The sequence below is a fragment of the Plecotus auritus genome, assembly GCF_963455305.1.
Source record: "Plecotus auritus genome assembly, chromosome: 8".
Taxonomy (NCBI): Eukaryota; Metazoa; Chordata; class Mammalia; order Chiroptera; family Vespertilionidae; genus Plecotus; species Plecotus auritus.
The window spans coordinates 33,603,939-33,892,296 of record NC_137782.1 but is presented as its reverse complement, the minus strand read 5'-3'; the positions used below and the strand labels follow the sequence as shown (position 1 = coordinate 33,892,296).

General features: G+C 41.2%; 3 protein-coding genes and 1 pseudogene across 5 annotated transcripts; all 4 read left to right on the top strand.

The window, feature by feature from the left end:
* Positions 1 to 11,862: 11,862 nt before the first annotated feature.
* Positions 11,863 to 12,750, top strand: LOC308255922 (developmental pluripotency-associated protein 4-like; annotated as a pseudogene). The gene is made up of 2 exons: positions 11,863 to 12,075; positions 12,173 to 12,750. The product of its transcript is annotated as a developmental pluripotency-associated protein 4-like (transcript).
* A 72,702-nt stretch (positions 12,751 to 85,452) lies between these two features.
* Positions 85,453 to 206,517, top strand: RAB31 (RAB31, member RAS oncogene family). Its single transcript, XM_080685071.1, has 7 exons — positions 85,453 to 85,666; positions 135,349 to 135,428; positions 147,274 to 147,355; positions 165,691 to 165,762; positions 168,170 to 168,276; positions 190,216 to 190,325; positions 203,080 to 206,517. The coding sequence occupies exons 1-7, from the start codon at positions 85,628 to 85,630 to the stop codon at positions 203,175 to 203,177; spliced, it is 588 nt and encodes a 195-aa protein (XP_080541197.1). The 5' UTR covers positions 85,453 to 85,627; the 3' UTR covers positions 203,178 to 206,517.
* An 11,823-nt stretch (positions 206,518 to 218,340) lies between these two features.
* Positions 218,341 to 220,113, top strand: TXNDC2 (thioredoxin domain containing 2; the record flags this gene model as incomplete). Its single annotated transcript, XM_080683785.1, has 1 exon — positions 218,341 to 220,113. One exon carries the CDS (start codon positions 218,341 to 218,343, stop codon positions 220,111 to 220,113), a length of 1,773 nt encoding a protein of 590 aa, XP_080539911.1.
* Positions 220,114 to 241,059: 20,946 nt separating this feature from the next.
* Positions 241,060 to 282,363, top strand: VAPA (VAMP associated protein A). Of its 2 annotated transcripts, XM_080685069.1 has the most exons (7): positions 241,206 to 241,547; positions 260,058 to 260,210; positions 263,695 to 263,798; positions 264,262 to 264,342; positions 272,292 to 272,426; positions 277,082 to 277,255; positions 281,597 to 282,363. In XM_080685069.1, the coding sequence occupies exons 1-7, from the start codon at positions 241,469 to 241,471 to the stop codon at positions 281,753 to 281,755; spliced, it is 885 nt and encodes a 294-aa protein (XP_080541195.1). In that variant the 5' UTR covers positions 241,206 to 241,468; the 3' UTR covers positions 281,756 to 282,363. The 2 variants fall into 2 exon arrangements, with proteins under 2 accessions (XP_080541196.1, XP_080541195.1); XM_080685070.1 differs by lacking the exon at positions 272,292 to 272,426 and having other exon boundaries at positions 241,060 to 241,547.
* Positions 282,364 to 288,358: the final 5,995 nt, after the last annotated feature.

Here is a 288,358-nt window from a genome sequence, read left to right as displayed (position 1 = left end):
ATTCAGTTCTTCCTCAACTACCTGTAAATTGCCTATTTCCTTTGAAATCTCAGGCCCCATCCCCTCACTCCTTTGTCCACAATAATGTATAAACCACAACTGCCCAGTGCATTCTGGGGTCTTCTATCTTATGGCACTGCCCCCAACCCCCGCATGTACATCTTTGAACATTTTCTCCTGTTAATGTGCCTCTGTTAATTTGATTATTAGCTCAGCTAGAATAATGCAGAGATGGGAGGGAAAGTGATTTTTTAGCCTCCACAAAATAAAAAACTTGTCAAAATATTTGCTGTGATCTGCCAACCATTTTTTTGGTAATTGAACACATAGGTTTTGAGATTTTTCTAAGTGCACAATTCCTTTGAGGAAATATGGTATTAAAAATTATTTTCCTGAATTATATTCATTTATACACAAAAGATTAGTGCCATTGTTCAATGTGCTGGTAACAGTTTAGTCTCATGAATGTGCAATAGAGTGACTACAAAAGTGATTTCGCAGATGACAACATTGACAAATTTTGTTCCTACACTATAATGTCAAACTTTAAAATATTGATTACTAGAAAATTTAAGGGTAAAATTAAAATCCTAATTAATTTTTTTTCCTGCCTGTGATGCTATATATTTGAGTAAAAGTTGGGTTCCCTGCAGAGTAGGGGTGGGGGTGGTTTGGATGTGCGTGTACAGTTGACTTCTCACAGCCCTCCTTCCTGCAGCTACCAAGCGATGGGCGGGGGGGGGTAGTGACTGAGATTTAAGTGTAATGAACTAGACTGGAGACTGGTGGCATGACGCAAGGTTATCACTGTACATCTGCACAATGATATGCTCCCAACTAGGCATCAGACCTTGGGATAATCACCAGGTGATTTCATTGGACTTCCCTACATTTTGTTTTTTTTTGTTTGTTTGTTTGTTTTTATTAAGGTATTATATGTGTACATATCTTACCATTGCCCCCCCTACATTTTGTAGAATTCAAATACACATGGGGGGCATGAGTCACCAGCAAAGAGCACCACTTGCAAGAATATTAACCACCTTAACACCATTCACTCACATCATCTTTAGGAATCAGAGTGACAGATGAGCGCTCTAGTGAAACTAAGGAACAGGGGCTGGAGTAGACAAGGGTAGAATGAAGGTGAGACAATCTGCATGATGCATGACTAACTGAGAAACAGATAACTGCTAGCAGGGATAGACTGAGTCAGGAGAGATTGGATCCAGGGGATAGTTTACAGACCACTATTCAAGGATACACACCATTTTTGGGGGGGTGGGGAGGACTTGGCTGCAACACACACCACCTTCACATACTCAGTGAAGTTACATGGTTTGAAATGTCCTCCAATGCTGTCACAGCAACCATCACAGATTGTAGAATGGATTTCTTGGGCCACAATACATAATGGGATACACAGCTGGTTGCTCCATAATGTGTTTGAGTAAACATTGGGCTAACTGGAGGGAAATGTAGGTAGGGGTGACCATCACAGCAATGGGCAACCTGAGAGGCACTTTGGAGCAGGCACGTGTGGTAGAAGCAGAACAATGGCCTGGGAAGGTAGAGTACTACTACAGCAGCTGAAACCACAGGCAGGCAGGCAGGCAGGCAGAAACGTCCCATCTATTCTAGGGAATGTCAATGGAAATCACAAACAACAGGACCTTGCAGTCCCACATTGACAGCAACTACAGCCCATTGAGTGTCACCTCGCTCTCTGTGAAACAAGACTAAGATGTCACAGGTAAGATCCTGACTATGACCTTTGGTGCAGATGGTTCAGGATAGTGTGACATTTCTGGACTGTGAAGCAATAAAATAGACACAGTGCAGATGACAACAGTGGGAACAGGACAAGGACAAACACACAGTCCGCAGACTGTACACAAAGAACAGCGAGCCCTATCTCATCCAGGGAGACAAAGCAGGAGAATAGGAGAGCAATGCTATGAGCAGACAAGTCCAGGGATCCAGGATGGCACTCTCACACAATGCATTTCTGTCTTCTCTTCTCTTCTTTTTTTTTTTTTTTTTTTTTTTTTAATATATTTTATTGATATTTCACAGAGAGGAAGGGAGAGGGATAGAGAGCCAGAAACATCGATGAGAGAGAAACATCGATCAGCTGCCTCCTGCACACCTCCCACTGAGGATGTGCCCACAACCAAGGTACATGCCCTTGACCGGAATCGAACCCGGGACCTTTCAGTCCGCAGGCCGACGCTCTATCCACTGAGCCAAACCGGTTTCGGCTCTGTCTTCTCTTCTTAAAAAAAACACCAGCCAGCGTGCTTACGGGCCACCCAAAACGGTGTGAGATCATGTGAAGATTAATGACATATGAAAGGACACTATTCACTCAAAAACAAGACTATGCTCAGATACTGAGGAAGGAAGTTCAAGCCCCGATGGACACAAGCACCTGGGCTTCATGGGGATTGGCACACAGATTCACAGCTTACACAAAGACAGGCTTTTCAAGGAAGCATCACCATGACATGAGGCTGTGGCCTCACACACACATTCCAAAAGTAGTCCAAAAATAGGTCAGTACAGGGGGAAAACTGGAAGCCTCCATCCAACAGCAACATCAGTGGCAAGGACGTAGACACCGGGAAGAGCAGACACCTGTTGGCTAGATGAAGGCATCCACCAAGACCCGCACTGAGTGACCACATAGGGCAGACCCAAGGAAGGCAGACCTGACATAGATGGGCAAACAGGGAATTCCAGGTTGAGTGACTTTGCACACAGAGGATCTGGGTCATTGGCTTTTGGCCTCACACCTGAAAACCCATGCTTTCAGCAACTGTACTCTCCAGGGTCCCTTCACTTCTCACACTGTCTCCCTCACTTAACCATGAGGGAAGTCATCAGAGCACATTCAAAAAATGGTGTCCAAGTTCCACAAGTCATACAGACACTTCTTGCTCTTCTCTATTACCACATGAAAGGTTCTCATAAGTCCTTGCTTATCTCCTCCTGCAGGTCCCTGGACTCATCGCTCAGGGGCACACAGGACACCCAGACAGGTGTCCTTCCACCCACACGCCTCAGGGCATCGTCCAGGCTCCGTCAGGCCCAACAATACAACCGAGTGCTTCCTGGAGACTGTGCCCAGACATCTCCAGGGAAAGAAACCCCTAATTAATTTTTTTTACAACATGCCATTTATTTTTTATTTGCTTGATTTGTGATATTCAACTTCTGCTTCAACTTTGAGTGAATTTGGAGCTCTCCCAGGTTTGGCTAAATATTGTTTTTAAGATTTGGTAACTTGGCATTTGGCCATGATATATATTCAGTGCACTGCTCAAATGTACATCATGAATAAATATGGTATGCATATGTATGACACATCTATAGTTTCTTTACATTTTTCCTCAACATCTTTCAAATCAATGTAGGCTGATAAGGGATACTAGCCTGTGATAGATGAAAATATTTTTACATATTAATGAACTATAAGAAAGGAGTTCCTTTGAATGACAGTAAAAATTATTTTATATATTTAATGCGCAAAGGACTTGAATAGACATTTCTCCAGAGAAGATATACAAGTGGCCAACAAATACTTGAAAAGATGCTCAGTATCACTAATTATTAAGGAAATGCAAATCAAAACCATAATGAGATACCCTTCACACCCATTGGATTAAAAAAGAAAGAAAATAACAAGCACAGCAAGGATGTGAAAAAATTGGAACCCTCATGCATTGCTGGTGTGAATGCAAAATGGTGTACCACTATGGAAAACAGTATGGTGGCTCCCCCCAAAATTAAATATAGAATTACCATTATAATCCAGCAATTCCATTTCTAGGTAAATAATTGAAAGTAGAAACTCAGATATTTGTTCACCCCTATTCATAGCATCATTATTCACAATAGCAAAAAAAAAAAAAAGAATATCCACTGATAAATGGGTAAGCAAAATGTGTTATATGTACAATGGAATACTATTCAGCCTTGAAAATGAAGGAAATTCTGACACATGCTATAACATGAATGAACCTTGAAGATATTATGCTAAGTGAAATAAACCAGCCACAAAAGTGCAACTACTGTATAATTCCAATTACTTTAGTTACCTAGAATAGTCAAATTCATAAAGAGAGAAAATAGAATGGTTGTCGTCAGGGGCTAGAAGGAAATGGGAAGTTAGTGTTTAATAAGTTTAGAGTCTCATTTGGGAAGATGAAAAAGTTCTGGAGATGGATAGTGGTGATGGTTGCATAAATAATGTGAATGCACTTAATGCCACTGAACTATATACTTTAAAATGGTAAATTTTATATACATTCACCACAATAATTAAAACATTATAGGTAGTATATATGTTTATTTGTCTACAATGGGCAGGTTGAGGACATCACACTCCTGAAGAAGGGGGGCGGGAAGGGGAGGACACAGATCTGGGTGCTTTAACTTTAGAGATAAAGCATTTTTCCTAGTGCACCAAGGCTATGGTGGAAAGAGGAGTTTCTTTGAAATATCTTATGACTTTAATGAGGTTGGGATAAAAGCTGCAACAAATACATTAGGTGATCTAAGACTGGGAGGTCTTGGGGATGGGGTTCCACACATGAGCCTTCTAAAGGGGTTCCCAAGTAGAAAAACTGGGTGGGCCACATGCAAATACCAAGGCTAAACATGCCTTGATTGAATCAAGGTGAGAGGGAGTTAAACTGGGGACTGGATGGGAAATGGTAGACTGAAATGGTAACAAACCCAATCACGTCTGTGGAATATACATCAATGTATTACTTCACTGTATGATTTTTTTTCTTAATCCTAGAAAAATGGAAGATATGAGATCAGTCCTTGAAACCCAGCTGTATAGGCCACCTCAGCCTATACATGAGATTCTGCTGAAACGCAAAACAACTATACATCAAAGAGCAGTCAATGAGGCAAGAACTATGGTTGTCCCCATTGGACAGATAAGGAGAGTAAAGCTGAGAGACCACATGTAACTAGCCCGAGGTCTTGTTGGCCATACTATTTAGTTCCTAAGGTGCAGCTAGAATTGGTAAATCTTCTAGGAGAGCATTGTCTGGTTGAATAAGGGGAGGAGTCACATCTTTCTGCCTCTAGCCAGGGCCGATGGATGATTCTCTCTCACATCGATGTTTCTCTCTCTCTCCCTTTCCCTTTCTCTTTCTCTAAAATCAATAAAAAAAAAAAAAAATGTTGCCCTGGCTGGTGTGGGTTAATTGGTTGTGTGTCATCTGGTACACCGTAGGGTTGCCGGTTCAATTTCTGGTCAGGGCACATGCCCCAGTTGCCAGCTTGATCCTGAGTGGGAGATGTGCAGGCAGCAGCCAGTCAATGATGTTTCTCTCTCTGTCTCCCTCTCCCTTTCTCTCTTCCAAAAATCAATAAAAATTATTTTTTTAAAGTTATTTAACATGTTCTCGGGTAAGAATTTTTAGAAAAAGGTATGCAGGTTTTTGGAGCCAGTCACCTGCCGTTTCTGAACAGGGGAGAGGAAGGTAACTGAGGGACTCCAAGCCAGATTTCAATGAGCAAGTGGGAAAAGAGCAAGAAAGGCCCTCAATGCCACTGTGAAAGATGCCACGTGCCACAACTCTATTTTATCAGACGGAAGATGTGGTGTGTGGGCACCTAGGGCTAAATTAAAGGAGTAAACCTGGGCTGCTAGGAACCATATAGACCTGCTCGAATTACAACTCCCTACTTATTGTGCCACTGGTCAGCGTTACTCAGGTGTAAAACGGGAATGCTACTGTTATTAGAGTTGCTGTGATAATTAAATGACCTGGTTTATGAAAAGAGTTGCCTGCCACCTGACACATAGTAAGTGCCCAATAAATGCAAGTTTTTGTGTTCATGTGCTGCTGTTTCAAGCCCCAGTAGTGGTGTCAGTGTCTTAGTGCTACCCAGGATGTAGGGGGTTGCAACCTGTGTGAGACTGTAGTTTGGCGGATGTTCCATTTCCTCACTAGCTACAACTAGGCCCTACCTACAAAGGGCATTCCATACATATGACTGCCTGAGTCCAATACTGCCAAATGCCCATTACAATAATCCTTTTTTTTTTCTTTTACAGTTTCTAAAGCCCCTGCATAAGTTATCTTCATTGTTAATCAAAATAGTCTTGTGAGATCAAAGGACAGGTGTGATTTCAATTTGCCAATGATGGGCCTGAAGCTTTGGAAGGGTAGAAACTTAGGTTTGGCCTGGTGGGTAGTCTGTGGCAGAGTCAGGACTGAGACCCAGTCCTCTGGACTGCAGAGAGCCACCCCTCTCTGACTCAGTCCGAAGTTTTAAAGTAAGCACTTATTTTAAAGTGGGTGCATGGGCAACATTGATGAAAAGAGGAACCTTGTAATTTTGAATTTTAAGTAATTGTCATAATTTCTAATTTACTTTCAATTTATGTTTAATGTACATGGACCCATGTATACATATATTTTAATGTGTTTTTTTTTTTCACTTTTATTTCACTCTAGAGGCCCAGTACATGAAAATTCATGCACTAGAGGGGGGGATCCCTCAGCCTAGCCTGCCCCCTCTCACAGTCTGGGAGCCCTCAAGGGCAGGAGGTGACCCAGTGATCAGGGGAAGGCGACACCCCATCATACCTCTGCTGCTGCCACTGCCGGCAGCACAAGCCTTGGCCGGCCCTGGTTACCTGAGCCTCGGGCGGCCCTGGGAGGCTGGGCAGCCACCATCTGAAGCTTGCCTGTGCCTCGGCCAGCCCTAGGCGGCTGGGGGGGCTGAAGGGACTAGGGGACTCCGGAGGCAGGCACATGGCGCAGCCAGGCCCACCTAGGGGCGGGCCCAGCCTTGCTGCACACCTGCCACCCCAGCGGGGCTGAGGGGACTGGGCGCCGCCATCTTGTGGCTGTAGGTGCTGCCATCTTTGAGGGCGTGACAGTCAATTAGCATATTTCCTCCTTATTGGCTGTGGGCGCTGCCATCTTTGCGACGGCATGAGGGTCAATTAGCATATTCCCTCTTTATTAGATAGGATAAGCATTTTCATGTAAGCTAATTTAAAGCAATTTAATGGGATTCACTGAGGGCCCGAGTTCTTTCCCTGTTCATAGGTTTGCCTCTAGGGAAACAGTTTAGCAGATTCCCTATAAACATGTATCTGTTAATCCATCCCCATTGATGGATTTTCACAGTCTGCTGTGAAAAGTCTACTGAGACAGCACACCAGGAGTTTGTGTGCAGGTCTGGCCTTGCAATGAACAGGCATGATCGATGCTCATGGGCTGTTTCTATGGCCAGACCTGTGTCTGCTGGCTGCTCTGCCTCTGACCATTCTATCCTGGCTGTCTTAGCTCAGAGGAGTAGGACAGGAATGTGTGTGAATGATTTCTGTAGCATATTTATTTAAAATGTATTTGTTGGCTACGGAGATGATCTTTGCTTAAGGATATAATGTCTTTCTACAAGTTACATAGTGAGAAAATTACATAATTGACATCTTCTAGTTTTCAATTAATTAAATCGGATCCCCTAGAGTTAGGCAGCTTAGCTGCCTGCTGAGCATATTGCATAATATTTCTATCAGTGCTTCTCAAACCAGCTTGCTTCCGAATGCCCTGGAGGGCTTTTCTAAGCACAGATGCTGGGCCCCACTCCAGAGTTTCTGCTTCAGGAGCCTGAGAATTTTCATCTCTGACGTATGCCAATGCTGCTGGTCTGGAGGCCACACCTAGGGGACTACTGATATAGACAAAGTTGTAGTGAAATCATGTACAAAGCTCACAAATTTGCATTAAATAACAATTGCTTCTTTTCAAATTTTCAAAATTCCCTCTTCTTCAATGGAGTACATATACATATTACACTGCAAAGAAAAAGTTTAAAAATAGAAGGGGTAGCCTTGGCTGGTTTTCCTCAGTGGTTAAAACATTGGCCCACAAACTGAAGGGTCCTGGGTTCGATTCCCAGTCAAGGGCACGTACCTGGGTTGCAGGCTTGATCCCTTGGCCCCGGTTGGGGTGTGTGCGGGAGGTAAACAATAGATGTGTCTCTCTCACATCTCTCTCTCTCTCTCTCTTCCCTGCGTCCCATCCAATCTCTCTAAAAAAAAAAAAAAAATCAATGGAAAAAATATCCTCCAGTGAGTATTTAAAAAAAAAAAAAATAGCCCACAGGCAATACTCAGTGGTTGAGTATTGACTATGAACCAGGAGGTCATGGTTTAATTCCCAGTCAGGGCACATGTCTGCGTTGCTGACTCGATCCCCAGTGTGGGGAGTGTAGGAGGCAGCCGATCAATGATTCTCTCCCATCATTGATATTTCTCTCTTCCTTTCCCTCTCCCTTCCTCTCTAAAATCAATAAAATTTTATTTAAAAAAAATAGAATGGGTGGCATTTTGAGAGAGCTTTTCAAAATTTTATGTAACAAGAATGCATGATTATTCCCATAGAAGACACCTTTCTAATGAAAGAAAAGGTAGCAATGAACTTAGAGGCCGTGTTCTGATTCCCTTGAGACCCTGCCGAACAGCCCACGGATCAGACAAGGTTGGAGAGAGGCTCTGGCATCCGATCAGGGCACTGTGACCCATCCCTTGTCCTTTCCTGACTAGCAGCAGTGTTTACAGCATGACATCAAGATGCAACGTAGATGAAAGGACAGCAATGAAAAGATACTGAATTTCAATTCTGAAAAGCATCTCTATCTTTGGGAATGTCAGAGGACATCTGGGATATGTCTTTTCTGATCCTTTCTCCTTCTTTGCAGGGGAGGAATAAAGAAATCTCCATTTTTATAAAATTAAAGAACAATGATATTGATCTTTTAGGTAAGGTTCAAGTGTGAGACACACAGTGTCTGATCTGAATCAATCGAAGTCAAGGGAGGAGAAAATTTCCTGGAAGCTCCTCAGAGGGCTTGTCTTGTCTTTGATTTAAATCTTTCCTTGAAGTCCTTCAAATCAAGGATTGGAGCTGATTTATTTGCTACTGATCTGCCCATCTATATATGTATAAAAGCCTAAGCAACCGGACGACCAGTCCACTGGTCGCTATGACGTGCACTGACCACCAAAGTACAGACACTCAGCACACAGGATTGGGCTCCCTCCTGTCTGGATCAGGCCTGTGAGGACCAGGCTCCCTCCCGTCTGGATTGGGCCTGCGGGGATTGGGCCAAAACTGGCTATCCGACATCCCCTGAGGGGTCCTAGATTGCAAAAGGGTGCAGGCCAGGCCAAGGGACCCCACCGGTGCACGAATCCATGCACTGGGCCTCTAGTTTATAATAAACATGGAACACATGAAATATGGGGGTGAAAGGAGATCTGGAACATACCTTATCTCTGCCACCTATTAGCTGTGTGACCTTAACTTAATCACATGTTCATTAACTTGGAAAACAATTATTAAAAGCTCCTTACCTGCCAGGTGCATGGCTTACAAAAAGGAATTAAATATTTTTCTTTTGTAAGATAGGGATCATGCTAACCTACCTCCCCAAGGCCGGGGACCACATGGCCAGAACCTCCGGGGATTCTGTCTCCTGACAACAGGAGAACCACTCCTGGGCACTCAGCTTATTCTGCGTGGTATCTGGTGATAGCTGCCTCCTTTACTCAGTGGGACCCTCCAGACTTTAGGTGTTTTGAGAGCCAGATGAGAAACAAAGTAGTGAAAGTGCCTGGAAACTGCTTCCTCAGCTCTAGGACATCAAACACATGAAGCCATTTAAAAGAACTTCATGCACCTGGAAGGTGCTACGGAGCGTGCTGAGTACCAAATACACATTTGCATATTTTATCGTCACCCTTGCTTTTGCAGTGAATCAGCCTGGCATTATTCCACAATTAGAGCCCTTTTTGCAGTCCCTATAAAGCCCCTAACATAGTACCTTACACTTAGTGGGAGTTCAGTTATTTATTAAATTGAACCAAGCACCCTCAAATTTAATGCTCTGAAGCAGTTATTGTCAAAAGGAACTTGTTTTAAAAGAAATATCTAATAATTTAATCTCCTGTGGCATATCCCCACTTCATATTTGAAACAAACAAAAAACATCTCTTGAATTAAGCATGGAATAAACATCTTCCATCTTATGCTGACTCCATCTTTGGAAGTAGTACATAGGGGAAAAATTATTTGGAGAGTACAATTAAGGAGAAAGATGTGAAAGGCTATATTCTTAAATTCCAAAAATCATATCTTCTTAGTAAATTCTTTTGTAAATAGTGGTCAAGTCAGCTAATTGGAGAATAGTTTTAATAAAGCCAGACCACAGGTTTCATCCTTACATAGTAAGTCCTCACTTAATATCATTGGTAGGTTCTTGGAAACTGGAACTTTAAGCAAAATTGCACATAAGGAAAAACCAATTTTACCATAGGCTAATTGATGTAAACAAGAGGTAAGTTCATAGGGCATATTTCTGGCCACCAAAACACCAAACTTCTAAATAGAAACCCAAGCCGAAAACGGTTTGGCTCAGTGGATAGAGCGTCAGCCTGCGGACTGAAGGGTCCCGGGTTCGATTCCGGTCAAGGGCATGTACCTTGGTTGCGGGCACATCCCAAGTGGGAGGTGTGCAGGAGGCAGCTGATCGATGTTTCTCTCTCATCGATGTTTCTAGCTTTCTATCCCTCTCCTTTCCTCTCTGTAAAATACCAATAAAATAAATAAATAAATAAATAAATAGAAACCCCAAACACTTCTAATATTAAACATGGAAATAACTGTGAGCTATCACACATTTAAGAAGAGTAATGCAAACAAGTAAGATAATGATTTTCCAACCTATTTATTCCAGTATAGTATGATGGTTGGCCAGAGCACAACCAGACAGCTCAGGCTGCAAGAGGGGACCCATCCTGGACAGGACACCATTCCATTGCAAGGCACACTCACACCCACACTCACATTGTAGACACACAAGTTCATTTAACTACATCACAGAGACATGGTGTGGGGAGGGGAAACATGCAAATTCCACGCAAACAATGGCCCCAGCCAGGAATCTTTTTTTTTTTTTTTTTTGCATAAGCATTACAATGAAAAAACATTGACCAGAACAATGTCATTCGAGGACCTGCTCTGTAGGGTACATGCACTATGCAGTGGCCACAGGTGCTTCTTCACCCCAGGTAGCTGTTGATCACTGAAGGGGCCAGGCCGAAACTCAAGCCTGCCGCTGCGCAGACCACCAAGAATGTCTGGGAGAAGGACCCAAGTTCCTTTTGCTGGCAGATTAGTAGCACTTTCTTTACCCTCTCATAAGTAGAAACTTATTCCTTTATTACATAAAGTGATTAGGAAATGAGGAGACTTCATATAGTCAATAGGTTAGCCAGCCTTGTGGGTAATACAGCAAGAGAGAGAGAGAGGACTTCTGTTGTGAGTCTACAGAAGCATGAAAGCCTGCCATAGCCTGCCCGGTTTTCATTAACAATGTATTTCCTGGTTTCTCAACTTCCCAAAACAAAAAAGTCACTGACAAAGCTAAATGGATAACTATTTTGAGTAAGGTTTCTCTACAGAGAAATCAGGGTGATGTAGGAGATCAAGAACATGTTTAACCTGAATCTAATCAAGTTTTGGCATCTCACTTCCAGATTACTGGAAATACAGGGGAGAGAGGAGCAAGCTAAACAGCATTTCAAGAAAACAGAGAATTCTTGAAAGTGGAAGATTGAAGGGGACAGCAGGTCACCTCAAGTCATTGTCAAGAATAAAAGTAGAGGAGTACTGTTTTAGATTAAAAGAAAACATTTTAAAACAATCAAATGTTAGGCATCACTTCAATAGTAGTTTGGTTTGAATAAACCAGCTGTCAAAGACAATTTTGGGAGAAGTAAGAACATTTTCTTCGTCAGCCTTGAATACTTTTCTCAGTATGGAAAATGCAAAAGGCAAGAAGCAGAAGTCCCCAAAGAAGTCAGGGGAGCGGCAAAAAGCTTCAAAATCCCAACTGGTACCAACTACAGAGAAACATGGGGCTGCTGGTGAACCAAGTCAACAAAGAACCTCAGAGATGGAGACCAAAGGGAAGAGATCTAAGAAAGATGACAAAGTTTCTTGTCTACAAAAGATGGCACCAAAAAAAAGGGTAAGAATTCACAAGAAGTTACCAATTCCTCCGCTGCCCCTTCACTTGCCACCAGTTAAACTGAATTAACCGAGACGTCGTGAGGGGTTGGTTCCAGCAATTAAAGCTGAGCACCAGCGGCCAGAAATGGGAAACATATGATAGGCTGCGTGCATATGCTTACACTAATCAAAAGAATATTCCTATCAAACCAGAGGAGGCAAAGATATTGACATTATCACAAAGGAGATTGAAGATGCAAAAGGGGGAAATGACTCTAGACAGTTTTGGTCTTACTGAACTGACTGCTCCCCTGGTGGGGGGGCCTGCTCCTGACGGGGGTGCTGCTGCTCTCCTGGAAGGAATGGACAATATTTTCCTGACAACTTCCACCCCGATGATGTGTTTGCCTCCTGGAGCAGAATTGCAGCCACTACTGGGAAGACGGGGGAGATGGAGACTGTGAGGTTGACACAGGAGGCCTCTGGTTACAAGTGGTGTGTAGTCCATGGACAAAATCTCCCTGCAGACACAGAGGGTCAGGTTCAGCTACAGTTTTATGCTGGGCAAGCCTGGGTTCCTGAGAAACCGGGCCAAGTGTGTGCACTCTTCTTGATACCTTCCCGCAACTTTCCACCCCCACACCTGGAGGATAACATGCTGTGCCCCAAATGCATTCATAGGAATAAGGTATGAGCGAGAAGCTTCCATTGCCAAGAAAAAGGGTACGGCTATGATTGTAATTAATATGGTAGAAAGGTGACTACAATCAACTCCACGGTGCCACTGACAGCAACTCCAGGCTGCTTGACACACTCCATACTCCCTGCTTACGGGGCCCAGACGGGAGGGGAGCAGATGTTACTCTCAGACTGTCAACAGTGCCTGCTGCTTCGTCTGCTGGGATATGGTTATGTTTTAAAATAGACATGCATTTCACAAACTATCACTCATTGCAGTGAAGGTGCAAAAGTCACACCATCCAACGATTGCCCATCTGAAACAGAAGTGACCCCAGCAGCTCTTTCACGGTGGAAGCTGAACCTCTCTAGGGGAGTGGAGAAACAGGTGTGCTCCCTCACCAGACTCCTGCCTCAGAATTGTGTCCGCTCCCGAAAAACATTCTTAATATTCAAAAAATTTTGCGAAGCTGTCTTAACTTGGGATTTCTGTAGTGTATCTCTGGGATAAAAACACGGGGCACTTGGGCCAGTATCATTTCCAATTGTAACTGTTTTGTATATTTTTGCTGTTTAAAATATGTCCAAGGTTACTTCTGAGTCATAAATACCTAGTATGCTTAAAATACATATGTAAAGTAATCCATCTGCTATGTTTTGAGAACTTTGTTGTATGCAAATTATTGTTAATGTTCTTAACTTGGTAGGATTAAGCCAAAAGGCATGATTTTGTTTCAGTATAATAAATATATACACTTAAAAAAAAAGACACACACACAAAAAAAACAAAAAAACAAAACAAACAAACAAACAAAAGACAATTTTGGTGCAATTGGGGAAATTTGAACATAGGTTGTGTATTCACAGATGCTAATTAGGTTTGGTGTGATGATGCTACTATAGTTCTGTAAGAAAATGTCCTTATTTTTCAGAGAAACATTCTAAGTATTTAAAGATGAGATGACATGTCTATAGTGGAAAACTTTCCAAAAGAAAACGTTGAATATTAATTGTTAAATATAGGTAACGGTTTGCTTACATTACATTCTTCTTTGTACTTTTCTGATGTTCAAAATTTTTCCAAAATGAAAGGTTAAAAATATATTAGATTTCAAATTTATGTTTAAAATTTTTTTCTGCCATTTTCATTTATCAGCTGTATGCACCTGTGCAAGTCATTTAAATTTTAAGTCTCTTATTCCTCATTGGTAAATGGGTGATAACAATAAATTCAAAGTTGTATGAAGATTTAATAATATGTACATGAAAATACTTATTAAGGAGGCAAAGCTCACAGTTTTGCTCCTTCTTATTTATACACATGGCTTTTTAAAGTCTTGAAATAAACTCTGATTGTAAGGAGGTTCATCATCTCTCAAAGTGATGTAGGTACTTGTATTAATCAGGGTTCTCCAGAGAAATAGAACCAATAAGATGCATTTATATAAACACACACATAAATGTGTATAAATATGACATATGCTAATTTCTATCAGGAGATATAGATATAGATGAGTTGATTGCTAGATTGAGCTGATCCTTATTGAAGTATTAAAGTAACAGATTTAACATACTATCCTTTGTGGTTACTAGGGTACTCACCCACCATCAAATATAAATAAATAAGTAGAGAGATAAAGAGACAGAGAGAGGAAGACAGAGACAGAAGCAGAGAGAGAGGCAGAAAAAGGTTTATTTTAAGGAACTGGTGATTGGAGAGCCTGGCAAGTTCAAAATCTGCAGGACTGGCAGGTTGGAGACCCAAGGAGGAGATAATACATTTTGAATTCAAAGGCAGTGTGCTGGCAGAATGCCCTTCTCTCCTGAAGACCTGTCTTTGTTCTATTTTATTTTATTTTATTTTATTTTATTTTATTTTATTTTATTTTATTTTATATTTTTAAAAAATCTTTATTGTTCAGATTATTACAGTTGTTCCTCTTTTTTTCCCCCCATAGCTCCCCTCCACCTGGTTGCCACCCCACCCCATGCCCTTACCGCCCCCACTGTCCTCATCCATAGGTGTATGATTTTTGTCCAGTCTCCTCCCACACCCCCCACACTCCTTTTCCCCCCGATAATTGTCAGACCACTCCCTTTCTATGCCTCTGATTCTATTATATTCACCAGTCCATTCTGTTCATCAGATTTTTTATTTACTTGATTTTTAGATTCACTTGTTGATAGACATGTATTTGTTGTTCATAATTTTTATCTTTACCTTTTTCTTCTTCTTCCTCTTCTTAAAGAATACCTTTCAGCATTTCATATAATACTGGTTTGGCGGTGATGAACTCCTTTAGCTTTTTCTTATCTGTGAAGCTCTTTATCTGACCTTCAATTCTGAATGATAGCTTTGCTGGGTAGAGTAATCTTGGTTGTAGGTTCTTGCTATTCATCACTTTGAATATTTCTTGCCACTCCCATCTGGCCTGCATAGTTTCTGTTGAGAAATCAGCTGACAGTCGTATGGGTACTCCCCTGTAGGTAACTAACTGTTTTTCTCTTGCTGCTTTTAATATTCTCTCTTTGTCTTTTGCCCTTGGCATTTTAATTATGATGTGTCTTGGTGTGGTCCTCTTTGGATTCCTTTAGTTTGGGGTTCTCTGCGCTTCCTGGACTTGTAAGTCTATTTCTTTCACTGGGTGGGCGAAGTTTCTGTCATTATTTCTTCAAATAGGTTTTCAGTATCTTGCTTTCTGTCTTCTTCTGGCACCCCCATAATTCAGATGGTACACTTGAAATTGTCCCAGAGGCTCCTTACACTATCTTCATATTTCTGGATTCTTTTTGCTTTTCCGGTTGGGTGTTTTTTTTGCTTCTTTGTATTTCAAATCTTTGACTTGATTCTTGCAATCCTCTAGTCTGCTGTTGGATCTCTGTATATTATTTTTTATTTCGGCCAGTGTATGCTTAATATCTAGTTGGTCTTTTTTCATATCCTCAAGGGTCTCACTAAATTTATCGGCCTTTTCTAGAAAATTCTTGAATAACCTTATAACCATGGTTTTGAACTCTATATCCAGTCGTTTGCTTTCCTTCGTTTCTTTCATTTGTGACCTGTTTCTTTGTCTCCGCATTTTGGCTGCTTCCCTGTGTTGATACAGTGGCTTTGTGTTCCAGGTGTCTTATAGGGCCCAGTGGCTCAGCCTCCCCAGTTACCTGAGGTGGACACTCTTGGTGCATCCCTTTGTGGGCTGTGTGCACAGTCTTGTTGTAGTTAAGCCTTGATTGTTGTTGGTATCACTGGGAGGAATTGACCTCCAGACCAATTGCCTGTGAGGATCAGCTGTGTCAGCTCTGTCCTGGAGACACCCTTATGAGGCAAGACTTGCTTCAGTGTGGCTTTGGTGCTCATTGACTCTGCTTCCTGAGTGTGTCCCTTATGGATCTGAGCAGTTGTAATCTGGATGGTCCCACTCTGATCCCTGGGTACACTGGCTCTTGGATCTCCAAGGAGGTGCTAATTTACCCTCTGCTGAGGCCACCCAGCAGGAGCTATGAAGAGATCTGCAGATTCCTCTTCTTTGTTTGGGTTTTGGATGTGCCCAAATGAGGCCCAGCTGTGAAGCAATGCAAGCTGCTGTGGGGCCTTGGGCCTTCTTTTGGATGTTCTGGGTCTCTCTGACCCAGCTCCAGTTTGATAGGTAAGTTTAGATTTCAAAGGACCAGGCCATTCATATGCAAAAGCCTCTGCGCACAACTTGGATGGGGCAGAGTCACAGGGTAGAGCAAACAGCAATAGCTGCCCGTCAGCCCTGCCCTAAGGGGCCCCCAGGTCTCAGTGTCCCTTGGTAATCGCTGTAAGCACCTCTGAGAGAAAGGCCCCCTAGAGTTCTGCCCACTGCCAGACAGTCCAATTTCTCCCCGTATGAGTCTGGGTCCCCAGAGTCTCTCCTGGAACTGCATTTCAGAGCAGTTGGGAGCTTGTTTCTCCCTCCAGCTTGAAAAAGCCAGCTGCGTACTCAGTTGCCAGCCCTCTCCATGCGCGGATCTCCGTACCTCTGCCTTCCGCAGCTCCTCTGAGTCTCAGTGTGCTTTTCTCTTTCCTTCTAGTTGTAGACTTTCCACTCAGCCAGTCTTCCTGTGGTTCTGGATGATGTCCGTTTTGTCTTTTAGTTGTAGTTTTAAAGTTGTTGTGCAAGGCGGCAAGTTTAGGTGTTTACCTATGCCGCCATCTTGGTTTCTCCTGTCTTTGTTCTATTAAGGCCTTCTACTGCCAGGCCGGTGTTGCTCAGTTGGTTGAACATAGTCCCATGCACCAAATGGTCTGGGTTTGATTCCCAGTCAGGGCACATGCCCAGGTTGTGGGCTCAATCCCCAGTAGGGGGCATGCAGGAGATGGCCAATTAATGTTTCTCTATCATCAATGTTTCTATCTCTTTATCCCTCTCCCTTCCTCTCTCTCTAAAATAAATAGAGACTTTTTTTTTTAAAAAAGACCTTCTACTGAGTAGATGAGGCCTACCCACATTTTGAGGGTAATCTGCTTTACTTATCTACTGACTTAAATATTAATCTCATCTAAAAATACCTTCACAGAAACATCTATATATATAAAAGCCTAAGCAACCGGCACCAGCTGATCGGCCAACTGGCTGGTAGCCATGATGCGCACTGACCACCAGGGGGCAGACGCTTAATGCAGGAGCTGCTGAGCAACAGCAGCTTTGCAGAGTGCCCTCTCACACTTTGGACCCCTCGGGGATGTCAGACTGCCGGCTTTGGCCCGATTCCCGCAGGCCAGGCTGAAGGAATCTGCCTGCCTGAGGTTCCCCACTCACTCCACAGACACCCTTTGAGCCCCGGCTCCGCCCCAGGTGTGGCTGGCCGGGGAGTGACTGCTGGAGGTTGGCTCCAGGGCATGTCCGGTCCTTCTCGCCTAGTCCCGCCCTGACGGCCACCTTCTAATTAATTTACTTTCAATGTGCATGAATCTGTGCACCGGGTCTCTAGTCTACAATAATGTTTGACCAAATATCTGGATACTGTGGCCTATCAAAGTTGACACATAAAATTAATTAACACAGTGTTTAATAAATAATTGATTAATGAGGTATCTAGTGTTTCGCTCTGTAGAATTCTGTGCAGTTACACAAAAGTGACCTGCTGTTGGTGCCATCCTGAGTCATTTGATGTCATAGTTTTCTAACCAGCAATAAGTATTTTGGGGTTTAAAAAACAAATCTCAATATAATTGATGCTGAAATTTACCCTCAAACAAAACACAGTAAATTTCCTATTTTCCATGATAATAAGAATGTAAAGCCCATGATAGCAAGTGTCTCTATATCCCTTTACTGCTATAGACTTGGTAACTTGGGCAGTGCCTGGCAGAGGTTGGGCACTTAAGAAATATTAATGAATGAATCTATGATGATAGAACTGAGCAGATATCAAAAGTGCAATTAGTAAGCTGTGACCAAGATATTGCATATATACATCTACACTAATAAAAGAGAAACATGCAAATTGACTGCCCCTCTGCTACGCCCACCAGCCAATCAGGAGTGAGTATGCAAATTAACTCAACAAAGATGGCGGTGGCCATGGAGCTGGAGCAAGCAGGAGGCTTGGGTTCCCCGGGTGATGGAGGAAGCCAAGCTTCCAGCCCACCCTAGCCTCTGCTCAAGGAGGAGCTGGGGGCCTGGGTCACCGGGGGGCATGGCCAGCCTGAAAATGGCCCTCAGCCCCTCACCCAGGCTGGTCACACCCCCAAGGGGTGAGGGTCCCTGCTGGGGGGCTTGGCCAATCTGCAAATAGCCATCAGCCCCTCACCCAGGCTGGCCAGGCACCCCAGTGGGGACCCCCATCCTGAAGGGGGGTGTGACCAGCCTGAAAATGGCCCTCAGCCCCTCACCCAGGCTGGCCAGACACCCCAACAGGACCCCCCATCCTGAAGGGGGTGTGGCCAGCCTGAAAACGGCCCTCAGCCCCTCACCCAGGCTGGCTATGCCCCCCCAATGGGGACCATCACCCCATGGGGGCATGGCCGGCCTGCAAACCACCACAGGCTCCTCGCCCAGGCTGCCCCACGCCCCAAGGGAACCCCCACCCTGATCCAGGACACCCTTCAGGGCTAACCAGCCGACCCCCACCCGTGCACCAGGCCTCTATCTATACCAGGGGTGGGCAAACTTTTTGACTCGAGGGCCACAATGGGTTCTTAAATTGGACCGGAGGGCTGGAACAAAAGCATGGATGGAGTGTTTGTGTGAACTAATATAAATTCAAAGTAAAGGAGCAGAGGGGAGAGCAAGAGAACCGGATAGAACAGCCGGATCCGGCCTGCGGGCCGTAGTTTGCCCAAGGTTGATCTATACTAATAAAAAGGTAATATGCTAATTAGACTGGGAGACCTTCCAGGAGACCTTCCAGACATTCTTCTGGACAAAGCCATGGTGGCAGGGCCGAGGTAGAGGGGGTTAGAAGCCAAGAGGGGAGGGTAGTTGTGGGTGATCAGGCCAGGATGGGATGGCAGTTGTGGGTGATCAGGCCGGTGGGGGGAGCCATTGGGGTTGATCAGGCTGGCGAGGGGGGGCCAGTTGGGGGCAAGCAGGCTGTCAGTGAGGATCAGTTGGGGGTGATCAGGACAGTGGGGGGCAGTTTGTGGTCAGCAGGCCAACAGGGAGGCAGTTGGGGGTGAGCAGTCCAGTGGGGAGGGCAGGTGGAGGAGAGCAGGCCAGCAGGGGGGCAGTTGGGGGCAAGCAGGCCAGCAAGAGGGGGCAGTTGGGGGCAAGCCCGCTGGCACAGGGGGCAGTTGGGGGTGATCAGGCTGGCAGGGGGGCATTTGGGGGCGAGCAGGCTGGTGGCGGGGGGCAGTTGGGGGCGAGCAGGCTGGCATGCAGAGTGGTTAGGGGTAATCAGGCAGGCAGGCAGGTGAGCGGTTAGGAGCCAGCAGTCCCAGATTGCGAGAGGGATGTCCGACTGCCGGTTTAGGCCCGATCCCTGTAAACCAGCAGTAGGACATCCTTCGAAGGGTCCCAGATTGGAGAGGGTGCAGGCTGGGCTGAGGGACACCCGCCCCCCTCCCCCTGGGCACAAATTTCGTGCACTGGGCCACTAGTTCTATGCTAAAAATTTAGTATCAGTTCATATGCACAGAAGATATTCCATTTCAGTTTAATCTGAAACATTTTACTTTTTCCCTGGACATTTGGAAATTAGGTTTATTGAAGTAGCAGTTGTTAAGTAAAATATGAAGATATATTGAGAAAATACTCAAATATATTCTGCATGGAGTCTTTCACAAAGGTGGAATGACATGCAGACATTGAAATCATTTAACAGTTTCTAGTGAGAATTTTCAATGGAGCCAGCCCTGGGGCTCACCAGTAGGCAACTGATGTGGGGTGAGACTGCCTTTCTTAAAATATCTCCTTGTCATCCCAGGGCATTAAGTGCTTGAAGTGCCACCCTTTGGGATGTATTCCTTTGGATCTTGAAGGGATGCTAACTTTCCAGTAGTCTCAATGAAAACATAAGTACCTCACAAAGGATAATATGTTAAAACTGTCATCTTAGTACATCAGCAGGAATTAACTCACTCTAGGGATCAGCTCACCAATTAGTAATGTCCCACCTTTGTTTTCCTTCGTAATGACCTTTTCCAATTTTGACAATTCAGAAATATTTCTGCTCTTATAACTATAGAGGAATCAAATCCCATGAAAGCCATAGAGTTTGTATGTAGTGTATTCCCTTTCCCACCTTATACATTGACTCTGATTTACATTAGAAATCATCTAATTGTTTCCACATTTCTGAAAGGGAAGAGCAATGTTCCGAGCTCCTGATGCTCAGGAGGAGTCATGACTGTGGAATGCTGTTGGATGACTTTCCACTGACACGCTCTCTGCCTGTGGTTGCTAGGGCACTCACCCATATGTTTATACACTTATATAAAAATGACCTAAGGGATGAGGAATGAGCACAGTACTTCAGGGATTTGGTGATAATTTTCACAAACTTATTAGATCTTCATCAATCTTTCCAAAGTCAAAGCCATATATTTAACACAAAACATGACCAAGAAATGTTCATATAGATTCACAGTTGTGCTGTTGGATTCTGATAGCATATTATCATTTGAGGAAATATAACACTGAGAAGTGTAATTTTAAAAATAAGTAAGCCAAAACTTTATAGGAACAGTTTAATGTTCCCCAATTATATTAGTATGTTAAGGTTTATTATGAATGTTTCTAACTCATAATACCCATCATTCGAGTTACACACCAGATGATACACAAAATATATCAAGATTTACAAAATGATGATATGCAAACACTTGCATTTTGACTAGAAAAACCCCTGTTTGTTTTCCTTTATTGGATAAAATTTTACAATCCTATATTAGTTTTAAAATTACTGAAGGTACCAATGATTTCACAGCGATAAAGTCATATTCTCAAAGAAAAGAATTTCCACGCCCTAATTCTATTATTTTGGTAACAGACAGCGATGGAAACAGTGCCTTATCTTTGATATACCCAGAAGCAGTACAATCACATGTTCTCCAGGACAGCTCCTAGCCACATATCTCCTAGAGTTATGGTAAAAATTAAATGGAACAATGTATCAAAATTCCTAGCAAAATGCCTGGCATATTTTTGACACTTTCCAAGTATTAGTTTCCCTTGCCTACGGGGTTTTAAATTTGTATATGGAAGATTTGAAAAGTAAAGGGTTTATGAATCAGGCAAAAGTCTATTACAGGTCAAGTAGTTTTCTTGTGTTTATATTTTAAATAATATCAAACCTATTAAAACATTTTATATTCAGAGACTGAAACCCTTTCCCTCCCTCTTCTAGGAAGGCTAACCTTGTGGTATTAAAATGCTGCCCTTTTGTCAAGGTAAAGTATACCTTATATGCTACATGTTCAGGGGTGCATCTATAAAGCAAACATGCCTGTAATTAATATGACAAACATTATCTGCTAGGCAGAAATACAACTATTTTCTCCTCTAAACTGGTACTCAGTTGTTTTGGGAAATGATGCATTTAGAAGGTTAATAAATCTCTCACAGCCCTAGCTGGTTTGGCTCAGTGGACAGAGCGTCGGCCTGCGGACTCAAGGGTCCCAGGTTCAATTCCGGTCAAGGGCATGTACCTTGGTTGTGGGCACATACCCGGTGGGGAGTGTGCAGGAGGCAGCTGATCGATGTTTCTCTCTCATCGATGTTTCTAACTCTCTATCCCTCTCCCTTCCTCTCTGTAAAAAATCGATAATATATATATATATATATTTAAAAAAATAAATAAATCTCTTACAGAATTATGTATCCATTTGAAGTGTACAAGATTTTCTTTAAAAATTTAAAACAATTTTAGAGTAGAATATTACATTTCCTTATTATATTCATACTTACAAAAAGCCACGGGTATTTGAGGAAGTCTCTTGCTCTTTACAGTTCTCTTCTCATACCTCCTTTTATGTTAAATTTTTGGTGTAAGTCTGATGGATGGATAATCTAAAAACCTACTCTGTTTTCTAACAATTCATTTCACTAAATAAAGGTTTGAAACCTTATTGGTCAACATGATTTTGTCCCCTGTTATAAGGACACTGAGCTATCAGTGCCCTCTCTTTCACAAATGACCATTGTTTCCTGCTGACCAACCCCCAACCGCTGCTTCCAGAATTCAGGCCCAACAATGTCAGAACTGTACTTGCGTGTAGTTACCTAGGTAATTTCAAGATGCCCATCTTTTAGAATGTTCAAAAATAAAAGTTCCTAATACTTGATTCTCTCAAATAACAGGTAAAAAAAAATTAGGCAAGATACCACCTTCTCAATTTCTGTAAATAAAACCTAGGCATTCTCACAGATGACAGACTGGCACCAAATGCTGTAAGTTGGGACACCAAAACCAAGCCATTTATGTCATCCACAAAAGAATAGTGACTCTTGTCCCTTTAAAATGTGTGATACTATTTGGCATTCACACTTATCTGATTTGTTCTCTGTATTGAATTTTTCCTTTGACCTATTGCACTTGCTTATGCATATTTGTCTGTCCTTTTTATGATTTTTCTTTATTTAATCCTCACCCAAGATATGTTTATTGACTTTAGAGAGGAAAGAAGGAGAGAGAGGGGGAGAAAAATTGATGTGAGAGAGAAACATCGATTGGTTGCTGACAGGGGATCAAACCCATAACCTGGGTATGTCCCCTGACCGGGAATTGAACCTGCAACTTTACGGTGTATGGGACAACACTCCAACCGACTAAGTCACACTGGCCAGGGCACTTCTTTGTATAAACCGTGGTTGATCATGGTTCTTGGCCCAATTGTATCAGTTTTTTTGCTGCTCCAAATGTGTCAGTAACAGAAGACTGCAAAATCCACTGAGCTTGGGTACCAAGGACAATTAAGTCACTGGGTATCTCTTGTGCCTCGTTTACTCCTTTCCAGCCAGGGGAAGAACATAATTGCGTGGCACTCCATGTGCTCCAAGAAATTCCAGGCTGTTAGGAGCCCTACTGAAGGCCATAGGGCTGAGCCATGTGTTGCTGTCCTGTGAAACCTAAGTCTAAGGCAAATAATATGAATGAGAAACATTGTTGCTCCCCATGCCTTATCGGAAAGTCAAACTTGAAGGACTCAGAATTGGCAATGAGCTGTATGTAAGTGGGCTGGAGAAGTTAAAGGGGCCGGACATGAAGGGGAAGTCATAGCAGCCTCCTGGCTCCCGCAAATGGCAACTCGTGCTAATTTGAAGAAAGAAGTGATTCTGGGGCTGTCCACTACTTCTTGATACCCTGGAACCAAAAATCCTAACAGGCTAAAGACTCAATAAAAAGTATACTGCCCTGTTGGTGGGGCTCAGTTGGTTCCATGCACCAAGAGGTCACCGGTTGACTCTGGGTCAGTGCACATGCCTGGAGTTTCAGCCTCGATCCCCAGTGGGGGATGGGCAGGAGACAGCCCACACATGTTTCTCTCTCCCTCTCCCTTCCTCTCTCTCTAAAATCAATAAAAATATTTTTAAAATTTCTTTATAAAACATTTTTTTTAAATGTAGAAAGGTGGATCTATAGGATGTACTATCCCAATTTGGAATATCATTTTGGATAAGAAGGAATAGAAATATAATTTACTGAATGTTTATTGTAACTCAGACTCTATGTGTATTACATTTAGTGATCATAATAATACTATGAAGAAGTACTATCTCCAATTATAGAAAATTAATGAGAAAATTGAACCTTAGAGAGATCAAGTAGCTTGCCCAAGGTGGTCAAGGTTAGCAAGAGTTAGAAGTAAGGTTCTCACCCAAATCTGTCTGATTATGAAACTTTAATAGCTTTAATCACTAAGAACGTGACCAGGGTAATGGAAAAGGCAAACCACAAATGGACAGAGTTTGGGTGGAGCTCCAATTCCCTCACCCATCATCTATCCTTCGTCCCCATTTCTTCTTTCCTCTCTCTAGCGTTTCCAGTGTTCAAGCAAGATCTGGAGCTATCCACTCAAATTTTCTGGGCCTGACTTTCCTCAAATATAAACTGAGGTGACAAGATGGCGCCACTGAACCAAGTGTAAGCCTGTTGCGATGGGGCAAACATGGACAAGCTGCATGCTAACCCTCTCTGTGGCACTGAGTCAGGGTTTCTTGTTCTGATTTGACTTCATAGAGACCCTCAGATGGGTCACTAATTGTAACCCCTGGAACTCCGCATAATACAATCTGAACTAGTTAATTGTTTAATCTAGCTCTTATCTTGTTCAGAAAAATGTATGGAACTTCCCTCTTTAACAAGTGCCACTTTGTTTCAGACTACTCCAAGGCAAAAGAATGTTTTGATAATGGCTTAGAGACAAAGTGATTTAGCCTTGTGGTCCCAAGCCCTGTGGTGCCCTTATCTTGGAATTATAAGTATCCCTGATCCACACTGGTCCTTGCTCAAACAATAGCAGAAGGAGCCTCAGGCAAGGACCAGGACTCCCTGTGTTGTTTAAGATGAACAAGGCAAGAAAAGGAAATGAATTCTGTCAACTCCCTACTGTGCCTATGGGGATGAAAACTCAGGCGTTCATTCCTTACAAGAGAAGTACCAATCCCCTATAAGAAGCACTTCCAATCTAAGATAATGATATAGAGAGCAACATGCGTGCTCTTTTGCTTTTTAGTTTTTTGATATTGGATTTTATTTATTTTTTTCACTTTCAATATCATTTTGAAAGTTAAAGGAGCTACTACTCTTTTATTCTCAGCAGTTCAAGGCAGTGCAGGGCAACCTTGCTCCAGACCTGGTAGTAAAGATATTTAGATAGAATGAGAATACTCTTAGTTATGCTGATCAGTATTAAGTTTCTGATAGCTGATCTTTCCTGAGAGTGAATGAATGACTGATATATCAAGGCCCATTTAGTTTAATCATTGTGTGGTTCTATATACTCTAAGGTACCAACCAATATTTACTAAGCTTCCTACTCTGCACAAGCCACAGTGTTCATTACTGTGGAGTATACAAAAAAAAAAAAAAAAAAAAAAAGGAGGTCATAAAGGTCATAATTACTTCTTAAAGAGGCTTAGTCCTGGCTGGTTTTGCTCAGTGGATAGTGTCGGCCTGGGGACTGAAGGGTCCCAGGTTCCATTCTGGTCAAGGGCAAATGCGGGCTCGATCCCCAGTAGGAGGTGTGCAGGAGGCAGCCAATCAATGATTCTTTCTCATCATTGATGCTTCTTTCTCTCTCTCCCTCTCCCTTCCTCTCTGCAATCAATAAAAAATATATATATATTTAAAAAGAAGCTTAATTTCTTGTTGGGGAAAAAAAATGAACAACCAAGAGCTATCATTGGGAGTATGTAATAAAATTAATTGCTAAAGGAAAAATGTAAATGTGATTTAGAAGTTCAGAAGAGAGATAGACCCTTAACACATTTCATTCACTCAATTACCAACGTTCTTCATTCACTCAACCAATGAGTGTTTATGAACTCTTTTGTTTAGGTGTTAAGGGGATTTCAGGATAAATAAGAAACCTTCCTCTTGGACTTATAGTAAAGTAGACAAGCTAAGTATGTACACAAATAACTTTAATTTAAGGAAGAAAGTGATAGGTGCCACAAGAGAGATAGAGATAAATGTGTTGGAATTTCAGAACAAGAAGGAATAACTCAGCCTGGAACCAATCCAGGAAGGCTCACAAAGCAGATATTTAGACGGAGCCTTGAAGAACAGGCAGGATCTGTACATATGGAGTTAATTAAAATCACTTTCATCAGTGGTGCATAGACAATTTTTTCAAGTTGTCCATTGGTATTTGGAACATATTTTGCATAGAAATAATATTCTATCTGGTCGTTGGCTTCCCTGTCCACAAAAGCTCAGTTAACCCACAATGTTACCTGAGGAATATTATATATTCTTTCACTATGGCCGGTGTGGCTCATTTGGTTGGAGTGCCATCCAGTGCACCAAAAAATCGCCAGTTAGATTCCTGGTCAGGGCACATACCCAGGTTGCGAGTTTGATCCCTGGTTGGCGTGTGTTCGGGAGGCAACTGATTGATGTTTCTCACATCGATGTTTCTCTCTCCCTCTCTCCTTCCTTCTTCTCTCTCTAAAATCAATTAAAAGTTTTATATGTATATATATATATATGTATATATATAAATATATGTGTATATATATATATATTCTTTCAATGACACAGCGATATTATGTCAAGATTCCTATGGGAAAAATCAGGCCGTTCAAAAGTTTGAAACTAGGCACACCACTTCCTGCTGCCTGATCTCAGGATCAAGGCTCCCTCCTGTTTGCAGCTCCCTCAGGTTTTAAGCCAACGCACAAGGATGGTGCAGGCTTCTGTGATGGGGGAGATTTACAAGAGAGGATCCAGGTATGGAGAGCTTATATAATCTTGGAGGCTCTATTTAAGAAAAAGAATTTTAAAATCACCGGCTTTTGCCAATTTTACAAAAACGTAAGTCTGTATGGACATATTGGTGGGGCACCCCCCAGGGCCTTGGAAGAGCCTCAGCAAGTGAAATACCCTGTAGTTTAAGCTTCATTAACTTTCTGAGAAATCCAACTCTGACATTTGAAATGCTTGGAAACCAGAAACCTGTTTATTCTCTGTTCTTCACTAAAATATGGAGAATTGTTTTGTATTCTGGGGTAAAGGTCCTAAATTTTCAGGAGCCAAACTGCTTTCTGCCCTTGGGGTACAGGGAAAGGGTGATGGTGAGGGTGAGGGAAGAAAGGCTGAGGTAGTTGGTCATCGCACAGATGTAGGAGGCAGACAGACATGGGCTGGTATTCCAGAATGTTCCAGAGTTGATCCTGGACAAGTGATTCCTCCTTTTTCATCCTGAGGTTTCTCATTTGTAAACACGGGGAAACTGCCAACTTCAGAGGACAGTTTCAACAAAAAAAAACAAGTCTATTGTACCTAGCCCAATCCTTGGCTCACCACACGTGATTAACAACATGGAGGACAAGTCATCTGGAAACTGTGATATACCTATTTCAAATACCTTTGCAAAGCCTCACTTTCTTGCCTGTAAGTCTAGTTCACCTGCAATGAAGAAGGAACTGCAAGAATGTTGCCAGTGTTGATCAGAATGTATTCTGGAGATGATGGGTGTACATATGTCTAAGTTCTCTGTGAACTGTAAAATCCAATGCACATGGAAATTAGTGTTCATGTGAGTTTGGCTGTCAGAGGTGGTTCGCAGATTTCCCAGCTGCTAGCCAATGACAGTGTTTTCAAAGGATGAAGGTAAACCAGACGGGCTGCTGGGAAGATCAGAGAAGCAGGTTGGGCAGGAGAACTGAAACAATTGAGCATGAGTATTTTTATTAAAAACTGGTCAGGTAGCCCTAACTAGTTTGGCTCAGTGGATAGAGCGTCGGCCTGCGGACTGAAAGGTCCCAGGTTCGATTCCGGTCAAGGGCATGTACCTTGGTTGCGGGCACATCCCCAGTGGGGGGTGTGCAGGAGGCAGCTGATTGATGTTTCTCTCTCATCGATGTTTCTGACTCTCTGTCCCTCTCCCTTCCGCTCTGTAAAAAAATCAATAAAATATATTAAAAAAGCAAACAAAAAAACTGGTCAGGTAGAGTCCTTACCTGTTAGAGACAAATGCTGAGCTATTTGCAGAGGAAGTGATATGATGTCTGGAAATTGCTATCCTGGGGGCAAGTACTTGAGGGTGCAAATAAAATGGGCTCACTCTCTTTTTTGGTATATGTCTGAAATTTTTCATGGTAAAAAGTTTTAAAATGACCAGATAAATAAAATCATTTATTCTGTAATTAGGCAAATGTCAAAATGTGTTCTTTGCTGTGTCCCCCGCACTTCCTGATAGCAAGGCTAACCTAACTAGAGGCTCCCTGACACATCTCACGGGGTCCTACTTCTGTGCCCCCAGAATGGCTCTTGACCCAATGGGGCGTGTGTAAGAGGCACCTTGGCTGATGAAGACAATCTCTTACCTTAGAGCAGTGGTTCTCAACCTTTTTAATGCCACGACCCTTTAATACAGTTCCTCATGTTGTGGTGACCCCCAACCATAAAATTATTTTTGTTGCTACTTCATAACTGTAATTTTGCTACTGTTATGAATCGTAATATAAATATTTGTGTTTTACAATGGTCTTAGGCGACCCTGCTAGCGGTTCTCAACCTGTGGGTCGCGACCCACAGGTTGAGACCGCTGCTGTAGAGCCTAAGACCATCGGAAAACACAGATATTTACATTATGATTCGTTAACAGTAGCTATTAATAATGTGTAGTTTTATTCTGGAATTTGTAATTTAGCATTTCTTTTGCTTTAAATGTATGAATTTTTGTCAGCCATCTTAGTGACATCACCATAGTAAATCTCTGGAGCATTAGAATGCATGCCACATACTAGTTTCTTATTGCTGCGGCTACAAATTACCACAAAATAGTGGCCTAAAACATCACAGTTGCCCTCTTACAGTTCATTGATTTCTGGAGGCCAGAAGTCTGAAATGGGTCTGAATGAGTTAAGGTCAAGGGGTTAGCAGGGCTGCATGCTGGAAGCTTTAGGGTCAATGTGTTTCCTTGTCTTTTCCAGCCTTTAGAGGCAGCCTGCACTTGTTGGCTCATGTCCTCTTCCTCTATCTTCAAAGTCAGCAGCATAGCATCTTCAAGTATCTCTCTGACTCTGAGGGCTTCTGCCTTCCTCTTCTACTTTAAAAGACTCTAAAGTAGAAGTCTTGGCCCAGCTGGGTAATCCAGAATAAGCCCTATAAGGCCAACTGATTAGTCATCTTAATTCAATCTGTAACCTTAATTCCCCCTTTGCCATGTAACCTAAAATATACACAGTTTTCAGGGATTAGGGTGTGGACATCTTTTTTTGGGGGGAGGGGTATTACTCTGCCTACCATATACCACATTAGAGATTAAATATCACTTTAAGGGGATCCAGGGCAAAAGTTATCCCAATAATAAAGTGCTTGGTTTTATGAAAACCATGCAGATGACCAAGATTCTAAGCAGTGAAATTTGTCTACCAGTAAACAAATTGGCGATTGATCCACTCATGCTCCCAACACCATTGATTTCTAACTCAGCTTTTCCAGATTTTCAGGAAGGGCACCTGGTAATTTCGAATGAACTCCGGATCCTTATGATGCTGCCTTTTAGATAACAGAATAAATGACATACACTTATCATTTATTGCTGTTGCCCCAGCACAACCCTGAACTTGTTCTTTGCTCAGCCCCAGGGCACCAGCTGTGCTGCATTAGGGCATGCGTCCCAGGGACGTGACATCAGTGTCCAGCACGGTCCAACCTGAGTCACCTTGGTGTCCAGCACTGTGATGGGTACAGGAGACCCACAGGCAGAGAAGAGAATTTTGAAGGTAGAGATTATCTTTTTCCCCCCAGCTTATCTTATAGATGAAGAAAATGAAACTCAGGATCCTAGGTGACTTTAAAAAGATATGTAGGTAGAGTTAGAGACCAGAGCAAGAAGCAGATATTGGAAGGGCCAGAGAGAGCCACCCTGTTTTCTTCCTAAATTACCACTGGTAATATCTAGAATTCTTTTAGAAGAATACTTGCTTTTAACAAGAATGTCAATATTACTTATGTGTGACAATGATAATAGAAGGATGCAAGTCCTTTGTTCCAAAAGTACAAGTGAGATAAGATATGGTAAAATACAGAGAAGAGAAGTCACACAGTAAAGATTATGATTAAGCCTGTATTTAGAATAAGCTATTTTCATATGCTCAGGCCAAGCTTAGGGAGGTATGGTACTTCCTCCTGAGTTGTCCTAGCCCTGACTGGTGATGCTCACTGGTTAGAGTGTCAGCCCATGTACCTAAGGGTCGTGGGTTGGACTCCCGGTCAAGGGCATGTACCTGGGTTGCAGGTTCGATCCCTGACCCTAGTCAGGACATGTGCGGGAGGCAACCAATCAATGTATCTCTCTCATATCAATGTTTTTCTCTCTTTCCCACTTCCCTCTCCCTTCCATTCTCTCTAGAAATCAATGGAAAAATATCCTCATTCCTCCAGTAAGGTTTAAAAAAAGAAAAAAGAAGTTGTCCTAGATGTGGCAGTGGGGCCAAAAAGGGGTGTGTCCCTCTTCCAGATCCTGTATGAGGCCAGCTGCACTCCAGCACTGATGGTTCCAACTGCTGGCCCAACAAAACAATGACCCACAGACTATCCAAGTACTTCTCCCTATGCCCTGGCTCATGCTGTCTATAGGAATTCGTTCATTCATCCATTCACTCATTCTCAGTCAACAAACATGTAATACATACCTGCTTTGAGAGTCAGTGCAGTGAGGACTGCAGAGAATGACAAGATGAATAATCTTGTGGGTGTTGATTTTACAGAGCCTACTGTCTAGTTGAGCTGTTCATAGTATTTAACTTTCATACCACTGACTTTTGTCAAACAACCCACAGAAGTAAACACAGCCTGGGGAGTTCTGCAGTTAGAAATGTCTGAGTGTGCAGAAGGCAGGATGTTCTCCCCAGGGCAGTCCTGCAAGAAGGCAGCTACTTGGACAAATACCATGAGAGGATGGATCAAGTAGACCAGGGCAGAGGCAGGAACGCTGATCAGATTTTTAAAATATGAGTTTGTCATGCTGCTTTAGGGTAACTTCATTGACCCTTGGAAACTACTGTTACAACTCAATGACCACTTACGATCTGTTCATTTTGGTTTTCCGAATGAGTACAGTCTACCAATCCTTGGGCAAGTAATCAATGTAAGTTCATTGTTGCACTGGCCCTGACGTTGGAATATGCAGGGTGCCTCCTTATTTAGCAATTCCATTTCTAAATTAACCAAAATCTTAATAAAAGGGAAAAAGTGGTGCACTTAACTTTATGACATTTTTGAAGGAACAATTCATGGTACAACTTGTCTTTTTAAATCGTGTACTTGCTTGTGAGGTGTTCTCCCTATTAGGACTGGTAGTTTAATTCAGCAGCATTTCGTCAGTTCTCCCATGATCAGACATCTGGGTAAGCTATGTGTTAGACAAAAATAAATATATTTCCTGCATAAAGAATATTGAGATTATTTATATGTTTTTAGTTTTCAAAAGTGATGTCTAGTTGAACAATGAATCATTTTGTGTATTAAATAATAGAAAATTAATTTTGACAAATACTGGTAGGTATCAGATTTAAAAATATGTGATTCAGTTTTACATCATTTGACCTTGATATTTTAATTCACTGCCACATAAAATGAGCTCTCATAAGAAGGACTGATTTATTACTAATACTTTTCTTCCTATTTCCTTTTTTTAAATACTCCTGAAAAAGATGTAGAGAGTTATTTTGAAAAACAGCTCTTTACGTGTGTCTGATCAATAGCAAAATAATTTTGAATTTTAACTGAAGTAAATCTGAGGGTCCTTATAAACCTCACCAAGGAGACCAGGGAGTGAATTGTTGCCAGGGAGACCTTTGGAACTCCACCATGGCCAGAGTTATGATTACCACCTGTTCAGATGTTAGCATGAATCAGATAGCCTATGCAAATCATTTTAAGTTCCTCTTTGAAAGCATGGTGGTGAATGAAATAAATATTAAACAGACTTCAATGCCCTAGAAGTTTCCTCATCCCTGGTACAGGAAGAGGAAGTGCACAGCTCCCAGACTTCACCCCAATCCCTGATTCAGTTTGGAGTGGAGGCTGAGCAATCTGTATTTTAAATTAGACTCTGAAAACCAGCCCAATGTGAAAACTTCACAAACAGGAGTTTATGGGCAGTTAGTCATCATGAATGGAGTTTTTGCTAATCTTTTAGAGGTTTACTTTGATGTTAAAAATTAATTGCAATTAGTTAAAATCTGTAAATACCTAGTTCTTTCTTAAGCATTTCCATTCAATTCACATACCTTACTCTATTTATTAATTTGACACATTTTTGGCCATCATATTTAGAGGGGTTTTTAAAACTTAAATTCCATGAGCTATTTCTAACTGTTTGTATAATGATAATATACTTGATTTTTAAAAGTGCTTCAAACTTTAATGAAAAAAAATTTTCTCAAGTTCTTAAATAACTAATAAAACTTTAAAAAATTAAACTTATATTCTCTTTTGTATTCAGAGTAGAAAAGCATAAGGAAATTTATTTAAAAAATTATTGTTGATTTCAGAAAGGAATGAAAAGAGCGAGAGAGAGAGAGAGAGAGAGAGAGAGAGAGAGAGAGAGAGAGAAACATCAATGATGAGAGAGAATCATTGATTGACTACCTCCTGCACACCCTCACTGGGGATTGAGCCCACAACCCAGGCATGTGCCCTGACCAGGAATTGAACTGTGAGCTCCTGGTTCATAAGTAGACACTCAACCACTGAGTCACTCTGGCTGGGCTCCATTTATTTTTAGAGAGAGTGGAAGGGAAGGGGAGAGACACAGAGTGAGAAACATCAATGTGAGAGAGACACATCGATTGGTTGCTTCCCGCACCCATCCTGACTGGGGCCAGGAATCGAGCCTGCAGTTGAGAAACCCATCCTTGACTGAATGGAACCCGAGACCCTTCAGTCCATGGGCCAATGATCTAACCACTGAGTAAAACTAGCTAGGGCTGTGTATTCTACTTTTTCACTGAGATGATATATACACAGTAAGGTGAATAAAATGCACACAAATCCTAAGTGTCAGCTAGGTGAAATTACACTTTTCAATGGCATCAAAATATAAAACTTTTTCATCACCCTAGAAAGTTTCCTTGTGGTCCTTGCCAATTCTTTTTTGGTGCCTCCCTTGCAAAGGTAATTATTATTTGAACTTCTGTTATCAGTAAGTGTTGTTATCTGTTCTTAACATCCATATAAATGAAATCATATAGTGTATGCACTTTTAAAAAAGGCTATTTTTTAGATTTATAACAAAATTTAGAGGGAGGTACAGGGATTTCCCATAAAGCCCCTGTTTTCATACAGGCATAGCCTCCCCCATTACCAATATTACTCTTCAGAATGGCACATTTTATATCAAGGGTGAACCTATATTGGGACATCATAATCACCCAAAGTCCATGTATACATTAGGGTTCACTCTTGGGTTTGGACAAATGTATAATCCTATGTAATAAAAGCCTAATATGCTAAGTATCTGGTCATCTGGTCGTCCATTCAACCAATCAAAGCGTAATATGCTAATGATATGCTAAGGCTGCTCAACTGCTCGCTATGACGTGCACCGACCACCAGGGGGCAGACACTCCTGGAGCCCTTCTGCAGTCCCTCCCCAGATGGCCAACCTCCCACATTCCTCCCTGGCCCCAATCGTGCACTGGTGGGGTCCCTTGGCCTGGCCTGCACCCTCTCACAATTCAGGACCCCTGGGCGGATGTCGGAGAGCCAGTTTCAGCCAGACAGTGGAACAACCAGTCACTATGACGTGTGCTGACCACCAGGGGGCAGATGCTCAATGCAGGAGCTTCCCCCTGGTGGTCAGTGCACTCCCACAGGGAGAGTGCCGCTCAGCCAGAAGCTGGGCTATGGCTGGCAAGCACAACGGCAATGGCGGTAGCCTCCCTCACCTCTACGTCAATGCTAAGGATGTTCAACTGCTGTCAGTTGGACCCTCCCCTGAGTGCACGAATTTTGTGTACCAGGCCTCCAGTGACATATAGTTATCATTATAATATCATACAAAGTATTTTCACTGCCTGAAAATTTCTCTATGCTCTTCCTATTCATCTTCCTCCCAATTTCAGAATATTAATTTTTATTGAGATATACTAACATATAACATTATAGTGGTGTCAGGTATACAACATAAGGATTCAATAGTTATATAATTGCAAAATGATCACCACAATAAATCTAGTTAACATGTGTACACTTTTGTGTTGTCTTCGGTAAGATTCATCAAAGTTATTTTGTGCATTGGTAATCCCTGCCCTTTATTGTTGTGTAGTAACAGCTGATTTATGTATTCTCCTGTTGATGGACACATGAATTATTTACTGTTTTTTTTACTATTACAAATAAAGCTACTATGAACATTCTTAGATATATCTTTGGTATACATATGCACTCATTCCTCTTGGGTATAAACGTATGTATGGAATTGTTGGGTCATACCAAACTACTTTTCAAAATGAATGAGATGATACTCTTATTATCAAGCAATGTATAAGAGTTGCAGTTACTCTACATTCTCACAAATATTAGGGATTATTAGTCTTTTTTTAAAATATATTTTATTGATATTTCACAGAGAGGAAGGGAGAGGGATAGAGAGCCAGAAACATCGATGAGAGAGAAACATCGATCAGCTGCCTCCTGCACACCTCCCACTGGGGATGTGCCCGCAACCAAGGTACACGCCCTTGACCGAAATCGAACCCGGGACCCTTCAGTCCACAGGCCGACGCTCTATCCACTGAGCCAAACCGGTCTCGGCGGATTATGAGTCTTTTAAACTTTAGCCACTCTAGTGGGTGTTTTGTGGTATATTTTATTTTATTCTGAGAGGGGATGCATATATGTCATCAGATTCTCAAAGGGGCACGTGGCACAAAATGTTCTAAGACTCTGCATTAGGGTACAGTCTTGGTCACACTATGACCTGTTGAAATGCCCGGTCAAAGTTGGGCACTTTGGTTTTCCAGCTAGAGGTTAGAACTAAAAGCACAAGTTCAGGATAAGCAATTTCCTTTTAAGCAACAAGAAGGAAGTTGCTCGTTGCTTAGTCACTTAGTAAATGATTCACTTGGCAACACTTAGCCTCATGGGTATCTGGGAAATGTAGTCTCTAGCTGGATAGCCATGTACTCAGTTTAAACTCAATATGGAACTAAGGGCAATAACTACTAGTAGTTTCCCCCCTAAGACACCATTGACAGTCGTGGAGATTTTTCGGTGGGGTAAACATTCACAGCTACATAAATGGACTTCTACCAGGGCGAGAGACTGCTGAATCACCTAGCTGCTCTGCCCTGCCTTTCAGTAGTATATTTCCAGGACAATCTCCTGGTGAAATCAGGAACTGGTTTCAGGACCTTATGCTGAGTTTATCCCTCAGGCAAATACGAGAGGTGATCAGGTCCATGAGGCTCTCCAACAATGGATATACAAGACAAAATATTTTAGATGTGTCATGAGTCAAGGGTTAGTAGGGTAGTTTTACTGGGTCTTGGAGAAGAATGCTAAAGGTATTGGTGTAATGGCGGTCTGAGTCATGCTTTTGTCAAATATGTACATTGTGTGGCACTTTATTCTTCAACAGGATTGCCAAGAACATGTTGAAACTTTTCTAGGAAATTGTCATAGTGTCTCAGCCAAGGCCTCTTGGGTCATCTATGAGTGTGACTTTTAACCACTTCTCAGATTAGGTGCAGTGGCTACCTATAGACATCTGTGGGGCAGAGTCAACTCCTCCAATTTCTTTGCTCTACAGCAAGCATGTCAAACTCAAAGGCTAACACGAGCCAAATAAACAAGGTTTAAGTTTATGTGGGCCACAAAAAAACAAAAGCTTCAATTTTCATAGAAAAGTAGGTTTATTTCGATAGAGACATGCTGAATACAAAGGGCTGAAATAAATGAGTAATCGTTAACATAAAATAATAGAACACTTTAATAAAAATTAATATTTTTTCTTGAATATTAACCTACCAGACACTGAGTGACTGAACAAATTAATAAGCGTAACGCAAATAAACCTATTTTTCTTGTTCTCCGAAAGCGAAATATTTCCTGTTGTGCACACCAAACAAGTCAGTCCAAGACTAATGACGTGGCAATCAGCTGCTAAAATATTCTCTGCTAGTATTAGTGGAGAGAAATGGTGCGCCTGCGCGTAAGGGAAATGAATGTAACACGATTATAGTAATCAGTCATTAGCGAATGTTGTAGTTCATTATTAATAATTATGTATAACAGGATAGTGTAAAAATTAAGTTACAAATTTTTATTAAAACGTTTCTCACATGCCGTTATATTGGCTGGGCCACAAAAATATTCATTGGGAGACGCGTGCGGCCCACGGGCAACAAGTTTGACATGCTTGCTCTACACACTTAAATAGCAGTTATAGAGGGGAGCAAATAGTGAGGTGGGGAGAAGTGAGAATATATATTTCAGTGGAAATACATCAATGGCATCAAAATGATGTGGTTAAGTTAGTGTAGGTAGCTGGCTAGTTATTAATAAAGGAAAGGAGCAAATGGAATCAGACATTAAGCTTAATCTACTAGGGAGCTGAATTGGACATTAAACTTGATTCACTAGGAAGTTGCACCATTCACAGGCTCCCCAGGGGACTTAATCTCAGAGTGGGCAGGAAGAACTGGCTTTCTAATCTCTCCAGGGGGATAATTGGCCACCAGGATTATCAGAGGGAGAAATATAACTGGGAGAAATTCCTTTGCTAGGCTCACGTGCAGTAGAAACCAAGATGGCACCGAGGGAGGTAAGCTCATGTGCAGTAGAAACCAGATGACAAGGCAAAGCTTGGAAGCAAGCAGAGTAGGAGCCAAGATGGCAACATAAAGGGGAGATGGCTAGCCTGAGAAAAGGATCGAATTGAATAAGGGACATGAAACTCCTGAAGATCCAGAAAAGGGATTGGTTAGGGGGAGGGCCCAGCAGAAGTCCGCAGAGACCCAGGAACGAGATTGGTTAGTTTGAAAGTTTACCCCTTCCAAAATCCAAGGAAATATAATCAAAGCTTAACTAATTTTCATTCATTTGTTTGCCTTCATTCCCATGCTCTCTTTTCAGAGCAGCTGTGTGGGCCTGGCAGCTGCGTGGGCCCAAGCGCAGCCTTGGCAGCAGACGTGCAGATCAGGAAATGAGACGCAGAGAAGTTCTACATTTCTGGGGCCTGGTTCTTCTGGGCTTGATGAGGACAAGTGCAGGCTTTGCAGCCCCAGAGACAGAGCTGAGCCATCTGATCCTGAATGAGACAACAGACACTTGGGGGCAGTCCTTTGTTTTTGCTCCAATAAATCTTACCACTACACCTTATTCTCTTGTGCACGCATCCCTGAAATGCTTTTCTCCTGACTCCATGGAAGAACCCTCTTTCCATAGGCAACAATTGAATTACTCAGGAATTAGGGAAGGGTCCTTTGGCCTGGCTCCTACCAATGCCAAATTGATAGACGAGGCCTTGTCATGTAAGTCAAGGTCAGAGTGGAACCAGTACTTTTTTCATAATAAACTCTCACATTATAGCAAGGGTTTTAATGGAGATTTGAGTCAATACGAAAACCCAAAGAGGGCAATGATAAAGAGATTAAATCTTGCAGTGCAAGCTATGTGTAATTAAAAATACTTGGAAACAACCAAAGAAAAGCAAAAAAAAAAAGGTAACTACATCTGGGAAATGGAGAATCACCGCAAACTCCTTTCTCCTCACCACATCTAATTTCAGGCTCCTATGTTTGTACTTCTTCTCTACTTAGCAGCAGATAGAGACAGAGATGAGAATAGCTTTGGTTTACAGCTCATGGAGGGAGCTGGGAAAATTTGTGATACCAGAGGACGTTTGGGACCTGCTAACATCTTGGGGGTGGGAGTTGGGAAATATGGTACTACCAAGAAATAGGAAGGTAGAATTTTGAGAGAAGAAAAGGAATTAAAAGGACAAATGTCAATGAGTGAGGAAAAAGTGAGGCTCATGGGAAGAAAGTATGTTTACCTGGTGAATTTCTACCAAGGAAGTCTGGGCAGTGAGGTGGGGCTCTCCAGTATGAACAAAGGGATGCATTAGAGAGAATAGCTTTATCACCCTCTTTCTAATGCCACCCAAACTCTCTAGTATGTGGATTTTAATATATTTTATTGATATTTTACAGAGGGGAAGGGAGAGGGATAGAGAGCTAGAAACATCGATGAGAGAGAAACATCGATCAGCTGCCTCCTGCACACCCCCCACTGGGGATGTGCCCGCAACTAAGGTACATGCCCTTGACCGGAATCGAACCCGGGACCCTTGAGTCCGCAGGCCGACGCTCTATCCACTGAGCCAAACCGGTTTCGGCTAGTATGTGGATTTTAATAGCAGAGATCTTGAGTTGCTTGAGTCTTATGTGATGTGTATGAATGCACTAGACAACTCCTCTCACATCCCCTAACCCAGGACATGGTTTGTGGTTACTCAGGTGTGCTTTGTGGAAAACCACACTCTGAATGTTATGGCTCCTCATTTGGTTACAGGGGGTTTAGACCACACCTATGTGTTGAACCTGTGACTTCCATTCAGGTATGTTTAGAATTTCTAGTTTGGTGGGACAAGTTATAAATAGGTTCCTCATGAACACTTATGAGGAAAACACACACAAATAAAACCATACCCATTGGCTAAGGTTCTGCAGCTAGATCTGAATAACAACTTCTTGGTTGGCACAAAATATACTGGGATCTTTTGAAATAAGCCTCATGCCTGCTTGGCAAAACATGAATGCTGACTGTGTATTAAAAAGGCATATTATCCTCACTTGGCAATACACACAAAAGTATACTTACTGGACAATAAAATCCTGACCTTAACTTAATACTCTTTCCCTCTCTCATTTGCAATATTTGGTTTAATTAAGAAGTGTAATTGTGAATGTTTCCTGGCAATTTGGCAACAAACATGGACATCTGTATTGAATTTGAAGTTTCCATTGGTATTTTGGGGCAAAGTTATCAGCTCATTAATCGGGGTAAATTTCTTGGAAGGTAAAGGAGGGTCAGTGTTGGGATTCAATCTTTTTCTTAAACATGAAAATGTGCTGGGCTATACTGCAGGGGAACAGTGGGGGTACTTGGCCAAAACTCTTCATTGACTGGGCAACAACACTTGAGAAACCCATGCACAGGGAGGAAATTGTTGATAGCGTCGGAAATCATTTCCAAGCAGTGGTTCATTGGCAGTCTTCTTACAGCTGCAGCCATGGTAAGAACACAGCCTCCATTTAAAATATAACAGTGGCATTGCAAGTGAAAGGAGAAATAGAGGCTGAGTCAACAAATGGCATGTATTCATTTTTTTCAAATCCTTCACTAAAAATTAAGTTCATTAGAATTAGGATTTAATTAAAAATATGGCAACCATAGGAAGACTAGAAGAACATAGAACTGGATGTTAATCAAACCTCTGGTGTATGTATGTGAGGGGGCCTTTTAAGTTTAGAAGAAATTACATAGAGAAAAGATTGTATGATATTTTGAAATTCAGCATCTGCAAATTAAAAAAAAGGCAAAAAAAAAAAAAAAAGGAAAAAGACTGGGAAATAATCACAGGTCAATGAGAAATAAATCAGGTTTCCTGGCAACAGGCTCAGATGAAGCTTTGTACAAGGACTTTTTTGGCTCTAAGTGTCTATTAATGATGCAATGATGACCAGTCAAGGAAATATGGTGTACACAACACACACACACACACACACACACACACACACACACACACACACATTAGCATGAAAAAAAAAGAAATTCTGTCATTTGCAACAACATGGATGAAACCGGAAGGCATTAGACCAAATGAAATAAGCCAGACAGAGAAAGACAAACACTCACTTGTATGTAGAATTTAAAAAAAAAAAGGCAAACTCACAGAAACAGAGAGTAGAAAAGGTGCTGGGGGGTTGGTTAATAAGAAGAGGTTGGTAAAAGCATACAAACTTTCAGATATAAGATGAATAAGGTCTGAGGATCTAATATATAATATGATGACCATAATGACTATAGTTAATAACACTTGGCAATTGTATAATTGAAATTTGCTAAGAGAGTACAACTTAAATGTTCTCATACGCACACAAAAAGGTAAATATATAAGGTGAGATGTGTTAACTCGATAGGGGAATCCTTTCACAATGCATACACATATAAAACAATTACATATCTTACAATATTTGATTTGTCAGTTATATCTCAATAAAGCTGTCAGAAAATTTAATAGGAAGGGTTCTAGAAACAGCATCCACAAGGGATTTAGTGTTGTGGGACTGGGAGAAGCTGAGAGGTGACACAGCAGCAGCTGAGGCTTAGATGGCCCTTCAGAATCATCTCAAATGAAGTCAAGAAATTTGGTCTCCACTGCGCACATCCTTGGGAGGGCCAGAGAGGGGGCCTCAGGCAAGGTGCTCCCTTCCCTGAAAACCAGAGAGGGAAGCAGTTGCAAAATGTTAGCAACTACACTGCCTAGCAGTGGGGGAATGAGAGCTCCCATCTTCAACGGGGTTCTGGGTGGCACACGCTAACATTCATTGTAAAGAGCTAAACACTCAAGAACTCACCAAGTTGGTTATTCCAGGCGGGTGCAGAAGATGGCCGAGGGCCAGACCCTGGAGCTTGATGGCCGTCTGGCGACCATCGTGGCCAAGCAGGTACTGCTGAGTTGCAAGGTGATGGTTGTGCGCTGTGAGGGCCTCGACATTTCTGGCATTTTATACAAAAACTAGAGGCCCGGTGCACAAAATTCGTGCACGGGTTGGTTGGGGGTGTCCCTCAGCCCAGCCTGCACCCTCTCCAATATGGGACCCCTCTCACAATCCAGGACTGCTGGCTCCCAACTGCTCGCCTGTCTGCCTTCCTGATTGCCTCTAACCACTTCTGCCTGCCAGCCTGATCACCCCCTAACCACTCCTCTGCCAGCCTGGTTGATGCCTAACTGCTCCCCTGCCAGCCTGATTGCCCCTAACTGCCTTCCCCTGCAGGCATGGTCACCCCTAACTACCCTCCCCTGCAGGCATGGTCCCCCCCAACTGCTCTCCCTGCACGCCTGGGTACCCCCCAACTTCCCTTCCCTGCAGGCAGGGTCGCCCCCAACTTCCCTCCTCTGCCGGCCTGGTCACCCCTAACTGTCCTCCCCTGCAGGACTGGTCCCTCCCAACTGCCCTCCCCTGCTGGCCATCTTGTGTCCAGATGGGGGCAGCCATCTTTGATCACATGGGGGCAGCCATCTTGTGTGTTGGAGTGACGGTCAATTTGCATATTACTCTTTTATTAGATAGGATAGAGGCCTGGTGCAGGGGTGGGGGCCAGCTGGTTTGCCCTGGAGGGTGTCCTGGATCAGGGTGGGGTTCCCTTGGGACATAGGTTGGCCTGGGTGAGGGGCCTGTGGTGGTTTGCAGGATGGCCACGCCCCCCGGCGACCCAAGTGAGGACCTGGTATCTGGGATTTATCTTCTCTAATTGAAACTTTGTAGCCTTGAGTGGAGACCAGGATAGGCCAGAAACTTGGCTTCCTCCATCGCCGGGGAAACCCAAGCCTCTGCAGCCATTTTTGTTGGGATTTATTTATCTTCTATAATTGAAACTTTGTAGCCTTGAGTGGAGTCCAGGGCCGGCCAGGGTGTGCAGGAAGCTTGGCTTCCTCCATTGCCAGGGAAACCCAAGCCTCCTGTTTGCTCAGTGGCCACAGCCATCTTGGTTGGGTTAATTTGCATACTCGCTCCTGATTGGCTTGTGGGTGTGGCTTGTGGGTGTAGCAGAGGTATGTTCAATTTGCATATTGTTCTTTTATTAGACAGGATAAGTTGAAGTCCTTGGCCTTCCTCCACCAGCAGATGAACACCAACCCATTCTACAGCTTTACCACTTTGGATCCCTGAGCCTCATCTTTTGGTGGACCTTGCAATGCATGCTGTGGCACAAGACCCAGTGAGGCCTCGCCTCCCGGGACCACCTCAAGATGTTTGATGGGATCCTGCTGCCCTTAGACAAGAAAAAGTGAACAGTGGTTCCTGCTGCCCTCAAGGTTGTACATATGAAGCCTACATAGAAGTTTGCCTCCCCAGGGCACCTGGCTCATGAGGTTGCCTGTGAAGTACCAGGCAGTTATAGCCACTGGAGGAGAAGAGAAAGGATAAGGCCAAGATCCATTTTGGGAAGAAAAACCAGCGAATGAGCCTCAGAAACAGACTGAAAAGAATGTGGAGAAGAAAACTGACAGCTACACAGAGGTCCTCAAGACTCATGGACTTCTGGTCTGAGACTAAGAAAATTGACTGTTAATTCCTAAAAACAACCCCAAACAAACTCTCACAAAGTTAGTAGAAAAAAATGACTCCAATATATAAATTAATAAAGGACATGAATAGATAATCCATAATTCATAGATGGCAAAATGTCCAATATCACTAGTAATCAAAGAAGTACAGGTCAAACAAAAATATAAAGTACAACTGTTTTCCAATTGAAATACACAAAATATAACAGGCAGTTCTAGGGTAATGGTGGTATTATCTGTGTACATTACTAGTGGGGAGTGTAAATTTTTATAACGTTTTTGTAAAGCAATTTGGCATTCTGTACCAAACTCCTAAAAATGCTCCCACTTCTTTGACCCAATAATTTTTACCTCAGAAAAATTACTCTAAAGAGATAATACACTATTTGAAAAGATTATATGCATAAAGATATTTGTTATAGAATTATTTAAATTGTGAAAAAGATGATATAACTTAAATGTCCAATAATATAGAATTTAAATAAATATAATTATGAAGCTATGTAGCTATAGAAAAAAGTTTTAAATGTACCATTTAAAAAGATAATAACATTATATATAGACATGGATACAGCTATAACAATAGATTCTAAAAAAAGAAACTAGAAGGAATGGAACAAAATAATTCTAAAATTTGTGGGAAGAATAAATAGATGGAAAAAGTAGTGGCAATTATAAGAAAAAACGACAGGACTACTTTAAAACATAAAGTGTTCTGATGATCTATTGCCTATAGAATAAGAGTTGGCAAAAGAAATAGAATACTGGACCCTGTCTGGACATCTGACTTCCAACCTCGATTTGGTAAAACAGTTAGGGTGTGCAAGTTTGGTTAATGCACATCAAGACTTTATTTTTCCTTTCCTTTTTAGGATACCAGTCTTTACTTATCAACAGGCTGATGGTCATATCCTCGAGCCTACATTCCTTTTTGTTTAAACAAGACATCTCTGGACTCTGGATCCAGGTATACCTTTTGTAGTGGATTTACTATTTTTTTACATTATGCTTCTATTTTTAAATCGTTGTGCTAGCATAATTGACATATATTAGATTCAGGTGCACAATATCGGTATACATTACAAAATGGTCACCACAGTAAGTCTAGTTAATATCCATCAACACACACAGTTACAAATTTTTTCCCTTGTAAGAACTTTAGAGATCTACTCTCCTAGCAACTTGCAAGTATACAATACAGTATTATTAACTAAGGAAATAACATGTGTATGTTACATCATTATAACCCCTGAACTTATTTAGTTTACAGCTGGAAGTTTGTACTTTTTGACCACCTTCACCCATTTTGCTCACCACTGCCCACTCTTCTCCTCCTCCTCCTCTTCCTCCTCCTCTTTCTTCTTTTTATTTTATCGTGATTACATTGGCTCACAAAACATCATCTGCACACTGCATCATGCGCCCATCGCCCAAAGAAAAGTCTCTTTCCATCCCTGCTCCCCCTGTCCCTCAGGCTATCAACATACTGTTGTCTGAGTCTATGTGGCCCTGTCCACTCTTGATAAAAGTCATAACTAGATCCAGCTAACCCATAAATGGGAGGGCCCCAGAGGGCCATTTCCTTGGGAGAGCCTGTGTCAATAGAAAAATGACTCACCTGGGGCTGCTCCTGTTGCACCTGCTGGGCGCCATCAACAGTCATGCAGCCTGGACTGCGGACCCTTCAGCTGTTGGGTTGACTCAGACTTCCTACTCCACTGTCAGTTGACCCTGAACCTGCCTGAAGAGTGAGATATTGTCACTCTAAACTCTACCCTTCAGCTTTCTTTTTATTTTTTTCCACTCTGGGTCGAAGGAGAACGGGAACATCAAAGGCTGGTTGTGCTGAGCCTAGGCTCTGAAGTCTACGCTGTAAGTGAGGCTCCTGCTTTCAAAGAAAACTAATCTGCCTCTTAGGGAATTAGGCGGTGGGTCCTTAATCATCGCTTGTTTAAATACTCAGAGTGAAGTTTGCAGCAGGGACACAATGCTGATTGCATTGAATGAGAGGATAAAATGGCTACAGGTTTTCCCTTTTCAGGATTTTTATGCCCAAGTGCATCACAGTTTTGGCTGAAAATATAGATCCTAAATAAGGTTTGGGCTTCCTCACGCAGAAAAGTAACCCACTGAGCTAGGGGTGGGAAACAACCGAGGAAGGCAGACTGCTCTGTGGAAGAGGAAAGTCATAAATCCCAGCTGTCTTAGTTTGCCAGGGCTGCTGTAGCAAAGTTCCACAAGCTGGGTGGCTTAGAACAGCAGACATGGGTTGTATCCCAGTTCTGGAAGCCAGAAGTCGGAGGTGAGGTGTTAGCAGGGCGGTGCTCACTCTGAAGGCATGAGGGGGGAATTTGCTCCAGGTCTCTCTCCTTGGTTTGTAGATGGCTATCTTCAACCCGTGTCTCTTCGCATAGTCTTCCCTTTGTGCATATCTGTCTCTGTGTCCAAATTTCCCCTTTTTGTAAGTCATATTGGATTAGGGCCCACCCTAATGACCTCATTTTAATTTGATTACCTCTGTACATTTCCAGATTCGGTCACATTCTGAAGTACTGGGGGTTAGGGCTTTAATATATCTTTTTGAGGGGACACCATTTTTTAAAAATAGATTTTTATTGATTTCAGAGAGAAAGGGAGAGGGGGAGATAGATCAATGATGAGAGAGGATCATTGATTGGCTGCCTCCTGCACGCCCCCTACTGAGGATTGAGCCCAAAACCCAGGCAAGTGCCCTTGACCGGAGTCAAACCTGGGATCCTTCATTCCACAGGCGACCCTCTCTCTAGTCTAGCCACTGAGCCAAACCAGCTAGAGCTTCACTGAATGTCTGCTGTGTTCTGAGTTATATATTAGATAAGAAGAAAACAAAAATATCCTTTTTATGGAAAATAAGTATATTCCATCATATAAATACTATTAGATGCACAGAAATGTTTTTTTGGGGGGGAAATTTTAAACCTGATTGGTAGGCTCTGCCTTTTTTCTGACTTCATTCACCATCACCTGGTTTCCCTAGTTACGGACTCTATCTTTAATAATAACAGAGTGCTTAGAATTGGAGTTAATAATTTACATGTATTGTCTGAGATGCCTGAGTCATAGCACTCTCACAACAGTGTCTTCAGACCTATACCACCCCTAAAACCATGCTTTTGTGAGCTAAGAGGCCTTAGAGTTAACAAGTCACATGATTCTCTAGCTTCCAAGGAAAGGTAATTAGATACTAATACTACAACCATATCACCCAGATGGCACTCTCTCACCGCTACATAAATTCCATGCTATTTTAGTGTGTACTTCCGCAAGCAATGTGATCATTTCTCTTTTGTGTAGTAAAGGGATGTCATCCGGAAATAAAACCTCCTATTGGAGCAGTTCACAGGGCAGTAAAAGATGTTCCTTTCATCTCTAAGTTTCTGTAACACGGATGCTTCCTTTCCACTGCTTAATAGGAGCATAGTGGACCTACAAGGGCTGTTAGCTTAGAGTCACTGCCATCTAATGTTAGATGTTAGAAACCACCCACATTATAAAACTGAAACTGATAGACACAGAAAACAGTATGGTGGTTACTAGAGGGAAAGGCGGGGTAGGGTGGGGCTTGGGAGGGGTAAAGAGAGCCAAATATTTGGTGACAGAAGATGATTTGACTTTGGGTGGTGGACACAGAATGCAATGTGCAGATCCTGTATCATAGAAAGGTACCCTTGAAACCTATATAATCCTATTAACCAATGTCAACCCAATAAACTAACTAACTAACTAACTAACTAACTAACTAACTAACTAAAATAAAGCCACCCAGAGAGGTTTCTTTGCAAATGAAGAGCCAGGTGAACTGCCCAAGGACACCTGCCCATGGTCACCAGGAAGTTTGAGGAAGGTGGTGGTTCCAGCCCAGATCTCCCAGCCTTTGATTTTCCCATGATGTCTCATTTCCTCATCTATAAAACCAGGGCAATCATAGCAAAGGTAGATATCATTAATCACTGTGAGTATTAAAGGAAATAACACAGCTGGTTGATGTGGCTCAGTGGTTGAGCGTTAACCTATGAACCAGGAGGTCACGTTTTCTGTTCTTTTCTTTTTTTTTTTAGGAGGTCATGGTTTGATTCCCACTCAGGCACATGCTGGGGTTGTGGGCTCAATCCCCAGTGGGGGGCCTACAGGAGGCAGCCGGTCAATGATTCTCTCTCATCATTGATGTTTCATTCTCTCCCTCTTCCTTCCTCTCTCTGAAATCAATAAAAACATATTTTTTAAAAAGGAAATAACACATAAAGTGCTTAATAACTGTATATCACATTTGGTAAGTGTAGGCTTAAAATTTTATAACTTTTAACTGATACCTGGACACCTAAAATCTTCAACACTTCAATGATGATAGTGTCCCTAGAAATGGACAGTAAAGAAAATAGAGCAGTGTTGGATTGTAAAAGTTTAGGTAATTTTAACTTATATTATGGAACAAAAGTGGGCTGGCTGCAGCATTTTTGCCTAAGAAATGTTTAGAGGTAGTAATCTGGCTGAAATCAGGACAATATTTCATAGTAAACCCAGTTTTACTTAGATATCATATAAACTTGCACATCATTTAAGACGAAATAGGTTTTACTCAATAATATTGAGAAAAGGACCGTTTTTTTGCACACAACAATATTGCTTTGAGGGTTAACTGCTGGAGAGATGCTATGAAGATGATGGGATACTTACAGCTCTCCCGTGTACCTCTTTGCTTCCACCACTGAACCTCATCTTTGTGATTTCTCCTGAAACAATTCAAAGTACCAAACTTATTTTTAACCAGTTTTAAATAAACTAAGTCCTGGTCCATTGTTTTTATTTCCTATACTCCCCCTACCCTCCAATATCAGGTCAGTGGGAGAATTTCAATATTAAGCATTTTAAACCTTGGGGTAGCTACTGATGACCTTTCCATACTCATTTGACAGAGAGCATTTGAAACCCCTGATTGAATCAAGGATCAGGAGGATTTTCTGGCTCCAGGGAATTTTTCCTTCTTTAAATATAATAGATAAGACACAAAATAAGCTGATGAACAAAATAGATCCAGAGACCTATAAGCATGGAATAGACTTTCAAACCTCAGAGGGAAGGTGTGTGTGTATGTGGGAGGGGGGGGTGCGAGGAGGGGGTGGTCGTGGTGGTGGGAAGAGATCAACCAAATACCGTATTTTTCCATGTATAAAATGCCCCCATGTATAAGACACCCCCTTCCCACTTTTCCAACCCCAAATTAAGAAATCAATATTTTAAACATAGAACAGAACATATTTTTATTTAGTAATTACCACAGGTAATGTTTACCTACCAGTACTATGATATTATGCAGCATAGCACCTTATTCAGCCTCTGTTTCATCACTGCTGTCTTCTTCATCACTATTAGTTCCAGACATATCACTTTCTTCAACTTCTATTGTATCACTGCTCTCTTCTGAGTCACTGTCTATATATGTGAGATCATCCTCACAAATGGGCGGCGTTTTCTGAGCTAGCTTTGTTCGTGTTCTCATGGCCAACCCTTCTCCCCTCATGAAACTGAAGCACCATTTTGCCTTTCCTGTAAAATCAGCAATGTTCATTTCGCTTGCAAACATTCTTGTTTGACATTGAATAAGTTTGGTTGACACACATAAGCCACTCTGGCGCTGCTCCATAATCCAAGTCTTAAGCCTCTGCTCCAAGTTTGCCATTTTCCTCTTAAGGCCTTCTTCTTTTTTGGCATCTTAAGGAGTTGTTCTTCCTGTTTTCTCCACTGTCTGATCATACACTCAGTGGGAGGAAGTCCAAATTGTCTCTCTGCAGCTTTATTTCCATACTCTTTTGCATAGCTGATTACATTCAGTTTGAATTTTGCAGAGTAAGACAATCGCTTACTGGTATTTATCTTTTTATTTTTTGACGTCTTTATGGGCTCAGAACACTCTGGTCCCTGTTGCATCTGTACACTCTCCACCTCCACTTCCAATTACAGCATCAGCTGACATCAGTAACAATAAGGCTTGTGATTGGAGGAAGCCTGTTTGACAAGGTATGGCAGCTATGCACCTGAGCGGCTCCCTCCCCGGCTGACTTCCATGTATAAGACGCCCCTCGATTTTCAATCTAACATTTTAGAAAAAAATAGTGTCTTATACATGGAAAAATATGGTAACCTGTATGCATATTTGCATAACCCATGGACACAGACAATAGGGGGGAAAACCTGGGGGAGGCAGGGCGGGGGCGAGCTAGAAGAGATCAATGGGGGAATAAAGGGGACTTATGTAATACTTTTAACAATAAAGATTTCAAAGTATATATATTTAAAAAATAATAGATAAGGCCAAGGTCTATTGAAAATATGTGGGAAAAATGAATTCCAGCTGAAAAGGAGAATGTTAGATTCTAGAAAGAGATATAGATCCTGTTCTGAAATGGTACACAGTGGGAGACTTGAAATAGCTTTTGACTTCTGCTCCTTAAACTGGTTACTCAGTATGGCTCATCCTAATGATGTCTGAATATTATCTTTTTCACTTTTTTAATTGTTGACAGTATTACAGAGGTCCCCCATTTTTCCCACCTTAGCCCCTCTACACCCAGCCTCCGCACCACCCAGGCCTTCACCACACTATTGTCTGTGACCATATGCATACAAGTTCTTTGGCTAATCTCTTCCTGTCCCCCTGACCTCCTTCCCCTCTGAGATCTGTCAGTCTGTTCCATGCATCCATGCCCCTGAACCTATTTTGTTCATTAGTTTATTTTGTTCATTAGATTCCACGTATAAGCGAGATCATGTGATATCTGTCTTTCTCTGTCTGGCTTATTTTGTTTAGCATAATACTCTCCAGGTCCATCCATGCTGTTGGAAAGGGTAAGAGACCCTTCTTTTTTACAGCTGCATAGTATTCCATTGTGTAAATGTACCACAGCTTTTTTATTCACTCATCTACTGATGGGCACTTGGGCTGTTTTTAGATCTTGGCTATTGTAAATAACATTGCTATGAACATAAGGGTGCATGTATTCTTTCTGATCAGTGTTTTGGGATTCTTAGTATATCTATATATATAAAAGCCTAATATGCAAATTGTCCCCTCGGGAGTTCAACCAGGAGACCAAGAGTTCGATTGCTCGCTATGACATGTGCTGACCACCAGGGAGTGGCGTGGAACGAAGGAAAGCCCTGGCCGGCAGCCAGCAGCTGGGGAAGAGAGGCCTTGGCCAACAGCAGGAAGGCCTTAATCGTCTCTGATCGCCGGCCAGGCCTAGGGACCCTACCCATCCCAAATTTCATGCACTGGGCCTCTAGAATGTCCAGAAGTGAGGTCACTGGGTCAAACGGCATTTCCATTTTTAATTTTTTGAGGAAACTCCATTCTGTTTTTCATAATGGCTGCACCAGTCTGCATTCCCACCAGCAGTGCACTAGAGTTCTGTTTTGTTCATATCATCACCAGTAGTTTGTTGATTTATTGATTATTGATGGTAGGAATTCTGGCAATTTTAACTCATTGTAGTTTTAATTTGCATCTATCTGATGATTGGTGACTTTGAGCATTTTTTCATATGTCTCTTGGCCATCTATATGTCCTCTTTGGAGAAGTGTCTATTCAGGTCCTTTGCCCATTTTTTAATTAGATTGTTTGTCTTCCTTTTGTTGAGTGGTATGAGTTCTTTATATATTTTAGAAATTAACTCCTTATCAGATGTATCAGTGATGAATATGTTCTCCCACTCAGTGGGATTCTTTTCGTTTTGTTGATGGTTTTCTTTGCTGTGCAAAATCTCTTTAGTTTGAGGTAGTCTCATTTGTTTATTTTTCTTTTGTTTCTCTTGCCCAAAGAGATATATCAGAAAAAGTATTGCTCTGAGAAATATCCAGGATTTTACTGCTTATGTTTTCTTCTAGGATTTTTATGGTTTCTAGTCTAACATTTAAGTCTTTAATCCATTTTGAATTTATTCTTGTGTGTGATCTAAGAAGGTGGTCTAGTTTCATGTCCAGGTTGCAGGCTCGATACCCAGCAGGGGGCATGCAGGAGGCAGCCAACTGATGTTTCTCTCTCATCAATGTTTCTATTCTATCCCTCTCCCTTCCTCTCTCTCTAAAAATCAATTTAAAAAAAATTTGCCCTAACCAGTTTTGCTCAGTGGATAGAGCATCAGCCTATGGACTGAAGGGTCCCAGGTTCAATTCCAGTCAAGGGCATGTACCTTGGTTGTGGGCACATCCCCAGTCGGGGGTGTGCAGGAGGCAGCTGATCAATGTTTCTCTCTCATCGATGTTTCTAACTCTCTCTCCCTCTCCTTTCCTCTCTGTAAAAAATCAGTAAAATATATTTTTTAAAAATTTGATTTGGCTACATAGATTCTTTACATTTGCATATGAATTTTAGAATCAACTTGTTAATTTCTATAAAAAATCTGCTCGGATTTTGATTATAAATTATGTTGAATCTATGAATCAATTTGGGGAGGATTGGCATCTTAACAATATTGAGTATTCTATCCAATGAACACAGTATATCTCTCCATTTATTTAGGTCTCATTTAAGTTCTCTTAGCAATGTTTTGTTGTTTTCAATGTATAGGTCTTGTGCATCCTTTGTCAGGTTTATCCTTAAAATTTTTATAACTTTTGATGTTATTGTAAATGGTATTTTAAAACTTAAATTTATGATAGTTGCTAGCACATAAAATACAATTTTTAAAAATACCATTGATCTTGTGTCTTGCAACCTTGCTAAACTTGCTTACTTCTATTTTCTACATAGACAATCAAGACATCTGTAAAAAATAAAAAAAAATTTACTTGTTCCTTTTCAAACTGTCTATGTTTATTTTATATTTTTTCCTTTATCATACTGGCTTGACTCTCAGTATAGTTGCTGAATAGAAGTTGTAAAGGCAGAAATCCTTGTTCTGTCTCTAATCTTAGGGGAAAAGACTTCAGTCTTGCACCACTAAGTATGATGCTAGCTGGAAGTATTCATAGTCACCCTTTTTTAGATTGAGGAGATTTCCTTCTATTCCTACTTTACCAATAATTTTTATTAGGAATGGATGTGATATATTATTTCTTGGAGGTAGACTCTGATGAGTTAAATAGATAAAATTGGTTCATTGTGTTTTTCAAATCTTCCATATCCTTACTGATTTTCTGTTTACTTTTTCTACCAACAATTGAGAGAGGGTTCCTGGAATCTTTATTTTACCTTGCAGTTTTATCAGTTTTTATTTCACGTATCTTTCAGCTCTGTTATCATTGTGCCCAAATGTTTAAGTTTATTCTGTCCTCTTTATGAATTGACCCTTTATCATTATAAAATGACCTTCTTTATCCCTGGTAATATTCTTTCTTCTGAAATCTACTTTCTCTAATATTAATGTAGCTACTTCATCTTTCTTTTGATTAGCATGGCATGTCTTTTTCCATTATTTTACTTTTGACTTGTTGTGTTTTATACTTAAAAGTGTGTTTGTTATAAGCAGCATATAGTAGAAAAGATTATTCTTTCCCTCATTGAGTTAACTGAGCACTCTTATTGAAAATCACTGGATCATAAATGTGAGAGTTTATTTTTTACTCTGAATTGTAGTCCATTGATATATATGTCTATTTTTATGCTAGTGCACACTGTCGTAATTTCTGTAGCATTAAAGTAAGTTATAAAATTGGGATGTGAGATCATTCCAAATTGTTTTTTTCTTCCCTCAAGAATGCGTCCTTTGAATTTCCATATGAATTTTAGAATCACTATGTTAATTTCTGCAAAGAAGCCATGTGGGATTTTGAGAGACTGTGTTGAATTGATATCTATAGATCAAATTTTTAAAAATAATTTCTCTTTATTTACTTTTTCTATTTGATGAAATTCTGTCATCACACCTTCCTTTTCTTCCTTTAGTTCTTTAAATACATCTAGAATGGCTGCTGAGAAGTTTTTGTCTGTTAATTCTGACATCTGGGCCTTCTCACAGGGAGTTTCTGTTGTCTGCTTCCCCCCGACCCTGTGCGTGATTCATACTTCACTGTTTCTTTTGCATGTATTGTAATTTTTCATTGAAAAAAAAAAAAGAGAGAGAACTTTTTAGATATTGTAACAACTCTGGGTACTGAGTCTTCACTTCACCTCTCCAATCCCAAGCTTACTGATGTTTGCTTATTTGTCTACTGGCTTGGTTGTACGCTTTTAGTGAAGTCTGTTTCTCCCACAGTGCAAAGCTCCTGGTGTGTGCAGCTTTGGGCATGTGCACAGTAATCCTAGATGACAGTGGGTTTAGCTCGACTGTCTCTTTCCTTGATCTTCCTGTTAAGCTGTCTGCCTCTCTGTTGGAATCACAACCAGTGGTTAGCCTCTACTGATTGGCAGTTGATTGCTCTATTGTTTTCAACAGTACCCTGTTGAAAAAATTAATTGCTCCACTGTCTGATCAAATTAAATCCAGACCTCATCTCTGTCTCCACAATTCAGGAACCCACCACGCTTCGCCTCTGTTCCCTACTCTGCACCACAGTCTGGAAACTGTCTCAAGGCAACTGACCACATGGGGCAGTCATAAGGCTCACTCACTTGTTTGCTTCTCATTCTCAGAGGGATCACTGTCCTTTGTTGCCTAAATCTAGTATCTTAAAACCTTTTTTTAAAATCCATTGTTTTGTGTGGGTGGGGGTGGTGGTGTTTCAGGCAGTAACATAAATCTGTTTTTTGTTATTTCATCTTGGCTAGAAATAGAAGTCTAGGAACCCCTTTTTAATTTCTATATATCTCTCTGAATCCAGTAAAATAAAATAATATTAGATGTATATGCTAATAAGAAAATTCAAAAGCATACATAATAAAGTTCTTTTATGTGTAAACTAGAGGCCTGATGCACGAAATTTGTGCAAGAGTGGGCCTTCCTTCCCCCAGCTGCCAGCACTGGCTTCCCTCCGGCACCCGGGACCTGGGCTTCCCTCACAGCCCTGGCTTCGTCTGGAAGGACATCCGGTCTAATTAGCATATTATGCTGTTATTATTATAGATAAATAAAAAGCACCTGGACATACACATTATTAAAATATATTAAAAATCAAATGCAAATAGCTGCTCCAGATAAATTCTTACCTCTCCTGTTTGTTGCACTCTGTGGCAAGATCTCCATGGTCAAAGGAAGAAATGGGATTTGGTAATCACCTAGAACTGTGGTCAGCAAACTGCGGCTCTCGAGCCACATGAGGCTCTTTGACCCCTTGAGTGTGGCTCTTCCACAAAATACCATGGCCTGGGTGAGTCTATTTTGAAGAAGTGGCGTTAGAAGAAGTTTAAGTTTAAAAAATTTGGCTCTCAAAAGAAATTTCAATCGTTGTACTGTTGATATTTGGCTCTGTTGACTAATGAGTTTGCTGACCACTGACCTAGAACATTCAGGAAGAGCATGTGTAACTGTCTCAAATTTTCCCTTTATTTGTGATATGGTCTCTCTTCTTTTCTTCCTTTCCTCCCTCCCTCTAAAATTGTGATATCTGGAACTGGTTTTTGAGCAAAAAGGAAAACTGCAGTGCTTATGATAGTGGCAAAAAATTGGTTTTATTTAAAGAATACATCTTTAAATAAAATAATGGCATGAAAGAATCACATATTCAGTATTGCAAAATGTTCCTGTTTATTTTTTCAATCCTCTCCCAAGGATATGTTTATTGATTTTAGAGAGAGGAAGGGGAAGAGAGATAGATAGATAGATAGAGAGAGAGAGAGAGAGATTTGACAGAGACACATCCATCAGTTGCTTCCTGTATACACCCTGACTGGGGATTGAACCCTCAACCTTTTGGTGTATGGGCTGATGCTCCAACCAACCGAGCCAACTGACCAGGGCATGTTCCTGTTTTAAAACCCAAACAAAAGTCTGACTACTGAACTTTCATAGTTCTGTTTTTACCAGATGCTGAAAAACATTGAAACCAAACCAATCCCTCAGAAATGTGTTCTTAACCACAATTCCATGTAGGCAGACAAACAGAACTTATGTCAGTTCCTGGAAAAGAAAGGCTTAGGAGCCACATTTAACTATTTCACCTTCTTTGCTCATTTGTTCTTGGTCTGTTTCACTTCTTCAAAAGCAGTGAAGGCCAAGCGTCAGATATATCACTTCTCTGCCCGCCTCTGTTCGGGTTGTGCTCCTGGGTTCTCGCTGGTCTGACCTGGGTTCTCTGAAGGATTTTCTCTGGCTACTGGACAGCACAGTTCTGGTGGCGTTAACAGAAATGACTTCATCATTGGGAGCCTCAAGTGCCATAGCACACTTACTCCTTCTCAACTACGTCCAGAAAAATTGGTTCTCCCTAGGTTCTTTCCACGATGACCTGATTCAAGCTGAGAGAGAAGCTGTTAAGCAGGCAAACTGTTCTCTTCATGTTGCATTTTGCAATTCCTCTCTCATTATTTCCAGTTCCTGGGGCCCTTTGTGCTGTGAGTGTCCCATTTTAGACGATGCCTTCTCTCAGCACAACCAACTTGCGGTGCAGGAAAAGTTCAGGTCCTGCCTTCCAGTTTGTGTGTGACAGGGGTCCTCAAACTTTTTAAACAGGGGGCCAGTTCACTGTCCCTCAGACCGTTGGAGGGCCGGACTATGGTTTAAAAAAAAAACCTATGAACAAATTCCTATGCGCACTGCGGGCCCGGGACAAGTCGGCTGCTAAGCAGGACAGGCAGTGGCCCCCGGTGGGCCGGATAAATGTCCTCGGCGGGCCGCATGTGGCCCGTGGGCCGTAGTTTGAGGACCCCTGCAAGTTTCAGGGATGGTGTGATGGTCAGGTCCTGCTGTGGGAACAATACAGGCAGAGAAGCCCAGCCTGCAGACGGAAAGAAGAATGAAACAGATGTGCCTGCAGAGGCAAAAAGCAGGGTCTGGATGACTTTGTTTTTTTGAGTCCAGTCCTTCCTGAGTCCCAGATGCATTCCCCATCTTGATTTATGAGATATTCCTGACGCCGTTCAATCATTGTCTCCCCCTAGCTACCAGGTTTTCTGGCCTCAGCTAGCTCCTGAGTTGGTTCCTATTACATGGCACAAAGTCGCTCCCACATCTGTTTCACATCAATCTGATCCTGGGTTATTAAAAAAAACCCTGTGGTAATTGCTTGGGGGATGTTAATGATGTAGGAATTTTTATGTTTTGAAAGTTATAGGTTAGGAAAGTGCTGTCCAACAGAAATATAACATGAACCTCATATGTAATTTAAAATTATCTAGTAGCTGTATTTGAAAAACTAAAAAGAAACAGGTTAAATCCATTTTAATAAAATATTTTATTTAACCCACTATATCTAATGTATTATCATTTCAACATGTAATCAGTAAAATCATTAATGAGATTTTATGAATTTTTTTTCAAATTAAGTCTTCAAAATCTTGTGTATTTCACATCTGTACAGCACACCTATGGACTAACCACATTTCCTGCACGCAATAGCCACATGTGGTTAGTGGCTACTGGACAGCACAGTTCTGGTGGCTTTAACTAATGGAAATAAATTTAATAGTGGGAATTTAAAATGCCATAGCAAACTGATTGTCATTATTATTTTTTAAAATATATTTTTATTGCTTTCAGAGAGGATGGGAGAGGGAGAGAGAGAGAGAGATAGAAACATCAATAATGAGAGAGAATCATTGATTGGCTATCTCCTTCATGCCCCTGCATGACTGGGGATGGAGCCCGCAACCCAGGCATGTGCCCTGACCGGGCATCAACCGTGACCTCCTGGTTCATAGGTTGACCCTCAACCACTGAGCCATGCTGGCCAGGCTAGACATTATTTTAGGGAAGTAGATAACCTTCCCACAATACTGTACCTCAGAGGAAAACAACTCTATTCCTTTATAAGGTGGACTCTACTGAGAAGGCATTTGTCCAAAACTAAGAAGATAAATAGGATAGCAATGAGGGTACTCATTACGTGTTCAAAAATATCCTTTGTGTGCCTAACAGGGGTCCTCAAACTTTTTAAACAGGGGGCCAGTTCACTGTCCCTCAGACCATTGGAGGGCCGGACTATAGTTAAAAAAAAACAACTACCGTGTTTTCCCGAAAATAAAACATCCTCCGAAAATAAGACCTACTTACAGGTTTCCTTCTGAGTGAAATATAAGGCATCCCCCGAAAATAAGGCCCAGGCTCTGTCTCAGAATGAAAATTAATTTACCGTAAACTGGTCGCTAGGGCCGCCCCAACTGGCGTCTAGCAACCAGTGACGTTACGCGGAGTCCTGAAGTCACTGCTGTGTGGAGGCAGAGCGGATGTCGGAGTGAGCAGTGAGCGCGGGGCGGGAGAGAGGAGGAGACTTTTGCAGATGCGTGTAGAAGAACAGGAGGATTAGAGCAGACAGGACGTGGCGAAGGTGGTGAGTGCTGGTCTGTCTCTGGTGACACTACCTGATGCTCGCAGCCGCCTTCATGATGACTGAAGGTTCTCAGTCAGTGGCAGACCCTGCTCCAGCCCAGATCCAGGCCCCAGCAAGCCCAGTGACAGTCCCCAGGCAGGCCCCAGGGGGTAAATGTCTGATAAAGGGGTAGGGGGATGTCTGGTGAAGGTGTTCAGTGGCACAGGGGTGGGGGGAGGGGGATCACTTAAAATGACACAGGAGGATCAGAGGGGGCAATCGAAATGACACAGGAGGATCAAAAGGGGTTACTAAAATGGTAATCCCCCCTCTGATTCTTCTGTGCCATTTTGATTCCCCCCTCTGATCCCCCCTGTGTCATTTTGAGTGATCCCCCTCCCCCCACCTTGATACCCCAATTCCTTTTTTTTACCCCTAGAAATGAGCGCAAAAAGAAAAAGCTACTTCGTGGAGTACAAGAAAGGAATTGTGGAAGACTCTTGGGGCCAAAATCTTACTGCTTTCTGCAAAGAGAAGATGTTGAGTATCCGATTGGTCCGAAAATGGTGAGCAGAGTATGGTAACCTCATTGAACAAGTGGACAAGGGAAATGCTAAAAAGCGCAAGTGTGGATCAGGTTGGCAACCATTATTTTCCGAGCTGGAAGACCTGATCTGTGAATGGGTTGTTGACAGGAGAGCAAAGGCTTTGGTTGTGAATAGGGCTCAGATTCAAGAATTTGCCCTTGCAATGGCACCACAGTTTGACATAGCCCCCGAAGACTTCAAAGCATCACAACACTGGCTGGATAATTTTCTTCAGCGAAGTGAACTGTCTTTAAGAAGATCTACAACATTGTTTAGGTTGGAAGATACTCAAGTTATTAAGCAAGCACTTGCATTCAAGTCCTTTATTGATGATGCTGACTTCTCTAAATACAATCTTTCCAACATGATTGCTATGGATGAAACTGCAGTGTTTATGGGCCAATCATCTCAAACAACAATTGAACAGCGGGGTGCCTCCTTAGCGTACATTCCCTCCACTGCTTACGAAAGTGCACGTGTTTCCTGTATTTTGGCAATTCGTCTGGATGGCACTAAAATCCCACCTTTAATCATTTCTAAGGGCAAGAAGGAAAAGATTGAACGTGTTTTGGGCGTTTTTATTCTTGAAACTGAAAAAGCCTGGGCCACACAAGCAGTTATAAGGAAGTGGGTCGATTTAATGCTGCCGCTTGTTATGCGAGGGAGCCAAAGAGGTCTGCTAGTCTGGGATGCAGCCAGCACTCACCGCGCTAAAGACATGAAGACATTTCTTCACGAAAGAAAAATAGATCAGATAATGATTCCCGCAGGAATGACGGCCTATCTCCAGACTCTTGATATTGCAATAAACAAGCCATTCAAAGACAATTTGCGCGTGGAAATTAATGACTACATTGAAAATAGAATGGAGAGAAATCAGCATGGAAACTTTGTGAAACCTAAACTGCAAGAAGTTGTGACTTGGGTGAAGAATTCATGGGAGAAAATCACTGACAGTTGCATTGCAAATGCACTGAGAGCAGGCTACCTTGACAAGAAGTACTCATTTAAAGATAGTGCTATTGCTAAACATGAGAGATTTGGTCCACTGATTCTGAAAGAAATGGAGTCACAAGAAATTCACCAGGAAATTCAGGAATTGGATTGTTATGATGATGTTCCAGAAGATGATGACATGATTGTCATTGAATAAATGAGTAAATTCTTGATACTGTAGGATTCACAGTTTGTCTGGTTTGTGTTGACAACTACCATACTACCGTACCGTATACAGGTAATAAATTTCCTTTATTTTCATTTAACAATAAATGTGTACCGTATTCTTCTTCATGGAAAAATAAGACATCCCCTGAAAATAAGACCTAGCGTGTCTTTGGGGGCAAAAATTAATATAAGACACTGTCTTATTTTCGGGGAAACACGGTATGAACAAATTCCTATGCGCACTGCGGGCCCGGGACGAGTCAGCTGCTAAGCAGGACAGGCAGTGGCACCCAGCGGGCCGGATAAATGTCCTCGGTGGGTCGCATGTGGCCCGCGGGCCGTAGTTTGAGGACCCCTGACTAGAACTATGCTAGAAGTGGAAATTTAAAAATAAAAGCATTTTCTATGTTCATGGAGATTGCTATCTCTAGAAGAAGAGAACTATTTATCAGAATCACACAAATAAATGTGCTAAGTGATATGGAGGAAAGGTAGTCAGAGAGATGAGAGCAGATTCTAGGACTTAATCTGCTTTAGAGTTTGGGAAAGCTTCCTTGATGTGAGGATGTTTGAGCTAAGGTTTGGAAGATGTGTAAGTACCTGCAGGCAAAAAGGAGGGGGGAACATCCCAGGAGAAGAAAGAGCATGTGCAAAGGTGGCAGGAAGCATGGCCCATTCTGGGTTTCAAATAATTCCTGTGGGACTGAAGTGCAGAAAACAGAGAGCAGTGCAGCATGGGGCAGAATGTGTAGGCAAGGGCCAGGCCATGCCCTGTGTGTTAGACCAGGTTACACCTATTTCCCAAGAACATTGGAAACAATTGTTGGGTTTAAAACAAGAGAGATGATGTAATCAGGTTTCAGTTATTTTGTTGTTGTTTTAATTGATTTTTTTAGAGACAGAGGAAGGGAGAGAGACAGAAACATTGATGAGAGAGAAACATCAACCGGCTGCTTCCTGCATGCACCCCAGTGGGGATTCAGCCTGAAACCGGGGCATGTGTTCTCACTGGGTATCGAATCGGTGACCTCCTGGTTCATGGGTCAATGTTCAACCACTGAGCCACACCAGCCAGGCTCAGGTTTCAGTTTTGAAAAGTCGTTTTGATTACAATGTGTACAGTATCCTGAGGAGGATAAGAAGTATCTATGGAGACAGCACTCAGGGTGCTACTACAGTAATCTCCACAGCAGACTGTTTGGGCCCATGTGAAAGTGATGGCAGAAGAGCTGGAGAGAAGCAGGCGACTTTGAGAAATGTCAGGAAGGTAAGACAGACAGATATTTGTCAAGGGGTGTAGGGGCTCGTTATAATCATTGTGCTAGAACAACTATAAAGAAGACTAGACTTGGAGAAAAAGTTCTCCTAGAGTTTTAGGGGCCCAAGAGACATTCAAGGTGGAAATATCAGGTAGGTAGTTAGATATTAGAGTCTGAAGCTCAGATGAAAGGTCAAAACTGAAGATGATTTTGAAATCATCTGTGTACACTCCATTCTCTGGACGCCCTGCCCTTTACTTCCTCCAAGATGTTATGCTCAGTGCCCTTCCATATGTTGTTCCATCTACCCAAATCCTTCTTCTCCCATTTCCTTAGTGACCCCTAACTTTCTCTTAGATTCCAGATCAATTGCCACTTCCTCAGGGCTACATTTCCTGACCCCCATGCCTACAATAAACCTTTACAGTATCACATACTTTACCTCTGTGGCACTTGGAGCAATTACCAATTACAGTTTTACATTTGTTTGCATCCTTATTTGATTAACGACTGTGTCTGTTATTAGAATATAAGAACAAATCCTTTTTTCCCCATTAGATATACTTTATTTTTTTTTTTAGAGTAGCTTTATGTTCACAAAACATTTGAGCAGGAAATCCAGTTGCCATAAGCTCCCTACCCCCACCACAGATACAACCTTCCCCACATCAGCATCCTGCACCTGAGAGGCACATTTGTTATGACCAATGAATTAACACCCAATGTTTGTAGCTTACATTAGGTTTCACTCTTGATGCTGTGTATTTTTTTGGTTTTGATGAATGTATAATGACATATGTCCACCATTACAGTATCATTCAAAATTGTTTCAGTGCCCTAAAAATCCCATGTGCTCTCCTATTCATCCCTTTCTCTCCCCAACTCCAGCAGCCACTGATCTTTTTAATAGTTTTTCCCTTTCCAGGATGTCATATAGTTGGAATCATACAATATGCAGCCTTTTCAGATTGGCTTCTTCCCATTAGTAATGTGCAAAGTTCCGCCATGTCTTTTTATGGTTTGATAGCTTATTTCTTTTTAGTGCTGAATAATGTTCCATTGTCAAGCTGTACCAGGGTTTATTTATCCATTCACCTACTGAAGAACATCTTGGTTGCTTCCAAATTTGGGCAATTATGAATAAAGCTGCTATAAACACCTGCATGCAGATTTTTGTGTGGATATAAATTTTCAATTCTTCTGGGTAAATATCAAGCAGCACATGTGCTGGATCATATGGTAAGACTATGTTGTTAGTTTTGTAAGAAACCATCAAACTGTCTTCCAAAGTGGCTGTAACATTTTGCATTCCTACCAGCACTGAATTAGAGTTCTTGTGGGTTGACAGTGTTTTGAATTTTAACTGTTGTAATGAATGCACCCTGGTACCTCATTGTTGTTTTAATGTGCAATTCCATGATAATGTATGACGTTGAGAATATTTTTATATACTTATTTGTCACCTGTATATCTTCTTTGGTGAGGTGTCTGTTCAAGTCCTTTACCCACTTTTAAATTGGATTCTTCATTTTCTTACTGTTGAGTGCTAAGAGTTCTTTGTACAGCCCAAGTCTATTTTTGTTCATTATTGTCTACCCAGTGCCTAGAATTATACTTAATAGGAGTTGAGCAAATGAATACTAAGTGAATGAACAAGTGAAACAAAATTGCAGCTAATTCAAGCTGTGGATAAAGATTATTGAAATAGAGAACATACGACTGAGATGAGAAGGGAATACCTAGGACCAAGATTTTGAGGATTTCCCTCATTTAATGGCTGGATAGAAGAGACTATCCAAATGGCTACAAAACATAAGGAAAGAGGCTCAACCTCCTTAGTCATCAGAGAAATAGATTAAAAGTACGGTAAAATATTACTACACACCCACCAAAACGGCAAACATTCTTGAAAAGGATGGAAATACCAGGAGTGGGTAAGGATGTGGAGCAACTGGAATGCTCAGACTCTACTTCATGCAACCAAATTGGAACACTGATTGGTGGCATCAACTGAAGCTGAATGCATTCATATTTTATGAGCTAGCAATTCCACTATTAGGCATATATCCAAAGGTTGATACACAGAACTTTATGATGCTCTTTATACTCAATTCAAAAGCAGGAAAAGCCAGGATAGTCATTACCTTTGGAGAGAGGTAGTGACTTGGAGGTGGATCAAGGTAAGGGTGATTCTAAGGTTCTGCTATTTCCTGATCTGGGTGTTGGTTATATGAGTGTGCTCAATTTGCCATGATTCATTGAACAGTTCACGTAATAGTTTGTGAGTTTTACTGAATGCATTAAACTTTTATTTAAAAAGAAAAAGATAAATCTTTTTGAAGTTCTTAAAACAGAATAAATAAAGCTCTTTTTCCACCCCTTCAGGGCCCTAAAGAGTGTGAGTCTATGTGCTATTATAAGAGCAAAGGATCCTGTTTATAAAAACTTGTCACATCTTATAAATGTCGATGCTTTAACTTGGATGGAACTTAATTCTGTTGTCAAGAACCTAATTAATGGTCATGGAATGATAAAAATATTTTGAAAATGGCCTAGGATATTTAATAGGTCATGAAAGAAAAGACTTGGGCCTCCAAACTGTTTTCTACTTGATTCTTATCAAGGCAAACTTTTTTAGCCAAGACAATTATAACATATACATAAAATGATTTATTTACTTGGATGCTTACTCTGTTTTTTGTAAATCCATTGTTGATGAATATTGAAGTCATGAGTAGCTCTCAGCTGAGCTTTACATAATTGCTTAGAAATGCTGTGGTAGTTTCCACCACTGGAGCAGGCTTGAACATGGAAAGTTGTCCAATGGCTGTTTTAGTTTCTTAGAAGCTCTCTCTTCACTCCCTGGATAGAGGCCACTAGATGACTGTTAGTGTCTCGATTTTTAGAATTAGGATCACACAATCAAATTCTATACTAGGAAGAAGGAATTTAGTAGAGTGAAAAGAACATCAGAATTCTCATCAGAAGAAATTGTCTATCTCCTACTCCTGCTACTTACTCTATGATTATGGACAATTACCCATTACACTTTCTGAACCTCAATATTCTCATCTATAACATAGGGATGGTTCATTGGCTTGGTAGGAGGGATAATGACCTCACATATTTGAAAGCATTTAGCATGTGGTAGGTGCTCAATAAATGTTCCCTGCTATGGTGCAATGGGAGGAATACACATCACCTTTGTGGTATTTTTAAAATACACACACATTATACAGCCATACAAAAATATTTCCTTTCTTTATATTCTTGTCCTATAAGCTTTTTTCTATTTTAAACTTTTTTACTTTTTATTTTTTATATTTATTTATTTTTTTTAATCTTTATCTTCTTTTTTATTTTATTTTTATTATTTTTTATTTTTTAAAATAAATCTTTATTCAGATTATTACAATTGTTTCTCCTTTTTCCCCCCATAGCTCCCCTCCACCCGGTTCCCACCCCACCTTCTGCCCTTACCTCCCCCCCACTGGCCTTATCCATGGGTGTATGATTTTTGTCCAGTCTCTTCCTGAACACCCCCATACCCCTTTCCCCCTGAGAATTATCAGTCCACTCCCTTTCTATGCCCCTGATTCTATTATATTCACCAGATTATTCTGTTCCTCAGGTTTTTAATTCACTTGATTTTTAGGTTCACTTGTTGATAGATATGTATTTGTTGTTCATAATTTTTATCTTTACTTTTTTCTTCTTCCTCTTCTTTAAGAATACCTTTCAGAATTTCATATAATACTGGTTTGGTGTTGGTGAACTCCTTTAGCTTTTTCTTATCTGTGAAGCTGTTTATCTGCTCTTCAATTCTGAATGATAGCTTTGCTGGGTAGAGTAATCTTGGTTGTAGGTTCTTGCTATTCATCACTTAGAAAATTTCTTACCACTCCCGTCTAGCCTGCATAGTTTCTGTTGAGAAATCAGCTGACAATCGTATGGGTGCTCCCTTGTAGGTAATTAACTGTTTTTCTCTTGCTGCTTTTAAGATTCTCTCTTTGTCTTTTGCTCTTGGCATTTTAATTATGATGTGTCTTGGTGTGGTTCTCTTTGGATGCCTTTTGTTTGGGGTTCTCTGTGCTTCCTGGACTTGTAAGTCTATTTCTTTCACCAGGGGGGAAATTTTCTGTCATTATTTCTTCAAATAGGTTTTCAGTATCTTGCTCTATCTCTCTTCTTCTGGCACCCCCATAATTCTGATGTTGGTACGCTTGAAGTTGTCCCAGAGGCTTCTTACACTATCTTCAACTTTTTGGATTTTTTTTCTTTTTGCTTTTTCAGTTGAGTGTTTTTTTTTGCTTCTTTGTATTTCAATTCTTTGACTTGATTCTTGTGTTCCTCTAGTCTGCTGTTGGGCCTCTGTATAATATTTTTTATTTCAGTCAGTGTATGTTTAATTTCTAGTTGGTCCTTTTTCATATCTTCGAGGGTCTCGTTATATTTATCGACCTTTTCTAGGATATTCTTGAAAAGCCTTATAACCGTGGTTTTGAATTCTATATTCAGTCGTTTGTTTTCCTCCATTTCTTTCGTTTCTGATCTGTTTCTTTGACACCACATTTTCATTGCTTCCCTGAGTTGGTAGGGTAGATTTGTGTGCTAGGTTTCCTATATGGCCCAGTGGGTCGGCCTCCCCAGTTAACCTGAGGTGGACACTCTTGGTGCACCCCTTTGTGGACTGTGTGTAGTTAACTACAGACTTGTTGTAGTTAAGTCTTGATTGTTGTTGGTATCACTGGGAGGAATTGACCTCAAGGCCAGTTGGCTGTAAGGATCTGCTGTTTCTACGCTGGGAGAAGTTCAGTGCTGGAGACAGCCTTATAGGATTAGACTTGCCAAATTGCAATAGCCTCTGTGCTCAGCTTGGATGGGGTGGAGTCTCAGGGCGGAGCAGACAGTCTTGGCTTCCAGTCAGCCTTGCCCTTGCGCGCATGCACGCCTTTAGACCTCTGCCTTCCCCGGCTCCCAAGTCTCCGCCTGAGAGTCCAGATTCCCCCCACAAGAGCGTGGGTCCCCAGGGGCTCGCCTGGAACTGGGTTTCAGTGCAGTAAGAATTGGGGTTCAGTGCAGTCAGGAGCTTCGGACTCCCTTTTGCTAGGGAAAGCCTGTGGCAACCTCCGCAGCCTTTGTGCACACTGGCGTGCGCGCCTCCAGAACTTTGCCTGCCGGGGCTCCCCCGGGTCTCCCCCAGGTCTCCGAGTCTCCAGGTGCCTTTCTCTCTACCTGACAGTCCAGACTCCCCCTGTATGATCTTGGGTCCACAGGGTTTTGCCCAGGACTGGGGTTCAGTGCAGTCAGAACTGGGGTTCAGTGCGGTCAGGGGCTTCCTTCCCCCTTCCGCCAGAGAAAGTCAGCCAGGCTCTCAGCCACCCTTCCTCTCTGCGCGCACAAAGACCCTTTGCCATACCTCCAATTCTCTGTGAGCTTTTCTCTTTCCTTCTAGTTGTAGAATTTTCACTCAGCCAGCTTTCCTGTGGTTCTGGATGTTTTCCGTTCTGCCTTTTAGTTGTAGTTTTGAAATTGTTGTGCGAGGCAGCAGTTTGGGTGCTTACCTATGCCGCCATCTTGGCTTCTCAACTTTTTTACTTTTTAAATCTTTATGTTAAATACTAAGACACAAACATATATTAGCCTAGGCCTATACATTAATATCACCTCTACATCTTATCCTACTAGCAGGTCATCAGAGGCAATAACATGCGTGAAGCTGTCATCTCTTATGATAACAATGCCTTCTTTTGGAGTACCTGTTTTAAAATATATATATATATATTTATTGGTTTTAGAGAGGAAGGGAGAGGGAGAGAGAGATAGAAACATCAATGATGAGAGAGAATCATTGATTGGTTGCCTCCTGCACACTCCCTACTGGGGATTGAGCCCACAACCTGGGCATGTGCCCTTGACCAGAATCGAACTTGGGATCTTTCAGTGCATAGGCTGACGCTCTATCCATTGAGCCAAATCAGCTAGGGCTGGAGTACCTTTTGAAGGACTTGTCTGAGGCTTTTCTTGAGGAGGCATCACTCTTTTAGGAATATATCCATGATGTTTTGCTTGGTTTGGTTCTTTTTTTTTTTTATCATAGGTTTGCTTTTAAGTGGATAATGTACCATGAACACACCTCTCTATTAATGAAAACCTATTGGTGATGTTGATACTGCTGATCCAGGGACCATACATTGAGAACCATGGATTTAGAGATGTAGAGGTTGGGCTAAGGCAAAAGTGCAGAAGCAGGAAAGTAGAGTAGGTTTGTGCAGATAAGATAGACAGGCAGGACTTGTAGAATAGTGAATGCCATGTGAAATAGCTTGGACTTTATTTGGATAAGCAATGGGGAGCCACACAAGATTTTGAGCCAAAGAGTAGAATTTAAAATAGTTATCACCTGACCTGTTCGATATAGTACTGGAAGTGCTAGCCATAGCGATTAGACAAGAAGAAGAAATAAAAGACATCCAAATTGGAAAAGAAGAAGTAAAACTCTCCTTGTTGGCAGATGACATGATACTATACATAGAAAACCCCAAAGACTCCATCAAAGAACTACTAGACCTAGTAAATGAATTTGGAAATGTAGCAGGATACAAAATTAACACCCAGAAATCTATGGCCTTTTTATACACCAATAATGAACTCACAGAAAGAGAAACAAACAAATAAACAAAAAAAACAATCCCATTTACGATTGCACCAAAAAACAAACAAACAAAAAAAACAACTAAGATACCTAGGAATAAACTTAACTAAGGATGTGAAAGACCTGTACTTGGAAAACTTCAGGACATTGAAAAAAGAGAAAGAGGAAGACATAAACAAATGGAAGAACATACCATGTTCATGGATTGGTAGAATCAACATCATTAAAATGTCTATACTACCCAAAGCAATCTACAGAGTCAATGCAATCCCCATGAAAATACCAACAGCATATTTCAAAGATCTAGAACAAACTCTCCAAAAATTCATCTGGAATAAAAAAAGACCCCGAATAGCCACAGCAATCCTGAGAAAAAAGAACAAAGTTGGAGATATCACAATACCAGATATCAAGCTATATTACCAAGCCACGATTCTCGAAACTGCCTGGTACTGGCACAAGAACAGACATATAGACCAATGGAACAGAACAGAGAACCCAGAAATCGACCCAAGCCATTATGCTCAAATAATATTTGACAAAGGAAGCAAGAACATACAATGGAGTCAAAACAGTCTCTTTAATAAATGGTGCTGGGAAATTTGGACAAATACATGCAAAAAAATGAAACTAGATCACCAACTTACACCATACACAAAGACAAACTCAAAATGGTTAAAGGACTTGAATGTAAGATGGGAAACCATAAAAATCCTACAAGACTCCATAGGCAGCAAAAATAGGAGACATATGTCGCAGCAATATCTTTACAGACACAGCTTCTAAGGCAATGGAGACTAAGGAGAAAATAAACAAATGAGACTACATCAAAATAAAAAGCTTCTGCACAGCAAAAGAAACCATCAACAAAACAGCAAGAAAGCCCACTGCATGGGAGAACATATTTGCCAATGATATTTCTGATAAGGGCTTAATCTCCAAAGTTTACAGAGAACTCCTACAAGTTAACAAAAGGAGGATAAATGATCCAATCAAAAAATGGTCAAAGGATGTAAATAGACACTTTTCCAAAGAGGACACACAGAAGGCCCAGAGACATATGAAAATATGCTCAAAGTCACTAATCATCCAAGAGATGCAAATCAAAACAACAATGAGATACCACCTCACATCTGGCAGAATGACTATCAACAAATGACAAGTGCTGGAGAGGATGCAGAGAAAAAGGAACACTCCTGCACTGCTGGTGGGAATGCAGACTGGTGCAGCCTCTGTGGAGAACAGTATGGAGTTTCCTCAAAAAACTAAAAATGGAACTCCCATTTGACCCAGTAATCCCACTTCTAGGACTATATCCCAAGAAACCAGAAACACCAAACAGAAAGGATATATGCACCCCTATGTTCATAGCAGCACAATTTACCATAGCTAAGATTTGGAAACAGCCTAAGTGCCCATCAGCAGATGAGTGGATTAAAAAACTGTGGTACATCTACACAATGGAATACTATGCCACTATAAAAAAGAAGGAACTTTTAACATTTGCAACAACATGGATGGAACTGGAGAACATTATGCTGAGTGAAATAAGCCAGTCGGAGAAAGATAAATATCACATGATCTCACTCATATGTGGGATATAATGATCAACATAATTTGATGAACAAGAATGGATCAGTCTAGAGACAAATGGAGGGGGTGGTGGTGGTTAGAGAGCAATCAAAGGACTTGTATGCATGCATATTAGCATAACCAATGGACACTGGGGTGGTGGGGGCTTGCCCAGGGTGGGAATGGTTATTTGGGGAAAAAGGAGACAGATGTAAAACTTTAGACAATAAAAACAAACACAAAAAAACAAAACAAAAACTACAAAAATTAAAAAATAATTAAATAAAACAGTTTCACCTGAAAAAGAATAAAGTGCTAATACATGCTGCAACATGGATGGACCTTGAAAACAATATGCTAAATCAAAGAAGACAGTCACAAAAGACCACATATTGTGATTCCATTTATGTGAAACATCAGAGTCAGCAAATGCATAGAGACAGAAAGCAGATTAATGAGTGCCAGGGGTTGGGAGAGTGGGGAGTAGAGAATGACTACTTAAAGGGCATGAGGTTTCCTTTTGAGGTCATGAAGATGTTCTGGAACTAGCAGATAGTGGTGATAGTTGCACAACATTGTGAATATACGAAATATCACTAACGGTCAATTTACATTGTGCATTCTACTATAATAAAAAAGGTATCATATTTTTTACAAAATTAGGTTATATCACAGGAAAATGCTGTGGGTATAATGTTAAGAGATAAAAGATGAAAATTGTGTATGTAGAATGATTATAACTATTGCAAGATGAAACTTTATATATAGAAAAAAGGTGAAAAGTAACTCACTGTTAGCTCTGGGTTTGCATGTGTGTAAGTGAATGTGTATGTGTGCTTTGAGTGCTGAAAATATGATTTCCTCCCTCAGAGATTTTCTTAATTTTCAATAAATAACAATATATTACTTGTATAATTTTAAAAAACGCTTTAAAAGAGGAGGAAAAGGAGAGCACCAGCTTTGGTGTAAGTTCCCCGAGAGTAACTGAGCATTGTCTAGAAAGGCAGAATTGAGCCTGAGCTTTGGGACAGATGCGTGTCTCAGACACAGGGACTGGAGAAGTCACCCTGGGTTGAGAGACTCAGGACGGCACCGGAGGAGGAAATAAGCTGTCTCCTCCCAAGCAGAAGTAGTAGCTGCCCACTACACACCCAAGAGCACCAACACTTCCTGGGGTTGTGGGACCGCCTCCTGGGCATCCAGCCTCTTCTCTTTTACTTCCCTTTGGTTTTCTTCCTTCATTCAGCTGTCAGCGTCTTCTAGGGATTTAATTTCATCCATTCATTTACTACTGTCAGCAAATAATTATTGAGTATCTACTCCGTGCCCCAGGACAACGCCTGTATCTGCATAGCTACGTTCGTTGTAAGCACGCAGTCTTGTTCTTCTGGCCAGCTGGGGCTGGTTTAGCACACCAAACTTACCATGTTCCTCTCTTTCATTTCCTAGACACAACAGTTTTCTAGTCCTGGTCTGAGTTTCAGCCCTCTCTCTCAATTCCCTTGGACAGTGAGGAAGCAATGCCTTTTTCATTTTACTTCTTTGGATTGTGTTCTGAGTCAAACTAGATATTGCAGTCCAGAGAAGGTTTTGGAGATCTGATGGTGTGGTCAATGAAACCTTCCTCAAGTGGTGCCTCTCCTCCATAGGTGCATACCAACCCTGTCCCATCCTCCCTTCCCCGCCCTATAGTCTTTTTTTTTAAATTTAATAAATCTTTATTGTTTAGATTATTACAATTGTTCCTCTTTTTTCCCCCATAGCTCCCCTCCACCTGGTTCCCACCCCACCCTCTGCCCTTACCCCCCGCCACTGTCCTCATGCATAGCTGTACGATTTTTGTCCAGTCTCTTCCCGCACCCCTCACACACCTTTCCCCTCGAGGATTGTCAGTCCACTCCCTTTCTATGCCCCTGATTCTATTATATTCACCAATTTATTCTGTTCATCAGATTTTTAATTCACTTGATTTTTAGATTCACTTGTTGATAGATATGTATTTGTTGTTCATAATTTTTATCTTTACCTTTTTCTTCTTCTTCCTCTTCTTAAAGAATACCTTTCAGCATTTCATATAATACTGGTTTGGTGTTGATGAACTCCTTTAGCTTTTTCTTATCTGTGAAGCTCTTTATTTGACTTTCAATTCTGAATGATAGCTTTGCTGGGTAGAGTAATCTTGGTTGTAGGTTCTCCCTATTCATCACTTTGAATATTTCTTGCCACTCCCATCTGGCCTGCATAGTTTCTGTTGAGAAATCAGCTGACAGTCATATGGGTGTTCCCTTGTAGGTAACTAACTGTTTTTCTCTTGCTGCTTTTAATATTCTCTCTTTGTCTTTTGCTCTTGGCATTTTAATTATGATGTGTCTTGGTGTGGTCTTCTTTGGATTCCTTTTGTTTGGGGTTCTGTGTGCTTCCTGAACTTGTAAGTCTATTTCTTTCACCAGGTGGGGGAAGTTTTCTGTCATTATTTCTTCAAATAGGTTTTCAGTATCTTGCTCTCTCTCTTCTTCTGGCACCCCCATAATTCTGATGTTGGTATGCTTGAAGTTGTCCCAGAGGCTCCTTACACTATCTTCATATTTTTGGATTCTTTTTTTCTTTTTGCTTTTCCAGTTGAGTGTTTTTTTGCTTCTTTGTATTTCAAATCTTTGACTTGATTCTTGTGATCCTCTAGTCTGCTGTTGGATCTCTGTATAATATTTTTTATTTCAATCAGCGTATGCTTAATTTCTAGTTGGTCCTTTTTCATATCCTCAAGGGTCTCGCTAAATTTATCGGCATTTTCTAAAATATTCTTGAAAAACCTTATAACTGTGGTTTTGAACTCTATCCAGTCATTTGCTTTCCTCCATTTCTTTCATTTGTGATCTGTTTCTTTGTCTCCGCATTTTCGCTGCTTCCCTGAGTTGATAGAGTGGCTTTGTGTGCTAGGTGTCCTATAGGGCCCAGTGGCTCAGCCTCCCCCAGTTACCTGAGGTGGACATTCTTGGTGCACCCCTTTGTGGGCTGTGTGCACAGTCTTGTTGTAGTTAAGTCTTTTTTTTTTAAATATATTTTATTGATATTTTACAGAGAGGAAGGGAGAGGGATAGAGAGCTAGAAACATCGATGAGAGAGAAACATCGATCAGCTGCCTCCTGCACACCTCCCACTGGGGATGTGCCCGCAACCAAGGTACATGCCCTTGACCGGAATCGAACCCGGGACCCTTCAGTCCGCAGGCCGACGCTCTATCCACTGAGCCAAACCGGTTTCGGCTGTAGTTAAGTCTTGATTGTTGTTGGTATCACTGGGAGGAATTGACCTCCAGGCCAATTGGCTGTGAGGATCAGCTGTGTCTACGCTGGGAGAACTTCTGTGCTGGAGACATCCTTATGAGACAAGACTTGCAAAAGCCTCTGTGCTCAGCTTGGATGGGGCGGGGTCTCAGGGCCCAGCAGACATCATTGGTTTCCTGTCAGCCCTGCCCTAATAGGCCCCTGTGTCTCAGTGACCCATGGTAATTGCTGCAAGCACCTCTGAGAGAAAGCCACTCTCGAGTTCCGCCCGCTGCCAGACAGTCCAATTTCTCCCCAAATGAGTCTGGGTCCCCAGAGTCTCACCTGGAACTGGAGTTCAGTGCAGTTGGGAGCTTTTGTCTCCCTCCCGCTTGAGAAAGCCAGCCGCGCACTCAGTTGCCAGTCCTCTCCGTGCTTGCGACTCAGTACCTCTGCCTCCTGCAGCTCCTCTGAGTCTCAGTGTGCTTTTCTCTTTCCTTCTAGTTGTAGAATTTCCACTCAGCCAGCCTTCCTGTGGTTCTGGATGATGTCTGTTTTGTCTTTCAGTTGTAGTTTTGAAATTGTTGTGCGAGGCAGCAGTTTAGGTGTTTACCTATGCCGCCATCTTGGTACCCCTACCCCCCCGTAGTCTTATTATTTGATTCTGAACGACAATTTCTGCTTCTCCACTAGATCCTTCTCTCTAGGTCTGCCACTTTTTGGTCACTAGCTTAAACCTTATAGACCATGTATTTTCTGCTTTGGACCTGGATCTATTATCTCCACTTTTTATTTTTTTTTAATGATTGCTGCCCTCTCCTTACAATATGAATGTGGCCCAAACCCACATCTATATTCATGGGTCCTCACATTGTGGCCATAGACATAGGGATTTGGGGAAACAATCTATTTCTTCAAAGGGTCACAGTCAGAGGTAAACTCAGACTGTAGACCTCCTGTTGCCAGGGCCTCCTTGTTGACATTTTACATCTCTAGCTTCTGAACTCATGTCTGTCACACAGTGGGTGCCTGATTAATATTTGGAGGAACAGACTCAGGACCAGTATCTGTCCACACTGGGTGGTAAATTCAGGACAGGGAAAAGTTATCTGAATGTTGTATTAGTCAGGGTTTTCTAGAGAAGCAAAATCTGTGGGATGTGTATATATTACAGAATGATTTATTTGTAAAGTTACCTTTTGTGATTGTGGGGGCTGGCAAGTCCCAAATCTGTTGGGTAGGCCAGTAGACAGGAAACTCATGGAATACTTACTGTTCAAGTCTAAAGGTTGGCTGCTAGCAAAATTTCCTCTTCCTTCAGGAGATCAGTCATTTTCTATTAAGGCCTTCAACTGATTGGATGAGGCCCACCCACATTATGAAGGGTCAACTGCTTTACTCAAAACCTATTGATAAATGTTAATCTCATCTAAAAATACTTCACAGAAACATCCAGAATAATGCTTGACCAAATATCTGGGTACCATGGCTTAGCTAAATTGACACATACAATTAATCATCGCCAAGTAATGTGTTGGGTAAGAATTCTAGGGCATTAAGAATAATACAGGTGAGTAGAAAATGTTGTGTTTCATAGACATGATCTGATATGTTCCACAAATATTTATTACTTTTACTCTTTGGGACAGACTCCTTGGCCCTGAGCAGACTATTAAAATGTTCAGGATATGATTCTAGATGCCTAGGAGTTCCAGTCAATAGGGAGAAATAGAATCTGTACAATTTATGCCATCCAGCACTGACTCTCTCCTCTTTGCAGCTAAGTCCTGACTCTCTACATCTAGCTCTGATATTTTACTTTTCACTCATCATTTCTGTATATCCTTGTCAATGCCTCAGACTAAAAACCAAGTAAAGTTAATCATACCATGTGGTAGTTACATTGCTCACTGGACAGTTACAGTGTCTGGGTTTCAATGTGTAAAAACAAACCTTTACAGAGACCTCTATGCCTCAGTTTCAAGAACAATAGCACCATCTTCTAAGCAGGAGGACAGTGACATAATTGATATAAGATACTTGGCAGTATGGTTCTCAGTATCTAGTTAGCAATTAACACTCAGTGTTTGCTCTCATTATTAAAAGTCATTCTCCTTTTAAGATTTCATATTCAAAAGAGGAGAGTATCACCAGTTATTTAGACCTAAGCTTTCTAGGTTCTTTTTCTTCCCCTCCTTATACTCTACTGGAGGCCCAGTTCCAGAAATTCATTCACGGGTAGGGTCTCTAGGCCTGGCCAGCAATCAGGGCCGATCGGGGCCTTCCTTCCCCCAGCTGCCGGCTGCCGGCTGCCAACTGGGGCCTTCCTTCATTCCGCGCTGCCCCTGGTGGTCAGCACACGTCATAGCAAGCGGTTGAACTCCTGGTTGGTTGAACTCCTGAGGGGATAATTTGCATATTAGCCTTTTATTATATAGGATATGAAAAAATATATTTGGTGATGAGCAGAGAGCTTTCAGATTCTTTATCCTCCTCCTCCCACCAAACCTAAAAATAAGCATGGTGAGGGGATAAATTTGCTCATGGAGAGTAAAAAGGAAAATAAATATTGCATAAGAGAAAAGATGTGTGAAGGCACCCCATGACAGAATGGCTGTGAAGATATTAACACACAGATGGCCAGCCTGAGCATCCCTATTTCTAACTGCTCACAGCAGCATGGGGCTTTAGGTTTTATGACTTCGCTGATTTGATAAATGGAAAATTGTTTCTTGATGTTTTAACCTATATGTTTACTTACTTGTGAAACTGATACTTTCTTCATACATTGGTTACCTCCTTGTAAAATGCCTGATTGTGTCTGTTCATTAAAAAAAAAAAAGACTTTATTTTTCTAGAGCCATTTTAGATTCACAGCAAAATTGAGAGATTTACCAAGGTACAGAGATTTCCCATATACCCCTGCATAGCTTCTCCCATTATAAAAATCCCTCACCAGAGGCTACACTTGTTACAGCTACTAACCTACAGTAACACATCATAATCACCCAACGTTCATAGCTTACATTAGGGTTCAGTGTTTATATTGTACATTCTATGGGTAGACATATGTATAATAGCATATACATCTATAATGAAAGCGTAATATGCTAATTAGACTGGACAGCCGAACAACCTTCCGGACGACCTTCTGGATGAAGCCGGGGCTGCGAGGGCCGAGCCCCTTGCACTAATTTTGTGCATCGGGCCTCTAGTATCATTCAAAGCATCATTCAAAGTATCATTCAAAGTATTTTCACTACCCTAAAAAACCTATTCATCCTCTCTCCCTAACCCCGAACCCATGGCAATGACTGATCTTTTCATAGTCTTCATAGTTTTGCCTTTTCTAAACTGTCATATAGTTGGAATCATACAATATGTGCCTCTTCAGATTGGCTTCTTCCACTTAGTGATGTGCATTTAAAGTTCCTCCACGTATTTCATGGATTAATAGCTCATTTCTTTTTAGCATAAAATAATATTTCAGTGTCTGAATGTACTATACTTTATTTATGGCCCCACCGTCCTGGCTCAGTAGTTGAGCATTGACCTATGAATCAGGTGGTCATGGCTCGATTCCTGGTCAGGACACATGCCTGGTTGTGGGCTCGATCCCCAGTGTGGGGTGTGCAGGAGGCAGCCGATTGATGATTCCCTCTCATCATTGATGTTTCTATCTCTCTCTCCCTCTCCTTTCCTCTCTCCAAAATACACAAAAACATACTTTAAAAAAAAAGTTTATATATTTGCCTACTGAAGGGCATCTTGATTGCTTCCAAGTTTTGGCAATTATTATTATTTTATTATATTTCAATTATAGTTGACACTCAATATTATTTTAAGTTTTGGCAATTATGAATAAAACTGCTATAAACATCCACGTGCAGGTTGTTGTATGAACATAAATTTTCAAATCCTTGGGGTAAATACTAAGAAGCGTGATTTTATTTTTGTTCTTTTTTTTTTTTTTTTTTTTTTTTAGAAGGGTGATTTTTGGATCGTATGTAAGAGTATGTTTAGTTTTTTTTTTAAAATATATTTTATTGATATTTTACAGAGAGGAAGGGAGAGGGATAGAGAGCTAGAAACATCGATGAGAGAGAAACATCGATCAGCTGCCTCCTGCACACCTCCCACTGGGGATGTGCCCGCAACCAAGGTACATGCCCTTGACCGGAATCAAACCCGGACGCTTCAGTCCGCAGGCCGACGCTCTATACACTGAGCCAAACCGGTTTTGGCAAGAGTATGTTTAGTTTTGTAAGAAACTCCCAAGCTGTCTTCCAAAGTAGCTGTACCATTTTGCATTCTCACTAGCAATGAATTAGAATTCCTGTTGTTCCACACCCTCACCAGCATTTGGTGTTCCAGATTTTGGCCATTCTAATAGGTATGAGTAGTACCATACAACCCAGCAATCATGCTCCTTGGCATTTGTTCTCCTTCATTATTGAGTTGCTATTCTGGGTCTTTTGCCTCTACATATAAACTTTAGAATGAATTAGTCAATACTCACAAAATAACTTGCTGGGATTTTGATTGGAATTGTGTTGAATCTATAGATCAAGTTGGAAAGAACTGACATCTTGACACTATGGAAGCTTAGTCAAATATCTCTTCATTTATTTAGTTCTTTGAGTTTATTCATCAACGTTTTGTAACTTTCCTCATATAGTTCTTACTTATTTTGTTAGCTCTATACCTAAGTATTTCATTTTTGGGGGGGGGTGCTAAAGTAAGTGGTACTGTGGTTTTAATTTCAAATTCCATTTGTTCGTTGCTGACATATAGGGAAGTGATTGACTTTTGTGTATTAACTTGTATCCTCTAACCTTGCTATCATCGCTTATTAGTTTCAGATTTTAATTTTAACATTTTCTGCATAGACAATCACATACCTACCACCAAAGACAGTTTTATGTTTTTCTTCTTAATTTGTATACCTTTTTGTTTCCTTTTCTTGTTTTATTGCATTAGCAAGGAGTTCCAATTCCATGTTGAAAAGGAATTGGTGAGAAGGGATATCTTTGTCTCAGACCTGATCCTAGTGGGAGTGTCTGCTCATTTTTTTCTGATGAGATCCAATTATTTTCTTTTTTTACTATTTCAATTTCTATATTAAGATCATTAACTAAACTATATTCATGCCAAGTAGTCTTCTAGATTGCAATTTAAAAATTATGCTTATAATAATTCCTCCATAAAGTAGGTGTTAATGTTTCTGTGCTCAAATCTATTAGTCTTTCTCTTTGTGCTTTATAAAAGCAAAGCTGCATTTTCCTTCCTACATTTAGGAGAAATAGAGCCAGAGTCCCTCCTTCTTCAGCCTCTCCATACCTACCAGTGGGTAATCTTGGCACACCCATTTTTATCAACCTCTGATAGCAGAACCAAGAGAGGTCCACAGCCTGAAACTCAGGGAGCTAAGTCAAACTTCCCAGAGCTGTTTAACGAAGAATGGATTCTGCCTTAAAATTCCCTCTGCTAGAGCTATAACTGGTTGGTTCTGAAGAAAAGGTTCATTTCAGTAGAGGAATATAACATTCAAGATTGTGTGTGTGGTAGGGATCTGAAATGAGGGAGAGAGAGGGGGGGGGAGGGAGAGGGAGGGAGGGAGGGAGGGAGGGAGAGAGAGAGAGAGAGAGAGAGAGAGAGAGAGAGAGGGAGAAGGAGAACAGATTGTGAACCACCAAAAGACCAAAAGGGGGCAATGGGGCCTCAGGGGCTGGGAAGGCTCAGAAACAGTTTTACAGGCTTAGGGAAGGATTGGGGTTACCAACTGGTGCTGTTTCCCAGGATGCTGGACCTTCAGCGTTACAACCTGGACTGGCCCAAGCACACTGGGGTCGTTGGTCATCTAGGCTTGCTAGTGACACACACTTACACAAATCTAATTTAATCCTCCCACCAAATAGTGCAACAGCTTTTTTATATACATCTTTGACAAAGCATGAGACTGCAGTTCAAAGAGATTCAGAAAGAGCCCTAAATTCACACAAACTGGGATGAAGGAGCCTAGATTTAAACTTAGTTTTGTCTGATGCCAAAGTGTTCTTTCTACCCTGTCACACTTAAGACTATCTGTGGTGCTGACACTCACTCTCATCCACTCATGTAAACGTTTTCCCAGTGCAGAATACGTGCTGTGCTAAGGACCAGACTATAGATGGCCTAAGAAATGAAACTGGGTTGGGTTGGCTTTGGTCTGCATCATTGCAAATTTCATTTCTCAGTAACACTGACTGGGTTACACATTGTTTATGGCTTATGGGAGGTGGTCTCCCAGCTGAATTCATTCATTTACATTTTGTGGGAGATGTTTACATGTATCTTAATATTTTCTTTTACCTCAATCTTTTTAATTCAACCAGGGATCGGAAAGACGAGAGGCTGATGGGCAGTAGCGTCCATGAAGAAGCCAGTTAGATGAGGAGGCTGGCATGGTGCCCAGTGTGGAGACTCAGGAAGGTGGATCTGGAAAATGATCCTCTGATACCAGTCCTTTGTGAAAGTCTGACAGATGCTTCCTTTGCTTTAAGTGAGGGTGATTTTTCCCTAACGCTTCTGAGTGTTCCCATTCCGGTGGGGATGGAGAAAATGAGGAAGGTCGGTCTCCACCATCCTTTGCTCCCCTCTGTCTGTCTCGAGTGCTGACAACTCACTCACTTCTCTGGCGGCTGCTCCTAAGCTTCTAAAAGATGTCACTGTCCTTTCCACACGAAGATGAAGACAGCCAGAGTGACCAATGGAGGACAGTAATTTACAGAGAGATTTGTATCCACTGCCCTCCCCTGCCCTCCCCCACAGCGCTCCATCCCCTCGTGCCTGGGGGCTATCTCCTCACCACAGATGGAGGCTCCTTCTGTTCTCAGTTGTCCCTAGTGACAAGATAAAAATTCTGAAATGTCCTAAATTGAATTATAACAGCCGGGAGAGTGAGCGAAAGAGACAGAATAACCTGTTAATAGCTGCGGTTCAGCTAACAAGACTGTTCACATTCCTGAGCTGTGTTAGAACTTTGAATTAGTTTCCAGGCGGCCATTCCCTGATTATCTAAAAGAGAGAAGAGCCAGGTGCCATGGAACCCCTGGAGCCTCCACTTCTTGTTTACACAGGAACTTCCCAGAGTGTTGCTCAAACCAATCCACAGGAGCCAACTCTTCCTCCTCAGGGACTCAGCACCTGTCCCAGAACTAGTCCCACTTCACCTTTGCCTGCCCCCTTTATCTCTAGCCAATTTAAATTCTCCCCAAACAACTTACATCTCTCTTCCCCCTATCGATGTATGCTTTCCCTTCTTCAAGTCTGTGGGTGAATTGTGGGACCCTCTTACCTCTGCTTTCCTAAATCCCTCAGATCCCTCTCTGAACCAGGTATGTCCCAGATTCAGCTCCTAAAAATGTGCTTAAAGGGTCTGAGTTACAAATAAGAGATGGCAACACTTGCTAGTTAGAAAGCCTATGGAATTTAGGGATGAGAGGAAGAAAAAAGGAAGGGAGAAAGAAAGTTGTTCAGAAAAAATCAGACATGTTAAGAGGCTATTTAACGAATATTGCAGATACTGAAGTTCCATAGAGAACATATAATTATTAAAAACAAGGTTATAAACATTTTCAGTTTTCCTTAATTGGTCCGTGAGCAGACTAGATGACTCACCACTGGTCTGCTGAGATCAGCTTGCAGTCTGTGTCATGTTACTGTCACAGAAACTTATTTACTACAAACTTCTCTATACACCTACATAGTATGCACATTTCGGTTAATATCCAAGTAACATACACCATCATACACCATGAAATGTACCCTTGTAAAGGCCATAGTTTACTTAACCATTCCCCAAATGTTAAGCGATTTCAATTGTTTCTCCCTTTTAATGTTGCCGTTAATGCAACTATCTTCCCCTTATCTCAGTGGAGGTAGTTTTCTTCATTTCTCTAACGTATTTCTTTGGGTACATGTCTCTGCATAAACAGGCCGGCTGTATAATTGTTCACTTTTGTATGTTTGCTTCTATGTTATTGTTCAAAAAAGTAGTTACTGGGTCCAAAAACAGGACCAGTTTTATGGCTGTTTTTGGCTGTTGGCAGATTTTAGAGAAACAATGGGATGGTTTTCCCAGTCACTTTGCAGTCTCTTGGGAGACTTTCTCTAAATACTTGTTGGTGAATTGTTCTTTTCCTTTAAAAGAAATTCCCATTCAGGACCTTCCGAGATGAAATTCCAGGATGAGGACTGTAATAGGCTCAGCCACCCTGTTAGGGGGATAGCTCTAGGATCCTGGGGCCATACACAAGGTGTCCCCAAAAAGTGTATGCAGACTTTGAGTAATTATTACAATGGGTTAAATCTGAAAAGAAAGAAACATCAATTGAGCTATCAGATGTTAAAACATCATGAAGATGACTCTGGTCTCCCAGGCATAGAGACATACAAAATTGTAGGCTTGTTTAAATAGCATATGGGTCCAAAGATCTTTCTAGAAAAAATCCTAGGTAGACAGAGATAAAAAGATTCATTTCTAGTCACTCTTCTTTTTTTTAAAAAAAGTCTTGTGATTTGAAAACCCTGGTGATACAAAGATGATCCTTTCTTAATCTATGGGTACTTCTCATATGGACAGATAATTACAGTTGTGTATCTGTTTGGACTCTGACTTCTTATAAAAGGGCTTTAGTTGCTGATTACTTTATTTATGTTCAGTAAATGCTAAGAAAAAATGTGAGCAGAGTATAGTCAAGCTCAGGGGTAGAGTTTCCTAAGGAGATGAAATTTGAGCAGGTCTTTGAAAAATGATGGGGTGTCACCAGGTGGGAGGGAAGAGGCTAGTTTGGGCAAGCTATACTGAAGAGTGTGGATTTCTTCTTGTATGGCGCCACTGAACACATTAAAGCAGCAGAAAAGCAGAAGTCTGAATTAGTACCATGACCTTTTACTTTACAAAGGCCTCATAAGAAAAACTTGCATTTTCTATTGCTTTAGTTGATAAATTCTCAGTTATATGCCATTGAATTTTTAATCCTGCTTAAGTCCTATCAGAACCTCTTCATATTTTCAGAAAATTCCAGAGGATAGGAGTCAGGATAGGCCCTTACTACAGTAATCTTAGAGTATAATAATAGCATTCGTAGAGAACATTATGTCTTTAAAAAGTTGAGAGCTACCCAGGGCCTGTCACTCCCAAATATGCCTCATAGCAGTCCTCTTCCCTCTTCCCTGGTGAGGGTCAATGTGTCACTTTGGGTTGATCATGGAGACCAGGTTTTTCATGAGGCCAGTTTTTAAGTCCCCAAGGGTGACCTGGCTGAGGAGGGCGTATAAACTCAAGAAGGAGGTCCGTTTGACAGAGTAGGATTGCCACTTGGTAAAGCACAGCATTCTGCCTGGTCAGAATCAGACTCAAATGAGGTGATTTAAAGAAATTTTTAAAAAATTCTTTATTGTTTAAAGTATTACATAAGTCTCCTTTTCCCCCCACTGACCACTCCCCGGCCGCACCCCTCCCCCCCCCCCCCCCAGATCATGCCCTCACCCCACCCTCCCTGTCTGTGTCCATTGGTAATGCTCATATGCTTGCATACAAGTCCTTTGGTTGATCTCTTACCCCATCACCCCCTCCTCCCCCCCCCCCTCCCCCGCCCCGCCACACTGCCTTCCCTAATAGGTTGGACAGTCTGTTCGATGCTTCTATGACTCTGGTTCTATTTTTGTTAATCAGTTTATGTTGTTCATTATATTCCACAAATGAGTGAGATCATGTGATATTTATCTTTCTCTGGCTGGCTTATTTAGCTTAGCATAATGTTCTCCAGTTCCATCCATGCTGTTGCAAATGTAAGAATGCCTTCTTTTTTATAGCGGCATAGTATTGCATTGTGTAGACGTACCACAGTTTTTTAATCCACTCATCTGCTGATGGGCACTTAGGCTGTTTCCAAATCTTAGCTATAGTGAATTGTGCTGCTATGAACATAGGGGTGCATATATCCTTTCTGATTGGTGTTTCTGTTTCCTTGGGATATATTCCTAGAAGTGGAATTACTGGGTCAAATGGAAGTTTCATTTTTAGTTTTTTGAGGAAACTCCATACTGTTCTCCACAGTGGCTGCACCAGTCTGCAGTCCCACCAGCAGTGCAAGAGGGTTCCTTTTTCTCTGCATCCTCTCCAGCACTTTCCGTCTGTTGATTTGTTGATGATAACCATTCCAACAGGTGTGAGATGGTACCTCAATGTTGTTTTGATTTGCATCTCAAATGAGGTGATTTTTAATAGGGTTGGGGGTGGGGAGCAGGGCAAGCAGACTAGGGTATGTTTTTGGGCGGGGGTGCGGGAAGACTTGAATAAGGGACTATTTCAGGAAAGCCTAGAAACCACACAAGCATCTCAGACACCGTGGTTAATGTTGAAGAGCGTGGAATGAGAAGAATCATGAAGAAGAGTAAGAGAATTTAAGAAAAATTATGTCAGCTCATTTTTGTCTGGAGATGGTCCTGTCCTCAGCAACCTATTGCAATTTCATGAATTCCCACTCGTTCCATTGGGTGTAGATAATGGGTAAGACTTCCATTCTGATTTGACCAGCTTTTGGGGAGTGAGAAGAAAGGCCAAAGGGAAGCACTTCTACATGGAGATTCAAGTCGTACTTCCAGGGATGAGCTAGATGCTAGGGAAGCCTGCTGAAGGCCTTGGTCAGGAGGTGCTTTACCATGATGTCTCCTCGGCAACTGTGTAGCACTTTCTCTCTCTGCAGTAAATCTGACGACAGCAAGGTATTGTTCCCCGGGCTGGGCACTTCTAGGCTGGCCTCCTTTCACACTGCCCACATAGAAGACTGTCCTTACTTTGGACACTAAACCAAGGACGGAGACTGATAAAATAATCTCCATGTTGAATAGGACCTGTATCTTGTACATGGCTACTTTTTGTCTTTTTTTTCCTTTTTATTAATTTAATAAATCTTTATTGTTCAGATTATTACAATTGTTTCTCCTTTTTCGCCCCATAGCTCCCCTCCACCCAGTTCCCACCCCACCCTTTGCCCTTACCTCCCGCCACACTGTCCTCATCCATAGGTGTACGATTTTTGTCCAGTCTTTTCCTGCACCCCCATTCCCCTTTCCCCCTGAGAATTATCAGTCCACCCCTTTTCTATGCCCCTGATTCTATTATATTCACCAGTTTATTCTGTTCCTCAGGTTTTTAATTCACTTGATTTTTAGGTTCATTTGTTGATAGATATATATTTGTTGTTCATAATTTTTCTCTTTACTTTTTTCTTCTTCCTCTTCTTAAAGAATACCTTTCAGCATTTCATATAATACTGGTTTGGTGTTGATGAACTCCTTTAGCTTTTTCTTATCAGTGAAGCTCTTTATCTGACCTTCCATTCTGAATAATAGCTTTGCTGGGTAGAGTAGTCTTGGTTGTACATTCTTGCTATTCATCACTTAGAATATTTCTTGCCACTCCCGTCTGGCCTGCATAGTTTCTGTTGAGAAATCAGCTGACAATCGTATGGGTGCTCCCTTGTAGGTAATTAACTGTTTTTCTCTTGCTGCTTTTAATATTCTCTCTTTGTCTTTTGCTCTTGGCATTTTAATTATGATGTGTCTTGGTGTGGTCCTCTTTGGATTCCTTTTTTTTTGGGGTTCTCTGCGCTTCCTGGACTTGTAAGTCTATTTCTTTCACCAGGTCGGGAAAGTTTTCTGTCATTATTTCTTCCAATAGGTTTTCAGTATCTTGCTCTCTCTCTTTTTCTGGCACCCCCATAATTCTGATGTTGGTACGCTTGAAGTTGTCCCAGAGGCTTCTTACACTATCTTCAACTTTTTGGATTCTTTTTTTTTTTTTTTTTTGCTTTTCTGGTTAAGTGTTTTTTGCTTCTTTGTATTTCAGATCTTTCACTTGATTCTTGCATTCCTCTAGTCTGCTGTTGAGTCTCTGTATAATATTTTTTATTTCAGTCAGTGTATGTTTAATTTCTAGTTGGTCCTTTTTCATATCTTCGAGGGTCTCGTTATATTTATCGGCCTTTTCTAGGATATTCTTGAAAAGCCTTATAACCGTGGTTTTGAATTCTATATCCAGTCGTTTGTTTTCCTCCATTTCTTTCGTTTGTGATCTGTTTCTTCGTCTCCCCATTTTTCACTGCTTCCCTGAGTTGGTAGGGTAGCTTTGTGTGCTAGGTTTCCTATATGGCCCAGTGGGTCGGCCTCCCCAGTTAACCTGAGGTGGACACTCTTGGTGCACCCCTTTGTGGACTGTGTGTACAGCCTTGTTGTAGTTAAGTCTTGATTGTTGTTGGTATCACTGGGAGGAATTGACCTGCAGGCCAGTTGGCTGTGAGGATCAGCTGTGTCTGCACTGGGAGATTTTCGGTGCTGGAGACAGCCTTATAGGATTAGCCTTGCCAGATTGCAAAAGCCTCTGTGCTCAGCTTGGAAGGGGCGGAGTCTCAGGGTGGAGCAGACAGTCTTGCCTTCCTGTCAGCCCTGCCCTTGCGCTCGAGTCTCCAGACCTCTGCCTTCCGTGGTTCCCGAGTTTCCACCTTACAGTCCAGATTTTAAGAGTGTGGATCCCCAGGGGCTCACCTGGAACTGTGGTTCAGTGCAGTCAGAACTGGGGTTCAGTGCAGTCAGGAGCTTCCGACTCCCTTCCGCTAGGGATAGCCTGTGGTAACCTCCGCAGTCAGTCTTTGTGCTCACTTGCGCCTCCAGACCCCTGCCACCACGGCTCCCAAGTCTCCGAGTCTCCGAGTCTCTGTGTGCCTTTCTCTCTACCTGACAGTCCAAACTCCCCCTGTATGAGCCTGAGTCCACAGGGTTTCGCCCGGAACTGGGGTTCAGTGCAGTCGGGGGCTTCCTTCCCCCTCCTGCCAGAGAAAGCCAGCCAGGCACTCCGCCGCCCTTCCTCTCTGCGTGTGCGTGTCTCCGTACCTCAGCTCTTTGCCGCTCCTTCTCCGTGAGCTTTTCTCTTTCCTTCTAGTTGTAGAATTTCCACTCAGCCAGCTTTCCTGTGGTTCTGGATGGTGTCCGTTCTGTCTTTTAGTTGTAGTTTTGAAATTGTTGTGCGGGGCAGCAGTTTAGGTGCTTCTACACAGGATTTTAAAAGGAATGGACTAGCCCTGGCTAGCATGGCTCTCACATGGCTACTTTTTGGATAATTTAGTCCAGATTTGTGTGAGTGAGCCTGCACCTGTCAAAGGGAAGCCCCTGCTGCTCTGGGAATTTAATTGCCAATTCTCTGTTTTGTGGCCTGTTTTGACCCCAGCTTCTAGGATTTTCTCTCTGGAGGCCTTGATTCAGAAGTCTCCATTGTATTGGGCTACTTGGGTGCTTCTAACTTCCCTGGCTTCAATGGGAACAAAGACAGATAATCAAGGTGAGTGGTCTGCTGGGGGAATGGAAATGTCTTTGGTCAAAATTGGCAAGCCAGGAGAAAGGCCTGAGAGTTTGGGATAGGGCATGAAGTGTTTTGTTTTTTTTTTTGGCTTGTTTCTTAAACCATATTATTTCCAACTAGAAATGCCAGTGAATTATTCAGGTAAGGGATGTCATTTCTCTAGCAGCAACAAGTAGTCATCTGAGTGGATGAGGCACACTGGGCCATGCATGGAGAACAAAAGAGGGTAGTTCCCACAAGCCTTTGACTGTCTCCAGCCAGAACCTCTTTTCGTTTACAGGTTAAGAAAGGATGCAGGTCTGCCTGGAGCTACATATTTCTAGAGTCTGAGGGCTGGGTGCCTGTCTGCCCAGGCAGGTTGTAGCATTTTCTGTACTGAGCAAGGCAGCTTCTTCTCTAGAATGTGTGTTTCCTTTTCAGACACTGATAGGCCCGTTTTGGAGGGAGGAATAGAATATTGCTTCTAGAACCATTTTCAACTACATACAGAAAAATGAACTCAGGGCTGAGAGCAAAGAGCTACATGGGGGTCAATTGAGCCCCAGTGTTAGGAACTGCAGGAGAATGTGGGCTGCAAAGTTAACCCCTTCTTCTAATCCTCACATTTGTCTCTTGCTTGGCTTCATTTCTGTCAGGAACCTCTAATGTCATTTAACGATGGGATGGACACAGACTCCAAAATGCTCCTATGTAAATGACCTCGACTGACAGCACGCACTTTTTTTTTTTTCTTTTTCAGATGAGGAAGGGAATAGTCAGTGACGCCGTCGGTCGTGGGGTCCTGTCCTCCTTCCACCCCCCGGGCACTGCAGCCGGTCGGTCGGTCGGGGCTGGAGAGGCAGAAGCCAGAGCGGGCTCTGGAGAACCTGGGCTAGCGGCTGAGTGGGTCTGAGGGAGGAGGCACTCCCAGGACCGCCGCAGGTCCCGGGGCGGCTGACGCTGTCTGGGGGCGTTCCTGGGAGCCGGGGGCCGTGGAGTCAGGCCGAAGCCCCGGGAGGAGCCGGCGGGGCCACGTGACCGGCCGCGGCAGGCCCAGAAATAGCAGCGGTGGCGGTTCCGCCAGCGCCGCGAGGGAAAGGCGGAGACTGGAGGACGCTGGCTCGGCGTGGGCGCGGCGCGGCCGGGGCCCCGGAGGATGCTGAGCCCCTGCCCGGACCGGTCCCGAGCACATGATGGCGATACGGGAGCTCAAAGTGTGCCTTCTCGGGGTGAGTCCTGCGCTGCCATCCGCCGGGGACACCCTCGACCGTGCGCCTCCCACGCCCCCTGCTCTCCTATCGTTCTTGCACCCCTCTTGTCCCCTGCACCCCCTTTTGTCCCGAGACCCCGATTCCCCTTGGTCTGTACGCCCTCCTTTTCCCCCGCGTCCACCTCCCCTCGCCCGTCCCGGCGCTCCCCTAGCCCGTGCGCCCCCGTAGTCTCTGTGGCCCCCGCCCCCCCCAACCCCCCCCCCGCACCTCCTCGTCCCCTGCCCTCCCTGGCCCGTGCGCCCACCTTGTCCCGGTGCCCCTGGCCCTCCTCCCACCCCCACAACCCCGCCGCGTCCCAGCCCCGTTGGGTTCGGGTCCGAGCCTGCTCGGCTTTCTCAACTCGTTCCACCCCCGCCGGCCCGTTTCCCGGGATCCGCTCGGGCCTCGCGGTGCCGGGGCTGGGCCAGGGCCGGGCCGCCCGAGACCCTCGGCTGGAACTTAGAGCCGCGGCGGGTCCCGGCCACGGCCGTGGAGGGCTTTCTCCTTCGCTTTCGATAATTTCCTTCCGGAGGAAACTTTAAGTTACTCGGACAAGGCAGGGCGCCCAATGCTCTTTGGCCTCCGGGGGCCGTTGGTTTGGTGACTTCAAAAAGAAACGCCGGCGAAGGTGGGAGCGCGCGAGGGGATGCCGGGCTGGGCGGTGAGGCCAGCGCGGCCGAGGGCTGCGTGCGCCGGGAAACTTTTGTGCCCAGAGGAAAGCCCTCCGTCCCCAGGTCCCCTTCCAACCCGGGTCTTCCTGAGCCCCAAGGAACGTGAGAGAAGCCAGAGACAAAGACAAAAACAAACACCCAAGCCGTGGGTCCTGGCGGACCTGGCAGAGGACAGGGCAGCCCTTTGAGAACTGCCCCAGGGAGTTCAGAGAGTTAACGGTCATTTCTTTCCCTTTCTTTCCTTTTCTGGGGGGTGGGGTGGGGGCAATATTAAATTCCAGAATTATTTCTTCTGAAAGAGCTGGTTTTAAGCGGTGTTTTCAGCAGCCTTGGCGTCCGTACCTAATTGTACTGCCCTTGGCAAAGAAAACCACTGGTCCCAAGAAAACCATTTCCAGAAACAAGAGCATCGGTGGGGGTAGACCCGTTCTTACTGGTCTCAAAGAAATGCTAACTGGTCTGTCAAGATGGATGTGCAGGAAGTGTCTAAAGAGGAAATGATTCTAGGCTAGGATTGACTCGTAGCAGCTCAGCGGGGTGTCCAGGCCACGACTAGGCTCCTCTGGAACCTTTGACAGGAGGTGTTCCTGACTGTCTCCTAGTGCTGTCCTTCGCCAGAACTCTCATGTCCACTGGGCTGTGGGGTTCCCCTCGAATCCCAGGGCATCTGGCAAACTGCCTGTTACTCCTGCACAAGCCCCCTGGTGTTCCTGCCCCCTGGCTGGCTCAGCTGCCCCGTTGGGATCTGAATGCGATGCTGCTCTGGGCTTCCTCTGTTGACCTTTCTCAGTGTTTCAGGGGTAGGTTTCACTGTCTGCCAGGCTCTGTAATGTAGTCCAGACACCAGTTCCAGGGATCCCGTGTTTTCCTTGTGAGGAGTCATTTCCGACTCTTAGAAGGCCTTCCAAGACTTAGAAGGAATGTCATGTCCCCGGGAATCGAGAAGCAACTTCGACACGTGTTGTGTGTGTCAGGCGAGGCCATGAGAACAAATGATGTAGGAAATATTTGGCCTCCTCCCCCCTCATGTTTTCTCCCTTGTCATCTCCTTGAATGGCACAGGCCCTGCCCCATCACATGAGTTATTTTCAAGTTCACTGTTTGATAAATCTCTGTATCTTTCTATAAGGAAACAGATCAGTGGAAGGTGCCCTGCACCAGGAGGCAGCAACCAGGTTCCCATTCTTCCCCACTCACTAGCTGTGCAGCTTTGGACAAGTATCTCAGTCACCTCCTTTGTAAAATGGATATAATAACATCTTTTAAGGCAGAGGACTATATCAGATGATCTTCTTAGATATATGGTACCATTTCCTGCCAAGCTATGATTCCAGGTGACAGTGAGCAAGCTTGGGAGATGAGAAAGCTGGGAGAAATCCCGTCACTTCTTTTCCTCTTATCTCTGAGAATGAACCACGCTCTTAGTGGCGTCCTGGACACAATGCTTCACCCTGGTTTGCTTGTTCTTTGCAGTGACTCTACTCTGTTGGTGGAGGAGTTTGAGCTTGGAAAAGGAGAACAGAGCAGGAAAGATATTTCTGAACAAACAGAGGCTTTGACGTACCAATCATATCACACCACTTTCATGGCCTTTTAAAAATTTTTTTGAGAATGGCTCTAGGTTTTAGTCTTACTTAAGTCAGAGGATATCTTATTTGAAAGGCCAGTGACCTTATTATCCACATCGAATACTATTTGTTAAGTCCCCAGGTTTCGCTGGTCCTGTCCTGGACAAGATGTGTGTGACAGGCTATATTCTCAATTGTTCACCCAAATACGGTGATTTTTGGGGGTGAGAGAGCATTTGGGTAAACAATTGTAACTGCCTTGGTTTTGTTCTCTTGATTTGAGAGAGAACTCTGTGGGTCAGTGGCTGGACTTACGAAAGTCCAGAAGTCCTTTCAAAAATTTGATAAGAACCCTGAGCTCCTCTGCTGTTTGTGTCAGGAGATCTGTGAAGTGTTGCATGTGGCTAGCACTAAGCTTCCTGTTTTTTTAGCACTGCCACACCTCCCTGAAGTCTCAGTATAACCAAGACCCTAGCAGGCACACCCTCTCTCGGGATCACTTTCTGTTGGGCTCCCTTGAGAAGGCGATGGAAAATGTGGGCCTCCTAATTGGACTCTTGCTGTCTCACTGGAGAGGTTGGGAGGCTTTTTGTGCCTGATCGTTAACTTTGATTGCTTAGTGATTACTTGGGGATGTGCTTCCCAAGGTTGTTTTAGGCATAGGTAGAGTAGACTTTTATCTTTCTGCACTGTAGTCTCTTGCTTCCATGGTGGGGTCAGAGGTTCCTGGCAAGAGGGTCATTTGTAGCAGGTGGAAGTGAGAGTGGGCCAGATGGCATGCCTTCTCTACCTGTACCTGTGCCTTTCAGAGCCCTGATGTTATGGTATGTCTGATCTTATTTCTTCTGGCGAATGCTCCCACATGGAATTGACAGTAGTCTGTGGTACATTCTCTGAATGCTTTGTGCTGTTGGAAAAACCAAGGACTCAAGCACCTTGTATTTCTTTAGATATCCTTTTATAAATTCTTGACTCTCATTATTCTTATGGGTGTACTTCCTCGTTTTTTATCCCAAATCTTTTGTGAATGACCTTTCTTGGGATAAGTTGGGCCATCTATTGGAAGCTAACCATACAGGAGGGTGTGTTTGATAGGGGTTCTAGCTGGATACTTAGGACCCTAGGTTTTTGCCAATGGAGTACCAATTGTCTCACACTGTAATCTCAATTAGTATTATAAAGCATGTAGCTTAAAAACAACTCCCTTAAAAACAGCCAAGTATGTTAAAAAAAAACACACAACTAACGAAAACAATACTGAGGCAACAGCTGTTCCACCCCCAAAGGTGGAAAGCTTCCCAGTATGCATTTTTAACACACATTACCCCCGGCAAAAAGCAAGAGGGAGAGAGAGAGAGAGAGAGAGAGAGAGAGAGAGAGAGAGAGAGAGAGAGAGAGAGAGAGAGAGAAGACAAAGCAAGAGGAGGAGGAAGGGGAGGAGGAGGAGGAAGAGAAGGAGGAGGAGGAAGAGGAAGAAGTGGAGAGGAGGAGGAGGAGGAGGAGGAGGAGGAGGAGAGGATCTTTCTTATATTATTTTCTGTGGGTGTGTATGGTGTATACTTAAAAACTACTTCTGAGTGGAATCCCAAAGAGATTTATATTTGGACTTTGGTTGTCTTGACAACATTTTAGAGATTTCTGCCACTTCCTCAACAGCTGAGTGGCATGGTGAAGAGACAACTGAAGTCATTCCTGCTTCTGATAAGGAGCTTGATGATGCTTCTCTTTTTGGCCTTGTTGAATCTGTATGGTGGTTCATCACCTAGAAATCAAATACCTGGGATTTGGTGGGACATCTGAGCAGTGGGGGCTTCAGGTACATATGTAAGGTGCATGTGGTTCTCGAGGACACAAGAGTGGAATGCTCACAATAGGCATATCCGTGAGCACTGTGGAGCCTCAAATGGACTGCTTTGAGCAATAGTGAGCTCCCGTTACTGTAAGTATTCTATAGGTTACTTGAATTTGTCGGTGTCATTGTTGAAGGAATGAATATACCAGGGAGGACTGGGCTAGGCAACTATCACATTTGCTTTTCTTTTCAGTCTGAGATTCAGTTAACATACACATTTTTATTTTCTTTCCCAGAAACTAGCATTTTCTTTGCGGGGGGGGTGGGGGTGGTGGGGAGTGTGGAGAGGGTGTGCAGAGAGGTTAGCAATATAATGCATTTTTTACTACAACTGATTCCTATATTAAATTGAACCCCTGTGGAAAGTGTGGCTCAGCGTTGGTGGTACTGGGCAGAGAATCAGCGTAAATGATACAGCCTCTCCCTATGGTCCAGTCCCAAGATGGTGGCCACCACGAAGAGGCAGCTGCAGAAGATGTCAATGTTGCCTTTGAAAATCAACAAAAGATAAACAAATCTGCACAGCATACAAGTAGAATCACAGAACAGAAGGAAGAAATAGATATCAAAAAAGAAACAACTCCAGAATTTTAGAAGATGCACGTGAGGACATCATGCTTGCAGATCCTAGCTGCTTCATGATACCTTATCAAATTGGTGATGTTTTCATTAGCCATTCTCAAGAAGAAACACAAGAAATGTTAGAAGAAGCAAATAAAAATTTGCAAGAAGAAATTGATGACTTAGTATCTGGGGTGGAATCACTTCTCTGATTGTTCTCAGATTTGAAAGTTTGGTTACATGCAAAAAAATTTTTTTAAAAATATATTTTATTGATTTCTTATAGAGAGGAAGGGAGAGGGATAGAGAGTTAGAAACATCAATCAGCTGCCTCCTGCACACTCCCTACTGGGTATGTGCCTGCAACCAAGTTACATGCCTTTGACCGGAATCAAACCTGGGACCCTTCAGTCTGCAGGCTGACGCTCTAGCCACTGAGCCAAACTGGTTTTTTTCCCTGAACCACCTGAAAGTAAATTGCAGACATTATAACACTTCACCCCTAAATACTTCAGTATATATCTTTTAGGAAAAAGGACAGTTCCCCACACAAGTATAACAGCATTATCTCACAAATACAACAATAGTGCTGAGCATAGGGTCCATACTCAGCTTTTTCATTTGTCCCTAAATGGCCTTAACAGGTGTTTAAAAAAATCCAGGTTCCAGTCAGAGATCTTGTATTACCTTGGCTTGTCATGTCTCTCATCTAAAGCCACTCCTCTCCTCTTTTTCTACCATGACATTAGTATTTTTGCAGAATCCCAGGCCAGCTGCTTTGTAGAAAGTCCCAAGACCTTAGTCTGATTGCTTCCTCATTGCTTCTTCTGGCTCAGCTTTTTGGCGAGAAGACAACAAAAGTGATGTTGGTCTTATTTTTTATGTGCTCATGTATAATATTAAAATATTCTTTCCCATTTACTTCTGTGACACTCATTCAGAAAATATCTCTTCGCTTCTACAAGTGCCAGGCATGATGTGTCTGAACAAAACAGACAAAGGGATTTGGACTTGTAGAATTTAGATTTTAGCAGGAAGCTGGGGAATATAAAATCTACAGCCTGTCAGAAGGTCTTATATAGAAAAAAAGACACGACAGAGCCGAGTGAGGGACCCAGGAGCTCTGGGAGGTGGGGAGCGGGTTCGTTGGGTGGTGGGTGATCAAGTGTGTTCAGTTTCCGGCAGGACCAGAGGGGAGCATCACCTCTCACTTAACCAAGGGCTGACTTTGGTTCTGTATCTTCAGTTCAGTGGTGTGATCCCTGAGAGTCACACGTATGTCCTGTGGAGCCAGAGTTGTCTTTCTTGTTTTCTAACTTTGTCAGCAGAAATCAGGAAAAGGAAAGTGGGATTTAACATCGGTGTCACTGAATGAGTTTCTCACTGTGGCGTCTTCTGTTTCGATGAATCTTTTTCTGATATATTTTCTTACTTCTGAGGTCCTGGACCTGCTTCCACTTCACTGGAGGTCATGAAGTTGGCTTCTGCTTGCTCAGAATTTAACCCAGAAGGTAGCCTAGGCTACTTAGGTCAGTTCCCCCAGGTGCTCCTAGAAGACTTGTGTTATCAGAAGATTGAGTGGGCCCTGCAGGAGAGCAAGCAGGACCGACCTAGGGGAAAACATTTTCCTTCCATTTTTCTCTTCTTGAACAAGATACCAGTGAGCTGGATCCCTTTGTACCAACTGTATTTGTTTGTCAAAATTTTTGAATTCTCGGTGTTACTTCATTTCTGCCCCATGGAATCACTGTTCTAACTGAGGTCTGCAAATAGATTGTATGGTCCTTAAAAAGTGCCTCCATCGCCCTAACCGGTTTGGCTCAGTGGATAGAGCGTCGGCCTGCGGACTGAAAGGTCCCGGGTTCGATTCCGGTCAAGGGCATGTGCCTTGGTTGCGGGCACATCCCCAGTAGGAGGTGTGCAGGAGGCAGCTGATCGATGTTTCTCTCTCATCGATGTTTCTAACTCTCTATCCCTCTCTCTTCCTCTCTGTAAAAAATCAATAAAATATATTAAAAAAAAAAAAAAGTGCCTCCATCGGCCCCACCGGTGTGGCTCAGGTGGTTGACTGTCCTCCCATGCACGAAGAGGTCGCTGATTCGATTCCAGGGCAGGGCACAGGCCTGAGTTTTGGGCTCTATCCCCAGTAGGGGGAGTGCAGGAGATGGCCAGGCCATCCATGTTTCTGTCTCTCCCTCTCCCTTTCTCTCTAAATATCAATAAAAACATGTTTTAAAAAAGTGCTTCCATCCAAGACCCCCTAGAAAGGAAGAAGGGAGGGAGGGAGAGAGAGAGAGAGAAAGAGAGAAAGAGAGAGAGAAAGGGTAGAGACAGAGAGAGGAAGGGAGGGACACACACACACACACACACACACACACACACAGGGTTTCATGTAAAACTTACCTTTGCTGGCGAGGGGAAAGAGTGAACTGTTCCTGTTTTTTTGTTTGTTTTTTGTTGTTGTTGTTTTGTGTGTGTGTGTGTTTTGTTATTTTACTGGTTAAACTATTAGCTAAGGCATTTACATTTATGGCAAGCTTAAGCTTATTAACACATTGTGCACCAGTACTTTTATTGCTAGCTTTTCCCAGTGGCCAGATAAGTTTCTATTGAATGAGTACAAAAAAGTTTTACAAAGTATCATACTTTAAAAATATATTAGCTTGTAAGAACATGTAATAAATAACTTCAAAATGCAATGGGTATTTAATTTTAAGGCGTGCCTTTAACATTTATGTAAAACACTGTGTAATATGAAAACACGAGAATGCTCGTGATCCGCCCACAATGTGTTAAGTCTTTTTTTTAAAGAACATCTCATAGCATCATAATACATGCTTCATAGATACGTTTTATTTTAGAACTAAAGTATTACCTAAACTTTTTCATAATAAACTTCTAGAAAGCTATTTTTTTCACAAAGTAATACATGTTCATCTTAATTCAATTTTAAATCTAATTATGAGGTAGGGGAAATAGTAATAAAATGATACATGTTGATTTTCCTTTGAGATCACAAGTTGAGGTTTGCAGTTTGATGCCTTTAACATCCTTTCTTTATAATAACATATGTAATTGTACCAACTTGCTGAGGTCTTGTTTTCCTCTGGTTAGTTTGTAATCCTGCAGGCGTAAAGAAGTCATCCTGCCTGCCTCCTCGTCCTCATGGCTCACCTGCTCATAGCTCTTCTTCTTTCCCTGTATTCTGTTTTACATTCGGGTGACTGCTTTTTTATTGTATGCTCAACATCAGGCTCACCATCCTCCCCCATTTCTTCTGCTACTTCTCTATTCTTTTCTGCTCCACAGGGTCATTTTCTTCCCCCATTTAAATTTGTTTTCTGATTCTCTGCACTTCTCATCGATGAATCATCAGTCTGTCCTCCTTTTAAAGAGACACCCAGGAAAAAGTTTCTAACTCTGCTTTTCACTTACTCCCCTCACTGAGCAGGGAGCATGCTGAGCTCTGCACAGGGACCTTCCTTTCTGCTGCCAGTAACACGGCCAGGTTTACGCTTTGAGGAGTAACACAGGCATTTTCTGTTCTAAAAACAACAAGATGGGTCTGTATAAAGTCAGTGAAGATTTAACTAATGGATCTTGTGCTGTGAGAAATGACTAGAGATGCAGGGCTGCTGTGTGGCAGGCTCACAGAACCATTTCCTGTAGGGGAGGGGCCTCTGTCCTGGAGGTGTCAGTCCAGCAGTGATCTTGGTCAGCTGGGGCCTAAATGGGAAAGGTAAAGTAACAACACCAGACAACTGATGGGATGGTGCACGACAATTGCCAAACGTCCCTAAGATGAGGGCTGGCGGAATTTAGGATTGGCTAGGGAGGGCTTGTGACTGCCGCCTTCGAATGCCTAATGTTAGTTTGGCTGCAGAAGAGGGAAATGTGTGCCTCTATTTATATTATGCACCAATAGATGGGAAAGGTTCTGAAAAGACTCAAGCGTCATAGTGGTTGTCCAAGTGGGGTAGAGGCTGATTGGTAAGTTACCTCTTTTGCCTCTCTGTGTTGGTTGATTTTGTGTGCATTAAATACTGGGGTAATTAATACAAAGCCCATAAAAAAATTACTGCAGTGCCCAAGGAGATGTTTGGTGGGTAGATCTTCGTTTGGCTGTCAGTGGAAATTACTGATAATGAAAGTGGAATATAAACTTGGATCAGATGTAAAAGGGCCTTGAAATGTGCCAGTTTATACCCTCGGGTGGGCAAAGGACAGGTGTCATCAGTGGGACATAGACTTTGAGTGGCTCATTAGGTCGTGCTGTGCTTTCATTTGTGCCCTCTATTCCATTGCTGGATGGCAGCTGCCTCTGTTTGAGGTGTGCTCTGTGACCTCCTCATTGGTGGGGCTATGGCTTTCTCACCATTCTCTAATCTAGTATTTCTCTAAATGGGGTCTAGGAAAGTTATGGGTGTTGATCTATTCTGCAGGTTTTTTGTGCCTGTTAATTTCAATGATGTTCTTTAAAAAATTAAAATAGAATTATATCCTGGACCTCCAAGTGATCATCCTATAACAAAACTCTGTGTCACAACTTTAATGCCCATTAAAACCGACTAATGAGGAAAGAACCGAGGCAGAGTTAGTACAGAAATAATACACTGGGACCGTGTGAAGACCAGATGATTCCATAGCACATGCCACAGATGTTTACCAGAAACCTCTAGTGTTGGGCATACAGCAGGTGACAAAACAGACCCATAACCCCTGACCTCATGGAGCTGACCTTCTAGTAGAGGTAACAGACATAAATACTTAATATGACAGATGGTGACAAGTGCTTCGGAGAAAGAAAGCAGAGAGGGGCCTTGTAGTGCTGGCTGGCAAGTGGTGGCTTTAAGTCAGGGCTTGAGAAAGGCCTCACTGAGAAGGCCTTGAGCAAAGACAAAGAGACAATATTTATGTTCGGGCCCTCTCAACAGCGGGGACCCCAAGGCTGGGTGGAAGGGGCTTGCCCGGTGAGTTTGAGGATCTGCAGGCAGGCCAGTGTGGCTAGAGCAGAGTGACCATTGGGAAGAGAGCAGAAGATTTGGGGGGCTGATTATGTGGGGACTTGTGGTCCGGTGCGAGAAGCAGAGCAGTGACACCATCTGACACCTACCAGCCATGGGGAGGGTGGACTGTGACCACAGGAGGACGCATGTGAGGGAGCTAGCCAGCAGGGGACTCTGCTGCCATTGGCCTGGTGGGAGGTCAGGCCGTGGTGACTTCCCCCAGAGTGCAGCAGCCTCGGTGGTGAGTGGAGTCCCACTTGGACTGTCTTGAAGGCAGACTGAAAACTGCCCACAGATTGCGAGTGGAGTGTGAGAGAATTGAACCATCACATGGCATGTGCTGTCTCAGAATCCAGCACAGCCTTGAGCTGGTTCAGCTTAGCAGAGCAACATCATCCATCATATTAGACTGCTAATTTGAGTGTTATTGGATTTATAGTTTAACTTGCATCTAATTAATACATTTGTCTTTGTTGTTTTATAGTAGCATAAACAGTTTGTGTAATTTTTCATTATTTGTACATATTTACACAATAATTAAAGTCTGCATTGGGGTCTCTAGGTTGCTTTCCCCTTTAAACAAGCCCGTAGGGTCTTAAAAAGGTCTGAGAAATACTGCTGTAGGCACTCAGGTTGGCCATGGCTAATGGAGGCTTTCTTTCCCTAATGAAGTGTCAGTGTTGGCAGGACTCAGGGAAAGGAAGGCTGCGTCTGATCATCGGTCCCTGGGCACCACCAGGTGGAATGTGGAGGTATATTCTGAGCGATGCCGGTGTGGGCCCGAGATGCTATCCCAGAGCAGCAGGCCTCAACTCACAGTCTTACTGCTTTTCCTGGTGTGATGCAACTAATGGACGATCTTGAAAACCCTAGATACTGCCATAGAAACACATAGATGCTGATGAAACCTCAAATATATGTGACAAAATAAAGCAAATTATACATTTGCTTTTTTAAAATGCTCTTCTCATGAAGACATTATTTATAGAAGCATGTGAGTCATGAACTCAGTCATTTCAAGATCTCCCAACACAATTCAGTTTAAAAGGAACTACTAATAAATATGGTATATCAATTTTTTAAAAGAAACACCTCTATTTAAAAAGATGATTTGTATTATTTCTAAACCTCCACCTCATAGGTTAACCTTAGTAAGATAACGTAATATATGATACTAGAGGTTTGGTGCACAGATTCGTGCTCAGGTGGGGTCCGGCCAGCCCACCCCAATGGGGGCCAGTGGGGCTGGGCTGGTGGCGGGTAGGGGATTCGGGAGGTTGGCTGGCCGGCCCCGCCCCCAATCAGGATGGGGGGGCCACTTGGGGGCGGGGCCAGCCAGGGTTAGGGGCCTCGGGTGGTTGGGGCTGCAGTGTGGTCATAGTGACTGGTCGTTTTGGTCATTGTGGTCATTCTGTCGTTCTGGTCACTTGGCTTTTATATATATAGATTGTACAATAAAAATGTACAAATTTAAAAATATTGTTACAATTATGATTGCTATAATTTATTGCTTTGAACATGTTGCTGCTTTTAACATGAATTGTGTTATTGCACATTTCACTTGCAGCAGCCCTATGCTTTGTATTTATTCATCATAACGAACATGCCACAAGCCAATGGGCACATTTTTGTTCTTGCTTATGCATGGAGTGTGAGGGAATTTTGTTCTCTTCATATATCCTTGACTTCCTCCTTATTAAAAAATATCCATGGGAACTTATATGCATATATCCATAGCTCATGGGCACAGACAATAGAGTGGTGAAGGCCTGGGAGGGGTGGGGGCAGGGTGGAGAGGGTCAATGGGAAAAAACAAACAAACAAACAAACAAATGGGACATCTGTAATACTTGCAACAATAAGGATAAGTTAAAAAAGGAAAAAAGTAATTAAAAACTCACTAGCACAATAATAATTTGTAATTGCCCCTACCCCTAATCACAGCGACATCAGTAACAGTTAAGAAAGATGGTTGTACAGTTCTGAAATTGCAGCCAAACTTACTCTGTTCTTTTCCAATCAGGAAAGCATGATGGAACGCCTTTGCCTTTGATTAAAAAAGACGTCACCTTGAAGTCACTCTAGTTTATCAACATCCCTTTAATAATAGCAGTAAACAGGTGCTGGCTCTATCTCATGTGCCAGGCACGATGCTGAGTGTTTCAGATATCCATTGCTGCATAACAAACCACCTCACACTTAGTGGTTTTCAATAACAATTTATTATTATTTTTCTTAGTGCTGGAGTTGACTGGGCTCAGATGGGCAGTTCTTGTGTGGGGTTTCTCATGTAGTTTCCGTCAGGTGGTAGCCGGGGCTGGAGCCTCAGAACACTTGCTCATGCACATGTCTGGTGGCTGGGCTGGGGTGGCTGTATCAGCTGGGATTAACCAGGCACCTCTTGGCATGTGGCTTCTCCACACAGTTAGCCTGGGCTCCTGTAGCATGGAGTCTCAGGGCCGTCAGGGCAGTTAGACTTACATGGTGGCTGGCTGTTTGTAGAGCAAGTGTTCTAAGAGCCATGGGCAGAAGCTAAAAGGTTTCTTGTGATCTACCCTCACAGATCCCAGAATATCATTTCTGCCACTTGTATTAATCAAGCAAGTAACTAAGGCCAGCCCAGAAGCAAAGGCAGGAGAATTACACTCTACCTCTGAATGGCAGGAATAGCAACAATTTGTGGCCCTCTTATATGGCCTCTGCTGAATAAGTGGTTTACATACATTATGGCATTAAAGGACTTGTAAGGGTGAGTTCTGTTATTATTGTTATCCTATTGATGAGGAAACTGAAGCTCAGAGGGTTGAGTAACATTTGCAAAGACTCACTGCTAATAAACGATGCTTCATGGATTAGAACTAGCTTTGTAGGCCTCCAAAACCCAATGCATGTAACCTCTTTGCTGTGTGGCAAACTGTTGTTAGTCACAAATGACTTGTTCACAACCGGCATGTAGTAGGGAGGGCACCACTGAATCAATAGAATAAGATTTTAAAAATGTAAGAGGTCTTGTATCAATAAGAATTATAATTTAACTAGAGGCTCAGTGCACGAATTCATGCACGGGTGGGGTCCCACGGCCTGGCTGGTGATTGGGGCTGATTGGGGCTGTCTCCTGCCCCGATTGGGGCTCGGGGCTGGTCAGGGCTGGCTGGCCGGGGTGAGGGGCCATGGGAGGTTGGTGGGGCCAATCTGGGCCAGCTGGCTGCGGGAGGTTGGCTGTGGGAGCATCTGCCCCCTGGTGGTCAGTGTGCATCATAGTGACCATTCGTTCGGCCACTTAGGCTTTTATATATATAGATAATCTAGTTGAATAATTTGAACCAGGTATGAAGTACCTCATGGGAGAAAAAGAGGCAAATTGCCACAAGATTAGGGTCCTGGGCAGGTTTTTTTGGGAGTAAGATGGCTGTTTCTCACTTCTGGGAATGTATTAGACTTGAAGAGTCAAAGTGCTTTCTTGGGGAAGGTCGGTTGTTGATAACAGCACTAAGGTGTGACAGCCAAACAACAACACCTTGTGTTTGTTTCTCATTTTACAGTTCACAGTGTGCTGCCCATATGTTGTTTTATTTAATCCTCAAACAACCTTATGTGGTAGGCATTTTGTCTCTATTTGCAGATGTGAGAGGCCAGGGCTTAGCAATGTTAAAGGCTTTGCTCCAGGTCACAGAGCTTCTGTCCAGAGAGCACCCTCGAGCCCAGGCTTTTTGGCTGTTCCATTTCCCAGCTCACGTGTCCAGGAAGTAGGTGACTTACTTTAGTCCTTTTCCCCCTTTGTTCCCTCATAAAATCCATGTCAAGTGCTCTATTTGGGTTTAGGAAATTTCATTTTGCGAACTGTGATCAATCAATCAGGAAGGCCAGCCTGCTGGACTGTAGGGGCCTGTTAGATTTTAGACGTTTCTTGGTCTGCCATTATAGCTGTGAATCACAGCTGGACAGGCCTCCTGCCAGTGCAGCACAGTGAGAGTGGGGACGCCTCCGGGCAGGCAGACGTGATTACTGTGCCAGTCACGGAACATTAGGGCTCCGTTTCCTGCTTTGTAAACCACTGACAGTTTGCAGGGAAACCCTTTAGCAGGGAACCCTGAATGGCATGTCATATACAAAAAATTTTCTTACCTATTTTGCCCCAAACAATTAAAAAGTATTTTTTTATATTTATTGATTTTAGAGAGAGAGAGAGAGAGAGAAACATCGATTTGTTGTTCCACTTATTTATTGGTTTCTTTTTGTTTGTGCCCTGACTGGAGATTGAACCCGAAACCTTGACATATTGAGATGATGCTTTAACCAACTGAGCTCCCCAGCCAGGGTGCCCCAAGCAACTTTACACCTGATAACCTCAAGGCTCAGAAGAGTTTGAATAGATTCTTTCTACAAGAGGGGCTCCAGCTTAGACCTTTTCTTGTATCTCCTTTCCTAGGGGATCTGGCAAGGCACAGGTGCTAGGCAACAGCTTTTGATTTACTATGTGATACTGTAGAGCTTCATTATTTTCACTAATTGGACCAAATTTGTAACAAATTCTTTACATTTTTATATTGAAGTATAATATACATTCCAAAAAACTATGTCTTAAATATAGCGCACCATGGATTTTCACAAATTGAACAGACCCAAAATGAGTATTACCAGTACCCCAGAAGCCCACCCTATTCCTCCTTACAAAAAAAAAGTAACCCACTCTCTTCCTGCCTTCCAACACCGTAAAACTGTAACATATACTTTCTGTAGGATCTTCATTATTTTGAAGTAATTATACTAAGGTGGTATTGTTTGACAGAGGTTCCTAGAACAGGAGCCTCCCAGTGAGTGGGCTGGGGGCTGCCATTGGGTCCTAGGGGTGCAGACACTCGGATGCTGGTCTGGCTTTGGCAGATGGGGCAGGGCAGGCTGCAGCCACTGGTGGCCAGTGCTGTACAACAATACAATGATCTGGGTGTGCTGTTATGTGCAAGGGGTTGGAGACCTATTTTAATCAATCAGTTAACTAAGGAGCATATTAGTAGTAGATAAATAAGCCTTTTTAAAAGTGTTTATGGGCATTTGAAAGCAGTTCTCTTAAATATTAAAAATATTGTTTCCATTTTTAATGAAGAAAATCTTTGCTAAGATCAGTCTTTCTTAAAGTTCTTTTTAATGACTAGGCTTAATACATACTTGTAAAGAATAAAAATGGTATACAGAAGGTACAGATTGAAAAGTAAAAGACCACTTTTTTCCTCCACTCATCTATTCCTTTTGTATTTTTCTAGATATTATCTATTCACTAGAGGCCTGGTGCATGAAATCGTGCCCGGGTGGGGTCCCTCAGCCTGGCCGGTGATTTGGGGCCAATTGGGATTGTGGGAGGTTGGCCGAGGGAGGGACAACGGGAGGTTCGGCCAGTCGGGGGGAGGGACCGCAGAAGGTTAGCCGGCCACGGGAGGTTGGCTGTGGGAGCACACTGACCACCAGGGGGCAGCTTCTGTGTTGAGTGTCTGCCCCCTGGTGGTCAGTGCGTGTCACAGAGACCAGTCAACCAATGTTTGGTCTCTTAGGCTTTTATATATATAGATATGCACGTGTTATTTTTTTGCCTTTTTCACCTAAAGGCAAACCTTTAGTATATGTCTTCGTTAGTATGTATCAATCGACCTCATTTATTTATTTATTTACTTTTAAAATCCTCACCTGAATATATGTTTAGAGAGAGAAAGACATCCATGTGAGAGAGAAACATCAATCTGTTACCTACTGTACTTGCCTTGACTGAGATTGAACCCTCAATCTAGGTATGTGCCCTGCCTGGGAATCAAACCCACAACCATTTGGTGTACCGAACGACACTCCTACCACCTGGCCACCTGGCCCATCAGAAGCAACTGAGCCACCTGGCCAGGGCAATAATGCCTTTTTAAAAAAACATTTTAAATTATTTGATCATGTGGAGTTTATCCTATATAATAAAAGGCTAATATGCAAATTATCCCCTCGGGTGTACAACCGACCAGGAGTTTGACCGTTCGCTATGATGTACGCTGAGCACCAGGGGGTGGCACGGAATGAAGGAAGGCACTGGCTTGGTAGCCAGCAGCGAGCAGCCAGGGGAAGGAAGGTCCTGATCATCCCTGATCGCCGGCCAGGCTTATGGACCCTACCCGTGCACGAATTTCATGCACCGGGCCTCTAGTTTTGGTATAAAGAGCCAGAAGGGATTCTGTTTTTTGTTTTTTAACTACTAATGCTTTACCTCGGTAATTGTTTTTAACACCATCTATTGATTAATTGATTGTTATTTACTGATCTAATATGCTATTTTTGTCATAAGTGATATTCCCATGTGTATGTGGGTCTATTTTTCGACTCTCTATTGTTCTATGAAAAGTTTCATTGATTTCTGAATCAAGCAGCTTCAGGCAAATTTAGAAATCACATAAAGGAATCAACTTGTGGGAGCTGAACCGTATAGGTGCCTTGAATGCCAGGGACTGCAAGTCAGAGCTGGTTAACTGGTTTGCTCACTCAACAAATATTTATTGAGCCATTATTAACAGGCAAAAGTTTTGCTAGGTGCTGAGTATATAGCAAGTTTTGATTGGCCATGACGATGCTTATCTTACCGAGAATAATAATCTGTAACATTGCATATATTGAATTACTTCAGTCATTACTGGAAGACACTTTCATGAGTGAAAAATCTGAGGGTAGCTAAAGGGAAAGGGGTGTTGTGACCTGAGTTGGGGTGGTACCTGGCTTTGAAGTGTAACGGCTTTTGTGTTTGGATCGGTGGTAGAAACCCAGCGGAGCCATGAGTTACAGTTTCTACCATCAACAGCACTCGAGTATTTTCCAAGCTGTAAATATTTTTTTCCACTTCAGTATGTGTGGGATTACTTCCATTGGAGATAGTTCAGAAATTGCTATGACAGTGGGAATTGTGAGTCTAAATGTTAGGGATAAATCAAGTTTAACATGTAACAGTCCATTTAAAATGATCCTAGAACCTAGGTTCATCTCCACAATTAATGAGCTGTGCTGGAGTCCCTCTTCCTGCAGGTGAAAGCTCTCTAGTGCGTGTGTGTCCAGACTATAGGGCATATGCTCTGGTGAGTGAAGCCTTGGTCCACACTACAGTGCTCGTTAGCATTGCTGTTGCCAGTCAGACTGGGGGCTGGCTGCTCCGGGAGGATAGCGCTTCCTGGGCCCATCGTTGTACAGTTGGAATAGAATTCTTGAGAAGTTATAAACTTGCTTAGGACCCCCAGCCCATCAGCGGCAGAACCAGTGTTCACCTTCAGCCACCACACTAACTGCCTCCTGTAAAGGGGCTGGATGAGGTCAGGTGTCTAACCAGGGAGTGTGGTCAAAGGTTGGTATTTAAGTTGTGAGTGAGCTCAGGTTAAGCCTCCAAGATGATGGTGGCCAAGGTCACTGTGCTCTCAGGTTTGGTTACTGGAAGCTGGTCCTGAACGAGGAAGGGGGAAGCCGTATCCCTGAGCCACTCCTGAGGCTTCGCTGTTTTGCGGGATGGGCCTACCTGGATGAGGGCACCTTTAGTAGAGACATCTCAAGACTGGCTGAAGGAATTTAGAAGATCACCTTTGAATTCTTTGTCACATGAGATGTGTAAACAGAGCTGGGTGACCACGCTGTGAGGGCATACATACATGCTCGCTACGTATTTTCTGAAACCTAGGCTAGCATTTTGTGTGGGCAGATTTCTGGTTAGTGGTGGAGGGAGAAGACCATGGCTCTGGGCTGAGGGATGTCCACCAGGCACCTTGCAGGAGTGGCAGAGGAGGAAGCAGCCCTGGCGCTCACCTCCCCTTTCAGCTGTAAGTAAGAAGTCATTGCTGTGTCTTTCCCACGTTAACCGCATAGAGGAGTTAGGCTACTGGACACTGAAATGAAGTGTTGGAGAAATTTTGAAGCATTCTTTTTTTGGGTGCATTTAAACTGCACACATGTGTTCAGGTTTGTGAGTTAAAGTCTAAGTGTTTGAAAATGGAAAGACAGATCAGGAAGGGTTGCCCTTACAACAACCCCACAGCTCAGGCCTGGCACAGTTCAAGTTTTGGGTTGGGGTCTTTTCCTTCAGCTTTAGTTGCCTAGTATTTATTGAGATGGTAACTTTATTTTTTATTTTGCTATGAAACTCTCATGTAAAGTGGTGGGGAAATTGTCAGAGTGAGCTTGTACGTGTATTACTTACCTCAGTTTCACTTCACACATGTGAAGTCATGCTTGTCAATAGTGAACTTTCACACATAGGAGAGGTGCTCATTGCTCTCTAAATGAACAGAGCTTTCTTTAGCTGGAATGTTAACACTTTTGTTGCCTATGATCCTCAGAAATCATGGAATGGAAGACTCCCTTAGCTTAGTTTCCAGATCAGATGTAGAGAAGCTTCCTCCAGAGAACCCAAAACGTGTCCGAGCAGGGAGCAGCTTCTTCTTGGAACTAACCTGAGTTTTCTCTTGAGTTGGGTGCAGCATTAGGTCTGAGTTGTACAAAGCCACAAAATTGGATGAAAGGAATGTATAGATATTTGTCTCTTATTTTAGGAAATTCACTTAATTTAGGATGGAAATAGATCCTGGCTTCTGAAATAGAAGCTGAAAAAGCCAAATACCCCTTTGGCAGGTTGGTTCCAGGCACAGGATCTGGTTCTACAGGCAGAGCACACACCACGAACTCTGCGTAGGAGCCGTACCCTGAGGGGCTGGGATGCCCCACACTGGCTGGGATGAGCAGTACCCAGCAGACTTACATAGCCAGCCTGACATCTTAGTGGGATTTTGGCTGTAGTCACTGTCTATTTTCCCAGCCCAGGTTTTCTGAAAATCATGTGAGTTTATCAGAGTTCAGACTCTCACCCCACCCCGCATTTGTGTTCTTCAGGTATGGAGGGTTAAATGAATACTCCTCAGTTCATGCCACATTATTATCCCAGGTCCATGTGCATCCTCTCTCATTTGTTAGCTTTGATTGATTCATTTTTATCTCTTTACTCCACTTCTGGCCTCTACCCAGCTCTGACCATTCTGTTGTGTTTATTGTGTGTCTTTTTTTGTTTCTATGCTAATATCTTTTCAATAAATCCCTTTCTGCTTCAATGTGCCACTTTGACCTCCGACCCTAACTTCAGGATATTATGGTGAGAAGTGTGGTGATGGGTTTGAAGCAACTTGGGTAGGCAGACTGCAAGAGTGGAGGAATAAGTCATATTAAGTGAAGCTCATGAGCACAGGAAAGGAGAGCAGTGGGGGTGGAGGAAGGGTCACACAGAGAAGATGTACAGAGGAGACCCAGAGAAGTCCCTGTGGAGGAAGCATTTGTGAAAACCCTGACCACATGGCTCCTCAACCTGGTCTTGTCTTCCATTTGGTTCTGTGGACCCAGCCAGTCCACGGAGATCTAAGGGACCGCCCAGGGGAAGGTGCCCAGGGCTCAGCCCTTTGCAGACCTGGCTCCCGTGTGACCAGTGCGGAAGAGAGGTGGACACAGCCACGGGATGACTGAGTTCTTAAGTGAGAAGGAATGTGAGATCCATTCCTTGGATTAGGTGACTGAAATCTCCCTGGGATGGCAACTGCTATTTCACTCTTTCAGATGCCTGTTACAGTTTATTAGCTATTTGTACTTATAAAATGTTTTGTACACCAATCCAATTAAGAATGGATCAATAGATTTATGCGTCTAGCAGAGGATCGGTTAACAAGTTTAGAATATTGTGCTGAGGTGACACTTGTGTTTTATGACTTTGTGGATGATGGATTCTGCTCCTGTGACAAGGTCAAGCCCATAAAAAATCCAATCAAATGCCATAAAAAGCACAGGTCCATATGTCAGTTTAATTCTGTAGCAGTCTTTTTGTCAGCGTAGTTGGTGATTCCATCTGTTTCAATTTAAGATTAGCTCTAGTCATGCCTCTGTAATAGGTGGTCCCTCTCTCTCTCACACACACACACATGCACACAGAGTTGCCTTGTATTACAATGTAGTTTACAATATATAAATGTATATTCTATGTAATATAAAAGTATACTTATTTATATTGTAGTAGGTGTTGAGTGGTGATAGAGTATAGCATTTGTAATTCAACATATAGAGGAGGATGCTGGTTTCTCTTTGTGAAAATGTTTTCATTATACTGCTTGTTATTGGGTGGATAAATAATGCTGTTAGTTATGAGCTACTACTACTGAGCAGACGCATGTTATTCTCTACTGCAGCTCTTTATAAAAATGTCATGGCCAAAGTGAATTGCTTGTGCTGATTATTCTGGTCATGGATCGCAGCAGATGTCACAGCTAATCAATCTGGGATTGGTAATAGATTATCGTGAAGGCAGGAAATGGCAGGCTAGAACAAATTGACCTATAGCTGTTATATCATCTCAGTTAATGATGGTAGGCTATATGCAGTGGGGCTGAAATACTACATTGCATAAGGTGTCTAAGCCGGTGTCTCTAAATAGGTCACAGGATTCCAACAGATACCCCATCCCTTTCAGCTTTTTTAAAAAGCTCTTGTTACTGAATGGTCATAAAAGGTGTTTTGTCTGTCTTAATGCTAACCAACAAGACAGGATTACCAACAACTTGGGCCTGGCAGGCAGCCAGCCTGCCAGCGTTTAAATGGTACTCGCTGCCATGGCAACCCACTGGCCGCATGTGTGTGAAACTAGATGCAGCTGCTGAAGAACAGTGTAACTTGACAGCACAGTGAGCATAGCCTCAGTTCAAATGAGGTGATGCCGGCCCGGGGCACTGGGAAACCAAGGTGGCAGACAGACCACCCGTCCAATAGCTAAATATGGGTGGGTGACATTTCCCAAATAAGGACATTGGGAAAAATATGGGTTTAAAGAAATGGATTGTGACGCCTGGTATAGTGTCATCTTTACAAGTAAATCTTGTAAAGTTAGATTTGGAATTTGCAAGAATTCAGACAGAGGCCCAGGAGGAATGTACCTGTGTACCCCTTCTGAACTGGGGCTAAGCAAGGACATATGCTGAAGAAGCTATAAGGATAATTCTTAGCCTAGAGGGGAATACATAGGCTTTTAAGTTCTTAGATTAAGTTTCTTGTATTCATTAGGATACAGGCTTAGCTGCTGAAATAAGAAGTCCCAAAGTATAGTGACTGAAATAGGATAGAACTAATTTCTTTCTCCTTTATCATTCCTGGTTGCTGGTTTAGGGCTGGTTTGCTGTCATATGAGGTCAACACATTGCCTGTGCTTCTCTCTTGTTTGCCAGAACCTAGTCTCATGGCCCCCTTTACCAGCTAAACTTGGGGTTCTTTTTCTGATGGATAAAGGGGAGAGTGGGTATAGTGCACCTGCAATAGCTTCTCCCATAAGCACCTTTTATGTTCCAACAAGGTCACTGCCAGGCCAGCAATGCCTCGACTGTAGCTTTGAATTGATTTTTCTCTTGGGCTCTGGACTCTAAGAAGAGAGAAGCAAGATTGGGTCATGGGAAGAGCATGGTGATTCCTATTAGACCAACCAATGACTGAATCCTGACTCTGTCACTTCCTATTTATGTGTCCTTAAGTTGGGGTTGCTGAGCCTGAGGCACAAATCCCTCACTTGTAAAATGTTGATAACAATATCTGTCTCACAGAGTTATTGTTATAGTTAAATAGCACAAGTAATGTGAGAACATCCAGGGTCATGCCAGTGATATGATAAATTCTCAATAAAAATTAGTTTGTTCTTTTTTAGGAAGAACTGTAGAAGTCACCTACTTTCCTAACACTTCTAGAAAAACAAGTTGAATTTCTCAGAAACTTGATTTAATTTGCATTATTGCACCAGGAATACATCACTTTACAATACAAGTACTTCTACTCCACCAGGAATACATCACTTTACAATAAAAGTACTTTTACTTTTCCAAATGTAAATTTTAAAATTCTATTGATGGGCTAATGTTACCCACCCAGCGGTAACTCACAGCCATCACACATCTTCTTCTGGCTCCGTCATACTATTATTGGTGGAAGTGGGGTATCCCTTTCCCCATTGGGTGCTGGGGGTCGGGTCCTTAAGATATCTTGAGGGAAAGAATTTCCTGAGACTCACAGGAGGATGAATAATTTTTATTTGGATTTCCAAAGACCTGTTTCCCATAATCCAGTCCTGGAAGATGTGCATTTGGGGACTCAGCAGAGCTAGAAGCAAATTCAGTCTCCAAAATGATGGAGCTGGGTTCAGTTCTGCATTAGGCTAGTTACCGTCCATCAGTCCATTGTGTGAGGTCCACATGGCCATGAGCCATGTGGGTGAGTACAGAAGCACGAGAGCCCTGCAAGCCAGGAGTGTAAGAGGGCAAGAGAGCGAGAGCCCCAGTGTGTGAACCAAGAGAGCAAACTCCTTTGTTCAGGAGATCAAACATCTTAAATCTTCCTGTGCTTGCAGTGGCCACACCTGCTCTGGCCAATGACCTGTTTCCAGGTGTGACTGACAGGCGAGTACCTTTCCTATATCACCCGGACTCTATTGGGCATGGGTCTCTTCACCCTGTTCAGGCTCTTTCTCCAGCGAGATGGGTGGCTTCCCTGGGGAGTGTTAAACTGCATATTTGGCCTTCCCTTTGCTCCCTAACCTGTTAATTAATAACTAGGTTAAATTACAACGGTATCAATACCAATGCTAAAATGAAGGGGTGAACAAAAAATCAGGTTTCCTTGGGCAATGACATGCAAGCTGCCTTATAGGGGTCTGTCGTGGCAGTACGTGGCCCCAAGGAGGCTTTGAGGCAGTCCTGAGTGGCAGCCCTCACTGAAGTGCAGATGTTCCTCTCCTGGTATGTAATGCAAGATGGACTTGAGCAAGCCCCTGGCAGGTACAGTGCTGATTCACACCCCGAGACCGGCCACCTGGGAAGTCACCTACCTTCCTTCCACCACCACTATTGTGCACATGCACATGTGCCAGCACTCCCTCCCAGGCCAGGCTCACACGCATGCGCACAGGCAGCTGTCCAGAGTGCTTTGCTGGCTTTCAAAGGCTGTTAGGAGTGGAGACCACGGTCTCCCACCTGGATTCCCTACAGCATCCATGTGCGCTTTAAGTTACCATCTACTTCACTGCACAATGGTGGTCCCTCCAGCTGCTCCTGGGAAGCGACAGGGCCTGTTAGCTCCCTCAGGTGAGGTTACTTTCTACATGAACCCTGAGATTGCCGTTTGGGGGGGTTGCATGTGGAAATTCTCACCTCAGTTTGTCTTTTATGAACTGAACCTCGCCCTCATTCAGTGCCCACAGGATTCCTGATGATATTGGGGTCCCTGGGGCAGGCAGGGAAAGGGCATCAATGGCCCCTCAAAGTGACTTCCAGGCCTGTGGTGGTGGGGGGCTCAGGCTTGCTGCCCTCCAGAGTTGTCCCCAGGCCTCACCAACAGCCTGTGGATAAGACAGAGTTGAGTTCATTGCTGACCACCTGGCAATGCCCAAGTGTTGGCAGTGTCTCGGTAGGGGGAAGCAAGGTCTGATGATTGAGAATGACACGTTTGCTCTAAGGCGGCTTTCAGAGCAGGAACTTGGTTGGGATTGGGTAAGATTCATGACATCACGGTGCAGGATTGATGGAAACAGAAAGGAGGTTTTTGAGGTTTTCAAAGAATCCTAGGACTTAAACTGTCTGTTGATGCTTCCTATTGAAGAGCTGATGAGTCTTCTGGGAAGTTCCTGTCCTGAACAATCATCCCATTTGTCTGGGCAGGAAGAGTAAAGAAATGCTAATGTGACAGAGGAACAGCCAAGCCCTGTTAATGTAGCAGGAAGGGAGTGTGGAGCCAGCCCTTTGCTTTCAAGTGCATATGCTAAGGACACACTCAGTGTTTTCTTCATAGCTTCTTGTCTTCTAATAAAAGATATGTTTTTATTCCTAAGCGTGGATGGAACTAGGGCTGGGGGAAAGGGGAGCAGCTAAGGGGTGAGGGATTTCTTTTTAGGTAATGAAAATGTTCTTGAATTGTGTGGTGGTGGTTGCACAGCTCTGAATATATAGTAAAAGCCATTAAAGTATACACTTAAAAAACATGCATGGAATAAATGCCCATTTAAAAAGCAATTGTAACCAAGTAATGCTTACCAAGTAAAATGAAGACCAGGGACAATAATTCAGCCCCTAGACCTACTTTTGATGGAAATAATTTTGCTTGAAATAATTTATTTTCCTTGGATTTTGTGACTTTTTTAAAAGTTTTGTGTGGTGACTTTTCATGTACAGGCCTTACTGGCGTATGAAGAGAATGATTAACAGATGTACAAATAACTTTCATATGTTCAAAAGCTATAAAACAATATGTTACCAAATATAAACAGGATGGGTGTAATATCTGATTATACTATACTAGCGACCCGGTGCATGAAATTTGTGCACATTAAAAGGGGATTAATTAGAGGAAATAATTTAATATTGCTATTTTCCCTTTCTCTATAATAGAAGTGTCAGAGATGAAAGAAAATTAGTAAAATGTATATGAAAACCTTCCTCCTGTCAGAGTCTGAGGCTCACCACGGGACCCAGAGTCAAATCCCCGCACACCCACATGCGCCTCAAAATCGGGTGAGACCCAGACCCAGCCGCCCCCCCTCCCCACATTGGGCTAGATCCAGACCTCGCCAGTCCCACCCTTGTCAAGCCCTGCCAGGCAGGAGGTGTAGCCTCAGGTCCCCTGGCCCGGCGCCAGGATGGGGGGCATGGCCTGAAGTCCCCCAGCCCAGACTGGGGCGGGGGGGGCATGCCTTGAGGTCCCTCATCAAGCCCCACCAGGTGGGGGACACAGCCTGAGATCCCCTGTCAAGCCCCACTCAGTGGGGGGCATGGCCTGAGGTCCCCCATCAAGCCCTGCCAGGCAGGGGGGAGGAGCCTCAGGTCCCCTGGCCCAGCACCAGGAGGGGGGCGCAACCTCAGGTCTCTCGTCAAGCCCCACCGGCAGGGAGGCGCAGCCTCAGATCCCCCGTCAAGCCCCGCTGGGCGGGGGGCATGGCCTGAGGTCCCCTGTCGAGCCCTGCCAGGTGGGGGGGCATGGCCTGAGATCCCCTGTCAAGCCCCATGGGGATGGGGGAGGGCATAGCCTCAGGTCCCTGCTGATTGCTCCTTAAGGCTCCTGATGGGAACTTGGCCTCAGCTGTGGGTGCAGCCATCTTTGTAATGGAATGATGGTCAATTAGCATATTCCCTCTTTATTAGATAGGATATCTCAATTCACTTGAAAATGAAGTATCACCTTAAGCCAAATAATAAAACCTGAATGTTTACATAATGCCTGTCTGAAAGTATTTGAAAGTTACTATTTTTTTCTAGATTTTTAGAAGGGCTTGTTCACAGGAGGGCTAATTGGTTAGGAAGGCAGTGGCCAACCCTATCCTCTTCTGAGCTCCTAAGATAGATGCTAGGTTGGGCCCTGGGTGGATTTGGGAAAACTCCCCGGTTTCGACAGACACGTGCTCCCTGCTCCTGGGCTCCAGGAAACCTTCCTTCCCAGCCTACATGCAAAACCGGTTCTGTTAGTCATTCTTGGCAAGCTGGGAGTCCTCACGTCCCCTTCCAGGAAGCAGTGACAACGCCAGGTTTTGCCACCTTGTAGCCCAGATTGGTTTATTTGTCCTGTGTCCGGTGCCTTTGGGCCCCTATCATTTAGGCCTCCGTCTCATTTTGCAGAGAGATCTGGACGTTAGCCCACAGGTTCCACTACTGTTGACTCCCGTGGAGTGGCATGTGCCTGTGGGGCAGAGACTCACTCCATGTGAGTGCTTCCTCCTCCTCCCCCAGGTCACCTCCTAACTACACTGCAGGCCTGGGGCCTGATGTTACTAGGAAGCCCATTAATCTTTTCCCATTTTAGTTCTCATTCTTACTTAGTGGTGGAGTTGCTTCTGCTAATTCCTTTTCTCATCCACAACTTCAGCTTTTCTCTCATTTTCTATGTCATGTTGTGAGGAAATGTGGATAAGCAGAAAAGATTCCTGGGTGTCTCCAATAAAAAACTATGTGTCATGTAGAGAACTCCCTTCCAAGGTATTGGTTCTCGCCTTTTCTTGCCTTTGGTCTGTTTTGGATCTCTGTAAGTTGTAGATGACTGGTAGCAATGCAAAAGAATTGCTGTTTATAGACATGGAAAAAAATCTATCAGTGTGGTTAAAATGCCAGGAGAAAAATTCTGAGACATTCTGAATTGAATTATAGCAGCCTGGAGAGTGAGAGAAAGAGAATAGCTGGGGGTTAGCTAACAACACTGCTCACATTCCTGAGTTAGAACTTAGAATTAACTTCCAGGTGGCTATTCCTCGGGAGCCTCCACTTCTTGTTTACACAGGAACTTACTTCCCAGAGCATTGCTACAACCAGTCCACGGGAACCAACTCTTCCTCCTGGACTCTGCACCTGTCCTGTTATCAGAGAATTGAGTGACTGCCCTTCTCTTTTGCTAGTGGCAGTGGGGTTCTTGGGGTGCTGCTGGAATAAGAATTTCCAGAGGCCCACATGGGAAGATGAGATGTGGTAGAAAGTTTTATTTGCATGGAATTTTATCCTTGGGTTTGTCAAGTCCCATTTCCCTTAATCCAGTCCTGGAAGAGGTGCAGCTGGGGATCCAGCAGAGCTAGAAGCAAAGCCAGAATCCAGAGTTTCTGTTCCATGGTGGCGCTGAGTCTGGCACACATCAGCCTAATTTTAGTCTATCATCCCATTGTGTGTGTGGTCCACATGGCTGTAGGCCATGTGGGCAAGTACAGAGCCTGGGAGCCCCGCAAGCCAGGAGTCAGGCCCCAGCAGCAGCAAGCGGGAGAGAAGGGGTGTGTGTGTGTGTGTGTGTGTGTGTGTGTGTGGTGGCGGTGGGGGGGGGTGGGGGTGGGAGGCTTCTTTGTTCAGGAGCGTTTGTGTCTCAGATTTCATTCCCTTGCAGTGGCCATGCCTATTCTGGCCAATGACCTGCTCCCAGGTGTGACTGACAGATAATCACCTCCCCTACCATCAGAAGACCTTAGTGGGCATGTGTCTATTCTTTCTTTGTCCAGTCCCTTCCCTGGGGATCTGCGGAATACAGACCTGGAGAGTGTGAAACTGCAGCTTTCTGGCACAAATGGCATGCCTATATTATCAGGCCTCCCCCTGCTTCTTTCCTGATAATTAATAACTGGGTTAATTACAGTGGTATCCGTCCCACTTCACCTTTTCCCACCCCCTTTATGTATATCTATAGTCAATGTAAATTCTTTCAAAACAACTTACATCTGTCTTCTCCCTACATGATGTAGGAGAAAAGCCCGTCAGCCCCAGGACAGTGGACATGTTGCCTTCTCCATCTGCTGGTGGTTACTTCATACCCCAGGACCTGTTCTTTTTTCTTGCTAGCAGTGGCCCAGTAATCCCTTTCTTTTAAAATTACTTTCAGCTGAGGGAGTTAAATTTTAATGAAGAAGAATAAAAAGCCAATTTGTTGTCTATTTGCAAATTCAGTTCAACCTTTGCTTAGATCAGTGGTCGGCAAACTGCGGCTCCCGAGCCACATGCGGCTCTTTGGCCCCTTGAATGTGGCTCTTCCACAAAATACCACAGCCTGGGTGAGTCTATTTTGAATAAGTGGCATTATAAGAATTTTAAGTTTAAAAAATTTGGCTCTCAAAAGAAATTTCAATCGTTGTATTGTTGATATTTGGCTCTGTTGACTTATGAGTTTGCCGACCACTGGCTTAGATCATTCCTTTAATCCATACAAATTTGTGCTTCTTCCACTTCTCCTTTGAACTTGAAACATTCTTACTGATTCCTTTATTAATAACAAGGTCAGTAAAATCTTTTAGCACATGTTCATCTTATAGCTGTATGAGAGTCATGATATTACCTTTGGTAATTGTTCTTAACATAACATTTTACGGTTTCTATTAAAAAAACAAAGGTGCTGTGCTTCCTGGTTAACCAGTGATAAGAATGGACCCTCGTGAGAGGAATTTGGATCCAAAAGGTGGAAGAACTATTTAATCCTAAGGGAATCAAGACATTAGAAGTTTTGCTCTTAAAATTGTAAAAATGAAGGTAGACTCATAAACAACCAATAGGTCAAAGAAGAAATTAAATGTTATTTAGAAAATGATTTGAAATGAATGAAAATGAAAACACAACATACCAAAACTTAGAGGATGCTACGAAAGGGAAATCTGTAGCTTATGTAAATGCCTAAATTTAAAAAGAATATTTCAAATCAATAACCTAACTTTAATGATACAGAGATTAGAAAAACAATAGGGAAAATCAATTAGACCAAAAGTTGGTTCTTTAAATATCAACAAACTTGACAAACTTTTTGCTAGATTGTGAAGAAATAAGAGAGAAAATGGAAATAACTAAAATAAAAAAATGGAAGTGGGGACATTAATATTGACCTTACAGAAGTGTAATGGACTCGAACCGAATCCTATGAGCAATTTTATACCAAAAAGTTAGATAACCTAGATTAAATGGCCAGATTTCTGGAAGTACCAACTACCAAAACAGTCTGAAGAAGAAATAGATAATCAGAATAGACCTATCTATACTAATAAAAGGGTAATATGCTAATTAGACTGGGAGACCTTCTGGGAGACCTTCCAGATGACCTTCCGGACAAAGCCATGGTGGTGGGGCCGAGGCAGAGGTGGTTAGGGGTGATCAGGCCAGGAGGGGAGGGCAGTTGGGGGTGATCAGGCCGGCAGTGGGTGGGGGGCATTTGGGGGTGAGAAGGCTGGCAGGGGGAGGGGGCAGTAGTGGTGAGCAGGCCGGCAGGTGAGCGGTTAGGAGCCAGCAGTCCTGGATTGCGAGAGGGATGCCCAACTGCCTATTGCATAGGGATCGGGCCTAAACCAGCAGTCGGACATCCCCCAAAGGGTCTGAAATTGGAGAGGGTTTAGGCCGGGCTGAGGGACACCCCCTTCCTGCCCCCTGTGCACAAATTTCATACTCCGGGCCACTAGTAACAAATAAAGAGAATGAATCAGTTATAAAAAACTTTTTAACAAAAAGCTCAGAACCTATGGCTCCCCCCACATTTTATTGAGATATAATTGATATAGTTGATATAAATCATTGTATAAGTTTAAGGTGTACAGTATAATAGTTTCACTTACATATATTGTGAAATGATTACTCAGTAAGTTTAGTTAGCATTCATCATCTCATATATATATAATATAAAGAAAAAGAAAAAAAGAAAAATACTTTCTTGTGATGAAACTCTTAGGATTTACTTTCTTAACTTTCCTATATATCATATAGCAGTGTTAACTTTGGTCATCATGTTCTATTATATCCTAGTATTTGCCTTATAATTGGAAGTTTGTACCTTTTTTTCCCCTGCAAAATGCTTTATTGTTTCATTTGGTCCAATGCATGGGAGAGGGCCTCAGGTGGTTAAAGAATGGCTAGTAGTTTCGGGAAGAGGCTCAGGTAAAAGCCAGACACAGGGGATGCAGAGGGGCCTCTAGGCTCCAAAGGCTCCTAGTCGTGCTTGAGGGTGAGCCTTTGGAAGATACTCGCCCAGCCCAGCCAGGGGCCGGTAGCCTGCGGAGGTGAGTCAGGTGTGGCCCATCTTCTTAATGAGTTTCACCTCCTCACCCGGAAGTGGTTCTGCAGGAGCCACAGGATGAGGGGCTGTGCGGGGAGAACCCAGGGCCCGCAGCTCCAAAGGGCCTGGTTCAGGTGCCTCTCCAAGGCCAGGCGGCTGCCATGGTCCTGAGATTTGCCCACTCATCTTGGGGAGTCTTCAGCGCGTCCTATAAGAGACTGCAGCCACTGTGCTGGTTTGCAGCTTTAAGAGACACTCAGTGCCCTCGCGCTTCTCCGAGGAACCTTCGGAAGAAGTGACCCTGCCCTCGGGAGAGAAGCCAGAGAGAGGCACTAGGAGGTCAGGCGGTCGCAGATGCAGGCAGGCCAGGCGGTGACCGCAGCCTCCACCTTGGTGGAATAACGCTGACGAATTCGGGAGCTCATGGTGGTTCAGCAATAGGGAGTTAAGGCAGAAAAACAACGGTGTGTTGACTGGTCCCCGAGGTGGCTCTGAAGGTGGCGACTGGATGAGCTCAGGAGAGAGGCCGGAGGTGGGAAGAAGGGGCGTCCATGGGTCTGTTCCGTCCAAACATTGTTGAAGCAAGAGACAGATCTGGGACCGCTAAGGGCACTGCCAAGTTTGAACCTTTGACCTTCCTCCAGTTTTCTCCCCATGCCCTGCCTCTGGTAACCACAGTCTGATCTCTGTTCCTATGACCACCCCAATCTTGTGCTCCATAAGCAGTTAGTTTGTGGGAGGGTGGGGGGTTGTCATTATTTACAGTATACACTCATTCTACTCCTGGACTGTTGTTTCCTGTTTTCATTTTGTTAGTGCCCCTAAGCGGTGTGTGCTGTCTGTGTTGTATTCCAGACCGTGACCTCTTCAAGGGTCTGTTTTATTGGAGTTCTCTTATGGTGTCCTCCTCCAATGAAAAGAGATAGGGAGTAACGAAGAACCGTAAAAACAATTGTGATTTAAAGTTTGCAAAATAGTTCCCAAGAATGGCTATCAGATCTTGATCTATTTACTTGGAAAACAGAGTGTCTGTAATTTTTATAGCATGCTGTATATACAAAAATAAATCATTAGAGACTGATTCTCTGTAAGGGAGGCAAATCCTGGTGGTTCCTCTGGACACTACATGGGTGAGACACAGACTTGCTAAGTCTCCTTTGCTCCCTTCCCCTCTGCCTCCCCCCAGCCCAGGGGTGGGCAAACTTTTTGACTCGAGGGCCACAATGGGTTCTTAAACTGGACCGGAGGGTCGGAACAAAAGCATGGATGGAGTGTTTGTGTGAACTAATATAAATTCAAAGTAAAGAAGCGGAGGGGAGAGCAAGAGAACTGGATAGAACAGCCGGATCCGGCCCGCGGGCCGTAGTTTGCCCACGGCTGCCCCAGCCCCATGCAGTGGCTGGTTCAAAAAATGAAAGGCTAAGCTGAAGAATCTCCTGATCCTGGGCTGGTGGGCCCTTTGCTGTTTCTTTCTAACCTTTCTTCATACTAGGTCATTGTTTCTCCCCAAACTGAGCTCCAGATTGAAATGTAGCTGGCCACTCAGCTGATAGTGTGGTATGAGCAGGTCAGAGGGTAGGGGTTGGGATGCTTTGTGAATCTGGCATCTTATAAAGGAGGGAGTGTTTTGGAGATGTGTGTGTGAGAACAGTTGTACACTGGGGTTGTGTGTTTTGGCTTTAGTGGAGAAGGAATGAAACGGATAGCACAGCCAGCCTAGCTGCTACTGTTTTGAGGGAGCATAAACAGCTAGCTGATTTGGGTCTAAGATTAAGCGTAATAGAAAATGCAAGTTCCAAATTTTTTTTCCTTCTGTCAGCAGAATGGCAGGATGCTGCTGCCGTCTGTGTGTTCTGGCTGACCCTGTGTTCCTGGCCGCCACAGATACAGTTTGCCATTTAGATCCATTTAACAGAAAAGGGTCCTAGCTTGTGGTAAGAATGTCGGCTTGGCGTGCTGGGACTCTGGGAACACGTTTTAAAATTATACTACTCCTTTTAGGGGAGAGGGGCAGGCACATAAAACGGGACTGTAGGCACATTTACCAGCATGTTTTCATATGCGTCAGATACTTGGGAAAGTATTTTGTGCCACTTTGGGTAAGACACCAGATTTCTGGGTAGGAAACCAAAGTTTGTAATTAGCAGCTAAGGTCGTGTGGTCAGATCACGGCAAAGCAGAAGTTTGCGCTCTGAGTTCAGAGAAGGTCTGTAATCTCTTTCTTGCCCTGAAGTTGTCCAAACCACTAAGTGAAGAAACATACTTCCTTTGGTTCATCTGACCAAATTATTCTTGTAAACTTTTGGGTTGTTTGCCTCAATCTAACTGCAATCTTTCTGCCTGCTTGAGAGAGAATTTGGTGGAGGAGGTGGGGGCAGCAAATCGTTGCTCCCCAGAGTAAAAACATTAACAGACCAAAGGTTCCAGACCAGAATGATGATTTCACTCTTGGAACAAGTAATCCTCTTTCCTGGCATATACTTTATTTCATTTTTTTAAGAAAACAAAGTCAATCAGTTGTATTTTTGTAAAGCTAGAATATAGAAATGAACATTCTCTGACAAATTAGAGGATGCACGTAGCTTTCTGTAACTTAGATTCTGAGTGCACATATTGCAATGCCTGGCTGTGGCCCATGATGCAGAGGAGATATGCTCGATCGAGTGAGTGCTCCTGGTGCTGTGGGCAGAGGCAGACAGACTAATAATACTTGTCGAAGAAACCAACTTGAGCTAATCAGTGCCTGTAAAAACATAGGATGTGTAATGGTGCGATGGCAAAGGGAAGAAGCCCAGTGGGAAGGGGCCTGGCGATGTGTAACATGACCAGGGCTCATCTATAAAATCCTTAGGGATGTTTCCTCCTGGTGGTCAAGCTGCAGGTGGGGCAGCCTGCTGGTGTGCTGCTAGTGGACATCAGGAGGTTCCAACATACCATGAGGCCCAATTAAAGAAAGAAGAAGTGCAGAATGTTCCATGGAGCCCAACAGCAGGGATGCAGCTGGGCCTCAGGGAGATGGGATGTACTAGGATCATAGCTGTCCTGGAGGGCTGTCTTGGGCTGCTTGACTTCATTCTCTCTGCACAGTTGCTTCCTATTTTCCCTGGCAGGGAGTCACAGCATGGCTGCCTCCAGCCTCGCTTCATGTGTCATGGTTCTGGCTTCAGGGAGCTTCTGCCCTGCGTGTTTCCCAGCCTCTGCATGAGAGTTCTTCCCCCTCGTGCTGCGTGCGGTTGTTAGAAGTCTATCTGCATCACCTGCGAGGCTCTTTGAGCACAGAGACGTGGAATCTAGAGGTAGGGAGGGCAGCTGCAGCTTCCACTATCTTCAATGTGCAGTGGGAAGTAATATCTGTATTTCCGCGGCACGGTATTGAGAAGACCCTGATTGATAGGTCATTCCTTTAAATTTCTATTTCTGTACATGTTTTACACATTGTATAGTATCTTAGTACAGTCATACATGAATAACATTTGTAAATAAATATACACACATTAGAGGATGCATACAAACTTTTTCTGCATTCAGGGATGTGCAATCAAAGCAGTTTGGAGACTGTTACTTTATGGAATGTTTACACTACATATAGGATGTTTACCTACAGTACCTCTGGGAATATTCATTGATTCATACAAGGAGTGATTCCTGGGGCTGCTGTCAGGAGAGGAGATGGACATGCATGTAGCTCTGCTGGGAGCTTTATCCTACTAGCATGCTGAAGACCTTCAGAGTATCGGCTGGGCTTGACTTACTGCAGATTTCCCTTTTGGCCAACTCTAACCCAGAACCCTATGGAGAAGGGGCTTCTGGGAAATGTCATCCCTGCTTTAGCCAAGTGGACAATAGGATAATCCAGGATGGTGCACAGCAGGCCAGTGCAATGGTGCCTGTAGAGGGTCTGTGTGTGTGTGTGTATATATGTGTATATGCATGCATGTGCACAGATATGCATCTGTGTGTGCATGTGTATATGTGCACTCATGTGCTTCAGATTCCCTGCAGAGACATGTTCAGGAATGTCTGAAGCGGGGAGATAGAGCCTTGGGTTAGGGAGCCTCTTTAAGGACAATTCCTTCCAGTCAGAGCAGGGTCAAAGGAAGAGGCAGAAGGGGCAACCACATGATCATGGGGAGGCATCTTTGCCATTTTCTCCTTTTCATGGCCTTTGTTTGTCATGTTGCTGGAATTCTCCTCCCCTTTCTCTCTTCCTTCATTTTCCAATCCTGCTCCCCACCTTGCCTAGTTAATTTGTGCTTTTGGCTTCCGATTTAATGCCCCTGCCTCCATGAAGCCTTCCCTGATCTCTCAAATGTGGGTTAGATGTCCCTTTGTTTCCCCATCATAGCACTCATCATGGTATTTCTAGTTTACTTGTCTGTTCTTCAGGACTAGGAGTTCTGTAGTGGTAGGGACATCTGATCTTGCTGGGACTTACCAGCAATAGCCATTTCATTCTGTTTCTGATGTCAGACAAGTGATAAGTGGTCTGGCCTTTCTGATTTCAAGTTCTAAGTTGTGCTTGTGTGCATGTGTGTGTATGTTGACTCATCCCCTTGCCTCCCTCTCTGCCTATGAGGATGACTGATGCCCACCATTGCTGGGACCTCTGCTCTGAAGGTGAAGCACAGGGGGCAGGATCTCAAGACTGTATAACTTATAACATCTTCAGAATTCACCAGATGGCTCTGGTGGTTGGGAACGGGAGGTAGGGCAGTGGAAGATTAAGCAGAATTTACAATCTTTTAGATCAGGCAGTATGTGGATTTGAGATGGATAGGAAGTGGTAGCTCTGTCTTTTCCAGTGTTCATAGGCATTCAGAGATCAGGAAGGGAGCCTGAGAGGTGTCCCCTCAGCTTCTTAGAATGGAAGGGATTTAGAGGCTTTTGTGTTTTGAGTGGATCTTTAAAATATTTAGGTCAGAGGTGACACTGAGAATCTGATGAAGGACCTTCTCACCAGAAAAACTTGCCTACCTACAAGGTTTACATAAAATTGAGGGGGGGGGGGTTATTGGTTGCCTGACATTTGTGATCCATTTCTGACCCTCATCCTAGAGGTGTGGCAGCAGGACTAAAAAGCAGTATGCCGCTTGTTTGTATGTGGTCGAATGGCTGGTGGAAACAGAGGGGAGGTTGGAGTGAGATGTTGTCTCCTCGTCCTTGTCCCAGAGCTTTTTCAGTTCATAGTCTTGCCTCTCACTTGAATGGAAAGTACTTCTGCCTGTTGTCCATGCAAGAACAAAACCTATAGAAAAAAATGTAAAGAGTTTACTAGAGTTTATTTGATCCAAACTGAGGACATTACTGGAAGCAAGATCGCAATAGAATGAGAAAATGCTCTGGAGAATGACAGTTATGGAATTCATTATATATATATATACTTAGAATTAAAGGAGAACACTGAAGGAAGGTTACATGAAATCCATTGGTGGCAGATTAAGAAGGTGGGAGAAAGCAAAGAGGGGAACTATCTGGAATTGGATAAAAAGAAAAATGGAGAGATACTTCTTTTATATTGGTGGTGCCGGGTAGTTAACATTTAGCATTTATAGTAAATAGAGATGGGATGCAGGCAACAAAATCACAGTATTTTTGGTGCATGTGCTCCTGTGAGGGTGGTTCCATCTCCAAGGGGTCTGAGAAGGATTACTCTGCCATTTCAAAGGCATGTTACCTTAGATGCAGAAGAGCATGGGGTAGGGATCACTTAAGGCAAAGATTAACCTTTCACTAAGAAGCTATAGGCCTAGGGTGGAACTACCCACCATGACCTGCCCACTTAGGAATTTATGATCAGGTCATCTTTGTTACTTCCGGTCACTAAGCTTGTCAGGTTTGCTACATTGCCCTTTTTTTTTTGTTCACACTCTTTATGGTGGTACTGAAAGAACAGAAATGCCATTGGATTCTAATAAGGGGTAAATGCCCTGAATGGTCTTTGGGTGCTGTGGGTGTGATGTGTCAAAGTGTCAGTTATCAGGATTGTGTCTGCTCAGAAGCCCCTTGGCTGGAGCAGGGAGAGGATGGTGAGAAGAAGGGAGCATTAGCCTGAGGTGGTCCCAATAAACATATTTGCAGGGGGCATGAGGGTAGGTAAATTGTTAGATTGTTGTTTGCCTTGTCTTTCATCCAAGAGTTTGCTATTCCACATTTTTTTCCACTGAGATTTAGGGTCAATTTAATGAGTTGTTCTTTAGAACAGTGCTCTGAGGTATGTTAATAGGATTATCTAAAGCTGCGTGATGAGGGAACGAGCTCCCAGATATGTCCTCCATGCTTCCTTTCTCCCTCCATCTTCCAGGTTCAAGCACCAACCCTCCTGGCCGGGGCCCAACTGCTGGCTGGGAGAACATTTCTACATTTCCTCTGAAATGTCCTCTCATGGTTCCTAAGGCTCATGCTGTGTGTGTGGAGGGAGGAGGTGAGATAGGAGGAACCAAAACAGCCCATCCTCTGACGTTGACTCACAGTGTGTGGAAATGAACCAAACGAAGGAGAATGTTCCTAATGCAATGAAAAGGCACTTAATAAAATGGCGCAACACTTCACTGGGAGCTGTATGAACGGTTACTCAAAGCAACTCTGGAACGTCTATGATGAGATCTTAACAGAAAATTCTGAAGTTTTCAGATTTTTGTTTTCTGATCTGAGATGTTGTATCTTCTCTAGAGGTTTGCCCTGAAGGCTGAATTATTGCTTTACGCTCTAGCTCTAGCTCTTTGTCTACGACAACTTCACTTGATGGCTTTAGGTTTATCCTCAGTGCTTAAATCACTTTAAATAGGTTTTGTCAGTTAAAGCAATGTAATATCTTTTCGTTCTCAGGGACCTGAGAGTGGAGTCTTATAGGAATATTCAGAATCACTGCTCTCAGGGCAGAGCTTCAACTTTGTCCTCACTGCGGCTCATTCTCTCACACTGTTGACCTGCCCTCAACCTTCATTTCCTACTCTGCAAAATGGTAATAACCCTACTTCATTGGGGTTGCTGAATGGATTAAGTAAAATTGGTTCAGAGCCAGTGCTTAAAAAATGTTATCTACAACATCTATAATACTTATTTGTTGCCCCCCAAATGTAGTGGTTTAGAATTATTATGTTGTACACCCGAAAATAATATAATGTTATATATCAATTATACCTCAACTAAAAAAATATAACTGCTTAAAACAACTTGCACTTATCTCCTGGTTTTGTGGGTCAGGAATCTGGGCACAGTTCATGGGTCTTCTGGCTTAGGGTCTCTTACAAGGCCGCAACAGGTGTCAGTTGGGGCAGGGTCTGCTTTCCAGTTCATTTGGTGGTTGGTGACAGGAAGCAGTTGCTGGAAGCCTGTTGTAGGTGTGCACTGAGGCCTGCCTGCTATTGGCTGGAGCCTCTCTCAGCTCCTGGCCTCCTGGTCTCCCATGCATGGCGGCTTTCATTAGAGCAAGCCGGTGAGAGGCAGCAAATGGGCATGTGAGAAAAAGGGCAATCACAGTATTTTATAGCCTAATCTTGGGAGTAACATTGATCACTTTTGTCATATTCTGTTTTTTTAGGAGCAAGTCATTAGGTCCAGGCCACATACAGGGAATCACTGGGAACCATTTTGGAAGCAGCCTACTGTAATTATGATAATTATTTATCCTTAGTTGCTAGATCTGCAAGTCAGGAATAGTGGGAATATTGAGGGTTTCATAAAAAATTACAGAATATAATAAAATCCAATGATTGGTGCCTGTGTTGGCCAGGTATTTCATGGAATCAGTGGAGTTTCCCTCTAGGACAAGGGGAGCCTGTGTCTATGTCACTTGTCTAGTGACCTGTGTTTACCCATCTTAGAGCCCACACATGTATTACTTGTGAAGAAAGAAAGGTGGCATAAGAACAGTTGGTTCCTTTGGCAGGAAGTATGATTCAAATAAAAAAAGTGTTAAAATTTTTTAAAAAAAAAACAGGTCACGCCTTCTAGGATTTATTACATAAACTGAAATTTTTGCTTAGCTGCACAGAATTTGCACATTGGGACAGATTGCTCTTTGAAAATGCAGAGAAACAATGAGGGCTATTAGAAGAACAACAGAAGTGACGGAGTTATGGACCTTCCTCTTCTCCATTTAATAAGTGTCTTCCCTTTTTTTTCTTTAACTTATCTGAAAAGTAAGGCAGGAGGAGAGATGGTGACCATGGGGGTTTCTTTAAGAACTGGGATGAGGAGAGGGATGGAGCCTCTGGTATTCATCATTTCTTACTCCCAATAGATATGTCATTGACTTTGGCCCCTAAGACATTTCTTTGCCATCAGCAGGGTCAAGAAGCTACCCAGCCATTGGTCCACAGCACTCCATGACTGAAATATTGCTGAACTTTGGAATCCACCAGATCTGCCAAATCTGGAATAATCTTACAACAGTAAAAGGGAACCATTTTTAAAAGTATTATAAATATTTTCTTACTACTATTAGTTTCTTTGGATTGGATGATGTCCCAGAAGCAAGGCCAGTTCTCGTTTTTAAACACTCATCAAAGAGTCAGAGAAGATCTTGGGTGGAGTCTTAGCTTTAACATCATGTCCTTGGACAAATTGTTCTAATTCCTTCCTCTGAAATGGTGCTGCTAAGACTAATTAGATCTGACCAAAGATATGGGGAGATAAGCCAATGACTGAATGCCTCCCCACAGACAATAGAACTGGCCCCACAGAGAATCAAGATAATGGAATTATCAAACATGAACTTTAAAATATGCATGTTTAATATGTTTAAGGAAATAAAAGTCATGCAGTCAAAATTTGGCAAGCAATTGAAAACTATACCATGAAAATTTTACAATAGAATAAATATAATAATTGATATTCGGAAATCAATAAATGGGATTACTCTCATGTTAAATACGTCTGTAGAAAGAACTAAAAATTAGCTCAGAATGAAATCTCCAAACTGAAATTCAGACAAAAAGATAGAAAATGAAAAGAGAATATAAGAGATATACATGATAAGGTAAAAAAGATAAATGCAGGCATAATTGGAGTCCCAGAAGGGTAGAAAAGATATAATGGAGCCGAAGCAACCCTTGAAGAGTAATAGCTGATGCTTTTCCATGTAAAAAGCCTAGCTGGGTGCCTGGAACTTTTTAGGTGCTCAGTAAATGTCAGCTTTTGTCATTGCCCTTATTACTATTTTGACCACTGCTGTTCCTATGAAAAGTGTGTACTATTGGCAGTATTACTGGAACCCAAATCCACAAGACCATTCATTCCCCCAAGATCTTACTGTCCTGGGGCATTCTCTTTGTACTACAGGCCTGGGAGTCTGGTTCCCACTGGCTGAAATCCCCAGTTTGAAATTAGAGTAAGTTTCCTATGGAAACAATGATGTAAATGGGTATCAGGTTCTTCCTTGTAGAGTACAGTACAGCATAAGTTTGGGAAATAATCATTATTTATTTACAGCATTATTTTGGTGAAAAACGCATGTCTGAATTTCAAATGGTTGGCCAACAAATGCACTTTTGGAACACAGCATCAGCCATCCAGGTGATGTATTGATGTTTACCTGTACGATAATCTCAGTCACTATCACCCTTACCCTGTCTGATTCTTTTGTAAAGTTTAAGTCTGATGTGTACGTATCCTGACTGGAGGAATCAGGATTTTATCTTCTTATCTCTTGTCCTTTCATATTGCTGACTGAATAAATGAATGGATGTGTGGATGGATGGATGCTTTCTGGAGAGAGAGGGTTTGGTCGGCGAACAGAGTGCTAGATATGGGGAAAGGGAAGTCTGAATCTTGTTTATGCTTTTACTACTTTATAGGATTGCAGGCAATTCACATAAACTTTAAAAAAAATTTATTTCAGAGAGGAAGGGAGAGGGAGAGAGAGATAGAAACATCAATGATGACAGAGAATCATTGATCTGCTGCCTCCTGCTGGCTCCTAACCACAATGGGGATCGAGCCTGAAACCCCGGGCATGTGCCCTTGACTGGAATGGAACCTGGGACCCCCCAATCCGCAGGCCAATGCTCTATCTACTGAGAAAAACCGGCTAGGGCCACATAAACTTTAAGACCATATTCTCCTTATGTGGGAAACGTGGACAATGCCATCTAGCCTCCCTTTTACAAAGGGTTGTGGTGAGGACTGAATGAATAAAGTAAGAGAATATGTGTGTCTTTGTTTCTTTTTAAACCATTTAATAATTTATTTCTTGTGCTTTCATGCTCCTCATTTCTGCTTATTTCTTCATTAGAGGCCTGGTGCATGAAATTTGTGCATGGGGTGGGAGGTGTCCCTCAGCCCAGCCTGCACCCTTTCCAACCTGGGACCCCTCGGGGGATGTCTGACTGCCGGTTTAGGCCCAATGTGGGATCAGGCCTAAACTGGCAATTGGACATCCCTCTCACAATCTGGGACCGCTGGCTCCTAATTGCTCATCTGCCTACCTGATTGCCACCTAACTGCCCTCCCCTGCTGGCCTGATTGCCCCCAACTGCCCTCCCCTGCCAGCCTGATCACCCCCAACTGCCCTCCCCTGTAGGCCTGGTCACCCCTAACTGCCCTCCCCTGCAGGCCCGGTTGCCCCCAACTGCCCTCCCCTGCCGGCCTGGTCGCCCCTAACTGCCCTCCCTCCCGGACTGATTGCCCCCTAACTGCTTGCTCCTCTGCCGACCTGATCGCCCCTAACTGCTTGCTCCCCCTTGCTGGCCTGATCTCACCCCTAACTGCCTGCTCCCCCGTGGGCCTGATGGCCCCTAACTGCTTGCTCCCCTGTCGACCTGATCGCCCCTAATTACCTCTGCCTCGGTCCCCGCCATCGTGGCTTTTTCCGGAAGGAATTCAGACATCCGGAAGATGTCCGGTTGATCCGGTCTAATTAGCATATTACCCTTTTATTAGTATAGATACTCTCTAGTAGGATTCCCCGCTGCCCCCCCCCCACACACACACATCTCTCCTAGTCATTTTTGCACCTTATTCTCTGTATCTGGACTTTAGATTATTAGTTATTATTATTTAAAATTCTCTTTTCTATAACTTTAAAAATTTATTTTTATTGATTTCAGAGAGGAAGAGAGAAAGAGAGATAGAAACATCAATGATGAGAAACAATCATCTTTTGGCTGCCTCCTGCACACCCCCTACTGGGGATTGAGCCCACAACCCAGGCATATGCCCTAATTGGGAATCGAACCATTACCTCCTGGTTCATAGGTTGACACTCAACCACTGAGCCACACTGGCCAGGCTAGAGGATTGTGGAATTTCTAAGCTATGTTCACTAATTTCCATGGGGGCATTAACCTTAATGCTTAAATTCATTAATGCTATTAATATGTTAAAAATTAGGTCTGTAAGCTTTTTCCCCCCCACGAGATAGAGAAAACAAAATCTAATGACTATCAGACTTGGGGCAGAACCCACCTTTTTCTTTTTATTTATTTATTGATTAAGGTATTACATATGTGTCTTTATCCCCCACATTGCTCCTCCACCCACCCACTCATGCCCTCACCCCACCTTTTTCAGTATGACAATTTAGTTTCATTTTGTCATATATATAGTTAGTTCCCCTTTGTAAATGGATTTAAGACATTTGTTATAATATGCACCATTGGCATTTTTCAACATTACCATGATGAGGAATTGCCGAGTTGTTTCTGGGAATGCTCAGGAGCTTTTTATTTGTATTGTGTTTCTCTCAAATAATTTTGTGGTATGGTTTCCTAAATATAGTAAGATGCCTAGAGTTGGATTTTCTTGCATTGTTAGCTCACTTTTTCCTAAGAACATAGCTTGAAGGCTGAGATTTACTCTGCTTGGATGGAGTTCTCACCACCACCAGAGGAAATCTGATAGAATATGTGGTAATGAAACAAGCATATTATGGATTTGAATTTAGTGATGCTTTTTGCTTTTATGGCTCTGTTTTGTGTTTTTTTTTTTTTTTTTTGGTAGTGGTTCCTTTGATTGATAAATACTGAACCATTTTCAGTGCTAAAGAATCTGGTAAATTGTGCTGGGGATGTATAGGAATTATTTTATACCAGCAAGACCTATTTAAAACTCAGAGGCCAATAGGCCCATTACGTGTATAATTGTAGTATAACCTTGAACAGTATCCAGGAACAAAGTGCTTCAGTCCTCCTGTGGGAAGGGACTTGTAAACACAGAATCAAGATCTCCAGGGAGCACAGTGGAAGCTCTGGGAGTGATGTGTAGGACTCTGACCTTGAGTCCTCAGTTCGGTCCATTTCGTTTCCTCCGAAGCAGTGGCCTTTGACTTTTGTAAAGGGTGTGTGCGATTGGAGTTTTCATAATTGCTTTGTTATAATTCCAGTGCAGAGAAGTGGAAGGGATGTGTGTATGCTCTCCATCTTGGCCAAAGCTTTAAAAAAGTGGATTCATATGGAATTTGTGCTGCATTTCTGTGGGATTTCTTTGAAGCCTCTAAGTGCAGACTGCAGAGCTTCTCGGATTTGATTCCTGAGCCTGACAGAGGCATATTCCTTTGTGTTGACTTCCGTTCTGTTTTCTTTTCTGGGTGGACCCAGGTTTTGGGTTGTGCAAAGGGCTGGTATTGCCATTGGGGAGCGCTGGTGTTACAGAGCAGAGAGAGTTCATCCACCTGTACTAGCAGAGGCAAACACTGAACACCGAGAACCGCAGTGGAGAAAGATTGGATATTTTATTATTAATGGCACCACCCCGGAGAATGGAAAGCTAATGCTTAAAGGATGAGCTCCCTGATGTCTTATAAGTCACAGATTATATAGGGCAAAATCACAAGACACTGTAGGTTAGAGGGCTCAGGGTGGTGCTGGGAGCTGATTGGTCGAAGGTGAGGTAAAGGTAATAAAGCGTTTCTTTAGGTCTTGAGGACAGCTCTGGCATCTGTCTGGTCTCATGGGAAAGTAGCCAGCAAGTCACTCTGCCTTAGAGTTCAGGAACTGAAACATAACTTAAGTCAAAATGCTGTCTTTAGCCTGCCAGAGGTCTGGACCTTGTGATTGTTAGTCAGGTCCGGGCTACTGTCTTCTGCTGCCTCAGGGGTTGCTGGTTATCCTAGGTCTCTATAAGGCACATATACATAACGTCTAAAGCTAGGATTTGAAGCTAAATTTAATCAAAGTCAAAAGGACCCTGGGTTTCACTGGCCTGGATGACTGGGACCTGGTCTTCTGACACAGGGTGTGGTGATGAAGCCCTGCGTTGTGGTGCCCTACAGATACAGGAAACGGAAACTCTTTCCCTCTTCTGCAGCAGCACACACTTCTTCCAGATTTCTCCTCCATTTTCCCAAAGAGGAAAAAATAGCCAGGTGTGAGAGGCACTGTCTCCTATCACCAGGCACTCCTCTCTGCATCTGCCTCCAGTTTGTCTTCACACAAGGCCTTTGTGTGCAAGGGCGTGGGGGATGGTGGCCGTGTCCAGTGCCCTTGAGAAGACCTTTACTCCACTGGGTCGGGCTCTGCGCCGCTGTTGGCTTCCCTCACCTTTGGGGTCAGAAGATCAAACCATTTGTCATTCTATGGTTCTGCCTCTTTCTCTCCTTATCTTGTTTATCTCCACTCACAAGATCTGGCTGACCTCTGCAGTCCTCCTAAATTTAATTCCTTGTCAACGTGTAAGACAAGACTTTTTAGAAGCATGCAAAGCTTAAAGTCTAAACAAATAAATGGATGGCTGAATGAAACAAAGAAATAAATGCAAAACTCCTTGCTACATGGATTTTCTCTGATTCCTAGACCAGATGCTGGATTTATCATTTCCATGACTTATGTTATGGGCTAATTGTATTCTGCTCTTTCACTTTTTTTTTTTTTTTTTTTTTAAGAAATGGGAAATGATACAAGACTCCTGTGGCTGGAATACAAGGTCAGAGGGGTAGGGGGAGAAGCTGGGGGAGGCAAGGGTCCAGTCATACAGAGCCTTGTGGACCATGGTTAGGATTTGGTCTCCTTCTCGGAGTACTGAGAAGTTATCAGAAGTAGTGGTGCGATCAGATGTTCATGCCGACGCAAAGATTTGGTAGAAATTAGAGATTTGGGAAACTTGGGGAGAACATTGAAGTATACTTCTGTTGAACGGGGATAGTACCAGAGGAGATGAAAAGAAGAATAAAAATTTGAAGCTCTTTGGGAAGAAATGGTCAGGAGTTAGTGCTTGATTGGGTATGGCTGCTGAAGAAGATTGATGTCAAGGGCAACTCCCAAGCTTCTGTCTTGAGCAACTGGATGGGTGATGATGATGATGATGATGACTTGGAAACTGGAAATTCTAGAAGAAGACCAGATTTTGTGGAGGAATTTTAAGGTCAAATGGCTTAAAAAGGAGAGATGGGCAAAAATAGTGACTGCATTACAACAGGTCATGAGCTTCAGAATTTTTAATTTATTCTTGCTTAAATTATTTCCTTTTATCCTTTTATCTCATTAATAACCGCCTAAGTACATACAAAGCACTTTGAATTATTTAGTTTTTGATTTCAAAGGATTACATATACATAGTATCATTCTTTCACATTTTGATAAGCATGAAATGAAAGCTTAAAGATTATTGTTGACCCAGCCAGTGTGGTTCAATGGTTGAGCATCGACCCATGAAACCAGGAGGTCACAGTTTGGTTCCTGGTCAGGGCACATGCCCAGGTTGTGGGCTCGATCCCCAGTAGGGGGCATGCAGGAGGCAGCTGATCAATGATTCTCTCTTATCATTGATGTTTCTATCTCTCTCCATCTCCCTTCCTCTCTCTGAAATAAATAAAAACATATTAAAAAAATATTAGTGTTTCCCTGCCCAGTGTTGTTCAGTAGTTAGAGTGTCAACCCACCCACTGAAGGGTCTCAGGTTTGATTCCTGGTCAAGAGCACATACCTGGGTTGCAGGTTCCATCCCTGGTCCTGGTTGAGGCGCATGCAGAAGGCAGTCAATCGATGTGTCTCTCTCACATTGATGTTTTCCTCTCTTTCTCTCTCATCTCTCTTTCCTTCTCCCTCTCTTCCACTCTCTCTGAAAAGCAATGGGAAAAAAAATATTCTCAGGTGAGGATTAACAACAACAGAAAAGATTACTGTTTATGCCATAATTGATTTAATTTATGGTTAATTTTAGGCCATTTCTAATTTTTATAAATAATACTTCAATTAACGTTTTTTTGTGATCATTTTTCCTTCTTTCAATTAATCTTAGGAATGGAATTCCTGTATCTGTGTGTCTTGTTATGGTCTGTGATTTCCTTTCCGTAGAGGCATGTTGATTTATAACGTTACCAACCATGTATTTTCCTTACTAGTTTCCTCCAAAACCTTACCACCTATAAAGATGTCCAAAACAGCTGCAGAGCAGCACTTACTGAGGTTGGAGTGGGAACAGTCAGCGATGGGAGAGGACAGCCATTTGTTCTGAGTTGTAGTGATTCTCTGCAGAGCTGGATTGAAAAGATTTTGAGGCCTTTTTCAGGTTCAGTAACATAATGTGTTCTGAATTGATTGGTGATGTCTTCCATCAGAGAGGATTAGGTAGCAGTGATATATCTGCGTAGGATTTACTATTCTTTATTTTGGGAGGTGGGAATTCCTACCAGAAGCCCCTTGCAGGAGTTCAGGAGCGAATCAGATAATGCTTAGAGTTTCTACATGGCCAAAAGCAGAGGTTGTCATGTCTCAGAGTAAGTGGTTGTTCTCAGAGAATTGTTTTAATGAGCCCCAATAAATAATGCATATGGGAGGAATATCATGAGAGATCCAGTGCCCAGTTAGTTGGGACTAATTGCTAGTCTTCAGAATGCATCTGACATCAACCTTACAGGGGATACAATGAAACACTGGTTATCCGTGAGGCAGGATTTAGCAAACTTTATTCCTGATTTGTGGAATCAGACTTGGTTTTATTCTACCTCCCCAGTAGTTGGTAGTACGTCCTCCGCATTATAGGCAACAACAACAACAAAACACTCAGCAGCTATCTCTTGAGAACACAGGGTACTACTATGGAAGGTAAAACTGGAAAGCAGTAATGAAAGTATTCCTTGTGAACCCTAGAAAAGGGGCCTTTTCTATTGAAGCAATGTGCTTTGGCAGGGAGGCGATTTAACTTGGTCAGAACCTTCAGAGGTTTTCAGTGGGACTCAGAAAATTTGGTTCTGACTCTACAGCCAGCTGTGTGACCTTGAGGAAGTCACACACTTCCTCTTCTGCAAAACGAGGAGATTTGCAAGATGGGCTACGACATTCTCATAGAATGGAAAAATACATCATAGACAAGTTTCCTTCCATTGCTGTAAGTCCACTACAAATACAGGGGCCTTTAGAGCAGTGGTTCTCAACCTTCCTAATGCCGTGACCCTTTAATACAGTTTCTCATGTTGTGGTGACCCCCAACCATAAAATTATTTTCATTGCTACTTCATAACTAATTTTGCTACTGTTATGAATCGTAATGTAAATATCTGTGTTTTCCGATGGTCTTAGGCTCTACAGCAGTGGTTTTCTACATCACGACCCACAAATTGAGAAACCACTGCTTTAGAGAATGGTGGGCAGCCATGATCCTCCTCTCTCATCCTTTCTCTTTCTTCACTGACTCCTTTATTCACCCAGTAGGCTTTCTTCTCTTTTTCTGCTTTAAACCTTATGTATTCCTGTGTGATAGTCATGACTCACAGGCAACGTTTTCCTCTTGTGTATGTGTCATGTCTGAATGAGGTTCCTTCAGGGAAAGGAAATCACAAAGCTGAGTGATTCATGAAAATTGCCCAGTCTCCTGGCTTCAGGCCACCTCAGCAATCCTTGAGCAGGGCCTTCCCCTCGTGGCCAGCAGGGGAACAGCAGGGGCCTGGGAGAAGGAGGTTCTGGAGGTCATTTCTTGAGCCCTCACAAAGCCACTGGTCAGAGATGATTTGAGGCTTTTCTTTCTTTTTTTTGTAAGAATATTTTCTTTTCTGAAACAAACTAAAACTTTGCCTATCCGTTTGTCCTGTTATTTCCCCCCCTATCAAATGTATAAGAAAAGAAGTTGGAAAAGAGACACTGAGTGTATTTGACCAAAGATTTGATTGTTAAATCCAAATTTGAGCAGGTTTGCTGCTTGAACAATTCAGAAAAGCTGGTGTTTTAGCTTGAGTTGTCTGTAGAAGTTGATGAGTAGAGATGAATGAGATGGCTTTTGAATTTTTCATCTTCAGGGGTTGTTTTAAGGGTCACCTTTGCAGGAGCTGCTTGGCTGTTTGGAGGATTTAGAGCCAGTTGTTTTGAGCAGAGCTATTGGGTAGAGTGAATGGATAGACTCCAAAATGTGCTTCTTAGAGCAGAGTCCTGACTGCAGACACTCGTAGCCAAAGCCTGTACACCCGAGGCTGACCACAGAGATTAAGTGCCATGCCGCTAACAGCGGGGAGGGCCTGGGATGAACTAGGGGCGTTTCAGGGGGCTCATTTTCTCAGCTGGGAAGGAGGGTGAGCCTGGCGTAAGTTGAAAGGACACCAAGGAGGGCCAAAAACGCAAAAGACTTGGGAGGTAAGGATTGTCTCCTGATCCCTGGGCGGTACGTTAGCCACAGGCAGAGCAGCCTGCCCACCCCTGTGTGCAGGAACTTGCTTCTGTCAGGCACTTTCCATGGTTGTGGACCTCTGACCTCTGCACATTGATCTGCACACTGCAGATAAACGGCTTTTGGTGCAGTTGTTTTATTATGGCTCAGAACCCGGGAAGGCCTCTCTCTCTGGGATCTGAGGCCAGGAAGCCGGGGAGGGGGCCAGGTTATCACCCATTGGTCAGGGCTCGCCTACAGTTGGCACGTGGAAGGTAGCACTTGATGATTGCTTGCTGGGCCCGTGGACAATGGATGCATAGAAGTGTCCTGAGAAAGAGAATTCCTAAACTGTGATCGAGCGGGCTGGAGAGGGACAAGACAGACTCTCGCATTAACCTGCCTTCCCCTTGTGGGAATGGCTTCACATGCTCAGAGAGGCCAGAGATGAATTACTTAGCATTTCTTGTGGAATAATAAATTTAGAAGCTGTGTAGCGTGGGGGAGGGGTTGCACCCCACGAACGTGGCAATGATAAAATAAAAATTAGTGGGGTCAGTGTTGGCAGTTTGCAGAAAACGGTTCACTTTGAAAAGAGTGGGTTTTCCTTGTCTTCAAGGTTAAGGCAGCACAGTTCTTCAGTTTCAAAGGAGGGCCAGGAGCCACTCATCCACAGGGGGTTTTAAAAGCAACTGAGATAAAAAGAACTGAGTTGTGGTTTGGGGGAGTGCGGGGAACATTAGCCAGAATCCATAGTGAAGGTGCAGTGCAGCTCAGAAATAGCTGCGGCATTGATTTGGAATCTGAGGAGCTGAAGTTTTAATTCTGTCGTCTCTTCTCTGAACTCTGCACATCGATCTGCTCACTGCAGATAAACAGCTTTTGGTGCAGTTGTTTTATTATGGCTCCAAACCCGAAGGCCGCTCTCATTGGCATGGGACACCTCTGGAGAATGATTTTCTGATGAGTATCGCCAGCCAATGCCCCTCTTCCCTGAGGTTTGCTGGAATTGCCCCCTAAATATAGAAGCAAGAAGGAGTAAAACTAATTCAGATTGCCAGTTGGTATTTCAAATCTTATTTCATATTTCTGTCTAAAGAAAAACACATTTCTCTGAGTTTTAACATTTTCTCCTTCATATTTATGTTTTTAAAGTTGTACCTTTAAACTAAGTACTGTATGACAAATTTTTTTTTCTTTTTGGGTCTCATTTCCCTTTCACTTATAGATCTCAAAATGTGTCCATGATCCTTTCAGATAAGCACAGTTTGATGAGGACTTCTGTGTTGATAGTATGCCGACCTCGAATCTTTTGGCCTTGTCACCCCTCTGGGAAGAGGAGTTACTGGCACCTGCTTTGTTCTCCTTTCTGGACAATCTCCCAACTTTGTTTTGTAATTCTTCCTTTGAAATTTCCACTTCTACCATTGTATTTGTAATTTCTGAGAGAGTAAGATCAGCCTTACTTTCTGAATGAGCATCCTGCTTTCTTGTTGTGTGTATAAAGTCCTGGTATTTCTTGTTTCTTTTTCTAAGACCCAAGCTCTGTTTGCACCGAGGCTTGTCCACTGGTGCACACGTGGCCTTTAGTTGGGGGACTCTAAGCATCAGGAGCTGCAGTTTTACCTCTTACCAGGATGGGAATCCTTGCCTCTGCTGTCTGGGCTTGCACAGGGCAGGGAAAAGCATCAGGCGCTCCCTTGAGCTGTACCTGAAGTGCCCAAACCCAACTGCGGTCGGAGCAGGTTTCCTGGAGAGTCGCCCTCCTATCAGGAGGGTCTGTTCTCTGGTATGTGGCTGGGAGCGCTAAGGGTATGCTTGTGTGTACCTTTCACTGACCGTGATTTCAACTTGCTCCTTCAGTTCTTAATATATTCAGGGTTCGGTGGCATGAATTGACCTGCTTCTCATTAGCTTTCCTTCCTGCAGGCACTTAAGGTTCCAGTGCTTCTTTCTCAGTGACCATTCGGCCAGGTGCTTTTCATTGACTTTACTTGTCTGGTGTTATCTCTTCTCTTATCTTTTGACCTTGTTTATTTTATTCCTTAAACCATTTTGCAAGGGTTTTGGAAGGGACTGGGTAGAAATACTAGTACATGTATTTGATTTCCAATGTGTAAGTAGACCTCTATCCTAATTAGCTTAGAACAGTGGTCGGCAAGCCGCGGTTTGCCGCTCTGTTGACTAATGAGTTTGCCGACCACTGGCTTAGAAGAATTATTTAATAGAGAAAGAGCTGAGATGAATTCATATAATTAAGCAAAACTGGAGATTATTATGCAAACATCAGATTCTAAAGAGAAAATGTCAGAAATACAGAAATTAGAGCCTTGGCCAAGTAGCTCAGTTGGTTAGAGCATCATCCTGATACACCAAGATTGTGGATTCAATCTCCGGTCAGGACACATACAGGAGTCAACCAGTGAATGCATAGATAAGTGCAATAACAAACCGATGTTTCTCTCTCTCTCAACCAATGAAAAAAAAAACTTACAAAAAATAAATACAGAAATTAAAATTCATAGATCTCACAAGGTGATACCTAGAAAAATAGATTTTTCTGAACACTGAGGTTTTGAACAAAGTCAATTCTATCTCTACCAAAATAATGTGGTGATTTGCCAAACTTCTCTAGACTGCTCTAAAAATTTCCAGATTTCTGAAAATATATGTATTGTGGACATGCCAGTTCTAGTTTAATTACTATATATATGTAGGACATGTTTCTAAAACTTATTTTTACCATACTTCTTTTCTTTTTATGAAAGCAATACAATTTCATTATAGAAATTACTGGTAAGAAATAGAAGAAAATATACCCCCTCCCCACCCCACCCCCACACACAATTAACCAGAAATGACCTCTCTGTCCTCTTGTTCTGTGTTTATACTAGTTTATAATTGGCACCGTTGATATTCATGGTGTGTCCTCATTCTTTTCCAGGACACCGGGGTTGGGAAATCGAGCATTGTGTGTCGATTTGTCCAGGATCACTTTGACCACAACATCAGCCCGACCATTGGGTAAGTTTCTGTGTATTCCTCCCTTTCGCATTTCTTCCCTTCAGAACACTCAGAGAGGTCACTTTGTGCCTGAGCCTTCAGGAGCTTTCATCCCAACCAGTGAGAATCAATCTCAGTGGGAAAGACTTTGACAGCAATTCAGTCACTTTTAAGTTGTGTGTCTGGGCTTACTTTCTTGTCAATGACTTTTTTCCTAGCCAACTATTGTCATGCTGCAGTCTAAGGTCATTTCCTTGATCTCAAAGAGTATTGTTCTGAAAATGATGCCAGCTTTCTTTCCAGATGGAAGATGAGACACAGGACAAATCCCCAAAGGCTCCGTTGTAACTTGCCTGCCAGTAAACCTGGAAATGCTGTGCACACACATGGCAGAAGTGCCTGCCCAGTCTGCGGGAGAGATTGGTTTTCATGTTCTGGATCAATCGAGTGTCAGCATTTCCATTCTAATGCTTGGGGACGGAGGGGTGGGTTGTTCACTTCTGGGTCCCTGACCTTACATTTCCCCCTTTTCTTTGGATTCTTTTGCCAGACGTGCTTTTGCTATGTGTTTTGCAGGTGCTTGATTTTTCAGTCTCTTAGAGCTTGGCTTCACTTATGTTTCTCCCTGAAGATAGCATGATCCTTGCAGAGAGCAAAGTATCATTTTCTTCAGAAGGGAAACAATGCGTGTATATATTTTGAGAATTCTGTACGGTTGATGATGGACAATTGTCTCTGTTGATTGTTAGTGGCAGGGCATAAGCAGATGCTCAAGAACAGTTGGTTGATAGGCCAGTGGTTGGAGCGGTGGAGGTGCAACACATTTTGCAGTTAAAAGTGGCTTAAAGAGACATGTTCACAAAAATATATGTCAAGCCAACAAGTTAACTCTCCCAGTGTCATGGATACTGACAGAAGACACAGGACTCCTGGGTCAGAAGCAAGGGAAATAGCAGTTGCTACAGTATTATTTTACATTGATTCCATAAGCTCCAGTTTTCCATAGGGTGCTGTGAAGAGGTTCAAGTGACACACCACATGCAGTAGCTTGTGTAATAGGAGAGGAACCCCAAGTTAGGGAACTCGAATCTTTTACAATGGACAGTAGGCATGTCTCTGCTTTGCTCCAAAGGGATACCTTATCTCTCCCTACCAAGGCTATTTGCTTTACAGACATCCTTGAAAACACAGTCTGGGAGAAAGACAGTGCCTCTGCTTGCAAGAGACCCATGGAGTATTGTCTCCCGACATAGCCACTTCTGTAGATTGGGGACAGTTTTATAGAGGAAATTCTTTTCACTCTTCCCTTTGAAGTACTTTTTTTCTCCTTAATTTGCCACTTTGTCTTTCTTGATAATAAAAGTAAGACCAATAAGAATAATTAACTCTGAAGTATGTTTCTAGAAGAGAAACTTTCATTGTCTACTTTTGAACTTAAAAATTTTAAAAAATAACAAATCTGAATTTCTTTTGTAATGATATTTTTTGAAAATAAAAAGGCAATGAATGCTTCTACCACAAATATGGTAAATATATAAAAGTGTTAAATGTAACTGTGATGTATAGTTATAAACATCATTATGCCTGTACAGAAGTATGTCGTTTTCGTCACAATCTCTTGATCATAATGCCAACCCAGGCTCAAGGGAGGGGAAATAAACGCTACTTCATGGTGGGAGGGGCGGCATGAGGAAGCCTTCCCCCGCCCCAATGGATCATTGGTAGTCAATCAAATACTGTTGACAGTGCTTTGTCTAGCAAATGCATTGTAATTGTTTTTTTTTAAATTATGTATTATATGAAGACTGTCTGTACTTTCTGCTTAATTTTTCTGTAAGCCTAAAATTTTTCTAAAAAACACTCTATGTATTAACTAAAACATTATATATCTTTAAATTATAATGCACATTATGGAAAGTTTAGACCATACATAAATATCTAAAAACAAAAACAGTATCACACACTACCTAACGTGTTACAGCATGTATTCTTTATCCACGTATGTCTTCCTTATTCTTTTTGATGAATACAGATTTCTTGGAAGATGGCATAAACAGAATACTTTAAATTCTATATGTGCATTTTCTTGACAAAGTCAAAATTAAAGTCTAATTTTTCTGATTATAAAAGTTTATGTTCACCCTGGTTGGTATAGCTCAGTTGGTTGGAGTGTCGACCCATAAACCAAAGTTCATGAATTTGATTCCCATTCAGGGCACATATGTAGGTTGCGGGTTCAATTCCAGGTCGAGGTGTGTACAGGAGGTGGCTAGTCGATGTTTTTCTCTCACATCAATCTCTCTCTCTCTCACCCTTCCTCTCACTCTAAAAATCAATAAGTATATCCTCAGGTGAGTATTAAAAATTTTTTTTAATTTCATGTTCACTCTAAAAAGCTAAAAAACACATAACTTATAAAATAAAAATCATAATACATATATAGTTTTATCCTATTTCCTACTTAATATATTTTGAACATGCTCCTATAATGTTACATAATCTTCAAAAACATGATGAAAATATTAGGTTTTTTCTAGTTATGTACCCATTATAAAAATTGAAAATGAAGAAAACCATGAGAAAAATTATAAAAGTTACCCATGACCTATCGCCTAGAGTAACTACTGCAAACATTGGCTATATTTTCTTCCGGTCTTTTTTCCTATATACTGTATGCATTAAATAATTTTTTCATTTAACATTATATTGTGAATTCTATGCCATTAAATGTTCTTTAACAATAATGATTTTTAATGGCTCTAACTTTCATTTAAGGCATTTAGGTTGTTTAAAATATTTAAAAATATTATAAATAATGTTATGATGTATATCCTTGGGCATAAATACTTGCATGTACCTCTTTTTATTTCACTGGGTTAAACTCATAGCAATGGAGTAATTTAGTCAAAGAATAAGAACATATTTAAAGTTATTGATAGATATTGCCAAATTGTTTTTCAGAAAGGTTGTCCTCATTTTTGTATATACTTACCAGCATTAGAAAATTTAGAAAATTTTTGTATATATGATTTTGAATTGTTTTTTTTCCTGTAGACTTCAAACTTAAACATGTCTTACACCTTCAAATTTCTTCATAAACACAATTTTAAATGATTGTAGCATTAAATTATGTGACATTCTGCTTTTTATCTACATAATTTCTCACTTTTTTCTGGCAACAAGATTAAGCTCAGCTCCTCCATTCTTATCTGTTTTTTTTCTTCCTAATATAGTTTATTTTCCCAATTTTAAAATTGCTCAAAATTTCTTGTCTCTTCTGAGATTTTGAGAAAATGTTTCCAAACCAGTTTCAGAAAAATAAAGCCTGCAGAACAAACAGATATTTGAAAGATGGCTTAAATGGAATACTTTTCAAAAAATTGTGTGCTTATCCCTTAGCTGGTAGATTTGGTGGGCTGGCATTGTGGCTTATAGATGTGTTTTGTTTAGCCTGCTTTAAAAAATTAAGCTAATGATGATGAATCTGAAGATTTTTATATAATACACTTATATTTCTGGCTTCTCGCGTAAGTCATTAGGCTTGGAGCACATGCTCTGGTGGCAGAAGCCATGTAGAGGTGAGCCAGAGGCACTCTACTCCCTGTGGGTGGACAGGCTTTCTCTGCTCCATGTTGTCCCCACTATTATTATTATTATTATTGCTACTATTATTTTTATCAGTGTTTTACTCCTAGCCCGCTTTGCTCATTTACATGTCCTACTTGGCCCCATAGACATTTCAGTTCATGTCCCTTGCATAAGAGCCTTTTTCTCAGTTACCCTGCTGGCCCCAAGGGACAGAGCAGCTAGGTGATTTGTTTAGGTAAGCAGTAAACTTGTAACTCCAACCAAGTGAGTCCACTTTTATTTTATTTATTATTATTATTTTCTTTATTGATTAAGGTATTACAAATGTGTCCTTATTCCCCCATTCCCCCCCCCCACCTCCCCGCTCATGCCCTCACCCCTCTAGTGCCTGTGTTCATTGGTTATGCTTATATGCATGCATACAAGTCCTTTGGTTGATCTCTCCCCCTTACCCCCATCCTCCCCTCCTTTCCCTCTGAGGTTTGATGGTCTGATTGATGCTTCTCTGTCTTTGGATCTGTTTTTGTTCATCAGTTTATGTTGTTCATTATATTCCACAAATGAGTGAGATCACGTGATATTTATCTTTCTCTGACTGTCTTATTTTGCTTAGCATAATGCTCTCCAAGTCCATCCATGCTGTTGCAAATGGGAGGAGTTCTTTCCTTTTTACAGCAGCATAGTATTCCATTGTGTAGATGTACCACAGTTTTCTAATCCACTCATCTGCTGATGGGCACTTAGGCTGTTTCCAAATCTTAGCTATGGTGAATTGTGCTGCTGTGAGCATAGGAGTGCATATATCCTTTCTGACTGTTGTTTCTAGTTTTCTTGGGATATATTCTAGAAGTGGGACCATTGGGTCAAATGGGAGTTCCATTTTTAGTTTTTTGAGGAAATGCCATACTGTTCTCCACAGTGGCTGCACCAGTCTGCATTCCCACCAGCAGTGCATGAGGGTTCCTAGTCACAGGAGATGATAAAAATTAACTCTTTCAATGCTAAGACAATGACATTTCATAGCCTATGGCCTTTTCCCAATGAGAATGTGATCTCAGTGGGAAGAATGAGGGTGCATGTTAAAAGTGGACTCACCAAGCGCACCCTCCTTCTTTCCACTGAGATTACATTCTCATTGGGAAAAGGCCATAGGCTATGAAATGTCATTGTCTTACCATTGAAAGAGTTAATTCTTATCGTCTCCTGTGACTCACCCTGAAAAATCTTGGCTCTGCTATTCAAGCAGATTGTGTTAACATCGTGTGTGTGTGTGTGTGTGTGTGTGTGTGTGTGTGTGTGTGTGTATCTCCCTCTCTATTTTAACTTTTACAAGGAAATTGGGTTATTTCTGCCAGATTTCGGTTCCCACAGATAATGAAGTCAGTTCAGCATTTTCGATGCTCCTTCTTTACCACTCTGGAAGGAAGTCCATAGAGAAGAAAAGACACTTGAGCTTTTTAAGATTGAAAGCTAGCAAAGAGGCTGAAAAAAACCCTAAACAACCAAAAGATTAATCTTGATCAATTTTGATTCTAAATATTGATAGTCTTTCTCCTAGTGGCAAGAAATCAGGAACAGAGAAGGGTATGTACATGTGTGTGTGTGCATACATACTAGTATGTGTGTATTTGTATATATGTATATACACATATATGATATACATATTACTGTTACTAAAGCTGTTCCTCACAGGCTTATTGTGTATCAAGGGGAAATTTCACAGATGTTATTGCTTCATTTCATCCTAAAACAGCCCTCTAGGTTATGTAGAGTAGATATTGGTCCTATTTCACAGATGAGTAAACTGACAGACTTTCTAAGCACTCATTCTACTCCAACTGGCAGTGAGGAGGGCCTCTGCATTCTTTCCTGACTTTGCCTTCAGGTTCTTCTTTGACCAAGGTCAGTGTGGTCTTTCGGGTCTCAGAAGCCCCCACTGTCCCTGTCTGTAAACTAAAGGGGTTGGCCTGGATATTTCATGTTTTTTCCAGCTCTAACATCTATGATCCTGAGATTTTAAAGGCATGAACTTAGTTTTCCAAGTCTGAGAACTTTTAAAGGATAGGATTGATGTAGCATTTATCCTGTTGCCTAGGACATATTGAGGAATGAATGCAAATCCGTCTTATTTCAGAGTAAAAACAAAAATAAATACAAAAACAGAATATTGACATAGCTGTCTACATCAAGCATGTCAAACTCACAGCCCGTGGGCTGTATGTGGCCCACAACGAATATTTTTGCAGCCCAGCCAATATAATGATATGTAAGAAACATTTTAATAAAAATTTCATAACTTAATTTTTACACTATCCTGTTATACATAATTATTAATAATGAACTACAACGTTCCCTAATGACTGATTACTATAATCGTGTTGCATTCATTTCCCTTACGTGCTTTACACACAGGTGCACCATTTCTCTCCACTAATACTAGCAGCAAATATTTTAGCAGCTGATTGCCATGTCATTAGTACTGGACTGACTTGTTTGGTGCATGCAACAGGAAATACTTCACTTTCGGAGAACAAGAAAAATAGGTTTATTTGTGTTACGCTTATTAATTTGTGCAGTTATTCAGTGTCTGGTAAGTTAATGTTCAAGAAAAAATATTAATTTTTATTAAAATGTTCTATTATTTTATGTTAACAATTACTCATTTATTTCAGCCCTTTGTATTCAGCATGTCTCTTTCGAAATAAACCTACATTTCTATGAAAATTGAAGCTTTTGTTTTTTTGCAGCCCACATAAACTTAAACCTTGTTTATTTGGCCCGTGTTAGCCTTTGAGTTTGACATGCTTGGTCTACATAAAAGTTTAAAAGGCATTTATGCCCTCGCCGGTTTGGTTCAGTGGATAGAGCGTCCACCTGCGGACTAAAGGGTCCCAGGTTCAATTCCGATCAAGGGCACATACGTGGGTTGCAGGCTTCATCCCCAGAAGGGGGCATGCAGGAGGCAGCCAATCAATGATTCTCTCTCATCATTGATGTTTCTATCTCTATCTCCCTCTCCCTTCCTCTCTGAAATCAATAAAAATATATTTAAAAAAATGAAAAAATAACTAAAGGCATTTATGGCAAAAAATCCATAAACAAAGTTAAAGGGCAAAGATTAAACTGCAAAAAATATTTTTTAAGAATACTATTACAAAGATTAGTATAAAATACTAAAACAGCATAAGAAATGGATGAGCACCCCAACTGAAAAGTGGGCAAAGTTTATGAACTAAAGATACAAAAGAAAAATGCAAGTGGATAATAAACACTAAAATGATGTTCAAACCTCTAATAAGCATGATAAAAATAGGACTAAGATGCATTTTCTACCTGTCATACTGGAAAAGATTTGAAGGGTTAGTACTGGTCGGGGAGAAGATGGTCCCATACATTGCCATGGATGTGTGGTTGGCACAATCCACAGGTTGGTGACTGTAGCAAAGTAGAGCTTCATGTCTGCTTCTAAGAATTAACTCCAAAGAAGTAGTTGTACAAGGATCCACAGACCTAGGTACAAGGATATTCATTTAATTATTGTCATAATAATGAAAATGGGTGACCAAAATGTCTATCAATGGAGTAGTGAATAAATTCATAACATGGTGTATAACATCATTTAGATAATGATGTTCATCTGTATTTGTAGAAACAGAAAGAGGTCCATGATATATAAAGTAGAGAAGAAACAAAATTTATGATCAATTTTGGGGTAAAAGTTGTATAAAAATAATTTGGAAGGATATATACCAACTTATTAGTAATGATTGTGGCTAGGTGGTGAGATGGACAATTGATTTTTATTTTCTTTTTAGCGAAGTACATATATTGCTTTTATCATGAGAAAAGTAATAGAGATATTTCCATTTTTTGAATTATTTTTGCTCTTATCAGTAGTTTGGGATGTATTTTGAACACTTTTAAAGAAATAAAATGTCATGGGACAGACGTTGTGTTGATAATATTTCATCATATCACATAAGAAAAATACGTATGATAATTAGAACTCTTTATTAACCTATGGTACGTATATGTATGTTGTGAGAATAATGCGGGAATTGCAGGAATTTATACTTTTGTCCTTGGGAATTCTGTAATTTGTCTTAGGGTAAAGTGGAAGTTGAGGAAATATTACTGGGATGAGTGCTGAGTGAATGCAGGGCTGGACTCTGTACTGGCCTGAGTGGGCCAGCTGGGCCATATGAAAGTGAAGGAAGACATCCTGACACTTTACCCCTAAAAACTCTAGTATGCATCTCCTAAGAATAAGAACGTAATCTTACCTAAGAATAAGAACATTATTCATACCCAGAAAGATAATTTTGATTCAATCAAATATCTGACATATAGTTATCATATCTGACAGATATGATAATATCTGACATATAGTCTAAATTTAAATTCCTCCAGTTGACCCCAAAATAACTTTTAAAGCTGTTTATCTCCTAATCCAGGATCCAGTCAAGGTCCATATAGTGAATGCATTTGGTTGTTTTATTGCTTTCTTCTTTCTTAATCTAGATTCTAGAACAATCTCCATGCCTTTTCTTTTGTTTGCTTTTCATAACATTGACTTATTTGAAGCATTCAGGCCAGTTACTTTATAAAATCTTCCACATCTTGGATTTGCCTGTTTCCTCATGACTAAATTCAGATGAAACATTTTCTGGTTAGAACGCTGTGTAGGAGATGTATGTACTTATTCCAACACAGTAGGAGGCTTCTCATGTCTGGTTGTCCCATTATTGGGGATGCTTACTGTTTTTTAATGATGGGGAAGCTTTATATTACACAAAAAAAGTCAAGGGTATTAAACATTTCTTGTATTAAATTTTTACATCTTTCATGAGCACAAAGAAAAAGCTTATTAAGAGAAAATATACAAAAGGAAAAAGAACTCATGAACACAGATTACAGCGTTGGAGGGGGATAGGTGGAGGTAGAAGAGGGTATATTGGGAATAAATGGTGATAGAAAATAAAATAAAGAACATAAAAATATATTTAAATTAAATAAAACTACTGGAAATAAAAAAGAAAATATGCAAAAAGAAAATACCATGTGTTTCATTATCTACTAAGAATTTCAAATTCTTCCTTTTTTTGTTGAGAAAGCGTAACTATTTATTAAGCTATCCATCTTTATTCCTGCATTTATGCAAGTAGGATGGGAATAAGATAGTATTTTTTTTTTGGTGCTGGTAGTGTGGGATTTATAGCACAGGTAAAGATGTAAGGTAATTATTTTAAAAATATTTTTATTGATTTTTTTATTGAGAGAGAGAGAAGAAGGAAGAGGGAGGGAGGGAAACATTAATGTGAGAGCAGAACATTGATCCCTACCAGGGGTTGACCCACAACCCAGGTATGTGCCCAGAAATTGAATTGCCAACCTTTTGTTTCATGGGACAACACCCAACCAACTGAGCCATGTAGGCCTGGGCCAGGCAATTTTTTTTTACTTGTGCCATTGCAAGGCCCAAACTGGAAAATGCCCAAATACCAGCTGTCTTTCCACTCTTAATAGTTATAATAAGTTTGGAGAAACCAAGATGGCGGCATAGGTAAGCACCTAAACTGCTGCCTCGCACAACAATTTCAAAACTACAACTAAAAGACAGAACGGACACCATCCAGAACCACAGGAAAACTGGCTGAGTGGAAATTCTACAACTAGAAGGAAAGAGAAAAGCTCACAGAGAATTGGAGGTATGGCAAAGGGTCTTTGTGTGCGCAGAGAGGAAGGACGGCTGAGAGCCTGGCTGACTTTCTCTGGCGGAAGGGGGAAGGAAGCCCCCGACCGCACTGAACCCCAGTTCTGACTGCACTGAACACCAGTCGCGGGCGAAACCCCTGGACCCAGGCTCATACAGGGGGAGTCTAGACTGTCAGGTAGAGAGAAAGGCACCCGGAGACTGGGAGACCCGGGGGAGACCCGGGGGAGCCCCGGCGGGCAGTGGTCTGGAGGAGCGCGAGACAGTGTGCACAAAGGCTGTGGAGGTTGCCACAGGCTTTCCCTAGCAGAAAGGAGTCGGAAGCTCCTGACTGCACTGAACCCCAGTTCCAGGCAAGCCCCTGGGGACCCACGCTCATACGGAGGAATCTGGACTCTCGGGCGGAGACTCGGGAGCCGGAGAAGGCAGTGGTCAGGAGGCGCGTGCGTGCCAGTGCGCACAAAGGCTGCGGAGGTTGCCACAGGCTTTCCCTAGTGGAAGGGAGTCAGAAGCTCCTGACTGCGCTGAGCCCCAGTTCTGACTGCACTGAACCCCAGTTCCAGGCAAGCCCCTGGGGACCCACGCTCTTGTGGGGGGAATCTGGACTCTCGGGCGGAGACTCGGGAGCCGGGGAAGGCAGAGGTCTGGAGGCGCGCGCGCGCAAGGGCAAGGCTTACTGGAAGCCAAGACTGTCTGCTCCGCCCTGAGACTCCACCCCATCCAAGCTGAGCACAGAGGCTATTGCAATTTGGCAAGTCTAATCCTATAAGGCTGTCTCCAGCACCGAACTTCTCCCAGCGTAGAAACAGCTGATCCTTACAGCCAACTGGCCTGGAGGTCAATTCCTCCCAGTGATACCAACAACAATCAAGACTTAACTACAACAAGGCTGTACACACAGTCCACAAAGGGGTACACCAAGAGTGTCCAACTCAGGTTAACTGGGGAGGCTGACCCACTGGGCCATATAGGAAACCTAGCACACAAATCTACCCTACCAACTCAGGGAAGCAGTGAAAATGCGGCAACAAAGAAACAGATCACAAAAGAAATGGAGGAAAACAAACGACTGTATATAGAATTCAAAACCACGGTTATAAGGCTTTTCAAGAATATCCTAGAAAAGGCCGATAAATATAACGAGACCCTCAAAGATATGAAAAAGGACCAACTAGAAATTAAACATACTCTGACTGAAATAAAAAATATTATACAGAGACCCAACAGCAGACTAGAGGATCACAAGAATCAAGTCAAAGAATTGAAATACAAAGAAGCAAAAAACACTCAACCGAAAAAGCAAAAAGCAAAAAAAAATCCAAAAAGTTGAAGATAGTGTAAGAAGACTCTGGGACAACTTCAAGCGTACCAACATCAGAATTATGGGGGTGCCAGAAGAAGAGAGAGAGCAAGATACTGAAAACCTATTTGAAGAAATAATGATTGAAATCTTCCCCCACCTGGTGAAAGAAACAGACTTACAAGTCCAGGAAGCCCACAGAACCCCAAACAAAAGGAATCCAAAGAGGACCACACCAAGACACATCATAATTAAAATGCCAAGAGCAAAAGACAAAGAGAGAATCTTAAAAGCAGCAAGAGAAAAACAGTTAATTACCTACAAGGGAGCACCCATACGATTGTCTGCTGATTTCTCAACAGAAACTATGCAGGCCAGACGGGAGTGGCAAGAAATTTTCAAAGTGATGAATAGCAAGAACCTACAACCAAGATTACTCTACCCAGCAAAGCTATCATTCAGAACTGAAGGTCAGATAAAGAGCTTCACAGATAAGAAAAAGCTAAAGGAGTTCATCAACACCAAACCAGTATTATATGAAATGCTGAAAGGTATTCTTTAAGAAGAGGAAGAAGAAAAAAGTAAAGATAAAAATTATGAACAACAAATACATATCTACCAACAAGTGAACCTAAAAATCAAGTGAATTAAAAACCTGAGGAACAGAATAAACTGGTGAATATAATAGAATCAGGGGCATAGAAAGGGAGTGGACTGATAATTCTTAGGGGGAAAAGGGTATGGGGGTGTTCAGGAAGAGACTAGACAAAAATTGTACACCTATGGATGAGGACAGTGCGGGGGAGGTAAGGGCAGAAGGTGGGGTGGGAACCGGGTGGAGGGGAGCTATGGGGAGAAAAAGGAGAAACAATTGTAATAAACTGAATAAAGATTTATTTAGAAAAAATAGTTATAGTAAGTTTTTAAAACCTACAGTTTCATTTGTTTTTATGATCTTGGGCATCTCGTCTTAGAACACCTGAAGATAACTGTTTTTGGAAACAGTATTTTGAATACATTCTTTGCCTTTTTTCCTCTTCTAAAACCTCCAGCTGGACTAACAGGAAATGTATTTTCTTTTGGGTGACATAATCCTAACAGCCCTCCTTTCCTCTTTGTGGCCCTTCAAGGACAAAGATGATGCTGGAACTTTAATGTTAAATTACATAAAACGAGGCATAATGTTAACTTGTTTGAAAGAGAAGTCTTTGTGAAGATTGTAGAGGATAACTGGTAATGTGGAGATGTTGATTCTGTTTTTTCAGGGCGTCTTTTATGACCAAAACTGTGCCTTGTGGAAATGAACTTCACAAATTCCTCATCTGGGATACTGCTGGTCAGGAACGGGTAAGGATCCCTTGTTGTTGGCTTTCAAAAGAAAATACTAAGATCACTTTCTGAAGGGTTCTTTGTATTTGGCAAGACTCTAGTGGTTCCAAGTGACAGAAACCCTGCTGGAAATGATTAAAACAAAAAAGGAAATGTACTCTTCAGCTATGAGAAAAATGTAAGGGGGGTGCCTATTTTAAGGCAGGGCTGAGTTCAAGTCCTTCAAATGTATTGTCAGAGGCACCCAATTATATTCCTTTTCTTTGCTAGGCTTACCTTTAGATTAGCTTCATTAGGCAGAACCTCTTCTTCCCTTCACCAAGGGTGGCAAGCAACTCTAGGCCTGCATTCTGACACCTTAGCATCCTAATGAAGGAAAGCACTTCTTTCCCATGAGTTGCACCATATGTCTTGGCACCTGAGGGTTCTCTTTGGTCATTTGGGTCACGTGCTCACTCTTGAGCTTGATGCTGTACAGAGTTCGGGGGGTTGGGAGGGAGGTTGGCACTCCTACTAGTAGCACCAGGTAATAACTTTACCCCAGAGCTATCCGCTCCATCTGAATCACATTGGCTGCAAGTCAGATAGACTTAGTTCCCCAAAGAAAGTCTGGGTTCTCTTACTGAAAAATGGGGGAATGGACATTGAGTTACTAGAACAGTAGATGACTCCTCTCTTCTTCTTAACTCTTTTTATTTGCTGAAAATATTTATGGAAAAGATTATTTAAGAAGCTCATGTCTTTTATATTTTAAAAAGTGAAATAATGAATTCCAGCACATGGTGTCTATAACAGAATTTGTGTAATAACTAGATTGTATGTTATCAAAGTTGAAAGGGGTGGTCAGAATAAATGAAGCACAGGGATAACCAATATCTTGTCTTAACTGAGAGTTTTTGGCTGATTAAAACTTTCATCAGAGCAAATAATTATGGAGCAAGATAGGTTGAACTTTCCCTTGTCTGATCCAAATGCAAAGGTCAGCTTCTCTACCTACCCCATTTAAAATGTCAACACCTCCCTTCTGTTCCCTCCCCCTATAGCTCTTACCACCTTCGAATATACTATTTAATTCACTTAATTATTGTTTATTATACACACACACACACACACACACGATGTATATTTTTTATCCTCACCAAAGGATATGGTTTTTTTTAATTGTTTTCAAGAGACAGTAAGGGAGGGAGGGAGGGAGGAAGAAAGAAAGAGAGAGAAACATCAATTGGTTACCTCTTGTATGTGCCCTGACTGGGGATTAAACCTGCAACCTTTTGGTGTACGGGACAACACTCCAACCACTGATCCATCTGGCCAGGGCACTTATTCTGTTTATTGTCTCTCTCCCTCAAAGGAAGAGAATCCAGGGTTCAGGATAATCTATCATTTTCATTATCAGCTTCTAACAAACAAGAGTATGCTTATATAATTTTCATTTTATATAAGTCCTCATTTAAAACTAACTTTCCAGCATTTATAGATTAAAGCCTTTAAAAAAATCTCTTTTTAAAAAAAGAAAATTAGGACAAATCTTCTGGCCTACAAATGCTAACCTCATTAGAATGTCTTCTGTCTTGCTACTAAATTAAAAGGACAGGCTTGCATACATGCAGCCACTGCCTGAAACATCTCTTCAACTCAATTAGTCAGCTGTGCACGCTGACTCCTGAAACCAGGAGGACGGATTGAAGGAAAAAGTGTCTTCTTAGAGACATCTTCGTTACATACTTTTGTGTTCTTTGTAGTTGTTCTGCTAGTTTTTTTGGCTTTTGGTTGTTAGTGAAACTTAAAACAGTGGAATTTTCTTGCTCCCCTTTTTACTTTTGGCCATGAAATAGTTGCTTTTGCAGCTGCTTTTAATGAATGTAATAAGTCTATTTTACAAATAGCTGGTTTAATGTTGCTGCTTCTACGACTGGCTGCTGTGTCCCAAGGGCTTGCTGTATTCCATGCACTATTCTGAGTGCCTTCTGTGCTAACGCATTAGTCCTCTCACAGCACTCTGAGGTAGGGGCTGTTTCTATCCCCATTTATAGGTGAGGTCACAGAGTCGTAGAGAGGTTAAGTAACTTGCTCAAGGTCACACAGTCAATATGATATAAAGCTGAAATTTGAATCCAGTAGTCTGAGTCCTGAGGTTTTGTTCTGATAGAAAAACCACACAAATGCTATACAATTGAAAGTAAAATTATCCAAAATTTCACTACCCAGATATTCCCACTATTGACATTAGATGGCCATTCTTCAGGTATCTCACTGTGTATGTGTTGATAATTATATGTCAGTGGGATCATGATTCTTCATAACCTGCTGTTTTCATTTGATAATACCATTTTCTACAGGGAGATTTCTGTATATTGTAAGCAGAGTATTTGATATTTACCTACCTATTCTGATACAATATTCAAGAGGTTGACAGCTTTTGATGAAATTTGGTACTCTAAAGTGACTATGTGGTTTGTAGTTTGGCCCACTTACCATCTCAAAGCAAAACAGCAATAGAAACTTTTTTATATGATTGTATTTCTAATTATTGTAATTGCTTTTCCTAAAATTTGACTGTTAGATATCTATTACTATATTGCTATGTCTGTACTTTTAAAAGAATCATTATATATATTATATTAGTATTATATATTTGATTAGTGTTATAGATTGCTACAATTATTAGTATTATATATGCAAGGCATAACTCCATAGCATTGCTTCAGGGATGAGCAATTGAGAGTTGGATGATAATTTCAGATGAATGCTTTTTAGAATCTGGGTTTGTGGAGTGAGCAATATCTACATGGCCTTTGTGGCCATCCATCCCTCTAACCCTCGAAGGCCTGATTTAGTTACCCTCAAGCTGTCCTTGCCTGTGTCCCTTGGTGCATTCTTGCATCTCTCCAGTGATGGCAATTTTTCAATCGTTTTGGCAGCTTATTGCTAGACTTAATCGTGCTTGTAATGACGTTGCCTAATGTTTGAGCTAAAAATAAATTCCCCGCTGTTGCTTGTGCCTACTGCTGTTTGTTCTGTCTCATTAATTATTGGAATCCAGTGCATTTTAGTATCCCTCCTTATCTTTGTAGAAATATGCTACTGTTCTCCTTAGTTTTCATAATTTTAAACAAACAAAATCTCTTTGGATTTATGATTTGACAATATAAAGACATAGATCTGTGTCCTCCAAGGAGGATAATGCTCAGCCCAGTTCTTTGCATGTATTGATTAGTCAATATTTGTTTATTTGTGGACAGAGTGAACCAAGTTCTCCCTAGCATACATGGTATTCTGGTTAATGCCCTACTCATGGCCCCGTACTAATTCTATATTATATTTGTGGCATAATTCATATTCTTGAAAAATTACTTTTCCCTCTGAGCACCGGAAATGTGAAAGGATTCTCCTCCTCTTCCCTCTCTTTGTATAAGATTTGCTGTCTTACTTTGCATTCAATCACATATGATGGGCATCCTTTGATTCTTTCAGTGGCAAATTGTAATCCACAGAGTGCCTCTGTAAAAAAAGTTTTAAAAAATTTAATCATTTCCAATTGATTGTTGAATCCAATTTGTTGAAAGCTCAACATTTTCAAGATTTGTGCAATTAGTTTATTGCTATGGAGAAGGGTGTTGAGAGGGGAGAGTGTGGGCTTTGGCGGGTTTTCCTCCTGTCCTCTTCAGATGGGCTGTGCTGGTTTCTGTTTCATGCTAAGCTGTGAGGAAGAGTAGCTCAAAAGGATGTGTGCAGGAACCCCAGCTCAGAGAGGTCCCAGGGGAGAAAAAGAAATTGATCTGCCCAGCTCTGTCTTCCCACCTTCCATCCAGCAGGATTTGTGTGGGGAGATGAGAGAGACTTCTTTCCCATTCTGTTTTCTTTTGACTTCCTTCTTTGTTTTTCTACTAAATTGGGATCCATAATGTCCTTATTGCTGTTAAAATATTCTTATCACAATAGGATATACAACCTTCATTTCCTAGATATGTGCTTCCAAATCATTCTGTTTATGCTGTAAAACACAATCACAATCCATGGGATAACAGAATTTACAATGTCAGTATCTCGGAAGAATTTCAGGCTTCATTCCCTTGGTTTGCTCCATCAGAGCAACATTATTTAATTAACTAATTAATTAAATATATATTTTTTGTTGATTTCAGAGAGGAAGGGAGAGGGAGTTAGAAACATCAATGATGAGCAAGAATCATTGATTGGCTGCTTCCTGCATGCATCCTCCTGGGGACTGAGCCTGCAACCGGGGAATGGAACTGTGACCTGGTTCATAGGTTGATGCTCATCCATTGAGCCACACTGGCCCAGCAGAGCAGCATTATTTTAAGAATCTAATATAGAAAATATTAATATTTTATTCTTTTGTTTCATTTGGTTGAAGTCTGTGTTATAGCTGCCTGTCCTTCCTAGTGGACTGCCTGAGTCATAACGGTTGCATTTATAAAATCTGGGTTTCAAATGAGCCACAGTCACAAATTCCACAAAGGTGAATTAATGATTCCATTATTAGCATAAAAACTCTTCATTACTCTATAAATACATATGAAGTTAAATAGATTGCCTTCTGAAATAAAACATTACTTTATGCTTTTTAAAGATGAAATTGGAGAACACATATACAAGACTAAAAAAGTCTCCTCCCAAGTCCTTTAGCCCTAGGCCAATTTCACTGTCTAGATTTGCTTAATCTGGATGATTCATATAAATGGAATGATAATCTGTGTTTTTTTGTGACTAGCTTCTTTCACATAGCATAATGTAATCAAGGTTCATCTATGTTGTAACATAGGTCAGTTCTTCCTTCCTTTTAATGGCTGGTTAATGTTTCATTGTATGAATGTACGACATTTTGTTTATCCACTCATCAGTTGACAGATGTTTGGGTTATTTCCACTTTTATGAAAATAATGGTGTTTTATGAATACTCATGTACAAGTCTTTGTGCGGATGCATGCTTTAAAAAAATCTCTTTGTTACATATCTAGGAATGAAATTGATGGGTTATATGGTAATGCTACATGAAGCATTTTGAGAACCTACCGAAATATTTTCAAAAGTGGCTGTACCATTTTATATTCCTACTGGTAGTGTTTGAGGTTCCAATTTCTCCACATTCTTGCCAACACTTGTCTTTGCCTAACTCAAGGCCACAAAGATTTACTCCTTTATGTTCTATGAATTTTATGGTTTTAGCTCTTACATTTAGCTCTATGATCTATTTGTTGTTAACTTTTGTATATCTTGTAAGGAAGGGATTCAACTTCATTCTTTGCATGTTAGTATCATATACAAAATCAGTTGTCGCACGCAATACAGTTTATTGAAAAGACTCTGCCCAATTAGTTGTCTTTGCACCTTTGTTTAAAATGAATTGGCCACAAATGTGAGGGTTTAATTCTGGACTCAGTTCTATTCCTTTGATCTAAAATTTTATCCTTATGCCAGTACCACATTGCCCTGATTACTGTAACTTTTTTTGTAAGTTTTGAAATTGGGAAGTGAGTCCTCCAACTTTATTTTTCTTTTTCAAGATTATTTTGGCTATCCTGGGTCCATTGCATTTCCACATGAATTTTAGGATCAGCTTGTAAATTTTTACCAAAAAATCCAGCTAAGATTTTGATAGGGATTATATTGAGTTTACAGATGAATTTGAGGTTACTATCTCCTTATTTAAATTATAAGCGATGCAGAAGTTGTATGCTATCTTCCTCTCTTTGGAGATTATGCATAGACTGGAAATTCAGCCTTGACCTCAAAGTGGTACTTGAAGAAAAATTCTGAATAAAGTATTAAAACTTTCAAATGTTCAAATGTGTTTCCTATAGTAAACTCATATAGAATCATAAACAAGGTTATATTTGTCAAGTTATCACTTAAAACTTACCAAACCATGATGAGACTTGAAATTTATGATATTTGACTAAATTGTGTTTTTTAAAAGAAATACTCTATCTTCAAAACAGTATTATTTGAAGCTGATTTAGTTTTTTCGCCCAGCAGTGTTATCTAACTTAGGACCAGACTTTATACAGACCTTAATACATACTGCTAAAGATAATATGATAATATTCTGAAACTCATGGATTCAAAAGGCTTACAGTCACTTTTCTAGTGAGTGCATAAACTCTTTTTCAATTGTGAGATAGTTCAAGTATTCCAGAAAAGTTCAGAAAATAATATAATAAACATCTCTAATTGTACCACTGTGGTTCCCTTAATCTTTACTTGCTCCTTCTGTCAGAAGTTTTCCTTGAACCCTGGAAAAGTCACACCTATGCTCTCCAGTAGCTGACAGTTCAGTGGATGCAGCTTGGAATCTGAGCACTGTGTACTGCTTGTTTACCTGCATTGGCTTAATTTTGTCAGTGCCTACCAGTCTACCATTATTTGAAAGGTTTGGTGATTGGGCAACCTGTGCTCAGAGAGCCAGGATGCAGGTGATCAAAGAGCTGTGGCATAAATACTGGGTAGGAATGGGTCCATGAGAAAGAAAAGAGAACCAAAGCTGTCAACATCCGAGGTCAAGGTTAGGCTTTAACATCAAAAGAATCTCAATCTCTTAATATCTCTCTCTCTCTCTCTCTCTCTCTCTCTCTCTCTCTCTCTCTCTCTCTCTCTCTCTTTCTCCATGGCCCTAGAGTCTATGGTCAAGAAAGTGGTTCACTCTTCATAGGCCACTGCTAGAGACAGAGAAAGTCTGACTTGTGGGAGTCCCTGGAGAATGAGGCCTCTTACAAGCTCAGAAGGAGCTGCTCTTTGTTTTCTCCTCCACTTGCCCTGCAGCCACTGGAAGCAGCAGGCCCAGCTCCACACACCACCACCAGCAAAGAGCACACATTCAAAATCTGGCTCCTAGCTTGCTGTTGGCGGGGAATGCTTCACCCTAGGGCATCTTCCCACAAATCCACTTGAGAACGGTTTTCCTAAGAACTTCCCTTTGGTGAGAGAGAGTAAATACACGATTTTGCTGTCCCCCTCCTTCCCCAAGAGAACAGTGCCGTTAATTAGTGCAAATTGAGATCTGATGAGATAAATATTCTAAATATTCCCTCTCCCCCTCCCCGCATGGTCAGAAGACAGATTAGAAGCTTGCCATTAGGTGTATGCTATTAAAAGTGAGATCAATAGCCATCAATACGGCTGTGCCATGTCGTTTTCTTTTAGAAGAAGCCTCAGGAATCACCTTCAGTTAAAAGGTGATTCAGCTATAGCTGAAGAGGTACAGTGATGTTTAAAATTGGCGACAACAGCTGCAGAAGGAAAGCATGGCAGTGATATTTGAGGAGGGGTGTCTGCTAGCAGCTGTGTGGGCAGAGCTGGAGCCACTTTGCTGGCATATATCCCCAGAGCCATGCTGTTTGGGGTGTTGATGTCATATAGGAAATTAGGAACTAAGGTGCAGAACTGCCCTTTGGGTGTCAGGATGCCACTGACAGGAGAGGAGGAAGGACATGTCCACATGTTAGAATAAATTCAGTAAGTCCTTTGGAAAACACTCAAAATATTTCTGTACGTGGCCAGTGAGATGGGAAAGCTGGGAGTGAAGGAAAGGGAATGGGAAGTGTGAGACAGGAACAGAGGGGAGGAAAATCTCAACCCTGAGTTGATCTTAGAAAGCAAGGATGAGCTTCTCCTGTGTGATGGTAGACCCAGCCCCCTTCCCCTTCTGCACGGACGCCATTGTTTTCCTTGGTAGGCGTTCCCCTCCCGCTTTGCCTTCCTCAGGGACAGGCAGGTTCTAGGAGGGAAGGTGACTGTTAGATTCTTCACAAGTTCGCCACGATGTTTTACTGGTGTGTATTTTAGTCTGGGATGCCCTACGTAGCTTCTAATTGTGAGACACTGTCTGTGCCTTTGGGTTGATGCCAATTTCCGTTCTGCTGACTCTCAGAGGACCTGTGGCAAAGATTACAGCATCTGAGCTGGAGATAGGCATTGGGGGTGAGGTAGGGTTGCATTTATTAAGCATCTAAGAAGTACTTTACCTGGTTGTTTTCTCTTCTCCCCTCCTCTCCCTATTTTTTCTTCTATACAGTTAATTTCCTAAATCTGGTTAAAATGCAGGCAAAGGGCACTACGAGGCCTATGAATCTCATTCTTGACAAGGAAATTAGGCACCTGGACTTCATGTAATTACCAGAAGGACATGCTCCTGAGGTGCTCAAGGACACATCTAAACAGGGACAGCTGGCGTGCCCTCAGAGCACAGACATTGCTGTTTGGAGACACTTGTATCCAGAGCAGCCCCTTTGAAGGCAGTCTGACTTCATCCTTCACTCCAAGAAAACATTCACTTTTTGAGGCCTGGGATCTTGTCTTCTTCCCCTTTTCTGTTTGTTTCCTGTGGCTGCTGTAACAGATGACCACACATTTAGTATATTCCTTCTCTCACTGATTTGAAGGGCAGAAGTCCAAAATGAGTCTTATGGCCAATATAAACTACAGTCAGGGCTGTGTTCCTTTCTGGAGGCTCCAGGAAGAATCAGTTTCCTTGCCTCTTTCAGAGAGACTGCCTGTTTTCCTTGGTTAGTGGCCCCTTCCTCCATCTTCAAAATCAGCAGCACAGCATCTTCAAATCTGACTCTCTTGTCTCCCCTTTTCACTAGTAAGGACAATTGGGTTGACATTGGGCCCACCTGGACAATCTAGGACAATCTCCCCCTATCAGGATCAGTTGGTTAGCAACCTTAACTCCAACCTTAATCCCCCTTTGCCATGGACCATAATATATTCACAGATTCCAAGGATTAGGACGTGGACATCATTCTGCCTACCAACTCGTATCTTCCCATTGCTAAGAACAGTACCTGTCATGTATCAAGTGTTCAGTAGATACTTGTCAAATAAATGAGTAAATTCGGCATAAGCTAAATTTTCATTTCATCATCTTAAGCAATGTTTTGTTTCAGAGAAGCAACTGAGGGGTGGACAAAGCATGGGATTTGTTGTTAGAATTCCTGTGTTCAAGGTCTAGTTCTACCATAGAAGAGCTGGGTGTCTGTGGGCAATTTACTTAACCATTCTGAACCTATTCCCTCATCTATAGAATGAGAACAGCCCTATCGTCTACCTGCCTTGACAGGGTTATTGATTCATTATGTGTTCAGTCATTAAATATGAGTCCCTGCTGTGGCCTAGATAGGGGGTCAGGGATGGGTTCTCAGAGGAGGTGGCAGTTGAGAAAAGGTGTGATGAAATAAGGAAGTGAGCCTTGCGGATGTTTAGGGGAGCAGGGTCCAGGTTGGGGGAAGTTATGTGGGAAGGCCTTGAGGTTCCATGTGGCTGCTTGTGTCGGAGCAGAGAGGAGGCCAGAGGCTGGATGCAAACAGGAGAGGGGCCTAGTGTTCGAGTGTCTAGGGCCTTAGACACCATAGTACAGAGTTTGGGTTTTATGTTTAGTAAATATGAACAGGAAAGTGACACAATTTGGCTTTTATTTGAAGAAATTGCTCTGCTTTACAATTAGCACAATATGATGTTAAGTGTCTGCTTCAGAAGACTCCAGTGGTAGAGTGGGTGGGAAGTGAGGAGAGGGTAGGAACATGCCAGGGACCAGGTGTTAGGGATGATCTTGAGCCTAAGGGATGAGAAAATGGACGTGCATCATATTATGCTCTCTCCTTGTGTATATGTTTGAAAATTTCTATAATAAAATGTTGAAAGTAGATTTAATGGTCTATGTAAATCAAGCATGTCAAACTCAAAAACTAACATGGGCCAAATAAACAAGGTTTAAGTTTATGTGGGCCACAAAAGAACAAAAGCTTCAATTTTCATAGAAAGGTAGGTTTATTTCGATAGAGACATGCTGAATACAAAGGGATGAAATAAATAATTGTTAACAAAAAATAATAGAACATTTTAATAAAAATTAATATTTTTTCTTGAACATTAACTTACCAGACACTGAATAACTGCACAAATTAATAAGTGTAATGCAAATAAACCTATTTTTCTTGTTCTCCAAAAGGAAAAAGTTTCCTGTTGCACATACCAAACAAGTCAGTCCAAGACTAATGACGTGGCAGTTGGCAGCTAAAATATTCGCTGCTAGTATTAGTGGAGAGAAATGGTGCACCTGTGCGTAAGGCTTGTAAGGGAAATGAATGCAACACGATTATAGTAATCAGTCATTAGCGAATGTTGTAGTTTGTTATTAATAATTATGTATAACAGGATAGTATAAAAATTAAGTTATAAAAGTTTTATTAAAATGTTTCTTACATATCATTATATTGGCTGGGCCACAAAAATATTCACTGTGGGCCTCATGCGGCCCATGGGCGGTGAGTTTGACATGCTTGAGGTAAATAAATGCCATGAAGTCAGCTGTTAAAAACAGGGTCCCTCTGGCTATTGTGTAGCCAGCGTGGAGGCCACTGCAATATCTAAATGTTCTGATGGAAGCTTCTGGATGGCAGTCAAGGCAAGATGGCATGGTCTGGGGAAAGGAGGGAGGAGTGGGTCTGTCCTGTTCGGGCATGTTCCCTGGTGATGTTTGCCTGTTTGGGCGTGGTCCCCAGTGCTGTTTGCCGGTTGTCCCATTCTGCAGGGAGACTTATCTCAAAGTTGGACATTTACATGGAACAGGAGGGCTAAGGATGAGAGACTAAACCAACCTGAGCAGAGAAGAGAGAAGGAGAGACATGACCAACCTGAATGGCATTTCCTCCAACTGCGTAAAACGGTGGCTGAGGGTGGGATGGGCCATAGTTCTGGAATTTTAGGAGATTCCATTTGCTTGTCAACACAGGGATTAGCTCTGAGGTTCCCTGCAGTTGGGTATTCATGGGTAGGAAAAATGTATTTCAATAGCGTTTCAGAACCTTGATTCTGTTTTTTATACATTATTCTAGGCATCAAAATATGCCAGTTCATTACCTTGTCTTTTAAAAGACACTTATCCATGCCGTCCCCCACAACATCTTTTTAATGGAAAAGTGTTTGGATTTGTGTTGGATCATTTTCTCCTACAGAAAATTTGCATAGCACTTTGTCCATGGAAGTCACACGCATGTCAGGTCACCTCTAAGCCCCACCCTGTCCTGGTACTTAGCTTCATCCCTTTGATTCCTGAATGCTGAGGAAGCTGTTTGATAATTGGCACATGAAAAGAAAAAAGTAAAAAGAAAGGGAAAAAGGCCCCTTCTCATTGCAAAAGTACCGTATCCTGTTAAAAAGTTTTTTAATCAGAAATATTAAAATAAATGGTGGTGTGCCTGTATGGAATTATTCAGAAATAACCACTGTTAATAGTTCAGTGTGCTGTAGTCTCCCAGCCCCTTTTCTGTTCAACTTTCTATAATGTTGGGCTTTAGGACATCTGAGTAAGCATATGAAACAGACCCTCTGCTTTTCTGTGGAGAGAGAGGGTCTGTGTGAAAGTCAGGGATGTTCTTCTGAATGGCACAGAGAGAACATTCAGTAATGGTTTTTCCATTCAACTTTTGCCAGCTGAGAATGTTGGGAATGTCCGGAATTTTCCTCTACCACTTCCCTCCTTGTTTGAATCCCAATGGCCCTCAGGATGTTTTGGCTTCTGCCCTTGACTGTCCATGGCCCCAGTGTTCTGTGGGAGGGTTAACATTTCTGATTGTGCACTGGCACCTGAGGTAGACCAGCACCGGCTCTCAGGATGCTTTGAAGACACTCCCCAGGGACAGAGTGTTCTCCGATAATCATAAGATAGAACCAATCCCTGCACGTTCCTGGACCTGATGCCTGAGACTTGGGGCCTGGATAATCCTCATCTGGGGAGGCCAAGCCCAGCTGGAGCCTGTCCTTGTTTGGAAACTTCGTGTAGTTTCCACCACTGCTCATTCTTGACATGCCGAGTTTTGCTGCTGTGGAATTTATGATGCCACAAACCTGCGTTTAAGGAATTTTGCCTGAAGCAGACTGGGTGGTCTGAGGGATTAGGAGATTTCTTGGAATAATACTTTCCACTGTGTGCTGAGTACACACACACACACATGATAGTGTAGGATAAGAAGAAGGGAGGTTTGTGTTGTAGGTAAGGCCTCTGTAAAACCAAGAGCCCGGCAAGGGAAGGAGGTTCTTTCTATCCAGAGCCTGCCTCACCTTGGCTACGAGTGTTGTCACAGAGCTGGAAGAACCTTTGCTATCACCACCTACCCTATCCTTACCGCTTCCTCCATTTTAGGAAATATGAAAGAGTGTACAGGTCTCCGGATTCCTCCTTGAGTCTAGATCTTCATACTACGCCCTGTGGTTGGTGCTGAGCACACTGGTTCCCTAGATGTTAATATGTACTGCTTCAAAAATAAATTAGGAATCCTGAGTTCAAACCAAAATAAATGGGTTTTTTACTGTAGACATTTTTCAGAGTCTTTAAGGTACTAATAGTATCTTGTAAGCCTCCAGGGAACATTGTTATATGTAGTGTTTCTCAAACTTACTTGGCTAAGAAATCCACCCCCCCCCCCCCCGCCCCAGGAAGCACCTCAAGAATACAGGGTTCTGCAGAAGACCTTTGGAAAATACCAAACTAGGCCATCTTTCCTCCTGTGCCATTTCATGTTCTTCAGAAATCTGAGTTTAATTGCTGCCCAGTAGTCCATTATATTGCTAAGCCAAATTTGTTTTCAGTCCCTGATGGTTAGGCATTAAGGGTGGTTCCAATTTTTCAGCATTACTGATCATTCTAGAATGAATTCTGGTTACTGAAAGATCAGACAGAGGTCGAAAACCAGGACTACAGGCTTTATTAGAGGAGAAGGACCTGCCGGGCTGTCTCACAGGGGAGACAGCAACACATGCAGAGGTGAACACGCCTTTTGAGGGGAGGAATGGGAAGGAATGGGGGCTTAGTGTACTTGGCACACGCTGATTGGTGGCTTAATGTATGGTCCATATAAGGTACATAGTTAGTCACTCAGGTACTTAGGGACAAGGGCTTAGGGTATTTGGCAGGTGCTGATTGGTGGTTCAATGTATAGTCCATATAAGGTGCCTGGTTAGGTACTCAGGTATGTCCAGGCCGCAGGTGCAGGTTACATCATACTCCACCCACCAGTTGGGGGAAGGGAGGATCTATCAGTTACTTTGTGATCATCTCTGATTATTCCCTTCAGAAGTGGAATTGTTGAATCAAAGCGTATGAACGTTTTCAATGCTCTCAAAATACATTGGCCAATTGCTGCTACCAGATTCATGGTCGGCAAACTGCGGCTCGCGAGCCACATGCGGCCCTTTGGCCCCTTGAGTGTGGCTCTTCCACAAAATACCACAGCCTGGGCGAGTCTATTTTGAAGAAGTGGTGTTAGAAGAAGTTTAAGTTTAAAAAATTTGGCTCTCAAAAGAAATTTCAATCGTTGTACTGTTGATATTTGGCTCTGTTGACTAATGAGTTTGCCAACCACTGTACCAGATGGTGAAAGTGGGGACAGGATTATTAGCATCCATCTGTCAAAGCTGAGGGCCTAAGGAGCTCGAAGGCCATTCCCTTCTCTCTTATCCTGTGGACCAGGGATGGAGAAACTTTTGGATATTTATTATCTGCCAAGGGCTATTTGGATATTTATAACATCATTCCTGGGCCATACAAAATTATCAACTTAAAAATTAGCCTGCTCTATTTGATCTAACATTTAATTAACTCACCCATAATGCCTTGGCAGGGCCAGACCAAATGATTTCTCAGGACATTCTCCACCCGTGCTGTAGACAGTCAGCAATAAAAAAACAAGCATTTGCCCTGGCTGGTGTGGCTCAATTGGTTGAGCATTGTCCCATGCACCGAAAGGTCGCTGGTTCACTTCCTGGTCAAGGCACATACCCAGGTTGCAGGTTCCATCCTCTGTCAGGGTGCATGCGAGAGACAACCAATCGATGTTTCTCATATCCATGTTTCTCTCTCTCTCTCCCTCCCCCCTTTTCTCTCTCTCTCTAAAATGAATAAAAACATATTAAAAAAAAAAAAAAACAAACAAGCATTCACATACAAAGGACACAAACAGCCATTTCTTTTGAGGGGACAAATTGGTTTTTCACAATTTCCTGTGTTTCTTCTAAGAGTTCTAAGAGTTATCTGAACACTTTAATTTGGTATTACAGATACTCTGTTTGATAGTTAGGGAAGAAAGGGTTTTGAATTGGCATCTGTTTTGCTAATTTTCAAATAACCTTTCAAGGTGAGATTTAAAAAAATTTTATCAACTTCCCCTGATTGTGAACTTTGTTCCTACAAGAAATCTTTTATGCTTTGTCAGTCTTCTGACCCTGTGGAAATTGAATTATGTCATGTTGAGTATTGAGGCTGATTGTGGTGCTTTTGTTTTATATTTGTATGAGGAAAAGTATGTACGTTGTAGGCTGGAAGTGATTTATCCTATTGTCCTCCACAAGTATTATCCTTTGGTCAGTGCATTATTGGGTTTTAGAACTGAGATGCAAACTTGAAGTCATTAAAACTCCCAAGTCTCCTGCAATAAAGTCATGTAAGTGGCTTCACCAACAGATTTATTTCAAAATGATTCCATTTGGAGGAAGGAAAGTACAAGTAATGCATTATATACAAAGACCTATTCAATAATTCATGAGACCAGCACACCAGTGACCATTTTAGATTCAGTTCATGGTCTTACAGCTGAAAATGAACTCTGTCTTAGAAGATAGCCATGTCCCTCTTTGTGCTTGAGTCCACATGTATCTTGATTTTTGAGATAATATGTTTTGTACTGATTCTCCTATTTGATGTGTTTAAATGGACCCGTCTTATATGGAGGCTGTTTTGAAAAAATGAACATTTTATATGATCACACTACAAGGACACTTTTAAATGCATTCCCTACCCTTAGCAAAGCAGGACTGTTTCAAAAATACATTGTGGTATTTTTCTTCGTCTGGGCAGAAATTTTTATTTTGTTTTCTACATGTGGAGTGAATTGCCAAAGGGTGGATTAAAATTATAACAAACAGTGTTGGGCAGTCAGTGACTATGGAAAGGCACCCATGGAAATGGCTTGCTGTCCTCTGGTGAGTCCTGGCAAGTGGCCCAGGCCCTTCAGCTGGGAATTCCTGAGTTCATCCTGAGCTCCATCCAGCCCGACCACCACAGAGGCACCAGCTTCTTTTGAAGGTGGCGATGCGCATGAAGGCATGGAGTTGGGCAAGAGTTGCCTGCTTCTGTCCACTCTGTGAGAGCCGCACTATCAATAAGAGGGGAACAGTGAAAGGGAAACCTGAGGGACTGATGTGCTTCAGATTTCCAAATAGGATCATTTCAGTTTGGCAAGTACTTATTCCAGGATAAGTATTGGGTGAAAAATAAAAATGAATGAGTGATGCTTTTGTTGTTTGTTGGAAAAGCTTCAGGATCCATTCTTGCTTCCTTCCCTCCCTGTGTCCTCTCCTACTCCCCAATAAAAAATGGCTACTTTTTAAAAGTTAAAAACCATTTTATTTAAACCATTTTATCATTGTAAAAATGTATACTATTCAGACTCTTGTAAGGAAAATGTACAAATCACTAGAAATCCCACTGTTAACATTTTAAGAAGCATTTTATACCTATACACATAGACACCTACACACATTTTACTTAAATTATATTATGCTGCATATGCTGCTTTGAGTCTGTTTTTTTTTTTAATTAACAGTATTTAACAGTCAGAGATACTTTTTCCCAGAAATAAAAATCCTCCTCATCATTTTAATTGTTGTGGAATATTCCCTTACATACATATACCATTAGTGCATTCTCTGTGATTAATCTAGATTGATTTCATAATATTTGTTCCTATGTGCAACCGAGATGGTATCTTTGTGTGTATGAAGATCACTCTAGTATATGTTCCTGCCAAGTGGAAATACTGGTTTATCCAGTATGCACATTTAAACTTTTGATATATATTACTGACAGTGGCTTTGAAAGAAGGTGTTTCTTTTAAAAAAGTAAAATTCATATATATTTCAGGTATACAACATGATGATTTGATGTATGTATACATAGTAAAATGATTACTATTGTCAGTGTAATTAACATATCTTCTTACCTTTTTTTAGATGTGAAAGCATCTGAAATCTAGCTTCTTGGCAAGTTTCTAGATTTAACATACTATTATTAACCATTAGAGGCCCGGTGCACGAAATTCACCGGGGGAGGAGGGGATTCAGCCTGGCCTGCGCCCTCCCGCAGTCTGGGAGCCCTCGGGGGATGTCCGACTGATGGCTTAGGCCCACTCCCTGTAGAGAGCGGGCCTAAGCTGGCAGTTGGACATCCTTAGCACTGCCGCGGAGGTGTGAGAGGCTCCCACCACTGCTGCTGTACTCACCAGCCATGAGCCTGGCTTCTGCTGAGTGGTGCTCCCCATGTGGGAGCGCACTTACCACGAGGGGGCAGCTACTGCATTGAGCATCTGCCCCCTGGTGGTCAATGCGTGTCATAGCGACCGTTAGTTCCTCTGTTTGGTCAATTTGCATATTAGCCTTTTATTATATAGGATTATATAGCATAGTCATCGTGCTGTACATTACATCTCTATAAATTATTCATCTAACATAACTACAACTTTGTCCCTTTTGACCAACATCTTCTATCCTCCCTAAACTCCTTGTAGCCACTGTTCTACTCTCTGCTTCTATATATTTGACTTTTTTAGATTCCATATATAAATGAAATCATGCAGTGTTTTTCTTTCAGTGTCTAGCTTATTTCATTTAGCATGATGTACTCCAGGCTCATCCATATTGTTGAAAATGGCAGGCACTCCTTTTATAAGGCTGGATAATATTCCATTATATCTATATATATTTCTATAAAATAGAGAAATATGCTAATGACGGGACACCATAACGGGTTGACAAGACAGGAGGAGGTTGCGTGCGCAGCGTCAGGGGTGGGGTGGCAGGGGCCTCCGTGTGCCTGCGCTGGGGAAGGGCCTGATCAGCAGCAGCCACAGCTGCTTCAAGGGCTAGAGAGGGAGGCAGGGCCGGACCAGCAGTGGCTGCGGCTGCTGTGGGGCCCAGGGAGTGAGGTAGGGCTGGACCAGCGACTCAAGGGTGGGTGGTGCCGCACTGGGCTCCTAGTATACATATAAATATATGTATTCACACACATACATATACATTTTCTTATCCATTCATTCGTTGATGAACACTTAGGTTGTTTCCATGTCTTACTGCAATGAAGATGGGAGTGCAGATAACTCTTTGAGGCACTGATTTCATTTCTCTTGATTATGTATATACCCCAAAGGGATCCTATGTTAGTTCTATTTGTAATTCTTTGAGGAACCTCCACACTGTTTTCCATAATGGCTGTACCAATTTACATTCCCACCAACAATTTACAAGGGTTCCCTTTTCTCCACATCCTCACTAACACTTGTTAGCTTTTGGGGTCTTTGTTTGTTTGTTTTGATAATAGCCATCCTAATAGATGTGAGGTGATATCTCATCGTGGTTTTGAATTGCATTTCCCTGATGTTCAATGATATTGAGCATCTTTTTATAAGAAAGTCTTAAAATGCATTCCCATGTAGCTTAGTGCCTATTCCACACTGACTGAATATGATTAATCTTTTGAATATTTAATAAATGAATAAATGCCTCATTATTGCTTTTATTTTAGTATAATTGGACATGGCTTAAAATATTCATTGGCAATTTATATCTCTTCCTCTGTGACCTATCTATCTATCTATCGCCTTTGCCCATTTTTTTGTTGAGCTGAATTATCTTTTTCTTATTGACTTTCAAAACCCCTCCACAATATAGTCAAATATATTCAAAGATACATTCTTCAAATATATATAAAATCTATATGTATCCTGCTTAGGGATAAATGATTCCAGTGACCAGTGAGACTTGCTTTGTTCCCATTCTGGAATGGAGCTCATCGCTCTCACCATTTGTCATGTGGTGGAGGGATGCAGCCACCCAGACCCGAGGGTGGTTGCCGAGGTGCCCTTGCTGCAATGTTCCTCATTAATGGCTCAGTGAAAGTCTTGTGATCTGTGCAGTCTCCTCTCTTCCACTTCTTGATAAACATCTTTTTACTTACTGCTGTGTAATTCTAATAAGATTGCCCTGGGTTAGCCATATTAAATAAGTGATGAGCAGCAGCGAAAAGACAATTCATAGGTTATTAACATTTAAAAGGAAATTTATTTTTGGCCTTTGCCCAAGAGTGAATTTCATGGTCTGTAAACCATAAGTGTATATGTGCAGTTGAGGAGAAAAATTTATATCTGATACGAACCCTGGGAAAATTCTAGGGGGGATTCAGGGATCTTCTAGGGGTGCTGTAGGGTAAAGTTTTATATTTAATTTGGGGTTGCATAAAATGCGTTCACTTTGGCCTAAAACTATTTATTATTCCTAAATAGTTCCATTCCTTGGCTCCCATGTACTATCGTGGATCCGCTGCGGCTGTCATAGTGTATGATATTACCAAACAGGTAAGCATGTTACCCTTAGAATTTAGATGTCATTTATGCTGATTCTCTCTCTTAGGAAGACCAAAGAAGAGATTTCACTGCTTAAATCTTGACAGTAGCCTGGAATGAGATTTCATAATGTGATTGTCAGGGATAATGAACACTAGATATTGAGTTTATTTCACCTGTATGTAAAGAAGATTCCAGGTTTATCTGCTAACTTAAATAAACAACAGTGAACATTCTTATTTATTTATTTATTAGAGGCCTGGTGCACGAAATTTGTGCACTCGTGGGGGGGGGGGGGGATCCCTCAGCCCAGCCTGCGCCCACTCACAGTCCGGGAGCCCTTGGGGGATGTCCGACTGATGGCCTAGGCCTGGGGAGTGGGCCTACGCTGTCAGTCAGACATCCTTAGCGCTGCCGCAGAGGTGGGAGAAGCTTCTGCAACCGCCGCTGTGCTCACCAGCCGTGAGCCCAGCTTCTGGCTGAGCGGCACTCCCCCGGTGGGAGCGCACTGACCACCAGGGGGCAGCTCCTGCTTAGAGCGTCTGCCCCCTGGTGGTCAGTGCACATCATAGAGACTGGTCATTCTACTGTTGGGCCAAAACTGGCTCTCTGACATCCCCCGAGGGGTCCCAGATTGCAAGAGGACACAGGCCAAGGGATCCCACCGGTGCACGATTGGGGCTGGGGAGGGACGCAGGAGGTTGGCCAGCCATTGTGTCCAGGCCGTGTCCGGCCCATCTCTCAGTCCCCATCGGCCGGACCCCAGCAGCAAACTAACCTACCGATCAGAGTGTCTGCCCCCTGATGGTCAGTGCACATCATAGCGAGCAGTCTTAGCATATCATTAGCATATTATACTTTGATTGGTTGAAAGGCCAACTGGAGGACCAGACACTTAGCATATTAGGCTTTTATTATATAGGCTTTATTTATTTATTTATTTATTTATTTATTTATTTATTTATTTCAGAGAGGAAGAGAGAGGGAGAGAGAGATAGAAACATCAATGATAAGAGGGAATCATCGATTGGCTCCTCCTGTATGCCCTCTTCTTGGGATTGAGCTTGCAACCCAGCATGTGCCCTTGGCTGGAATCAAACCTGGGACCCTTCAGTCCACAGGCCAACGCTCTATCCACTGAGCCAAACCTGCTAGGGCGAACATTCATTTTTAAAATTGACTGTTTGCCTGTAGAGGCAGGGTCATGCCTGCTAGTACTGTTGTCCAGAATGTCAGCTTTTTAGGAAAAGGAAAATTGTTTTTTAAGTTCTGCATGCTTTATAATTATAAAAGACTTACCTTCTATTAATGTTTCAATCACACTACATAAAATGCCAAGGAGAGTGTTTATGTATGGATAGTGTGTTTGTGTACATATAAGTATATTTTTAGTGCTCACATTGAGGATCCAGGATATCAACAACTGACTGCAGTGTTTTGCTGACATTTTTTTTCCCCACTCCTGGAGCGCTGACTCAGTGCACAGGACTGCTAGTTTAATGAGTCATCCAGGAGTTCCTGACCACTTTTACCTAAACATGGTGTCTGCCTTGGCTTGTTTCCTGGAGGACAGTTGTGAGTAAAGGATAGAAAGGAAAACAGACTCTAAAGTATATGTGTGTGTGTGTGTGTGTGTGTGTGTGTGTGTGTGTGTGAGAGAGAGAGAGAGAGAGAGAGAGAGAGAGTTCCCTTTTTCTTTGCTGAGGTAAGCATGAACATTGTCTTAGTCCTATGACTTAGTCCTTTTTCATGCTAAGTCAAAGCTATACTTTTTTTTTTTTTTAGATTTTATTGGTTTTTATTTTTAATGGAGCTATTATTACTTTTTAAGTTAAACTTATTGTGGTGACATTAGTTAATAAAATTATATAGGTTTCAAGTGTACAACTCTGATACCTCATGTGTAATTGCACTGTATTTACCACTCAAAGTCAAATCTTCCGTCATCGTATTTTGACCCCCTGTACCCTTTACTACCCCCTCACCCCTCTTCCCTCTGGTAACCACCATACTATTGTCCATATTTATGAAGATTTTTTTCTTATTTGTTTTCAGTTTTATTTTTTATTTGTATTTTTTACAGAAATATTTTTATTAAATTTACTGGGGTGACATTGGTTAAGATTATATAGCTTAACTTTATCAAGTTCCAGTTTTAGAAAAGGAAACATTTTATAGGCTATTTAAGTATAATTTAGCTAATATTAGAATGTGTATCAAGATAGGAGTAGTTTGTTGATCTACGTGAGCCTCCTGAAAATATTTTTCTCCATTAAATTGTGTTGGGTTTGTATTTCTACTTGGTTGAAATACTGTATGTAGAATTACACAGGATTATGTACATAGCGTTTTGTTAGGAACACATAACTCTAGTATGTTGATTGGTCTTTCCAATGCTTGATTTATCCTTTGGATTTAGGACTCATTCCATACCTTGAAGAAATGGGTGAAAGAACTGAAAGAACATGGTCCAGAAAACATTGTCATGGCTATCGCTGGAAACAAATGTGATCTCTCAGATATTAGGTAAGATGCATTTAAAATTTTTTGTGTGTAGTTAATATCCTCTATCCCTGTATGTCTATGTGTAAAAAGCTGTCATGCCTGTATTATCCTCATTGTAATAATTTAATCAACAGTCATTCACTTGTGATGGTCAAGGTGATATTAAGAGTAGAATTAAGGGAAAATAGTAGGGAAATGCAAATTTGATGGACCACACAGTAATGAATATTAATATAAAATCTCCTACACACAGCACAGTTACATCCCTGACACTAAATGTTTTGGGCTACATGGTTTTATTATTTTTATTGTTATCTTTCATTATTATTGTCATTGTTACTACAATCACCATTTTAGTAACTTGCATATGGTAAGGAGAGTTAGATTTTTTTTTTAATTCTTACCTGAGGTTATGATTTTATTGATTTTAGAGAGAGAGGAGGGGAGAGGGAGAGAGAAACATCAATGTAAGAGAGAAACATTGATCAGTTGCCTCTCGTAAGCACTCCAACTGGAACCTGAACCTGAAACCTGATTAGAAATTAGAAATTGAACTCATGACCTTTTGGTGTATGGGACCGATGTTCTAATCAACTGAGCCGCATCAGCCACAGTGAGAGATTCTTAACATTTTCCACACATCCCTATTTGTTTTATTTCTATACTTAAGTTAAAGATGTAGTAAAGTCTGTAATATCACTGTTTTGTTCTAAGATCTGAACGTGACCCATCATATATGAACATTTTGGCTTGTTCCAGAAACACTGGATTGATGAATTTTTATACCTGGAGAGATGTTTGTAGACACACAGTCCACATGGGCTAGAGATTTGATGATAACTCTATCTAGCCTGATAAGCTACTTATTTTTACTCAATAAACATTTTATGAAAGAAAAATAGAGAATTTGGGTTGTCTTCATTCCTCTGGTTAATTGAATTCTCAGCAATTCTAGTAGTTGATTTTCATAAAGACAATGGCATCATGCTCCAGGTTTTGCTAATCCAAATATGATTAAACCAAAGTTAAGTAACAGTGAAAAAAGATCTTGCAAAAGCTCTTAACATGGTTTTCAACAAATTGCTCTGTTTCTTTGGGATTTCAAAAGCTTTATATCACATTGCATTGGGTTGGTTTATAATAACAGCCATCAACACCAATTAATCATTTGTTTTTCTGGGGGCTGGACAAACCTTTAAACTCCCCAGACTTAGTTCAGATCCCTACCTTCTTTACTGTAATCCTAAAGCAGTTTACTTGTCTAGTATTCCCAGTATAACTTGTCATTAGAAGGGGGTGGCATGAGTGGGTAGAGATGGCCTTTGCTGAGAGAAGGCGCTATCATCTGATACCATTGAACTGCGGTAAAGGTGTGACTTTAAGTGAATTAAGCCTTGTATATTGTAGGAGAGCTGACAGACTAGAATCTACGCAGAAAATGATTTAAACTTGAATGGAATTATTTGGCTACATGGAACCAAAACCCAATTGAAATTAATTTCCCAGGGAAAAAGGAATTTATTGGAAGGTACTGGTACCACATGGTAAAACACAGAGCTGCCTTTAGCTCTGGTATGCCAATATTCCACCTTCAGTCTCTGGCACTCTCTGTTTCTAGTCATTTCTATGGAAGGATTTCCCGCACCATGATAAGGCATTTGTGGTCAACGGAGGGGACTTGGGTAATACAAAATTATTTTCCCCACCGTAACTTTAAGAATGGGAGGGTGACTAGTTTGGAGGAGGGGCAGTTTCTAGTAAAGTACAGCCTGGGCAGACAAAACATGTCTGTGACATGTTGGCTTGGCTACTGGCACCTAAAGACACTATTTCCGAGGGTGAAATTCAGCTTTTATGCACTGTATAGGGTTCTCCTCAGCAAGCGTTCTGCTTTGTGCTAGCCAATTCCTACCTGTACAATTTTCATAATGCATAATTCACCCATCTCACCTCTAACCACAGATTCACTCACAGCCCCTCCATGCCCAATGGGGGACAATTCAAGACCACATCTCAGCTACTACATCCAGTGGAGACATCATGGGCCACTGTCACACGAGTCCTAGTTGTCTGGGTAATAGGATACCCTTTCTCTTCTAGTTTGGCCTCAGTGAGGTCTGAATGTGGCTTCTAAGACCCTGCAGTTGAAGGTTAAAGTGTGGACTAGGCATCTTTTGTTATACTCAAAGTTATTTTAGATCTGCCTGTTATTGAATCGTGCAGAAAGAAATGATTCCCTTTGTAATTCTCCTTCAAACCTCTGGTTAAGTCAACAAGAAAAACTAGTTTGATGCTAGTAAATTTAAAAAATTTAAACATTTCAGTGTTAATATTTTTATTAAGATAACTTATAAACCATAAAATGCACCTGTTTGAAGTATATAGGTCAATCAATGTCAGCATATTTATAGTTATGCAGTTATTATGACATCTAATTTTAGAACATTTCCATCATCCTACAAAGAAACATCATGCTCATTTACAGATACTTCCAGTTTTGTATCATTTTCTCATGTGCTTGATTTAATCTCATGCTGTTTTGTACAGTAACATGCTGTATAGGCTTATACCTAGGAGCAATAGAATATACCATAGATCCTAGGTGTGTCATAGGCTGTACCATCTAGACTTGTGTAAATGCTCTCTGTGATGTTCGCACAATGAGGAAATCGCCTAACACATTTCTCAGAACATATCCCCGTGGTTAAGCAGTCCATGGCTGTAGTTGTCTGCAAAAGGCCCTCCACCTTAGACTGCTTTCTCTGTCTCTCTGTCTCTGTCTCTTGCTCTCTGAAAGGGAGAATAGGAAGTATAAAAATAAGTGTTAAAAACTTATTAGCCTCAAGCTCACATGGAACATTCTCCAGGATAGACCCAATATTAAGCCGTACCATAAACTTCAACAAATTTAAAATTATACAAAGTATGTTTTCAGATTACAATGGAGTTATATTAGAAACCATCAACAAATGTAAGGATGTGAAAAACTGGATCACTCACACATTGTTGATGTGAATGTAAAATGGTGCTGCCACTTTAGAAAATAGTGCAGCAGGGGTTTTTTTTTTGTTTGTTTTTTTTAAAATATATTTTATTGATTTTTTACAGAGAGGAAGGGAGAGGAATAGAGAGTTAGAAACATCGATGAGAGGGAAACATCGATCAGGTGCCTCCTGCAACACCCCCTACTGGGGATGTGCCCGCATCCAAGGTACATGCCCTTGACTGGAATCGAACCTGGGACCCTTCAGTCTGCAGGCCGATGCTCTGTCCACTGAGCCAAACCAGTTAGGGCAGTGCAGCAGTTTTTTAAAATTTATCTTTGTTGTTGAAAGTATTACAGTTGTCCCCCCCTTCCCCCCTACTGGCCCCCTTCACCCAGCAATTAAAAAAACCCTAAATATGCAATTACCATTTGTCCCAGCAGTTGCACTGTTGGGCATTTATCCCACAGAAATGAAAACTTTGAATTATACAAACCTGCACATGAATATTCATAGAAGCTTTATTTGTAATTGTCCCAAACTAGAATCAGCCCAGATGTCCTTCAAAAGGTGAATGGCTTAAACAGACTGTGGTGTATCCATGCCATGGAATATTACCCAGCAATAAAGAGAAACAAACTAATAGTACATGCAACCTCGAAGGGAATTATGGAGAACCTCGAAGGGAATTATGCTGAGTGAACAAAGCCAATTCCACAGGTTTCGTAGTGTATGATTCCAGTTGTGTAATACTTTGAAATGAAAACATTTTAGAAATAGAGGACAAACTAGGCTGCCAGAGGTAATGGTTAGGGGTGTGTAGGCTGGAGAGAGGGAGGAAAGTGGGCATGGATATTAAAGGGCAACACAAGTTCTCCTTATCATATCGGAACTCTTCAGTATCTTCTCTGTGGTAGTGGACATGTGAACCTACACAGATGATAAAATGGTGTAGAACTTGCCCTGACATTTTGGCTCAGTGGAGAGACTGTTGGCCTGCAGACTGAAAGGTCTCAGGTTAGATTCTGGTCAAGAGCACGTACCTTGGTTACAGGTTCCCTGGCCCTGGTTGGGGTGCATGCAGGATGCAACCAATCGATGTGTCTCTCTCACATAGATGTTTTTCTCTGTCTCTCCCTCTCCCTTTCACTCTCTCTAAAATCAATCGAAAAATATCCCTTGGTGAGTATTAGCAAAAAATAAAATAAAAATTTAAAATGGTGTAGAATTTTACACACACACACACACACACACACACACACACACACACACACACAGGAGTACCAGTAAAACAGGGGAAGTCATCCTGGCTGGGTGTTCAATTTCCTATCAGGGCACATACTTGGGCTGTGGGTTTGATCCCTGGTGGGGTGCGTATAAGAGACAACCAATTGATGTTTCTCTCTTTCTGTCTCTAAAAATCAATAAAAACATATCCTGGGGTAAGAATAAAAATAAAAATACTGGGGAAATATAAGTAATATAGAGTGAATCAATGGCAATATCCTGCTTGTGACATTATACTATAGATTTGGAAAATGTTGCCATTTGGGGAACCTGGGCAAAGTGTACAAAGAATCTATTGGTATCATTTCATATAACTATGCTATATGGGAATCTCCAGTTACCTCAATAAAAATTTCAATTAACAAAAAGCTGATTGAGATAAAAATAATAACTAAGTATTAAAACAGTGCCATATGTATAGGTATATATATTCTCAATATATACATATGATTAAATAGAGTTTTGGGGCCAAATGATGAATTTATCCCCAGAACATACAATGTACAAAAGGAAGGAAAGTCAGATAACTATATTAAAAACTCCCATTTAGGAATGTGGGAAAGCCTGATGGATTGGTCCTTGTCCAAAGTATAAACTTTCTCCCACTAGATAAGCATGGTCTGGTGAATGATAAGCATGGTCTGGTAAACATAGTCTGAAGTGACCCATCGGCTTGTTGACACCTTTCCATGTCAGTGGAATCAGATTCTTGGTCAACCAATTTGGCTGCTCCAGATTCTGCCTGCTTGTACGACTTTTTCTGGGGAGTTAGCCAAATCTCGCACTCCAAACTTTATTTAGGACTTGACCTTCTTTTACTTTAATCCTAAAGCACTTTGCTCTCCTATAATTGTCAGACACCATATTTTATTTTTGTTGGAGGTTGGAGAGGGACAGTATCTAGGTTTGGTTGTATGTGTGAGCATGTGTGTGTTTGTGTGTGCATGTGTGTAGTATCACCAGTCTCATCCAGCAGACTGTGGTCGTGGAAACTTGTGCTTCCTTAAGAGGAGCTTGTGTGCCTGTCATATTTTGAGAGGGTACTGGAATTTGAATGGAATTAACTCCCTGAACTTGAGGTATTTGTGTGCAGAAGTGCCTCCAGAGGAGATGCCCCATCATCAGGTTAGTGTGTTTCATATTCATGACGCTCCAGAAGGTCTAACTACACTAGCCTAACTGAAAGGCATTCAGAGGCATCTGGTAGGGGGCATTCAGGACTTCTGGTTTGGATTTTTTTTAAGCTTCTGATCTTTGTGAGAGATTTTCCTGGGTATCTTGAAGAATTCCAGACAACATCTTTCTGTGCCAAGTTGTTGTGACATTGGAGTAATGTGCAGACTCTTGAATCTGAGGTGAGGAAGTAAACTGGATTGATGCTACCGTAGGTGAGCAGGCTGTACACAGTAGGTGCTCAGTGGATATCACTTCCCTTCTTTTCCGTGGTTCCTCTCCCTCCCCAGTGGAGATGAGCCTTGTAGGGAAGCACTGGTAAGGGAGTGCCGTTCCTGATGGGGCCTGGGAAACGGGGCTACCCCTTTTCCCTTGTCATCTGCTGATGCTGAAGTAGGGATTGCAAACTTGTGGACATTTTAGGGATGTACAGGGTTGAAAGAAAGTAAGAGAACCTCGACTAAAGTGAATGTGCAGGGCCTGAGGTAACAGCTGACTTGAAGAGCATGGGCAGCTCAGAGCAGATAGAGTAAATGGTGTGATTTGCCTAACTCAGATGGCAGGAGAAGCTGACATGAGTCTGTGGCGGGCCACCAAGTTTCTGAACAAGTAATGCATGGCATGGCGCTGATTCCAGTGACTCTGAGGAGGGCAGATTTGGCCTGGGGTCTATATAGAAAAGAAATGTTCTTCAGAGAGAATCTGAATAAACTGCTCGGCCCTGTGTTGGGCCTGGTGGAAGAATTGGGGCAAAGAAGTCTTGAAAAGAAAAAAATGAAATAGGTCACCTTGATTTAGTAGTTTCAGAAGTTCTATGAACATAAAAACATCATGCAGAGCACTTTTTAAAAATTCAGATTCCAGGATCCAGATCCAGAGATTCTGATTCACTAGGCAGGGGTAGGTTGGGAACATAAGCATTTTTCAAAGTGATTTATGCCCTGGCCAGTTTTGCTCAGTGGTAAGCACATTGGCCTGCAGATCAAAGAGTCTCAGGTTCAATTCCCAGTCAAGGGTACATACCTTGGTTGCAGGTTCCCCAAACCTAGTAGGGGTGCGTGCAGGAGGCAACCAATCGATGTATTTCTCACATCAATGCTTCTCTCTCATTCCCCCTCCTTCTTCCCTTCCACTCTCTCCCCAGAAATAAATGGAAAAATATCCTCGGGTGAGGATTTAAAAAAAAAAAAAAAAAAAAAGAAAGTAATTTGTAAGGGGTCCACGGGCCATACTTGGAAAAGCATTTGAGTTAGTTGAAAGGAACTTATGGTAGGGAAGAAGGAGGGAGAACCTAGCTAAGGATCTGTGCAGGTCTGACTTCAGGCCACATATGCCTGAGCTTCCCTCTACCCTCAGACCTCATGGAGACTGGAAATAGTGGCTTACCATCACTCACGATCCAGAAGCAGTTATTTGATTTCCAAATTAGAAATTTTTCCTGATTTGCTGATCATTTGGACATTGGCCTTCCTCCAGTGGGTTCTGACTTAACCTGCTCTTCAAGCTCAATGGTCTCCTGTGGCTTTTCCTTGGAATTCCACCTCTTACTGGCATCTTTAGGTCTGTGAAGGAATGAGTAAGGATGAGGGAGGGATCATATAGAAGTGCTAATGGGAGAAAAGCTCTCAGGCCTGATTGATTTTATCTTGCAAATGGTAGCAGTAGGAAGTTACCTAACAAAAGTGATAGTGGAAATTAGGAGTTTAGGAGTGAGGGAACCTTCTATTCAGAGGTGGTAGGTAATGAACTGGAGGTAGGTCTTCTGTCATTGGCTCTCTTTGCCCAAGGTTCCTCCCATTGTCCATAAATACAACCCAGGAGGTCATCAAGGACTGGGTGTCCTCTCTCCTGAGAAATGGACTCATGGTCTCTAAGATCTTATATCAACACTTCTGCTATCTCTAAAGAAAGGGTGAGAGAGATTGGTGGGGCTGCTGCTGGTGAGTCAAATTTTTTTCCTGGAGTAGAGGTTGTGCTCCAAGAAAGAAGCATCTGAGGGTAGAGGTGAAACTAGGGTGGGACAAAAGGAAGGAAATTTGTGCTATCAGTTTTCAGTCATTCGATTAGCAATACATTTTTCTTAGTTCTTTTGTGTGTAGAAAGTACTAAGGGAAGAACACGAAAAGAGAAGAAAATACTTTCTTTTGAAATATTTATGTCTGTTTGGGGAGCCGAGAGTAGTACCCATGGGAAGGAAATATCTAATGAGCAATACAAGACTGTATTTAACAGAGTTCCAAAAGTCATGGTGCAGATAGGACAAAGGAATTCAGGAAAGGGAAAGCTCTAGTTATCTAGAGTGATTTCAAAAGGCTTGGAAAGGTTTGCTCTCAGATGAGTCACAAGTTAAGCTGTTAAGGATGAGTCCTGTAGGAGGAAATTCCAGGAAAGGAAGATAATGGACAAAGGCAAGGAAGTGGGAGGGAGTGTGACATGTTATGAGTGAGGGGACATCAAGAGTATCTCCCTGATGGCTTGCCCTAGGGAATGGAGAAAAAGATAGCTAGATAGTAAGAAGATAGTTTATGAATGGCTTAAAAGTGTGTAAAGTGGTTGTCACGCCAGGGCATGTGCCGGGGTTGCAGGCTCAATCCCCAGTGTGGGGTGTGCAGGAGGCAGCTGAATGATGATTCTCTCTCATCATTGATGTTTCTAGCTCTCTTTCCCTCTCCCTTCTCTGAAATCAATAAAAACATATTTTTTAAAAAGTATGCAGAGTGGTTCGGGCTTGATGTGCTGGGCCAGGATGGCAAACACCTGATGCTCTTGCCCCCTCTTCCCTGTCTCTTAGACCCGTGAATTGTTGCTTGCACTCAACATACCTGAGAAATTCATCCTAATGACAGCTGTATTTTGTACATTTTCATACTGTTTCTGTTTTATGAGTGTAATACAGTTTATCTGTCCATCTTACTGTTGATGGATATTTGAGTCACAGCATTGTCTTTTCCTGAGTCTATTGTGGCCTCAGGTGCCTTCTTAACACAATGAATGCTCCATGTAGTCACCACCAGTTAAACAGAGGAAACCTATTTGCCAACCTCCAGGTAGGCTGCAGGAGCATTCTGAATTCTTTAGCAAGTAAGGATTCATGCAATTTCCTGTGTATTCTAGAGCTAGAAACTCGCGCGGGAGCTGGGCTTGGCAGCCTAAGTTCTCCATCTACAGCTTCCTGAAATACACACCAGCCAAGGTGAGAAATAACCACACATCTGTTGTTTCAAATTTTGGATAAAGTTAAGGTCTTTAGCTGACTAAAATATATTTGAAAATACTTGTTTTTACTAAGAATGTATAAATTGCTTTCATTACTTAGATGTGACTCCAAAACTCATTCCAGTCTTAGTAGTGGGCCAAAAGTGGATATAGGAAGTCCTTTAAAATTATACAAATCAAATAAGAGAACTTGAGATGCTGGATAATAAAAATACAACTTATTTTAAATACTAAAAAACTAAACACACAAAAGCCAATGAACATCAGAAGCCACCAAAAGGTCTGGCAATATTATGACCAGTGTTAAAATGCACACAGAATTTGTTCACGTGAGATGAGGAAGCAGAGTAGAGGCTGTGCTGTTAAAATATGAGTTTTGTGCTCCAACATGGGATGTGCCTTCCGGTGTTTCTATCTTCTGATGCTGTGCAGGTGGCTGAGCCTGTATCTGCTTCCTATTGTCAAGCAGCAGGCTAAGACCTGAAGACCAAGCTCCCCAGAGAGCCAAGCAAAGGCATCCAGAATCTCTTTTTTCTCAGTTTCAAATATTTTTAATGAAGAATCTGTAAAACATTTATGTGTACTTAAGCCTTCTTATCCATCCTTATGCCAATATTACACTGACTTAACTATTACAGCTTTATTATAAGTTGATAAATGTCCTGGACTGTGATCTCATCTTCAGTCTTTTTAAGCAATATTTGTTGACCCCAGAGAAGTTCATGACAGCATATGGTGTGGATGTGGATGTGTGTGCTATAGTCTGGTGGATATTAGGGAATGTTCACATCTGTATGTGGTGAGGTATGTGTGTTATTTTTATGGTTTGTTTGTTTATTTATTTTTAATCCTCACTTGAGGACATACTGATTTTAGAGAGGGGGGAGGGAGGGAGAGAGGGAGAAAGGAGAGGAAAGAGAGAGAGGGAGAGAGAGAAACATCAATGCGAGAGAGATACATTGACTGGTTGCCTCCCATATGTGCCCCAACCAGGGACTGAACCTATAACTTGGGTATGTGTCCTCACCAGGAATCAAACCTGCAACCTTTCAGTGTAAGGGGCGAACACTGCAATCAACTAAGCCACACCGCCAGGGCTATGGTTTATATTTAAAACTAGAGGCCCGGGGGGGTGGGGGGCGGGTGTCCCTCAGCCCAGCCTGCACCCTCTCCAATCTGGGACCCCCTTGAGGGATGTCCGACTGCCCATTTAGGCCCCATCCTACCAGTAGGATGGGGCCTAAATGGGCAGTCGGACATCCCTCTCACAATCCAGGACTGCTGGCTGCCAACTACTCGCCTGCCTGCCTTCCTGACTGCCCCTAACAGCTTCTGCCTGCCAGCCTGATCACCCGCTAACCACTCCCCTGCCAGCCTGATTGATGCCTAACTGCTCCCCTACCAGCCTGTTTGCCCCTAACTGCATTCCCCTGCAGCCTGGTCACCCCTAACTGCCCTCCCCTGCAGGCCTGGTACCCCCAACTGCTCTCCCCTGCAGGCCTGGGTCCCCCCCCCCCCCCAACTGCCCTTCCCTGCAGGCCCGGTTGCCCCCAACTTCCCTCCTCTGCTGGCCTGGTCACCCCTAACTGCCCTCCCCTGCAGGCCTGGTCCCTCCCAACTGCCCTCCCCTGCTGGCCATCTTGAGGTGGCCATCTTGTGTCCACATGGGGGCAGCCATCTTTGACCACATGGGGGCAGCCATCTTGTGTGTTGGAGTGATGGTCAATTTGCATATTACTCTTTTATTAGATAGGATAGTTAAATAAACTATCAGGATAGAGGCCTGGTGCATGGGTGGAGGCCGGCTGGTTTGCCCTGAAGGGTGTCCCGGATCAGGGTGGGGGTTCCCTTGGGGTGTGGGGAGGCCTGTGGTGTTTTGCAGGCTGGCCACGCCCCCCAGTGACCCAAGGGGAGGCCCTGGTATCTGGGATTTATTTATCTTCTATAATTGAAACTTTGTAGCCTTGAGCAGAGCCAAGCCTCCTGCTTGTTCCGTGGCCGCAGCCATTTTTGTTGGGGTTTATTTATCTTCTGTAATTGAAACTTTGTAGCCTTGAGTGGAGGCCAAGCCAGGCCAGGGCTGCCGAAGCTTGGCTTCCTCCATTGCCGGGGGCAACTCAAGCCTCCTGCTCTCTCCAGCTCCGTGGCTGCCGCCATTTTTGTTGGGATTTATTTATCTTCTATAATTGAAACTTTGTAGCCTTGAGTGGAGGCCTGTAGCTTGTGGGTGTAGCGGAGTGATGGTTAATTTGCATATTACTCTTTTATTAGATAGGATAGTTAAATAAACTTATTTTAGAATAGTTTCATATTTTCAGAAAAGTTGCAAAGATAGTACAGAGAGCTCCCATATATCCCACATTTAGTTTCTCTTATTGCTAACATCTTATATTATTATGTTAATTTTGTCACCATTAAGGAACTTTATTATTAACTAAAGTCCATACTTTACTCAGATTTCATTGGTTTCCCCCTAATACCCTTTTTGTTATTGTTGTTGCTGTTGTTCTATGATCCCATCCAGAATATCATATTTAATTGTCCTGTCTTTAGGCTCCTCTTGGCTGTGACAGTTTCTCAGACTTCCTTTATTTTTTATGATTTTGACAGTTTTAAGGAAGTACTAGTCCGATACTTTGGAGACTGTTTCTCAGTTAAGGTTGTTCTGATATGTTTCTCATGATTAGACTGGGGTTATGTGTTTTTGGGAGGAAGATCACAGAGGTAGAGTACTATTTTATTACTTTATCATATATTTAAACATATCAAGGGTTCATGTTATCAACTTATCACTGATGGTATTGACCTTGACCACCTGTTTGAGATAGTGGTTGTCAGGTTTCTGCACTGTAGTTACCTCTCACTTCCTTTCCTTACTATATTCCTTGGAAGGAAGTCTCTTGCTCAGTCCCCACTCATCTCCTTGAAGGAGGAGTATCTAAATAAATTATTTGGAATTCTTCTGCAGGTGAAATTTGTCTCTTCTCCCCTTTACTTATTTAATCATATATATGGAGGTAATATGCAAATTAGGCTGGGATGCCGTAACAGTCATGACTGATCAGGAGGAGGCTACACGTGCAGGTGAGGCCCAGAGCGGAGACAGAGACAGAAACGGGGGTGGGTGGGTGGGGGGCTGCCCGAGCTACCGTGCCGCCATGCTGGCTCGGGCAGCCCCCGAGTGGACACAGGCAGGGGGGCAGGGGGCCCTGGGGCAGAAGTCAGGCCCGGGTCCCGGCCACCCACAGCGTCAGTCAGGCCTGACTTCCACGGAAGCTGGCGCTGCGCAAGTCAGGCCTGGGTCCTGGCTGCTTGCGGCACCAGTCAGGCCTGACTTCCACGGCGGCCTGAGAAGTAGGCAGAGGACAGACCACTGAGGGTCTTATATACAATAGCAGAGAGCTTAAAGTGAAGAATGTCAAGCATGGGAGCATCCTGGTCTTGCTTTCATTTTAAATGAACCATTCTGGTGGCTGTGGCATGGATCAGTTTAGACAGCTGCAGTGTTTTTGGGCCCAAGAAAAAGAGGGACTGATGTTGGGAACTAGGACTAGACAGAGGCAGTGGATCAGAGACATATTTATGAGGAAACCTGACAGAACTATTTGGCTGATTGCACAGGGATGAAAGCAAATGATATTAGCCCAGGTTTTCCAGTTTGGGCAACTTCGTTAAATGGGTGATTCTAATAATTGGGAGAAGGTATCGAGGAAAAGGAACAGTGTAAGGGAGCTTGCTTAGTTCAGCAATAGCCAAACAATTAGGACAGAAGACAGACTTAGTGCTCTTTCTTTGCTGCAACGTTTGTTTTTCTGCCTTCAGCCACCACCATGCAAGGCTAATGTGCCATCTTTTCTCCTAATCTAGGATATTATCTATCTACTACACTTTCCTATCACCTAAATTAGCTTTCCTGCATGATCCTTAAAAATACTTATCGAAGTCATTCAATGCTCTGTGAGTATGGGGACTTTCAAGATTTGGAAACATTATGAGTCTATATTGATTGATAAAGAGATATTGGGTGCTCAATTTTTAACAGTAAATATCAGATACTGAATGTGGTCATGCCAGAGGCATAATTTTAATGAGCCAATGTCTCTACTAAAGAGATCCTCTCAAATAATACAGTGCATAACACTCATCTGGGTTGCCTGTTAAAATGTAGGACCACACCTTGAAAAACACTCCTTCTAGAGCTCATTTTGGTGGGTAAATCTCCCTCCAAGTAAAGCAATCCTATATAATAAAAGTGTAATATGCAAATCAACCGAATGGCGGAACAACAGGTCAGTGGGGGGCAGGGTCGGTGAGCAGGTGTCACCAGGCCAGCCAAGACACATGCCAGCGGGCAGAGGAAGGGGACAGCGATGGAGTGGTGGGGTGGGGCAGCAGCATTCAGCGGCGGCAGGGCAATGGGGGCTTGACACCATCCCCTGATCACCCACCTGGTCGCCTCCCGCAGAGGGAGGCCACAGGCGGCAGCAGTGGTGGGGCAATTCGGGTCAGGGCCGCCCAGCACCATCCCCAGATAGGCCTGCTGGGGTTGCCTCCTGCAGAGGGAGGCCACCAGTGGCCATGGCGCAATTGGGGGTGGGGCCGGCCTCTCGCTGCCCTTGCCATCCCTATTGGCCTGGCCCGCTGATCACCTCCCACAGAGGGAGGCCAGACTGTGGCTTAGGCCCGCTCCCTGCTGCACTAAGCCGTCAGTAGAACATCCCCTGAGGGCTCCCAGACTATGAGAGGGAGCAGGCTGGGCTGAGGGACGCCCCCACTCCCCGTGCATGAATTTCGTGCACTGGGCCTCTAGTTTATTTATAAAAGTACAGACTCATTTATTTTATACTTTGGTTTTTAATGCAATACTGTGTTATTTAAATTGTTGCAGATTTGGCTACTGGGAACTCTTTCTGTTGGCTCCTGTGTCCCTTAGCATATGCCTATCACTTTGGTTTTTGAGCACTTCCTTACTTTTTGGTACATTATTTTCCAGGCTCACCTTGTATATTTGAGGATACAGCCCTAGAATCAGCCATGTCTCCAAGCAGCCTAATTCCTTTCATTGGAGAATGGTATTTAGAAACTAACATCTGGACTGGGTGTGCGTGTTGCTACTGGGTTGTCATTGGGCATAGACCCTTTACATGAACAGAGGTAGAAAATATATGCATGTAGGCTAACCTGAGTATGCATACGTATCTGTAATTATTTCTCTGTCTGTCCATCTGTATCTAAATTAAGATAACATAAATTCATATTGATAGCTCTGATTCTAATCCAGAGCCACATGACTCATTCTAACCTTCTTCAGTGTGTGTGGGAGGGATGTTTTAAAAAGTCATCAACTAATGTCTGACTAAGCTGAATGGTAAGCTTTTGTTCCTGGAGATTTCTTATAGATAAACAGTAATCTTTTCTCTTTGACTTTACATGCTGCCCCAAATTTCAGAGTTTCAAAATGTAACTTCTGTTAAGAATTATGGCTGTCTCAATGGTTACTTTCAAATGGCACCGTGTTCACTATAATTATATACTGTTCACTTAGGCAGTGGACTGAAAACAAGTTAATAATCATTGTCATCGATGCTTACTGAATCGAATGATTACTGTATTCCAGACACTATTGTAAGTAGTGTATGTTAACCTTCATAATCCTATGAACGAGTTACAGTTATTCTCCCATTTATCAATAAGAAAACTGAGGCACAAAAATTAGGGAGCTTGTCCCAGGTCTTGTAGCTAAGAGGATGTAGGGTCCCAGTTATAAACCTGGGTAATCTGTTCTAGAGCTGATGTTCCTGACCATCGTGCTATATTGTATCTCATAAGAAGTGTGAACAGGATCCAGGAGGGAGAATAATTTCTGAAATACTGAGAGAAAATGACAGCTGATTTGATTCTGCTCAGAGCATTTGGAGCTAATGATTCTTTCCTGTGGTTCTCTCAGGCCTCTTCAGGACTAGACCAAACTTCTGTCTGGAGAAGGATTATTAAGAGGCCAAGGAATGGCCAGGTCCCCTAGAGAACCTGTGCTTTCTGTTTGGTCCTCATTCGATTTAAATTCTGACACTCGTTATGAGAAACAATCCATTTCAGTCTGTGGTAAGAACCTGACACTGCTTGTTAGAACTTGACACCAGGAACTTGGCCCCAGGTGAATAGCAGTTATGGACACACGTTAATACACAGGCAAGGCCCCATGGGAACAGGAATTCTTCCCAGGGTACACATATCAGGTGCTTTGATCACTGTAAAAGGTTATTGCCCAATCAGATAATAATTGTGAAGGTGGCAATCCTTTGTTTTGTTTTTCTTTTTTTAAATATTCATTTTAGTGTTAGCTTCACCTCACAAATAAGCCAACCCAGTTATCTAAAAAAAAACCCAAAACAAAAAAACACATGTGAGATTTTAAAGAGATTTTGCTGCTTTAATTATTGCTAAAGTGGTTGCCTCATCTGTGTGTTGCATGAATATCTTGGATATTTAGACAAAATATGAGCTAATGGGAGCACAGCAGTCCCTGGTTATTCATTTCAGTGGCTAAGACAGGAGGGAGTGGGGAAGACAAAGGCTGCTTCATGGCACACACAGCTTCTGCATACAGCCTGCAGCCTTCCTCTCCTGAATTTTGATGGAATGTTGTGAATGGTTTCCATTGCTTTTGGCTAGAATAGCTTAAACATGTGGGATGGTTTTGACAAAAAAATAGTTCCACCAGACATTTAGCAGCTGTCTCCTGCTCACTGTTGGCTTGCTACACAGTCATGGCTTAGTTGGTTGTTTAAGCTTGACCTTGGCAAGGGGCTGTGGCTGGAGCAGAGACTAAAAATCCAGGGCAAACATTTTTAAATGAGTTGTATTCCAGAAGTCTGGAAGAATATAAAATGCTTAGTTATTGCTGTTATGGTGTTTAAAAATACAACATATAGCCCTAACCGGTTTGGCTCAGTGGATAGAGCGTCAGCCTGCGGACTCAAGGGTCCCAGGTTCGATTCTGGTCAAGGGCATGTACCTTGGTTGCGGGCACATACCCAGCAGGGAGTGTGCAGGAGACAGCTGATCGATGTTTCTAACTCTCTATCCCTCTCCCTTCCTCCCTGTAAAAAATCAATAAACATACTTTTTAAAAAAAAGAAAAAAAATACAACATATACAACTAGAACCTATCTGAACCACCAAAGATTTTGTTTGGGAAGAACTTGTGAGAGCACTGTTATTTTATCACTTATAAAATCATGTCTGAGAAATGTACAGTCATGCTTTAACGATGAGGATATGTTCTGAGAAATGGTGTCATTAGGCAATTTCATCCTTGTGTGAACACCATACAGGGCACTTATATAAACCTAGATGGTATAGCCCACTGCATATCGAGAATATATGGTACAACCTGTTGATCCTAGGCTACAAACCTATATATCATGTTACTGTACTGAGTACTGTAATCATAACACAATTTAATAATTTAATAAATCACTTAGGTGTAATTAGCTGGTCATAGGGAAAAATAGTTTTACAATGAACAAGAATTTAAATGTAAAATAACAAATTCATAAAAATTAGAGAAAGGAGGTGAACTTTAAAAACAATCTTGAAAATTGTAATGAACTTTAATCATGATATAGAACTCAGAAGTTAGGGAGGAAAATGATCACTAAGTCTGACTTATACTTTTGTGTGGCAAAAATGCCACAAACAAGATTAAACACAAATGATAAGCTGAGAGAAATGTGGACACTATATTACATAGGGCTAGATTCTTTAATATGCAAAGAGCACTTTCAAATAAAAAAAGAATTCTAACAACTCAAACCAAAGTGACAGAGAACATGCACAAGAATGTCACAGAACAAGAAATATAAAAAACTGCTCACTGTCTTTGAATAAAAGTTACTCAGAATTAATGTCAGGTTTTTCATAGGGAGAAAGGACTTTAAAATATAATACAATTTTACTTTTGGCATGATTTATGGAAATTACTGCATTTAACAAGTTGGCAGATATAGCCTGTGTTCCCTCATTCTTCTGTGGAATGGTAATGACTAGACTGGGAGACTTCTGGGGCCATGAAATGAAGGGGTTGAATCAAATACACCTATGAAAGGCCTTCAGACTTTGAAGTAGGTGGAGCCTCCTGTTTACTTGTTTCCTCTATTTGCATCATTTCCTCACTCTTTTTAGTATTCTGTAAGAAAATGGTGTCATGTCATCACCCTTGCTGATACAGCTTTGTAAAGAGACACTGATATGCCACTTAGTATGGGGCAGGTATTGTTTTGAGCACTTTATAATATCAACTTAACATTTAAAATTGTTGTCAAGCATTTGCCCCATCAGGGAGAATAAGGAGCATAAGAACCGAGGAAAGTGGACTTGAAGGGGCTGTCTATTGAAGGAGACAATAGACTTATTCTCTGAGCAACACACTTGAACTGCCTTTCTCCCATCAGCTACTTCCTAGGTTATCTGTGAGAGATTCTGAACTCATAACCCATGGCTAGAGCATACCCTTCAGCATACGTGGGCTCAGTGGAAGTCATCTGTCTCCACTGACTTTCAGAAGGAACCCAGGGAACTGAACCTTCCCAGGGAACCCCTAGGAGGCATAGAGCATTATTCTACCTTAGCCTGCTGATCTGATCCTCTCCCTTACAGGTAGGGTTTCAGGAATGCCTCTTGGTGTACCTGTCCCCATCTCTCCCTTCCATCAGTGGAGGAGGATCATGGACAATTAAACAGCCTTGGAATTAGAATGAGTCAGCTGCCATGTTGCCAGGTTCCACCCATGACCAACAAAACAAGGACCGTTATTGGTCAGAACAGCCTGTTGAAAAATCTGGGGCCCACAGGAATGTTGTTTCCTGACCTCCCTCCCCTGCCTAGAGCCTATGAGTGCTGTGGCCAGCTCAGACTCTGTGTCTGAGACACACGACAGGCTGATGTGTGGATCATACTGGGATGTAAGCTGATTAACATCAGAGTCTGGGTCTAGCAGGAGATTCCCCCTTTTATGTTGCTTGCACCCCTAGGCCTCCCTCCTGGCCCATTTAGAAGGGTGGATGAGCCTCTGCCTTCAGGACTTTTTCAGTTGACATTCTCAACACTCCCCACGCTTTCCCGTAAGTCCACATGGAGACCTTCCTCTACCCAAATCCTCCTCTCTGCTGAAGGTAATTTGGGGATGATTTTGTCATTCAATCAGTTAACAAATACTCATTGATTGCCTCCTAGGTGCCATGCAGTGTTATGATCCCGGCACACTCAAACAAAAACCATGGTCCTGATATCCAGAAATCCACAGCCTATTTTTGAGCCACACAACCTCACGAGAATGATAGTATTATGTTTGCATATGCACGGGTGTTAAGGGCAAGGGGGAAGAGCATTTTCTCTGGAAAGAAGGAATGCTGGACTGAGCTCTCCAGGAGGCCACAGTGGAAGAGTTCCAAGAGAATGGGGAGGGGTGGACGGGGGAAGAGCAGGTGCATGGCCCAGAAACAGACACAAGCACAGTAAGTTCCCAGAATGACCACTTGCTTGGAATAGCTGTAACGTCGGGTGTGAACGGGGGGAATGAGACAGCAAGCCTTGTTCTGCTACGCGTTGGGTTTTATTCTGAGGCAATCGGTATATAGAAGAATTCCATTCACATGAATACTTGATAGATTTGCAGTTTTGAAAGATACCCATGATGGGCATGTGGGTAGTGAATTGTAGGAGGCTGGAGGACCAGTTAGAGAAGCATGTTTAGTTTTGTTGTGGGGAGACAGCATAAGTGTTACGGCCAGAAACTGAGTTGACTTTGCCAGCAATTTGTTTAGCACAGCTTTGCTGTGGGAATTATAATAATTTCACAGGCCAGTAGCATATAGGATAATATTTTTTAATAAGCCAAATAAATAATGTACGCCAAACAAATGACACATTAATCAGACCATTGTTCCAGGCAAGTGGGGGATGGGGGTGGGGGTGGGGTGGGGGTGTGGAGTATGAAGGAATAAAGTCCAGGGAGGCACTTGGGAGAGTCAGTGACCGACTGACTAATTCCCAGATTTCCAGCTGCCAGCGCAGAGTAAACGTCTCCAGTTACTAGAGCGTTTTGCTAGGGAATGAAGATACCAGTGTCGATGGGCGAGCTGATCTCTTTCCCAGGGTTGCAGCCTGTCACCACTGGCTAGGAGGAGTGCCTCCCCAAGACAGGAGGGAAGGCCCCTCTCAAATAGTCCTTGCAAACTCTCCATATATGTGGTCTAAATGTCCCCTTGGCCCATAGTTGCTTCTCCATGTGTTCTCATTGATAAGAAGGGACCCCTCGGCAGCTGGTTGCTTATCAGTGATGAACAGATGTCGAATGATGACATCCTGGCAGGACTTACTTTATTCTTATATCAAATAACTTTTGGGGGGTCATAAACAAGTGGATTAACAGAACTTCATTTAAGTCATAAGCAAGTGGATGTGAAATCATCTTAACCCAGTACACAACAAAGCAACTGCAGAAATCCGAGTCCCAAATGAAGGCCTGAACGCGGGCAGAGGCGGGGACAGTAGAGGGGAGGCTGCCAAGGAGGTTAAGCTTCATTACTTAGCGTTGGGGGATGAGAGAGGGGAAGCCCGTGGGCGCCTCCATGATTTCTTACTTGGTAAGTGGAAGGTTTATGGAAGGAGTGGCCGATCTGCGGGTGAAAGACCGTTTATCAGGCTGTGACAAGTTACTATTGTGAAGCGCATCTGCTGTTCAAGTAGCGATGACAAGCTAGCTCAACAGGGAGATAACGTCTAGATACGGAGGGGAGAGGGTGGTGTCTCCAGCCCTCTGAGCCTGTTACCACAGGCCTTGCAGTGGTAGGAGTTCCTAAAATGCTCTACTGCAGTGCCCACTGTTGAGACAGTCACCCCTCCCCTATCCTGACCGGAATGATTCCCATCACTCAGCTCGTGTTTTTTTTAATTGTTCACACTATCACAGATGTCCCCATTTTTCTCCCCTTGCCCAGCACCCCTGCCCCTACCTTCACTACACTGTTGCCTGTGTCCATGGGTTATACATATATATTCTTTAGCTAATTCCTTCCCCTTCTTTATCCAGTCCTCACCACTCCCTTCCTTCTGACCTCTGTCAGTCTGTTCCATGTATCCATGCCTCTGGTTCTGTTTTGTTCGTCAGTTTATTTTGTTCACTAGATTCCATAAAAAGTGAGATCATAAGGTATTTATCTTTCTCTGACTGGCTTATTTTGCTTAGCATATTAATCTCCAGGTCCATCCATGCTGTTGCAAAGGGTAGGAGTTCCTTCTTTTTTACTGCAGCGTAGTATTCCATTGTGTAGATGTATGACAGTTTTTAATCCACTCATCTGCTGATGGGCACTTGGGCTGTTTCCAGAGCTTGGCAATTATAATGCTGCAGTGAACATAGGGGTGCATATATTCTGATTGGTGTTTCTAGTTTCTTAGGATATATTTCCAGAAGTGGGATCACTGGGTCAAATGGCAGCTCCATTTTTAATTTTCTGAGGAAACTCCATACTGTTTTCTAAAGTGGCTGCACCCATTTGCATTCCCACCAACAATGCACTAGTTTTCCCTTTTCTCCACATCCTCATCAGCACTTGTTTGTTGATTTATTGATGGCAGCCATTCTGGAAGGTGTGGGGTGCTGGGGCTTGTCTGTGGTAAGGAGGATTATGAAGTACAGGTTCCAGCTGGCCTGGCTTAGGAGGCCTCTCTCCTCTGGTGTGGAATCCCAGGACAGCCATCTTTATTTAATACGGTAGGCTCTGGTTTGGCCCTTTTCCAGCAAGTACCTGAAAAGTTCCCCTCTCATCCGATTTGGGGTCGTAAAGAATTTAAATGCCAAGATAGCAATTTCCCAATAGCTTTATAAACGAGTAGTAGCCATTCATGAGGAAATTGGAGAGGATGGAGGAAAGGGAAGGAGATAAAAAGATGGGGAAGGTCCCTTCACTGCCCCCTCCCAGTTTTGATTTTCTGTCCTCCCTTTTTCTTCTCCTGTAGCCCTCCCAGGCCAGCATTGTGTTCTCTCTTGCCCGCATTAGAGGAGCTTCCGGATTCTTCTCCTCCTCCTCGCTGCCCCACTCTAGTCCATTGTGTGCATTGTGTTTTCCTAGATACGGAGCTTCCTAGTGGACCCTGTCACAGTTCTGCATTGGCCACCGCGTGCTTTCCTGCCCACCTGCCACAGTCCCTGCCGGACTTTCTCTCAGACACCATGTCGTTCATTTGTAAATCCACTGTTACACCCAAGGCAGGATTGGGTGCAGATCGACTTTCAATAGTCTCTGGGGCTGAGGGTGCTCCTCACCGTGGGCCTTTGTCAGGCTGTTGCATCACAGTTCTCACCTGTGTTCTCTCTGTCCTGCATGGCCGCATTTCAGGGGACCTCCTCCAACTCATCTCCTTCAGTTCCACTGATCAAAATGCACCACTTTCTACCCCTCTACGGCTTATCTTAATATTGCAGATGTTACAACGTTGTGGAATAGAGTGACTGTGGATGTGTTTGCCTTTGCTCGCAAATGTAGGTTCCAGAAGGCAAGGGCTGGTGTTTTCTCTAGCCCCTACAAGGACTGGCATACCATAACTGCTCAATTAATATTTGTTGGATAAATGAATTAACTTCTGGAGAATCGGAACTGTGACTTTTTAATCTTTAGATTCACCACAGTGTCTTTACATAAAAAGTAGATCAATAAATGCCTTTTTAGATTGTTCATTTAAATAGAGTTCATGTCCTAAAACCTTTGCAGGAACAGCCATTTAAAACTCTAAGTTCAAATATGCTATACTGCATCGTAGCTATTGTAGCTATAACATGTTCATTTCCAAACTTTCAAATCATGCCACATATTTTGTCTGATTTGTGAAAAATGATATAATGGAGTCTTATAGAAACATGCACACAAATGGGTGCACACACATTTAAAAAAATACTGAATCATTATTATGGGGGAAAATGTTTGAAATCAACCCTACCTCGGAAAGCTGGAGTGTGTACATAATGATTTTTCCCACTGTTCTGGAATTCTTTACTTCTGTGGGACTGGACAATATGTTATATTTGCATATCTTGTCTTTATAGATGCCAGAGACCAGGTTTTAAACTTTAAAAAGTCTCATTCATATTAGGTTTTTAATACTTGTTGCGCGATGGAGTTGATATTCTCCAGGAAAGTAACGGAGCTGTTTCCACATGAGCTTTTTGTTTGGCCTTTTGGGGTTATTTATATTTTACAAATGAACATTCATTTCTGACTGGGTTTCACCTCTTTTCCAGGGAGGTTCCCTTGAAGGATGCGAAGGAATACGCTGAATCCATAGGTGCCATCGTTGTTGAAACAAGTGCAAAAAATGCTATCAATATTGAAGAACTCTTTCAAGGAATCAGTAAGTACCTGAAATCATGTTTTTAACTTAGTTCACGGTTTTTATGCCTCTGAGAGTCAAAGGATGAAATCACAGAGCTCTCAAGTAGAGATTTTCCTCTGTGTGAATTTGTTTGATGATGTGGATATAAAACCTACAAGCATGAACTTGTCAATACTGACCTATATTGTGTCTCCCAAACCCAAATTTCCAAAATTCTGTTCTTTAACTTGGTAATTCTATGTTTTATGAATAAAAAGGAAGTAACTCTGTTGCAAAATAAAATTTATTTTTATTTAAAAATTATGTATTCTACAGTATTTTATGTGTGAGAGTGGAAAATCTAATTTGCCTTCTACCAACTTAAGTTCTGGCTGAACTAATGAAATTGACATGAGACCGATGAACAAGAGAAAATGACCAAATTTCTTATGTATGTACATATGGGGGCTTTATAAGAATATGGGCCCCCTAGGACAGAATTGGCAGTTGAGGCTTATATGCTATTTTGAGCTAAGGAGAGAAGGGGCGGGCGGGTAGGCGGGTTTTAGTTTGGGAATTCGAAGGGGAGGAAGGCAACCCACATGGAGATGGAAAAGCAAATGTTTGGTAAACAGATGTTTGCTGGGCCATCTTTACAGTGGGACACAGAGAAGACTGATCGAATGGGCCTTGCTGCATTTCACCACTATAGTGATCTGTAATAATAGCTCCCTTCCTGGAGCAGGCCTCTATCTAAATTCTTTTAGGCAGTTAGGAGGAAGGCCAAAGGTTTTTTCCTTAGTCTTTCTTTTCTTAAGAATAACCAGCTTAAAATAACCAGTATCTCAAAAGGCATGTTTTTGGCTGGCAAACTGCTTTCCCTCATATATCAGTATGTTGAGGGGAGGAGAAATAAAATAGATATTGAAGAGGTATAGAAAACTGAAGTCACCCATTAAACAGAATGACTCTAGGCAAACGAAACAAAAGGAACTTTTGTACTTTCTTTTGCTTGTTGATCACCATCAAGTCTCTCCATCCCACGTGACCTGAAATTGGGAATTGGATGGAGAGTCTATTTGTAAATATTTTCCTCATTTCTGATCAGCTAAGTCATGGAGGGTGATGGCTCCCTTCTTCATCTCCAGTTCTGGGTAATGTTATGTTTCCCTTTCTTTATGCTGCTTCCCCATTAATAACCTCTACCTAAGAGCTGTTTCCCAGCTGGTGGGCCAGGTTTTCGCCTTTACAACTTCTCCGATAATGATGTTTCATTCTGGGTCCCCTCAGAGAGCTACTTGCCAGCAGCGATCTTGGGAAACTGTCCTGAGATACCTTCGAGCACAACTGGGGACTTGAAAGAGGTATAAGTGTTTGTTGAGGTTCTGGGACTCGAAGTCTTTGGGTCACCTTAGGAAAAGTTGAACTCCTGAACAGTTGGCAGTTCTCAAATATCTTGGCTCCAGACAGTTCCAGAAGGGAATTTCAGAAGGGAAACTGATAGTTTGATCTCTCTGAGATCATCGTTGGCGGTGCTCTCAAAGTCAGAGGGACCGTTGCTTCCCAGAACAGATTTGATTTCCTTTTAACTGGTTTTGGTTCATTACTTCAGACTCTGAGAACCCACAGCAGGGAATATTTTGTTTGTTTCTTTTGGCTTGATGGAGAATTCGCTGGAGATGAGGAACCCTGACTGGGTTACTTGCATGATACAGAAATGCAGAGAAGAATGCAGCCCGTCCTTCTTGTTCTCTGGGTCTACACCACCTTTCCTTCCTGTCTCCTTCAGGAGGACTCATTGTCTTGCTGTTATTTCACACTCTCAACAGACTTCTAGATGGTCGACCTGAGTGGTTGAACTCTGGAGTGCTAGGGCTGTCATTTTATGTTGGAAACCCCATATTCCCATTCTCCTGCTCCTTCCCGGAAAATGGGCAGTGGGTGCAGTGCTCTGTGGTGAAGAAACTGCTCAGCTGCCCTCCACAGCTGGGTAACTCTGGGTGACATCTGACAGGGTTTGGTTTGAACTCATTCCATTAACCTCATATTTCCTGAGGTCAAACTCATTCTTTTTCTGGCGGCATTTGGCCTTTCTGGTAGATTAGGCTAATTGTGCAGCTATTAAATAGTTTGTTTTTATTAATGCTTTTCATTAACGAAGCCAGGTAGCTCCTGATGACTGTGACTTCCACCCCTTTCCTTTGTGCAGCTCCTTGTATTTTCTAGAGCTCTCTCTTGCTTTAGCCCCTAGAAGGCAGACTGTGCAGATGGCAGTGCTCAGCGAAGGAAGCGCAGCACTCCGTATACCTCAAATGCAGCTGGAGATTTCTCCGCAAGCTAGGAGACTTTCCGAGGTCTATGTAAGTCATTATTAAAATCCCAAATGAAATAAAGCCCTCAAAGAGTAAAATAAACATAAGCAGTAAGAATCGATATCTTAATTTAAAAGATATTTCTTTGTATGGTCCAGCCAGTATAAATGCCTTCATGTATATGAGGTCTTATGACTCAAAGGTGGGGACTTGGACTAAGGAATTCCTGAGATCCTACTGTTCTATTCATTTAAGAGAAAACAAGCTTTATTCAAAGCACTGGGGAATTGGGGCTTCAAATAATTCCTGTAGAAGCTGTAGAATACTGTATCCCCTCATCTTTCATGTCAAATAGACAACTGTTTCTGTTTCATTATACTGTGATTGTAAGTGCCTTTGCAAAGAAGCCTCTGCAGGTATATACTGTGAGTGCTGGTGCCTTCCCAGCCTTTCTACTTCTTCAGGTGAATTTCTTCTGAATCATGTGTTATAGCCGAATTACAGGTTAATTTAAAACACAGTACCAAGTACACCTAAATATATGGCAACAGACATTTCATTTATTTTCCTTTTCCCTGTTTCTACTTGTATTACATGTGCTTCTTTCTCTCTGAGTTCAGAATAGGAAGATATATTGCTGACATCTATGCTCCCCAAAGCAATTTTCCAGAGACAAATGTGCCTGGGAGAAAAGATGCAATAAAAAAACAAATCAAGAAAGAGCAATGAGAATAAAAGCCCTTTTAAAAAGGGATGCTTAAACAGAACTAATTCATATTGACTTGAATAAAGAGATAAATATTTCTCTTTTATATTCTTAGAGTGCTCATAAACCAGAAAGGAATCAACTGTTTTCTTAACATGAGTTAATATATTTTCTAATTGGAAATATTATCTACTAGAGGCCTGGTGCACAAAATTCGTGCACGGGGGTGTGTCCCTCAGCCCAGCCTGCACCCTATCCAATCTGGGACCCCTCAAGGGATGTCCGACTGCCTGTTTAGGCCCGATCCTACCAGGATCAGGCCTTAACAGGCAGTCGGACATCCCTCTCACAATCAGGACTGCTGGCTCCCAACTGCTCGCCTGCTGCCTTCCTGATTGCCCCTAACCACTTCTGCCTGCCAGCCTGATCACTCCCTAACCCCTCCGCTGCCAGCCTGATTGATGCCTAACTGCTCCCCTGCCAGCCTGATTGCCCCTAACTGCCCTCCCCTGCAGGCCTGGTCACTCCTAACTGCCCTCCCCTGAAGGCCTGGTCACCCCCAACTACCCTCCCCTGCAGGCCTAGGTCCCCCCCAACTGACCTTCCCTGCAGACCTGGTTGCCCCCAACTTCCCTCCTCTGCTGGCCTGGTCACCCCTAACTGCCCTCCCCTACAGGCTTGATCACCCCCAACTGCCCTTCCTTGCAGGCCTGGGCCCTCCCAGCTGCCCTCCCCTGCTGGCCTGATCACCCCCAACTGCCCTCCCTTGCAGGCCTGGTCCCTCCCAACTGCCCTCCCCTGCTGGCCTGGTCCCTCCCAACTGCCCTCCCTTGCTGGTCATCTTGTGGCGGCCACCTTGTGTCCATGTGGGGGCAGCCATCTTGTGTGTTGGAGTGATGGTCAATTTGCATATTACTCTTTTATTAGATAGGATAGAGGCCTGGTTCACCGGTGGGAGCTGGCTGGTTTGCCCTGAAGGGTGTCCCGGATCAGGGTGGGGGTTCCCTTGGGGCTTGGGGCGGCCTGGGTGAGGGGCCTGTGGTGGTTTGCAGGCTGGCCACACCCCCCAGCGATCCAAGCGGAGGCCCTGGTATCTGGGATTTATTTATCTTCTATAATTGAAACTTTGTAGCCTTGAGCAGAGGCCAGGGCCAGCCAGGGTGGACGGGAAGCTTGGCTTCCTCCCATGCTGGGGGCAACCCAAGCTTCCTGCTTGCTCCCGCTCTGTGGCTGCCGCCATATTTGTTGGGTTAATTTGCATACTCACTCGCTCCTGATTGGCTGGTGGGCGTGGCTTGTGGGGGTAGCGGAGGTATGGTCAATTTGCATGTTTCTCTTTTATTAGATAGGATTTTCAAAGCCTGAAACTACCCTGGAAAGGACATAGGTGCTGCGCTGTTTTGGGTAGTCTGTGCACAGTCCTGACATATCACTTCTTTCTGCAAACAGTGGTTTAAATGGGAACATTATTCATCATGGTGAAAAACAGGAAATGATTTAACTGTCCAAAAGTTGGGAAATCGTTTTTTAAAAATCCTGGTACACTAATATAAGCTAGTGATTAAAATGATGATGTAAATCTGGATTTACTGGCATAGAAAGATAAATTATTGAGTGTGAAACAAAAGTTAGAGTGGTTTGTGTTATATCCTGATTTTTTAAATTGTGAACCATATGGTATATAAAAGTAAATAATATATTCTTCCGGGTAAAGATATATGCACATTAAAATGTTAACAGTGGTTGCTTTATGGTGATGAGATTATAGGGAACTTTAAAAAAGACTTTATCCTGGAAAATTTTAAACATATGTACCAGTATACTGTGTAATATAGTGAACCGTCATGTACACATAACCAGGCTGATTTCATCACTACCTCACCTCCTCACCCCCCTGCCTGTATTATTTTGAAGGGAATACTACAAGGCTGTGAAAAAGAAGGAACTCTTACCTTTTGCAACAGCATGATGGATATTATATTAAGTGAAATAAGCCAGACAGAGAAAGACAAATGCCATACGATCACTTCTATGCATTATTTAATGAACAAAATAAGCAGATGAACAAAATAGAATCAGGGGTATGGATATATGGAACAGACTGACAGAGGTCAGAGGGGAGGGAGGTGGGGGAGACTGGATTTTAAAAGGTGAAGAGATTAGCCAAAGAACATATATGCATAGCCCCTGGACACAGACAACAGTGTGGTGAAGGCCAGAATTGGGGGTGGGGGAGCTCATGCTGGGTGGAGATGGATAAAGGGAGGGAAAATGAGGCGGGGGCGGGCATCTGTAATAGTGTCAATAACAAAAAACAATACAATGAAATCTCAGGCCACAAAAAAGACATGGAAGAACTTTAAATGCATATTACAAGTGAAAGAAGACAATCTGAAAGCCCACACACTGTATGATTACTTCTAAATGACATCTGGGAAAGGCAAACTGTGGAGACAGTGCTATCAAGGGTTGCGAGGGACTTGGAGGAAGGGAGAGATTACGAGGTAGAGCATAGAGGATTTTTAGGGCAGTGGAACTATTCTGTGTGATATTGTAATGGTGGATACATACCATTATACATTTATTAAAACCCATAGAATGTGCAACACTAAGAGTGAACCCTAAAGTAAACTATGGGCTTTGATGAATAATAATGAGCAATAATAGTCATTAATTATAGTAAATGTTCCATACTATTGCAGGATGTTAAAATTAGAGAAATTGGGATGGGGGGTGGGGGGGAATATGTGGGAACTCTCTATACTTTATGTTCAAATATTTCTATAAATCTAAAACTGCCCTCCCCAAATAGTCTATTTATTTGAAAAATAAATCAGTGTGTGGGGGAGGAGACAGAAACCTTTGAATGGTCAAGAAGCCTAATGATTTGAGTCACTCAAACCTTCCATGTTTAAGACACTTGGTATTTAATTTGGACTGACAGCAATGGTGACCTTCCCCTTCCTTCCCTCTTCGTTGGTGTATCACCTTCCTCCAGGTCCCTACACCTTTAACTTTGTTATTGTTTTTCATTTATTTCTTTACCTTCCTACATCCAATCAGTTATCACACTGCCAAGTGTCTTGCTACAGTTCTCTTTCCATCTTTGTTTTCTGTTTCCCTCAACTGCACCCAGATGAAGGCTCTCTCTTTTTTAAATATAGTTTTATTGATTTCAGAGAGGGAGAGAGAGAAACATCAATGATGAGAGAGAATCATTGATCGGCTGCCTCCCGCATGCCCCCCACTGGGGATTGAGCCACAACCCTGGGCATGTGCCCTTGACCGGAATCAAACCTGGGATCCTTTGGTCCGCAGGCCAACGCTCTGTCCACTGAGCCAAACCAGCTAGGGCTGAAGGCTCTCTTAATCCCTGACCTGGACTTTGTGCAAGCCTTCTGACTAAATTCTCTTCCCGTCTCCTCCTCCATTCATGCTCTGTGTAGATATTAGACTCTGTATTCTAATATTCAAGGTCATCTAGTAATTCCAACACTGTCCTCTTTACTATAGCAAAGGAACCGCTACAGAGAGTGACTTCAAGTGTCACACGTGTCTCCCCCATGCCCATTCTGTATTCTTAGAGCAATGCTCTCTGATTGTGAGCAATGTTCTGTAGAGGACTCCACCCCCACCCCCGCCTTCTAAATGGAGAGATTTGCGGATCATTATCAAGAGTAAATACTTCCAAGTCTTAATAAACCTGGTCAATTTACTAATCTGAATGATTCAGAAAATCAGGATCAAGAAATGGAAGTTACACAGCAACTACCAGCACCACTAAAAAAAACTCAACAAAAGATAGCCAAGCCACGTACTGGAACTGGGATGAAAGGAGAGAAGAAAGGGACAGGGAGGACTTACAGCTTATGCAGGAAATGGCTGGTCCATCACACAAGGAGAGAGGACAGCTGCAGCTAAGCACACTGTTTTATTTTTGTTGTGTGTAAAAGCATTGCAGCCTCTAGTCCAGAATCATGATAATATTTATAGGCTTGCACTTTGTTTTTTTCACATATCACATTCCTGAGGAATCATTTATAAAATCTGCTTTTTCTCTAGGCTGTCAACTTTCAGAAAAACTGGACTTCATAAAAGTGTCTTTTAACTTTTCCCAATCTTACACAATTCAAACCCTATGAAAATAAACACCCTGGCCTAGGGTTTACACTGAACGATGACTTATTATGGAGATTGTGTGCTCTGAGAACATTTTGTAAGAGCGGAAACATGCAGCTGATGCTCCCAGCCCTTTCAGATGTTTGTATGGATATTTGTGTCCTATTCTATGCCCTAGGTAATTAGTACCAATTCAACAGTGTTCCCAGGTGATCACCTTGGTACAAAATGCTATGGCCATTTTCCAGGACTATTTTTTTGCCTAAGTACACTTAACCTTTCAGTAAGTTCAAAACAATTCAGACCATAAGATCCCAAGCTCTTGTGTTTTCACAGTGCCATTTGCTTCCTTCTCTTTTTAAGGTTATGACGTGGCTTTCCTCTCTGTCTGCCTTAAAGTGGAAGTGCTTCCTTTCTTATCACTGTTTGAAGCTGTATTGTGTGGGACACCTCCCGGGCTGAGTGTTCTGTAGAAGAGCAGGGCGGGTCCCAGTACCGGAACCCTGAGTGTCCACCATGGTGAGCCACTAGACAGGGGTTTCTTCTCATGCAGACTCCACTCGAGCTGTGCCCAGAGCCATGACTCCTTCCATTGTCATCAGTTCTTTCCATATTTGAAATAGCCATAAATCTATATTGCGTGGTAGTTATCAAGTTACTTTCCCATATGCTTTTTATAGGTGAGGAAAGGAACTCTTGGAGATACTAAATAAATGGACTAAGTTCACTAAACTAGAACACGGACTCTCAGATTTCAGAACTCTTTCTACCAGATGAACAAAAATGATGTGTGAGAAAACTGCAGTAATTCTATTTTTGAGAAATATTTTGTTCTACTAAGTGAAATTTTGAATATTCTGAAGATAACAGAACCTGCTGCCTCCAAGAAGCTATGTTCAAAAACTGATTCAAAAAACATTGTTAAAAGTTTAAAATGAATAAGAGGAATCTCCTTGAGGCGTTACTCAGGTCTTAACTTAATCTTGCATCCCTAACTGGTCTTGCTTATTGTCTATTGAGGAGAGAAGTGCGAGGAAGGAAAGAGGGAGGAAGAAGGGGAGAGCAAGGGTGTGCGCTGACAGGCCTCCCTAACATTCCCTTTTTTCTGTATGCTCTTTGTTTTCGAACTTTCATTCTACTTTTGTGACTTAATGAATATCTTATGTATAAATATTTTCTGTAATTGGGGTACTTTTCATAGGACAAAACATGACAAGAGGCTTGTAGAATAAGCCTTGTATAGCAGGACTAAAAGCCTAATGCTATTTTGTTATCTTTAGAGTTAACAACATAAGCATAGCATGAAGTTGATGTTAGTATAGGTATTGATTTTGATATTGCCAAAAATACTGATCAGTAAACAATACTTGTCTAGTTAACTAGATCAATAGCTTGCACCAATCAGAATTATAATTTTGTCCCAAAATATTTCAGATGCAAATGCAAAAGTCTGTATTGCGATACATAACACACTCCGGAGGCACCTGAACTATTATTGATTGATTTAAATAACTTAAATAATGATGTTTCTTGACACTATCATCCCTCCAAAACACCCTTTTTCAAGGAGTAAGTAACATTTGACTGGCAAGATTTGACCTAAATAAATCAGAGTATTGGTAGTCATTGGGAACTACCATTTCTATTTCTCACTTAAGATTGACAAAGTAGAAGAAGCATTTTGTTTATTTCCTTTTAATTATGACTAATGAAAGAACACAGCATGTCCAGAAGAGGAAAACACATACTTAACATTCTCATTTGCTACTGGATTAGGAGTGAACTTTTTCGAGAATGGCCTGCAAAGCTTTATATAGTTTTGCTGGCAATACGAAATGGCAGAAGCAGTAACTATAGGAATTATTACAACCCTTTAATCTGCTCCATAATCAGATGAAGAGCCATTTATTTTGAACTTTGGGTAATTGCCAATGACCTTAATTTTTATAGTTGAGCTTTGGTGAATGGCCACACCACCCAACCTACAGAACTCATTAATACCTTTGAAATGAACTATTTCTGCCTTTTGTGGAAATGGGCCTCTACCAGGGCATTTCACTCTCTTTATGGTCCTTAGGTACCATCCAGTTGCATTGAAAGACTTTATCTTTGAAACTAATTTCCCTTCCATTTCTAATTTCTGGTTTCTTAGTAAAGTTATATTCTAATTAGCTGACTTTAAAATCTCCTTATTTTAGAGTTAGCTTTCATGCCTTTTTCATGGGGAAGAGAAAGTAGCATAGAGAGCTAATGTGGTACAGTGGGAAGAATACAGGCTTTGGGATCCATCAGAAAAATTAAGATGTCGTTTACAAAGAATCACCTGTGCCACTAATGGTTGATGTGACCTTCAGCACATTATCTAAGTTTTCTGAGGAATAGTACAATGGTGATGATATAGCCATTCTGCCAGCTTCACAGGATTAAGTGAGGATGGTGCCTATAAAAATCTTTGAAAACTGTCTCAACAAATATTTGTGATTTCCAGATTCTATTGCCTTTTTAAAAAATTGATTTTTTAGAGAGAGGGAAAGAGGAAGGGAAAGGGAGGGAGGGAGAGAAACATTGATGTGTGAGAGAAACATTGACGAGTTGCCTCCCGTATGGGCCTATGTAGGGATCGAACCCTCAACCTAGGTATGTGCCCTGATGGGGAATCAAAGCCACAACCTTTTTTGGTGTACAGGATGACACTCCAACCAACTGAGCCACTTGGCCAGGGCTCTATTGCCTTTTAAAAAGTTTATTTATTTTTTAATCGTTATTGTTGAGAGTATTACAGATACAGAGTATCACCCCCTTTTACCCCCATTGCCCCTCTCCATCTGGTTTCTGCCCCACCCTAGGCCTTTACCACCCTATTGTCTGTGTCCATGGGTAATGCATATATGCATATAAGTTATTTGGCTAATCTCTTCCCACCTCCTTCTCCCCTTCCCTCTGAGATTTGTCAGTCTGTTCTGTTTCCATGCCTCTGGTTCTATTTTATTCATCAGTTTATTTTGTTCATTAGATTCCTTGTTCATTTATTTTGACTTTTAGATTCAGTTGTTGATAGATATGTATTTATTGCCATTTTATTATTCATACTTTTTATCTTATTTTTTCTTCCTCTTTTTAAAAAAGACCCTTTAACATTTCATATAATACTGGTGTGGTGGTAATGAACTCCTTTAGCTTTTTCTTATCAGTGAAACTCTTTATCTGACCTTCAATTCTAAATGATAGCTTTGCTGGGTAGTCTTCTTGGTTGTACGTTCTTGCTTTTCATCACTTTGAGTATTTCCTGCCACTCCTTTCTGGCCTGCAATGTTTCTGTTGAGAAATCAGCTTATAGTCTTATGGGTGCTCCTTGGTAACTAACTGCTTTCTCTTGCTCCTTTTAAGATTCTCTCTTTGGCCCCGGCCAGTTTGGCTCGGTGGATGAAGCGTCAGCCTGCGGACTGAAGGATCCCAGGTTCGATTCCAGCCAAGGGCACATGCCTGGGTTGCGGGCTCGATCCCCAGTGTGGGGTGTGCGGAGGCAGCCGATCGATGATTCTATCTCATCATTGATGTTTCTGTCTCTCTCTCCCTCTTCCTTCCTCTCAAAACAATAAATATATTTTTTTAAAAAAGATACTCTCTTTGTCTTTAACCTTTGGCAAATAATTATGATGTGTTTTGGTGTGGTCCTCTTTGGGTTCCTCTTGTTTGGGATTCTGTGCTTCCTGGACTTGTATGTCTATGTCTTTCACCAGGTAAGGGAAGTTTTCTGTCATTATTTTTTAAAATAGGTTTTCAACTTCTTGCTCCCTCTCTTTTCCTTCTGGCACCTCCATGATGCTAATGTTGGTATGCTTGAAGTTGTCCCAGAGGCTCCTTACACTATCTTCATATTTTGGGATTCTTTTTTTCTTTTTGTTGTTCTGATTGGGTATTTTTTGCTTCCTCATATTCCAAATTGCTGATTTGATTCTCAGAGTCCTTTACTGTTGATTCCCTGTAAATTATTCTTCATTTTAGTTAGTGTATCCTTCATTTCTGACTGTTCCTTTTTTTATGTTGTTGATGGTCTCACTAAGTTCCTTGAGCATCTTTATAAATATTGTTTTGAACTCAGTACCTGGTAGTTTACTTGCTTACAATTCATTTAGTTCTTTTTATGGGGCTTTCTTCTATGCTTTCATTTGCATCATACTCCAACTGTATTTTGACTGCTTTCCTATGTTTGTTTTTATGTATTAGGTAGAGCTGCTATGTCTCCTGAAATTGGTAGGTTGGCCTTGTTTAGTAGGTGTTTTGTAGGGCTCAGTCTCCCCAGTCACCTGTGCTGGGCACTCTAGATGTGCCCCTTTATGGTCTGTGTGCCTCTATTGCCTTTTTCTAAAGACAACTTTTTTTTTTTTTTTAGATAAAACTCACATACCTGATTATAGATAACAATCCTATGTTATAAATTTCAAAATTGCTAAGAAACTAGATGAAATGATAATTATGCAATATCCTAGAGGCATTAGCTAACACTACAGTGATAATCATGTTGCAATATTTAAATTATCACGTCAACACCTTAAACTTACACAATGTTATGTCAATTATATCTCAGTAATACATTTTTAAAAATTCATGTGCCAACATTTCAACAATTTAAAGTGTATAACTCAGTGGTTTTTTAAATAGTCATAAATATATATGACCACCCTGGCTGGTTTGGCTCAGTGGATAGAGTGTGGGCCTGTGGACTAAAGGGTCCTGGGTTCGATTCTGGTCAAGGGCACATGCCTGGGGTTGCGGGCTTGATCTCCAGTGTGGGGCGTGCAGTAGACAGCCAATCAATGATTCTCTCTCATCGTTGATGTTTCAATCTCTCCCTTTCCCTTCCTCTCTGAAATCAATAAAATATATTTTTTTAAATAAAATAAATAAATATATACAACCATCAGCAGATTAGATTATCTTTATTATCTAAAAACAAAACCTCCACATCCTTTAGTTATCACCTTCTTAGACCCTCCATTACCTTTTTTAATTTTTACTTTGTTTATTTACAGAGACTGTCGTAAATTTTTTAAAAATTAAATTAAGTTAAAATAAGATTACTTGTGGATGACATTAAAATACTGTTTCCTATGAAGAGTGTCTCTTAGGGCTTTTTAGTTAATGCTTCATGTGTATTGGTAGGATAAGGGATAGCAAGCAAAGTGTTAGTAAATGATATTACAAAGAAGACTACAATACCCAGGCCAGTTCTATTTTAAGAACCAGAAAACACGAGGACTCACTGTCATTAGTGAAGTCCTGGTGCCACTGAGCAGCTTGTTGCAGTGGGATAGATCTGTGGGAAGGCTGGGGAGGACGGGGGGGCTGATGTTTGGGCCAAGAAGATGGGCGAGAACTTTTCCCTTTACTCAGAAGCACGAGGTTCCAAACCCAAGGAAATCCATATTATCAGGAAGCTGATTTTACTTTTCCTTAACCTTTTAAACATGAGCTTTATTTCATTCAGCAGAGCAATGATGTGAGGAAGGGAGGGAAGGAGGTGGGGGACAGAGTTACACCTGACGCCCCTCTACTTTCCACAAACATTACGTGGAGCTGGTGAAGCATGGTGACAATCTGCGTGTGGTGTCAACTGAGGAAAAGGAACTCAACCTTGGCCTCCCTTTTGTTCCAGGTCGCCAGATCCCACCCTTGGACCCCCAAGAAAATGGGAACACTGGAGCAATCAAACTTGGGAAGCAAACCATACCAGCCAGTCGGCGGTGCTGCTGACCGGGGCCCACCGCCCCCTGTACTTGAAGAAGCCAGAGCCACCTCCCTGTGCACTGCTGATGGACCCCATTCTCGGTGGCCTGGCACCTCACTTAGAGATAAGTGAGCACGTTGGCTTGGCATCCTGGAAGGGCTGCAGGGAATGGGACAGGACATGTCCCTGGAAAAGTATTTGTAAAAACTCTGGAAAAATACACCACCTTTCATGCATGAAATGCACATGGGAGAAAAATGGATTTTAGATAATAAGTATAGTTGAGTTTTTATTAAAAACCTTAAAATATTCTCAATTTGTACAAACATCATACTGGCTTATTATGTGTGTGAGATTCTAAAAGTGATGTTCCACTCTGATTTCCTGTGTTCCCTAGCCAAATTCCAGTACCGTCTTCAGTGCCATTGCCTTTGTGAACTAGCCAGCCTTCACCGAAAGGCTAACTTAATTTTATTTAATTTACCTTTTAGTGGAGTATAATTGGATGATCACTGAAGCTGTAGATTTGAGCTGTTATAAAAGTGGGAAAGATGTATTAGAAACTGTTGTCTGCATCTCTGACTTTTACTTGATGAACTTTTTTCTAAGTTTTAGTCATCTATAAACAAACAAATCAACTCTGACTAAAATATTGCATGTAATTTTGGCATTAGGAGGCCTTGTTTGGAGGAGTCACTTAAGGACTTACTGTATAAGCAGTGACAGGTGTAGGATGTAAATATTACTCCAGAGGTCACTTGGCATGCATCACCTCCATGGCAATAAATTCCTACTCTCTTACAGAGGTTTAACACTACAGAGTGTTAGCTTACTAATAGAATATGTCATGGCATCATATCTAGGGGGGGAAATTAACTGAAGGATAATATAGGGCAAACTTTTAATAATAGCAATTATTAAAAGGTTACAAGAAAGCCAGCCTAGGGAAGTACTAGCACCTTAAGATTCTAGACCCCAGTTGCAAAATTGGAGAAAACATTTTAGAAGATGCCAAGCTTGGGGAAGTAGGTGAGGGGTCCAATTCCAGAATGCCAATTAACTGAGTGTAGGCTTTGATTAAAAAAAAACAAGCACCTTCCTTTTCAGGTTCCCTTTCTGCTCAATTAATTAAAAGATTTCTGAATCCAAAGGTAGTAAAGGGCGAAAAGTCATGAGGAAGAAAAGCTGTTTTTATTCCAAATTCCAATTGTGTTACCATTCTAATTTTCATAAAAACCTAGGCTCCAGAGCAGTTGGTTTCCTATTAGGACTTATACTGGGTGGGTGGTGATTGTTAAAGGATATTCAGATAGGGGCCTTCTGTGGAAGCTAAGAAACTGTACAACAATAGTCTCAGAAATAGTTAATTGTGCAGTGTGGTCCGTGAACATACAAAGGCCAGCAAACATTTATTGAAAACCTACAATGTAAAAGCCAGGAGAGAGGTCATGAGCTGATTAAAGACTTCGAACTCTGAGTAACTCAGTGTGAGCTGCCACTTCACAGTCCTGTCACTTCTGTGTCCCCCGTGTTCTGGTGCATAGAGACACCAGTACCGCCACAGACAAAAAGGAAGAGTCCTTGAGAGACCAGGGCCAAGTTTACACTTCATGTGGATGGTAATCAAGACAATAGGTGGAAATCACAGATTAAGATTTTTTTTTTAATGCAAGGATATGTCTATTTGATGTTCTTCACCCAGCTTGGAAGAATAGTTTGACAATCTTAGAATGTGAAGGCTGTAAACACTTATTTTTGGTTCAAAAGTGCCTTGTAGCTCTCCCAGACAGGTACCTCAAAAAACGTTAGCAAGTGGCACTTGGGTGACTTCTCAGGGCCTTTGCAGGGGTTTTTCGGGTTTTTCTCTACATTGTCAACATTATTGGTTAACATGATTCTGCTTGCAGGCCAAGCAATTACTATGCTTTTTCCAAAGTTAAAAAAATGTGGAATGAAAATTGAAATGCCCTCTTTCCAGGTTGCATGCAGGCTTATTTTGGAACCTTCCCTCATTCAACTGTCCTCGACAACCTGGGTTTATCTCCAGACAGCCTCTCAGGTTGCCTGGCTAAGGGGGTACGCATCCCAGCTGAGATACACAGCTTTGGTCTGGGTCTTCAGTGGTTGCATTTTGCATAAAATGGTTGGTCTTATTTTCAGGTAGTGAGCTGCCCACAAGCGAGGCCACAGTTTTATTTCAGAAGCACATGAGGGTGTGAAACCACTCTTTTACCTTTCTGTACTGCCTTAAATATTCCAGCCAGGCAGATGACTAGATATAATCACTGCTTGGAGTAATTGGTGAAGAAGGTAGCGGCATTGGGGAACAGAAGCCTTTGCATAAATGTGGAGTCATCTTGGAAGGTAGATACTTGAGCCTTGTCCAGGCTTTCTTATCTTCTTTCTGCCTTGAGATTACTTCCTGGCTATTCTTATAATGAAACTATAACCAAGAAATATTATGTAAAGTCCTGGAAATTGCTATTGCTCCAAAATGACAAGTAGTTTCATGTGATGTAACAATATTCTTCCCATAATTTTCCAAAATTTGCTTCTTTTCCTGTTTTTCCCCCTTTCATGTGTGGTCTGATGTGTATTTGTGTAAATATGATTTCATATTTGTCACGCCAACATGTAACCCATTCCCCTGGCTGAGTTTGGCTCACGACTGTGTTACATCATGTAGGCATGGGTTCTCCCTGGGATTGTCTCCCAATGGAAAGCCCTCAGATGGCAGTGGAGTCGTGCAAGCATTTTATGTAGGTATAACTGACTTGCCATTTCTTGATTGAAAATGGTACACTGGGGTGCTGAACATGACGTTGTCTTGTAGATATAGAAGGCTGGAGAGTTAGAACTAACCCTTGGCCAACAAAATGGCTGTGCTCCAATGAGAACTGAATTCCTTTTCTGGGGAAGGTTTAGATAACTGAAATGTTTTCTCTAAGATTGTGGCATGTGATGGCTGTATTGAGCTCCTTCCCGGGGACTCCACTTCCATTGCTCTGCAATGCTCATGGGGAGTTGAGTAATGAGCTAGCTTATAAACGAAAGGGCTCTGAGCTATATTCAGACCTGTTAGGTGTCTAGTTTATTCTTTTTACCATAATTGTTGAAACCAGACCCAATGATCCTATGCCAGTGCTATGTTGTGTAAACACTCCTTTTTCTCATGTTTCTATAAAGAGCTTCTGTCTGGGCTGGACCCAGTTCTCATATAGAAGATGCCGCTGTAGAGAGTTAGGACCTTTCCACCTTATATTCATTCCATAGTAAAGCATTGCCCTCAACATTGCCCAATTGTATCTGTTATTCTGGGTTTAACAACACTGATTCATACTAATAAATATTTTACGTTTTATCATCTTTGTCTTTTTCTTATTAACATGTTCAGTAGAATAATTTTTTAAAATTACAGTCACCTCAGCATAGAGAATGGTGATTCACCAGGGAAACTTGTGTATCTGTACACATGAAGACACAGTTAAAGATGTTCTCTGACACTGTGCAATAGCAAAACGTCTTCCCTAAGGAAATCGCTAATGAAACGTGGCACAGCCACAGGATTAAAAAAGATAGGGTAATTTAAATGGATGCAAAAGCTCATGCATCAACATGTGTCTCAAAACAGAATGTGAGCCCTGGCTGGGTAGCTCAGTTGGTTAGCATCATCACGATACTCCAAGGTTGTGGGTTCGATCCCTGGTCAGGGCACATACAAGAATCAACCAATGAGTGCATAAGCGGAACAACAAACTGCTCTCTCTCTTTCTCTCTCCCTTCCTTCTCTAAAATCAGTTTTAAAACAACAACAGACAAAGCAAAACAGAATGTGGAGTGCAGGGCCACTATGCTGCATATCCCTAAGGGAGCCACTCATAGTGGTCTGTGATTGGAGCCCTTGGGAGCTGTGCAGTGCACAGCCCGAGCAGCAGAGCTGTGGTGTGGCTGAGTGCATAAAGCAAGTTGAAGAAGTACAAAAGCATATAAACTTACACAAAACATGTGTGATGTATGATGTTCATAAATGTGTATAAAAATAAAGGAAGAATTAGGACAAACATCAGCTTCATGCTAGTGCTTACCTCTGGGGAGGAAGGGAAGTGAACAGGGTCCGCGCAGAGAACACAGGGCATTTAACTATCGGTAACTTTATTTATTGCATGATATAAAAATCTGAAGCCAGTAGGACAAAATGATAGCATTTGGGAATTTCAAAGCGTGGGTTTCATTAGTCTGTATATTTTGCTGTATTCAATTTTTTCAAAGAGTAAATAGAGACAAATAATGAAGGGTTAGGCTAGAAAGATTTCGTAAGTGTAATGGCCAACTTAATGTATTCAGTACATTTTTATAAGGTTTACTTATTCTCATTCCTTCATCTCAGGTACCTACACCTGCCCGCCAACACACATCATTTCTCCTAAGCACGTGTGGGTCTTAGGCTTTCTTTCTATGCAGAGCTTCATTTGGCGCATGGATGAAAGTGCGGAAAAGGATGTGGAGAGAGAGGAGAGCAGGGTCTTTCGTCCTTAGCATTTGAGTCATTTCCCAAGGCATATGCTGGGGAGCTGCTTTCCATATATAAGCAAACAAGAAAACCTCCTCAAACCCCTCACCACTTAGAGACCCAGTGTTGTGATTTTACAAGAAAACAAGCCATTATCTTGCATTTACTAAGAGTGGTTACACTTGGAGAACACTTCCTATTCAGATAAGGATGGTCCTGAGAGCAAGGCCTGCTGATTAAGGGAGGTGAGATACCTCATCCTAAACCCATGAGCATCCATCTCCAATCATGTCTTCTCTAAAGTTTTGAGATGCTGCAGCAACATGTAGTTCAATGGGCTTATGGTATAGATACGAAGCTATCTTCCCCCTCTTTTCCAGTGCCTATTAAAACCAAACAGATAATACCAAGCATTAGCAGTTATACTGAAAAGGGCTACTCTCAAACATGCTGGTCAGAGTATAAATTGGTATGAGCTTTTTAGAAAGTGACCTCATGATATAGTAGCTGGCTTGCATAAGTGTAATTAATTAGTGATATGCACAGACTAAGGTGTTGGTCCTGTATCATTTATAGTGATGAAAACTTGGAATACAAATGTCCTATGCTCTGAAATTAATTAACTAAATTATAACATATTCCTAAAATAGAATACTGTGATCATTAAAAATTACAGTATTAGTATAAGTGTTACTGGCCACAAAATTCAAGGGTACAAAAATATACCTCTTTCTATTTTCTGTAACAATTTAATTTCTACTTGATCCCCTATTCTGTCAATACAGAAATCTGAATGTAGTCACTTAGTGTTACCTCAATTGGGGCACATCTGAGAGTGAAGGGGATGCTGTTAACATCAAGCTGGGACAACAAGAGTAAATCGGATAGTCCCAGGCAAACTGGGACACACGGTCTTTTTGGTTTAGCCTCCTACCCATGTAGCAAGATGGGCAGGAGCACTGGGGAGGTGGGGCAGAAAACTTTGGAGTTATTGGCTAAGTACCTTATCACAGCTCTCTTCATAAAATCATCCATCCATCCATTCATCTACCCATCCGTCCACCCACCCAGTATTTGTGGAGGGCCACATGAGTCCATGCTAGACTAGCCCTCCATGCTCCATCAGATATGTGTAATTTCCAAGCTTACAAGGAAATAAAGATAAGGGGAAAGACGAGGAGAACAAGAATAACAGGAAGGAGCAGGAGATGTTCCTTCAAGGGCAGAAAGAGCAGCTTGACTGGGGAGGTACAGTGACCACTGGGGTAGGACTGGGGCCTTGGGAAACAGCTCACCTCTGACTCATCATCAGATCCTGAACAAGTTTCTCCATTTCTCTGAGCCTCAACTTCCTCCTGTAAAACAGGATAGTGCTGACATCACCAACATGAGTCAAGATTAAGTGACATCATGTGTAAGGCACTAGCACGGAGAACCTCGTGGCTGTGATTATGCCATAGCTTCAACCTTTGCCCTGGACTTGGGTGGAATTCTTTTTGCTTGTCCTTCTGTTGCCACTTTCTTATTTTTGTTTCTTTCCTTGGGAAGCAATGTAGTATAGAGGTTAAGATAAAGAAATATAGCATCAGACACAAACCTGAGTTTGACTCTAAGCTCTGTAATTTGCTGGCAGTGGGATGTTTGACAGATTAATCTCGCTAAGTCTGTTTCCTCCAATGTAAATGCAGAAAATAATTCATATGTACACTTATCCACAATTCTGGAATCCAAAAAGCAGAGACTTTTTTTTTTCTAAGTTTCATTCAAAGTCATTTGGCAGTAAAACCAGATCTGAATTGATGTGATGTTCTTTATTAGCCATTAATCATCCCACCAGGGGTGACTGTGCTGCATGTTCTGTAATAGATGCACTGTATTGCTTTAATAAAATCCAAACAAAATTCTTAATTCTGAAAACATCTGCCCCTAAGTTGTCACGTAGGTATTGTGGGCCCGGAATATCTCTCCGCCTTGCAGGTGTGTCATGAGGATTGAATGAGAAGGGGCGGGGGAAGAGGCCTTCCCATTGGGGAGCTCCAGGCAACCACAGGGGGCACTGTTTACATGACTGGTCAACATTAGCCGTCCCTCTGAGTGGGCTGCAGGGGTTTCACTCTGCAGAGAACACTTCTTATCCTCCTGGATGGAGCAAATGCTGAAAAACAATAATAGCTAACATGAATATAGCGACTTGCTATGTGCCAGGTACTGTCCTAGGTGTTTTACATCATATTACCTCTTTTTGTTTTCACACCCCCTGTATGAGGTAGATATTATTATCTCCTTTCTACAGATGAGAAAACACAGGCATAGGAGGTTAAGTAAATTGCCCAAGGCCATGGACTAGTAAGAAAGATCAAATTAAAATGTTAGCTACCCCCTGCCCCGGTAGCTCAGTTGGTTAGCATGTCCTCTCCATACACCAAGGTTGTGTGTTCCACCCCCAGTCAGGGCACATACAGGAATCAACCAATGCATGCATGAATGGGTGGAACAAATCGATGTTTTTTCTCTCTTTCTCTGTCTCTAAAATCAATAAATTAGAAAAAATGTTAGCTACAATTATTTTCTCCTTTTTAATTAAAAAATTTTAACGTATTGAGGTATAATTGACATTTAAATTTCAGGTGTACAAGATAATGATTAGATATTTATACATATTGCAAAATGATCATCACAATAAGTTTAATTAACATCCGTTACCTCACATAGTTACGCTTTGTTTTCCTGTGGTGAGAACTTGTAAAATTTACTTAGCAACTTTCAAATATATAATACAGCATTATTAACTATAGTCATCATGCTGTACATTAGATTCCCAGGACTTAACTAGCTCTATACATATTTTATAACTGGAAGTATGTCCCTTTTGATCCCCTTCACTCATTCTATCCCCCCCATCTCACGCCAACCACCTCTGGCAACAACCTCTTTTCTGGCTTTTTTCAATCAATATAATTTGGAGCTCTTTCCATACGTATCAGCATCTACAGATGTACTTTTTTTTTTAATGGCTGCATAATCATCATGATGATAATTAGCATTTATTGAACATTTGCAATATGCCAGCACTGTTCTCAGTGCTTCCATTTTCTCCTTTCTTTCCTCTCATTATAAGTACTGTAAATATAAAGGAATGAAGAAAGGGAAATTCTTGTTCACTGAATACTTCCTGTGAGCTACATACTTTCCAATTGCATCTCATTTTATCCACAAAACAACCTGAGAAGGATGCACAATTATTGTCATTTGTGTAGAAGGAGCATGGAGAACTTAACCGACTTTCTCAATTTTATGGTTAGTAAGAAGGGCAACTTCACTTATGCCAATGCCCATGCTATCACTCTTGCATCTCAGAAGGAAGTGTTGTCTGGGGAGCTAAGGGTTAACCAGCTCAGGCTGAAAGAGCTGAATCACTCCATTAACTAGATTTGCTGGTTTCACCGAACTATTATCTGATCCCAAACTGCTAGAGTGACTCTCCTGGACCCTACTGCTCAGGCAGCTTGATTTATCTTTCCCATAACCCTGCCCTCAATGCTGACACGATCGTTCAGGCCTGACTGAAGTTCTTAACTGGCTTTTTGAAATGACTTCTGCATCAGAGTCTGGCAATGTTGACTTTGTAGGGCTTAAGGCCCTGAAATTGCTTCTGAGTACCCAGTGCCAAAAGCAGTGTTCCCAGTTGGGCCTGCATGACCCGAGAGTGGCCAGCTTCCTCTGCTCGCCTTCACCTCGAATTCTCCCTAGATGTGTACCTATTCTCTCCTTTCCTGGTCCTTTGGAAAAGGATCCCAACTCACTTCTAAAGCACGCGCAAGCTTTCTTTTACTCCTTCCATCTTAAAATTCCCCTTGCACTGTTTTCCGCTTCTCATCAACTTACATATATGCACAAATTTTGATCAGCTGCCATCCATCTCCTTTTCCCCATAAAGCTGCCCTCTTTTTCCTTCACACTAATGACATTTTGAAAAGATAATCTTGATCTTCTACTTCTTTGATCTTCTATTCCCTTCTCCCTGGAATTTGGCCACTATCCTTCATTGTGCCCTTTCAAAAATTATCGGTGACTTACCTGATTGCCCCACTGCTCACCTCTCTCCCCGCTACTTCCCTGTGGACATTTGAGGCTGTTGACCTTTCCTCCTGACACCCCTTTCCTGGTTTTGGGCCATGGTTCCCCTCACCTTCTTCACTGTGCCTTTAGACTTCTTATCTGCTTAAACGTAGTTATTCCCTGCAGGTTCATACTCCTGATCCTGCTCAATGTATGCCCCCTTCCTTATGATCTCATCTAATTTTATTATTTCATTGATTGCCTCTGGCTTCCAAAATTCGGTCTGGCCTGACTTCTTTTCAGATATCAGACCTAGCTCCCAGCCGCCTGCTGGATGTGTTCAGTGGGCGTCCTGCTTCAGGTAGCAGGGCCCCTCCAGCCACACAGACCCTGCGCCACCTTGTCACTGCGCACCTGGTGCATTGCGTCCTCTCAGTGGCTCGGGCCTCACATTTGAGAGTCAGTTTCAGCTCCTCTCAAGCATCTATCAGATGATGTAGTTCTATTTCCTAATCCCAATGATGAACTTCCTAATCCTCTTTCCACTGTCCTAGTTTACTATGTTTTCTCTTAACTAGTGTGATTGTTTCTTAACAGTTCTCTTTGAATTGTGTGTTTGGCCCTCAAATCTATCATTGGATACGCTATCAATGAATCTGCTAACATACAGATCACAGCATACCGTTTTCTTAATACTTTCTGTGACAACTTATTGCAAATTAAATACAATCCCACTGCTGTAGCCTGTGGTAAAATATCCCTCTCCTCTGAGCCCAGCCTCTGTCCCTGCCTGCCAGCGGCTGTGGCTGTGGCTCCTGACACCTTCACCTGTGGTTGCTCTCTCCCGACTAGGAAGGGCTTCTCCATCTGCTCTTCTCTGCCTGGCAGTGCACCCAGCTTCTGGGGCCTGGGAAACACTCCTGGGAATTTCCCCTGGTCCTCCGGGGGGAATAACAGCCCTTCTTCTAATCACTGTAGAGTTTGGGATAGCAGGTTAGTCTATAAGTTAAACTCAAATAATGTTTTTTTAAAGATAGTACTTTTTTTTTTTTGTACTAAACACAGTGAATCTAGAATAAATTGTCATTTCTATTCTCTACTCTCAGTATTGTATCAGAGGACCAGGAAGTTAACTAGGTATTACTGTGGAGGGTCCAGAAAAAAGAGAAACTCACTGCCCATCTGGTGTGGCTCAAGAGATTAAACGTCGTCCCATACACCAAGAGGTCTCCAGTTTGAGTCACAGTCAGGGTACCTGCCTAGGTTGTGGGCTTGATCTCCGGTGGGGTGGGGGGAGGGGGCGGAGCAGGGAATGCAGGAGGCCACCAGTCGATGTTTCTCTCTCATAGATATTTTTATCTCTTTCCCTCTCCCTCTTCTCTCTAAAATTAATAAAAACATATTTTTCAAAAAAAGAGACACTCACATGGCACTTCAGTGTTACAGTGAAAGTTTTTCTTGAGTGTCTGTGTGTTGCACATCAAGTTAAAGACTGAGATGCCAACGCAATGCCCCTTGCTCTCAAGAAACTTATAGTTGGATTGGGGAGGAAAGGTTTATGCCTGGTGACATCGTTCCACTAAATGTGTGGTGCTGACAGGAGGGGACCAGGTGGTTATGTAACATTTCACTCTTTTTTTGGTTTAAACATTTGTTTTTCAATATTCTGATTTTGTACTTAGTATGGATAGTTTGGAAAAGTTTTATGGCAATAGTTTTTTTTTTTAACCTTTCTCATTTATTTAGGGGTCAAGGTGGGAATGGTGATCTGTCAGATGCTAAAAAAGATAATTTTATCAAAAATATATTTTAAAGTGTTTTAATTTAAACCTTCAACTGTTTCCCACTGTACCTGCTGTAATTCATTCATGCCTTTACCATCCATTCATTAAGTGCCCTCTGAAGCCACACGCACTTATGGTGAGAATGATCTTGGGCCCTTCCCAGGAAGTTCAGTGTCATCATTCTGAACATCAAAGCTACAATTAATGCACCGAGAGGCATTCAATGAGACCTGAAGCTCTGCTCTACTCTGCTAGTGGTGCTATTTGTTCCAGAGGCAGGTACGATCTGTAGTTTGTTAACTCGCTTGTCTGGCTTCCTTTAGAAGGTGAGCTGTGGGAGATTCCAGGAACCATGTGCAGAGAGCACTGTCCCTGCCCTAGGAGGGGTCATGTGCACTTTCAGCTTTGTAGCAGCATATTAGCATTAAAACATCAACGAACTTACAACTAATCTGGAACTTACCAAAGCAGCTCCAAACTGAATTTTCCAGTAAATATTTACACAGGAGAGCTTTAAATATTATACTAGAAGTCTTTCAAATCACAATAATGTTGGGGGTTAAATATTAGAACAAAGGAACTGAGTAAAGTCAATAACCCATCCTCCCTTGAGCAAAACACAGGTACCACTGTGTCCAGAACTAATACACGGAATAATGAACTCAGAGAGCCAGGTAAAAAGGCACAAGTTTGTACCTTAGATACAATACTGATTAATCATGACAGATCCTCTGCATGAGGAGCCAATTGGAGGTAGAAAAGAAAAGCATTCATTTATCATTTTAAAAAATTATGTTCTTTCAATATTAATGTCTACTGTCTTATTTTTTAAGATATATTTTTATTGATTTCAGATAGGAAGGAAGAGAGAGATAGAAACATTAATGATGAGAGGGAATCATTGATTGGCTGCCTCCTGCATGCCCCCTACTGGGGATCGAGCCCGCAACCTGAGCACATGCCCAACCTGGGACCCTTTGGTCCGAAGGCTGATGTGCTATCCACTGAGCCAAACCAACTAGGGCAAAGTCTACTCTCTTTTAGTTTTAGTCCCCTTCCCCTTTTCTGCCCAACCCTCTCCCCTCTGGTAACCATTAGTTTGTTCTTTGTATCTATGAGTTGATTTCTGTTTTGTTTTGTTTTATTTGTTTTGTTTTTTTAGGTTCCACATATAAGTGAAATCATAGGGTATTTGTCTTTATGTGTCTGACTTATTTCACTTAACATAATACCCTCTAGGTCTCAAGTGGCAATATTGCAGTCTCTTTTATGTCTGAGTAATACTCCATCATATAGATACAGCTTCTTTTTTTAAATCCTCACCAAAGACATTCTGAGAGAGAAAGAGAGAGAGGGAGAGAGAGGGAGAAACATTGATCAACTGCCTTCTGCCTGTGTCCCAACTGGGGATCAAACCTATAACCCAGGTATGTGCCCTGAACATGAATCAAACCAACAACCCTTTGATGCACAGGACGACATTCAACCAACTGAGCCACTCTGGCCAGGCTAGATACATCTTCTTAATCCATTCATCTAACAATAAACACCTAGGTGTTTTCCATATCTTGGCTATTGTAGATAATGCTGTAATACATTTTCTAATTATTGTTTTTATTTTTTTTAAATATATTTTATTGGTATTTTACAGAGAGGAAAGGAGAGGGATAGAAAGCTAGAAACATCGATCAGCTGCCTCCTGCACACCCCCGACTGGGGATGTGCCCGCAACCAAGGTACATGCCCTTGACCGGAATCGAACCCGGGACCCTTCAGTCCGCAGGCCGACGCTCTATCCACTGAGCCAAACCGGTTTTGGCTATTGTTTTTATTTTTAAAAAATAAATACCCAAAAGTGGAAATGCTAGCTTATATGGTAGTTCTATTTTTAATTTTTTTAGGAATTTCCATACTATTTTTTATAGCATTCTATGAAAATGACTATTCTTGAAAACTGGGAAAATAGAATAGTAAGCAATTTACCAATCTGCCTTGACATTCAAAGCACCTAGAATGTGTTAGGAGTCTTTCCAGTGTTTGTTATTATAACACTGAGAAACTAGGTAAAAAATAATCCTCTAATAGATATTTAAATGGATCTATGGCTTCATTTATTTCATGTGAGCCCACAATAACATCTTTTGGATTGGAGGGATGATCTAAAGGAAAGTGGGATATTGTGTGTGAACCAAGTAAAACCCAAGAGAAAGTGAATCCAGGCCTGTGCAATGACTTACACAACCAATTGTTTTTTATCACTTTAGCAAATAAAGTTATACTTCACAATATTAATAATGGTACCTGAACATTAGTGCTCTGAATAATTTTTATTTTCTTTCCACTTATCTGTGTTTTCTAGTTTTTCTATTATGAATATGTAAGTAAAAAAATTATGCCAGTATGATGAATAATAATAATAATAAAGACCATCATGTAGTCATTGTATGTGGTAGAAATGAATTTCCACACAGTGTTTATTTCAGCTTCTAGCATGCTTCCCTGCACTGCAGAGGCTGGGAAACTAAATGCCACATTTCCTTGACTCCTTTGCAGCTGAGGTTCTGTATGCAAATTAAATTCTACCAATAGCTGAACCTGCACGAGAAGACCATTATCTTGCATCTTTGTCCCTTTCTGCAGGGGCCCTGTGATGGGGACTGGTGAGGGACGCTGAGGCAGAACTCCAGCATTGACCACTAGCTCTGAGCTGAGAGGGAGTTGTGGGGTGACTGACTCACCTCTGGATTGAAGCTATAGCAGAAAGTTCCTGAAGTCAACAGTTCTAGCAGTGACTTTATGATTCCTTACTGTCCTGATATCACGGAGGCTGCAGCCCCCTTGGGAGGCCTGTTTTGCAACTAGGAATCAGCTCTGGACACCTTGCCTGAAGGCAGTCTTTCTAGCTATTTTATACAAATAGCTGGTTATTTGTTTTCTTGACAGAACCATGACTAATATAACCATATTGCTCATGAGCAATTTGGGGGCAAGCTTGTGCTGAAAGAAAAATAACATTTTATGACAAGTTGATGAAGATTATTCAGAGGCATCAATATTTCAAGTTGCTTAGAATCCATCTGAATTGCAGAATGAAGAGCAGGAATAATTGGAACAGCTCTGCTGAACCTAAAACACAACTCACATCTCCAAGTATAAATGTAACGGGATCACAGTTCCTCACTTCCTCACTCATTGCTAAGATGTACAGATATAATGTGACTTTAAAATTTTTCTTGAGTGGATCTTCTCTTTCCCATGAGCCTTATCTCAAAGGGATTTGAAGAGGGATGGTGAGGAGCAGGGACATGAAATTAAATTTATTTGTGGTATTTCAACCCAAAGAATACTTTTTCATTTTGCTAGCAATTTAGTCTTTCCAATTTCTCCTATGTGGACTGGTTATTGCTGGACCCTCTGCCTCTGCTGGTCTTGTCCCTAGTCTGAGGACCACAGAGGACCCCTGATTACATCTAGGGGTTGGGGCACTGTGTGGTTACCTACTGTAGAGCTTGTGCCTCTAGTCCTTGCTTCTGGTTGCAAAACCCCCTACACTATGGCTTCTTTGTTCCTCTTTGAAGCCTCTGCTGGTTCTCTGGCTTTCTCAGAACCCTCACAGCCCCACTGCGGAGCGTGCAGGACTTCCGGATCCCTGGCATGTGCACACCGGGTCACACCCTCTGCCAAGTGGCCCACACTATCGTGTTGATGTGGAGTCCATGTGGATGTGAGCCATTCGTGGCCTTCCAGCTGGAGGATGAGGCAAATACTGCTCTGCTTCCAGCTGTCCTCCGAACACAGCTAACCTGCATCCGTGCTAAGGTTTCCACCTGGAGAGAGGAGGCCAGGACGCATGTATCTGTTCTCTTGGTTCCCCACCTACCAGGATGGAAGGGCTGAGGTTTTTATTTCTTCCTCTAAATTAGGGAATGCCTTATGTGTCACAATCTGCTCCCATCCAAATAGCTCCAACAGGGCGTCTGACAGTCAGGCAGGGTTTGGCAGGGGAGGGTAACGTGGTTAGGAGGAGATGATTACAGAGGGTGAGTCATAAAGGGAAAACTGGAGCTGGAGAATCCTAGAGGGAGATTGTAGGAAAGTTGGTTTCAAGTTACCCATCCTGGACAGGGCATTTGGCAAACAGTACAACACAGTGTAGTATTGAGAGTGAGGCCTCGGAACCTGCCCCACATACTAGCTTTGTGACCTTGAGTGAGTTATGCAACTTCTCTCAGGCTCAGTTTTCTCATTTGCAAAGTGAGGGATCACAATGGTACTTACCTCAGTGGTTTGTTGTGTTATAGAAAATAAAGCTTATGAATGTGTATCAGGCCCCAGGTGCAGCCTCATGCACAGTGCAACCACCATACCTGAGGCTGTCATGAAACTCTCCAGTACAGAGATGGAAAACCATCTGTAACTACACAAATATAAGTTGTTACTCATTATAAGATATTAGATTGAATAGGTTGGAAAAGTTGGAGGGCACAGCCTTGTTTTCACTATGAGACATTTATGAAGTAAGAATGGAAAGTGATAAAGCTGGATCCCCAGAAGAACTGAACATGAGACCTTACAAACAACCAGAAACACATGAAGGTGATCCTAATGGTAAGAGGGAGGGAAGGGTATTGCCTTAAGGGACCTATGTGCTTAGGGAGTATGCACTAGTGTAAGACTAAGCTGAGAAAATTGTAATCTAAAAATAAAACCTACATAAAGGATACATGTAATCACATGATGCTTGGCCTTTTGTTGAATGTGATTATTCCAATTAGTACATCATTCTAAGACTATGTTTGTGAGCTCTAAAGATGACACAGGTCTTCTTCGGAGTATATGATCAAAATTTTGGGGTTTTTTTTTTTTTTTTTTTTTGCACTTTATCTGCTGTTTTGTTCAGAGAGTCCACTATTACAGGTTCTTCCCAGCCATGTAACTCCCCTGGCCCCAGAGTTCTTGGATCCAGCACTCACCCAGAAAGTCTTTGCTCACGATGTCAGCAGCATACAGCACATGTCTGCAGAGAACTCCAAAGTTCCACAACCCGAGGACACGTTTCTTCCTGAGCAGGGTGGAGACACCAGCTCCTCAGCAAAAACCATGCAGTCCAAGGAAGGTGACACTCCCAATTCCTCAACGAAAATCATGCAGCCCAAGCAAGGCGACACATCCAGTTCCCCAGGCAAAACGATCCTGCCTAAAAAGGGCAACATCTTTAATACCTCCGGGAAAACCATCCTTCCCAAAGAGGGTAACCCTGCTAATTCCTCAGAAAAACCCATCCCGCCTAAGCAGAGTAACATCTTCAATTTTCCAACTAAAACTAGCCCCCCTAAGCATGATGATACTCCTATATCGCCAGCGAAAAGCACCCTTCCTAAAGAGGGTAACACCCCTAGTTCCTCAGCAAAAACCATCCCATCCAAGCAGAGTGACAACCCCAATTTCTCAAAAAAATCCATCCTACCCAAGAAGGACAACACCCTCAAGTCCTCAGAAAAAAACATTTCACCCAAGCCGGGTGACACCTCCAAATCTCCAGAAGAAACCATTCAGCCAAAGCAGGGCAACACTCCCAAGCTATCAGAAAAGAACATTTCATTCAAGCTGGGTGTCACCTCCAAATCTCCAGAAGAAACCATTCAGCCAAAGCAGGGCAACACTCCCAAGCTATCAGAAAAAAACATTTCATTCAAGCTGGGAATCACCTCCAAACCTCCAGAAGAAGCCATTCAGCAAAAGCAGGGCAACATTCACAAGCTATCAGCAAAATTTATTTCATTCAAGCCGGGTGACACCTCCAAATCTCCAGAAGAAACCATCCAGTCTGAGGAGGACAACACCCCCAAGTCCTCAGAAAAAGCCATCCAGTTCAAAGAGGGTGACACCCCCAAGTCCTCAGAGAAGAAAGCCATCCAGCTCAAGGAGGGTGACACCCCCAAGTCCTCAGAGAAGAAAGCCATCCAGCTCAAGGAGGGTGACACCCCCAAGTCCTCAGAGAAGAAAGCCATCCAGCTCAAGGAGGGTGACACCCCCAAGTCCTCAGAGAAGAAAGCCATCCAGCTCAAGGAGGGTGACACCCCCAAGTCCTCAGAAGAAACCATCCAGCTCAAGGAAGACAAGTCCTCAGAGAAAGCCATCCAGCTCAAGGAGGGTGACACCCCCAAGCCCTCAAAGAAGAAAGCCATTCAGCTCAAGGAGGGTGACACCCCCAAGTCCTCAGAAGAAGCCATCCAGCCTGCAGAAGGTGACATCGTGGCAGAAGAAACAGTGAAGCTCTTGAAGGCCGACATGGTGAAAGTGATCCTAAGCAAAGAGGATTTTGAGTTGGCGCTCAAGGAGGCAGGGGAGAGGCTGGTGGCCGTGGTCTTCTCAGCCATGTGGTGTATGCCTTGCAGGACCATCAAACCCCTTTTCTGTTCCCTGTCTGTGAAGCATGAGGATGTAGTGTTCCTGCAAGTAGATGTTGATGACTGTGAGGAGCTGGTGAAAGACCGTGGGATCATTTATGTCCCAACCTTTCAGTTTTATAAAAGAGAAGAAAAGGTGAGTGAACTTTGTGGTGCCCTTAAGGAAGACCTTGGAACAATCATTGCAGAATTAAAGTAGTGCATTCTGAAAGCATTACAGAGAGTCAACTGTTCATAGCTTATGATTTTTTTATTTACAAAAAAGAGGTATAACAAAAGTGTATATCCAAATGATACTTAATTATAAATTATAAATGTTAATTCTACTCATGTCAAAAACTAGTCAAAGTACTAAAGCATATTGTGACCATATTTTTCTTAATAGAAAACTGTGATATTAGAATTTCCTTTGGTGGAGATTGGAAGTCCAGCTGTCCCCTACTTTTTGATTTTGATTTTTTTTTCCCGCTCACCCTTGAAAATTCAGCTCATTTCCTGTTAGCAGAGACATTGGAAATTTAGACAATTCTCTAGAAGTACATGATTTAAAGATGAGTAGAAACTTCTCAAGTTCACATATCTTTGGGATTTCTGATAAGATATTTTTGTAAATAAAGAATCTGAAAGATTCACATACCATATCTAACCTTTTTCTTGTGAGGGGAGTGCTATGGAGCCCCCGGGAAGTTCCATGGGCTTGCCAGCCCTGATTCATTGGTGGCAGAGTTGACACCAAGGCTATGCTTCCAGATTTCAAGTCCAGATCTCTTTTTTACTAATCAGCACTTGCAAAGTCTGAGACAGAGCTCAAGAACTCTGGTCTCTCAGGCCAAGAGCTTTATTATTCAGGTTTACGTTAGTGTGATCCTTGGCGCCATTGTGACATCAACTCCCTGGTGGCAAAGTTCCTGTTTTTTCTCCTTGGTAACTAGGTTTCTGATACCTCTTCCCAGATATCTCAGAACACAAAGGCCCAGGTCTGGGCCATAAATGATGGCTTGGTCTGTCATCTTTTTCACAGCAGATATGTTCTAAATCCTCCGGTGGATGCCTAAAACCATAGATAGTGCCACACCCTCTATATATCATGTTTTTTCTATACATACATACCTTTTCACTAAAAGGCTTCTCTTTGACATATCTGATTGTTAGCATCCCTACTCTTGTGATCTGGGGCCATTATTAAGCAAAATAAAGGTTACTTGAACACAAGCGCTGTGACACCTCAATAGTCGATCTGATAACCAAGCAACTGCTCAGTGACAACTGCACGGGGAGCATGCAAAGTGTAGGGATGCTGAACAAAGGATGATTCACGCCCCAGGAAGGACAGAGTGGGATGGGATGAGATTTCATCATGCTACTTAGAACAATTAAAACGTAACATGAATGAATTACATCAACTGTTGTTGTTTTTTCTGGGACTGTAGTATTAAAGAAATTTCTACCATATGTTTTTCTTTATATTTAGGCTACTAAGTGATGACATGGACAATGGCCTAAAAAAATCCTTTAAAATAATTGTAATAGGTTTTCAGGTGATTTTATACTATTCCTGGTATAAGTCAAAGGAAGAAGGCAAAGCACAACTTTGCAAAGGGAATTCTGATGGGTCAAGAAAATGCGGAGGAAACAGTATGGCTCTCTGATGATCTAGCTTGATCCAGGGATAAAACCTAAACTACCAGAGAATCAATTGATGTCCTTCAAATATTCACCATAAACACCATTTTTCTTGACTCTTGGGATAATAGTCAAACAGTAACCAGGTTACATTTTCTGGCAGAAAGCTTGAATATGGACATTCTATTTTTCTCATTAAGAGAAAATTATGCACTTAAATGACCAAGCAATTGTTATCACTTGTAATATTTAACATGAAGGAGAAATAAGATTTCTAATGAAAAGGAAGATTCCAGATAATCATATTGGTTGTGAATGATGATAATCTAAAGAGAGCCTTAATAAGAATTAATGGAAAACTGTTTGAATTGATAACAGAACTCAACAAAGTAACAGAATTAAGAGTAATAGCCCAAAATCAATGGTTTCATTTTGACTCAATAACAAATAATTGGGAATCATTATGGGAAAAGGTCTCATTCACAATAGTGAACATAAAATAAAAATATAATTAAAATAAATTATCTAACAGCAGTAAAAAGAACAGTAAGGAATATTAAGATTAAATGTAAAAATTCTGAGAGGTATACAACAAGCTCTGAATAAGTAAAACATGGTTCATTTCCCCATTTGAAGAAAAAAAATTGAAAGATATTGATTTTTTTTTTTTTTGCTTAATTTAGTAGATATACTGTAATTACAAACCCACATCTCAATGAGATCATTGGGAGAACTGACAAACTACTTAAAATTCACTAAAAATCATAGCCAAGAGTAAGTATGAAAAAGTCTTAATTGAGAAGTAATGAAGAGCAATTTACCCTATCAGCTAGTAAAAATGTATTATTAGTATAGTAATTGTAGTGACACCGATAATGTTATCGGTGAAGGAAAAAGACAGCAATGAAACAAAATAGTAACCAAGAATCAAAATTTGGTATGTAGGTAGTAAATATGAAAAAGAAAAACATTTCAATTTGATGGAATATGAATGGATTATTTTAAAAACCTTGCACAACAAAATTTGGACATTTGGGAGAAAAACCAATTTACACCCTGTTTCTATACCAGACACTAAAATAAGTAAAAGTTGGATTAAAGAATAAAAAATAAAATATGGAATCATTTTAAAAAATTGAAGATTTAGTTAAACATTTATCTGATTCATGAATGAAAAAGATTTTATAAATAGAAATGCAATTAAAGAAATAGATTTGAACATATAAAAAATCTAAGCTTTCTCATGCCAAAATATAAACAAAGTTAGCAGGAAACAAAAAATTGAAAAAATATTTGCAAATGAATGACTTGAGATTCAATGTATTTATTTATTTATTTTAAATACATCTTTATTGATTTCAGAGAAGAAGGGAGAGGTAGAGAGAGAGAGAGAGAAACATCAATGATGAGAGAGAATCATTGATCGGCTGCCTCCTGCACGCCCCTACTGGGGATCGAGCCCGCAACCCGGACACATGCCCCTGAACGGAATTGAACCCAGGACCCTTCAGTCCCTGGGTCGACACTCTTATTGACTGAGCCAAACTGGCTAGGGCTTAATGTATTTATTTATAGAAAGTACTCCTGTAAATCAGTAAAAAAAAAAATAGACTATCCCAATAGAAAAATAGGCAAAAGCCACAGTCAGTTCATATTTGAGTGAAATCAAATTGATAATAAACATAAGGCATTTTTACTGATAGATAGGAAAATATAAACAAAAGTCAACCAGACTTTGATAGTATAGCCAGCAAGAATGTAGGGAAATAGTGCTACTGACGAGTGGTAAGACTGCCACAAACCCTTCTGGATTATAGCATTGTAACAAAGGTGCAGAGAACTTGATGAACTTTAGCTTTTGTGTAACTCTGCTAGGGCTGCCATGACAAACTACTATAGACTGAGGGACTTTAACAACGGAAATGTCTTTTTCACAGTTCTGGAAGCTGCAAGTCTGTGCTCACGGTGTTGGCAGGGCTGGTTTCTCCTGAGACCTTTCTTACTGCCTTGCACATGGTGCCTTCTTACTGTTTTGTCTCCACGTAGTTGCCTTTCTGTGTGCACATAGCCCTGGAGTCTATGTGTCCAAACTTTCTCATATATATACATATATATATATATATATATATATATATATATATATATATATAGAGAGAGAGAGAGAGAGAGAGAGAGAGAGAGAGAGAGAGAAAGATTTCAGAGAGGAAGGGAGAGGAAGAGAGATAGAAACATGATTAGAGAGGATCATTGATTGGTGGCCTCCCGCACACCCCTGACTGGGGACCAAGCCCGCAACCCGGGCATGTTCCCTTGGCCAGAATTGAACCTGGGACCCTTCAGTCCGCAGGCCAACACTCTATCCACTGAGCCAAACCAGCCAGGGCCAAACTTTCTCTTCTTAGAAGGACCACTGAGATTGGATTAGGGCCCACCCTAACAGTCTCATTTCTTTAAAGCTTAATCATCTCTTTAAAGACCCTATCTCCAAATACAATCATATTCTGTGGGCTTCAACATATGAATTTTGGGAGGGACTCAGTTTAGCTCATAATAGCTTAAGATGAAGCTCAGAGGCTGGACATCACAAATCCTCTGGGGGAGCATCAAGAAAAAAATAATTTCTAAGAAAGGCTTAGGATCCCAAGTAGCATATCAGAAAAGCTGAGGGGTGGTACCTGGGAAATGCTGCCTCGGGCCTCTCTGGAGTCAGCCCCAAAAGTAAAAACGAAGCCTTCTCCAAAGGCCAAAAGGTCTTTTGTCTCGGCTGAACATAGACATTCAAGCATCGAACAAGAAATCAGAACATCATAGCCTCAGATGGCAGTGAAGCCAATTGTCCATTTCTCCAAATGATTCTTCTGCCTTGAAAGAAATCTCAGGAGTATGGGGATCCATCACCCAGCTCCTGTACTCCAGGGCAAACTGCATTTCATGGACTTTCCTGCTCCTCCTCCAGCAGGTTGGATGGTCAGGAATGCAATGCCAGTTGAATTCTCATTGGCTCTCCCATTCAGGAGGGGGATGAGCAAATAACACGTGGTTCAGGAATTCTATAAATCAGTGTTTCTCAAATTTGTGGTCATAGAAACCACATGGGGTACTTGTTAAACATTTCTATTTCTTGACTTCTATACTTGAAAAATCGGGTTCAGGAGTTATAGACTGGGGCCTAGAAACCTCTCCCCATAGTCCAAGGAAAATCATCCAACAAGGTAAACCCCCCCACAAGCTCCTATCTTATGTACACTGCAGCTTCTGAAGGTGCTTCCTTGCTCTCAGGACAATTACTCTCCAGGACATTGTCACCTTTATCTGATCTCCACCCACCTTTCTAGAAACCCACAAGAGTTGTATTATCCTAGAATTGGTCACCTTCTCAGCAGCATTTACTTCCTAAGTCTCAGCTACACAGTTTGGAACAATTCCACCAACAGAGAAGTAGGGCCACATGACCTGTGGGGGATTTTTGTGGTCCAGTTCCCTACAGGATGCCAGGGCTTTCGTGGGTCCATCTCCTTAGACATCTCCCACTGGTATGAATCCCCATAGCATCTCCCTTATTTTTCTGGTAAGTCAAGCATAACTGTTGAACAAAAACACACACTTCCATAACATAATCACTTCTGAGTGACTGAATTGTTAACCCCATAAGGACCTTCCTCCTCCTAACTGTCCCTATTATTTGCAAGGCTGCAGCTTTTTCAATGGAGTTAGGACTTTACCTTACTAGGTAGGGAGCATCCTTACTTCATCCCCTTTCTCTCAAATTGGCTTTGAAGACCTGTCAGAGGTAAGAAAATTGGTTCATTGTTGAATCATATTTATAGGGTGTTAAAAGATAAGTTAAGACATATTAAAAATTTTAAGAATTTATTTGAACAAACATTGATTCAGATCAGGTAGTACTAAACTGAGAGTGGTGAGAGTGCTCTGATGGCAGGAGCCAGGGGAAAGATTCATATGGAAAAGGTGTGGAAAGATAGCAAGGGAATTATTTGACTGACTAGAGCTTACAGCCCAGTTGGCTGTTTGTGTTTGGTTATCCTTAGGTTTTGATTTTTTTATCTTGAGGCATTGTAGGCTTAGGTTTTAGTTTGCTTATGTAGGCCACCAGGGTCCTAGGGTCACTACAGTCTAGTGGACTCCTTCTCTAGTTAATTTTGGAAGAGTTACAGCCTACTGAATTATCCTGAAGCAAAGGTGTGGGGGTCTTGATTATGTGCCTTTTAATGGTGTGGCCAGATTTCTGAACTTCATTTATTAGATGGAGGGCCTTCCTTCTTTCAGTCAATGTGGTGGGAGTGAGGAATGAGGAAAGGAATGATTAGGTTTTCCAAATTTGCTGGGAAAAGGAGCGGGAGAGAAAGAATTAAAAGTAAAAATGTTAAAAAAAAGAATAATCCCTATTTAAGCAGTAGATGAGCAGATAAAACAGCTATGATACATTTACAATGGAATACTACACGGCTGTGAAAAAGAAAATGTCACCCTTTGCAACACCAAGGGTGGACCTAGAGAGTATTATGCTAAGTGAAATTATCCAGTCAAAGACAAATACCATATGATTTCACTCATATGTGGAATTTAATGAACTGAACTTAGAAGCAAAATTAAACAGACTCATAGACAGAGAGCAGGCAGACAGCTTTTGGGGGTGGGTAAAGGGATTGAGCAAAAAATTTTAAAAAAGAGAAAGAACTTATGGACATGAACAACAGTGTGGTGATTGTTGGGGAGTGGAGAGGGGAAGGTGGTGGAGGGTATGTGGGGGGGATAAATGGTGATGGAGAAAAATCTATGACTCATTAAAACATGGGAGAGGCTCAGTAAAGCATTTAGTCATGAAAAAAAAATTGGATAAAAATCATAAAGTGTTGGTTGGCTAATTCTGTACATAGACATTTTTTCTTTCACTCTTATTTTTTTCTGCTCACTTATATAATGAAAAGAAAAAAATAAATGGAATACTTTCAAAACTCCAACTGCTTATAAACTGCTAGGAAAAACAATGTCTGGGAGGTCAGAAGCAAAGGAGAGTGAATATAATGGCCCAAGGTCAAGCATGTTCTGGCAGAGTCTTTGAATGCTGAACTTAACCTGAGGTTCTGTGTTTCAAATGTGCATTCTGGGCCTTCCCGGCTTTATATTACAAACTACCCTACAGACTAAATCAGTAGGAGTTTTTCTGTTTGGAGATGAATTGTCTAAGTGATTGTGAGTGTCATGGGGTAGGTGATATATTTGTTTTTTGGTGGCAAGTCACAGAAACCCAACTCAAACCTGTTCCAGCAAAAATACCAAGTGTATTGAACCTTGAAACTGGAAATTCTAAGGGGACAAACTGCTTCAGGCAGATGTGAGGAGTTCAACCAACTTCATCAGGACACTGATATTTTTTACTTTTCAACGTTGCTGCCCATCTTGATTTTATCTTCGATTGCTTCACAGTTCATGATCACAGATAAAAAGTGAGCCTGTTACTTTTAATTCCATCAAAAGTCCTTGGAAAGACTCTGATAGACTGGGTCGCATGTCTGAACCTGTGTATCTGGGGGAGATGGGGTGCTCTGATTTATCAGGCCTGGGTCACTTTGCACCCTGGAGCAGGGTCAGTGCCATCAAACCATATGAGCTTAAGAAGGCTTACATGGGAGTGGGAGGGAGGAAGAACTGCTATGCAGACAAGCATATCCACCTCAGGGGTCACATTTGGCACCACTGCATCAGATCAAGAGTTACACTAAATATGGTCAGAACCACCCTTATCCCTACTTAGCAATTCCCATGAAAAAATCCAACCTGATAATACCAGTAAGTCTGTGCACTTATCAAATTCCTTTTAAATACATCTCACTTCACTTTAATCCTATCTAATTTTCTTAATCTGTAACTATATGGCCTTAACACTAAATAATACCCTGTACTTTATTCAAATGACAAATTAGCTTATGATAACACGTTTCGCTAAAGATAGCATATGGAATATGAATCAACGTACGAAACACTTATTAAGTAAATACTCAGAAGGATGCAAATGATATAAACAGGGTAAGACAGTGTTGGGGTCTGACCTTCTAAATGATGTTTTTGAAGTTTATTTTTCTCCAAGTATGAGCCAGTTGATTTAATAGTGGGGATTTACATATAATATTCCATGAGTGTTCAATACTTTTTGAGGCAGAAATGTTAATTTCAAATAAATTACATTCAGCAAATATTTGAAAGTTATGATCTATTGTTCCCTAGAAAACTCCAATGTGATTTTTGGCAGATTTTTAAAAATATATTTTGATTGATTTTAGAGAGGCAGGAAGAGGGAGAGAGAGATAGAAACATTAATGATGACAGAGAATCATTGATCAGCTGCCTCGTGCATGCCCACACTGGGGATCGAGCCCGCAACCCTAGCATGGGCCCTGACCAGGAATCAAACCTTGACCTCCGGGTTCATAAGAGGATGCTCAACCACTGAGCCACGCTGGCTAGGATAAGGTGGGTATTTCAAAATGAGATTTGGCATGGGAATATTGGAGAAGAGCGGGGTTGTTCTCACTCAGAACCTACCTGCAGGCCTTATTGCTGTTTTCACTAAACGCCTCTGAAGGGTCTCTGGCCTCTGGAGGGTCATCTTACAGGTAGGGTTGGAGGAAGAAGGAAAGGACTGCTTCTCTGTCCTGTGCCCCAGGAAGGTCACAAAGCCTTGGTGTTTGAAAGACAAAGCTAAATGCATGTCTAATGACTCATAGATCAATATTTGGCACTGACATTAAGGAGATCCAGGAGGAAGTCACCAACCCGCTAGCTAATGACTCTTAGTTTAGGAAAGGCAGATAGACTAGTCATCTCTCAGGGAAGGCTTTAAGAAGATTTCCTTTAAATCATACCAGGTGACAATGGCTAGACTGAAGCGTGTTGTCGTGCTATCAGAAACAGCCAGATAACCGGAGCAGTATCTTAAAGACACAATTCAACATTAATGGATTTTGATGATCCCCTGTGCTCATTTCCCTAATAAACTTGATCTCTTTCTGTGAGCTCAGAATAACTCATATGATAAAGATGCTTGTTTTGAAATTCCGTTTTGGTATCTGAGGTTTTTTTTTTTTAAAAAAGTATTTATAAATCCAAATTACAATCCCACTCTATTTTGGATTGCTATTTTCATATATGTCTATGTCAGATATAAAAATCCTAAAATAAAGTTGGTCACTTATCTTCTTCAGGCCCCAACTACGGTACTGATTTGTTCCTTAAGTGCTCAAAAAAAAAAACAAACAAAAAAAAAACAAAAAAACCTCAAGATTTATGATGTGTGGTTCATATAATACACATGTTTTGTTTTTTTTTAATTGATATTCAGGTTGAAGGCAGAAAGATAAGGTGCATATGTCAGGAATGAGCTGTATTCAGAGCTAATAAATAAACTGTTTGAATGCAGTGAATATTCAGAGCCCATAGGCTGAACTCCAGGAAAACTGTTTGGAGGTACATATAAAACTGAAAACTCCTCTGCTTTTAATTAAATTAATAAATTAGTTTCTAAGTCTTAGGATTCTTCTATACTTTATTGACTTGCTTAAATACCAGATCATGATAACCCTAATTAATCCTTTTGGATAAAGATCAGATGCCTTTTCAACAATTCAAGTGAAACTTGTCCAAATGTCCCCTCTTCAGTAGGCATAGGAGTTCAGCTGGCCAGCAGGGGGAGGGGGAATTCCTGAAAGTCAAGGGCTGAGACTAGAGGTCTCTCTTACTACTGTATCAGAGAAGCCAACAAAGCTGAACATGAAGCACTGGGGATGAGACCCCAGAAATCAGGAGGGAGCTGCAGAAGTTGCCAAACCCTAGGGGTGAGCAGGAGGTATAAACGTCAGAATCTGGTTCCTGGGTGTGGAGACAAAATGGGCTCAGGTGAGATGATGTAGGGAAGATGTGGGAAGAGGAAGAGTTGTTACCTGGGACAACCATGGAGTGAAGGGGGCAGAGGTACGCTGTAGAGTTGGGTCACCCTGACTTTGAGGACCATGGTCAGAAAGAATAAGATTTTAGCATTTGAGTACCGCCCTAGCAATACCCTTGGTGTTTCTTTTCTAAGTAGATCATTGGGCTACACCAGAAATCTAAAATCATATTGATCATGGAATTTTCAGCAACTGGATAGCTGTAACTAGATGATGCTTACCAATCTCACTGTAAATTAGTTAATAGGATGGTGGCTTAAAAGTCCATCTGAGCCCTAGTCAGTTTGGCTCAGTGTGCTGCACCAGCACAGCCAAAGGTTCGGTGAGCCTGAGGAGGGCTGGTGAAGGATTAAAGAAGACAAAGAGAATACGGCTGGGGTTTGGCAGATCTCCCATGCCTGCATGAGGACACAGAAAGACCCAGCCTGCAAACCGAGGCTTTATTTTATAGTGAGATCAAAACAAGGGTAGTGGTCAACATGTTTACAATGTTCTCGTGAGTCTCACCTTGTTTTGGCAGCACTTGCTGCACCTCCCACAGCCCATTAGCTACCTAGGAAGGAACGAGGGAGGGCTATAAGGTTAAGCCTCTATTAAAGCATGAAAGGGTAGAGAATGGTAGTCCCTCCTATCATGTCTCCTTTTGACTAGCTGGTCTGGAACCTGCAGAAACCCAATGGCAGAATACCACAAACTTAACCAAGCTGTAGCTCCATCGCAGCTGCTGAACAGAGCAGCATTGTTGCTAAAGCAGATTAATAAGGCCTTATTATTCATGATCTGTGGTCACTGACTTGGCAAATGTGTTCTTTTCTATTCTGAAGAGAAACAATTTGTATTCATGTTGGACAGACAACAATATTCATTGACTGTTTTGCTCCAGGGCATTGTGAACTTTTCCATCTTCGGTGACATGATAGTATGAAGAAATTGGGACTGTCTGGACATCCTGTAGTATGTCACAGAGTCCATCACATTGATGACATCATGCTGATCAAGCGGGACAGCAAGATGGGCTAGTGTACTGCAGGCCTTGGGAGGATGGTGGAGATTCAGAAACTTGCCTCTTCAGGAAAGTGTTTGGAGGTTCCAGTGATTAGAGGTGTGCTCAGATATCTTCTCCAAATTCTTGCTCTTGCATCCCCTACCACAAAAAGGAAGCACAGTATGTGAGAGGTCTCCTTGGTTTCTGGATGTAACACATTCCACACTGGGAATACTGCTCCAACTCAGATGACACGTTAGGAAGGTTGCCAACTTTGAGTGGGGCTTTGAGCCTTGCTATGTGGCCCATAAAATCCAGCAGAGTCTATGGTGTTGGAAGCGTCCGTGGTGGGAAAAGATGCAGCAGCACTTGTTGATGTTGATGACAAGCTCTGGTGTTCTGGAGCATGACCATATCACCTGCTGCAGAGAATCCCTCATCTTTTGAAAAACAGATCCTGGTGTGTTACTGGGGCACCAAGTAACTATGCATCTGGGGCTGCTCCTTATGGGCCCCCCTGTCATAAGAATTTCTGTCAGACCAACCAAGTCATAAAGTCAGAGAGAGCCCATAGCAGTTCATTGTGAGATGTGGAAACAACACAGTTGGGATTGAGCCCAAACAGGAAAAGAGAGCACAAGTAAACAACATACACAAGCAGGTAACCCAAACCCCATGTCACTCATGGTGGTTGCCCGTCCCCGCCCCCCCCCCCCCCCCCCCCCCGCCCCTGCCCCTGCCCCCAAGCTCATATCCTTGGCCATGTGGGAGTTTTGTACAATCAGCTGAAAGAGGAGAAAGGCGCTCAAGCTTGGTTTACAGATGTCAGCTAGTATATGGGTGCCAGTGGGTGGGTGGTGGTATTACAGCCACATTTAAGGGTGGACAAACAACAACAACAGCAAAAACAGAGGAGGTAAAAATGCCAGGTGAGTCTCTCATGTCCCTGAACTACAGTCACCCCACTGCAAGGCTTTGTGGTGAGCAAAGACAGATGAGAAAAACTGCACTGAAAGGAAAGGAAGGGAGTTAGCAATGGGGTAAAGTTGATCTAAAGCCCTCTGCTGAAAAGACTAAGTCCTTTCTAAGTCCGAAACTAGTAAAATAGTGTCTGGAGTTCAGAATATGGACAAGAGAACTTTAAATATGCTTGATTTGACGGAGTAGTCTCTGAAACACATAGCTTCTGGTGGAGAAAAAACAAAGCAAAATGGAAAGAAATTCATCAGTAACTAAAACTACATATACAGTTACCTTTTGACTTAAAATCCCACTGTTAGAGATCTATCCTGCACACACACCTCCAACCAAGTGAAAATACATATGTACAAGGCTATTCATTGGAGCATGGGTTAATTATTGCCAAGTATTGGGAAGAGCCTAAATGCTCATACATAGGAAAGCACAGTTGATCCTTGAACAACACAGGTTTGAACTGGGAAGGTTCACGTATATGCAGAATTTTTAAAATAAATATTGTAAATATATGTTCTCTTACTTATGATTTTCTTTTTTTTTAAATTGATTTATTGTCTAAAGTTTTACATATGTCTCCTTTTTCCCCGCTTGACACGCCCCCCCTCAAGCCATTCCCACCCTGGGCAAGCCCACACTGCTCTGGTGTCTGTGTCCATTGGTTACGCTAATATGCATTTATTTATGATTTTCTTAATAAAACTTTCTTTTCTCTAGCTGACTTTATTGTAAGAAAACAGTGTATAATACATACACCATACAAAATATGTGTTAATTTACTATTTATGTTATCAGTTAGGCTTCCAGTCAAAAGTAGCCTATTAGTTGTTAAGTTTTTGGGGAGTCAAAAGTTATACATGGATTTTTGGCTGCACAAGGGGCTGGCACTTCTAACTCCTGTAATACTCAAGGGTCAACAGTAGTTAGGTAACACCACAAATAAAAAAGAATGAGGAAGTACTCCATGAACTGTTATAAGGGGTTTCCAGGGTATACCAAGTGAAAAAAAAAAAAAATAGAGAGAGAAAAAAAATTACATTCAATCCTTAAAGTAAACATGCGGATTATATAAACAAATATATACATGTATCTGCTTATTTGAGCTAATGGGAAATATATATATATTTCTGATTATTAGAACTATGTTAATGCTTCCCATACTCCCCCCTCCCCAAATTAATTAAAACAAAGGCGATGGGCAAAATGGAATACAGGCAGCAAAAAAGTGCTTTGAATTGCATTACAGGTGAATAAGATTACTGCAGTGAAGGGGGTGGGGCAGAAAAGCACTAACCTAAGTAACTTTGGAAAATAGTATTTTGACTGCATACCATAAAGTTAAAGACAAAACGAACTGTATACAAATGTCATCCTCGATTCAGTAAATCTGTTTTTCAAGGAAATGGGTTAGCGATTCTGAGATTACTTTATATGTATTATATGTATTTACTACCTTTGTCCACTGAAAGGGCCTAAAGGTGATGACATTCTAGTAGCATGACCACATCGAGTGGCCGGCCAACCTTGGCTTCCAAATACCATTATCAAATTAAAGGACCTGGATCCTCTGAGATCTGGCAGGGAACTGTAGAATGATCCTGAAACATGTTGTGATACCTGAAGTAAGGAAGTGCTCAAAAAAGGATGGAGGCACTTTGAAGTCTGAGCCCGGTAGCTCAGTTGGTTAGAGCCTAGTCCTGATACACCAAGGTTACAGGTTCGTTCCCCAGTCAGGGCACATACAAGAATCAACCAATGAATGCATTAATAAGTGGAACAACAAATTGATGTTTTTTCTCTCTCAGACCAACTAATAAATAAATAATATAAAAAATGATGGAGGCACTTTGAAACAACACATGAGCCAACCTGAAGGAGCTCCCAATGGTCAAATGTGAAAGAAAGTGAGCAATAATAAAAATAATGATACTGTATTATAATAAGATAGCCATGGGTCCATACTTATATGAAAAATAAATAAATGTGGGGAGAAGGGACAGCTGCTTTTTTACAGTAGAGTCCAATAAATAAATGTAGAAGGAATGATGGAAATAGACTGTCACTGTCAGGTAAACACCTCTGTAATTGTATAGGTAAAAATCACTGATGGATACTAAAATTAGTGAGTTGAAGTCTGATTAGAAACAGTATTTGCATAGCCTCAAAGTATTTCACTTAGCATAATGTTCTCAAGATTCATTTGTATTGTAGCCTGTGTCAGAATTTCCTTTTAAAAAAAACAAACAAAAACAAAAACACTCACCTGAGGATAGGTTTACTGATTTTAGAGAGACAGGAAGGGAGAGAAGAGAGAGAGAGAAAGAGAGAGAGAGAGAGAGAGAGAGAGAGAGGAGAGAGAGAGAGAGAGAGAGAGAGAGAGGAGGGAGAGAGAGAGAGAGAGAGAGAGAGAGAGAGAGAGAGAGAGAGAGAGAGGGAGAGAGAGAGAAACATGGATGTGAGAGAGAAGTATTGACCGGTTGCCTCCTGCACGCACTCCGACCTGGGATGGAACCTGCAGCCTAGGTATGTGTCCTAACCAGGAATTAAACCCCAAACCTGTTTTGGTGTCTGGGATGACATTCCAACCAGCTGAGCCACCGGCCAGGACCAGAATTTCCTTTTTAAGGCTGAATACTCTCCTATTGTATGTATCTACCACCGTTTACTTTCCATGCGTCTGCCAATGGACACCTCAGTCACTTCCAACTGTTGGCTATTGTGAATAATGCTGCTATGAACATCAAATGTTTTTGTTCTTAACTAAAAACAAAACATGACAACAAACACAAACCAAAAACCCTCCAGAAAAATAAAATAAATTGTTCTAGTAGTAAATCTTAGAGAGGAGAGAGAGAGAGAGAGTGAGAGAGAGAGAGAGAGTGTTTGTGTGTGTGTGTACCTGGACATAAAAAAATGCCATGATCTTGAAATGTTTGTGTATCCAACTCCCTTGAAGTCAATCACTCCTGTTCCTATTCTTCCATAATTCTTTTCAGTTGCTTCTTTTAACTCACATTATATATTGGATTATGGTTGTTTAAATCAATTTAGACCAGCAACTTCTTCAGACTGAAATTAGGTATTGGACTTCTTTGTGTCTGCATTAGCAGGTTGGCCCAAAACAGATCATTAACCAACAATTGAAAAAAAATTTTTTAATCCTCATTTTCAGAAAACTCTAGAAAATTATCATCTGTTTATTAAGTATTTCACTAGGAGATTTAAATGTCTACAGCCTTACATATATTTGACACATTTCAAAGGTGATATCAAATTTTGTAATATTTTTTTAAAAGCTCACTATTTACCAAGCACTACGCTAAGCACTTTATTCACAGCATATGAGTTAGTAATCATAAGCAATATTAAATACAGGCTGTATTGTCACTTTATAGATAAGATCATAGAGTTTAACTGCACAACAGGGCAAAAAGTGGTGGAGTCTTCAGTTCAGCCTGTCTGATCTCCAAATCTGTGCTCTGCACACACATCTACTCTAGATGTTCTTAGGGCTAGACAAAGAAGTCTGTGTGTCCAGAGACTATGAGAAGTCAGTCAAGGTATCATATGTGGATTTAGTGTTCATAGGCATATTTGGTTTCTTCTTGTTTGGTTTTCTTTAAGAATAATTGTATTTGTGGGAGAAAGCACATTATTTGCTACAGAGAATCTGGTTGCTTACAGGTGCTATAATCTTTGCAATCCAGAGAAGGAAAATGGAATGAGGAAGAGGAGAAGATGGATTCAACAAAAATGTACAATTTTGACCCTGGTCAGGTGGCTCAGTTGGTTGGAGCATCATCCTGTTCACCAAAAAGTTGTGGGTCCGATTCCTGGTCAGAGCACATGCCTAGGTTGTGGGTTGTTTTTTTTTTGTTTTGTTTTTGTTTTTTTAATATATTTTATTGATATTTCACAGAGAGGAAGGGAGAGGGATAGAGAGCTAGAAACATCGATGAGAGAGAAACATCGATCAGCTGCCTCCCGCACACCCCCCACTGGGGATGTGCCCGCAACCAAGGTACATGCCCTTGACCGGAATCGAACCCGGGACCCTTCAGTCCACAGGTCGACGCTCTATCCACTGAGCCAAACCGGTTTTGGCTAGGTTGTGGGTTTGATCCCTGGCTGGAGGTAACCGATCAATGTTTCTCTCTCACATTGATGTTTTTCTCTCTCTCTCTCTCCAAAATTGTACATTTCTTTTTAATCCTCTCTCACTAAAAATCAATTAAAACACATATCCTCGGATGAGGATTAAAAAGAAATGTACAATTTTGGAGTCCAAAACTATTGACCCAAACAATTTAAGGATACTTTTATATGGTCCTTCTTCTGCTGCTGGTGTGGGGTGGGATCTACTTGTGAGAATGGGGGAGATTGACACCCTCACACATTCCTGTTAAAAGTGTGAACTACAACCACCCTTTGGATAAACAGTATGCAATATGTCTTAAAATAGGAGATATCTTTGATCCAGTGGTTCCACTACTGGGTATCTCCTTATGGAAATAAAAGCATCCTATGATCAGGGCAGAATAAAGATGTTTATTGCAGTGCTAGTAGTTGTGCTAAAAGCCTAGATCAATTTACACATTCATCAATAGGGGACAAATGGTACAATAGAATGATAATTTATTCTGTGGACTCAGCTATTAAAAGACTGAGTTTAGCTCTGGCTGGTGTGACTGAGTTGGTAGGAACATCGTCCAGTGGGTTCTATTCCCCATCAGGGCATACTATATCCAGGTTGCAGGTTTGATCCCTAGTCGGGGCACTTCCGGAAGGTAGCCAATCAATGGTTCTCTCTCTCTCTCTCCCTCTCCCTTCCTCTCTTAAAAAACAAATCAATAAAAACATATCCTTGGGTGAGGATTAAACACACACACACACACACACACACACACACACACACACAAAACATATCCTCTGGTGAGGATTAAAAAATAAAAAAGACTGAGTTTGATCTATGTCAGTTGACCTGGTCATATATCCACAATATACTGTTAGGTGAATAAATCAATTGCATAGTAATATGTTACTTGGGGAAAAATCCAAAACAAACTAGCTATATTTTTATAAGTATGGATAAAGTTAGGGAGTGATACACAACTCAGGCAATTAACACTGGTTATCCTCAGTGGAGTGGAAATCGGGAAGTATAAGAGAAAACTTAATTCATTTGCTTTTGGATTGTGTCACTTGTTACAATAAGCAGGTATTGCTTTTACAGTATAAAAGATTGAGGAAACACATATTATTCAAATTATTTTTCATATACAAAGATGATTCATTTATAGCTTTAACTGCTTTAAGTGGTCATACAAACAAACATCCCCAGAATAAGTCTTTTTCTAATTCTTCTTCTTCCAGACTTGATTTTATCTGGCGAAGCTTCCATCTGCCTTGTCTTGGAATTTATATTTCTCACAGAAGTTTGACAAAAATGCTACAATAAGCACCATCAACAAGACCACATTGATACAAGTATTGCCTCCCTGTGATATGCACTGACCTTGTACGCATTTCAGTTGGCTATCACTCTCTGGCATATCCATCTGTTTGAGAAAGAGCTCTTTGTGTGAAGTGACTGTTTCAATTAGGTTTTGCCTCCAGCATCCTGTTACTCTGTCAGGTGAAGGGTTTCCAGTCCTCACTTTATAGCACAATTCAGCAGATTTCTACACCGTTGACCACCTTCTTGACCCACTCTTGGCTTCCATGACACCTGTCTCTCTGTAGCACCCTACTATCAGAAGCAGGAAGCAACACAACAAAGGAAATGAGGTGCTTGTTAAATGCTGGGGCGGGGTGGGAGAGCAGGCTCTAGACCAGGCTCTCCAGGAATGCCTCCCAGGGCAAGACTGAACTGCACCCCCAGGGCAGCTGCCGCCTTTGAGGTGCACTGCTTACTTCTGACCCAGGGAACAGGAAGAAGGAACCATGCTTCTGCTGACTCTGCAGCAACTCACTGCCTCTTGATATCCAGGAAGCTAGTACTAGTACATGGGTGCTGGAATGCTGCGCAGAAAGCCTCCGGTCTCTGTGCTCCTCCTGCCTCAGCAGGAAAACAGCCAGAAGGCACAGAACACTGGCCCCCCTCCCTCTCACTTAGAACTTTCCAACATCACATGAGTGTCATTCCCTGGTCGAACTTATTTCAAGAACAGAATCCTAGATGCAAAAGAGCATTCTGTTTGCCTCTCCTGAATGTAAGCTTGTAAGGGCTGAAGCCATGTCTCTTGGTTCACCACAATATCGCCGGGCAAATAGCAATAATTTAACATTAATAAGGTAACAGTCCTGGAACCAGGCACTATTTTAAGCTCTTCCTGTAGAGTAAATCATTTAATTTTTATAACAAACCTCAGATGTAGGTACTATTCACCCCAATTGACAGATGTAGTGTGGGGAAGCACAGGACTTGGTTGGAAGGTCTAGGAATCTCTGAAAGGTCAGAGGCCTCTGAGGGACCTTGCCGAAGGCAGCAGCCCCTACCTTGACTTTTCCAAACAATTCCGATCCCCCGTTTTGCTAGAGTCTATGTTTAGTCTTTAAAGACCTGATCTTGTAGAAGCATATACTTCCTCAAGGATACTTACCCTGCTAATTGTATCTAGAGGTTAATTTTAGTTCAAGCTGTTGTGACAATAAAAGCCTAAAAAGGTAGGCGAACAGAACTGCTTTTTACTTCTAAAATAAAACAGTCCCTTAGCCCTCTCTTTCATAGAAACGTATGTCAGAGAAATCTGTTCATCCATCACTTAGGTCTGCCGGTCAGCCCCGGCAATGTAGAACAAGCACAAAGTAGTGAAGTAAGTTGCAAAGACCACATAGTGGAGAATAATTTGAATCCAGCAGTTCAGAAACAAAGTTTGTACTCATTTACTGCCTCAATATTTATTGAAAGTATGTCACTTTGGCTCAGTGGATAGAGCATCAGCCTGTGGACTGAAGGGCTGGGTTGCAGGCTTGATCTCCAGTACAAGGCGTGCAGGAGGCAGCAGATCAATGATTCTCTCATCTCTCCCTCTCCCTTCCTCTCTGAAATCAATAAAAACATTAAAAAAATAAATGTTTACTGAACTGAATTATGCAGAGAACTGATCATAAATGTATTCATAAATATAGAGAACCTCAATAGTAAAGTTTAACATGTTTTGGACATGTTAAACTTTACTATTGGACAAGGTATACTTCGTTACCATTTGTACTGAAAACTACTGTGTTTTTTATCTTTGCCAAAACTATAAGATAATTTGTCCAAAGGTGACTACTATTAGTAACCAAGTAGGTTGAAGTAATATTCAAGGCCTTCATGCCTCTTAGATTCAGGAAAACTTGAATCTAGAGAAATAAGTTTGAGTATGTATTTTCATGCTAATATATCAGAGACCACTATATGCTGCATTAACCAATGCAAAAATGAACATTAGGCCCCTTGTCTCTCTGTTCCAAGCTTAACTGTTAAACAATAGAGAAGTCAATTACATTGTAAATTGTTGCCTTAATCACTCTTGCCATTTTATTGTGGCTTTAGAAAGGACAAAAATGCACAGAATGAAAAATTGGGTGAGTTTCTCCCCATAGTTTAGCTCTATTACTGACATGAGATGCTCTCACCTGTGTTTTTATTTTCATATTTAACAATAAAAATAACACTTGCTGTTATAAGGTTGTTCTGAGTAGCATGCGATAATGTTTATAAAGTTCTTTGAACTGTTAGAAGAAAGGTATTAATAAACACCCAAGCACAAACCACTGAACTAGAGCACTATTTAATGAGGGGTAGATGATTCAGGAGGGCTCTGAGTCATTATTAATGCAATGCTCTCAAATAGGAGAATTATTCCAAAAAAAATTTCATGTATTTTTACTAGTAGACTACCACATATTTAAATTCACATCCACATTAAGACTATGCCTGTATGATTTTTGAAGCAATATTGAGAAGAGAAAAACAGTTGATTCCAAAGGTGACAGCTTACATCAGCAGATGTTTCTTAATGATATATAGACTGGAAACTGGAATACATCCCATTTCAGCTTCCTATTGAACTCAGGTTGCATGGGCAGCCATTGTCCCATAAAAGAGTGACTGGGATCTTTCTCAGCATGCTATACCTGCGAATTGGCTGTTTGCAGACTGGAGATTTCCTTATGAAGTGTCCATCTAGCTGTGGAGGAGCCAGAGCCAGTTCAGCCCAGGCTAACTTGCCCATGAATAAGAGTTCTTAGGCAAGTTAAAAAAAAAAAAAAAGGAGTTTTAGGGTTGTCAATTCATAATTAAACATATGTGGGACACCTGTGCGTGAATGTCAACCTCAACTTAAAAAAAAAAATCTTAAACTCCCTTTTTATAAACATACAATTTTTGTATACTCTTTCAATAATCATTGAAATTTCAAATTAAATTTGTAAATAAAAAGAAATCAAAGTAAAGGTACACTTAGAATATGCTTTTCAAATGATTTAAGCGCTCCTATCCTCCGAGGTTTTTCATGGCTGAAGATACATGACTCTTGTGCAGCGCAGTCTTCTATGAATGCTAGGTTAGCTATTCCGGAGGGCTATTCCCAGATACACTTTGTGTCTACGCCCAGACTACTGTTCCATTTGTCTCATTTATTTTCTGGACAAACTGGGTTGCTCTTTTATGGCAGCAGCACCAATATATCCTCTGTTTCGTGGTGCTTCTAGGGATTTAAATTCGGGTATTACTATAAAGGTTTCTTTACAGCATATGCAATTGTTTTTTTTCATTTAATGTTCCTGTCCCCGATTACCTTGTCAATCGGTTAAAGATTTGTCAGCAACTTTGCTGCTGGGATTTTTCAGTTTGCTACATACTCCTGTAAACGATGCAGATGGAATTCATTTCCAATATGTGAACGTGACAACTGTTTTGGTTTGGGTTTATCATTAACCAAAACGGCGAACAGACTACAGCAACTGAATGCTGTAGATTTTGACTTTTATTTCTAGCTTGTCAGATTTCCCCAACGGCGTGTTTGCTTAAACGAGATGTGTTTCCTCATCTTCTTTTTTCAGGAAGCAGGAGAGATTGGATTGGAATACGACAGAGAATTTACCTCTACCAATAGAGGGACAGATAGAATTAAAGAGCAAACCGAAAAATCCCGGCGTGTTTTTCGCAGAGAATGTTTTTTATTTCTAACCAGGGGACCTCGGATCAGTCTCCAAGTTGTTTTTTGTTTTTTTTTTTAGCGCAAACAAGACGGTCTCTAAGAGCCAAAATGAGTGTCAGTGCGCCCCACCCCACTTGCCTCCAACGGACCTCAGTCTCTTTCCCGCCCACAAACAACCACTACTACAATTCCCAGCAAGCATCGCGCAGTGCCGCAAAGGGACCAGGCCCTGGGCGGAGGCTCCGCCCCCGCATGGAGCATGCTGGGAGTTGTGAATGAGTCTGACTACTCCTTCCTTTTATTAGGCATTCCCACTTGAAGATGGCGATGTATTGCCACGGCGAGTTCCCCAGTTTCGTAATAGGAGCTAAAACGTGACCGAGGATTGTGCACCCTTGCTCTGCGGTGCTCACCGCGTCGGTCCCAAGGAGCTTAGCTCCGCCCTCTGCCCACACCCGTTCCCTTGACAGCTGGGGGAGTACTCCTAGCGGCGGTGAGGCCAGGAGCGCGCAGGCGCACCAGCCCGCGCCCCGTAGGGCAGAACTCGAGGGCGGGACATGCGCTAGGGGCTCCCGGCCGCAGGGGCGCGCACGTAGGCACGCAGAAGTCATCACGTGGGGCACTGAGGATCGCAGTGCGCGTGGCCGGGCGGCTGGTGTGGGGTTGAGTCAGTTGTGAGACCCCGAGCTGCTGAACTAGCGGACTGACCAACAACCTTCCACATAGCGACAGGCGTTGGGGTGCGGGAGCCGTGAGCTGACCCCATCGTAGAGCTCGGCTGAGCCGTCGCCGCCATCGTCCCCAGCCAGCCAGCCAGCCGCCGCCGCGGGCGCGCCCCCGCTCTGCGCTGTCTCTCCGATGGCGTCCGCCTCTGGGGCCATGGCGAAGCACGAGCAGATCCTGGTCCTCGACCCTCCCACAGACCTCAAATTCAAAGGTAGGCAGGGAAGCAGGCAGCCCCAGACTGGGTTGCGGCGGGCGGAGGGCTTGATTTGGAGTGGATGATGGGCGTGGAGGGAATGTCTGCGGCCGGGGCCCCAGTGAGCAACCCCTCCCCCACGCCCCAGCACTTCCATCCTCGGGCGGAACCTCGCTCCGGCTCTCGGCTGGCCTGCCCCGCGCCCGGGCCCTCTCCCTCTCCTGCCCGCCCGCATCTCGGTGCGCGCTCCGGCCCGGGAGAGGCGGAGGGGCCCGGTTCTGCCGCCGCCGCCATCTTGCGGTCCCGCGGGGGCGCCTCCTGGTGCTGCCCGCGCTGCTGCCCGCGCCTGGCACTTGTCCTTGGCCCCCGAGGAACGACGGGCGTGGTCTGGGAGGGCGTGGGTGGGTGGCGACCTTCCCGCGTGCGCTCTGGTCTACGGTGGGAAGGGGGGCTCTGGGGCTGGCGCAAGTGCGTCCGCCACCCGCGCGGGTTGTCAGGGGGTGGGAGGTGAGGCGAGCAGCGGCGCGGCGGCCCCTGGACACGGTTCCGAGAGAGAACCACCCTTCGGCCCTCGCTGCCTCCATCCACCTCCCAGGAAGGGCTGGGTGGAGCTCGCCCTCGGTTCTCGCCGAGGGTGTTGCTACCTACCTTTTTGCCCCGTTTATTAGTCGGCTGTCAGGTCCATCGAGAGCGAGGGAGGCGGAGAAGCCCGGAAAGTCTTCTGGTTCTGACTTACCCGGTTGTGTTGGCAGAGACCCAGGCGCGTGCGGGCTGGAAAGCTCTGCGTCAGTTCCAGAATGGGTAGTAGTAGGTTAATAGTAGACGCCTTCTGGTCCTGTGATAGGACATTTTGGCTTACCTTCCGCGTAGGGCAGACCTGGTGCTTGTCTGCTCGTGTTTAGCCCTTTAATTGAGCTCTTTTGCTGCGGAGTCTTCAGTGTTTGTGGCTTTTGCCTTTACGTTTGTGGTTTCTCAACAAACCCCCGCTCGAGAAGGCGGATAAGGTGTCACTCGGCTCTGAGCACCGTTGATTTATTTTGCAGCAGTGCCCACAGGCATTGATCAGACTTGGTGATCTGAGGAATCTAAGGGGCTCTTTGGCCCATTTGCTTTTTAATATGTAGGGTACCTTAGGGAAGAGAGTTAAACTGAACCGTTTCTTTTTAGAAGTAGTAAAAGTGTGTGAAGATCCGAAATAGAAAGCAGATTCCTTCCTATCTTCAGTTAAGTGTAAAGTAAGTTCCCATTTGGAGGACTCAGTATCGTGTATTTCAGTTTCAGTAGCTATGAAGAGAACAGTTTTTGTGAAATGTATAGCCACCCCACTGCTTAAAAATGTTGAATTTTTTATTGTACAAGATAGAGTCCAAAAGAAAAATTATTTTACAATGGAAAATTTTTAGTTTTAGAAATTTTAAAACATTGCATTCAGGTATTATGTGAGAGTAATATATAATCCCTTTATTTTTTAAGCATTGCAGGGCTTTTGCAAATTTCTGAGTGGAAGTGTCTGTGAGCTGCTTGTTAGATAAAGATTTGGTTTTAAAACTACGAAATAATTTTGAGGGGCACTATGCATTTTATTATATCAAGTTTATGTGTGTGGATGATTTTATATAGTTTTAGCTGAAAGAAAAAAATGCCTCTGGGTAATAATTAATTTTTTTCCAGAATTTAACTCTTTTGCATTTACTTTCTGACAGGCTGAGTTTACAGAGAGGAAATTTCCTCTACTGGATAACCACGTGTGTATTGCTATTAAGGACCTAGAAGCCTTTAAAACTAGTTTTAGGCCAGGAAATTTCCACAAAGTTTGAGGCTTTCTCCCTAGAGAAGTTGTAATGTTGCTATAGTAAGAAACTAGTAATAGAGAAGCAAGTTAAACAACCAAAAGCCCTAGACCAGTGGTCGGCAAACTCATTAGTCAACAGAGCCAAATATCAACAGTACAACGATTGAAATTTCTTTTGAGAGCCAAATTTTTTAAACTTAAAACTTCTTCTAACGCCACTTCTTCAAAATAGACTCGCCCAGGCCATGGTATTTTGTGGAAGAGCCACACTCAAGGGGCCAAAGAGCCGCAGTTTGCCGACCACTGCCCTAGACAATGACTTGCCCATATATTTCACTTATTTTAGATATTGAAGAATTAGTAGCTCTGATGATAGAACAGGTTGTTCTAGTGTTATGGATGGAAGTACACAAGACTCATTTAAAAAAGTTTGGACATCATTGGCTACCTTTTAAGATTGACTTTAAAAAAGTGTTTCATTGAAAAGTTTAGGGACACAGATTCAGTTGGGTCATCTATTTAGTGAACATTTACTGAAAGCTTTGAGCTATCCCTATATTTATAAGAGTATTAAACTGAGTAATTCATTCAACAGGTATCAGCTTATTATTTTGGGATTCAGCGGTAAGCAAGGTGGAGAAAAGATTCAGTTTGTGGTTTAATGGAGAAAGCATACAGCTAAAAAAAAAGTAAAATGTCCTTGAAGAACTTGGAGACTAATGAGGGAGACAGACAGTATATAGATGGACGCAAAACAAGTTGAGGAAAGAAGGCCCTTCCTTCCCATCCCTCGCACCCATTCCTTTAGGAAACTTTCTAGTAAAAGCTTGTTTTCAGTTGGTGGGGGGCAGAGTAGAGTGTTATGGTTTGCTCTGCCACTGATGTAGAGAATGTATGGCTAATGGTTTGCTGTGTTCTTCTGTTTAAAGATGCATAATGGGAGGAATGGGAAAGTGGAGGAGGAGTAGGATGAATTAGGAGGTGACACTTGGTGTCATTTGATTCTTTCCTCAAAGTTATTCTTTTAGTCAAAGGTAGTTTGCTATAATGGAATTCTTTCTGTATTCTAATGCACAGTTCAACACTAAGTGAGGACATTCATTTAGAATCAACAGTCGCTTTATGCTTAGTTTGATGAGGATATAAAAAGTAATTTAACTTTGACTTGCCCTAAATCACCTATAATTTTTAAGTAAAAGTCTGTTAAAGGATAGTTTTGCAGAATGTCATCTTCAAAGTAGGTTTAATTTGAATTATTTTGACTACATTTCAGATACGGTTTCTCTAAGAGTGACTCATTTAATCATTCTGAGATAGGGTGATGAAGTTTTTCTGTTATATGGGGTAACAATCATCATGATATGAAATCAGCACTTACCACAATTGTGGAGAAGCAGATACCATTTTAATACATTGCTACATATCTCAATATTGTATTTAAAATTTATTGTGTGTTTTACATAATTGTTAATATATGAAAGTGCTTTTAGATGTAATAACTCTCTTGTTACATCAGTAAAGAAAAAGTAGATATTTTCAGATTCTATTGTTTAAAACCTGGCAGTGATTTCCAATCTGATTTAGACTTCTGATTGGAAATTTATTACACGTAAGGGACTGTTTTTTGTCCCTAACATTTTTACTAATGTATTGTATAATGTTTTATTTTTTTCCCATCTATTCGTAGTTTTGTCTCATTTGTGGCTTTCTTTTTTCTTAAATGCTAATGTTTCTGAGCTTCTGATTTGGTTCCAGTCTTATCTCTGAACTTTCTTTCTTCAATCTCATTGTTTTGAGGGTTTTTCTTTTCCTTCCTTTCTCTTTGTACACATTGTTACACACTCTAATCTGTATTTTAATTCAGACTTTACAGTCAGTTTTGGAATACATACTAATTAATTATTGATTGTCTGGATTTGAATGTTATTCAGACATCTCGAACTCATACTGGTCTTTTTTACTATCCAAGCCTACTCTTTCTTCCCATATATATTTTTAAAAATATATTTTTATTGATTTCAGAGAGGAAGGGAGAGGGAGAGAGATAGAAACATCAATGATGAGAGAGAATTATTGATTGGCTGCCTCCTGCATGCCCCCTACTGGGTATCGAGCCTGTAACCTGGGCATGTGCCCTTGACTGGAATCGAACCCAGAACCCTTCAGTCCGCAGGCGGACGCTCTATCCACTGAGCCAAACCAGCCAGGGCTCTTCCCATATTTTTTAAATTAGTTGCATCATCATTACTCATACCAGAAATACTCTGCACATCTAATAATTAAAGTCTACATTTTTACACCCCAGAGATAGCTCTTGAACCTGTCTCCTTTAATGTGTATATTTTTAAATTTATTTGTTTTAATTCATTCAGTTATACAATAAAGATTTGAGTTTTTGCTTTGTGTAATGCGTGGTAAATCATTGTTGGAACTACAGTTTTGGGTAAAATAAAAAAAATTTTTCATGAAGCAATTCTAATGGGAGAGATAGACACTAATTATATAATCAGAAGAAGAAAATATAGCTATCAGAATATAAAATAGTAGACTTGGATCTGGTCAGGGAAGGCTATCACAATTGGACTAAGATTTCCTAAGAATGAGTAGAAGTTATCTGGGTGAGGAAGAAAGGAAAGTGCACTAGAAAGATCCTGTGGCAGGAGGGAACATGAAACATTTACATGTTATCCTATTTAATAAAAGAGTAATATGCAAATTAACCATCACTCCAACACACAAGATGGCTGCCCCCATGTGGTCAAAGATCCTGCCCCCATGTGGACACAAGATGGCCACCACAAGATGGCCAGCAAGGGAGGGCAGTTGGGGACGATCAAGCCTGCAGGGGAGGGCAGTTAGGGGTGACCAAGCCAGCAGAGGAGGGAAGTTGGGGGCAACCAGGCTTGCAAGGAAAGGCAGTTGGGAGGGACCCAGGCCTGCAGGGGAGAGCAGTTGGGGGGGCCAGGCCTGCAGGGGAGAGCAGTTAGGGGTGACCAGGCCTGCAGGGGAGGGCAATTGGGGGAGACCCGCCTGCAGGGGAGAGCAGTTGGGGGGTACCAGGCCTGCAGGGGAGGGCAGTTAGGGGTGACCAGGCCTGCAGGGGAGGGCAGTTAGGGGCAAACAGGCTGGCAGGGGAGCAGTTGGGAGCCAGCAGTCCAGGGTTGTGAAAGGGATGTCCGACTGCCCGGGCAGTCGGACATCCTTCGCGGGGTCCCAGATTGGAGAGGGTGCAGGCTGGGCTGAGGGACACACCCCCTGTGCACAAATTGCGTGCACCGGGCCTCTAGTATAACATAAAATTGAACATGTTAAATAACATCTTATGTTATTTACGAGGCTGAAAGACTCAGTGTGTGATGGTAATAGAAATAAACAAGATGGGTGTGATGTTGGTTTAGTAGGTGAAGTAAGGAGTTTCTTTTTATACTAACCCACTGAGGGATTTTAAGTTGGGGGTGGGGGGCAGATAGAATAGTAGAGGTAGAGGGAATGGAGTGACATCACATTTGTATTTAAATATACATAAGATTCTGGTAGCAATATGAAGTAATAATAGTTGGGAGATAGAGGTGAATTAGGCCTCTTTGCAATCCAGGCAAGAGGTGACAACTTGGACTGATGAAAAGTTAGAGATATAAACCAATGAGACTTGGTGGTCTATTAGATATGTGTAATGAGAGTAGAGGTATCTTGGATGTCTCTGAGATTTCAGGCTTACTGAGATTTCTGAAATAACTGGAGGAATGGTGGTGTTATGCAGTGAGGGAAGAAACGAACAAACCTATGTCTGGATAGGGACCAAATGTATTTGTTTTATTTGGGGATGTGTGGGAGAATGGTAGGAAGATCATGATTCATTAGATATGATATGTTTAGGTTCTTTCAACATATTAATGAAGAGGTGACTAGTAGGCATTTAGTTATAGGAATGTGTTACTCAGGGAAAGTTCTGGACTTTGGATAATTTCTTTATTTCAAGTGATTATCTTTCATCTACTAGACACCAGACCTGGTGTCTTTTATCTCTAGTATCCCTCTCTCTCTCTCCAGCCTGTCTTCCACACTGCTGCTAGAACTATCCTTTGAAAAATGAAAACATGATATTGTTCCCTTGGTTAAAGAATCTGCAATATTTTCCCATTATGTGCTTAACATTTTAAGTCCAAAATCCACTCCCTGCTTCTTCATTTCTCTTCTATCCATAGTTTTGGTTATATGAAACCATTTTCCTAAACACTTTAAGCTGTTGGAAGACTCTGCACATGCTCTGTTTATAGAGTATTGTTCTCCTTCATATCTGTCAGGCAGTCTACCCAGTTTAAGAATCACTTCCTCTTGTGAAGTGTTTGATTCTCCCAGTCTTGAGTTGGTCACTGCCTTCTTCATGCACTGTCAAAGTTTGTCCTTACCTGTAATGACAGCATTTAACACATTACATAGTATTTATGCTCACATATTTTTCTCTCCCAAACTGTGCTGTGGACTACTTGAGGTTGTATCCATTTCTTTTATTTTGAAATCCATAGTAACAAGATCTGGCATGGGATGATTGCCTAATAAACATTGATTGCATTACTAAGACAGGTGATTTCTCCTGTAATTCCCATGTTATTAGTATTGGATGTCTTTTAACCGATTTTTTTCACCAAGTAAATGGCAGGATTTAAAAAAGCCGGGGGGGGGGGGTACTGTTAAGATTAAGAAAACTTGGCTACAATGCACAGGTTGAACAAGCCAACAACAAAAAACCCAGTTACATTGGGAAAATTTCAATAGATTTAAGTGTTAGATGATATTAAAGAATTATTTTTGGTTTTATTAAGCAACAGTGGTGTCATGATTATATTTTTTAATGTTTTTTTTTTCCCCAGAAGTGCAAGCTCAAGTATTTAGTCTTGAAATGTTATGATAGCATATTGCAGCAAAAAAAGCAAACATGGTAAAATGCTAATATTAGACTTAAGTATATGAAGTTGTGAAATTTAAGTTCATGGAGATTCATTAGAATCTGTTTTTATGAATGTTTGAAAAGTTTTCATAAGAAGTTTTAAATTTTTTAATAAGTAATTTTAATCACATTTCACTTATAATAAACCTGGTAGACAAGCATTTGTAAATAGCAGCCCCTCTCTTACATTTAATTTTTTTATAAGGATTTTTTAGTAGAAATACAAAATAATATTACCTTTTGTTGTCTGTACACTATAATAAGCCAGAAAACATTTTTTTTTTCTTTTAAAACAACTTTTTACGGTTGAAAGAAAGCAAGATCCATCCTAGATGAACTACTATCCCCTCAGAAAGGCAGATAAGACTTTACTGGTCAGTCAAGATAAGATATAAAAGCAAGAGGAAAAAGGTCAGGAAGTGCCTCTGAGAAAAAAGGTTGCTTGCTAACAGATTAGACTTTCTTCACAGACCATCTCTGCTTGGTTAAGGAAGGTCTTAAAGGAAATTTAAAAGGTAGCTAGTACAGCAACCCAACAACAAAATTACCAACATTAACAATATCAAAAACTCAAACTTTAAAGAATTTAATCAAGGTTTCCCAATTCTCTATGATATTTTTCCACTTCATAGAAAAATGTTTTCTTTTTGTACTCAACTGTCATATATTTTTACAATGTTTAGGACCAGAATAAGATCCAAAAATAGCACCTAGTCCTACCTCTCACTTTAAAAATAGAAGGATAGTAATGCATCCATTATGTGAGTGTAAATACTGTGTAATGTGGTAATAAGAGCTGAAAATTCCATCCATTTTTCTGGAACTACAAAATTTTGAAGAGACTAGTCTGTAGATACATTGTTCATTCTTTGTGCTTTACCTTTTTCATTAAAAAAATAAATTTTTATCGATTTCAGAGGGGAGGGGAGCGGGAGAGAGAAACATCAACGATGAGAGAGAATCATTGATCAGCTGCCTCCTGCATGCCCCCTACTGGGGATCAAGCCTGCAACCGGGGCATGTGCCCTGACCTGGAATGGAACCATGACCTCCTGGTTCAAAGGTTGACACTCAACCATTGAGCCACACCTGCTGGGCTGATTGTCTTTCTTTTAGTAATGTTAAGTTGACTGGTGGTGATAGCCTTGTCCTTGCATTGAAAAGTTGCATAAATATGAGCCCATTTGTGGTATATGTGCAAGAAAAAAATTTGGGAAGAAAGTGTTAGCAAGCATTAGCTCTACTTTAGGGTTTGGGTGGTTTTTGTTTTTTTATTTTTACTTTTCTGTGTTTTCCAAGATTTTTACAATGAACATTCAGTGCTTTTTATAATAGAGGAAACAAATTATTTTGCTCTTAGACTTGATGCCTTTGGTCTCATTTCTCCTTCCTAAGTTAATTTAATTTTTCATTAATTAGCCCTTTACATAATCTGAAGTGTTTTGTTTTTTTTTTTAAATAATAAGGGAAGATATGTAAAGGTAAATGGGAAACAAGGCTAATGTTCATAACCATGTAGTAACAGTTCACAAATCAAGGCCTATAAAGACAAGTAGAAAACCATGTTTATCTGAAAGTAAATATAATTTATAACTGTCCTGTAACAGTTCACAAATCCTAACTGTACATACATGTGTTTTAAATTTCATTGAACTCTTTTTGTTAGCCTCTTGTGAGAAATATGATAGATTTGTTTGGAAGTATTTCTCTGGGAATGGACCGTGCCCATAGACTATAAAGAGGCAGGTAGGTCTACGCAGCAAACAAATTTATAGGACCCCTCTTCTCCCAGACAATGCTGATTGGCTTAGTGGTGGGCACCCAACCCAAGGCCAGCCAATATATATGCTGATGACTGACTAGTCTCACAATTTTGATGCTCCTCCTTTAAATACAACTATAGATGATGATAGGCTTTAGACTTTTAAAGTCACATAGGCTTGGAGACAGTGACTGACAGATTTGGGTAATGTGCAAGTAGAAGCAAGCTAGTTGAGAGAGAAGAGGGAGAGAAAAGCAGGCAAGAGATCTTGTGGTTCCAGTAATCAGTTTCCCCTGAATGCAGTCTTCTTCTAGTGAGGCCAATTATACTTCATTTCCTGTGTCATTGAGATTGCTTATTTATATCTTTATAATCTCTTATATATGATTTTATGCTTTATAATAAAATTCCTTGCTTAAACAAGATTGAACTTTATGATTTGTGAAGATGTTCAACTTTATGATTGACATATAATCTACTTTATAAAAGTAATCTAGACCAGTGTCTTAAATTTTTATAGAAGACACATCCATATAGATAGCATTTTTGATGACTTATGTGTCATTAATATAACATAGTTTGCTTAGCTGCTTTTTTTCTGGCATTTGGGATGTTCTCTATAACTAGGTTACTAAGAACATTTGGTACTATTTTCAAAACTTAGATTTAAATGAATGAGAAGTTATTTGTATTATAGCTTTTTTAAAAATATTTTTATTGATTTCAGAGAGAGGAAGGGAGAAGAGAGATAGAAACATCAGTGATGAAAGAAAATCATTGATAGGCTGCCTCCTGCCTGCCCCTTCTGGGGATCGAGCCCACAACTCAAGCATGTGCCCTTGACTGGTATTGAACCCAGGACTCTTCTGCCCGCAGCCCGATTCTATCCACTGAGCCAAACCAGCTAGGGCAGTATTATAGCTTTTTAAGGACATGATTTGATTCACTTACCAGTTTTAAAAATAGAGATGTCAATTTAAAAAGGGAATCTAATAAAAAAATAAACTGATGAACAAAATAGATCCAGAGACATGGAAGCATGCATGGAACAGACTGACGAATCCCAGAAGGGGAGGGAAGAGATTAAGTAAAGAATTTATATGCATATATGCATAACCCATGGACACAGACAATAGTCCAGTGAAAGCCTGGGGAGAGGTGCGGGGGTGGTGGGGTGGGGTGGGAAGAGAAGCAGGGTGGAGGGGGTCAGTGGGGGGAAAAGGGGAGGCATACGTAATACTTTCAACAATAACTTGAAAAGATAATCATTAATATGAGAGGGCTTTACTGTATGAGTTTGCAATATAATAAGAATACAAGCCTGCATTTTCACAGCTTTTTATTTTGTACCTATACATGTCCATATATATTCCTCTGTATATGTTTATGTTTATATTTACACATATATATTTTTTTTAGTATTCGGGTAATCTGACATGAATTGCAGTGACTACCATACATTTAAGAACATCATGGTGTTTTTTGTTTAGTTTATTTTCTCTTTGAAAAAATTTTACTTTTATAACTTATATGGGAAGATAAATTGTTTGGTCTTGTTTTCTGAGTTCTGTTCCCACTGCTAAAAACCTATTGAACAACATTCTCAGAAGATACGTTTTTCATAAGAATCTTTTCAGGCCCCCCCCCCCCCCCCCCCCCCCGCCAAGACTTTACCAATAAAAGGTTCTGTGAGCAAATTAAGCTAATATGTATACACATTTAAAAGTCCCTTCTGACTATAAAATCAATACTTAATGTTTACCTACCACCTACCTACCACTGTTAACATTTGCTATATTTCTTTTTATGTTTTCTGTGTGTAACTCTGCACATTTATATCCTGTAATTTAAAATTAATATTATTGTGGCCATTTTTTTCATGTTATAAATATTTTGCTTCTAATTTAACAAGAGCTTCAGATTTGTAAGTAATGCGAAAAGTGTTTATTTCAGGTTCTCCCAAAATACCAATTTCTCTTTTAATCTCTCCCATCCTATCTAGATTTTAAAAAGTAATCTAAAGTCTGAGATTTCAATGAGTTTGAAAAAAATATTAAAGGTAAATAAATTAAGGTGACTTTATTTTTAAAATTTGTATTGAAAATGTTTTAGGACTTTATTCGATGTAAACTTATAAAATATTTTCTTAGTGTTCTTGTTTTAGGAAATGTTCATTGTTGACCTTTAGGACCAAGGGAAATACAATATCTATTTAAAAATTTTTTTTATATAGTACTGACTTGACTGCAATTTCATGCTTTAATGTTGCGGAAATCTACCTGGAATGCTGATGAATTAGGAAATAAATATAGCTAAGTATTTGCATAAAATACATACAGAATTTAGGAGAGTTCAGGCTCTGGAGTCAGACCTGGTTTGATTTTCTACTTTATTGTTTTGTAATTCTATGACCTTGCACAAGTGTTTTAACTTCTCTGAATCTGAGTTTGACTCATCTATGAAATGGGGATATACATAATAAAAGTATCTTTATCATAGGCTTATTATGAGTGAGTTAAATGTCATAATTCATGCAGTTACTGACACATGGTGAGTGTCCAATAAAAGCTAGCTATTGTAAAAACTTTTGTTGTTATATTACATTTAATATTATACTGCTGCTATTCTATTACTGTGAGAATTCTTAGTAGATATTCTGTCTACTTCGTATGCATGATTATTTTAAGTTAATGTAACATGATACTATTAAGCAACATAACCCGTATGTAACTGCAAAACTGTTTTAATCAGTGATACAGCTGTTGATTTACTAAAACTTACGAAAACATTGAAGTAGTCATCATCTGCTTTGCTACAGTTACATTATTTATATACTAGTATTTGAGCTGAGCATCTAGCCTTACTCATTAGAATTTTTACTTATGCTGTTTTAGTTAAGGTAAGGATGAAGAAACATAATGTTGGAATAAATGATTTATGAAGACCTAGAGTCATAGCATTTGAAGCAAAACATGCATGCTTCTGATAGTTTTTGTTGTATATTGTTTAAAAAGAATTAATGTGACTATTCTACCATACTTCCAGTGTATATTCACTCAACAAATGTGTTAGCAGCTGCTATAACTTTAGGCCTATGTCAATTATTCCAGTTCATTCAGGGATGAGTTGAATGTTTCTTCACAAAGGGCTCACAGTTTAGTTGGGTGAGATAAGACGTGCATAAATAATAAAAGAAAGCGAAACGTGCTATGAGAGAGGTATAGATTATGTACCATGTGAATTGTATGGTTAGCCATGTTTCTCTTCAGGGATTCATGCTTTGGTGCATTGCACTTTCTGGTATTAATTATTCAGAGTTCACTAACTCAGTCTGTACCTCATAGCCAAAAACTCAGAAAAACCTTGTCAAGAACTGGAGGATCTGAAATTTTAGCCTGCTACAATATTATGGGTGTTGGTAGAAGACAGGAACAAGACTCCTGGGTTTAGAGACAAAGGCCATTATTCATGGCCTGTGGGCAGGATGAGCTTCATATTTGTGTTGGTTTCCATTGCCCCCTCAAGTTCCATGGCGGCAACACAAAGGGTTTCAGTTTAGGTGGATGCTACCTTTATAGTGGGTTTTCATCATAGATGAGAAACCTTGAGTTCAGGGAACCTGAATCTTTCAAAATGGGCAGCATGGAAAGCTACCTGACTTTTTTCCAATAGGAAGCTTATTTTATTATACTGGACAGTATACAAACCTACCCTCTCTTCAGGAGGAAGAAATTATTTTCCAAGACTGTTCACTATTTAATACATTCCTAAAAAGATAGTGTGCATAAAAACTGTCAGTGTCTCCACTTGAAAAAACATGCAGAAATGCTAGGGACCCCATAGAGCATTGTCTCTCAACAGGCCTCTGAGTAGCTAGCCTAAATGGATGTCACAGAGTTTCATGAATTAAATGTTCTTGTGCATTGCCAGTTTATTCTGAAATGCTGTAAACTGTATACCACTTTTTATGCTGAGTTAAAATTTGATTCTCTTCACAGAAAGCAAATATTGAACTCAAGTTGATATACCTGCTCAGGTTTTTAAGAGTGAGTGTACTAATGTCTTCATCTTACTTTAGAATGCATAAAAAATAAGATGGATAGATGAGCAGACAGAGGTGGATAGATTGTTATATCTCAAAGTAATTAGAACAAAATGTTAATTTTAGAATTTAGGTAAATGGATACGATTTTTCACTGTGCAGTTATTTCAATTTCTCTTTATGAAATTTTTCAAAATGTTGGGGGAAAAAACCGAACTCTTATTTCTCCCAAGTCAATTTTCTTTGCAACTAAACTCAGCTTGGCATTCAAGAAAACTCTAATGCAATTTACATCAAAATATGAATGGGTGATAACCATTTAAAAAATTGTTTACTCAGAGTGGTTTTACTATTAGCTGTTTTTAGTTTAATGGGGTTCCTTTTAAGATTGGGCGGTTTGGACAATAAAGGTCCCATTATTTAGTAAGAAGTCATTACTCTGAATACCAGAATTTTGGATATAAAACCTGAATATAAAGGGCATTTATGCCTGAAATACATTTTTAGGTAAAGGAGAAAGGACAGTCCACTTTAGGACCTCCTTTCTGAGTGAGCTACCATAACTTTTTCCTACCTTTGAAATTTCAGGTTCCAATTTTTTTTTTTGTATGGCCAACCCTTTTTATACAGAGGCCATATTTGTATATGTTATATTTCTGTCTGGTAAGGATTTGGGACCTGGAATAGGATTTTGACTTATTGGCAGTGACATTTGTAAGTGGAGTGAGGACAGAATACTTAGTGACAGGAAATGTTACAGTCTTTTAAAAAGGATACTAAGGGAGAGGACAACCCATGTAATTAAAAGATTGAGTTATTTTGATAGTAGTTTTCTCTCCCCTCACGCCCTCCCCCACACCCCCCCGGTAAAAGATTGCAAATAGATGTAACTTGAGTTATGTGGAATTTTCTTGTTTTTATGGACTTTTCTTACATATAAACTGAAATTTCATCTCTAACATAGGAAGTATGTATATCAGGTGGTTCTTGTGATTGGTGATTAGTATACTGTCAGATAACTTTAAAATAGATTATTCCAGTAATTAAGCATCTATATTGGACAAATGACAGGATTTTCTTTCTTTAAAAAAAAAAAAAAAAGGTTTTGTTACCGTTTGTAACTTTATTTTTATTGTTGATGCTATTATAGATGTCCCTCCTACCTTCACCCAGCCCCAGTCCTCCTTCCCTCAGTCTGTCACTTTATTGTATGTGTCTATGGGTTAGCTTTTCTAAAAAGAATTACAAGTTTGTTTTGTATAAAGGAAAACTATGTGAGGAATTATCAAAAGTAAATGCTCATGTAACCAGTGCTCAGGACAAGAAATAGAACTTGGCCAACATTCCAGAACTCTCCTTCTACCCTTTCCTAGTTATTACCACCTTTCTCTGTTAAGTTAACCCCTATCCTAGCTATTCGTAACCATTAATTTTTCCTTTTTTAACATGTTTTTATTGATTTTCGGGAGAGAGGAAGGGAGACGGTGATAGAAACATCAATGATGAGAGAGGAACATCATTGATTGGCTGCCTCCTGCACGTCCCCTACTGGGGATTGAGCCTACAACCTGGGCATGTGCTCTGACCTGGAGTCGAACCAGTGACCTCTTGGACCATGGATCTATGCTCAACCACTAAGCCACATCAGCCGAGCTAATTAGTTTTTAAAGTATGATACTTTGTAAAACACTGTGTAATATGAAGTGAGAATTCTCGTGATCCTTCCGCAATGTGTTAATATAATGCAGTGTTTTTAAACACTATGAGACACAAGGTCCCATTTTAATATTTTATATTTTTTAATGTCCTTTTTACCATCCCAAAATGAAATTCATATAGAAAATTACCCGACAATGTAACTAATTAAAATTTTAATATAATTCCCTAACTATAACATAAAGGAGAAATAAAAAGAAAGTAAAATTTTAAAGAAGTATGTATTTTGTTTTGTAAATGTTTGGGCACATATGTACTAGAAAATCTAATGAAGTAGCTATATGCATGTGACCTGCTTATAATAAACTAGAGGCCCGTGCATGGGATCGTGCTCTGGTGGGGGGCATGGCCTGCGGCGATCAGCCTGCTGTGGGAGCGCCACTCATCCTGGTCAGCCGAGCGGCGCTCACTGTGGGAGTGCACTGACCACCAGGGGGCAGCTCGTGCGTTGAGTGTCTGTACCCCTGGTGGTCAGTGCACATCATAGCGACTGGTTGACCGGTCATCTGGTCGTTCTGCCATTTGATCGCAGGGCTTTCATTATATAGGATAAGTTTGCATTTAAGAAAAGTAAGGCAAGCCGGCTGGCATGGCTCAGTGGTTGAGCATCCACCTATGAACCAGGAGGTCACCGTTCGATTTCGGTTGGGGCACGGAATTGTGAGTTTGATCCCCAGTATGGGGTGTGCAGGAGGTAGCCGATCAATGATTCTCTCTCATCATGTTTCAGTCTTTCTTTCCCTGTCCCTTCCTCTCTGAAATCAATAAAATATTTTAAAAAAGAAAAGTAAGGCAAGAGTTATATCTGAATAGAGGGCTGACTGCTTTTCTTTAACATTTTTGTAGTGGCAAAAATAAGAATATTTATGCATATGGGTAGAATCGTGAATGTGCCACTTCCAAATCTCTGCTGAGTGTTACAGATACGTTGTAGTGATGATTCAAATATCATGAGTGACATTGCAGTTGTTAGAATAATTTTTTGTAATAGTAAACTTGCTTTTAAACTTTTGGAAGAAAGAGAACATTTTTTTTTTCCTGTTTTCACAAGAGGTAAATTTGAAAATTTGGTGGAATTAGGAGCATATTACTTCATTGTATGGGTCTGCCCTGGCATTGCAGAATGTCTACCATATTGGTTCATTTTCCCCAACAACAGTACCACCTAGTCATAATGTCAGGCAAAAATAACGGACAGGAATAGTATTACTCTGGGACTTAGAATTGTTTCATAGCAAGTAAATTATGTAGATTTTTTTTTCCTCTGTTTTTGAGTGTTGTTAAAGATAAATTTTTATTAGGTCTCTTTAACCTGCAGCCTTCAGGGGTCCAGGTCTCCCACCCCTACTAATCTCTTTATCTCACCCTTACCCCCCAAAATTCAATGTAAAATTGTTGTGAATATTTGTCTTTGTATGTTTTTCTGGGGTCTGCATATAACTTTGAGATTCTCAGAGGGTTCTGTGACCCAAAAAAGCAGACCAGATAACGTCTTTCTTCTCAAGATCTCTTAATAGCTATTAAATCTGGTTATTCTTCTGCTGATGGTCATCAGTACTTGCTAATTTTCCAGGAAAATGGCTTAGACTCTGAACTGCCTGGTGGCAGCAATCCATATTGAGAGGCTTGGTTAGAGGAACATAATGGAGCAGAAAATCTCAAATTCACTTATTAGGTGGGTTTATTCTAGATAATTTTACTGAAAGGGTTAACATATCCAGTTAAGAATTCTGCTTTAAATTGATGGAGTTTTTTTCTTTTGACATATTATCTTCATATTTAGGTAGTTTGCATTTTTATGTGTAGATGGACCACAGTCTATTACTGAAGCTTTATAAGTCTTGCTGGCAATATAAAGTTTAAGTACTCCAGAATTCACATGTTGATGAAAATTGACACGTTTATTTTCTAAATTAGTTTAAAAATTCTGTTTTACCTTATTTTTGATAATTGATATATTTTTTTAATTGGGGAGAATTAGAAAACTTGAATTTAAAATTTAAAAACTTTTACATAATTTTGTTGTAAAATTTTGTGAGATGTTTCTTTCATCATGTTAAAGTCCTAGTTGAAATGCCCTATAAAATTTTACAGTTTCAGTTATCTGCAGTAGTTTTTGGACTTGGAGAATGTTAAGAAATGGAATCTATGTCTTTAAGACTTTTATTTCTATTAGTAGTTTAAAATGTATTGATAGCCAACCATTTTGTGGATGAATTCATGAGGCAAAATGGACAGATTGGTGTTTTTTTCTTTAACGTGCCAGTGTATGATAGAGTTGTTAATCAGCTGCTCATAAAAAATGCAAGCAGTTGGGATTAAAGAAGAACAAAGGGTGCAAAATAATATACAAATTGAATTATTAACTTGACCATATAATTAAGTAAAGCAAACCGAAAGATTGCACTTCATATATATGGGGGTGGAGGGTGGGGAGTAGGTTTACAGTTGAGTGTGGGAAACAGAGTTTATGCTTGTATTATTAATTATTGTACTATTTTCTATATAAACAACTGTAAACCTGCTTTTGTTCCACCCTGTATATTGTGTACTATATACCTTACCCCCTAAAAGACATGCTATTTTTACATTAAAATTTTTTCTGTAACTGGTTCTCTGCCTTTATATATTTTCTTCTAGTTTCTGTCTTCATAATCTCATCCTAGTTCCAACTCTTTGTTAGAAAGTAATTTATAACTCAAAAACTTTAAATATAGGATAAAATGATTTCCTTTCCTAGGACTTGAAATAAGTAAGTTCCTTTTAAAGACCTTGCATTTGAGATTTATTTCTTTTCCTCACATTGCATTAGGCAGATCTGCTTGTTTTAAAAGGCATGCATATTCTTGTTAATTTAAATAAAAGAAAATCTTTATAATAGTCGTCTTTGATTTCGATTCCATGCCCAGGTTGCAGGCTCCATCCCCAGTAGGAGGTGTGCAGGAGACAGTCCATTGATGTTTCTCTCTCACATAGTTTCTCTCTCTCTCCCTCTCTCATCCTTTCTCTGTAGAATCAATAAAAGCATATCTTTAAAAAATGGTTTAGGATTTATTAATTCAGGCGGAACTAGGTCACTTTTTTGGATTCTTTGTTTTGTAATTTTGTGTTGCTTGCGAGTAGAACCAAAGCTTAAAAACTTTGTATCTAGAGTATTGGACACAATGGTCATACTTAACAACTATGTGAGTGAATGAATCAAACTAATTGAGGTGAAGCAAGAGCACTGTTGTCATTGGATGTAGTGTCTTCAAATGTAGATATTTTTGTAGTTGGCTCAGTAAAGAATGTTGGAAGATTGGCACCAGTTTGCAGACCATTGGAAAATCCTGTAATGTGGTAGGTACTAGCCTACTATCCTATATAATAAAGACATAATATACAAATTGACCCTCACACCCTCACAAGATGGCTGCTTATGACCAGGCTGGCAGGGGGATTAGTGAGGGACAACCAAATGACTGAACAGCAGGCTGCGTGGGGCGACCAGGCTGGTGGGGGGGCTGTGAGGGGTGACCTGGCTGGCGGGGGGGGGGGGGCAATTGGGGGCGACCAGGCCGGCAGGGGGGAGTCGTAAGAGACGACCAGGCTGGCAAGGGGGGGGGGGGGCAGTTAGGGGCGACTAGGCCGGCAGTGGGGAGGTGCAGTTGGGGGCAAGCAGGCTGGCGAGGGGGGCAGTTGGGGGTGACCAGGCCGGCAGGGGGGGCAGTAAGGGGTGACCAGGCAGGCAGGGGGGGCAGTAAGGGGTGACCAGGCAGGCAGGCAGGTGAGCGATTAGGAGCCAGCGGTCCAAGATTGTGAGAGGGATGGCCGACTGCAGTTTAGGCCCGATCCCCGGGGATCGGGCCTAAACCGGCAGTTGGACATCCCCCAAGGGGCCACAGATTGGAGAGGGTGCAGCCTGGGCTGAGGGGACCCCCTCCTCCCCCATACACGAATTTTGTGTACCAGGCCTCTAGTAAGAATACAGTTGTGGATTTTTATTTCATGAATTGAAACTTTCAGAATACTTTTATTTGATAGAAATAATAAATGCCCATGTAGAAATTCCACCAAATATGGTAAAGAATGAAGAAGAAGGTAAAATTCATTTGTAAGTCTACCACTTTGTGAGAAAAGGAGTCATTTGGTATATTTATGTACACAGATTTTAATATATATACTTTAAATAAAATTCAGCTTATATACATTTAGTTTTGAATTCTGTGTGTGTGGGACAATCCAAATTAATTTTTTTTCCTCCTGTTTTTGGTTTTTGAAACTTACAGGCCCCTTCACAGATGTAGTCACTACAAATCTTAAATTGCGAAATCCATCGGATAGAAAAGTATGTTTCAAAGTGAAGACTACAGCACCTCGTCGATACTGTGTGAGGCCCAACAGTGGAATTATTGACCCAGGGTTGACTGTGACTGTTTCAGGTAGCACATCATATCCAGAATTTAAACAATTTTGAATTTTATGATTATTTTTAACATGGTTTTAATTAGTAGGGTTTTATCTGGGGGAAGAAGGAAGTTTTAAAGTTATTCTGACTTTGCTTTTTTTAAGTGATGTCCTTTTCTCTTAGTATATATATGCAAATGGTTGCAGAAATTTCTCACCCTTACCTGTGATGGGTGTTATATGATCATTTTATAAGCAGTTGTCAATTTAAATTTTGTATCTTTAGTTTGTATCTTTATTTCTATAGTTCAGTACCACATTTTGTGCCCTTATTATTGTATCTTTGAAATACTACTTTGTTTTTGTTATGTATCATTCTTATTCAGATCTCTAGCTATTGTTACATGTTATATGCAACTATAGACTTATTCAAAATCTTTTGCTTAAAATATATAATGCCTCTTTTTGCCAATTGTATCAAATTAAATGAGCATTTCTGCTTTTCATTGTGAACAGTGCTCTGCACTTGAAAACTATTTTTATTACTCCCTTTTGTGTTTACTTGTATACCTGTTCCTCCCATATATGAATTGCTTTCCCTTGCCATGGAGTCTGTGCTGATGCCATAATTAATGCCCTCTATAAAATGTTCCTTTCTTTCCTTAGACTTTCCAAGACAGTACTTTCTAACATAGCTGAGAAATAGGAAGCAAGTATGAGAACCTCTCAGGTTTCACAAGAGACCATTTACTCTTATTTTTAGCAGTGGTTCTCAATGTTCACTGTGTGCCATAACAACACAGAGAGCAGGAACACACATGGACCCTTCCAGATCAGAATCTCTGGGGACATGGCCTAGACATGTACCTTAAAAATACACACACACGCCTGGGTGTTCCTGATAAGTATTCCTAAGACATAATAATTCATTATTTTTTCTGGTTTTCAAGTCCACAATAGCAAATTACATAAAGAGCGAGAGCCTAGAGCACACCCACTGAAAATATTTAGAAGTAGGACCTGACTGCAAAGGCAGTAGAGGACAAACCATAGTCAGAGTTCTCGAGGACCCTAAATCCTCCCTTAGTAGCTAGAATCAAAAACTAGAGCAAGGAGGAACTAGAAAAGATGTTTTTTAGTGAGTTTTGTGGTATCGTGGCCTGGGAGGAATGCTTTCATATTTGTTCAGGTCATCAGTTCCTGGGGGAAATGGATGGGAAATAAGATAAAGCAATGACATGCATTCTGGAAGTTGCTGCCTAAATCTTCAAGCCTTTAATTAAATTGGAAGAAAACAATTATTTCTACTTGTATTAAAAATAGTATTGGGTGCAAATAGTTACGTATCTGTCCCTAGGAGTCCATAAAACTATTCAGAATGACTTTTTCTATGAGAGTTCTAGATTGTTGAAGTTTTACTATATTAATGTTTCTTTAAAAATAGTATACTTCTCAAAGGATTTTCTCTCACATGAACCCCTTGTATTGAACACATGACTTATTAAAAATTCCAGACACACTATTATTTGCCCTGAGATCCCTCTCCTCCCATTAGAACTTAGCTCTTCTAATTTTCAGTGTAGTGCTTTTCCATATGAGGAGTCACTCAAACTAAACTTCCAGTAACTCCCTGATTGACTATCTGTACTTATATACTCATCCCCCCCCCCCAACACTTTTTATATATACTAGTGGCCCGGTGCACAAAATTTGTGCACGGAGGGGGTGTCCCTCAGCCTGGCCTGCACCCTCTCTAATCTGGGACCCCTCGGGGGATGTCCAACTGCTGGGATCAGGCCTAAACCGGCAGTCGGGCATCCCTCACAGTCCGGGACCCGCTGGCTCCTAACCGCTCACCTGCCTGCCTGATCGCCCCTAACCACTCTGCCTGCCAGCCTGATTGCCCCCAACTGCCCCCCCCTTCTGGTCTGATTGCCCCTAACTACCCCCCCCCCCCCCCCCGCCGGCCTGCTCTCCCTCAACTGCCCCCCCCCCCCGCTGGCCTGCTCGCCCCTAACCGCCTCTGCCTGAGCCCCGCCTCCATGGCTTTGTCCAGAAGGACTCCGGAAGGTCTCCCAGGTCTCCTGGTCTAATTAGCATATTACCCTTTTATTAGTATAGATATTTTAAGATTGTCTTCCTCTTGTTATTTGCAGCCTTAGAGTATATTTGTCATAAAATCATAGTCATGTTTAAAGTTATCTTTTTGTCTAGGAACTAGTGACTAGCCTGTAATGATTGTTCAGTGAAGAGTACTAATGGAAATTTATTGTGCTTTATTTGTATTCTGGCTATTTATCCTGTGCATTTTCTGCTGCTATGTATTTGGTCTAAAAATTTTTTTTTTTAACTATGATGGAAGTTGATGGACCTTTCAGATATAGCTTAGAAATAAGATTTGCTTATGTAATTCATATTTCTCATGTTTGCTTAATTGCATTTGTCTTTCTGAAAGTATTGAAATGCATATACTGGTATATCTTAGAAATAATCTAAATATTAGTGGGAGAGTAATTTTCCACAGTACTACATATATATTTTATATAATTGCTGATTCATTCATTATTAGATTCATATTATATAATTTAACATGACTTAGAACCACAAGGAGTCTCTAAAAAACCCCTCTTTTATAGGCTACTGACAATCATAAATACTTAGGAAAATGTTGAATATAATTATTTGAATGCTAGAAAAATTCTAGGAATCATGAGACCATCATGAGACCTTGTATACTTTGTTTTCTTAGAATCAGATTTAAACAAATTGATAAACTCCTTGAAAGGGTGTTTATTTAAAATCTATTTTTAGCCCTGGCCGGGTGACTTGGTTGTTGGTTTGATTCCTGGTCAGGGCATGTACCTAGGTTGTGGGTTCAATCTCTGGTCGGGGCGAGTATGGGAGGCAACCTATCGATGTTTCTTTCTTACATCTATGTTTCTCTTTTTCTCTCCCCCCCCTTCTCTAAAATCAATAAAAACATATCCTCTGGTAAGGATTAAAAAAAAAATGAATTAAAACGTTAGTTATATTAGAATACTAATAATACATGGTAGTGAGTTTTTAAGTTACTTTGAATTTCTCATTTAAATAACCCAGTTGTCTAATTTTAAGAGATATTATCTCTACTAAAATGGAAGCCTAAATTTATAACTAGTTTTAATAGAAAATTTACTAGATTTAATCGAAGCTTGCAGGTATAAAAATAGTTAACCTTGGCAAAGTTTTGAAAACTTTCTCAAACATAAGTTTAGAGGGCCAGTCATAAATTTGATATTTATTTTTTAGCCATTTATTTATTTTGTAGGTTGTTAAAGATTTAGCAGATCAGAAAGGTGTAAAATTTAAAAATAATTGTAAAATATAAAGTTGATTCTGGATCCTAAATGTAAATCTAGTGTTTGGTTTCTTGAAGCCTTCCTAGTTTTCTTTAAATTTGCACATTAGTGAATCAGGTAATACGAATAAGAAGCAAACAAATGCAGAAGACAATGTAATGTGTCCTTTCTTTTTATTTAGTAATGCTACAGCCTTTTGACTATGATCCTAATGAAAAGAGTAAACACAAGTTTATGGTACAGACAATTTTTGCTCCACCAAACATTTCAGATATGGAAGCTGTGGTAAGTATAGAAATTGAGCAGAGTTTATTTTGGGGAATGTTGTTTAAACTGTGGGTTTAGTTACCAGTTGAGAAATCTAATTTAAAAAAATCTGTAAGTGTATTTATTACAGATAATCTTAACTGTAACAATGAAAGAATTTTGAGATAGTATTTTTTAGAAACAATTTAGAAATGCTCCTAAGAAGAAAGTCCTGTAATCTCTGTAGAGATATTAGTGTGTGATTTCAATGGATGGTGATAGTAGCTCTTTTTAGGATTATTCAGAAATTTCTGTGGCATTGCCAGATAACTATGGCATGGTGGTCAATACAGAGTGCAATGCAGTATTGCACCTTGGCTGAGCCAAAGACAGCACTCCTGTTCTAAGCAGCTACACTAATCTTTTAGTTGTCCCTTCAGGTGAAACCTATTTGTTACGGTCATATCTCTTCTGTCTCATGTTTGGTTTTATTTGTTTTTAGTGGAAAGAGGCAAAACCTGACGAATTAATGGATTCTAAATTGAGATGTGTTTTTGAAATGCCCAATGAAAATGATAAATTGGTAAGTAAGAAAATCGGGAGCTATTAACAAGCTCTCAGTTCCTTTGAGATTAATTTTCCTTTTGTTTTGACCTTTGTGAGGTATGTAGTAATGGCTATTCCACTTTTTATAAGAGTCAGTACTTATTTTAAAAAAAAACAACTTGAAATGTTCTTTTCATTTTAATAACCTTTGTTCAAGAAGAAAAATACTTTTACATTGAAGCTGCATGATGGAGAAGAAGCATTTAATTCTACCAAAAATTTTCCACTTACACGATTTAAAGTTCTTTTTAGAATTGAGGCATTTGTATACATAAATATAATTAAGTAACAGATGTAAACCACTTTTTGGCAACTGTATACCAGCAATTTGAGTATAAAACGTTTAGTTTACATGGACAAAGCAGTTTATTCCAAGTTTGGCTATTCCTGAGTATTTTGCTTATTATTGATTTCGGTCAAAATCCATTTGATTTTCTTTTTTTCTTACTTTAAGTTTATTATAAGATAATTTATAAATATCTTGCTGTCTTTAATCTGACTTTATTCTTTAACGTAAGTAATTTTTGTATGTTGCTTTTTGATTAGTGTGAGGTAAATATAATTTGGGGGACTGAGGGATATATGTGTGTAGTTTAAAAAGTCTGAATGTATAGAATGGTTGTGGTCACTTTCTGTGTTCCCCTTCTGAAATGTAAATTTGAACCTATCTGTGATTGTAGGGGGCTTGAAAGGTAAGTTGGGTTTTTTTTTTGGGGGGGGGGAGACTTAATATATAAAATAATATGAATAAATAGAATTGTTTGTCACAATTAGGTTGCAATCTGATATGACTGTTGCCTTGATTTGGAGGCTCTTTGCCCTGTTGATAAGTAAACTTGCCGATTAAATACATAGGCTCGATTATTTTGTTACTCTTTTACTTTAGGTTGAAATGAAAAAGTCCCTGAATGGTGATCAGGTGTTTATCAAATTATTTATTTTGTTTGCAAATGCCTTTTAAAAGGGATTTTGGGGTATTTACCTGAAACAAAAAATGTGAATGCATATATTCTTACTGGAGAGTGGGGTTAGCATGTTTATGCTTTCCTTTTGGAATTAATTTTCTCTTTGCCTAGGCAGCCAGCAAGTCAATAATTTGCAAAGTTCTTATCATTTTATTTTTTTCCAGTTTTGTGATATAATTGACATACATCACTGTATAAACTTAAGCATAATGACCGACTTGTATATATTGTGAAATGATTGCCACATTAAGCTTAGTTACCATTCATTATCTCATACAAATGCAAAAAGAAAAAGTTTTTTTTCCTTATGATAAGAACTCTTAGGATTTACTTTCTTAACAATTTTTAGATATACCATGTAGCAGTGTTAACTATAGTCATCATGATGTACATTATATCCCCAATTCTTATTTATCTTACAATGGAAGTTTGAATATCTTTTGACCAAGTCCCCCTTCTCATTTCCCACCTCTAGTAACCACAAATCTGATCTCTTTTTCTGTGAGTTTATTTTTATGAGTTCACATATAAGTGAGATCATACAGTATTTGTCTACCTCTCTTATTTCACTTAGCTTAATGCCTTCAAGGTCCATCCATGTTGTTGCAAATAGCAAGATTTACTTCTTTTTTTTTTTTTATGGCTGAATAATATTCTATAATGTGTAGATACACCACAACTTTTTATCCATTTTTCTGTCAACCATTTAGGTTATTTTCATATCTTTGCTTTGATAGATAATGTTATATAAACATGGGGGTGCAGATATCTCTTTGACGTACTGCTTTTGTTTCCTACAGATATAGTCCAAAAAGTGAAATTCTGTGGAATATGGGTTGACTTATTTTGAAAACATGTTTGGATATTTTCTCAATATATATGTTATTTTTTAACAATCTCTATATATAAAAGCCTAAGCGACCAGCTGACCTTTCCACCGTTCAACTGGTAGCTATGATGCGCACTGACCACCAGGGGGCAGACACTCAACGCACAGGCATGGAAACATGGAACAGACTGATGCATCTCAGAGGGGGGAGGGAGAGGGAAGGAAGAGATTAACCAAAGATCTCACATGCATACTAGAGGGCCGTTGCACGTGCACCAGTAGGATCTCTCAGCCTGGCATGCGGGGATTGGGCTGAAATCATCAGTCTGACATCCTCCAAGGGGTCCTGGATGGCGAGAGGGCTCAGCCAGACCGAGGGACCCCACTGGTGCACAAATTTGTGCACAGCGTCTCTAGTCATTTAATAAACTTAGAGCTGTCTTTCATCTGGACTTCTGTTATGCTCTGAACAGCGGAAAAATTTCATATTATAGTGTGAAAGGGGTTGGAAGTCAAGTATTTGATACTGCTGATCAAGAGTAGTTTTCACTGCTTTGGAAACCAAACCAGAAGTTGATGGAAATGATAGTTGATCCTAGCTATTTAATCTTTAGAGCAGAGTAGGAGATATATCTACATATAGGTGTAGCCCATAGTAATCCAAGAAAGCGGTTTTGGATCTGCTAAAGGCCTTGAATAAATACTTAATGTAGTCCCCATAGTCCCACACCATGGAACATGAGCAGAAGTAGTTTGTTCCTGGAACATTTTTAGACCAGGTATTTTTAATAATCCAAAGTCTGTTCAGTAATTTCAGAGTACTCCAGAGAATATCTGATTTTGAGCCTGGATGAACTAGCTGCAGATTGTATTTGCACTAACTGAGCTACTTGGACTTGAGGTACAGTTATTGACTGATTAAGTTGTAGGGAATATTTGTTGAAGATAATGTTTTATTAACATTTTATTTTAACCCTTAGAACAGTACACAGTACAATGAATCCCTATGAACCTATGGCCAGTTTTAACAGTTACCAGTTTATTGTTAATCTTATATAAATTTCACTACTTCCCATCTCATATTGTTTTAAGGCAAATTCCAGATGTGATATAGTTGCATCTATAACTATTTCAGTATGTATCATTTAAGTACAAGGACTTTAATTAATAAAAGGGAAAACAGTTTAATGACAATACTACCATCAAGCCTTTAAGCTTAACACATTGCGGACGGATCGCGAGAATTCTAGCTTCATATTACACAGGGTTTTACAAAGTATCATACTTTAAAAAGATATTAGCTTGTAAGAACATGTAATAAATAATTTTAAAATGCAATGGGTATTTAATTTTAAAGCGTGCCTTTAACATTTATGTAAAACATTTTTTGTACTCGTTCAATAGAAACTTATCTGGCCGCTGGGTAAAGCTAGCAATGAAACTACTGGTCCGCAATGTGTTAATTTGTTATTAATATCTAACAATCCAGGCAGCGTTCAAATTAATCTCACAAATGCATTTAAAATTTTTGGCAGTTTGTTGGAATTGATTTAAAAATAAAGTCCACATACTGCTGTTGGATATGTTTCTTAAATCTTTTAATCTGTAGACTTGCTCTCTGTTTTTCTCTTGCAAATTATTAAAGAAACTGAGTTTGTCCTATATACTTTTCCCTACAGACTAGATTTTGCTGATTGCATCCTTGTTATGTCATTTAACTTTTCTGTCTTCATATTTCCTGTAATTGGATCTATAGGCTTGATTAAATTGAGATTTAGTTTTTGCTGGTGGGGAGAGGCAAAGACAACTTTGCAAGTAGTGACATACTTTCTTAAGGAACCTCATAATGTCTTTTTTTTTTTTTTAAATATATTTTATTGATATTTTACAGAGAGGAAGGGAGAGGGATAGAGAGCTAGAAACATCGATGAGAGAGAAACATCGATCAGCTGCCTCTTGCACACCTCCCGCTGGGGATGTGCCCGCAACCAATGTATGTGCCCTTGACCGGAATCGAACCCGGGACCCTTCAGTCCGCAGGCCGACGCTCTATCCACTGAGCCAAACCGGTTTCGGCTCATAATGTCTTTTGTTGTGTTTGCGAACTTAGCAGCCATTGGTGGGCAACATGCAGATGAGTGATTTTCAGCCAGGGGTGATTTGCCCCCCCAGGGGACATTTGTCAATGTCTGGAGACAGTTTTGGATGTTACAATTAGCTGAGAGGAGTGGTGCTGTAGGGAGAGGCCAGGGATGCTGCTTAATGTCCTGACAATGCATAGGATAGCCCCGCAATGAAGAATTATCAGGCCCGAAATGTCAAGAGTTGAAATTAAAAAAATACATGGTTTAGGTGTATTCATTAAAGTTTGCATAATAGTGATACTTTGTCATCCCTGCTTCTTTATATTAGTAGAGTATCTGTATAGAGAGAAACTTGTGCCCAAATAATATTTGGTTATTCATTCAGCCATAGTTTGTAAAGGCAGGATAAATGCTCAAGTCTTTCTCTTCAGTTATAGGCTTTCAAAAAGTGAGTTGTTCATAAGTGTCCCTCTGATATGATGTACAGTCAGGCAGCCTCCCTTGCTCCTTCAAAGCCTTCCTCCCTCTTTTTCTGTCTTGTTATAAACTTCAGCATATCTGTGGTTCAACTCCTTGCAGTTACTATCATTATTAGTGCTCAGACTGGCTAGTAGGAACCTCATCAGATTGGTTCCGGAGTCCTTTTTACCTTAGTAGTCTTTGGTAATTTCCTTGATGTCTAATATGACAAGACCTAGACCTGGAATCAGCCATTTCTTCAAGAAGCTTTGGCTCCTTTTAGTGGGAGAGGGTATTTCAAGACCCTAACTTGGGCACTGGGATACAACATCCCCCGAGGGCTCCTGGACTTCGAAAGGCCACAGGCCAGGCTGAGGGACTACCCCTCCCCCAAGTGCACGAATTTCATCCACCAGGCCTCTAGTTATTGATAAAAGCTGAATTCTGACTTACACAAAGTTGATTAAAGGTGACATTCCCCTATTCAACAAAAATATATTTCTAAATGTGCAAGATTAACAAAAATGTTAAAAATAGGTTTTTTAGTTTTATAGTATGACTAGAGGCCTGAAATTCGTGTACGGGTGTGGGGGTGTGGGTGTGTGTCCCTCAGCCCAGCCCTCTCCAATCTGAGACATCCCTCTCACAATCCAAGACTGCTGGCTCCCAACCGCTCGCCTGCCTGATTACTCCTAACCACTCCCCTGCCAGCCTGATCAATGCCTAACTGCTCCCCTGCCGGCCCGATTGCCCCTAACTGCCTTCTCCTTCCGGCCTGGTTACCCTTAACTGCCCTCTCCTGCTGGCCTGGTCGCCCCCAACTGCCCTCCCTTGCTGGCCCGGTTACCCCCAACTGCCCTTCTTTGCAGGCCTGGTCCCTCCCAACTGCCCTCCCCTGCTGGCCTGATCGTCCACAACTGCCCTCCCCTGTTGACCATCTTGTGTCGGCCATCTTGTGTCCACATGGGGGCAGCCATCTTTGACCACATGGGGGCGGCCATCTTGTGTGTTGGAGTGATGGTCAATTTGCATATTACCTTATTATTATATAGGATTGCTGTATAGTGAATTACTCGATATTGACCTTTATTCTTTTTGTGTGTGTTTATTTGTAATATGTTGTAAAAAAAGGTATGTTAATTGAAACAATTCGGGTTATTTTCTGACAATTTCAGGTGTAATATACAAATAAACTCTTTCAGGATGGCATATTTAGTGTTCAGAGCGCTGGAGAAGTCCATATTCATTTAGTGGTTTCTTATCCATTTATTTTAAAGAGTTGTTCATCATAATTTAGGATCTAAAATTCAGTTAGTATATCCAAAATAGATAGATATACAGTAGCTATCATAGTTGCTAATACTTTTTTCTCAAAGTTGGTGTAGTGAGCAGGTCTTACACTTTATCATTTTGTTTTTTATGTTAAGCACCCATCCCACTCTCAAACCTGTCTCTGTCTGCAGCTCCTTGCCCACCTTCCTGTACCCCCCACCTCCCTTCCAATAAGTAGATAGGCATTTAATTGAAGTATATTATATATCTGTTTGAGGATCTGGATCTTTTTAGGTATGCTATTCTTGGACATATGCATGTTCTAAAAACAGTGGAAAAGGTTATTTTATTGATTTTTGTCAGTTCTTTTAGGACTTTGATATCAGTTATATAAATGTTGAAGTTTTATGATCAATCTTTTAGAAGAAAAAGGTGCCAGCTTTAGAAGTATAGTGGTTGAGTCCATGTTTTTATTTTTATAGTTTAAAGAAATTATTTTTTGTAAAAGAACAATTCTAATTTATGTGAATCATCAGAATGTGGGCTTCTTTTTGGGAAATAGCTGTCTAATTTGGATCATAGAGTTACCTAGGAATCCAAGGACCCTTTGGTTTTGGAATAAAAGGAGGTACTATTAATAATTATTCCTGGATAACACATATTAGCTAATACTGCCTTTAAGCACACTGAAATGTGCGGTCTCCCTAGTCCTACGGAACAGCAGGTCTTTGACTGGATATATTTCAGTAAATTAATGGCCCATGGAGTTCAGCTGAGTTGTTATGTTCAATACTCATACTGAGAACCATTCAGCATGGCTCTTGGGTTGTAGATAGCAGGAGGCAGATGATACTAAAACATTGACTATTTTATATTTTATAAAGTGGGGCTTTCTGAATTATTAGCTCTTTTCAGTTACTGTCAACTCTATATTACATCTAATGTCCAGTTAGTAGTAGTAGTGTTTTTTTCAGGATTGAATGTATCTTTAGTAAACTCCTTATTTTTAATCATGTTTATCACCAATTCAATTCTTTGGGTTCAATTCTTTTTTTTTTTTTTTTTAGACGTGCAACTTTACTTAACATTTTCCCAATTTTTTTTTTAAATATATTTTATTGATTTTTTACAGAGAGGAAGAGAGAGGGATAGAGAGTTAGAAACATCGATGAGAGAGAAACATCGATCAGCTGCCTCCTGCACACCTCCTACTGGGGATGTGCCCGCAACCAAGTTACGTGCCCTTGACCGGAATCGAACCCGGGACCCCTCAGTCCACAGGCTGACGCTCAATCCACTGAGCCAAACCGGTTTTGGCCATTTTCCCAATTTTAAGAAATGTATTGGATTTCGCTTATGCCCTATATATAAAACATCTATTAATGACATTTTCTAGGAAAAAACAATGATTTGTCTTAATGAAGAATGAAGGGCTGTCAAGAAAAGGTCATTTCAGGGGACTTTAAGTACAGACATTTTATGAATAAATAATACATTACTTTTATTGAGACAAAGAACAGATTGGGGACAGTGCATTATTAAGTAAGATAGAGTTCTCTTAGTTATTATATACAATGACCTAGATACCAATAAGTATTATTTCAGAGTCTGTTCTAACTTTGTTTTTGGCAATATTTTTATCTGTATGAGAGAAATTTGAGAAGATAAGAGAATGGAGATAATGATATAATGGAATGTTTTGTGCATTTTAAATTTATTGGTCCTGGGAGAGGGAGGTGCGTGCGTGCGTGCGTGCGTGTGTGTGTGTGTGTGTGTGTGCGTGTGTGTGTGCGTGCGTGTGTCCGTGTGTCCACGCGTGCGCGCATTTGTGGGGAGGGGTGGTATCATTAAGTACAGGAGAGGTTTATAAGTCACTTAGTTTTTTAACTTCAAGGGGAAAAATTCATTTAACTTAAAAAATTGTTCAGGTTGAATGTTATCAAAGATAAGAAAATATGAAGTGTTTGTTTAGATATTGACAAGTATTGATGAGTAAAATTCAGAGCCACAAAGTTAGGAGGTATTCATTTTTTAAGACACTATGAGGCTAGGATAAATTTAATAAGGTTTATACATTTAATTTGTGAACAGAATACAAATTGATGATAGTTAATTTTGTTTGGGAAATAATTTAAAAAGTTCATAGTTAACATAGTTATTATTTATTACTATTATTTCTTATGTATAACACCTTTTTATAGAATAAAATGTGAATGTTTTAGAGCCTAATGATTTCTGTGTTAGTCATTCCCAATACCATGCAGGAGAACCCAGACTTTGGTGTGAATCTGAGAATATGTTTCCCATGCCACCTCAGGGTATAACTCCACCAGGGACTGCTCCAGCTGTCACTTCAATAAGCATCATCAACAAGCCAGTTGCAACTCCTGCCAGTTTTAACATGAAGAATGACCCCAGGGGACTCAATGTGTTCAAACAGGAGAAGCAGAAGGTTTGTTTTAGGGAGTTAACAGACATAGGAGTCTACTAGTTTTACTGGCTATGTTAATGTAAGTTACCATATGTGGTATTGTGAGTGTATTATGTGAAATAAATAGAATTGAACTTTTCAACTATGTTTAAAATTACTGAACCACAGTTCACTTAAAAATCATGCACACAGATTATTCTCTAATGCACACAGATTATTATTAAACTTATTAATTTAACACTTAATAAAATCTCAGTAGTGAGCAGGATAAATGTAAGTTTGAACATTAATATGAAATTGCTATAATTTTTCCTGTCACTGAGATTTTGGGAGCATCCTCTAAAAAGGGAGTTAGGTGCGTATCTGAATAGACTAGCAGGTGTGGCAGTCAAGGTAGGAGCTGGCAAACATTGATTTCCAGGCAAGTATTTGTGTTTGTATATATATTTAAAAAGTGAAATTATTTTATGTTTGTTATCAAGTACAAATAATAGTAACCCCTTTTTAATTATCATGATTATTTACAAATGCCCCATGGTAGGAGAATTTGTGGTATAAGCCCTAAAGATCTTAGGTCATACTTGAATTTATTAATGTCTTCGTGTGTGTGTGTGTGTGTGTGTGTGTGTGTGTGTGTGTGTGTGGACTTGCAGGTAGTGTAATGGTTGCTGTATGATTCCTTCAGCATTTCTTGCTTATTGGAAACCCCAGGAACCCCACAGTGAATAGGTTTCTTATACTTTGATTTGGCTTTGCAGAGAATATGTTTGGTTTAAAAACATCTGATCCTGCCCTTGGCCATGTAGCTCAGTTGGATGGAGCGTTGTCCTGTACACCAAAACGTTGGGGTTTGGATCCCTGGTCAGGACGCCTAGGGGAGCCAACTAATTGGTCTTTCTCTCACATCACTATTTCTCTCCCTTTTCCTCTCTCTCTCAAATCAATAAACATATCCTCAGGTGAGGATTTAAAATTTGTTTTAAATGATCGTTTATGTAAATTTATCATCATTAGTTATTGATGAACCTGGAGTAACAGAATTGGTTGTTTAGAGTGAAAGTAAATCTTCAGTAACCTTATTATTTAGATACTATCTTTTCCAAGGGTAAGACCTTAATTATGCCTCTGAACAGTTTGATGCCTTAGCTCTAGACTTTAGCTTTTATATATTTACACCCCTTACTCATAATAGTTACAAGAATGAAGTCGCATATTTACATTCTTTAGCTCCCCTGTCCTTCCCAAGACTTCATTGCAAAAGCTATTTTGCCTTATATTTTACCTTTCCCCAGTTCCAATCCCTAGCTCATTTTTGTCTAATTACCCCCAATAGAAATTACTTAGAATATTGGAACTGAAAGTTGTTAAAAAAAAAAATACATAAGTAAATTCATTTCACAGATGGAGAAGGGATTACTGTGGATAGGCTAAATGATATAAAACAGTGGTAAAAGTACAAGGTAGTGTACATTTTCTTAATTGATATTATGGCCTTGATTTTTTAGTTTATTCTAAGTTACAGCATTAAATATAATGTTAATGTAATGTTACTATTCATCAATTTCCTAAGTGTTGCAGCATGTTGTTGAATCCCTCTAGTTTGCCTTTTTCATGGTTCTCAGAACAACCAATCTCCACTCTCTGGACCAGTCTGAAGCAACTCTCAAGAACAAGCTGTTTTCCTGGAGCCAAACCTCACTAATGGAGCTCCTGAATGGAAGCATATACTTAAAGTCACAGCAGCCTTAGTGTTTCCCATCAGGCTCTTCAGATTGTTACTACATGAATGAATGACTCAGCCCACCCCTCCTTTTAATCCCCAACTAAGTTAGGTTATATATGCTTATACTTCAAATATACATAAATAAATTAGATTTCTTTGCATCTCTTATGTATGTTGACTGGTTTGTAGGGGCCCTAAATAGTACATGATACAATTGTACTCCATGTAACTTGTTCCATGCCTGACTTGGCTCACTCTTGAAATGTGTTGTAAGTTTCACTGTATCTGTTACATTCCTAGTCTTATGTTTATGCTTCTCAAGTTGGTTATGACATTTCTTCTTTTGATTATAAAAGCAATATAACAACATTAAGGAAAATTTCAATAGAAAAGGAAATCTACTTCTGCCACTGTAAGAAGATATTTATTGACATGTTACTTAAATCCCAAAGAGTGGGAAGCTACCCATTAAATATCCCAAAGAGTGGGAAGCTACCCATTAAATGTCTGAGTGAAATGTTTAATTTTGGTAAAGCACAGGATAGAATATTTAATGACATATGTTGTCATTTAAAATAAAAAAAGATATGCATATAATTGAATAAAGAAAGATTAAAATTTTACAAAATACTTATGAAAAAATATTGGAAGATAGCATAAATAATAGTTGGGTTGATGAGATAATGGGAGGTAATTTCCTCCTCTCAATTCTAAATTTTCTGAAATTTCAGGAATTTATCTATATATGTAAAAGCCTAAGCAGCCATTATGACCAGTAGACCAAATGACAGGTCGACCAGTCATTGCTGTGATGCGCACTGACCACCAGAGGGCAGATGCTCAATGCAGGAGCTGCCCCCTGGTGGTCAGTGTGCTCCCACAGCCAACCTCCCATGGTCCCTTCCCCCTACCCCCCCAGCCAGCTGGCCCTAATCAGCCCTGATCGTCGGCCAGGCTGATGTACCCCACCCGTGCACGAATTCATGCATTGGGCCTCTAGTTTAAAAATAAAAATCTAATTGTGAAGAGTTTGATAATTCCTCATAATTTTTTTCTCTTCACTTGTTGGCCTCATGAATCTCCTTTTAATTTTTTAGGCAATTTTTTTGTACGAGCATGCTATTTTTTCGCCAATTCTTAACCAAAACCTAAAGATTTCTCAGTTGCGATATTTTTGACTATTGCCTTTTTTACAGAGGAAGGCAACATGCCACCCTCGTTTTCAGAAGTTGGACTTGTTGGAGGTTGGAATTTGAGCACACTTGAAAAATCATTTAAAAATATAATTACTGTTAAGGAAATGAATAGGAAATAATATGGTTGGAGAGCAAAAACATTTTTTATAATAGAGGTGGGTTTGGTTGGGGATAGGGAAAGATAGGGTGAAGAACAAGAGAGCTAGCAAAAGAAAAACTCAGAAGAAAATTAAAGTAGCCTTCTTAAAATAATTATTCACAACTGTGAAGCTTCTAAGAAAAATGGAAAAAAATCCAGGTCAAATACTATATAATGTACATTATAGCCTCATTATAACAATGTTTTACATGGATTTAGGCATAATGATCAAATCACATCCCTTTTATAAGAAAATATACTAGTTTTGCCCCTTGAACAATTTATTCGCACTTAATATAAATTCAGGAGCTGGGATGATTTGATAGGGATGTAATCTGCAATTAAAATTTCATTAATGAGTACTGTGGAATGCCATAAAGTTGATTTGGAAATATTTTTGTTAGAAGTTTATAAAGTTAATAAAACAGTTTATATATTTTCTTATCTAAAAATAAATTTTAATTAAAGCAAGTAAAAATTTAAAAAGATGACTAGCACTAATATTATGTTGTGGTGATAAGATAAATGATGTTAGGATTGAAGGATATGGAGGCACTTGAGATCACAGGCTCAGGAGTACTTAGTTACTGCTTTAGATATTTACCTTCATGCTTTTGCCACTAGTTTCAAATGGATAAGTGTTGGTAAGGATTCAGATTTTGGGGGCTCATAGTTTTAAAAGTGTCTATGTACTGTGATTCCATATTGAATTTGGTGAATTAAAACAAACTGATATTAATTATTTGAAAGAATCATTAATGTTTGAGTTTAAGATTATGGGATTAACTCCCTTCCTCCTCTTTTTTTTTTTTTTTTGCCATGATATGTTTGTGTTCAGTATTTCCCCTTGAAGGTTTATATCCTTCAGTCATTTTCCTCTTTTAATTGAAGTTAGTTTTTTTTTTAAGTTTATCTTTATTGTTGAAAGTATTAAAAATGTCTTCTCACATCTGCCCCCTATTGATCCCCTCCACCCTGTTCCTGCTCCTTCCCCAGGCCTTCACCACACTTTAGTCTGTCCATGGGTTATGCATATATGCATATAAGTTCTTTGGTTGAAGTTAGGTTTTCATATGTTTTTCTTAGTTTCCTAATTTTATTGGAATGATTACGATGATATCCCCCCTACCCTCCCAGAAACTCATTTGAATTGCAGAATCAGAGCACTGAAAATGACCTTCCTATTTGCTTGTCATCATTCAACATACTTTGATTGAATAACTACTGTTGGTCAAAGTGCTGGGTTAAGGGGTAAATACAAAGAGAAATGACTCTTGCTCTTCCAGCTTTTGAAATATTGTAGGAAAGAACATAAAAAATACATTATTATGATATATGATAAGTGCTTTGGTAGAGGTAAGTGCACAGGGTTATGGGAGTAGAGGGAGGGAGTGGGCTTATTTTCTTATCTAACTGCTAACATTTACTGATTCAGTCCTTCTAAAATTGATCACAGGTGACAATAACATTCGCTATCAAAAAAATTCTTAATTGAAAATTGTCAAAACTTTTAAGTAATTTTTTTGAAAAGAAGTTGGTGGAGCTTAAATTTTATTTGTTTAAAACCAGTAAAGAGATTTGGTCAGTTAAAAAAATTTCCACTGTCTTTGTAATACAGAATGATATGGAACCTAGCAAAGCTGTTCCACTGAATGCATCTAAACAAGATGGACCCATGCCAAAACCACATAGTGTTTCACTCAATGACACTGAAACAAGGAAACTCATGGAAGAATGTAAAAGACTTCAGGCAGAAGTGATGAAGCTATCAGAAGAAAATCGATACCTGAGAGTAAGTTGTTTTTTGAAAATAAGTTGATTTAAATGAAGGCATAGGATATGTGAATATTATTAGGCCATCTTATCTATCAGTTTTTAAATTTATCTTTGGTCAGTTCTCCCCCCGCCCTTTTTTCCCAATTTGATTATGTCCTGTCCTTTGTTCTCCACTCCCAGCCTCTTTTGACAGTTTTACCATGACTTCTCATTTTTCTAGGCATTGCTAGCTTCCTCTCTTGTTTGTACTCTTCACATTCTGTGCCCCAGTCATGTGAATTGCCTGCTGCCCATAGAGTAGCCAGCCACTGGTCATCTGGGGGTATTGAGCACTTGAAATGTGGTTAATTTGAATTGAGATGTGCTGTGAGTAGAAAATACACACTGATTTCTTAGACTTAATGCCAGAAAGGTAAAATGCCTTTTTTTTGTTTTGTTACATATTGAGATATATTTCAGTTATATTGGGTTGAATACAATATATTATTAAAAGTAATTTTGCCAGTTTCTTTTTACTTTTTTAATATGCTACTAAAAATTTAAAATTACATATGTGGCTCACATTTGAAGGTAAAATTATATTTGTATTGGGCAGTGTTGGGCTACAGTTTCCTGAAGAATCCTCTGTTTTATTATCCCTCTTTTGGTTTAGCTTAAGTTCTTCCCTCTGACTGGAATGCCTTGAATTCTTGTCCCTACCCTCACAGCAAAGACATGCATTTTCATCTCTTTGTACTTGTTTCTTGTCATTTTTTTAGTATAACCTTTTGTAGGATACTCTTCCCTCCAAAAAAAAAAAAAAAAAAAAGAAAATTTGTTTAGGAATGCTATCTCCTTTGTTTCCATCATACCTGTTACTTGTTGGAGGTGTTTCTTTCTTTTGTGGGTAGTAGTTTCCTTGGGGGCAAGGATTGTGTGTGTGGATGTTTAACTAATTGGTCTTAGTTATAAAAGCAATATAACAACAAAAATTTTATCTGTTGCCTCTTGAAATATGATTTATTTAGATTGCTAATCCCACTCATTCAGGAAATGCCAAGAGGTATTCTGTGGGGAAATGGTGCCTCTTACAGTGTAAATTTTCTCCTTTACGTTTGCTAATATCATGGCAGAATTTTTCTGCAAAATTCACCTTTGCATTTGTGGCACATGCATATAGAAGTCATGAGTAGATTTGAATGAGTAAATGAATGGACTGGTGAATTGAGGACTAATTTGAATGTGTATGGAATTTATTAATAATTAGTCTTTCACAAGTAATTATTTCAAGATTTGAATACCTTTAAATTTCTTTTTAAGGCTTTGAACTTTTTGTATCAAAGTAGATGAAACAAAAATGTATGAGTAAATAAGCTAAATTATGGAACTTAATCTACATTTGATTATTCTGTTTAAGTGTTATAAAGGAACTACTTTTTTTAAAAAAATATTTTTATTGATTTCAGAGAGGAAAGGAGAGGGAGAGAGAGAGATAGAAACAACAGTGATGAGAGAGAATCATTGATCGGCTGCCTTCTGCATGCCCCCCACTGGGGATCAAGCCTGCAACCCAGGCATGTGCCCTGATCTGGAATCGAACCGTGACCTCCTGGTTCATAAGTTGACACTTAACCACAGAGCCGGGCACATAGGAACTACTTTCTGAATCAAAGGCACTATATCTTGAATTGATATGTGTTGAAATAATTTTTCTGGCTATCTCTTCATATTCCTTAGTATCCCCTTAGAGACCCCCCCTACCCCCACCACCTGTCTGGATAGTGGAAAAAATTATCTCCATTTCATATTCACACATCATGCAGTTTTTGTTACTTTTACTTTGTCTGCCATGACTTGTACAGTTGTGTTCTTTTTTTTTTTTTAATATATATATATTTTTTATTAATTTTTTACAGAGAGGAAGGGAGAGGGATAGAGAGTTAGAAACATCGATGAGAGAGAAACATCGATCAGCTGCCTCCTGCACACCCCCCACTGGGGATGTGCCCGCAACCAAGGTACATGCCCTTGACCGGAATCGAACCCGGAACCCTTCAGTCCGCAGGCCGACGCTCTATCCACTGAGCCAAACTGGTTTCGGCCAGTTGTGTTCTTTGATGAAAGTTATGTTCCTTAGCATGCTCAGTGTATTTGTTCAAAAAACCACTTTATTTCTTGGCAGGGAGAAGAGAAGTGGGAATGGTGGGTAGGAGTGGCACAGGTAGGGCAGGGCTGAAAAATAGGAAGAGTGAACAGGGAGATAGGTGAGTGAGACTTAATTCCTGGTCTCAGCTGTTTTATAGGCTGATGTTCTCTAGGAGATGTTACTTGAAAAAACATTCTGCTGTATAGAAGATAAAAGACAGATAAAAAGACCACTGGCTTATAGAATCAATTTCAGGCTTTCATACATAAGGCCCATCATAATTTGGTGCCAGATTAACTTTCTTGATATCTGATCACCATCCTTCCTCCCCTCCTCCCCCCCCCCCCCCTTTTTAAATTCTCACCCGAGGATATTTTGTTCCATTAATTGTTAGAGAGAGTAGAAGGAGAGGAAGGGGAAAGGGAAGGGAGGGAGGGAGAGGGAGAGAGAAAGAGAGAGAGAGAGAGAGAGAGAGAGAGAGAGAGAGAGAGAGAGATTACCTCCCAAATGCACCCTGACAGGGGTCAGCGATCGAACTTGCAATTAAGATACGAGCCCTTGACTGGGAATTGGAACCTGAGACCCTTCCATCCATGGGCCGTTGTTTTAACCACTGAGCAAACCGGCCAGGGCTGATCACTACCCCATTTTATTCTACCTCTGTGGTTCTTAATCTATCCCTTATCTGAATCTCCCAGAGAGCTGTTTAAAAATGCACCTGGCCAGCCCCTCCCCAGACCTCATGAATCAGAATCACTTCGAAACATTTTTTTTTTAAATTTCTTTATTGATTTCAGAGAGGAAGGGAGAGGGAGAGAGAGATAGAAACATCAATGATGAGAGGGAATCATTGATTGGCTGCCTCCTGCGTGCCTCCTCCTGGGGATTGATCCCTCAACCTGGGCATGTGCTCTTGGCTGGAATTGAACCTGGGACACTTCAGTCCGCAGGCTGACACTCTAGCCACTGAGTCAAACAGGCTAGGGCAGGAACACTTTAAGTTCTTGCTGGGAATCACTATTTCTCCACACAGGATTAACTAGCATAATATCAAAAATACCCACAAACACTCAGAAAATCTAGTAATGCAAATAAAAAGGTATGACATCAGGTGAATTCATTTACCTGGTACACTAGAGGAATTAGTGTGAGAAAATAAAAATTAGCTTTCTCTGAGGAAATAAAAATGTGCCGTGTTATTCATCTGGTTGATAAAGCCAATTGCCTAGGTACCGGTACAGATAACAGTATTTTCCCCAAGGTCATACTGCAGCAGATAAAGTGCAATAACAACCTCCTACTTGGAGTGACTACTGCTGTCTTACTGAGAAACATTGTCCCCTAAATCATAGACTGTCAGAAAATTTGCTATGTGAAACCATCATAACAGTAAGAACAAAGCAGCCGACTCTTGTCTGGAGCATCAAAGTCACTTTGGTGCAGAGAAGCAGCCTCCCTGTTCAGTCCAAGTGCAGAGCTTTGGATGGCTTTCTTACACAACATTTCACATCTCTTGTAATTTGTAGTTTCTAAAGAAACAGGATTCAGTGTCTACTTTGCAGTTCAGATCCAATGCTGGCTCTTTTAGACACAGCCCTTTTGCTTGGAACATATCAAAACACTATATTATTTAAATTTCATCCTGAACTTATAAAGGCCTGCCTCTTCAGTGAGGTATTACCTGTGCCTCTGCTATAGGGTGCTCCGGTTGCAATGAGGCAGTAAATCTGTCAGACTGCAGGTTTGTTTCTGGTAGTCTTTGGCTTGTGGGGCTAGGACAGGTGTAACCAATGTAAAAATACTATGGGCCACTTTGGAAATAAGTGTATGTACCGAACTCTTTAATTGTATTAATTTTAATGGGATTTTTCCTTCTATGTAAATACAGCCATATCTGATTTTTCATACTTTTTAGATTGTATTTCTTAGCTTCGGTTTTTAAAATCGGCATTATTGAGGTATAATTTACATTCTGTAAAGACACTCATTGCGAGTGTACAATTCAATGATTTTAGTAAATTTATAGAATTGTGTAGCCTTCACTAGAAACCAGTTTTAGGTTGTTTGCATCACCCTAGAAACTAGTTTTCTTATACCAGTTAGTTTTATTCCCATCCCTAACCACATGCATACTGATCTGCTTTCTGTCTATTGATTTTTAGCTCAATAGTCTTACTATATGCATATTTGTATTTAAAGCCTTTTTTTTGTGTGTGCATATATTTTCTCTAGGATGAAGGCTTAAGGCTCAGAAAGGTAGCACACTCGGATAAACCTGGATCGACCTCAACTGCATCTTTCAGAGATAATGTCACCAGTCCTCTTCCTTCACTTCTTGTTGTAATTGCAGCCATTTTCATTGGATTCTTTCTAGGGAAATTCATCTTGTAGAGTGAAGCATGCAGAGTGCTATTTCTTTTATTTTCTCTTGACCAGAAAATGATTTGTTTACCTACCATTTCATTGGTAGTATGGCCCACGGTGACCATTTTTTTGTGTGTACAGCGTCATATAGGCTTTGCCTTTAATGATCTCTTACGGTTAGAAAACAATAAATACCAACTTGTTCGGCTACTGGACAAATTGTATATTACCAGATCATCACTAGCAGATGTCAGTTGCACATTCAGTCCTTTATGAAATTCATAAATAAAGAATTGTTCTTTCTTTGTGGTTTTAATAAGAGTTCAAGAATTGTTCAGAGTCTTGTAAATGTTATTTTAATAATCCTTTAAATTTTATCTGTTGCTGTTACCTCTTGAAATATGATTTATTTAGATTGCTAATCCCACTCATTCAGGAAATGCCAGGAGGTATTCTGTGGGGAAATGGTGCCTCTTACAGTGTAAATTTTCTCCTTTACCTTTGCTAATATCATGGCAGAATTTTTCTTATCCCTTGTGAGGCAGTTGTTGACTGAATTTTTCATCCTTAACAATCCTGTCCCATGGTATTTAACATAAAAAAAAATAAAACTGTTAACAGATTCTTGCTCGATAGCTTGTTTGTGTCTGTCGTGTCATTAGATGGGGATACCAGGGAGTCCACTCTATGATAATTTGAAATTTATAACGCATAATTTTACCTCACATTGAAACCCTTTCGATATTACAGGATTTGTAGGTAAAAGTCCTCTTTCTATTAAGGAAAGGATTGATAAATTTCAAGCTACTTTTGGTATTTTGGAAGATCATAATCAGTTTGTCGTCAAGATAATATAAAATAAGCAAATATCATGAGGATAAAAGTGTTGTAATTTTTGTCAGTTTATGTGTATGCCTTGTGGCTCTATTGTGTTTACCCCATTTTAAACAGGTTCTTTTTTATGTTCTCAAGAAAGACTTGTTCTTGGTTGTTCTAGTCAAGTGCTTTTTAATGAGCCTAATAATTCCCTATATAATATTTTGTAAAAAGAGTTAAAAGTAGGTGTTTTTCCTGCCCAATTCAACACTCAAAGTAAATTCCCATTATGGAAATGTGTTATTATTGAGCAAGCCTTGGGAATCATTTTTGTGAGAAATGCCTTTATTCTTTGCAAACCTATCTGTTAACCATGTGAAACACATTTTTAGTATACATATACATTATAGGGTTTGAATTTATTTCATATGTATTAGCATAGAAAATTTTGGAATCATATAAAATGTATTCAATTTTTTTTTTCCTGAGTACAATCTAATACAAGTGAATTTTGATCCTGAAAATAGGTGTTGGTTTTGTAAAAGATATGCTTCTATCTGAAAGGGAGATTGGACTTTGGGACTTGATGTGGTGCAGTGAAGCGTATTAGGCCCAGGTCTATGTATACATTTTATAAATGAATGAACTGTCCTAAGTATTTTGGTTGCCTCTTCATTTTAAGTGTATTTTGATTTGTTAGATCACATGTATTGTGTCATTGGCTCTGTGGTATCTTCTATATAGAACCTCTTGCTTATATGCAAAAGTTACTAAAAACAAACACAAGTAACACCTATCCATTACTGGCATGCCACTGCAGGTAATGTTTCCATTGTATACTTTACAGTCACTGTAAAATTCCCTTCCCTTTCTGATAATGAAAAGCATGCTAGAAAGAGCTTTGCATTTTTGTCCCATAATGAAGAATTAGTAATTCCTTGGCTTAAAGCTCTATATAATCTACATTATTGGTGATAAGTATCAAGCTTGACATTTCATGGCTGTCATTTTTTTAAAAATTGAAGTTCTCAAAATTTAACAAAATCCCATTTTATGGGAATGCTCCTTAGAAGTCATTTTGTTCAACCCCTTTGTTTTAAAGTTGAGGAATCTGAGGCCTGTTTGAGAGTTAAGAGAACTTTCCCCATGTCTCATAGGTAGATAGAGGTAGAGCTGGAGCTAGAAATCTACTTTCCTGATTCTAGTTTGGTGTCTTTTTCGGTCACTTTGTAGAAAAAAAATATTTGTATTAATTTGACATAACTGAAATAATGAACATAAAATGCTATTTAATAAGTGTATGTGAAATTTTCTATCATAAGCTTGTATTACAGGCTACTGTTGAATAGCCTCATGTATATGTTTGCTTTTAGTGTTTAGGCTAGAAATCCCCACCCCTCATTGGTAATAAACACTATGAAATACAGTGTATTTTTAGATAGGCATTCTACAGAATGCATTATGCAGTGGTTGGTTTTGAGATAGATTATAGTCTGGGTAGCATCTGCAAAAAAAAAAAAAAAAAGTGTACGTGGACTTCTTAATCGCTTTACAGATCAGGAAATGCTCCAGTTGTATAGGAGACTTACTTTCTGTTCCTTTTAATTGCTGTATGAAATGTGATCAGGTTATTTTGCTACCATTGGTTACTTTAAGAGTCCAACTGTATAGACTGATAACAGATTAAATTGTCTGTCTTCATTCCTTACATGTTTAGAAATTTTTGTCTGCCTGCTTACTTGTATGTGTAAGCATGAGGGGAAAACATTGTTGCTAATACTGAAATCACATTCAAGAAACTAAGGCCTTAAGTTCATATGTGATACTAAATGCACTTACCTTCATTCTTTCTATACTACCTTAACTTTTGCCCATTCTTGTATTTACAAGAAGCAAATTTAAGGGTTGTATTCTGAGTGTGTAACCTTTAAAAAAGTGACACTTGGAAAAAATATGTATCAAATTCAGAAATTCTGGTCAAAGAAAAAATAATACTAATTTCTTCAAGTATCTTGCTCAGTACTTCTAAAATTAATATTATCTACTCTGGGAATTACTTTTGGATTGTAATCATTCAAAATATGCCACTTCAAAAACAAGTTTTATCAGCAAGGCACAAAAGAAGAGTTCTTTCACAATATAATCCCAAATTGTGATCTTCTGCCACTTTAAAAGCAATCGGCTCTAACTATCAGCTTTCCTAGAGTTTGCACATTCCTATTCTGTGATTTGGTGTGTGGGTAGATTTTTAAAAATTGACCTTTATGAGAATTAGGGGAAAATGTTTACCATATGGAAAAACAACAAAATAAGAAGGTAAATGATCTTTATTTTCTAGCTTTTAAAGGAAATTAAACTGTTCCGTGAATAAATAAACTGATTAAAAATGTAGTGACGTGTCCTTTTCCTTTAAAAAACAAAAAAAGTAATGTTATTTCAAAAGATTATGATGGCTTGTATGTTTATGTTCTGTCAACTAATAATAGCCAGTCATTGACTGGGAGTTGAGTTCTGATGACAGATAAGATTTTTGTCTATAATCACCTGTCCTAGAGGTTAAATGCTTGTTGGTAGGAAATTGGGATCAGCTGGTGTAGTGCCACATTCGCTGGCCCACACTGTTGGTAGGAGCCTTGCTTTTGTAGAGTGCTGTGCAGGAACAGTGGTGCCCAACCTGTTGGGGACTGTGCAAAGAAGTTTGGACATTCATCCTTAAAGAGAAAGAACATTTTATCTTCCTATGTTTCTGATTGTAGAAATAATGTTTGCATTTTAGAGAATTTGAAAAATACATTATAAAAAAATAATGCCAAATCCAACATCCAGCAGCTATCAGTTTTTATGGACATTTCCCTATAATCATCATAAATTATAATTCTGTATCCTATTTTTTTCATTTAATTATTTCTCTGGTTTATTGAAAATCAAGCATAAGTGACTGTAAAATGCTTTATTTTTATGATCACTTCACCTTAAGATCATGAATATTTTATTTATAATGTAAAACTTGGCCAGGTAATTCTTTTTCTAGTTAGTCATACCAATATTTCTTTTGTTTTAAAACTCAGTCCTGTTTTCCAGTTGTTTATGTATATAATACCCATCTTGAAAGAAGGTGAAATAAATATTAAGATAACTATTTTATTTATTTTTATTGCTATTCAACTACAGTACATTAACTCAATGTGATGAATTTAAATGATGCTTGAGCAGTACCTGTAGAAAAACGATTCATCTGGGGTGGATACCTGGCATGGTCATTGGTTTTTAAGCTCTACTCATTTTAATTTGCAGCCAGATAATTGCTTTAAATTATAGGCTTTTAAATGTCAAAGCTGGATACAAAATAGGTTTAAGCAAGACTTTAGTCCTACAGTATAGGAAGCTATGTTTTCAGAATTCTTTGTATATTAATCTTTAAAAATAAGTTGTAGGAGTCACCTTTAGTTATTGCTTAGTGCAAGAGCTATCTTTGTAAAGTTAGCATACCAGTAACGTTTTAAATTTGTAAATAAGTGAGCTATCTGTATGAAAATAAATGATTTAAGAAATTTTATGGGGCTCATTTTTAATTACCACTTAGTTAACACCTAAAGTGATTATCTTTACCCACCTAGGAAATTTATTTTGCCCGTTACATATTTCTCAAGTAATAGATAGTTTCCAAGATGCTTATTACCACCTTCTATGTATTTTATGTCAACTCATTTAGTCATCTAGATCCTATGAAGTAGATACTGTTCTTACCTGTATTGTATAGGGTGCAGGGTGGCAGACTGCTTTAGAGAGGTTAAAACATGCTCAGATTTATACAGCTTTACATAACAGGACAGGAGTTATGTAAAGTTGGATCCTGATAGTCTGATCCTAGAGTCCATGCTCTTAACCATTGTAATCTGCCATGCAAAGGAAATGACTTGTACCCTGGTCCAAGTCAAGTACTGTCTCCACAAAAAAATGGTTAGGTAATTTTATGTCGCTTTTGAGTTCACTTAAAGGCAATATTTAAAACTGATATTTCTTTGTGAAAACTTGGTCTTAAATTTTTAGGCTTTTTTTCTCTCGCCATTATCTCTAAAACAAGTGAGAAGAAATAAACTGCCCATTAGCAATACAGCTCTTGAACAAAATCAACATGAACATTAGTAAGCAAATGTATTAATGTATTATATAAAGGAGGCTATAGAACTTAGAGAAATGGTTTATGTAACTTTCAGGGCTGGAGAATTTTGATCATGGTCTAAATTCTTGATACTATTTATGATTCTAAAGAACAAAGGATGTGAAATTAAGAACCTTAAGAAAAAAAGATTTTTTAGGAGTTACTGATACCTAAGTTCTAAAAAAATGTTATGAAGAGTTGGAATTGCAAGTACTGTTGCATATTCCTGGATAATGTAATTCCTCATTTTAGCACATTATTTCAAGAAGTAGAGGGTTGTTAGAAGTTATATAAAGAGTTTTAATACAGTGTTATAGTAATAAAGGGCATACTTGCTCTTTGTGTGTTATTTTAATCCAAAGTGTATATCCTTAAATGTATAATATGTAGATAAATATGTGAGGGTGTGTATCATGCTACTTTGAAGTAAATTTAGGGAAATATTTCACTTAAAAATTCAACCTAAAGATAGAAAAACTAAAGATAAACTTTTGAGAATGAAAAGTTTTGTTGCAAAGTATTCCTTAGAGTGCTTTTGTGTACCTTGCCATCAAGTTCTATAAAATTATTGAAATAAAATTCAGATTTTTTTTTGAAAAGTCTAGTGATCGTGTTGCATTCATCACATAAGTGAACTCATCTCCCCAAGGGGAAAAATTCTCTTTCACTTTGAGGACTTCCCTCCCCCACACCCCAATTGAATTTGTCAACTGGGAAATTTACTTACATATGTTTTAAGAAAACATCGTTTATTACCAAGATTCTACAGTTTGCAATGAGGAAATGCTTTGATAAAGAGTCATATAATTTGATAAAGTGGTTCCTTTGTAAAATAAGTGGTGGTGGAATGGAAATTTCAGGGAGATAAGTATATTGAATGTATAATGAAAGGTTTTCAGCATGAACTAAAGTACTAATAATTTGTGTGCTAAAAATTATTTGCATTGATTGCAATTAAATATGCCATATGAGGGCTACAGCTACCATTGTGGAGTATTTTTTTATTTGGGAAGGGAGAGGGATAGTGAGTTAGAAACATTGATGAGAGAGGAACATTGATCAGCTGCCTCCTGCACACCCCCTGCTGGGCATGTGCCCACAACCAGGGTACATGCCCTTGACCGGAATCGAACCTGGGACCCTTCAGTTAGCAGGCCGACGCTCTATCCACTGAGCCAAACCAGTTAGGGCCCGTTGTGGAGTATTTAACAAGTCTTGTAACTTCTCTGCATTTGGTTGAGATGTTAAATGGTATAAGTGTTCCCAACAAGTAGTGTTTAAGCTACTTAAATATGTAAGCAAATTCTTTCCATCCAATAATGATTAGATTTTCTAACGCTTAAAAAACTGCATTGCAGATATCGATAGAAAATGAAGTTTTATGTTTAAATGTTTTCCATCCCACAATTGTATGGGTATAGGTGGATTGTAGTGCCTGCAGAATGGTGTTTTCTTCTACTTTGTTTTTACTTCATTATCAAGTTCCCTCCAGTCTTCAGATTTGATTTTTCTATGTTTGCTTTGGATATCTTAAAGAACAAATCATTAAAGATAATGGTAACTAAAATCCCCTTAATACCCTCTCCAATCACATTTTCCTTTGTCAAACCACTAACCTGAAATTTATGCAGATCATTCTTGTTCCTGGATCA

Excerpts from the sequence above, each read along its gene's own strand:
- RAB31 (XM_080685071.1), top strand. The coding sequence starts at position 85,628 with ATGATGGCGATACGGGAGCTCAAAGTGTGCCTTCTCGGG. Across the intron at positions 147,356-165,690 it reads ATACTGCTGGTCAGGAACGG|TTCCATTCCTTGGCTCCCAT; the intron begins GTAAGGATCCCT and ends ATTCCTAAATAG. Across the intron at positions 165,763-168,169 it reads TGTATGATATTACCAAACAG|GACTCATTCCATACCTTGAA; the intron begins GTAAGCATGTTA and ends CTTTGGATTTAG.
- VAPA (XM_080685069.1), top strand. The coding sequence starts at position 241,469 with ATGGCGTCCGCCTCTGGGGCCATGGCGAAGCACGAGCAGATCCTGGTC. Across the intron at positions 272,427-277,081 it reads TCAAACAGGAGAAGCAGAAG|AATGATATGGAACCTAGCAA; the intron begins GTTTGTTTTAGG and ends TTTGTAATACAG. Across the intron at positions 277,256-281,596 it reads AAGAAAATCGATACCTGAGA|GATGAAGGCTTAAGGCTCAG; the intron begins GTAAGTTGTTTT and ends TATTTTCTCTAG.